The 287,583-nt window shown below is 44.4% G+C and overlaps 5 protein-coding genes across 6 annotated transcripts; 4 read left to right on the forward strand and 1 right to left on the reverse strand.

The window, feature by feature from the left end:
• Window positions 1–12,724: 12,724 nt before the first annotated feature.
• NRK (Nik related kinase) lies at window positions 12,725–115,653 on the forward strand (the record flags this gene model as incomplete). Its single annotated transcript, XM_082488222.1, has 31 exons — window positions 12,725–12,781; window positions 17,391–17,456; window positions 48,832–48,888; window positions 56,486–56,611; window positions 57,428–57,538; window positions 59,370–59,460; window positions 62,058–62,188; window positions 65,217–65,271; window positions 67,477–67,555; window positions 68,241–68,416; window positions 70,184–70,256; window positions 70,670–70,865; window positions 71,730–71,894; window positions 72,634–72,795; window positions 76,291–76,443; window positions 82,073–82,204; window positions 83,023–83,090; window positions 84,662–84,774; window positions 87,636–87,733; window positions 88,967–89,085; window positions 92,748–92,841; window positions 95,147–95,320; window positions 95,658–95,787; window positions 96,201–96,359; window positions 98,008–98,151; window positions 99,402–99,536; window positions 101,613–101,713; window positions 102,250–102,399; window positions 105,694–105,853; window positions 114,580–114,719; window positions 115,485–115,653. The coding sequence occupies 31 exons, from the start codon at window positions 12,725–12,727 to the stop codon at window positions 115,566–115,568; spliced, it is 3,699 nt and encodes a 1,232-aa protein (XP_082344348.1). The 3' UTR covers window positions 115,569–115,653.
• A 7,691-nt stretch (window positions 115,654–123,344) lies between these two features.
• On the forward strand, window positions 123,345–151,351 carry RADX (RPA1 related single stranded DNA binding protein, X-linked; the record flags this gene model as incomplete). The annotated part of the gene is made up of 16 exons (XM_082488359.1): window positions 123,345–123,957; window positions 125,093–125,235; window positions 127,544–127,736; window positions 130,972–131,080; window positions 131,234–131,325; window positions 131,420–131,542; window positions 132,715–132,822; window positions 134,515–134,682; window positions 135,259–135,419; window positions 135,903–136,114; window positions 137,268–137,336; window positions 142,487–142,566; window positions 145,547–145,840; window positions 147,618–147,800; window positions 148,238–148,379; window positions 149,257–151,351. The coding sequence occupies 16 exons, from the start codon at window positions 123,345–123,347 to the stop codon at window positions 149,276–149,278; spliced, it is 2,712 nt and encodes a 903-aa protein (XP_082344485.1). The 3' UTR covers window positions 149,279–151,351.
• A 15,418-nt stretch (window positions 151,352–166,769) lies between these two features.
• Window positions 166,770–192,590, forward strand: RNF128 (ring finger protein 128; the record flags this gene model as incomplete). Its single annotated transcript, XM_082488396.1, has 7 exons — window positions 166,770–167,202; window positions 179,313–179,560; window positions 186,032–186,103; window positions 186,700–186,782; window positions 189,838–189,934; window positions 190,753–190,921; window positions 192,374–192,590. The coding sequence occupies 7 exons, from the start codon at window positions 166,770–166,772 to the stop codon at window positions 192,490–192,492; spliced, it is 1,221 nt and encodes a 406-aa protein (XP_082344522.1). The 3' UTR covers window positions 192,493–192,590.
• Window positions 192,591–200,323: 7,733 nt separating this feature from the next.
• TBC1D8B (TBC1 domain family member 8B) lies at window positions 200,324–236,523 on the forward strand (the record flags this gene model as incomplete). 2 transcript variants are annotated; one of them, XM_082488491.1, is made up of 21 exons in its annotated part: window positions 200,324–200,453; window positions 209,981–210,091; window positions 213,857–213,975; window positions 214,598–214,823; window positions 215,698–215,938; window positions 217,150–217,357; window positions 218,952–219,119; window positions 220,450–220,599; window positions 223,525–223,675; window positions 225,085–225,299; window positions 225,732–225,849; window positions 226,327–226,612; window positions 228,268–228,397; window positions 230,865–230,963; window positions 232,142–232,210; window positions 232,422–232,662; window positions 233,552–233,617; window positions 233,956–234,039; window positions 234,929–234,985; window positions 235,303–235,403; window positions 235,746–236,523. In XM_082488491.1, the coding sequence occupies 21 exons, from the start codon at window positions 200,324–200,326 to the stop codon at window positions 236,154–236,156; spliced, it is 3,381 nt and encodes a 1,126-aa protein (XP_082344617.1). In that variant the 3' UTR covers window positions 236,157–236,523. The 2 variants fall into 2 exon arrangements, with proteins under 2 accessions (XP_082344617.1, XP_082344618.1); XM_082488492.1 differs by having other exon boundaries at window positions 235,306–235,403.
• Window positions 236,524–246,215: 9,692 nt separating this feature from the next.
• On the reverse strand, window positions 246,216–274,261 carry PASD1 (PAS domain containing repressor 1; the record flags this gene model as incomplete). The annotated part of the gene is made up of 20 exons (XM_082488225.1): window positions 274,208–274,261; window positions 272,412–272,566; window positions 271,528–271,619; window positions 269,293–269,382; window positions 268,072–268,192; window positions 266,770–266,883; window positions 265,985–266,103; window positions 265,048–265,130; window positions 261,232–261,338; window positions 258,281–258,428; window positions 257,102–257,183; window positions 255,055–255,178; window positions 254,158–254,267; window positions 253,598–253,684; window positions 252,307–252,465; window positions 250,986–251,189; window positions 249,954–250,156; window positions 248,338–248,430; window positions 247,648–247,855; window positions 246,216–246,386 (listed from the first exon to the last, which is right to left on the reverse strand). The coding sequence occupies exons 1-20, from the start codon at window positions 274,237–274,239 to the stop codon at window positions 246,216–246,218; spliced, it is 2,502 nt and encodes an 833-aa protein (XP_082344351.1). The 5' UTR covers window positions 274,240–274,261.
• Window positions 274,262–287,583: the final 13,322 nt, after the last annotated feature.

Genomic DNA, 287,583 nt, shown 5'->3' on the forward strand with positions numbered 1-287,583 from the left:
GCCCAGAGGCCAGAATTGTCCCTTCTGACCCCAAGAGCAATCGGGTTTCAGCTCGACTAAAATTCAGTTACCTTTCTCCTAGCCTGCGCCTCTGCAAAGGGCCTCGGCACGTCTGCAGGGCAGGGTCACCCTGGGGCTGCCCCCAGTGAGCCCTCCCTGCCCCTGCTGGTTTCCCATCCGACCGGCTGGGAAGGCAAAACTGCAGAAAATGCTCTCACAAGGTTAAAAAGAAAAATGCGGTAGAAATGCTGGCCAAGTAAGGATTGGCCCTGGAAGCTTTCTAATTCTCAGTTTGAGCTTGGACATGTGGAAAAAATAATAGTCATGAAAGGACTTGCAGGCCCTCCCAATCTAGATGAAGAATAAACAATAGAAAGGGACACAGCAAAGAGAAAAAAAGATAGATAAATTCTGATTATCCTCCCAGCAGTTGTAGCACGGAATTCAGGCCAGGGTAACAGGCAATTTAATGCCAGCATCTGCATTGGAAAAGTGGAGGTGGCCACAAAGGGGATTAAATATGACTGGAGAAGCAGCTAGCATCAGTATGGGAGAATCATCAAAATAAGCCAAAAAGAGAAAGGGAATGAGGATACACAACGCCGACCTTTGCTACATTGTTCACAGAAATGTCAAGGGAAAACACAAACCCATGCGGCCACACAACAGTGAAGCAAATTGTTATCTGGCTGAGCAGGAAGACATGTCTGGACAAGAAAGAAAACAATTGATCTCTGTGGGGTAACCCAAGTCCAGCAAAAAGAACAAAAGGGTTCAAGTATTGCAGAGTTAAACTGAAAGTTTTTCTGGGTTTTGTTTGCTGTTTTGTTTGTTGGTTGGTTTTTTTGGTTTTTTTTTTAATTAAAGAAAAACACACCTAAGAAAAAAATGGAAGTGCTATTTCTGCTTCAAAGCGGGAGATAGTATGAAGCACACAGCTCGGAAGAGGTGTGTGAGTACCCACAGCGCGTACGTGTGTATTCACAGCCACCACAAGGAACATCTCTGGTTTTAGAGGGCAGATTAAAGAAGAGAAAGTGCACAGAGCATGGGCGTTAATCCGCGCCGGGGGAAGTCTGCAGCACCGCCAGGCTGGCGAGCAGCCGCCGCTGCATCCCGAATGGCTCAGCACAGCGAGGGTCGGGGCCGAAAGGGAACGGTGCTGGGCTGGCTAAAACCACAAAATAATTTGTCACTCCGTCCCCTGCTGCACCGCAGTCTGCTGCGTGACTACCTGTCTCGGCAGGGACTTATCCCCGGGGGAGGCCGGAGCACACGGGGCGTTGATGCGGGCTGCTCGCCAGCGCCCTGCTCCAAAACAGGAGCGGGTGAAGGGGACGGCTCTGGCCAGGGCTGTGCAGGGGACAGCTTGCCACAGGCACGGCTGTGGGAGCTGTGGTGGTGGCCTGAGGGCGAGTGCGAGCCTCCTGCGCTGGGCAGGCAGGGTGCGGGAGCTGCGCGCTCGCGCGGAGGAAGAGAAACCATCTGGTAAGGGCTGTCCTCCGAGTTACAGCTGGGGTGCCCAAAAACCAACGGAGTGGAAGGCTTTGGGGAAAGCGTGATGGACCAGGGTGGAGTGCGCTGCTGTGCGAGGCCGTCACTCCCGTGTGCTGCAGCAGAGCAGGTACCGGGCGATAGCGGCAATGGCTCTGGGTCCCCAGATTGTACAAAGACCCCCCCACTGTGTCTCTGCAAGGAAGGGGCCTGTGTAAAGGTTTTATCAAAGAGGCAGAATATCAAATCAGTGCAAACCAGCCACACTTGTGTTCACCTTCTCCACCAGCCATGATTGCTGGCAGCTGCGTCCCTGCCTGAGGAGGGAGCTCGGCTTTGGGCAGGTGGCCGTCTGTTCCCACTCCTGGGGCTCAAGGCACTGGGCGAGCGCTGCCGGCTCCGCGGTGAGGGGTGCGCGGCCTGAGCTGGTCGGTACGGTTGTGCTGGAAGTGCTTTAGCAGGAACTGTGTGGCTTCGGGGAATTTTGAATCAAAGGTGAGGTAAGATTTTGAAATGCCATCTGTGTTTGTAGGAATCACTGGTCTTTGCAGGGAGGGAGGAGCTGCTGAGATGGCTCCTGTTTGTGTGGGGGAAGTTTCATGGTTGGAGCTACAGTTGGACATGTTAATGAGTTGGGTTGGGGCGATGAATTGCACAAAGTGCCTTACTGGGACAGGGCTCATCTTGGAAAGCCCATGCCAAGACCCAGCACCCCCAGATCTGCTTTAGGGTCCAGGGGTTGTGCCTCAGTGCTACGTCCTCCTCGGGTGTAATCTAACACAGAGGGCAGTACCCGGGTGCTGAGCAGGCAGAGCTGATGGATGGGGTGTTCTCTGGCGTGATTTGTCACTGTTTTAGAAGAAACAGAGATGGTGACCTTGTAAGCGAGCAACAGCAGCAGCAGCTCCAGAGCAATGGAGCAGGTCTGCCCTTCGTGTGAGGCTCGTGTAAATGCTCCTTTTCCGGCACAAGCACATGACTGACCTCAAGTGAGTCGGCAAACTGTATTTTTACTTCTATAAAATGATGCAGAGTTTACTTACAAAAGCAGATTGGGCAGCTGGTGGGGATTTTTAATCACAGAGAAGATTCAGTGGCCACTGAATGTTAATCCACAACTGTTTACAGAATCACATTGTTACCGCAGCACGTTGCTTTTCCTGTGTAGGAGTTAAAAACTGTGTTTTAACACAACATAATGATGGATGGTTATTAACTGACTTTAAAAGAATGTCAATGAAAATTACAGCATTTAGGAGATACGCAGTAATTTTATTTATGTATATATAATGCAAATCTGTGTACCTTATATGTAAACACATCTAGCTATGTGGGATATGTCCTAAGGAAACAAAGGGGGCTGGTGATAGATCTATATAAAACTTTATGATGTGGTTTTCTGGCTTTTGGGATATTGCTGATCTATGTAGTTAAAAAAAAAAAAAAAAAAAAACCAAAAAAAAAACCCAAAAAGGCCCAAAATGGTACTTCAGAGACTGAGTTGTAAGCTTCTGTATTCAAATATCAAATGACTGTATTAGTGTTCTCCTCCTTTTAATGTTAACTAATCCAAAGGAAAAAGACAGGAAGGACAGATAAGGTGTTGAGATGGGACTCGAGGGGGTGACACACCAGTTGTGTCTGCCTGCACTACCACAGTGGATGTGTTAATGCGGGTAATAGCTGTTTTACTCCCACTCTTACTCTGTAAAGTTTATGAGCTCGTGGGCCATCTATTACTTTATAACCTAGAACTGGGGCTTCTGGAAAGCGAGGAATTAAAGATTAAGTTGGCCTTTTCCAAACCTGTAAGAATTTGCTTGCAGAAATGAGGCCACGGGAGTGCAGCACCCCAGCTTTGGTCTGCAGAGGATTCCAGACTCGCTGACTCTGCTTGGGATTGCTCGCCCCGTGACCCCATAAGATGCTCAGGTCTCAGCTAGATGAAATCAGCTTTCGCCCTTTAAACCAATGTAAGCATGCAAACTGCTCGGAGAAGGTAGGAGAGCTCAAGGACTTAAAGATGCTTAATTGGTTTATGGAGCTAAACTCCTTAAGGGACTTAAGCTGCTGTGAAAAGGGAAGCTGGTTTAAATCCCCAATTCTCCCTGCTGGAAGGCTAAGCCCAAGTGCGCTGTAGGGTGCCAGTTCTGGGCTTGGCTGGGACTCGGCTGCTGTAAAGCAGCCAGGCAGCCCTCTGGAGGGGGCGGATTTCCTGGGTGGCACAGAAGCTGCTATGGTCAGGACATCTTGTTCACCAGCTACTTTGGACTGGTGAAGCAGTCTGAGAGGCTGCTGAAAGCAGCTGTGATTTGGGGAGGTCTAAGCACTCTTTCCCTTACCCTAGGAACCAGAAAATGAGAGGCCCATGAGAAATGGAAACCAACAGGTCTGTTAACATGTGGTGCCTTTGTTTCTACTTTGTTGGGCTTTGTTTTCCTTTTTTATTATTGTCTGGTTTCTGCTTCAGCTACTGGCTCTCATTATGTCTTTTGTGATTAAAACACCCACTATTTTCTCCTAAGGAGAAAATATAAAGTCACTTCTCTTTTTAATAAGGTAAGAGCTTTAGCTATTTCAGGCGGGCGCAGTAAGCCATTTTGTCCTTGGTTGTTAATTTTTGTGCCACTTCCTTGCACTGAATTCAAGTCTCCACTTCTGCTCTGCACATCATTAGAAAGATGCTGGAGCTGCTGTTCCAGTATCCATCTCGGCAAAGCCGTATGGGAGGTAAAATCCCTTCCCAAGTCTTTCTTCTCTGCTTATGCAGCCATGATCCCAGCAGCCCTTTTGCCACAGTATTGCACCAAGATGCTCCCACAGATTCGCTCTGTTTGATACAGTTTGGGAGTGCCTCCAGGATTCAGTGCCCTGGGCAGTGTCCCGGCGGGGCTGGGTGCAGCGGGGCCGGCGTGGGAAGGGGGTCTGTGCCACAGCCCTGCCGCCCCACCGCGTGCAAGCCGGGCTTGCGCTTAACCTGCTACGAGCTGCTATTAAGATGAACGTTGTTTAAATGGGTTTGGGTTACTGAACCGTGCGTGCTATATAGTGCAGCCCTGTGCCACTTCCACGCCGCCCCTTCGTGCCCTCTGTGAACTAAGCAGCCATTACTTGGTGTTTGTTTCCAGGTTATCAACATAAACAGTGAATACACATACAGTCTCGGACCTGCGCAAACACATTCCTTGCCCACAAAACTTCCCTGACTAAATATCGGTGAATGACTGCCGGACCTGCAGAGGCTTCCCGTTCTTCCCAAGCCACTAAACAACTTGTCAAATTTAATTTTTAAAATGTTTACAGTCTCAGCTGACAGCTGCTCTGTGCAGCAGCAACACGAAGGCGAGCGCGCCTCCCCGCCGCTTTCCCAGCTCCGCCGTACAGTGCGGCGCGAACGCTGACAGAGCCTCCCGAGAGCCGGGTTGGCTGTTACCAGCCTGAGCGTGGCGGTACAGACATAATTGAAACTTGGCTGGAAGTTATACGCTGGTTATTAATATACAAAGATAGAGAATGTTTAGATAGGACTGGCAAGGATACGCAGGAAAAGGCATAGACTTATTCATGAGTTAGTGTTGGAAGAGGACTCTGTTGCTCAAGGCTCAAATGAGCTTCCCCTTGCCTTCCCCTTCCAGCAGTTGCACACACACACACACATGGAAATTAGGCAACATCCCAAAGACGGGATACATTTCCCTTGAGGAAAAGAGGAGGATTTAAAAGGCTCAGGCGCTGTGCTGGGGCATCCAAGTGTGTTTGAAATGTTCAGAGTTGACAAACTACCGAGATGAAAAGCAGCTTGGAACTAAATGAAAATTGGAGTGAGAATAGAGGAGACTCCCTGAAGATGTTTAATAGGTCACCAAGGGCAGGTTTTGTTCCAGAGGGCTGCGCTGGGGGCTCATAAATTACAGTTCCTCTTTTGCTTTTTTTTTACCTCCTCTAAGAAAAGGAGAAGCAGGGGGCCTGGGAACTGCAGATATGTAACTGGGACTTGAGCAATGAGGTAGGCTTTTTTTGTAGCTGAAGACAAGTTTAAAATTGTGTAATTTTGTGAGGCGCAGGTTAGGCTTGCAACATGACTGGAAAAATCTGTTTAATTTACTGAGAATGTACCCAGACTGGCAGATGACATTGAAAAGGCTAAAAAGATAGGATAAAGTTGATTTTTAATTTTTTTTTTTAAGCACATTGAAAGGTGTCCCCGCTTTTAAAGTTTTGGAGGGGTTTCTTTCCTTTGGAGAAGAGGGGGACGAAACCCCCAACCAACACCCTGCCTCCAAAACCCCGCGGCCAAGACTTTTATCTGACAATTCCTCTAAACCAAGGGTGATTCAGATACTGGTTCCTTCTTAGCTAACCACCAAACTTCAGTGGTTTGGATAAAAGGGAACCGTGGTCTGAGTCATCCAAGGTTAGCATTTGGTTGGCAAAACCAAAACCATGCCTGCAAGATTTTATAAAAGTCAAAAAAAAACCCCTCTGCTTGTCTGCCAGAAAAGTTACCGCAACTTGTCTTGCTTTCACAAAAAAAGTGTGTGCCACATGATATTTTGACTGATAAAATTAATGTGGTAGCGATTAAACTACGCTATGTCAGTTTTCTTTGTATTTTGAGTCTTTTACTGAGAAATCTGCCTGTGAAGAGGCAGCAGCTATTTTTTCCCATAATTGCATCTGTTTCAGAGAGCAGACAGATGTTGGGCTGAAATTCATTATGGTATTCATAAACCCCATTGGGATCTGATGACCTAGTAACATATAGCTACTGTTCCTTGCAAAGCGGTTAAAATGGTTGCCACTCTGAATGAAGAAATAACTTTGCAGAAGATGGGAGGGAAGGGAAGAACTTACAGCTAGGCAGATGGCTGCGCAACGCTAATCTACAACAGTAGTATAAAATGTACGAGTTCCATTTATTTCAATAAATCGTCTTGCTCTTAATTTTGCAAAATTGCCAGCCAGCCTCCGCGCACTGCGACTGCCGCGGTGTGCAGGTACTGTGGTGGTGTTCCCACCCCCGGCATACAGTCACAGTGAAATACCCCGTGATGTAGGAAAGAAAAGAAAATCAGAGTAGGAAAAACTCTCCGGGGGAGACAATGTAACAGAAATAGCTTTCACACGGGGAAACCGTTATCCGTGTGATTTGTGTATTACTGCACAAAATCACAATTGAGGATTTAATTGGCGCGGGAGCCGAGAGTCCAAAAGCCAGAAGCGCAAAATATCATCAGTCCAGAAAACACGACTCTCTTTCTCCCTGGAAGTGTTTGTGTGGCTGTTGTCAGGGATAGCAGGGACGTGTGCTGGGCTGACGGAAACGGGAAACTTCCAGCAGCAGCGGTCTTTCTTGAGAAACCCCAAAGTGCTGTGCTGAAACAATGCTGTGAAGTCACGGGTCACGCAGTGAAAGAGGGTTATCGGTCCGGCAAGGAGAGGGTCCCTCGCGCTCCCTGCGTGCAGTGTCCTGGGACGCGCCGTCCTCGGGCAGGCTCGTTTGGGTGCAGCTGCAAAGAAAATAAATGTCTGCGAGAGTCCCAGTGAGCAGTGTTTGAACTAACGCGAGTTTTGTGGGAGACCTTTATTTTAAGCTTTACTCGGGGAAATGAGGTGGACATCCTGGCTGTGATTACAGTAGCGAGAGGCACTTTTTCCAGCTTGCCTGTCCACTCAGGAATCCTTTGGGAAGGAAGCAGTTTGGTCTCATTTTGGATATCCTGTGAAACTGAACGAGCACGGCTGCCAGGAAGTGAAAAAAGTGATTTAATTTTTAAAGAGCTGAAAACTACTGTATGTGCTACTGAGTATTGTACGGGAAATGACTGTTTTGGTTAGTTTGTCTGGATTTCTGGTATTCCCAGTTTCCTCAAGGTAGTAACCCTGTCTCTCAATCCTAATGCAACAGCCTCTGCAAAGTGCAAATCTGAAGACAGATTCGGGTTTAAATATGACTTTCTGGCCCAGCCTTAATGTGTTTGGAATGAGGTGGAATTTTCTTTAGTTCAAATAGGAGAAAGCATGAGAAATATTCAGAGCCTGATCCAACAATCCATTGAAAACAAAGACATCTCACTGTGATTTCCAAGCAGGGATGGGTCACAGAAATACTGAAGTTATGAAGCGGACTGGGTTGGGGGAAGGGTTGGTGGTTCGTCTCTTTTAGCATCTTTTAACTAAATTGGAATGCAAGTAACTGGGTGTCCACAGCCTGAAACTTGTCTCTTTCCCCTGCAATCCAAAGAATTTTTGCAGCAGCTGTGCTAAGTTGTACTGGTATTTTCCAAGGTGTGACCTGATGAAAGTATTCTCTGCTTTTCTGTGTTCACCAAACAGTACTCGTGGCATTGTGTGACTGCCACCAAGCTAGCACGAAGACATACCCAGGCTGTATACCATCCTAGATGGCTTTTTAATGTGTGATCTTGTTCCTGACAATCTAGCAAAGCCACCCACGGTACTAACCCATGATATAATTAGAAACGGAAGGGGACAACTTTAAAGTTAGTGGCTGGCCTAATAAATCAAGATTTTTTTTGTATTCGAGGACTTCATAAAAACTGTTAGTAGTGATAAATTGCTTCCAGAATGATGCTGTAAATGGTAATGAATTCAAGCGGCAGCCAAGAGACCCTGCTCATGGGTCAATGTTGGCCTTAATGCTGTGCTCGCCATTGCCACCCATTGACTCTCCTGTAACTGCTGTATGTGCAGCTGTAATCAGCGTTTAACAGCTGGTAATCGTCTGGTTCTGGTGCTACCAAACGAGGACAAAATGGTTTCTGACAGCATTAGGCAAAAAAATTGGCCTTCCCTTTCGAGCAATCCAGAAAGAGCTCCTGGAAGTGGAGGGGGAGGTCTGTAGTTCCATGGAGATTTCATGGGCTTTTGTGTCACTTAGCTGCCCCTCAGCTAAGGGTTGTGCACTAAAGGAACACTAAAGAGATGTCTAAATATATGTTCCTCTAAAGAGTTGTTCATATCAAGATGAAAAGCCGTGGGGAATTTTGCAAAGGATTCTTATTCTGGGGGAAAGGTGCCGATGTCTGAGCGTCAGAGTCCACATCAATGCGGTCAGGCACCCCTGGCACTGGCAGAATGCAGCTTCCTGACAGAAGGGAAGAAAACTTCCAGCCAAATAAATCTCTTCGGGGAATGTTTTGGTGCCAAGGAAAGCTGGTGTTCACAGGGATCCCCAAGTGCTGGGGATCGGTTGCAGAGAGGAGCCCTGGGGAAGGCCAGCACAGCGGGGTCGGGCTCTGCCATGGAGCTGGGAGCGGGGAACCGGGGAGCTCGAGGCGGGGGTTTGGCCTCCTACCTCTGTGGCAGAGAGCCGAACCGGAGCTTCGGGGTTTCTGAGCTCCCTGTCCTAGGGTTGGGATTTGGATCCTGAAAATGCCGGGAAGTGTATGCAGAAGGTTGGCTCTGGAGTCACGGCCGTGGCATGAGCCCCTGAGCCTGGCGGTTCCCGCGGGAGCGGGAGGGATGTCCGTCCCCCGATCAGCGTCGGGGGGATCGTTTCAAGGAGAAGACCCTGTGGGTCTGAGTTTTTCTGAATGATAATTTCTCTGAATTTACAATTCTGCAAAGAGTCAGTTTGTTCAATTCAGACTGAAACCACGTTTTAAGAAGCTGTTTGTTTCCTGCCGACCGGAAATCCTGTTCTCTTATGAGTTATCTTTTTGTTGTTTTTCTCTGCCAGCTTCACACCTGTAGCTGAGACCTCAGCGTAAACAACGCTAAAGGAAACCAGCAAGCGTGTCAATTCGAGCCTCAACTTTCAACACCCTCTTCCTTTGCCAAATGTCACACCTGGCAGGGGCAATTACTATCAGTAGTGCTATTAGGGACCCAAATTTGAGGTGGGGGGGTGGGATGCAGAGAGAGGAGCTCAGGATCAGCCCCGTACTTCTGGGGTACAATGGCATTTCCTTTGCTGAAACAAAGGAAGTTCTTCCCCCTTCATGCTTGCACTTCCCTTTTAACACAAAACATCCTTTGCGTGCACATAGACATTCGAAAGGTTTTTATGTTCAGGTCTGTGTGTGGTTGCCGAATTTGGCTGTGGGGCTTTGACTATGGCTGATGGAGAGCAAAGCTGTATGAATAGCACTTAATTGTCTCGTGGGCTTGTTGTGTTTTAGGTTTTGGTTTATTTTGTTTTGTTTTGTTTTGTTTGAGTTTTTTTTTTTTTTAATTGAATTTACTCTTAAGGGATGTTGTTTACTTTTTATTACTGATGCAATGAATGTGGCTTTCTAGATCGTTACCAGTCAGGTTGCGCTAAGGCAGTGAATTTCCTGATTCCTGGGAGTTATTCTGCCACATGGCTTCATGCGGAAGAGCAAGGTGTGACAGCCCGCTTGCAAGTCAGCAGTAGCACGAGCACCCCCCGGTCTGCGCGTGCTTAGGGCAGGGCTGGAGCAGAAGCAGGGCTGTGGGGGACACCTGGAGCCCAGTTTCTGTTTCTGCGGAACCAGTTATCAGGCTGGTGATGAAGAGCTCGGGGCTTGTAAATCTGGTTCTACTCTGAAAAGTAGCCTTGTCCTGGTGGTGTTTTAATCCTCAACGGATCTGCTGCGAATATCGGTGACAAAAGCAGCTGTTGCTGCATGGCCTTTACGGGGAAAAGATGCGCTGCCTTCTTCGGCAGCAAGGGCAGAATGGCTTACGAAGCTCTGCCCGCAGTGGTGCGAGTGTGACCGGAGCGTCCACAGAAACCCTACCAGCAGCAGGGTTCAGGGGAGGGAAGACAATGAAGGGTGGTGATACGTGCAGGTGGCAAAGCGATACTGAGACGTGCCTGCAGAAATACTACAAGCCATATTAGACTTCTAAAACCAGATTTTCAAATAATTTTTTAGTAGAGCTTTCTGTCAAGTGGAAATTAATCCTCAGGTTAGTGCACTGTCCAGAGGCGAGGAAGGCAGGTACGATTAATTTTGGCAAAGAATACAAGAGATGGAGCAAGAGGAAGGGCGTCTGGTAGGCAGCAGCCCGGAGTTTCACGCCCGTTCTCACCAGGGAAGCAGGAAGGAAGTGGAAAGTGGCAGGAGACAAAGGACAGCCCGAAGGTTAGAGAAGAGATAAAGGGGGATTGTGAGAAAGAACACAAGCAGAAAGGCTAATGATGGATTTATGTAAGGCAGGAAGGCTATAATGGGGAGCAAAACTGTGGCTTAACTTTGTCAAAGGTGACGTGAGGGCCAGAATTTTCCAGATGCTGCCCAGGGTAGAGCGGGGGCTGGGCTGGGCATGGAGAGGGGCTTGAGCTGTCGCTGCCTGCGCGTTTCTGCCCCTGTCATGCATAGCTGCATTGTGCACGTGCAGTTCTTCAACAAACTTAAGCTTTCATGCAGCCATCAGCCTCAAATCTGTTAGCGGTGCATCCTTGCGCTGGCCTACAGACAGACGGAGAGCAAAAAGCCAGGGTCGCTCCCGCAGATAGCGTACCCAGCGTGGGCTGTTCTAAAAGGATACTTTGAAGTTGAATGATGCATCAGCATTTCTTTCAAGGAAATTGCCAAATGCTTTTATTACAACACTGCCACTCCACTGCTGGCATTGCGTCCGCCGTGGTGTGGTAATAGGCACCAAAGATGCTTTGACCGCTTTGTCTTGATTTCACGCCTGCAGTTGTGAAAATACTGATTCAGAATTTCGCCCCCCTTGCTCACTCTCTGAGAGGGGACAATGTCCCAGCCCTGAGCATCGTTCAGGAATGTTTAAGGATCTCAGTCATGTGCATTTCCACTGATTTTTGTCTCCGAATATGAGGCCCAAGAGTATCCACAAGTCCTTCCATCCCACTACAATACTGTTGTACGCTATGTTCTTCCTGCGGTCATAATTACAGGGCGAAAAAGACTGCAATGAGCAGCAGTTTATAGTAACGTGCTGCCTTCTTGAATGTCGCTGCAGCGCTTTGGGACAGGCTTGTAAAGGGGGTTGTGACCCTGCTTTGCACCGGGAGGGACTTGCCCCTGCCGGTTGCCGCCTGCAGCGTGTGGGCCCGAGTTGCCTCTGTGGCTGGGGCTGCTCTGCCCACCACAATGGCTCTGAGCTTGGTGCTGAGCTGCATTGCCATCACCTCTGTGGGCTCGTATTTGCAGTGCTCGTCACCTTAGGGAAAGGGTCTAGAAGTGTCTGTGGGTACCATAGAATGGTTTGGATCAGAAGGGACTTTTAAAGATCATCTTGTTCCAAACCCCCTTGCCCTGGGCAGGGACACCTCCCACCAGCCCAGGTTGCTCCAAGCCCCATCCAGCCTGGCCTTGAACACCTCCAGGGATGGGGCAGCCACAGCTTCTCTGGGCAACCTGGGCCAGGGGCTCACCACACTCACAGTGAAAAGTTTCTTCCTGGTATCTACTCCAAATCGCCCCTCTTCCAGTTTGAAGCCATTACCCCTTGTTCTATCCCTATATGCCATAGTCAAAACTCCCTCTCCATCGTTCTTGTAGGCCCCCTTTAGGTACTGGAAGGGGTTATAAGGTCTCCCCGGAGCCTTCTCTTCTCCAGGCTGAACAACCCCAACTCTCTCAGACAGTCTTCGTGGGAGAAGTGCTCCAGCCCTCTGATAATCTTCATGGCCCTCCTCTGGACTTTTTTTTTATTATTTTTAACGTAGATTGTTGGTTTTTTTTTTTAAGTTGGGGGTGTGTGGTTGTTTTGGGGGTGATTATTTATTTATTTATTTATTATTTAACGGCTGGTGTCATTTCCTCCATCCCCGTGGCTCGGCGTGCCCCGGGTGCCGGCTGGCAGTGCGGGGGGCTCGGAGGTGTCATCCTCCCCCCCCCTCCCCCCGCCAACCCCGCTGCCGGCTCCGGCCCCGGCTGTCCCCGCTGCAGGTCCCGGCCCGGGCTTCGGGCACCGGCCCCGACCCCGCTTGCAAATCCCCCCTCCCCACGCGTGGAGTGGGGGGGGAACGGCGGCGCCCGGCGGCCGCCCCCGCCGGCGGCAGGTGGCCCCGACCCCCGCCGGTTCGGCACGTCACTTCCTCGCAAACTTTTCTCCCGAGGAACCGTCTCCGTGAAAGTTGCCGGCGGCGGCCGCCCGGCCCGGGAGCTGCCTCTCCGCGCCCGCCGAGCGGGGAGGGCTTTCCGGCCGGCCGGGCATGCCCGCCCGCCTCCCTGCGCTGGCCGGGGCACGGCCGGGCCGCCGGCGGCACCGTTAGCCGGGGGCGGCGGAGGGCTCGCCCGCTCCTGCCCCGCCGCGGCGGAGCGCCATGGCCCGGGACTGCGCCGCCCGCAGCCTGGACGGCATCGACCTGGCGGCGCTGCGGGTAAGGAGGGGCGGGCGGGGGGTCGGGAGGGGGCCCCCTTCGTCCCCGCCGGGCTGTGCCGGGGCTGGGGGCTGCTCCCCGCCGCCGCGGGGGTGTGCAAAGGCTTCACCCGGTCGTTGGGGTTTGGGGTGGTTTTTGCCCTCCCTTATCCGAGGGGGTTTCGCTCTGCCGCGCCTGGGGAGAGGCGCCGGCGCCGCAGGGTGGCTGCGCGGCGTGGGGCGGCGGTGGGACGCGGCCGTGTCCCCGCCGGCCGGGCCGGGGGCAGCGGGGCGATGCCGGTGTTTTAAGGAGGCGGTCGTGGGGCGAGGGCCGCGCTGGGGCAGCGGGATGCGAAGCCCTCGGGGCCAGCAGCGCTGGGCTACTGCCCGCCCGCCCGCCCGCGGCTCGCCCGGCCCCGCTGCTGGAGCGGGCGCGTCCCGCTCGCTGGGAGCTGGTCCCGCCGGAGCGCGGCTCTGCCCCGCTGGGAGTGTGCCACCCCACGGGGCCGTTCCCCTCCCGAGATAATAAATAATTCCTCCTGACGCTCCGAAGGGTGATGTGCGCTCCGCGAAGCTGTGGGGAGAAAACAAATGAGAAACGAGGATTTTCTGGAAGAAAACATTATGTGTGTGGGGGTTTGGCTTTTGGGGGGTTTTGGTGAGGTTTCGGCTCTTTTTTTTTTTTTTTTTTTCCCCCCAGAGCTAAAAAAGTCAGCATTCACCTAGTTTGCTATGAGCTTTTATCATTATGCTCTTGTGTTTTTAAGTTTTTTTTAACATAATCCAAACTTTGGCTGTATTAAAAGCCACACTGTTAGTGTTTAACATCCACAGACAGCTAACAGGGTTGTGTATGATGCCCGTTAGTTCCACTTCACGTTTTTAGGCGCAAGCTGCCCACCTATCAACCCGGGCCAACCAAGGCAGGCTTTTTTCTGGGGCGCTCTCCACAGAAGAAGAGGGAAGAGTTCAATTGTGGCAAAAAAGCAGTCAGCCCAGACAGTGAAACCAAAGCAAACTACTTTCTAAAAATATCAGAAAAAGAAAAAGAAAAAAAAAAAAAAAAAGAGGGCTGGGAGAAGCCTTTGCAATAATCACATGGCGAGGAGGATGTTCCAGACCAGAGACGGAAAGAAGAAAGGCAGAAGAGTCAGTAAAGTTTGTGAGGATGGCACGAGGCTCCTGGCCTGGCAAGGCAGAAGCTCAGCCTGGCTCTGCGCAGGGGAGTAACACAAAATAATGGAAGTTCTTCTGTAGAGCTTTGGCAGATGAATCTTATCTCCTTAAATAAATGATAAGAAACCAGTGTAAGTTTGAAAAAGAGTAGTGCTGCAAACCAGACTGCAGGCTTTGCGTAGAAACTGTCCGATGCAGAAACCTCCCAGAGGCTGTAAGCACGGCAAGGTGCAGCCTTGACAGGGGAAGGGGCAGACGTGTCCTTTCAGGGGAAACCTTTTCAGCACGTCAGCAGCCATAGTTTGGGGTCTGTGCTTAGCCGGGGCTTTCCCCTTTTCCTGGAAAGAGCTGCTTCGGGCTGTGGTTTCCAAATGTTGTGGGAGCATCTTGTTGGGGTGCTCCGTGCCCTGGGTTCGCCAGGGCTGCCGGATGGTTAAAAAGCCTCTGATCTTTGCGTTAAGTCCTGGGGTGCGGAGGCCCCATAGAAGAACTTGAGCTTCAGACACCAGTATTTCATTCAGCTGCAGAGACTGTGAAAAGGGCGTTTCGGCCGGGCTCTTGCGGGTGCGTTGTTTGTCATTCCGCCTCGCAGAGGAGATGGATGTGGCCTGGGTGCCTCTGGGTCGGCAGCCTTGCTCTTGCCTTTGAGCACTCTGCAGATGACTTGCAGGAAAGCAAGAAGGCCACTGTATGGTACAGTGCATTACAGTAATTAACCTTAAAGCGATGAATGTTCAGGCCAGGATTTTGGTGCCTGTCAAAGTGAACCTGGCGATTTGGCTGGGGCTGGCTGGTGAAGGGTTAGATGGACCACGGGGCTTAAGTGGTAGCTGAGAGGAAGCACTACATCAAAGATGATACCCAACTCCAAGATAATTAAGAAGTTGGCCCGTTGTGAAGAATGCCAGCAAACGATGCAGTGCTGATATCCAAGGAAACAAGGGCAATCCAAGGACCGCAGTCAGAGCCCAGATTAATATCCTTTATGACTCTTAACAAGGCTCAGTTCAGTACGGTGTCCTGATTAAAAGAAGAGAGATGGCCATGTATTTTGGCTGCACTCAGGGCTGTGGAGGCTTGAGATGCTAATTCTCAGTTGGCTAGCAAGGACAGGGTAGGAGTTTCGCTGTATTAAAGTTAGTGCTAACATTTATTTAGATAATTGGGTTTTTCCTAGAGTGTCTGAAACCTGTAGAAGCAAGCCATTAGGATGCTAAATCAGAGTGAAATTGATTGGAGGGAGACAGAGAAACTGATTTTGAGGTACATTAAATTATTATACTTGCATAATAAATAAGCTTGGAGAAGAAGAGTGAGGACAGAGCACACATTTAAATGGGAGGGACAGTTGCAAACTCCAAGTTGAAAACGCAGTTTACATTCTTCAGGTCTCTGCGCACTATGAACACCTCTTAATTCAGCAGCGCTACTTTCTGCGGCGGAGGTGTGGAAATGGAGTGCTGCTCGCGCTTCCCGCGGAGCAGTACAGTAGACACTGTGCGTGGAGGCCCTTGTCTGGAAGAGTTCCTCGGAGACCTGCCGTGCGTTTTACTGCGCGGACTGTGCGCCAGCCAAGGCACGGCCCTGTGGGAAGGTCGCCCATGAGGCAGAGGTTTGCAGCACCTGCCTGTCGCTTTAGCAGCGTCAACGGCAATGGAGTATTGCTGACTGCAGCTCTGCTGAAGCAAAGCGTACGGCTCTTAATATCCAGGGCTAGCGGAGATGGAAAATCAAGCAATGAGAAGGAAGCAAAGCGCTTTACAAAGATCCCAACGTTGCAAGCGTTCTTATGCCTGTGCTTGGCTCCGTACCCGAGTGGTCACATTGATTTCCTTTTGTGTGAGGGCTTTTAGAATTGGGGTTTTAAGTCTGGAAGGTCGTGACTTACGACCTTGTCTTATAAATAAGAGAGAAGAGAAATGACGGACTGGCCTGTGCATGGGTCAAAAGTAAGTGATTTGATCTGGTTTATGCCTTGGTAATTAGCGTTTTGTTTGTTTGGTTGTTTGTTTTAAAGTCTTATGAGGTTGACAATCCAGGAACTATAAGATTAAAACTCATTTAACTTAAAGGCAAAAGAAATTAATTCAGTAGTACTTCCAGTTGTGGAAGTCTGTGCTGTGTTGCTCCGACAGTGAAAGCTATTGCTATTTATCATGACAGTTGTGCCAGGAAAGCAGAATTTGCTCAGAAAAAGAGCCTGTATGTTTCCACTGGGATTTTGCCTCAGTAAACGTTTCCATATCAGATACAAAGAAAGCATTATTTATGTTAAAAGAATAACATATAAGTGGAGCAGAGAAGTAGCTTGATACCTTAAAAAAAAGATGTTTTGCAACCAGGGTCATAGAAATTGTACTTCTGAGATAATGTTTTTCTGTATCGCATCCCTCAGCAGTACCAATAGGCATCAACTGACATGACAGATTGCTGAAACAGATGTGGTAAAACTGACACATGGAGTTAATAATATTTTATATAAAGCTCTCAATGATAGCAACCCAAGAAATGAGCTGACTGATAAATGGCTCAGCCAGAAACCAAGAAACTGGTCTCTTGAGTTCTTAATGTTTTTATATAAATCTCTCAAGTGAGTTTTAACTGAAGCGACAGATTCCTGAATGTGCTCAGTCATGCAGGAGCGAACATTTACTTGCCCAGCCTTGCAACAAGATGGTCTTCCTACATCTGAAAGGCTGCAGCATCTCATTATTGGAGAAGGATATGCTGCCGTGGTTGGTTTTAGAGCAACTGGTGCTAAACCAGGAGGATGAAAGCTGGCTCATGCAGTGTGGTACGCTGATCGCCTGACACGTGAATCTTTGGTGTAAATTAACAGCAATCTGGTTTGGGTACCAGACCAAGGCTTCAATCCATCAGTCAAAGTCACCTTGTTGTGTTTGCAAAACAGGACAATTGAGCATTCTCAGCCTACCCGAAGTATTAAGATTGCCCGGGGTGGTACGTTTCCCTTCTCTGGGGTAATTGGGCTCAGGTGCTTTCTGTAGCATTTTTTCAGTTCTATAATTTAGGTTCTTTATTACATTGCCAGCGCTAAGTGTTGCATCCGAGAAGACAGCAGCTCAGCCTCTAGTCTAGCTACGTGTTTTAAGGCTTAGGCAGCCTGGAGGTTATTCCTTGTTCTACTGCTAAGCTGAATCCGTCGAGTTCTTTTATTCTTCATGCATCTCCGTTTGTTGTATCTGCTGTATTGCCATGCTACGAATCTTCACCGAGTTGTTTTGTGTATAGATCTTTGGGCAACTTGACTGAAAACTTTAATATTAATGTATTTCTTATACTGTTATTTGGCTATTTCCCCTTTGGTGTGTAATACAGATCATTAGGAGATCTGCCGCAGATGTTTTAATGTTGATTGTGTGCAGTTACAGTTACGCTCCATTATGAAGCAGTTGCTTTGCTGCAAATAATGTTATTTCTTCTGCTTTTTGCAGGACCCTGCGGGAATATTTGAACTGGTGCAGGTTGTTGGAAATGGGACGTATGGACAAGTCTATAAGGTTTGGATGCCTCTTTAATTTATGATGCTGTTCTTGGTAACGCTGTTTTTCCTAAAGCAGAAGTGAGCACCGTTTAAGAAGGTGGACAATATTGTTCTGGTAATGGCCTGTTTTATCTTGCTGGTTTTCCTGTGTAATGCAAAGTGGTGTCACCTGTGGCACTCTGTGCCCCTTCCTTCTGCCCTGTTTTTATGTCTCTCTGCTGCCACAGGTCAGACAAGTGTGTTGGCTTTTGTACTGACTTCCCTCTGCCCTGTTTTTTCTGTCCTGTGATTATTTTCTCTTCTTCAAAATTGTTTAATAGGTGACCGGCACAAATTAGCATCACTGATGCCTAAATTTGGCCTGGATTGAGCGGAGAGCTCAGCCAAGACTAAAACAGCAGTGCTCTTCGTGCCAGAGGTGCCAATTAACCCTGCTCTGCAGGCAGGCTATGAAGTTTTTTATTTCTGTTATTGCCTTTGTCGCTGTGATATCAAAGCAGAACTACCAGTCGATAAACGACAGCAATTAAATATAGTCTGCTCTAACGTGCTATTTACGCTAACTAGGCAGCGCGCACCTTCATTTAGTTACGAGAGCTACCCTAGAAAAGCGTTCTTTCGCTGTGAAGCCTTTCCTAAGAATGATCAAAGAAGAGAAAATAGACGTGGTAAAATAGGGAACCGAGTCTGCGTTGCTCCCGTTTGGAGAAAGAAGACAGAGGAAGGAAAAGGCCGCGCTGCTGAGCCCTTGGAGGTGCGTCAGAAGAGTAACGGCGCTGGAGGAAGCTGTCTGGCCTTGCTTCTCCCGCAGGTCCCGCTGCCGACACGCTCCTGCGTGACACATCGTCTCATCGGTGCGGGCTCCTTCTGCATCGATCCCCTATTGCAGGAGGAATGCAGAAGGGGGCCCCGATGTAGAAATGCGGGACTGTTCGTCTCTCTCATTCCAGTGCCCGGAATGCGCGTTAGATTTCTGTGTCCATCCTCTGGTGGCAGATCTGCTGCCATCCCATTCTGGTTTCCCTCTGAAGCTGCGGATACTCTTTCAAATATTCTGGAAAATCCTCTACAGAAGCAGTTCTGGGGAGTTTCTGCTTTCTCATACTACGTCTTTTTAATTTATTTTTATGTCAGAAGCAGGATCTTTATCATGTAACTTTTTGCAGCTGTGATTAAGTCTGTGTTGTTTCTGAGACTGTCATTGAGATACTGAGGTCAGTACTACTGAATTAAAAATAGAGGTTCAGGGGTTCACATGGATGGATTAGAAACCAGGAGACGTTCAGGGGTGCTGTTGTCAGTGTGATCACAGAGCTTTCTACCTGTAAAAAGATCCTAAAGTTCCCAAATGGCCTCTGAAATAGTTGCCTTTCTTTTTATGCCTGGATTTATTTTATACTGGGAGAGGAAAAGATGTCAATCTAGTCATCTTTTAAGGATGTTGAGAGTGAATCAGCTGCTTAATCATGGCAGAAACAGGCAGGAGCAACATAATTTTCTTCTCTGCTGCAAAAGAAAATGTTTTGAGCTGTCATGTGGTTCACTAGAATGTTAGTTGCCAAAATGCATAAGAAATATTGACAAAGACAGTTACAGTTTGTACCCAAAGGCTGCTCTCCACTGAGCGTGCAGGAGACCGGGGTCTGACAGCACTGGACAACGGGTGATTTGAGTCTCGGCTCCTTCTGCGCTTGGACTAGCTGCGACATCTGGGCAAGGCACTGAGAGAGGGTCTTGCCAGGCTGCGCGCGCTGAGGGGAAGCTTTGTGCACGTGCATCACGCGATGGAGAGATGATGGGCTGTGTGTAACCCTGGCTCTGCGCGAGCACGCCCACAACAAAGGCTTTGCTCGTATAAATGCGCGTCATCACTGAATGTAGGGTCTTTTGCTGAGGCTTCCTCATGGATGGAGCCGCTCTTTGCGGGAGGGTGACAGCGAGCCACGCGGCTGAAGACGACAGAAGATGATGAGAGCTGAGGTGGACGGATGCAAAGTGGGTGCTCCGTACTGCAGGCGTGCAGCTTGGTCTCCGTTGTGAACAGTCTTCACACAGTGCGAAGCTCCAGCGTGTTTAGAAATACCTCTGCAGAAGATGCTGAGCACCGACTGCATGTTCTCAGGTGGTATCTCCCTCGTGCTGGCCTTGCAACCAGAGCAAATCTCTGTTTTCTCTGAAGGAGGGCAGCTGCAATAGAACAACTGCTTCTGAAGTGACCGTAAACAGACAGGCTGTGGTATTTGCTTTTCTTTTTCACTGCTGTGTAATATGGCCTTCGATCTCTCCAATGCTAGGACCGATGGGGTGAATTAGGGAATGCTGGAATCATTTTGTAGTTTGCCTCATATAGGTTTGTGATCATAAATATTTAAGTTATAAAGTAATCTCGGTTATCCATGTAATGTGCTCCTGTCATTAGAGCACGGTTTTATTCTCCAGAGGTGTCAGAATCTTCCATACATTCAGAAATAGATGCGCGCAGTCGTTTGCACATAATCAAAGCAAAGCTTATTTCAGGCTAAATAATGTCCAAGATTACTAAATTGCTTCGTCGGCTGTGAAGATGATTCATAAGGCTATATGTTTTAATATATGCAGGTCCATAAAAATGAAAATAAAATTTAGAGGATTCATCGTTAGATTTGGAAAACAATGTTTAACAGATTTATTGAAGGAGAATATTGTTCATACTGAATTATTCCAGACCAGTTCCAGTTCAGTGTTTTTTTAAATGAAATGGAAGGGGTATAAATTGTACCCGTGATAATGCTAGAGCTGTCTAGAAATGTTATAAAGTTGAGATTTGCATACAATAACTGACTAAAGGCTAGCAGATTGTTTGACAACTTAGGAAGTAGTAGGACGTAAATATGCCAGTAGTGGCAACTTCAGCCTTTTGGAAAGTATGAATTAGATAGTAAAAAATCAGATGGTACCCAGAAGTCATGAGACTGGATTCGTTATCTCTTGAAATGACAGATGAGTTTTTCAGTTAATTGCTGGCTTCCTGGAGCTGAAATCTGAATAACGATACTATGTAGGAGACTATTCTGAATAATGTCATGGAAGGTGGTAGCCGAGAGTTGTCTCTGAAGGCAGTTGGAAGTAGTGCGTTTACTGGTGGTTGGAGAAGTAATGAGTGTTTACTCTTTCATGCCTCTGTTTCATGAACTCTGAAGGGCTGAAGGTCAGGCTGTGCCCAGTCTCTGCACCATCTCCATTGAATGCGTGTGGGAAAGAGAAGTTTCTGAACTTCCCATGCGCTGCTTTTTGCAAGGGCTGTCCATGTCCCTCAGAACTCTCAAGGCCAGGGACCACAAAGACGGTGTGGGGCTTTGGGGTTGCTCTCCTGAGTATGAGGGCCGGTGGTTTGGGTTTTGTTTGTTTTTTTTTAGAGCAGCTGATCAGTAGGGACCTTCAGACAGGGCAGAGCAATGTTTCGCATCACATAACTGTCGGTGTCATCTAGTAGGGAGCAAGATTGCTGAAGGTGTCACCCACAAGTTCTTGGGTTTTGCTTCCTCCGCGGGCTGCAGCCGTGGTGCCGTGGTAGCCCCTCTCACAGGCTGCCTGGGGCAGCTTGAATGGAGGGGTGTCTGGGATCCCGCTAAAACTGCAGAAAACGATCTCGGAGATTTATAAATACCGTCTTTTTTCATTTGCTAGTAGTTGCTATGTTACTGTCGCATGGTGTACTGTTAAGGGTGGTGCCTTCGCAAGCGTTGTGAAGCTGAGGTCTGTGGTTATGTGGGCTGCTCTTAGCGTGCTGGAGGCTGTACGTAGGTATGGCTGTCGAGACCTGCCGGTGCGGTGATTTGAATAATTCTTTGCCGGCTCCCATTACCTACAGAAGTTTAATTATATGGATGCCTTGTTTTCCTTCCGCAGTTGGGCTCTATTGCTATGAAGGGTTGGGTAGTGATCGCCTATCGCCCTTGGCGTAGGACAGTTGTATCTTGGTCAGTGCTTGTGCATTTAGTAATAACTAAACTGTAAGTTTGGGGGGATGAAATATTTTTTTTGTGAAGACTTTAACTGTTAGTTTCATATCCTGTGAGTGGTGTGCCTTCAGTAGGAGCCGGTTAATGCATTTCCCATCTTTCAATTTCCAGTGCAGGGTCATTTTTCTAATGAGTGAATGGGGAAAGGGAGGGATGGGGTGGCTGAAGTGGGTGCCAGTGGGTGCCAGTTTTGAAGCGGTTGGATCAGACAATTGCTCTTGAGCTACAGAAGAGGCTGTGAGACTCTGAATTTGTAGCTGCTTTCATTTTTTAGTTGTCAAGATAAAGAGGAATTGCTCCGAATCCTATTCATTCAGATGTGCTCTAAGAGTCCTCATCCTTCCAAAAAAGTTTTCATGGGCCAAATGTGGTCATCAGCAGCATCTGTGAATCTGCTTGTTTTCTGGTGTTGAGAGGCACCGGACTGGGGCTTTTGATTTCCTTTGCCTTAATGATGTGGATTAGCCCTCTCCTGGGGTTGGAGCTTTTGAGTGGCTGAGGGAATGAGAGGTCGGTGTCTATGGCGAGTTCCGGGGGCTGTCGTCTTTTGGAGTATGACCTTGCAGGCTGATGATAAACCACGACAGATTTGCAGCTGGTGTGCGTGCAAAATGGTTGTATCTTTAATGGAGTCTGAGGGCACAGGGAACTTGAGAGAGGTGCTCTGATTGGGGACTGTGATCAAAAGGGAAGAAGCGGTGTCCCGGTAATGCAGCTGATGAAGACGAAGCAGTGCTGTTGCTGAGGCTTAGCAGAGGGTGGAAGCAGCTCTGCCTTCCTGTGGTGGCTCTGCACAGCTAATATTTTTATTTCTACATAGTCACATAAGACTCTGGATACAAAAAGGAAGCAGGTCTGAGTAAAGAAGTGTTTTGATTTGTTTGTTTGTTTGTTTTTTGAATACAGCTGTTTCTTGGCATTGAATCATGCTTTGATTGTTGACGTGAGTTATGCGCTACTCTGCTGTTGATGTACAGTGGCAGGGGTGTAATGAAGCGCAAATACAACTTTTCAGTTTATCTTAAACAATTTGAAAGTCTTCTAAGTTCTGTGTAATTCATTTCATTGAGTAACTGGCTGAAGTAATTGGGACCAAGTTGGAAGGGGCGGGGGGAAGCAACATGGTTTTTTTGAGACTTGGTACTGCACGGAAAGAATCACAAGACCGTGCTAAGTTATGAAGTGTTAAAGTCTGTGGACTGTATTGAAAACCTTAATTGATGGTAGCACCTCAGGCAGTTACTGGGAGGTTAAATGTAAGAAACATTTCAGTTAGGTTCAGTGGAATGCAGAAGGTGAACATGTATAAGCTGAAAACTTCAAACCCATCCCTTCTGGGGGTGGATCAGAAGTAGCCACCTTCTGAAGAACGTGTCTTAGGGCTGAAATGCAATTTCAGAGTCTCCAAACTACCGCGAATAGAGATGTTAAAAATGTCATGTCTCTTGGGGTATTTTGTTATCGTTTGTGGTCGGTTACAGTTTTCAAGCCAATCATAGCCTTCAAGGCACTGACATTTTGATGAGTCAAGTATGGAAATCAGTTGTTCTTTGTAGAAATGACAAAATGCTACTTTCTGTTTCGCTAGCAGTTGGTAGAAGTGCTTGTTTGTCTATTCATTTTCTTTGTTTGGGTTTTTAGTAGCGTAGCTGATTATCTTGTCCACATGAAAAACTAGTAAATTATTGTAGGCAGCAGTGTATAAAGAAATATCGCTGCGGTGTACGGGATGAAGTCAACAACTCATTGTGTGGATCCCTGGTTCAGTAGCGCAAACAAATTGTCTGCTAATCCTGGCAACGGGGTTCTCTTTCAGGAATAAGTCTGAGCTTAACATGTGCTACTGCCATTGTAATAAGATCTGAAATACTGTGGTGCTTATGAACGGGTGCCTTGAAAGCTTAATGTATATGGTGGAATACCATTAATACAGTAGAGAGGCATGGTTTGGTGTTTCAGTATTTAACTTCTCTACGCCTCTGAGTTTTAGTAACACACCCGTGAAGTCCGCATGCTACTAGGTACGTTTCTTCCTCTTCTCAGTTGTCTGCAGCTCCTAATACACTCTCATACGTGTCTTCATTCTTTCCTTAAAGCTTCCCACACCATCGTGTTGATCCTTTTTCTCCTTCATCGGAAAGCACGTGGCGTTGGCAGTGCATCCTTGCAGCAACATGGGCAAACCGTGCCTTGGGCTGTGTCAGCAAGAGCGTAGCAAGCAAATCGGGGGATGAGATTACTTCCCCCTGCTGTTACTAGGCCACACCTGGAATACTGTGTCCCGTCTTTGCTCCTTCAGTTCCAGAGGGACATTGGGAAACCGGAGAGGGTCCAGCAGAGGGCTGCCAAAAACATTTAGAGGGTTGAAGAACTTTACGTGTGAAGAAGGAAAGGCTGAAGGAGTTGGATTTTTATCAACCTGGTGAAGAGAAGGCTGAGGGCAGTCTAGTCACGGTGTTTAAGTGCTTCGACAACGATTTATATAGAAGATGCAAGTACAGGGATGCACAGGACAAGAGGAACCAGGCTTAGGCTGGTCAGGGGAAATTCCCTCTGGATGTAAGGAAAAAAATCCTTTAATGTGGGAACAAGTCAACATTGGAATAGGTTTGCCACGGTGGTGGTGGAGTCACCCTTGCTGGAAGCATCCAAAGCTGTTTGACATTGTCTTGGGTAACCTAATGTAAGGCCCTGCTTTCAACAGAAGGTGGGACCGTATGTTCCCAGAGGTCTTCTCCAATCTTGATTCGAGTACAGGACATGGGAATCTCGGTGGACAGAACATACCTGCTATCAATCCAGCCTACTAGATTGTGAATGACTGACTTGGAGAATACAAAAAAAAAGTAGGGGGAATGACTTATTTCAAATAGATATATAAAATAGGTAGTATATTGCCTATATTTAGTTGTCAGAGCCAGGAGCATTTTTTTTCCATAGGGTATGGTTTTTTTTTGGCTTGGTGTGGTGGTGGTTTTTTGTTTTTGTTTTTGTTTTCTTTTTAATCTTGGCTTCCCTACTTATTTGCATGCCAATGCCAAACTATATTCAGCACTGGAATTTAAAATAATGGATCATACATGTGAAATTAATTAGCGAATTGTGAAGTCCTGGTTCTAGTTAGTGAATATTTCAGAGGAATTCAATTAAGACTTTTAAGTGTAGGACTAGTTTATCAAAAATAGAAGAGTGAGGATGTGAAAAAACCTCTCAGCTGTGGAGTGTTTCTATACAATAAAGGCTCTTTGACTGAGCAGAGCAATGTACAATAATTAGATGTGCCATATCAGCCGTAAGAGAGTAGTAAAATCCTTGCAAATAATTTGTTGGCAGCCCTGCCACTTCCAGCTCCTCCATGTTTTGGACCTGAATGTCCATATGGGAGAACACAATGTATTTTCATCCTAAACTGGTGGCGTTTTGAGCTCATGTTGCATAACACTTCAAATGTTGGCACTGGGACGTGCTATTTTGAAGGTAAAAGAACATGCTAAAAATGCACTGGTGATAATATGAGCACAGTAGGAAATAGTTCAAACTCTTAATTCCCCACTCAAGCACTTTGCTGCACTTTAAGGACCTCACTAGTGACATTGATGTCAACACTCCTGACTGCTCAGCAGCATCCAGAACCATGCCTACGTGAAGATACGCATCAGAGTGCCCAGTGCTTTGCATGCTTGAGTTTCACGATACCTGACCTACTCGGAAGTATTTCATTGTATATGTTGTTTCTTCTTCAAAATAAATCAGTGGGTTTGGGGGAAAACTTGTGAGAAGTTGTCTTTTTGCAGTCCAAAAAACCTCCCAGGCATGTAATGAGCTATTGGAGTTAAGGAATGAATGGTAGGATATTACTTAATTTTAAATAGCAGAAAATTGAGCGTGTTGGTTTTAGATGTTTGAGATGACTCCCGTTGCAGGTCAGCTTTAATAACTGTACCTTTTTCTGAGTGAATCACAGAATTTTAGTGCCTTGCAGTCACACATCACCTTATCTCCATGTCTCTGATTCTTAGAGCTCTATGTGAATGGCACTTTCCAGGTCTGCTTTAACGACCCGAAGGATGCACGTATGTTTTTTGAAGTCCCTCTTTGGTACCTCTGGGCTGTAGCTAGTAGAGCGTAATAAAAGGAACGTATCAGTTGGTCCCCTAAAAATACTGGTAGCCTGCTTGTCTTTATTTATTATTATTGTTATGTGTATTTCATGGACTTAGCCAGCATTTGGTGCTTTAAACTTGACAGTGTGATGAATTGGTCTAAAGAACTGTGTGGAGTGTGTGCTGCTCTTCTGTCCTTTCCCATTGTCTGCATAGATGAGACATCACCATTGTCTTCACCAGCAGTAAATATTCTTTCAAGTCTCACGCTCAGTCTTTGGTTGTTTTTTCATGTGAATGTGTTTGAATTTGTTTATGCCTGAGGAACCCACGTTTTTGTACAGGAATCATCCATAACAGTGTTTTATAGTTTGCTCTTTGCTATATTCAACAAGTTCACTATATTGAGCCAAATAGTTAGGTCCTGCAGGATGAGATCTTGGGGACCAAAAGATAGCTTCTGGGATATGTTTTAGAAATCTAAATTGCAATCTTGTTCTGAAGAAGGCTTTTTTAGCTATGTGTTGAGTGGGGTCTCCAGCAGTCCTGTAGCAGTAGTGCTTTGTTGCAGGTGTTGCTGGAAAATCCAGGAGCAGAAATGTCAGTCCAGAGAGAGGCAAATTCTCCCGCTGAGGTCTGTAATGGGTCGTTATTTTCCGTGGGCTGGACGGAGAGCAGCATTTCCAGCATGCACAGGCCAGGGATTGCGTGCAGTGGGACCGTTGCAGAGCTCTTCACTTCAGCTCCTGTTTCCCTTCAGCAGCCTGAGCTCTGCGATCTGCTCCGGTGTCTGCTGCGTTGGCCCCATGACCACGAGCTCGTGCCTGGTGGAACTCTGTCCCGTCTCTGACTTCCTCACCTTTCTGTATCTTCCCTGGTACCTGATCAGTCTCTCTGGTGGGTTTTGCTCCTCTAAGTAGGATGGATGTTGGTTTGCTTGGACTGCAGAATGCAACTATAGCTCGTTCTGCCCTCGGTTAAAGATCTTCCCTCCAGAGGTGACCTTGCATTCGCTCCTTCTCGGTGGGCTGACTTACGTGGGAGCAGGCATGTCGCGAAATAACACTCTAAGAAGCAACTGGGTTGGCAGCTGCTGAGTTGTAGCTGCAAAGACGTAACTTTTGCCCCATGAAGACCATCTGGGAGCAGTTAAAAGCACTACCATGCTTGTGCAAGAAAGGTTTCGCGTGTGCTCGGTACTGGAGCTCAGGGCAGTGCTTGGGATGGGACTGCAGCAGCTTGTGGCAGGAGCAAGCCCTTTGTTCTGTTGCTTTTCTGGAGCAAAGAGAAGTAAATAGCATTAAAGAATTGTTTTTGTTTGTTATTCGGATGAAGTCGTGAGCCTGGTAATTTGCTGTCCTGCAAACCACAGGCTGATTTATTTCTGGGTCGAGGTTGCAGAGGAGTCCGCCAAGTCAGGCAGCGGGACTTCCAGCACAGGGCACGGGAAGTGCTGAAACACGAGGGATGTTCCCAAAGCTCTGCCCTGGCGTCGTCGGCTGCCGTGGACGATTGCCACAGCTCCTCTTCTGTGCTCTCTGAATTACCCCACGAGTAACAGAGGCCGCCACCGCGCGGACCCCCAGCTACGTGAGGTGTGGGGCCCGGGGGAGAGGGGTGGTTAGGACAACCAGCCAACAGAGCTGCCACTGTCAGCGTGGCCTTGGTGCTGGCTGCTGGGAAGAGCTCCTCCAGAGGGCACGTCTCGTGATGTCTCCCAGAACCACGTGGATTCACGCAGGGCTCTGTGACAATGCTGCCCTGAGTTCCTTGGGGGCTTCCTTGGGGGTATCTCCTCCGATGCTCTGGAGAAAAGCAGCGTTTGGCTCAGCTGTGATCCTCCTGCAGCCTTGAAAGCCAAGTACAGCCGGGTCTGGGGGTAGCGCAGCGATTCAGACTGCAGCTGCCTGGGTGGACAGCAGCAAAATCTGGTGGGACAGCTGTTGATGTTGCCCTTTCGAGGCATTTGTGGGGCAATGGAGTTTAAAAGCCAGTGTTCATTGTCAGCTGGCGTCGAACAGCTTTCCCAGTCAGTAGACACAGGCGCAGGTCAGCCCCTTGTCCTGTCATCATGAAATTTCCAGTAGGTAATTTTAAACTGTAATGTCCAATTTCAATTCTAAAATCCATAAACGTGATAATCTGGTATTCAGCTGTTCTCAGGCTGCTGGCCAGCAGTAATCTTCCCGGCCTGCAAAGATCTGTGAATACGGATCTTGGGAATAAAATTAGAGAAGGAACTATTTGTCAGCCGTTTGTAGTCTAATTTTTTATTTTTTAAACCCCTTGTGTGTTATAAGCTTCCCCTTGTAGCCTACTGCCTTTGTGGGGTTCCTGACAGGTTTTTAAGATTTGCTTTAGAAGTACCTTTTCAAAGGTCATTTCTTCCCCATCCCCCTTTTTTTCCCCCCACAAACCCATGAAACTAGTCATTTCTGGGATTTTAGGAAGTGAAGAATGGAGGAGACATACCTTGTAGCAAACTGGGGCCTTTTTTGGCGCCCTGCGCAAGGGATGTTATCAGGCAGTTTGTAATGGCCAGCGTGTGTCTGTGGTAGTGCTTTTTGGAGCCCCCGTCATGTAAGAAATGGGCTTTTTCATAAAGGTCAGAGAGGGGTTGACGTGGGCAGCTGCGGTTCAGCAGATCTCGCTTTTCTTTTGCCTCTGCCTCTCGGCATTGCTCGAAAACACATGAATTCGCTGGAAAGGGGGGTCTCCTTATGACTGCAGCTATTAAAATGAAGGCAGTCCTTGTTTTTGTAAAACGTCTTGGGATTCTGGTTAAGAGGAATTAGTGTACTTATAGAGGTGATTTGTGAGAATGGGTTCGCAGCCGCTTACTGAACAACATGCTGTTTGAAAACAGTTTCACTCAAATCAAAACATGTTGAGTTCAACAGAAACGTTAGTGGGGAAAATTTTAAGAAACGAGTTGGCTTTCATCTTCAAACTTTGTTTCAGAAACGTCAAAACATTGCATTTCATTTGCTTTGTTTGAGCATACATTTTAATTTAGCAGGATGTTTAATATTTCATAGAGTGTCTTTAGTACTGCATACTTGGGGAAAAAAAGGTACAATCGTACTGAAATAATTTGTCAAAATTGAAATATTTGACAAAATAAATGTCAATGTTAATGAGAATTCTTCTGACTTTCCATTCCGTGAGTGTTTACAACTGAAAGTGAGACCAGTTGGTAAAATACTGACACTTTGTTGAGGTTTACTGAATACTGGAATTGACTAAATTCCGTTTTCTGCCTCTACAGTTGTGCAGTTGCTACAGCTGATATCAACGTTTTTGGTGCATTTTTTTCTTGCTTCTCTGTTGTTAAAAGTGGAAACGTTTTGAGGAAAAGGGCATAAGAGAAATATGTGGTGGTCTTCTGAAAATACATATTTTCCTGAACTTGAGGAATTTTCTATCTTTCTTGTTTATTATGCTACGTTTTAGCATGGATTTTTCCTAGTATTTAAAAATAACAAAAGAGCAACCAATTTACTGATTATTTCTGCTGTAGTAATTTGTCTACTCTTGTTTTACTCTTGGCTTTAAACCTACGAACAATTATGCTAAAATATGCAACAAAACCAACATAAAATAAATATGCATATGGCTTAGATAATGGACTCTCAAATGTATTATTTACACAGATTGTCCACGATGTTGTCTTGTTATATGGAAAAAGGGAAGAGCCAGGAAAAAATTTTTTTGCTTTAATATTTGCTTTTTCCAGTCTAACATGAAATATTTATCGTAACAGGCTTCTTGCAAACATTCTGCCTCCAGAAGCCAAATTGTAGCAGCACATAACCAATTGCCTTTTATTAATATCAGAGGGTAGAGTTAGGTATTGTGGACCAGCGTATCCCTGCTGCTCTGAAAATCAAATTGCTGTGGTGAAGTCTTCCAGTTTTTTATCGGTTACTGACAGCGGGACCTGATCCGGTCTGTGCATCTTCCTGCAGAGGAAGTACCAGTACATGATTTGGGTGCACCAAAACCTTCCTCCTGTGGGATTCTTTTTTCAAAGCATAATAGAATGGTTTAGGTTGGAAGGTACCTTAAAGACCATTTAGTTCCAACCCCCCTGCCATGGGCAGGGACACCTCCCACTAGACCAGGTTGCTCCAAGCCCCATCCAACCTGGCCTCGAACACCTCCAGGGATGGGGCAGCCACAGCTTCTCTGGGCAAGCTGCGCCGGTGTCTCACCACCCTCACAGTAAAGAATTTCTTCCTCATATCTAATCTAAATCCCCTCTCTTCCAGTTTGAAGCCATTCTCCCTCGTCCCATCACCACATGCCCTTGTATAAAGTCCCTCTCCATCTCTCTTCTAAGTGCCCTTCAGATACTGGAAGGCCGCAATAAGGTCTCCCTGGAGCCTTCTCTTCTCCAGGCTGAACAACCCCAACTCTCTCAGCCTGTCATAGGAGAGGTGCTCCGGCCCTCTGGTCGTCTTTGTGGCCCTCCTCTGAACCCACCCCAACAGGTCCATGTCTTTCCTGTGCTGAGGGCTCCAGAGCTGGATGCAGTACTCCAGGTGGGGTCTCACCAGCATGGAGTAGAGGGGCAGAATCCCCCCCCTCGCCCTGCTGGCCACGCTGCTTTTGATGCAGCCCAGGACGCGGTTGGCCTTCTGGGCTGTGAGCGCACATTGCCAGCTCATGTTGAGCTCATCAACCAACAACCCCAGTCCTTCTCCTCAGGGCTGCTCTCATTCCATTCTCTGCCCAGCCTGTATTTGTGCTTTTTGATGAAGGGTAATTTGTTTCCAGAGACATTAGAATATGTTTTGTCATCTCTCCCTGTGGAAGATCGCCAAATTTTGCAGGCAGGCACATTAACACTTGAGGCGTAGGGTGTGCCCAGTGAACCCAGCAGTTGCGAAGCCCGGGACAGCTTGGACATCGCAGAGATGGTACGTGCCAGTAAATGTGGTGCACTCGGGATACATTGGGCTTTTTGTGCCTGTGCGGATCAGCCTAAGTAGGTCTGACGTTTCCCAAGTGCATTGAGCTCCCAGCTCACATGCTGTTGAGTAGGTGTGCACGTGCACAGGGCATAGCAGATTGCTGGATGCCCAACTGGGACAGTTTCCTTGGCAGAAAAAGAGGTTGCATCTGGAGAAGCTACGTGTATTGTAGCCTGCTCTCCAGAAATATGCCTGAAAATAGAGAAAGGATGAAGGAATAGGGAGATGTACTAACTTTCCTTTCTTTTGGACACTTGAAAGATTTCAGTCAGAACTGTTTTGAATGGAGGAAGTCGCAAAACAAAGGCTGGAAACTCAGGTCTCTGATTGCACAGGCTGGAAAATAAAGGTTAGAGAGGATTTAGGATTCACCCTTTCCTATGTTCCTCTCTTCCTTTCTTTGCATTGTGTTGGTTTCTAGGTGCCCACCTGGTGGAAGACTTTGCCTGACCTGTATCCCTGGCTTGCACGTTGGAGTTGGAGTATGTTCATGTTGGCACAGGAGTCTGCCCGTAGGGACGTGCACGAGTGGTCAGGTTTCTGCGTATGTTTGCGAAGCACCTAGTGCATTCATGAGACTGTTCAAATAGTCACAACGAATTCCTGGTTAGGTTGTGTAATGTCATTTCGCCTCGCTTCTGCCAAATTTACAGTTCTCTGACCAGGGATGGAAGAAAATGGCCTTATCAGCCCTGGGTGATGCTTGGAGCCTGCATGGCACTTGTCCTATCCGTCATGCAGATGGGTTTCAAATGTCATACTGAGTAGATTAAAGACAACTTGGCTTTCTGAGCTTTTGTGCTTGCTGTATCCTGCATTATTTACATTGCAGAGTTCTGGCAGACCTCTCCCTTTTGATGTTATTAATATTAAAGTAGACTAATATATTATAATATAATATATATAATATATTATAATATATTATATTACAGAGATGGTCTTCTAGTCCGACTCTGACAGGCTTGGCCATGGGGCTGCAGGCACCTCTGCTGCCCTTGCGACGGAGGCAGTGCTGAGCCTTCCCCTGGGAGCTGGACCGGGGCCGGGCAGGGGTTGTGTGTGCCAGTGGAGTTCGGGATGGAGCTGTATAAACTCTGTGCTGTATAAACTGTGATTATTAATGGGGAGCCTGGCTGGTTGAATCCTGTTGTGTGTAAACACTGCCTGAACTTCCAGAGGGGTTGTTCCCTCAGATTACAGGAGCGTATGCCAACAGTGGGTTTTCCTTCCTTTCTGGCTTCCTTTATTGCCAAGCAGCTACCGTGAATGTCATTATACGGTGCCCTGCTATCTGAGCTGTTCGCTGTCGACAGCCATGGCGTGATATGAAAAGTCCCCAGAGATTGCACGAGGCATAGTCATTCCCAGGAGTCTCCTTATAATAGTGGGAGCATGATCAGAAGGGGAAATGGGGAAACTGCTGCTTCTGCATTTTTCCGCGCCCCGGGGCAGGCTGCTGACTGCGCGGTTCTCGAGGTGTGTTTCCAGGAGTTGGTGTGCGATAAGCCACGTCTGGCTCCTGTCCTGGCTGCCGAGGAGGACATCCATATTTGTGCACCAGCGCCGGCCGAAGGAACCTTTATTCAGTGTTTGAAATACATGAGATGGCGCAGAGGGCATCTGAATTTTTTTAATCCCCCCCTTCCCCCTTATTGTGTTTGCCACATCCATGTTAGCTCTCGGCGTCACCGTTCATTTCTGCGGATGCATTTCTGAGGTTTAGCGTGTCCAACCCGCGTGGTCTGCACTGGTTGCGTGGATGCTGGTGTCGTTTCGTAATGGGGTGTGTGCCTGAGGCTGGTGATGAAGCACAACAGCAGCTCTCTTGAGGTTTGGCAGAAAATAGTTTTGTATGTTATTATTCTTGGCTTTTTTTTTTTTTTTCTTGGCAAAAACAAAAGGAAGCTTTAGCAGGTAGAAGGTTGTTGCCTTGCCACAGAAACGTGTTCTTGCATATGACTGCTGCGATGGCAAGACCACTAGCCAGACCCACCCCTGACTGTGGCCAACATCGGCTGTCCCAGTTAGCGATAAAACCCCGGTTCTCGTTGGATCATGAGCCACATGAGCTTACACCAGTCAGCCTTTTAATCAGCATTAAGCGCTGACTTTCCTAAACCAGATTCTTTTAAAAAGAAGAAAAAGCTGGTAACCGAAATAAATGGGGATTTCCAAAGAGCTCAGTGTTCATCTCCCTCATCTTCTGTTAAAGCCACTGTGAAACTGCGTGGACAGAGATGGACTTATGCAAAAGATGAACACTTTGGAAAATGATGTTTGCTGTGGCTGGATCAATGGAAAGGAAATGAACAAAACCGATGCAGGCCAGTGAGCACGTCCGCGCTTAACACAAAACATTTCTAATTAAACTGGGTCAAACCATGTGTGCAAACCGGGTCTTTAAAAATAATTATTTGGAACCTCATTTTTTCCAGTCCTTTGCACATGATGTCATTTGTTTTACCTGTTCAAAGTGGGTATAAAATGCGAACAGCGGCAGGGTAGTGCTTTATGTTCACCTTGCACTCATCTCGTTACAGAGTAAATGGCAAGCGGGAATCGGTGCTGGGGAGCCCATCCCTAAAGCTGGCTCCGTGCCTAATTTCAGAACCCCTCCTTGTTAAGTATTTGGTTTTCTGTAACCCTTCTGTTCTTGAATAGAGTTATTTTCTTGTGCAAAGACATCAAAAATGCATATTTTCTATAAGCCGAAGTGGTGCAAACATGAAAACACTTTTGCAGTGTGAATGCTAAGCCTAGAGAGAAATAGCCTACAAGCACTGATGAGAGACGGGTTTAAATATCACAGTAAATTCTGAAGTAGTTTAAACTTCCTGGGTTTGGAGGAAAAACTAAATAGTAAAACTCACAAAATGCAGTTGTTTGCAGACTTCTCCTTTCTCATGCTGTCCTCCACCTCTGACCTGAGCAGCCCCAATTCCTTTGTTGAGTCCTTCAGGATCTCTGCTAGCGCAGACAGCCCTGGCCCCCGCTGACTCCTTAGCCGCCCCCCAGCCCTGAGGCTTCAGCAGCTGCCGCCTGTGGCTATCGGTTGCCCTTTGGGCAAGAGGCAGCCTGTGCCGCGGATGGCTGCGTGGTGCCACGCCGGCCGCCAGCCTTGAGTGGGAACCACAGAGCCCCCGCTGGAGCCCTCCGCTCTGGAGGAAGGGAGTTTGTCTCCGATTTTCACAAAGGCACGCAGGACTTGAATCGTCTTTGAGACTTTTATCTGTCAGTTTTGGTTGAAATGGGCTGACGGGTTAAAACGTGGTTGGATGCAAGGGCAGCTCCATCACACATGCCCCGTTTTCTTAAGAAACCTAATTCAGCTTCTGTCTTTGATAGTGGAGGAAAGCTTCCAATTCCATGAAACACCATGTCCCCCCATGAACCTAAAGGTTCGGAAACTAGAGGACAGTACAAAGCACCTGGGAGGTAGGTTTTCTGGTATGGTGTCTTCATAAGCTCTTCGATTATTATTATTATTTTAAGATGCTTTTGTTGTAAATAGAGACCTAGTTATTAAAATTGCTGTTATTTAAATACGTGCGTCGGCAGTGCTGTAGAGTTTTAGCTGACCCTGTGAAATTTTTCTCTGGCGCGTGTTACCAGATTTATCCTAAGGAGCAATGAGCTGTTGGTGGTGTATTTTGGCATCTGGATGTGGATGACGGAATATGCAAAGAAGCTGCAAAAGGAAGTTATTTTGAATCTTGTGGATGGTAAAACTCTTAGAGTAAATTTTAAAGTGAATACAATTAGAAGAAGATGTTAAAGCAGAGATGCCGGTTTTTATAGCTTGTATTATACATGTAAACCAGGCTTCAGGTGCGTGCTGCTCCACGTTTCTCCAGCAAGATGCTGGCATTAGCTGGATGCCTTGTGGAATGTTTAGGTTGTTTTGCTGCTTTGTTTTGTTTTTTCTTTCTTGACAGCCACTTTGTGATGTGAGGCAACTGGTTAGACAGGCTATTGCCGTTACGAGCTGAAAGCAAGCAGATAGGGTTCAGAGCTCGGAAAATGAGACGTGGGTTCGAGACTGAATCAGAAGAAGGACTCTGGTGCAGCTTCATTGACAGCGGAGATTTCATGGGCTGGGCCAGTGGATTTCGGTCTGATAGTTTTGAATATTTATGTATACGCATCTGTGCATGTGTAAGTGCACTTTTGTCCATCGTACCTTGGGCCCTATTGTATTTGGTGGTGTACAAGTTTACAGAGATGCCGTTGCTGGTTGGGCAACCGCAACCGACATATCAACCGACAAATTGTGAATGAGAGGAATTCAGTCAAATCTATATGCCCGTGAATGTAAATGTATCTGCAGTTCATCAGAATAGCTAGTGTTCTCTGTTTCCATCTGGCCTTCATCTGCAGCTTTATGAAGAGACTGATTTCCACCAGGCAGCGAACTTTGGGTAGTCGTAGAGCAGTTGCTTGTTGGATACTTTTACACAAGTGGACACACTGCAGTAATGGCGTAGGTTTATTTTTTCCGTCACGGACTCTGCCTCAAACCTGTGACGGGATCAGTGTGAACACACCTCCTCCAACGGAGAAAGCACTGAATATACACACTTTTTCAGTGGAAAACTTGGTGCAAAGTGGGGTTTGTTTTGTTTGAGAAATTTGATCTTCTATGGGGCAAATTCAGATCCAATAAATTCAACAGCAGAAATTCCTGTGGACGTCAGCGGAGCCAGAATTGCATGGAAGAACCCAAGCGCCAGGAGAAACCCTCGGCAGCTGCTGGGGGGAAAGTCCCGGAGGGAACTGCTGGAAGCGTAGCCAGCAGCGCAGCAGAGGAGGGCAGGGGGTCCGCAGCCTGTGCTGGGGCTCTGCGTGTGTTTTACCCAAATGTATAGTTCACTATAGAGTGCACTGATTCATCTTACACTGTACAAAAGGAACTTGGGCTGTTTAAACAGGGCAAGACAAAGAGATGAGAGTTTCGAAATCTGGTAAAGCTGTTCAGCGGTGAATTGCAGGAAACTCTTGGTCCCTTTTGTGACCAGTTCTTCCAATGGTTAGCTGCTGCTTTTGCTTCATACGTGCTGGTAATTGTGCTAGCCTACATTGCTTAAGGCTCTGTGGTTCTTCAGCTGTAATGCGTTTAGCCATTTTCTTGAAATTATTCTGCAGGGGTATTTTTATTTTTATTTTTTTTTCCTCTTAAGAGTTCCCTGTTCATTTCTCTCTCTGCCGTGATTGGCTTTGATCCCGGCAAGTAATATAGAAAATTGGAAGATACGGCACTGAAGAGTAACTGCTTGTAGCTGTTCAGGAACTATTCCTGCACATCTGACCTATAGTTTGCTCGAGAGGAGAACCTTTGCCAGCCACGCTTCTGCTGTACGAAGCTGATTAGATCAGTTTAGAAAAAAAAAAAAAAAAAAAAACAAAAAAACAAACCAACAAAACAAGGCTCTTCTCAAATTCAGATATTTTCTTTAGGAAAGTGAACTTGGAAGTACCGCTCCTTCTTAATTTAATTAGAAAAGCAAGGTATACTTTACTTTTAAGAATAATTAGAAGGGTAGTCTGGTTTCATTTTGGAGAACAACTTAATACTGAAAGCATTTCCAAACATTTAAGTAATTTTCCCTTGAGTTTTGTGGACCATCTGGCCAATAGGATTTTGGAAGGAAACAGGAATTGACTGCTGCTGTGAGATCAGTGCCATGTAGTTCGTCTCTTGCAGAGCTCATTCAGAAATCTGGAGACTGATGTGTTTTCTCACAGAATAATTGTGTCCATTAACTCCCTCTTTGGTTTTGGAGAGAATGCGACAAATAGAGCCAAATGAAAAGGCACTGAGAGGAGATGCTCTTTTTTCCTCAGTTAAATGCTCTGTGTATATGTGTGAAAAATATGCCCTTTCCTTAGGCAAACCTCAGGTCTGAACTCGACAGCGGTACTCAGTAGAGTTTTTGACTTCAGGATTCACCTCGGGTGAAGAGAGTTGTAAGGAGGGTATTTGCCATGAGGTACTGAGGGAAAGGCTCAGAGACTCCAAGAGAAACCTGTGTAACGCCAGTTGTAAGCGGTGGGCTGTCCTGTGCAGCGCCGTGTGTCCTGTCTGACACTCATCTGCAGAGATGTGTACCCGTGTGGTACCGCAATCTGTGCGAGGACCGGAATGGAAAAATAAATCACCTTTAAAGTTGTAGTGGCTCTCATCATCTAGGCTGGATCTTGCCGTCCGAGCTGTGTGCCCTGCCTGCCTTAAAGTCTTTTTAAAAAAACGCAGCAACGCATTTTAACCCATGCAGAACCTTGTCCATGTTCTGCATTACATGCAAGAGAAAATTCAACCATGTTACGCTCATTGTTCCCCAGAATGCTGAAGGATTTTCAGAAATTCAGTGATATAATTGCCGAGAGCTTGATGTGCACCCGAAGTTATATTTATGTGGGATAGAAGGCTAATAAAGCCTCTCTTTATTAACGTTTGTCTGGGAAGGCTGCAGTGCTTAAAAAGTTAAAACATGACTCTCGTAACATGAGGTTTGTAATTGCTGTGTGCAGCTTGACCTTCATAGTGAGGGTGAGCCAAAAAACCTTCCTTTGAGGGATTCCTGCTCCGAAAGTCCGGCCACCCATCAGCTGACCTCCTGCCGTCCAGCCCCGGCTTCCTTTCAGCAGGATGGGGCCGGCGGGACACATTTAACTGCTTGTGACTTCATCCAGCAGAGATGTGCTGCGCACAGATTTTCTCTAGCGCCCTGTATTTCTGTAAGCGGATGCACATGAGTCAGGCAGCGAGAACTCACTGGGGTGGAGGGATTTGTACCTCTCCCTAGATTTAGCTTCTCGACGGCCCCTGGTCTGCAGAGCGAGAGCCTTCCAAAAGGCTGAGGCTTTTTTCCTAAACTGTTTATTTTTCTGGATGAATAGACTTTCGGCGCAGCGGACCTTTGCTGTCATAAATCACTGCTGGGCTCCCCAGGTGCTGAGCGGGACCGGCTCCATGCCAGGGCTGTTGCAGCTCTCCTCCCTGCAGCAAGAAGAGCCAGGGGGATGCTGAAAACCCGCATCCCCCACCGCCCCCCGCATCCCCATCGCCCCGCGCTGGGCAGACGGGGTCCCTCCTGCTGCTGGCTGCCTGCGTACCCACCAGCCCAGGCATCCCCACGGCAGAACATCCATCGGAAGAAGAAAGGTGCCTGTGTCCGCAAAGCCTCTGCACCCCTGGCAGGGGTAGCAAACCGTCATGGGCTGTCTGAGGCTAGAAACCCAACGGCGTGTTTCGGCAGCCGTTAAGAGGCGTGACAAATGCCAAAGCCCAGGATGAATGGCAAGGCTGTTGGAACTGTTATTTGTGCAAATACTGAAATTTAGACCCAAAGAAATCAGGTTTTATGGAGTGTGAGGAAAAGGGGATAGCTGCACAGCCTGCTTTTCAGACTTCTCCTCCCATTCACTGTGCTGCTCTCCGGGTTGCTCTCTTGACCCACGTATGGCCCCAAAATGTTGCTTTTCTTTCCTTGCTGGTAGCAGCTCCCATTCAGGGGCCTTGCAGTTACCTCTGAAGTCCAGCACCTGGATGACTTTCTGAACAGAGGACAGCTAAAGCTTCAGTGTTCATCTCAGACCCTCCTGAAGTATCTCCAGATACAAACCAGCTTGGGACAGAAAAGTCGGTGGGAGGCTGGTCCTTCACCAGGAGGAGCTATACCTTCGGTAACCCTGTGCATCCCCAGCCAGTGCCAACCCTGAGCGTGGCAGCGGTGGCCGCCTGTGAAGTTCTCTTCCCGAGCTGCACGCTGCAGCTCTCCATTTCCCACTGTGACCCACCAAGGACCACCCTGGTTTTACCTGCCCCGGGAGGAATGCTCCTGCTCTTCCTTCTTGCACATTGTTCACATCGTTCAGAAACTTCAAATAGCAGTAGGATATCTGAAGCATCATGTCTGCATCTTAGCTGAACAAGGACAAGGCGCAGGAATGGGTACTTTCCAGATGCCTCTAAATGAGCATGGAGCTGCAGAAGATCACAGGAGACGTTCTGCTGCAGACACCATCCATTTCAAAAAAACTCCTTTCTTCATACTATGACTAGCATGGTGTTTTCAAAAGTGCTTAGTGCTTTGCTTGATCTTGCTAATCGCAACGTGAATGACCTCTTTGGGAGCAGGTTTCAAAATCCCGAAAGATCTCTCTCTAGTCCAGTCTTACACAAGTATGCCGCAGCCTTGAGTGGTTCGTGTTCCGCGTAAGGATGGTAATCTGATCGACTGAACTGATACTGCAAAAATGTAGGTACTTAATATGTCTTTGCAGAAGGGTTTGAATTTGTTCCTTTGTTTCATTTTCTTTTGCTACTGGTCTGCAGTCAGAATCAGACAAACATTAGGCAAAGCAAACAATCTGCATTTCCACTGGTACAATGGGAGGAAATGGGAACTGAAAGGATTAAAAAAAAAAAAAAACAAACAACTGGACAGAAAAACTACTTATTGGGTTTTACAGTTCATGAGGGCTGTAGTACAGGCGCTTGCAGTAGTGGTGAAAAACTGTCCCTTTTTCTCCAGAGATCAAGGTGGTTTGATCCGGTAGCGTTGAAATGACCCTATCCATCCCTCGCTTCTGGCCGGTGTGGACTTGGGCAGAATTTTAAGTGATTGATAGAAGTCAGGCATTCTAATCTCTTCTCTTGGCTAATGTGCTGCTATTTTAGTATATGGGAAGTCCTCTATACTACTGTCAACTTAACTGTCTTCTACAGTGTTATGAGTTACAGTGATATTTTTGTTTGTTTAAGCATGCGACACAAAGAGGGGCCCAGAGAGAAACTCTTAAGTTTTTTTTGACATCATACCCTTGAAATGTCTAAAACTTAATTTGAAAAAACTTTATAAAACTCAAATTTTCACTGCGTGTGAGTGCAAAATACTTACCTACTTCTGAGATGAGGGGGGAGAGAGAGAGAAGCAATGGGAATGACCTGTTCTGCTCGGAAATAGGGCAGTGGTGTTTTCTAGGAAAGGAACTTGTTTTTCACTGAATATTCAAGTAATTTTTGCTATATAAATTTGCTAACCTTTACAAAATTATCCTTTTCCATTTGGAATGCAGCGAAAACAATTTTTCATTTCTTTATAAATAGTATATATCTCTAATATTTCTTCATTAATATAATATGCTTTGTCGTAAAGTGCACAGAGTGTTATTAATTAACTTTCATTCTTTATATATCTGTGTGCAGACAGGTTAGATTTTGCTGTTAATGTTTTATGACCTGAGTTTTGGCGCATGCTAAATAGCATTCAACTTCATAGTGTGGTGTATACTGAAAGTGATAAATCTTAGCTAACTTCTTGGAACACTTCAGATCATAAAGTAGAGTGGGAACGAGCATATAGGAAAAAAACCCAATAAGCCTTGAAGAGCGTGTCTTGATTATTCACAGTGTATTAATATTTATGTTGTTCAGCACTCTGAGCAGCTGTGGACAAAGGTGACGATACTTTGCAGTGTTTAGGTGACATGCTTTGCCTTGATGGTAGGAAGACATCTGTGGCCAGTTCTGAAGGCAACATTAAGTTTAAGTCGATCAAGCAGTCCCAGTACAACCTAAGGGACTGACCGGTGGTGTCTAACATTGGCAGTCAGAGCAAGAGAGGACCTTCGTGTTGCCGAAGCAGTGGTCTCAGGAGCTCGTTGTGATGCCGCAGTCCTGCTGCGTGCTCTTCCTCTCGATAGCACGGAGTTAACGGCAGAGAAAGCTGTCCAGTTGCTGTTGAAAGAGGGCATTTATGGAGGATAGGAAAGGGGAAACGTAACACTTGGCTATGCTGGCCAAGTGGTTTTGGGTGAGACCAAGGACTGTCTGGAAATTGGGTGCCTGATGTGGGGGTGAAAGGGCAGATGCGTTGCATCCACACGGTCAGCATTTAGGCAACGCAGGGGTTGTGGTTTTATGGAAGCTCAGCACCCTGTGCTGCTGGCACCAAAGCAGGCACTGGCGGGGAAGGGAGGGTGTGCTGCAGCTGGAGATGGAGCTGAGGGCTGCCCTGGAGGTCACCTGGAACAAAGCCCAGGCTTCCAAATCTCAGCATCTCCCAGTATCACAAAGAAGAAAAGAAATGCTCTAGGGGAATACAATTCTTTGATTTACAGCCCCACAGTACAGCAGACATCCAGAGACATTGTGACAGAAGTGCCACCAAAGCTTTATAATGTCGATCAAAGTAGGTTTTCTGCAGCCTCAGTTGCATGATTAAAAGGATGAAGCTGTAATCAAAATTATAGGTGCCTTCCCACCTGGCCGGTGTCCTGAATTCTTCATGGGGGTTTAAAAAAACAAAAACCAAAACCAAACCCAACTATCTGAAACTGGTAATTATCTGCCCAAGGCTGATGGGGGTTGGGGGTTTTGTGTTTTTTTTCTGTTTTTTTTTGTTTGTTTGTTTATTTGTTTTTAAAAAAAGCAATCAGAATTGATGTGGATTACGTGTTAGTTTACAATGAAATGGATCATTTCTGAAATCCAGTGCTAGTATTCAGTGCATGACTGACCCTGAGCTCTGCCTCAGACTAACTAACAAAAACAAGCTATAAGCTTCCAAACTCTTAATAACTTCTTCCTTGGAGTTTATTCCTGGCCCATTTCAAGTTTTGCACTACCGTATTTTTAGCTGAAGAGCTCCAGCCATGACGACAGTGGGTTGTCTCACGTGGTACCAGTTGCTGAGATGAGGGTTACAGACCGGTCTTCCTGGTAGAGCTCTCCTATAAACTGTCTTCTGGGGTGGCGCTTCTCAGCACCAGCCCCAGATGTGCAAACCCTGTCCGCTTGTTTGCAATAGTCAAGACCCCAAGGGGACAGCAGGATGTCCACTGTCAACAGCCATATGCTGTAAAACAGCGACTGTGTCAAAACTGCAGTGCAAGAGCAGCACATCTGCAGATTTTTATGTTCTTGGGGTCCTCCTCCCTGCTATGCTAAGCCACCGGCGTGCTCTGGGGACCTCACTGCAGCTGTATGGGAGCCTGCCCTTGCCTGCCAGTGGTGTGAGCGGGCAAAGCTGGTGTGTCTGGGCTGGCTCTGGGGCTGGCGGTAGCAAACGTTGCTCATCTCTTCTAAAGAGCTGGGTCTAAGTAGAAAAGCCCTATGTAGGTGGAAAGGGAAACAGAAGGATCGTGACTTTGTTAAGGTCATGTGGAATAGGACATAGGGTTTCCTGGATCCCTATGCAGAGCATTGTTCATTTGATGCATAGCCTCTTCAAGGCTTTCCTTGCGTTACCAGGATGGAAAGGGTGGAGAGGAGAGGGGCGAAAGGGTGGGTCCCATCCTTCAGGGCATAGAAGGCTGAGCTGGCAGTCTACCAGCAACCGCAGGGCTACACACTGATTTACCCGAGATGGGCTCGAACTTCAAAGTTCGTAAGTGGGTTTTGAACAGGAAACCTGCTTGCCGAAGTTTGCTTTCAGTAAGAGCTTGCAGCGAAACAGCTGTGCCTTCACCCTGCTCCCAAGGGGCGGGCGGCCACAGCCTGCGTCGCTTAGCCCGTAATAAATGCCTTCGGATGAGAAAGTCCTCTGACCGAGAAAGTCCTCTGGCCTCAAAAGTCCTCCATCTCCAACAGCCAGATGCTGCTGTCAAACGCAAACCTTCAATATCCAGAGAAGGTCCCAAGAGTTCGGTTTGTGGTACCTGCCAGCTCTCTGGGTTAGGCCGGCAGGCGGCGCGGTGGAGGGTCGCCCGGCAGTCCCGCAGCCTTGTGCGGGTGTTGTGAGCTGTTTGTGTCTGTGCACAGCCCACGTGCGCCGCAGGTCTGCAGTGGTGAGCGATAGCCAGGGTGTTCGATGTGGAATTGCCCTCCGCCTGGGCACAGAGGTGCAAACTGGCGAGCGTCCGAGGCTTCTGGCGTCTGGGGGGCCTCCTTGCACATGGGCACCCCACGGCCTCGCCAGAACCACCGCTTTTGAAGGGACAGAGAAGTGAGGGTGTGCTTCTGGCTGCAGATGGGACCTGGACACAGACGGGGACTTTTGCATAGTCAAACCCACCGGTTTCGTGCTGCCCTGGTGTCCTGCAGCAGGCAGTCCCTGTCCCTCACGTGCGCTTTTTCCTGCTGTGGTTAAATAGGGACAGCTACATCAGACAGACCCAGAAACACGTGGACGTTAATGAGCGCCTGTTGCCAAAAAGGAAGCGTGTGATGGGTCTGTTGTGGACTGCCTTGGCATGGTGCGCGGCGCTGTAAGAGGACAGCTGGGCTGAGTCGGCCGCACGTGTGGTTGTCCACTCCAAATCCATCAGATGGGGGAGAGAAGCTGATGGGAGCTGTTTGCCACCCCTGGGGAGAGAGGGCCGTGCAGGGTCCGGGAGGGAAGCCAGCAGACCGAGCTCTCCGCATGGGACCCACCGCCTTACAGTCTCAGCTGCGTGTCACTGGGACCTCGGGTCTCTGGTTGTAATCGTGAGCCAAGCCAGGGACTGCCCAAAATTTGTGCTTGGACCTAACAGGAAAAGGTGTTGTACGTGACTGAATGAATCTTTTGGTAAATATACTTAATTCATGTAAAGCCTCTTTATCAGCTGATAGCTTGACCGCCAACGCTGATACTCTTGTTTGATGTAAATAGAAAAATACACATCTTGACCCTCAGTAGAGGGCATAGATAAGCAGTTCCTTTATCTAACTGAGCTAAAAAGATAAATACGTGCCAATAGAAATAACACTGAGGGATCTGTCCTGTTCCACGTATATCTCCCCGCAGAGATAACGCAGGGTTGGAGCTCGTCAGTACCAGGTCTGTGGCATAAAGCACCTTCCGCAGATGTGGCTGCCACGAGCAGTATGCAGATTTGAAAAATGTGTGTGTTGGCTCCAGGTTTGCTGAATGTTACTGCAGTGACTAACTGGCAACTGCAGCAGACTTTGTGCGGAAATATTTTCTGGAGGAGACAAGGAATTCAGCTGGACTCAAAGCTAATGGGAGAATTTCTTCCAGCTTGGATGCCTCACCGAAATGTGGGCAGGAACTTCAATTTTAGAAAGTCATTGAGCTTCAGAATTGTTCATGTCTAAGGTCTGTATGAACTTGATAGTGCTGTGTATTCTTGGGTGGGAATATGGATGACTTGCAGATGGCTGTTGGATGTTTTGGCTGCATTCTCAAGAGTTGAAACCTGCTCTCAAACTGAGGATTTGGGTGAAAGATGAAACCTTTTATTCGGAAAAGGGGCCCACCGACCGTTCCTGCCCTCTGCCCAGTTTCTGAGGAAACGTGCAACGGTGGATCTTGAATCGGAGCAGGCTGATTCCCTTTAATGATCTGGGGAGGACAGGCAGCGGTGGATTGCACAGAGGGCTGGGGGGGCAATGCCCCTTGTTCTTCCTCCCGTTCGGATTAAATCAAAAAGGATGAACTTCTGCATGTCTTGTCACTGGAAGGAAGTGCATCTGTTGATCTCATTTAGTTGGGAAACAGTTAAACCAGCCAGTTGCTCCTCTGAGCTTTAAACAAAAATCAAAACACCACCTTTCTCAAAACAATTCAAACATGCTTCAAACCTTGTGGCTTCAGCAAAAGTAGCAATGTACGAGTTCCCATGAACTCCGGCTAACCTCTGAGATTTATTGATAAATGAAAAAATAAGGGGCCAGGCCCTGAAACCTTTCCTTACTTAGGCAGTAGTCTCAGTGCGTTAACAAGAAGCCCAGGGCTGGGTTCAGGATGTTTACTGCTTTTAGAGATGTCAAGGAAAATGAACTTGAAACAGTTTGAAAAAACAACGTAAAGGAGATTTCTGCTCCGATTGCCAGCACGGTCATAGTCTGTGTGTTAAAGCAAGGGGAACGTGGAGCACGTTACCCTGCTCAGATAAGCTCTGTGGGCATTAATGGTTCTTCTCCACGTGAACATGGACGTCCTCTGAAAGCCTCAGCCCTCTTAGCGTGGAGTCTTGCCGTAGCACACTCGCTTTTTTGGGTGGTGGTGCTGAGTTCAGTATGGTGCAGCCGCTGCTTACGGGGACTGGTGGGCTTTGGGTGAGCCCTTGGGTGGCTTCGCTGCAGCCCCTTTTTTTCATAACGGACTGAATAGACAGTGAAGTTCTGGGGAGGAGAAGGAATAAAATTTAGGATGTCTCCAGGGTTCTCTGATTGTTTCCACTGACTGAACCTTTTCCTTTAGCAATATTTAAAGAAAAGGTTTTATTTGTGTATGTTGGGATGATGTCAGAGGTAAGGAGAAATGATGGTGTGTGCTGTGTAATTCTGCCGCATTGTTTGTTGCATGCATTAGCAGGTGCAGAGACTTTTGAGATGTATTGCTCTACGATAATGACAAATCCTTTACTTTGGGGAAAATGTACAACTGTAATCAAAAATAAATCTGCCAAGATGGCAGTAAAATTAGTATCTCATGATGAAAATGTTTTTATATAGATATATAGCTGTAGATACATATTTAGCTACGCTTTCCAAGATATTTTTTTTATACACACTTTTAAACTAATTCATCCCTTTTAGATAATTGATGAAAGGCAGGTGTAAATATATAGATATGTTTACAGCTTTTCCTGAGGTTAACCTGCAGCCCTCTGCATTACCCTGCACAAATTTGGGCTGGTGGGTGAAGATGAGGTTCTTCAGCTTAATGCAACCAGGAAACGTGGAACGCTCTTTTGAAAAAGGTGTGGTAACAGTTGTTGAAAACAAATGATTGGGAGTTGAGAATCAGAGCAAACCAACATTTTTACCGCTCCTTTCCTTTTGGCCTCTTGAGAAGGGTTGGGTTTCTCTGGTGGATTGAACCGCTTTCTATTTTGTTCCAGGAAAATGGGATCTGAAAGAACATAAGGGTGTGAAGTGCATGTAGTTAACAGAATTTAATTCCATGTAGAGGCCGCTTTACCCAGTCAGAGAGTATTTATGGCAGGTGAGCCTGTGCAGAGGGATGGTTGGAGGTGAGCCTGTGCGTTTCCCTCAGGCTAGCAGTAACTTTGCACGGAAGGTATGGAAGATATGGCGCTGAAACGAGGCAGAGGCATCCTCCTGCCCTCCCTGCATGGACTGAGCTCCTCTCGTCCAGCAGTCAGCCCAGTGGCAACTTTTAGGAATGTGGGAGCAGGATCGAGTTGTGCGTCGCAGTTGACAGGGACACGTTTGTTGTGCAAACGTGAATCATGACCCACAAAACAAAAGGGCTTGCTGTTTTCTTTCCCATAAATGCTAATTTTACAAATTTGGCTGGGGGGGGATTTAGTATTCTCATTTATAATGGTAAAAGTGAGTGAGAGCAGCAGGTTTGCATGCAGCGGAAATAACTGTGGCTGCAAAATAACAGATGTCTGTTACACAGAGGGACAAGTTGACCGGGTATCATGCTTTGAAATCAGAACTGAATGCCAAGCCTTTCCCCCTTCCTCATTCTTATGAATATTCAATATCAGTTGCAATGCTACCCTGTCATGGTTTAGGCCAAATTAGCTACTGGGTACCTGGGGGACCCCAGATGGGACCAACAGATGCTCCCCTCTACCCCTCTTCAAAGAGAGAGGCAGAGGAGGGAAAAAGACATATGAGTTTAGAAGGAACAAAACTACTTTAATGAAATATTAATAATAAAATAAAAAGAAATAATGAAATATATACAAAACCGTATCAAGCTCCCAGGATGACAATCACAACACCGGCTGGCACTGGGGCGGTCTCAGCCTGGACTCAGTGACGGGCGGGAACTGGATTGTGGATCTGCATTCAGGATCGGGGTCAAAGGCAGACGAACAGAGTCCTCCTCGGACGCTGGTCATTGAAGGAAGAGGAACTGACCCTTTGATCCCTCCGCTTTTATACTGAGCATGAGGCAGATGGGATGGAATACCCCGTTGGTCGGTTTTGGGTCACCTGTCCTGTCCGCTCCTCCCCGCAGGTGGGACCCCACTATGCTTTTCTGCTTCCGACCCCCCAATGGGGCAAATAACAAAGTTGGCTGCCCATGGGGGTTATAGCAATGAGTATAAGCAGGAATCTCTCTGCATAGCGTGCCTGGGCATCCGCTATAGACATAGGTCTGATCACTCTGAGAGGGTGAACACTGTCTGCACAATATGCTGTTAATTCCCGTAGTTAGAAGAGACCCAGCTAAGAAGCGAAGTTCCTGAACAAAATTGGTCCTGTTTTACCTCAAACCAGGACATATCCTAGTATTGATTGATTTGTATTTGGGGTAAAGAAGCCTATCTCCATGCTTCACTGTAATTAGGAAAATCCGTGTTGATTCGTGACATCATCCTTTGCAGAGTGTGCAGCAGCCCAGGAGAGACCCATCATTTCCATGGGTTGGTCTTCTATGTGTGGTGGCCGGAGACATGGAATTATCAGCGTGCTTGACTCCAGACAAACTGTGGAGTTAAGTGAGGGTGCCAGCGTGTCTAGCATGACTGTATTTTGTGGAAGGCCCTCTCTCGCTGTATTGCCAAGACATTCAATGCCTGGAAATATTTGCAAACAATGGACTCCGACAAAGGAGCCGTGGCTGTGCGGAGGAAGATTGCTAACCAGGACTGACGTCAGCTGGGATGGATGCTGACCAAGCGCCGGCATCTCCGGGGCTAGCGCTGCCCATCTGCGCTCAGCCACGGTGGGGCGCGTGTCGTGGGCCTGGTGAGCGCATCCCCCATTTGTCTGCTGCCTCAGGTCTGTGATAGTATATAAATCCTATCATTCCAGTTTATGAGGAAAAAGCTTTGCAATCCCAGGAGTGCTTCCACAGAAAGAGGACACTTATAAATATACAAAAACTCAGCAGGATTTAGTTTTCTGTAAAAGAAAACATGACTGTGACATATCGCCTGAGAACGAGGAATCGTTTTTCTTTGATGCAGAATTGCTTAGTCTTAGAAATAACACTCGTATGCAATTTTGTGCAGATAGGACCTGGGTTTTAAAATGACATCAAGCCAGCTTTTAATTTTGCAGGTGTAAATTGCACCTGCAAATCATTTTGTCTGCAGACTGCAGCGTTTCATATTTGATTTCCTGATTTCCTATAGCTTACTTAACTGATGTCAGTTAGTTATTTCGATATACAGCTTTGCAGGCACTACTATTTCAGGAACAAAATTGCAGTCTCAAAGCTTCAAACCCATTTCTGAACATTTGATGGAAGCGAGGAGGTAGGACGTGTAGCCTGTCATACACACTGTTCATACAACTCTTTTGATACTATCCTCCAGTATGAGATTACTGTTGGCTGTCGTGGCAAAACACTGCACCTACGGCATCTGTCGAGCAACTTGATCTAACCAAGCCGAGAAGCTGTGCAATTTACAGCAGGATTCCTGGTTGCCTTTATAGTACACGTTCTTGTGAACCACATCTTGTCAGTCTCAGTTGCTCTTTTAATAGCTTTATTCCCTATTCCTTCTGTTTTCCTAACTTTGTTTTCAAAAACTAGTCACTTACCTAGTCTAAGATTACCGGTTATCTGTCACTTAATAATGGTGGCGGGGTGTGGGCATTTCACCAGTGAAGTATGTGTAGGTATGTAGGCACGCATGCAGTCAAAGCCCTGGGAGAGGTCCTCCCCACCACCACAGAAGATGACATTTTTAAATACAAAGCCTCTGCATGCTTTTTGGGAGGTAGCTGAGAGATAGTTAACTCAGCTGCAGTAAGGATTTTGAAAACTGAGCATTTCACAGTAAAAAGCCATTAAGAAAAAAAAAAAAAAGGTCAAGAAAGTACATACAGCTTTAGTTTCTTGGCAGCCTCATACGGGTTTCCGGATTGATGCACTGAAACCCAGAGTTTTCTCTTTACCCTGAGGTGAGCCAGAGCCTGCGGGGTGGGGAGGTGGGGACAGTGCCAGCTACCCAGTGCCTTGTTTCCCCGGCACGCGTCAGCCCTGGGTTGCAGGACGAGACGGTGGTTGTGGTTGGGTCACCCTGGGCCTCTGCTGAGATCTCCTGGCAGAGGAGGGTTGAGGGGCGACACCGCCTGTTGAGCAGGAGTTGGGTGCAGACCCATAAACTCCTGCCGCGTTGTGCTCCGGCAGCAGAGGTCTCCCAGCATTGCTGCTCGCTTTGTGCTAAAAGGGGGAAAGTCAACCCCGCAGAGGTAATGCAGTTAACTTTGGAGCATGGTAAGGGTATGGGTCTGATAAGACATCACCAAACCTCGCCTGGGTGGTTTTGTGTGGAAAGGTTGGCGATACATGAGTATCACGTAGAAAGGTTGGTGATACGTGATTGAAAGCAAGTACTCAACCCCAGTTGTTGTATGCCTAATTAGTTACTGCATGCGTAGTTTGCGTACATGTTTTGCTTACAGTCTTTTGTTGTTTTAACAGGGTCGCCATGTGAAGACCGGGCAGCTGGCAGCAATCAAAGTGATGAATGTTACGGAGGTGAGTGCGAAACCAAAAATAAAAAAGTTGTTATCAAGGTGCAAGGAAAAATAAATAGATCGTGAGAAGGCGGATAGCTTGTAAAAGACGGTCCTGTGGCATCAATTACGCTTGCTGAGCGCTGGTTTGTATTTTGTAAAGCACCGAGAGGTGTTAATACAACCGGATTTTTCAATTGTACCTGACCAACGGAGGCAAAGCAATAAGGCAATGCATCGCCATGTATTTTGATGGTCTGTAATAACAAAGAGAACTCTCATCCTGCTTATTTCTAGAGGATTATCTGTTCCCAGAGATAGCGAGTAGAAGATTTCCCATCGCTCGGCGCTGCCCCTGCTGTGTTTCATCACACCCTCTCCCCTCGCATGCCAGCCGTTCCTCAGGGAAGCTGCCCTGACAGCTAGCAAGCAGCAACATGTTAGAAATGCAAATGTAGCACTTTTTTTATTGTTATCTGACAGATGAGAGAAGGAGACAGTTTAATTGGCCCCGTCCCCGCTCACATTTATAAAGTGGTGTCAGTGCTGGAACAGGGTGTCAAAAAAGCTGCTAGGTATTGATTTTTGTTTCTCCTTTTAAGAGCGCAGCCAGTAGCGAAGCCGCTCGCCTCCGTGAGACCATATTAGCCTGGGCTAATTGGAAAGGAAAGGTTGGGGGGATGCCCTGCTTCCTCCTCTCGGGCTGACTGGACGTCTGCGGTTCGGGAGGATGCGCCTACTCTCACTGCGGAGCAGCTCCCCGTTCTGTCACTCTGGCGGTACAGATACGGAGTACAAAGCTCCCAAGATGAAGTTAAAGAGTCCTCTTGCGATATTAAGGAAGGGTTATTGCCTGAAATACTTTTATTTCAGGGCCAAGTCTGCCAGTGGCACATCTACACGTGGTGTTTTGGGCAAGCACGAGCCAGCCTTGCCTGCTTTTTCGTATGTCTTTTGATTGTCTTGGAAGACAGCAGAACAAGCTGGTGTCTGCGTGGGCCTTGCCACGTAGAGCAGGTCCAGGACCATTCTTTCTGCTGATGGTGTGGGAATCCAGCCCTGAGCAGCCAATGGTCTGAATTGCACATTGGTTTTTTTGAACTTGGATGGTAATGTAGTGCTTTTACAAAGCGTACTTAAGGGCTGGTTTGGCTACGGCTGCTACCTTGTAAAATATGCCATGCGTGGTTGAATTGCCAGTTTTGCTCTTCCCTGTGCATAGAGGAGGGTGCATTTTTTAAATGAGTGGTACATTAGATCGGCGGGATTTTTGCTTTTAGCTGTACAGGTACATATATCATCAGGTGCTTTGGCTTTAAAAAATGGCAGTCACCAAACATGAGGCTGCTGGATTTTGGAAGGGAGAGGGGAAAGGGTTTGTGTTGCAGAGAGATTCCTGAGGTCAGAGCATCTCCCTGCTTTGACAAAGGAGCTGAGAGGAGAGATCCTCGCAGGGACTCAGAAGTGATGCAGAGCTTCTGTACGGACTGCTTTCATCCTTCGCTGGGTCAGACAACAGCGCGTGGGGGCTGGCCAGAGATGTCACTTGTGGGCCGTCACGTTAGCACCAGTGACAGTCCCTTCCTTGATGAAACAATTGAAGCAAGAACTGCAGGAAGGGAACCTTGGAAAGATTTCCTTCCCCTTGCTATACATAACACAGTCTCCTTTGTATGTAAGCGACAAACTGGAGCATCCAGTAATGCCCGCTTGCTTGGAAACAAAATTTAAATGGAGGACAACCTTGCGGTCCAGCTTCAGGAATTCAGGTTGATAGACTTTCGTGATTCTGGGAACAAGCCCCAGCTGTTCAGGTCTGATTTGCTGCTTCCTTGCAGGCCAGAGAGTCAGCATCATGCTGGGAAACCTGTCCCATCGCCGGAGGGGCAGTGATAACAGATCATGCTGTTTTCATGTTGAGTCACTTAACGCGAAAGCAGTTGTGGTGGTTTGAGCGTTGCGTGGTGAGCATGTTGGTGCAGCCACCTGGAGGGGTTTCCCCAGTGCTCTTCCCCCACTGAACAAATCCAGTTCAGCTCTACTTGAGTGTTTCGGCTTTCTGACCTTGGTGCGGGATGAGCACGGGACTCTCTGCCGTTATTTCCACTTTCTTAACGCGGAGTTGGCTGCGTTCCCGCTGCTGGGGCGCAGGCTGGCAGACCTGCATGCAGTCCTCCCGCTTTATCGCTGGTTTCCTCCGGGCCCTCGGCCATGCCTCTGGGAGACGTTGGGAGACTGGAGCGGGAGTGATTCAGGTGGCTGCTGCCCATCGCTGCGGTTCCTCCTGCAGCTGTCTGCTGTGCCCTGAGGTTGTCCTCTCCTCAGCCACCACACCTCGCAGCTCAGCATGTTATGGTAAACCCCGGTGGCTTCCAGGGTGGGGTTGGCAACTGCGGTCAGAGCCCTTCAGACACCTCGGTGCAAATTCCCGGAGTGCTCGGGGTGAGCCACGTGGCTGCAAGAAGTGGGGTTACTGTGCTGGCCTCCTGAGCTGGTCCGTCTGCCCAGGGACCGTGCCGCTGGTCTCCTGGAGTAGATGGGGTGGATGAAGCCAATGTGTTCCTGCTCTGCAGTGGCAGAAGGTGGGGGCATGGGTACAGCTGAGGCTGATGCAGCACATGTCCAGGGCATCTCTGAAGCTCAGTTCTTCTATAAAATAGCAATAGCTTTTCTCTGCTTCATAGAATTTGGTTACTGAAGCCTCTCACAGCAGCACTGGGTCCTAACTGTAATGTAGAAATCCTTTCAGTCTCCAGCATTTCAGTGTCATAAATTCAGAGCCTGTCAAGGATTCACTATTTCTCCTGCGTTGTTAGTCTGCTCAGGTTTAAGTTATTTTCTGATCCTTTGGTCTTGAAAAACTAGCTTGAGGCATTAAATAAAGTCTTTAAAATATTGAAAACCTCGTCTCCAATGTCCTGCCTATAAATTGCACCTGAGAGCAACATCTCACATGGAGTTTGGCTTGTGAGAAATGGGAGCTGTCATAGGAAACCTGCTTAAGTGAGGCAGGAGGCTTCCAGCCCCTGTGGCCATTTTCATCTTTGGGTGGTTATATGATCTGATTAGTGCTGCACAGGGAACGGTTTTATTTGGGAGTGAAAATTTCATGTGGTAGAAAACCGGAAGATTAAAAAAACAAAATCAAGACAAATGCAGGTTTTTTTCTCTTCACCTGTCTCCAAAAAACAAAAGTGGAGGGGAGCTGAATGCCTGGATTGGCCTCGTGATTCACGTACCTGCTTAGAGGACTCCCCAGTTCAAGCCTCCGGTGGGTCTGTCTCATTCAAAGTGGGGCAATTCCAGTGGCTGAGTTTGACAGAGCCCCATGCCACCATAAGTTGGTGGTGGTTTGGTCACTAACCTGCTCAGGAATAGGTCGGTGTTGTCTGCCTTGGGAGAGGATAGGATTGAACACGGGTATCTTGTGTCCCAGGGGTCTGAGCTGCTTCCTTGTCGCTTGGATATTCTGCAGTGGGTTTCCTCTCCCCCAGCATCATGTTCTCATCACTAGAAAATCCAACCTAAGAAGTCTTTCAGCTAACATTTCATCATAACCATTACATTTCTGCTAAAATTCTGTTTCACCAAATCTACAAATCTACGCTTTCCGCTTTCTTTTTTTTTCTTTTTTTTTCTTTTTTTTTTTCTGGCAAGAAATAATTTAATCAGAAATTCCCTGACCAGCTGCAGCTGCGATTGTTCAGCTCTAGGATCTGGGGCACACCGAGAGCTGAGCAAATCTGCCCTTCGCCGTCATGATCGGCAGCCCCGGGCTGGTTTCTTAAGAGCGGCAGCAGGATGCTGTGGTCATTGCGGGATCCTCTGGACATCTGTCAGGAAGCGGTGCCGTGCCGTGCGGCGGGGGGAACGAGGGGAACCCTTTGAAATGGTTGATGGCAACGTGTGCTCATGCGCCTCTCCACGCAGGCGCTGCTTCCTGTGGTCGGCTGGTGCCAAGCAAGCAGAGGGCTTGCAAAGAGGGTGGGTTCTTGCTGCTTTTCTCTTCAGCTCTTGGTGGAGGTGATCAAAGAGCTCTTCTGCAGAAGGTCGCTCCCTGTCAGTCCTTGCTTTCGGTCTTTCCAGAGAGAAAAATAACATTTAAATGAAAAACATCATTATAACTGCCCCAGGACTAAGGAGTCTCTGGGTGGAGTATTTATCAGCTGATGATCTTGTTTCCATTTGAGGTCAGAGGCGTGTGCTTTCTAGTTCTTTGCTTCCTAATGTCACTGCAGATGGGCCCACATCTTCAAAAATAGCCTTTGATCATGAACCTGTCGTCTTTGCGCGTGCAGCCATCTGTGCCCAGAAACGCATTGGTTTGTGAAAGCAAACAGCTTTTTGCACCTGCACGTCTGCGAGCTCGTTTCCTTTCCTTAAGCAGAATGATTTATGAGCGGGTTTCTGGAGCCCCGGGAGATGTGGCGGATGGTAACGCTGACAAGAGGTGTGGAAAGTGGAAATCCTGAGGATGTGCACGCACTGAAAAGCTGAGGGTGCTTTTGTCCCCGGTTACCCTGCTCGAAGGGTGTATGTAGGACTGGGACTGAACGAGTCCAGGTTCAGTTCCTGGCTGGGCCTCAGACGTGGCCCATGGGACAGAATCACTCACATTTACCCTCCTGCCTTGGTTTCTCCATGTGAAATAGCGTATTTTTTCCAAAACTCACTCAAGCGCTGGCAAAACAGAGTACTTTTTGTCTGTGAAACGCCCACCTGCTGTCCTGGGTGGCCCTTTACCGCACAGACCGACTAACGTTTGAAGTCACATCTCTGTCTTTGGAGGATGCAAGCGTTTGGCTCAGAGGCTTTCTGCCCTGCTGTGGTGGGGCTCAGCAGGGAAGCCCACTGTCCAGTCTAAGCAGTCTCTTCCCGAGGCACTGGTCCCGCAGCTGAGCAGCGCACAGCACAGGTAACTGCCTCTCCGGGCAGGGATGGGCGAGGGAAGAAGAGGCAGGTGCGGGGAGGGAGCAGGTTCCAGCCTATCTAGAGATGAGGACGCGAGGTCAAGCCTGAGTTGGATCATCTTGCTGTTAGAGGGAAAGGAGCATTAGACGTGTGCAGCTACTCGTTGCTCTTGCCAGCGGGTGTGGAGGAGCCTCCCCGCTATTCCAGCTGTGTTTGCAAACAGGCACACGCGTACCTTTGTCTTAAAAATGTGGAGGCGAGATTGCAGAGGAATAGAAAGTGCTCGGATAAGAGCTATGCCAGCACGGTTCCAACATCCAGTAAATTAATTGGGCACAGGAGGAAGAGCTGAAAAAGAGGCAGCAGCCCTGGGGCCGTGGTTGAGATGTGGCAGCTGCCCAAGGGGAACTCTGCGAAAGCTGCAGGCTGGTGCTGAGGGCGCAGCAGGGATGCTTTTCAGTCGGGGTCCACCAGTGCAAAGGTCATGCAGATGGGCAGAGATCAAAAAACCCAACCCTTGAGATCTGAAGAGATCTTATGTAACTTGGAGAAGGACTTGACCCTTGTGTTGCCCCTCCACATGTTTGGTTGCCCGAGCAGGAGTGAGCAGGATGCAGGAGAGACAGCAGGGAGAGGAGAGGAGTCCTCCCCATTTGTCCCACTTTCTGTCCTTCTGCCCTAAATATCCTCTGTCAGAAACTCATATTGGTGACAGGACCCTTGTGGTCAGGTCCAGGATGGTGGCTCCCATCTCATTCTCTGCCTCCTTCTCCTCACCTGCCTGTTTCCACCCTTTCACATGCGCTGTTTGGAGTCCCAAAGGGAGCAGAGCGTTGTTTCCCCTTCCAGAAAGCACCAGCACGAGCTCTCGGCTCCCTTTGATTGTGCCCTGGCTGCCTGCAGGGAGAAATAGGACCTTGCTCGTGCAGGATTTCTTGTGTGCTGTCCCGGCGTCGGCTCCGATTTCTTGTGGAGACTCCAGATGCTGCACCGGGCTCCTCCTTACCCTCGCTAATTAAGTCCTACAACATCCAGGGCTGTATCAAGCTGAGGATTAAGGGTCCGCCTTTCTCCTTAATTGCAAACAAGAGCTAAATGAAATATTGAGTGTAATGTGTGCAGTTTGAGAGCTCGTGTTCCACAAAGGGACTGTTCTGAAACCTGAAATAGCTCCTTTTGCTTCAAGTGGAGTTATTTTACATTTCCCGTTTCCTAAAGGTTAAGACAATTAGGCTTTGGTCTGGTAACGTGTCTCCTGTGGATTGGTGTTACTGGGGAAAACTTATTGGTCCCTTCTGTTCTGCTGGGACTGATTTTTTTGTGTGGTCGGGTTTAATAAGATGCATCATGTGCATATGCTCGAGGGAATTTGGCCTCAGCCTGTCGGGCTTTAATGTTTTGCTACAGGTAGAAAGGACAACGCAGGTGGTTTTGTAAGCAGTCTGTTGTGATGGTTAAAGGAAGGCTTCGATGGCAAAGCTACTGGAAAACAGTGGAAAAGGGCAGAAAAATGTCCTGTGGGGTTGAGCTGTTCTTGCTGCCTCTTTTGTGGTTTGTTTTTTTTTTTTCCTCCCCCTTCAGCTAGTAAGTGCTGACTGGGATGTTTTGCAGCAAGGTAAATTAATTTTCAGCTTTGTCATACTCCTTTGAACTGGTACAAGGGGTACCTTGCAGCACCACTCATTTCCTATTAAAGCAAACGAGACCGCAAACCCTACATGCGTTTCACGGGGAATTCTCTTGGTGGCGGCACAGCAGACAGGCTAGGTCTGAGAGGACCTCTTCAGATGGGGCAGTCCTCTCTGAAAAAGGGCATTTCCTTCTAATGTAATTATTAAAACTTGTGTTTCCATTAGTTGTCTTATTGTGCACAGTGCTGTACTGGGCAGAAGAGAATATCTGCCCTGAAGAGACTGAAATAAAGACAGTGGGAAAACAGAGCTGGCTAGCGCCTGGAAGGAGATGTCTCGGGGTGTGCAAGCCCCCAGCAAGCCAGAGACTTAACTGGTGGCATGATGTTAGGAGGGGGGAAACCTCTGTGGTCCAGGTGGGGTGGCCTTACAACTGTCAGGAAGGAGCAGATCCTAACCCTGCGCCTGCTCTGGAGTTTGGTTTGTGGCACGTTGCCTCCTTCTTGGCTTTGATTTCCTCCCAGCAAGACCCTCCACGGGACTGGGAAGACAAATTGGCTGATGTGTGTGCTAAGTGCTTTTCCAGGTATTTAAGTAATGGAGTGTTAAGAATATTTTTATTTTTGTTTGAATCTGGTTAATTTCTCCAAGACTAAATTACTGCGTGCAGAAACCACAAATGGGGGAGTAATAGGTCCTGTCTGAGCCCCCTGAGAAGACAATATGAGACTGTTATACCCAAATTGGGACATTTTTGATTCTTTAGCTCGAATCCTAGCAATTCATTGTTCTAGGCCGATGGATCCAGAGTGATTGAGTTGTTGGCTTAAGAGCTGTCCTTCAGTTGCAGTCTCACAATCGCAGGATAACTCAGGTTGGAGGGAACCTCAGGCCGTCTCTGGTCCACCCTCCTGCTCAAAGCAGGGTCAGCCATGGGCTCCAACCGGGCTGCTCAGGGCTGGTTCCAGCTGGGTGTTGGAAGCCTCCAAAGACAGAGGTTGCCCTGCAGCCCTGGGCAGCCCTGGAGCTCGGTGGTCTCCGGTCACCTAAGGAGCCTTCTGCTCTCTTTTGCTACAGAATGAAGAGGAGGAAATCAAGCTTGAGATAAACATGCTAAAAAAGTACTCCCACCACCGGAATATTGCTACGTATTATGGCGCATTTGTAAAGAAAAGTCCTGCAGGCCAAGACGATCAGCTCTGGGTAAGCGTTTAGTGTCATTTTTGTTCATGAGATTTACAGCTCCTTTCTTCAGAGCTCCAGCGTGCTTGGCTTGGACTCTGTCTTGGTGAAACTCTGAAGTCATTGTTCCGAACAAGAACATATAAAAAAGAAGAATTGTTCCTCCCTACACGTCTTCCATCCCCTGTGATTTCCTTTGAGGATGGGCATAAAGCATGTGACTTGTGACTTGTGCTGTCATTCTGATTTGTTGTTCGAGCTTGTTTTTTTCCAAATTAAATCTTTCTGTAATTTTTTTTTTTCAATGAAAGTGAAAGAGAGCTGGTCCTCTTCCCCTCCTCTCCTTTGCCTTGTTGCTTTCCTCTCCTTTTTTCAGTTGGAAGATAAAAAAAGTGAACAGAGGAATTGGCAATAAAGGAAAGAAAACAAATGAATCCTCCAATTTTTTCGGCTACAAGATTTTTGAAGCTCTGCAGCAAAATGAGACATTTCAAATTTTGAAAAAATTCCCATGATTTTCAGTGTATTAGCTCTTGTTTTTCTGATTTTGTAGTATCTAAAAAAAAAGAAAAAAAAAAAAAACCCCACACACGAAAAAAAAAAAAAAACTAACCAAAAAATCCAACCTGCAATAGGAGAGGAGCACTACTGAGGTTTTTTATTTATTCAGCAATTTGTGTGATTCAGGAAATGAGATTTAATGTCGCTTGGCATCCGGGAAGGTCTTGTGTAGTTTGCCACACCTTGACTGTGGTGGAGTGGGTGTTTGCACGTGGTATCTCCGCTGGCACCCTGTCAGTGCTGTGCTAAAGGTGTGTTGCGTTTGTCTTTACGCAGTTGGTGATGGAGTACTGTGGTGCGGGCTCTGTCACCGACCTGGTAAAGAAGACAAAAGGGAACTGTTTCAAGGAAGATTGGATTGCATACATCTGCAGAGAGGTTCTCAGGGTGAGTCGTGCCAACAGAGCTTTGTTGCTCATTTGCAACAAAAAGGCCTTTCCAAGCCTTTGGTCACTAACATATGTCACTAATGAGCATTATTGTTTAAAAGTTTTGGTCAGTGGGGCTCATGGGCTGTGGTCCTCGAGTTCAGAAGAGCCCATAGAGCCACCATGATGATGTGTGCCTAAACCACAACAGTCCCATATTATTGCAGTTAATCCCATTTTCTATGTGAAGAACAGAAAATTCCTGTTTCCTATGGTAAATAGCCATCTTGTGAAAGTCCAGATTCTGGGCATCTAGAAAAGTAAATACATTTTCTGCTTTCGATAAGTCTGTCTTCCACATCAGGAGATCTTACTGCTCATTGCTTCAGCTGTTCATGCTGTGTAAGATCTTTCTGTTCATAATTCTTTTACCTGCACGCACTCGGGGGCCTCTTTTCTGCGCTATTAGAAGCAATGTTGACTAAAAAGCATTCCAAAATCTTAAAGGTGGCCCTGCTGGGGCGGTGTTCCCCAAGCCAGTTCTTCGGGCTATATTTCGTTCTGTGCAGGCTTAGGGATTTTTTTTTTTTTTTTTTTTTTTTTTTCGTTCCTGGAAAGTACAGAGGATAAAACAATTCCCAAGTGTAATCTAGTGAACTAGCCTGGAAAAAAAAAAATGTTGGAACCTGTCATTCTAAATTCAAAACCCATTACAGAGTTACTGATCCGTCTTCCTTGTAATGGAGTTTTACTACTTTTCTAAATAATGGTAAGATAAATGTGTATTCTGGGAGCTGGAATTCAAATGGCATGCCAAAGTAATGCTTGAAAAGGGGTAAATCTTTGCTTCTGGAGCAGAGGAATTGAGAAGTGTGCTCAGTAGAGAACATTGGCCATTTTACAAGGATTTGGCATTATACTGCAGATTGTAATAACTATAGCGGGGGAGTGTGGGGAAGAGCATTTCTGCAAAAAAAAAAAAAAATCTTAATGGTCTGATCAGGTTGTTCTTCATTTGTGTGGCTATAATATCTCTGTTAAAGCAATTGATGTTAAAATAATTGGTTTACGTTCATGCAACTGAAAACTGTAACAGCATGCGGGTGTAAAACAAGGGACTGGATTTAATCACGCTTGTTTCAAAATAGTTGCACATGGATTGACAATGTTTTCTTCTGGAAAATTTAGAAGCTGGGTGGAAGCCCTTTTTGAAGTGATTAATATCACAGAGGCTGAGCATTTTTAGTGAAGCATCCCCTGGCTTACTACAATGTATTATTTCAGTGTGTTCCTTTATATTATGCTAGTTTAACCATGGACAGTTTTGGAATGAGGGAGAAGACAGAATATTGCAAATATTAGCTGAATGAAAACAGTATTTGCTGCATTCAAAAAGAGGACTGACGTGGTATTTTGAACTTTCTGCGGTCCATTTACCATTGAACATGGTTTTGCTGAATGAAGAATCTTAGCCACTGTGGCCGGCCAGCTGCTGCCTCTGGTCTTCATACAGAGCGTTCTGCGTTGTTTTTCCCCTCTTTTGTTACACATAGTATGTGAAGCATCCCTTGATTCTGAGACAGAAGTTTAAAATATTGCTGCTTGGTTCTCTTCACACTTGACTTCAGAGATGCTCCACTACTGTCAAGCCTTTGGGTAAAGAAGACAATCAAACTTGTGGTTGCTGTCCTCCTTCCTCCCCGAAACTGGGGTCTTCATGTTGCTAATAACATCTAAAGGACTTTCCCTATGAACAAAGTCTGAGAAGGGTAGAAGCGTGAAAAGGCACCAATGCCACGCTCCTGATAATGATAGGAAGAAAGAATAAGGGAAGTCTGGTTCTCTTTTAGGGCTTGGCACATCTTCATGCTCACCATGTCATCCATCGAGATATTAAAGGACAGAATGTTCTTCTCACAGAAAATGCCGAAGTAAAACTGGGTAAGTTTTCTTAAATGTGTGCTAAAAACCTGTTCCTAAAAATTTAAGATTTCCATCTTGTCTCAGAAAGAACCTTCAGTAACCTGAGAGCAACAAATATATCAAGTAGCATTAATGCGTTTGTTTATAAGGTGTCTGTCATGTAGAAAGAGCTGAAAATGTGACGTGTTCTGCAGGGATGTCGCTCACAGCCTGTGGGGAGCACAGCTACTTCTGGGCAGTCAAACACAGAACTTGTCTAGTAAGTCATGGCCTTCACAGCAGATCCCGGCACGCAAAGACTTCCAAAACAAAAAGTTGGGGGAATAAATTATGCTAATCCATTTCTCTCAGGGAAGTGGTCTAAGAGATTTTCATAAAACTGGCAATAGGTGAAATGACTCATGTGTAAGGGCTACCACTGAAGAGTGGCTCTTACTAATAGTCATGTCTCAAAAATGTCAGAGAGTTTACTCATTTCCTTTTCTAGCTGTGACATGTCAGTATTGACAACTTCTGACTTCCTAAGACTAAACTCCAGTACATATCTCTCTGGAGGAGGGGATGTCTTTCGTGTTTTGGGAAGACATCGCAGAGAGCACATGGCAATGATTTAAAGGAGCAGCCTGAAGTAGAGCACTTCTCTTATTTGGGATGATCTTTACACTCCATCTCTCTTTAATTGAAAGAATTCGCTGTAGAGTTGGAGAACAAAATAAACATGGCCTGTGGATGTGGGGTGGGATGTTTGGCTGGAGCAATTAGAAATAAGTAGTTCAGATCTCATTATGGTTTAACCTTATGGTGAAATCCTGGCTTCACTGAAGTCAAAGGGAGTTTTGCTGTCGTATTAAATGAAGGCAGGGTTTTGCTTGTAGTCTCTAAAGGATATCATAGAATCATAGAATCATAGAATCAGTGAGGTTGGAAGGGACCTTTAAGATCATCAAGTCCAACCGTTAACCTACCCTGATAAAAACACCACCACTCCTAAACCATGTCCCTAAGCACCTCATCTACCCTTTTCTTAAACACCTCCAGGGATGGTGAATCCACCACCTCTCTGGGCAGCTTATTCCAATGTTTAATAACCCTTTCAGTGAAAAAATGCTTCCTAATATCCATTCTAAACCTGCCCTGACATAACTTGAACCCATTTCCTCTTGTCCTATCACTTGTCGCCAGGGAGAAGAGGTCAGCTCCCATCTCTCTAAAACCTCCTTTCAGGTAGTTGTAGAGGGTGATAAGGTCTCCCCTCAGCCTCCTCTTCTCCAGGCTAAACAACCCCAGATCCCTCAGTCGTTCCTCATAAGGTTTGTCCTCCAGACCCTTCACCAGCTTTGTAGCCCTTCTCTGGACACGCTTCAACACCTCAATGTCCTGTACTAGTTTTTAACTGTTCCCTCGTAAAACTGGCAAGATGGGGGGGGGGGAGGGGGGGTCTGTGTGTGTTTATGGTCTTGTATAGTTTCTAGTCCCACCGTTCTTCATGTGGTTGACAAGCAAGGTAAACCTTTCGAACTCTGGATAAAGATGAAACAGATTTGCTAAGTGCAACAATTAAAAAAAAAAAAAAAAAAAGTTGTTTCCAGAGAGAATTAGCTCGTGTCTTAAAGTAAAGAAGCCAGAAGCTCAAGAGGTCCTCAAAAGAGTTCCACTCCACTTCAGTGTAAGTGTCTATACTTCCCATCAGAAGCACAGGGCGCGTGGTGATCCCAAAGGTCAGGTCCAACTTATTGTTGGAAAAGGTTTGCTAAACAGGCGCCCTAAATTATAGTAGTACAAATGGTTTTGTTTTGCAGATGATCTGCAATGAGGTAACTAACATAAGTGAGAAAATCTGCTCCTTGATGGTAACCACAGGGCTGTCACCTTTCGGTCCTTTCTTTTCCCTGTTATTTTGTCTTCTCTGTGAATAGCACTCAAGTGCTATGCCCAGTGGATCCAATTAGTGCATCTTAGAGGTTTGTTCAAAGGAAAATACAATCACGTAATTATTGGTTGTATGGGCCCTTCTTCATATCTGTACAAAACCATTTTGCTACACAGTCCTGATGAAAGTAACACCCTTTTCAGCACGAAGAGCACCACACCATTCTCTCATAATGAGCCTAAGATCAGAATAAACTAGGATACTCTCCAGCTTGTTCTAAGATAGCGTATGAATGTAGGGAAGGAGTTATTCCAAACACCTGAAAATGAAGTGATATGATGGTTCTTTCAGCTTTCACAAATGGGCATATTAGATGCATCCAAATTTGCCTTGTCTGTAGATACTGTTTGTCCCTCTCAGATACTAGTTAAAAATCTCAAGTCCTACTCAATGTAGCATTTAGATTAAGCATAAATTATTTTGTAATGTCTTCCTAGATCAATTCATGGCTGCTGTAATCTGCCTGGCAGGTTTAGCGTGCTGTTTATTTGATCCTTCTGTCAAAAAGAAAAAACAAAAAGGTAGTTAAATTTCAACTATCGGACAAGATGTACTGGAGGAACTCGGATTTGATAGGCATTGTAGCCCAACGGTTTGGTATTCCAAACAGTGTGAAAGTAACCAAACACTCTGCCACGTGGATACAACTCCTTATTAATTTCTTTACCTCTGCTTGGCTTTTCAGTCGATTTTGGTGTAAGTGCTCAACTGGATAGGACTATTGGGAGAAGAAACACATTTATTGGCACACCGTATTGGATGGCACCTGAGGTCATTGCTTGCGAGGAGAACCCAGACTCTACATATGATTACAGAGTAAGTGTTACAACTCTGCATAAGGTAGCAGAACGTGCGGGTTGTTGCTGAAATCCTGCTCAAGTACTACCTTTGAAAAGTTCAAACTTCCCTCCTTTTAAACCACAATAATATTATAACTGTACGAATAGAAGTATTTGTAATGTGTGGGTGGTGGCTCTTTTTAAGAGTGGAGTTTCATTATGAATATTATTTTGTGAATTGTTGATACACGAAATACGCTTTCGTGAACTTCTGTGCAAAGAAAGAAGTACTGATTTATGGATATTGCAGGTCAGGATAGAAACGAAAGGAAGAGGTAAACTTAGAAGGAATACTTGAAGTAGTGTAATACTAATATGACAAGTTACTGCTCTCCTCTGTGATAGAGCTGTTTTACTCTGTACTCAGCTGCAAACCCTGAGTTAACTGGCAGTAATTAGTATCCTCCAGTCACTTATAAGCACGTGACTGCTAGAGGTTTCCTGTCCCAGAATGATTTCTGGTCATTCACAGGTGGCTGAGGTGAGAAGGTGCAGAATTTCTCGTGGTTCAGTTTGTGCCCATTGCCTCTTGTCGTGTCACTGAGCACTACTCAGAAGTCTGGCTTGGTCTTCTTTACTCCCCTCCCATCAGGAATTTGTACGCCTGCGTGATCCCCCTGAGCCTTCCCTTCTCCAGGCTGACACAGCTCCATTTCTCTCAGCCCAGAGCCTCCCCACTCCAATCTCTTAAATGCCTTTGTGGCCCTTCCCTGCACCCACTCCAATATGTCCACGACTTCCTTGTACTGAGAAGCCCAAGAATAGCTATCAAGCACTTTTTCTGGTTCTCCTCCTAACTCTCCTAATAAGCTGATGCTCCCAGGTCCCTTTCCACAGAGCTGCTCTCCAGCAGGTCAGCCCCCAACCTGTACTGAGGCAGGGGGTTATTCCTCCCCAGGTGGAGCACCCTACACTTGCCTTTGTTCAATGTCATTAGGTTCCTCTCTGCCCAACACTCTAGACTGTCCAGGTCTCGCTGAATGGCAGCACAGCCTTCCGGCGTGTCAGCCACCCCTCCCAGCTTTGTGTCATCAGCAAACGTGCTGATGGTACACTGTCCCCTCATCCACGTCACTGATGAATATATTGAACAGGACTGGACCCAGTACTGACCCCTGGGGAACACCACTTGTTACTGACCTCCAACTGGACTCTGCACCACTAATCACAACTCTAATTGTGTCTTCAAAAATATTTATTAGAAGAGCCTGTTACTGTTCCCATTTTCTAGTGATGCAGAGGCTGTGATTCTCCCGTGTTGAGACATTCTGTGCTGCACTTGCAGAGTGAGGTCACGTTGTGTGAGTGTCAGTCATGACCAAAGAATGTTCTTGGATTTTATTTTATTTTTCATGCCCTATATACCTTTTACTGAAACCTTAAGAAATTAATCTGTTGTCTTCATTCCCTCTCCCCAGTCGATTTCCTTTTCAGAACGTACACTTTTCAGAAGATCCAAGCATTAGGAACATACACCCCTCATTCTTGAGGTTTCTTTGCCTTCAGTAATAATCACAGTTCATCTGTGTGCATTTATGTCTGCTTCCGAATAGATTCTGCAGATGGGAATTTAAAACTGATCAGGGGGGGTTCTGGAAGCACTTATGCAGACAGTGCTATGACTCAGAAGGTGGCATGGGCCGGTCTTTTCTGCAGAGATTTATGGCTGATGGGATGAGCAAAGTAGCAGGAAGCCACTCTGTACCTTCTTGCTGTTCCAGCTCTGATTGCAAAAAAAAAAAAAAAATTACAAGAAATGAGTAAAATATATTTGCATAAATATGTGCATATATACACACTGGCCTTTACAAATACTGCTGTCATCCTGCCTCTCACACTTTGAAACTCCAAACCAAAATTCTTCGTAGCCTGGTTGTTTCTCCCATTGTCCCCAAAACCTGCGGTACTGCCCCTAGAGGACTTTTCTAATTTTCAGTCGTTTACTTAATAACAAGTCAGGATTGTTAATCTATTAAATTCCCACCAATTTTGTCATCAAATGCCTCCACAAACTATGATGCAAACTGTTTTTCAGCTTGTGTGAAGCGGTTCAGAGCAGCTGTATCGAGATTGTGGCTCTGTTGATAAAGTCAAAATTAGAGTGCCAGGCTGCTTATGAGCTGCTATTGATGTAATGGTATATTGCTTCTAATCTTTGAAAGTTTGTCTTCTGTTACTCCCTTTTTTAAAATTAGTTTTAGAGAAGCACTAGAAGTTGGTTTGGTCACGTGCCTCTCATTCAGCTACATTTAGACACAAAAAATAATAAAACAATGCACACAATTAATGAAGTGGAAATCTGTGAAGTTTTTACAGTCACTGGTAGTTTTTCTGATTTACTTCCCGTGGTGCAAACCCGGTCCTCAGCATCCACAGAAGCTGATACAGGAAACTCCACTCGAAGTTAACCGAGCTGAACATATACTGTAGTGTAAACCCGACTGTGTGAATGTGCTCTCCTTTCATGTGCCCCAAAACATGGCACCGGAGACTTTATAGAGAGAAAAAGTCAGAGCCCAAGGCCTGACTATAGTTTCTGTTCCATCAGTGTAGAAGCTCAGCAATGACTGCTCTAAAATATGCATTAAGACCAAGATTTTTTTTGGCCAGGAGCAGGGGGGTGAGGGGCTGCTGTGTCTCATTGCCTCATGAAAAAAGTTTAAAAGATTTAAGACGTATATTTAAACAGTGCCTGCTATATTCTGGCTCTTGGTTTTTGAATGCAGAAGGTCTGCACTTTGGGGCTGGCTGCTTAAATGATGAATCAGCTGTTTGGAGTTGCATGGGAAATGGGAAGCTTCTGGCTATTAGCACATTTCCTAAAAGCTCGGAGGGAATGGGAGGGAGCAATACGTGTGTCACTCCAACTAAAACGACCCGATCCAAGAGAAATCTAGGGAAACTGTAAAAAACAAAAAAACAAACCCAAAACCGCAAAAGAAAACAAAATAACCAACAAGCTTGAATGCTGCAAGTTGCAATGTGCAATGTTTCTTTTCCTGCAGAGTGACCTATGGTCTCTGGGAATCACTGCTATTGAAATGGCCGAAGGAGCTCCTCGTAAGTGATTTGGTGTAAAGGTGCGGGTGTCTGTGCTTTGCTTTGTGAACGTGTTCTGTGTTAAAATAACTCATGCCTGGCTAATGCACAGATGTACAAAATTCTGATTCTGGCTGTACCTTTAAAAATAATCTATGACTTTTTTGTCATTTGGGCTCTTTTGCTTTCCTCTTCCCTTTAGACCCCTTAAGTCTGTATTTTGATTCCTTGCCTTTATTTCCTAGGGAAACAAAAAACATTTCTTGGAGCTCTTGTTAGCATTGCTTTGTTGATCACTGCCTGTGCGTACAGCTAAGCAGAAGTGATTGACACATTAGCAGAAAAAAAAATTAATAAGTGGCTTTGGGTTCAGGTCACTAAAATAAAAAAAAAACCCCAACATTGCAGTGGGAGAAGCTAGGCTAGGTTATATGTTTTTGTCTGGGACTGACTTAATTCTCACAGGTTCTGGTATGAATCCTGTATTTGCTCACGTAATGGCTTCGGTCCATGAGCACATTCTCAACCTGCCAGCAGACTGCAATAGTTTCGCGGGCTGCCCTTGCCTGCCGGCTGTGCCCCTCGCTGCTCCGGTTAGCCTCTCGCAGCCCTCGGGCAGACATTGGCGGCTGCAGCGTCGATGCAAAGTCTTTGTGCGTTTTAGTTTCCACGGAGGACCGGTTGCTCTGCCCCAGCGCCCACGAAGCAGATGTGATGGGTTATCCGGTCACTGCTGAGAGCACAGGAGATAAAATAAATTATACTCTGGCCTGAGCTTGCGAGCACGTAGGCTGTGTTTTTAAAAAACACACTTGGCTGTTCTCCTGTCAGACTTGGTTTTTAGCAGCGCTCAGGAGCCAGCTGGAGTGCAGGAGCGCTTTCAGACCCTGTGCTTCAGCCCAGCTGAAGCTTAGTCCTGAGATGTGAGCCTGTGGGGAGGTTTCTTTGAGAGAGACCTTGTAGCTTTGCATGCTGATTCCTCACGCCGCTTGTATTTGATGTTTTCACTAGTTTTGGCAGGGAAATGCTTTGGATTATATTCTGTTGCATTATGTTTTGTTTACTGTACAGCAGTGTCTGGGACCCATAGCTAGAAACCGCACTTCTCCTGCCCCCCCCCTCCCCACTTTATCATGTGCTATTGAAAATACATAGGAAAAAGTCAAAAACAACCCAGATGTGAGAAACAACGGCAGGTGGATGCAGGCAGAGAAATTAATAGAAGGCGGTAAAGGCTTTACCAGACCACAGTCTTCTCACTTTTGCTAGTCCTGTAATGCTGGAATGTTAAGAGAATCACTGCTGAACACCTGTATATCATAGGAAATCAGCCCCCATATAGTTCCTGTCAGTTGTCATTCAGTAGCTCTGTTTTGTGAAGGAAGACCTCTGACCCTCGATGTTTCTCCATGACAGATGGGGCACACTCATAATTCCATACAAAATGCCTGGGTTAGATGAGATGTGACAGTATTTACTTTCTGCAGAGTTCTCTGTAGCTTCAACTTTCCACAACAGTAACACTAAAGGGAAGTACATTGGGCTGGAGAGAAAACAGCGTCTGAATGCATGGGTAGGAGCTGCTGCAGATTGTGTAATAATGGTGCTCACACTCCTGAAACGCAGAATAGATGAGATGTGTGCTTAGTCATTACGCTCCGTGCCAGTGATGCCGTTTATGAACTCTCTGCTTCGCATCAGGTTTTCTTCATCCTGCGTTTTGCCATGAACCATGTAGCTAAGAGTTTGGTTAAAATTTAGCTGATCATTTATCTGAACCATAAGCGAGACATAATAAACTAGATAAGTATTTCAATCCCAGTTTTAACCCCTATTTATGCAAAACCATCCTGTGGCATATTAGAAAGGTGAGCATTTTTTATGTCCTTATGAAGCCTTATATATAAAAAATATGAAGGAAGTTGTGCTTGTTCCTGCCATACAGCCTTTCTTTCAAATCTCTTAACTTGAAATAACAGCGTATTGTCGTGAAAGATTTTTGTGTGCTCAGAGACTTTGTTTCTTGGCTGTAGTGTGAATTTCTCTGACTAACAGTGCGGATCTGCGGCGGATGCTGCTCTGTCGGAAGCAGGAGTGTTTGTGGAGGACTGCTCCTCTCTGTCAGGAGAACCAGGCTCTGGCCCGGCTGGGTCAGCGTGGTCAGGCTGTGGGAGGGACACGGGGAGGGGACATGCACCCTTCAATAGCTTGTGGTTTCCTTTGCAGCCCTGTGTGACATGCACCCCATGAGAGCGCTCTTCCTCATCCCGCGGAACCCACCTCCAAAGTTGAAATCCAGAAAATGGTAAAGAGATGTGTTAAAAAATGTATTTTTGCTGCATTGGGTTTAGGAGGATTTTGAGCTCTCTTGCCCAGAGACAATGATCTTGTTAAATCCTACAGTGATCTATGAGGTCTTTCCTAGGCTGTTTCTCGTGCTGGGTTACACCGCAGGTGCAAGTGTAGTTTACCTTTCTTTTGAACTCTGCCTAAGCTGCGACGGTCATTGCAGTTGCTGAAGTTTGGCCCAGGAGGCTGAAATTGGAGTACAGGCAAGGCTTCGATGGGCTGGTTGGGGTCAGTGCTTTGTCAGAAGACTGTGTGGACATTGCGGGGCTAATGGCATTCACTGTGGCCTACAAAGAATTAGTTTGTCTTTTAAATGAAGTGTATAAAGAGAATCTTCACCATATCAAAAGGGTAAGGGTGTTTTTGAAAGAGTAGCACTGGCCAGATTGTGGTTTTGTTGGTCCAGATGTAAATTCAGGGTAATTCCACTGACGGAGCAGTCGGGGTGGAGTTCCCCATCATTTGCCCTCAGCTCTGTGCCTGTCTCAGGATGTACACTGGTGGCAAAACTCAAATTGCCTCACACAGTTCCAGTGCAAAAGGAAACCTTGCGAAGTTAGTGCTTTCCATCACTCAGGGGTAATTCTTGGCACACAAGTTGAAAGGGATTATTGTTTCCTCCACTTTTCTATATTTTTCAGGTCAAAGAAATTCCTAAACTTTGTTGAAAGCTGCCTTGTAAAAAATTATTTGCATCGTCCGTCGACTGAAACCTTGCTTAAGCATTCTTTCATCCGAGATATGCAGAATGAACGGCAAGTGCGCATCATGCTGAAAGACCACCTGGACAGGACCAGGAAGAAAAAAGGAGAAAAGGGTAATGTTGTAACAACAAACTAAGAAGCACTTCAGAGAGTAGGTCCTCTTCCACTTTGGGCAGCAGAGTACAAGGCAGATGCAACCAAAATACTAGAATCGGGAAACCTGTGAGAGCGTTGCCTTTGGTAGCGGTGGAGCCATTTTGAAGATCTCTTTGCTAAAGCCCAGGTCCTTAATGGTGTTTAAATGCTAAAGTCTTTGGAGCCTGATTCACTGAGAGCAACACTAATGCTAACGTGAGCGAGGAGTCCAAGTAAAGTCTAGGTCCCTACTTTCTCGAGTATATAAGTAGTACTCAACAAGCATTTCCTAGTCTTTTAGTTCATCTGTCTGTTCCCGATCCATTTAATTTACCTGTTGCATCTCCATATAATTTCACCTTGTGAGTTCTTCGGAGAGCAGAAGTGCTCTTTAAGCGTTTTGCAGTGGAGTGCACAAGAGACCTGAAGAAGGGCTCCTTCCAAGCTCCAGCAAACCGCAAATGAGTATAATGAATCATCTGCTTCAGAGGGTGGCTGAAGAAGAAGAGAGAATAGGAGTTTGTTCCAGATGGTAGCCTTGCTCTTCAGAGCGAAACCTGGAAGAAGCAGTGCTGGAGTGGGGATGATACTTGTGTGAATGCCCGTGCACAGCAGACTAAGGGCCATGCAAAGTGAAGAGCGAGCCATAGCCTGTTGACTACCGATTTTTCCCTGCCCCCTCTCCCCTTTTCTTCTTCTGTATATTTTATATTGGCAGGGGTACTGTGGAGATCAGTGACTATGAGGGCAGACTCAGAAAGCACTGTACAGTTGGAAAGTGACTTATAAACTCCAAGTATTGATTTGACAACAGAAGTATTTGTGCTTAAAATGAAATTGCTGTCACAATGTAGATTTACTGACTCCAATAGCAGTTGCCAATTCTGCCACCTCTCCAGTTATGAATCTCAAAGCACACTTGAATGGAAAGATAGTGAGTTATCTCACAAATGCCGTTGAGGGGGAAATGCAATGATAACAATCACTTCTTGATAGGTAGTTATATTTTGACATGAAAAGTGCTATTTTTAATCAAAGCTCCCCTGAAAGGGAGAACAGTGTGAAATTGCCTGATTATGCACTTCAAAATAGTGACTTAAAAAAAAATTAAGTTCTCCTTTAGCATGCCATGTAGCCAGTAATGCAGAGTAGGCCCAGTTTGAAATTATCCCTTAAAAGCTGCCTTCGTATTAGTCTTGAAGAGAACTTTAAAAGTGCAGGTCAGGTTCTTCTGAACCGCTGTGCTAAAACTAGCACTAATTTATTATGCCTGTTCTTTTTTAATTATTCACTTTAACACGAAAGGAAACCTGGAGTTACTGAAGGCCTCAGCCATACAACAGGTAGACAGCAGAGAAGGGCAGAACAAATCTTCTATGTTCTATCTAAATTTCTTTCTGAAGAACCCCTCTGGTGGTGGTGTTATGGGGGTTGGATTTCTCTGTGGGTTTAGCCTAATTTATTTTAAATTATGGAAATAGGTTAGTTTTGCAAAACCAATACAGTCAGTCAAGGGAAAAGGTGGGAGTGTGTAAAGGGGCTGCCCTGAAACGCTGTCTGAACTAGATTTTGAATTATGTACGTGGATATCTTCCCTCCCCTCAGCCTCCCAGTGCAACCTGTGGCTTTTAAATTCCTGCTGAGCTACGTGTAGTTCAGGTTGAGTGCTCAGAAACAAAGTTCAAGATCATATCTCAAATAACAGTATCCTCCACTGGGGTTTGTTTATTGTTTTCTTTTTTTAGAAGAAACGGACTATGATTACAGTGGAAGTGAGGAGGAAGATGATGAGCTGAATGAAGATGAAGGAGAACCAAGGTTAATTTTATTACTGGAATAGAAAATTTGACTGCCCGAGCTGTCCTCGTTGAAGGCAGCCCTCCTCAGCCAGAATGGCTTTCTTAACTTGCTCTGAATCCCTCATCTCCCGTATCCCCTCTGGTAGCTTTAACTGTTTTGTAGCTATCAAATATAACCGCTGAGTATAAGATGCCTGTAATAAGCTGCTTCTTAATTCCCCTGCAATAGGGAGGAAACTCTCAAATGAAGGACCCAATAATCAGCTTCAGGCTGTTTCGTAGCACAGTAAGTGCAGATGCATAGTCAACATGCTGGAGATTTATCGGAACATCTTCATTTGCTAACACAGGACAACAAGCAATTCCCAATGCACCTTGTATTCTCTCTTTAATGTTATGTTTAGTCATGTAGAAACCTGCCCTTTGTTCCAGCTCCATAGTTAATCTCCCGGGGGAGTCAACTCTCCGTCGTGAATTTCTGAGGCTGCAGCAGGAGAACAAAAACCGTTCTGACCCTCATCGCCAGCAGCAGCAGCTGAAGGACCAGGAGAAATACAAGAAGCAGCTGCTGACAGAACGGCAGAAACGGATCGACCAGCAGAAAGAGCAGAGGAGGCGGCTGGAAGATGTAGGGACTGGCTTGTATTTTTGTTCTATATCTCATTATGAATAAAAAATGTGCTCATAGAGAGTAGTCTTTGAAAGGCAAGAAGGCTGTGTCAAATAGTAGGCACAACCTGGATTGTAGTCTTTCGCCTTTGGAGAACTGTGTCACTTTTGAACACAATGATTTTAAACGGGCTCTGTCCTTTTCCTGGTGACAACCTCCCCTGAGCTTTGGGAGCAGAAGGGGAAGGGCATTTTGCTTGAGTTTGTTTGGTGGTGGAAGCCCAGGCAGGTGGGATGAGAGATGCCAATTTCCTTCTGGTGTGCATTGCCCAGCTTGGAGTCTGTCTGTCTGATCCAGAGTCCTGGCCCTGCTTCTCTTTTAGGTGTAGCTGCGGCCTTTTCAGCTGTCTGACACGCTGTGGTGTTGGAGGCATTGCTAAATCACCAACGTGTCTCTTCTCATGTGTAGGTGATGGAAATTCAAGCATTGTGCCAGCGCTCCGGAGCTGGCATTTGTGAAGCGTAGTGCTGCACCAGCAAAAGGGGGAGACTCTGGAAAAAGCCTTCCTTCTCAAAGTGACGGGAAGACATTTGTCATTAGATTAGATTAGCTGCCAGCCATCACGGAGATCTCGCGTGCCTGCTTAAATGAATGGCAAATCTGCCCTCGGCTGCCAAAAGGGCAAAGGTTTCACTTCAAGTCTGGCAGTGGTTGCGGTGGCAGCTTGTGGCTGTCCGCTGCTGCTGCGCAGTGTGTCGGGTGCCCCTGGTAGTGACTGCAGGGCGGGGAATGGGCCTTGTGGTTAATGAGCACCGGCGTAAGTAATTGTTGGGTACAAAAGCAAAGGAAAATAAGCCATGTTATTCCTTGGCTCTCTTCCAGCATCAGAGGCGAGAGCAGGAGCTCCGAAGGCAGCAGGAGTGTGAGCAGAGGTGGGCAGAGGTTAAGGCCGTTCAGAGGAGAGAGGAGAGGTGTAAAGAAGACAAAAGGGCTGTGGAAGATGAACAGTTCATAGTAGATGGACAGAGGAAGTCAGAAAAGAAGCAGGTATGAAAAGAGCGTTTACTGACAGCAATTCGCAGCCCCCTGTCCCTGTAGCTGATGTCTTTCTCAGTTCCCTGAGGGAGTTCCCATCCTCTGAGTCACAGACCAGAGAAGGACTTTTTAAATGCATTTACTGCCTTTTGTTCTCTGATTTAGCCTTCTTTCAAGTTAACTTAACCTGTTACTGCATCATCCTCCTTATCTAGAGCAATGACAAAGCCTCTCCCCCTTCTGTCCCTGCTGTTTCTCCCTGATGAAATGGTCTTCAGTCACTTCAATCTGATTTACAATATCTTTACTCTGAAAGCTTCCAGCATCAGCTCAGCCTAAGCTTAAATCTCCAGTTTCCAGTTTCTGTTCGGGTTGTAACCAGCACCGTTTCATTTTCACAAATAAAAATGGAGCAAAGGTTAATTCTAATGCTGAAGTCTCATTGTCGAGTCTGGCAACTTGGCTGCAATGTTTTTCTAACATTTTCTAACATTTCAGCAGCAAACTGATTTGTAATCAAACAGAAGAATTGGAGAGTTTTTAGAAAAAAGTAAAAAGAAAAAATATGATTTTCTGATGTACTGTCTCAAAAGCCCAACACAAGAGTGTTTGGGGTCACTTTATGCTTCCTGTTGCTCATGGCTGTGGCTGTTCTGTCAGCCCTGCTGGAATTATGCTCGCTTTGAAAAGCCAGTATTTCCAGCAGACAATTTGGTTGTCCTTTCTAAGGTTCATCCCTCTCTGCTTTCAGAAGGTGGAAGATGTGCAGCACAACAGGAGGGTGCATCGAACTCTCCCCAAAGATCAGACACAGCTGCTGTCTCTCCAGCATGACCACAAGCAGAAGAAGAAGGAGCCTTCCAAGAGTTCAAATTCAGCAGGGCATCCTCTGTCAAGCAGCACAAGCAAAGAGGTACCGTCTTGGCCGATGAAGCATTTTGGTGCTTTGTGGTTTATGATGCTGTGGTGATGCTGAAGCAGAGAACAGACCGACTGTGTCTTACTACACACTTATGCTACAGTAGAGCCTTTGGTTTCCATTAACGTAGAGGATAAGGGAAAGGAAAGGTTGCCCTGTCACTTCTACTTGAGTTCAGAGAAGGATTTGACTGGTGCATGTGGAAACAAGGTCCTTCTGGTCAACCAGCTGTCATTCCCTTCTCTTCCAAAGAGAAAAGAATTAAGGTTCATCTCTGAGGTTTAACCGATGTCTTTGCCTGATTTTAGGGTTCGCAGAATTGACCCAGACATGGAACAGCGTCATGCCTCCCAAGCACAGATCTCTGTGCCCCGGTGTCAGGTTTTGATGCCATTTCTTTTTCTTTGTCTCGCTGGATTTTAGGTAGATAAGATTTGATGGCTCGGGGTAGCCACATATAGTCCTTGATTAAGAGTTGTAGTCCATTTCACTTTTGCTAACTCTGAAGGTATTTCTGCTCACCAACTTGTTCTGCTTACTGTCATCATATTGTGAAAAGCTACAGGTCCGTTTCACCTATGTTATCTCATAATTCCCAGCACGCTCGTTTTTCTTTTTGATATAATCCCAACTTATGAGCTGGTGCCATTTGTTGTGTTACTAAAGTCTGGGTCAATGTCAGAATTCTCAGCAGCTCACAGGTGCCTCCTCGGGTGGCTGTGTCTAAGTAGAAGTGGATGTGACGGTCTGCATTCATGGCAAAACATCTTCCCAAAATACTCAAGCAAAGACATGAGAAAAGCTCATGCACATGTATGTAGGAGGAATGCAGAGCGCTGTATCTTCTGCAGTCTTTAAGCAAGTGCCTTGTTGGCCACCTCTTCGTGTGTGTGCATGCTGCAACTGGTTCCCATAGCCGAAATTTTCTGTATTGATAAACCATTAAATGAAACTGCTAGGATTGTTGAAATGATGAATTTTAATAACTGAATAGAGTCTGCAAACAGCTAACCAGCAATATGAAATCAGGAAAACAAAAGATATTAAGCTCCTTGTTAGAGTAGCAGTTTGTGAAAACAAGAGAATAATTCTGTTTGAAGTACAATTTAACTGTCAAAAACCCAAATGCCCTACCCCCAGAGGCTTTATTGCATTGTCTGATTAAACAAATCATTACTGAAATTTGAATGAACTCCACTTGAAACCAGTATTTGTTTGATGGTGGAGGGCTGGGTCTTATTCCAGCTGGGGAGTAAATCAGGTGTGGACAGGCAAGTAAGCTGCTTTTGCTAAATACACAACATCAAAGTCAAGAGCAATGCTTTGCCTTTGCTATGCTTTCGGTGGGTGGGGAGAAAGTGCAACTCGGTTGAGTTAATTTAGCTTTCTTTTCTGCTTCGTTGTAGTTAGAAGTCAAAAGAACTGCAAAATGTCAGCTTAAATGTTCATCTCTGGTTTTGGCATGTGTTTTATAAATGACCCCTTTGTAGCAGAACAAAATGTGTTATGGAATTTAGTGTGCGGTCACTGTTAACTTTTAGTTTAGTGGTGAAATAAAATATCACTAATTGTAGATAAAGTGCTGCCTGCCTTTTAGGCTCACAGCATGTGGCTCTTGTCGTTATGGCTACCATAATATACTCTAGTTTTAAGGACAAATTATTTTACAGTCTTATTTAATCTCAGAACTTCTTGGAAGTCACAGATCCTTCCACTAAAATCATAATCAGTGGTACAGGGTTGCATTTCTTGGTTGACGTTTGAGACCTCATAATTATGTCAGCAGTCGTAGTTGTTCACAATAATTTTAAAATCCTTTGTAGTTTTGACTGTTTTTTACAGTGATAACTCAGTGAATTTGTTCTTGTTGATATTGATCTTTCCCAGTTTATTAGCCAAAAAGATGCCAGTTTCTCTGTTGGTAGAGACCTACACAGGGATAGAGATATCCTACTCAAGAGTGAGTTTGTTTGCATACTTCTTAGGGCTCCGTGGTATTTGCAGGGCCAATTATTGATACACACAAACTCTCCAGAATTATGGGTGCATTGAGGCATTAAAAACAAACAAAAAAACCAAACAAACCCTAAAGCTCTCCAAAGCCTCAAGTTTAATTTTTGGGGCCACAGAATCCTTTCTTGGGTATTCCCTGTCCTTGCCGTTGTACTCCTCCTGTTGCAGGTGGGTCAGGGCAGATGTCCCCTGCTGTGTGCAGATGTGAGCTCGCTTTGTGCTCTCTGGTCCCACCGGCACCAGAGCTAATGAGCTGAGGGGCCAAGACTCGTAGCTTGGGCTTGATGCCGCACTAGTTCAGTGCTTGGAAAGGGGCTGACATCCTGTTCTGGGAGCCCAAGGCGTTGGCTGCATGAGTTTGCAGCTGGACCATAATGTATTGCATGTGAGCACCCTTTGGGCACAGAGGTGGTAGGTAAATTATCATATCTAGTTCAGTGAATCCACTCTAATTTTTACATTTTCTTTCTTGCTTATGGTAAAATTTACCTTTCGTTATTAGGAGTTGCAAGTAATGAAAATCTGGCCTCAAGAGCAGTATGACGATTGAGCTCACCAGGGCTAGAATTTCATGGTATTTGGCTGTATTGCTTGTTTTAATAAGGGTGGGTTTTTTGTGAGGTTTTTTGGTGTTCTTTTTTTCCCAAATCAAGATCTGTGAGACTAAGTGGAATCATTTTCCATCTCCTCAGCAGTTTCCTAGGCCGTGTTAAGAATATGCTTACCTTCCTGACATAGGCACAAACATCCAGATATAGTGAGAGATACCATTAAGAATGCCCACCCAGACACAGATAACTGGGTGTTTTTATGGCATTAATCTCTAGTTTACTGTGTTGAGCTGTTTCTAGGCTGCTGAATCAGGGGATATGCTAAAGATTTACACTAGAGAATGGGAATTAGTCATGTTAAATGAAACTGGAAAGAGTAGTGGGGTCAAAACTATAGGATAAAGATTTTTGTTATGAGCAATGGCCTCAGGAAATAAAAGGACCTTTCTTCCTTCTAGATCGTGTTCCTCAGTCTTTTCCATTCCGTTCCACTTGGTACGTGCAAGTAACGTACCAAAAGATAGAGTGTTAGAAGCATTTTAAAGTAGAAAGCAACGTGCAGTAATGTCAGAGTTGTAGAAGGGAGTAATAAATGCACGGCAAAACCGGCTGCATGTTGTCAAAGGTAAGTAAATACAGACAGGTGATTCCTCCCAGCTAAAATCCCAGCCTGCAGCAAATGGGATGGTCTAGAATACAGCAGATGGCAGCTCGGGCCCTTTTCCTTGCTGCAGTTTGGAAACTTGATGGAAGAGGAAGGGTTGTAAATGGAGAGGCAGTAATGGCTCATATTGTGCCAGGGCTGACCTCTTCCCAGTGGGGAGGTCCATGGGGGTTGATGCGCGCTGTGCTGCTGTTGGAGAACATCCAGGCTGCAAAGCCTGAGGCTCAGTGTGCAACCTGCTGCTGCTTTCCTCCTTCTCAGGCCGAGGACCAAAAAAAGAAAAGTGACAGCATCCAGCCTTCTCTCCAGTGGCCAGTGGTGCTGGGGCATGAAGCAACGCCGCACACCAGGATGGGATCTGGCAGCAGTTCCAGCCCTTGCACCCCCGCGCCGCAGAGAGCTGTGTTAGTACAGGTACGGTACTGCTGCCCCAGACCGGGAGGAGAAAGCATGGGTGGCTCCTAAGCAGAGCAGCACATCAGAAACCTGATTTCCTTCGCTCCTGGCACAAATGACTGAGGCCTGTGCAAACCAGCTCAGAGGCTTTTAGTGCCACCACACGCTGCGAAGTTCTACATGGAATTATACTTAGGCACTGCAGATCAGGGTTAGATAACAGTTATTTTTATAAACTTGACACCTGATTGCTGATTCCATGATATTACTCTTAGATGTTTGACAGAAAGCCTGAATGGCTGTGCTGTTGCAGACCCTGGGCAATGTATTATTTATATGGCACCATAAATACATGTGGCACTTTACAAAACCAGTCCAAAGCCAGAATTTTCATTCCTGAAGACCATATACACAAGCAAGATTGTTAGTGGTCTTATGAAATAATCTAGAAGTACATGGACAATAAGGACCAATGCAAGGTCAGATTTTGCCTGTGGATAGAGCCTGGAAGGTCCGTGGCTTGAAAAATTGGAGCATTAGAGGTACTGAAAGAGCACAATAAGGTCTCCCCAGAGCCTTCTCTTCTGCAGGCTGGACAATACCAACTCTCTAAGACTATCCTCGTAGGAGAGGTGCTCCAGCCCTCTGATCATCTTTGTGGCCCTCCTTTGGACCTGCTCCAACAGGTTCATATCCTTCCTGTGCTGAGGGCGCCAGAGCTGGGCGCAGTACTCCAGGTGGGGTCTCATGAGAGTGGAGTAGGGGGGCACGGTCCCCTCCCTCGCCCTGCTGGCCACGCTGCTTTTGATGCAGCCCAGGATGTGGTTGGCTTTCTGGGCTGTGAGCACACATAGCCAGCTCATGTCCAGCTTTTCATCCACCAGTACCCCCAAGTCCTTCTCAGTAGGGCTGCTCTCAATCCCTTCATCCCCCAGCCTGTATTGGTACTGCGGGTTGCCCCGACCCATGTGCAGGACCCTGTGCTTGGCCTTGTTGAACCTCATGAGGTTCACATGGGCCCACTTCTTGAGCTTGTCCAGGTCCCTCTGAATGGCATCCCATCCCTCAGGTGTGTCAACTGCACCACTCAGCTCGGTGTCATCAGCAAACTTGCTGAGGGTGCACTCTATCCCACTATGTCATTGATGAAGATATTAAACAGCACTGGTCCCAGTATGGATCCCTGAGGGACACGACTTGTCACTGTTCTCCATCCAGACATTGAGCCATTGACCACTACTCTCTGGATGTGACCATCCAGCCAGTTCTTTACCCACTGAATAGTCCATCCCCCAAATCCACATCTATCCAATGTAGAGAGAAGGATGTTGTGGGGGACTGTGAGGCTGGCAGGTTCCTTGAGGTGAGTATTTCAGCCCTGCAATAGGAGTGGGAGAGTCCAGAGTTTACTGCAGGGCATTTGGAATTCTGCAGGAGCACAGTGGCTGTACAGAGGATAGTCCTGCCCGGTTAAAACGCCGCTCCTGGGATGAAAGGAGCTACGTTCTAGGCTGGCTGCATCACCTAGGACAAGTCACTTCGTTCCTTTGCACCCTGTCGATGTGTCTCCGGTAGTACCTCTCCCAGCTGCCGGGGCGAGTGGTGAGGAATGAAGCCGTATTTACCAACCTCTTTCGCCTGATGGAAACTGCACTATAAAAAATTTTATGGTATTTAAAGCGATGGTGTTACTTAAGGATAATAGCAGCAAGTGATATACAGTTGTTACCGTGTGATTTCACTCCCTGCTGGTAGCTGCCCTGTTACCCACTCACCCGCCAGTGCTCCAGCTGATAGAGACCGTGGGGACAGGGAGAAGCCAATCTGTACTCTCACCCGCGGCATTAGCACGGAGACCAGATGAACTTTGATGGGCAATTTATAAATCCTCTGAAGGGCTGTGTTTCTTTTTGCTGGTTGGCAGCAGCTGTTGATGCTAATAGCAGCATGCTTGAATATGCTGCCTGCGTCAACTGCATGAAGTGTTGAGGCAATATGAATGATGGGCCAGTTAGTCACCTGGAGATTAAAAGACTCACAGCAATATACTTGTGAAGTTCAATACATGGGTGCCTTGTTGATTTAAAATCAAAGCGAACTGCGGAGTTAAAATGCAAGCTGAATTCATCACAGATGTCTGTGCTGAAGAACTTCCAGCCAGGTTTGTCAGAGAGGGATCGTCTGTCATCGCTGCTCTGCTCAGACAAAAATGACTTCTTATTTTAAACGATTGTATTACGTGAGATTTTGTGGCACATCCTGGTTCCCCAAATCTCTCTCAGAATTGTTTCACTGGAAATCTTAACACAGCCCCTCAGGTGCAGGGAGCGTGATTTCTCAGTGTCTTGTATCCTGTCTGGCTGGTAGGGGAAATGTGAGCTATTACCAGATCAGGATGTATCATTTCCACCTGTTTTGTACCTGGTTTGTGTTTGCTGCAGCACGGGAGCAGATCTGACGCTCTGGTTGTGGTGGTGTGGGATGAGCCATTCTGGACTACCTGCAGAATTTCACAGGGACTTCTTGAACAAAGTCACTGAGTCTGTTTCTCTGCCAAGCGTCTCCTGCTGCCTGACTAGTGCAGGAATCTAGCTCACACCTGAAACGAACTCCTTTTTTTTAATTGGCTCTGTGGTTTTCCTGTAGGATTTGCTAGCTAGATCTCCTCCATTGTCTGGAGTAATGTGGCTGAAACAGAACAAGCAAGCTAACAATATTAGAAGAACTGGCTGTGCATCGGGTCGTGGATTGACCCAGTATCCCAGAGCAGATCTGCTCAGAAGTTTAAGAAAATCCTTTTCCTTACGCTGTTTTGTAACAACGCTTGCCCTTATCTACCCCCCGTATGTAGATTCAAAATTAGTAACTTGGGCATCCTCCAAAAAGCAGTGCAACCTGTCTTTTTAAAACTCCTTGCTCCTAAGTCTTTTTAAACTAACTCTAGTAGTCGGTATTTTGTACTATATCACCTTATGTTATAATTTCAGGGAGCAAAGGGTCCTCTTCCATAGCTCTGTTAGGTGTGCCTTTATGGGTTGAAGACAGTAGGTAACGCTTTGTCTACCAGTGCTTTCTGTGCATGAGAGGAGCTGCTGTTCTTTCAGTATTACTCACAATAAAAGCATTTTAAGGTTCAAGTCTCAGTAATTTAGAATGATTTTCTATTTTTTTCCCCCATACAAATTATTTTATCTGTAAAACTTAGGGGAAATACAAACGCTATGGTTTTTGGGGGTTGTCTGAGACATTTTTGGTTTGCTGTGGAACTGCAAAGTCTTGTAGGTCCTACAGAAATTGCCCTAAAAGCAGGTGTCGCTTCCTTGGCTTTATGTGGAACTGGTGTTCTGGTCTCTGTCTGCCCAAAGAAGGTCTGTGGATACCATCTGCAGAGTTTGGATTCACCCGGTCACTTATATCGTGATTTAGCAAAGCTCATCCATGCTTTTAAGCACAAATGGTTTTCTGGTCCTCTCCAGGACTTAAAAGCTGGAATTTAGGATGAAATGTAAGTATCTTGTTGAAAAAGTGGCAAGGGGAAAAAAAATCTTCCTATATTCTGATAATAATACACTTGCTATAAAACCTGTTCCTATACCCAGGGTGAATCACCTCAAGGGAACACTTTGCTGTTGAAATAATTCTGGTTAACTAAAAACTGTTATTAGTGACAATCATGTTGAAAAAGTAATTTTGATAAAATGAAAGGACACGGATTATGAGATTTTATAACTGCTGAAAAAGCTATTTTCTGTAAAGGGAGACAACAGAACATATTGTCCCAAAAAGGCAGAAAAAGCACCTGAATATTTAACTAGGTGAACTTCTCAGGACTGGTTTTCGACAGTTGACTTTGCCATGCTGCTGTGAGAGGTTGTGATGGGACGTTTGAATAGATGTTTGACATCTTTAACTAGTTTTAGAATTACCACCTGTCGATATTTAAGTGATTTTGAACACTGTTCCCATGAAATATTTAGTTTTGTAGAGTTACGGGGAGTTCATAATCGTATTATATTATTGAAAAGCTGTGCACAGTTCCCAGTTACCCTATTTTACTTGTTAAGACTGGGGAACTGGAGAATTTTATAGACTTGGCTGATAAATCAATAAAATACTTCTCTGACACATTCTTTGGGGAAACTGAACTGCAGCTGTCTCTGATCTGAGTTACAGTAACTCCATCAGGACAAAAAAGTTTTAACTTTGATTGCCAACCTCTTTCTTAGGCCTGCAGGTGGTGGGGATGCTGGGCTTGCCGTGCGTTTGCGAAAGAGGCGCCTCCCAGCAGAGGTGCGTTAGTGTGCCGGGGCACGGGCTCCCTCCCGACGTGGGGAGGACGTCAGGACCCGTTCCTGCCGGCTGCGGGTGTCTCCGGAGAGCCCTGGTCTTGCGTTGCATGGGAGGTCTGACAAGATAAAGCAAAACGCGGTGTAGCTTCAGGCATTTCTCTAATATTTTATTTTCTATTTCTGTAACATCAAGTTGGTCCTAGCGTAGTGATCCCTCAGGACGGGCCCAGCTGGCACAGCAGTTCCGTGTGTCCCAGCTCGGTCTTGTGGCCAAGAGGATTTCTCATTTTGGGGAGGATCAGTACATTCAGTTGACATTTTTAGCTCTCTGCCTTTCTTCCCCTTTGGAAGACATTGGTATAATAGATCATTAGTGTGTAGAATCTAAGGGACCTTTCCTTCTTTTCTTTTTTTTTCTTTCCTTTTTTTTTTTTTTTTTCTTTTAGATACAGAAAGAATCAGAGGACAAAATTTTTAGTATTTTAGCTTTTAGCTTGAGTTTTACACTGCTTACTTGTTGTTCTCTTGGAATGAAGACTTTGTAAGGAAATGATTTGGTTGCTTTCTCTCCTTCCCCCCCCCCCCCCCCCCCCCCCCCCCATGATTTAGGGCATTTGCTATCCTAATGCTCCAATTTGATGCCTTTGAAGATATTTTTGAAACACAGGTGATCGCGATGGGATGACCTGGACATGACTACCCATGAGGTGTAGTCTGAGCATAGTTTCTTATTTCTTTCTTACTGCGTTCTCAAGTTTGTTTTTTTTTTTTTTTTTTCAAGTAATTGCAAAATCTGTTAGAGGAGGACCAGGGCGCCCTCATAAACACTGCAGAGTTGAAAGTGCTTCCAGCTGGCAGTCTTTCTCCATTGACTCTAGGTTGATGGTGGGCTTGCAAAGACTGGTTTGGAAGCCAACATCTAACTTCGGGGAGGTGGGTTCCCCCAGTGATTATACTATCTAATCTCTGAAACGGAAGCATTGGTCAGGTTTGAATGAAATATGCTTACTCAACAGTAATTTTTGTCTCGTCCAGTTGTTGTTTGTTGTGCATTGCTTGTGACCTATTAGCATCCCTGTGGATTTAAGAAGGGGAGATACATGTGCAGCATAGATGTTTTTCCTGTTTCTTTTTATTGTACCCTTCACCTTGAAATACTTGTGCCTAACATGCTAATATGCTGGAAGTGAGTCACTTCAGAGTGGACACGGTGAGTAGGGCTGTATCCAAACACAGTAACTCCTTGTAGGTTTACTAAAACTTTGATCTCACAAACAGAGCCATTGATATCTGTTGAGATTGGGGCCCCCTACGTAGGCAGGGAAGTACAATTCAACATGTATTTCATTTGTTTCAAGTGTGAAAATTTCCGGGCTAGTAAGGATGTGTACCACAGCAGTTCGCTGTCAGATATGGTGACGACACCACTCAGCCCTGTGCAGGATGACGTATTCTGGAGTGTGAGTCAAAATGAAGAACAACCCCCAAAGGTACGTGAAACTCGGGGTATTTGGCACTGTTGGTGGTTAATAGCACTCCGCTTAGATCCCTTGAGCTGTGTAGTATCCATCCTCTGGACGTCAGGGAATTCAGTGAAAATCCCAATTCTTGTATATTAACTGGGTCTCAGTAATCTAGAAAGAAGATACAGCTTTATAAGCAGGTCAGTGTTCTTAGTTTACGTGTACGTGTACAATATCTGCAGGGTCTGCGAATGCAGATACACTTTTGTTAGCTCAAGTATTTGTAACTTCTTTTCTGTGAAAAATCTGGCTTGCTGCAGAAAAGCTCATTAGTTTGTGTAATTCAGGTGATGGTGTATTTCTCTTTCTAACAATCCCTAAGAACGAGTACAAGAATATTTGTGCAGGGATGTGCATGTGCGTGCGTGTATTCATTTTATTACTTTGCATTTGTGGGTGGGGGTGCGTGCGTCTCTTCCTCCAGCCCTTTGGTAGCAACAGTAATCCACCACCCAGGGAAAGCTGCGTTAAGTGACTGCAGATGCATTTCCCTGTCTGCTTTAAACATTGACCAAGAATAATGGTGACTCTACGGAAAGGTGCAAAGCACTCGCAGTCTGCACTCTGATAGATTGCACAGGTTTGGAGCAAATTGGAAGCACCTGCGACTGACTTGCAGCTTCCAGTGTTGATATCGCAGAAGCCCTCTCCATAGGTCCCACTGAAACATTACTCATTTATGTTGGTTAGTCCTGTTTTTGCATTCATACGGGGTAAGCATTAGGTTTATTAACTGAGTCCAAAATATCAGTAGCAAACTTAAAACATTTGATTAAATCCTTAAGGTTCCAGAAAGGACAACCTCTAAATTTTACAGCAGGGATCAGCCGGGCCATCAGAGAGGCCTTTCAAGGTAAGCTCTTGGGCGTTTTGTGCTTTACTAACTCTGATTTATTGTGAAACAGAAAACTAAAGCCAGCTTATTAAAAACAAACCCATAACTACAGTGTCACCAAAACTGACGTGGGTTCATACCTCATTTAGTAGCAGTTACAATTATTTTGTCTTTTGTGTCAGTCCACAAAAATAACTAACCACATTTCCTGATCTTAAACCTGAAGTGTCTAAGTCAGCTTCCTTTTGTTGATTGACCTAACTGGTTTAAAGAGAAACAAGCCTCCTGTAAATTTCCTCTTCCTTTTCATGCCAGGTAGTTCTGTCTTCTGCTGAAAAGCAGTATTTTTAATATATTAGGGCTGTTCCATCTGTAGTAATTCCTGCAATGAGTTGTTTCACTTGGTTCAGCCTGTTTGGTATGCCCGAGTGGGTTACATGCAAGTTGTGCGACCGTTTCCCAGTTAACGGGCAGCGTGTTGTGCCATCATTTATCTTCTTGTGATTTGGCGATGCTTTACTTCCCCTTCACGTTAGAGTCAGTGGCTGCTGAAGGGGGCAGGTTAATTGAGATCCAAGCCGGTCAGCACTGGTGATGGCAGGTGGGAGTGGTGCCGGTCAGGGCTGCCGGGGCGCTCTTGCGGATGCTTTGCATCAGCGCCGTTGGTTTCAGAGGTGCCTGGGTACTTTGGCAGGTGAGGGTCTGGCCCCAACTCCCTTGTGAAGCTTGTGCCTGTGGTAGCTTGAACAGGTAAAATGTGCTGTCTGTAGATGTATCTTGACTATTTTGGCACTCTGCCCTTAAGGCTAGTGTACTTTTTTCGTATCCCGGGAGAAAAGACGAAGGATGCAGAGAGCTCAGCAGTAAAGGGTAGCTCCCACTGGATGGCTAATTGGGGAATGTAATGCTGTGAGGCACTGGGCTTGGAGAGATTTGAAAGGGAAGTAAATTTAGCGGACATAACAAAGTAATGTGCAGCACTTCTGATGAGCCGGAGTCAGGAACATCGTCTGAAATAACTTGCAAGTGAAGTCAAGCCCTAAATGCTCTCTAGTTAGGAATTGTAGGAGGCAAAGCAGAAAAGAAACATGTAAGCAAACCACCGTGTTTCAAGTGAGTCGCTTCTGAGCCTGGGCTTCTGGGTGAGCCATGCTTTCCTTCACAAGCTTGGCAGCTTGTTTTACTGTCCGACACGTTCCTTTCTCCACTGATAAGTGGGTGATGATGTATTTTCTAAGAGGGTACTGGAGCAGGTTTCATTATTTGTAAAAGCCATGCCATTTTGGAATGGGAGTGACACAGATCTGAGGAGGCCAAGGGAGAAGTACATATAGTAGGATATTTTGTAATGACTTGGGAATCTCTGTAATCTCCCAGAATGGCTGTCCAGGGGAAACTGTCCCCTCCATCTTCTTCTCTCGCTACTGGGTGGCCCTGCTCGGAGTAGCAATGAATATAAAATTTTAGTTTTTCAGGAGTCTTATATCATCCAGTAACAGCAGGGAACTCGGTTCGGTGGCCTCGGAGGTCCGTTCCGGTCTGTGTTCCTGCATGCAAGATAGTCTGATCTGCTTTTTATCTCTGTTTAGTAACACTCATCAGTCATCCCCCGGGGGACATGCTCTGAAGCCGAACAGCAGCAGCGCTCCTGGCAATAAGCAGTGGGAGATGGGATCTCATCAGAGCAGCCGGTCAACCTCAGGTGATTCCGAAGTCAAAGATTCATTAGTCAAAATGTGCAAAATTCCGATCACATGAAATGGGCTTCTGCGGGGTGTCAAGTGCTGCTTTGCAAATGGGATTTTTTTTTTTTTAATGAAGTCTTCTGGTGATGGGCTTTTGAAAGCCCTCTGGATTTTATGGTTCCATGTTCCTAAAATATAAACACTTCCTCTTTTGAGTCAAAAGTGACTGTGAATATATTTCCATATAGAAAATTTGAATCGCCTCAATTAAGAATTGAAAAAAAAAAATCTGTTCTGTTGCAGTTACTGACACCATTGAAACTCATCAGAGCCAACATTACAGAAATACAGATGTAATTCAATACTAATGTTTGTCCATTGGCATTTTCTGCATAACCGCATGCTGCTTTTTTGCATTGCCCACTGATAAGATGATACAGATGAGCAGTTGCTGTACACTAATATTTCTGGACTCTAATAACGTACTGGCTGAAGGAAGCATAGGACTCTCTTTACAGCACCTTATGAAACATTCCCCGATATTCTTTTATTTGCAGAAACGTAGCGGAACTGAAAAAAAAAAGGGGGCAAGAGAAGTTAAAAGGTAGAGGTAGCCTAATTCAATGTAAGCAAGGTGCAGCTTTGTAAGCTGTCTTGGTATGACTGGTAGCGGTGTAGGAACGCAGTGGGCTTGCTTGTGGTTCTGCAGAATTTTTGCAGTACAGACTCTGGTTCCTGAGAGATGGCCTGAGATTCTGGCAGATGGGGACACGGAGCAGAAGTGGACAGCTCTGTTCCACTATTGTTTTTTCTAAGGGCATTTTCTGTGGGTCAACTGTAGGGCAGTTTCTGGTGTAGCTCCTTGCAAAGCAGCGGTGTGTTACAACGCTTTGCATCCAGGTTGACTACTAAAGTGGGGGACGTGGGGAATCACACCCAATTCAAAGTAGGGTGGATGCTAAAAATGTTCCGAAACCACATCAGTGAGCTGCCGAGGTAATTTATTTTTAAACTGAGGCTCACGTTGTTAATTTGCAAGCCCTTGATAAATAAAGAACAAATTGCTTATTTATTGCACTTACACAATCAAGTCAGTTTTGCTTTCACTAACTACACAGAATAGGAAGCTTTGCTTCAAGAGAAATCTAAAGCACACTTTAAACTGCTTGGGTTTTGTTTCTTTTTGCTCTTATGTCATTTTACGTGTGTTCATCACTATGCTGTTATTCAACATGCAACAGCCCAGCTCAACTTTGCAACGTCTGCATGATGCGTAACTCCTGTGCTATTTTGGCTTGGGGAAATGAAAACCTCACCAGCGATGGAAAGAATAGAAAACCTCCCTTGTGGTTTCAACTGTCTCCTTGGGTTCTTAAGTGTCATTAAATTGCAGCTAGTTCTGGCATATGGCATTCCAGAAAGAGTTTGTTGCTTTCCCAAACCCACAGGGATAATGAATTGGGCAGGAAAGGGCTATAAATACTTTAAAGCTAATACTCCTGCTGAGTTGCTTTAGGTGCTCATTGACCAATAAGGAATTCTGTATTGTAAAAGCCTTGCAAAATACATGAATACATGAAGCCATTGTGATAAAACTATCTAAATTACCAAATACCAATCCTAATTTGTGTGAGCTGGAATTCTCCCCCCTGAAATTGCAAGGAGTCACGTTGGTAGCTGTGGGATAGTTGTGGGAGAAACTGCTGAACGAGGTGGACATTGAACTGGCCAGTGTGTCCCAGGGGCAGGGTGAGGGCACATCTGCTTTCCCTCCCTTCACTTGTATCAGGAATTGTGTGCGGAAGACTGCATCTCTCCAAGGCTGCATCTGCTCTTCCTGGGTAGCTTTGTGGACAGCAGGGCCATTGAAAGGGAAGATTCACTTAATGACTTGCAAGCATCCCTCCTAACATGGCATCAGCGCATGCAGGTGGACTCCAGCTCCTCTAGACTTGTTTGCTTGGGTATGCAATAGCTGTGCAAGCACGGTGGCATGCGTAGGTCCCCAAGCCACCTGAGAGGGAAGCATAGTGCTGCGGCTTCCTTGCTACCCGTACCTCACCTTGGGCAGAGGGCCATGAGGTGCCACCTGGTGCTGAGGTGGCCCGCGGTGGGGGCCAGTTCCCTTGGCAAGAACGAGGGCTGTTATTATCTACTCCCCACGGCGCAGAGTGGAAGTGGGAGCTGAGAAGTGACACTCTGCGTGCCCCAAGGGAAGCAGGGACTGAGAAACAGTTCTCTTCTGCTTTTAGCTTGACGCCATGCTCATGAGTGGAGTTCAGTGCAGCTGGTTGTCTCCAGCCCAGTTGGGTTTCAAGAATCAGGTCCTTTAGGCTGTTTTGTGCAACAGTTTTACGAAGGCCAAATCTTGGCCCCACATCTGTGCTCATGGAAGTGTGCATCGGGGGCCCAGGCTCTTGTACCCTCTGTACCCTCTCTGTCACAGGGATATAGCTGGGTGGCACTCGAGTGCTGGAACATACCCAGGAGTTGCTGATAAGATGAGCTGTGTCCCCTCAAGAAGAGGATCAGAGGAAGGGATTAGCAGGCCCTCGCTCTTCTCCCTCGCAAGCTGCCCTTCAGTCCGTGGAACTGTTGCTGGTGCACAGTGGGCACGCGTTGCCAAGGCTTTGGTCTGCTTGTCTTACTCTTGCAGCAGTCAACTGCACCAGTATCGAATTATATACATGATGTCGTGGTATCCAGAAACATTGGGAAACAAGCAAAAAGATTTCCCTTTGCAACAAAGAGAAGAAAGTTTGTCAGCAGAAGCTGGTGTCTGCTTTGGGTGGTAACTGTATGTGCTTGTCTTACTGGTCTCTTGCTCTGCTGCGCGTGCATTTAAAAAAAGAAACTTTTTTTTTTCTTCCCTTCCCAGGGAATCCAGGACCAGCCAAGGCAGAGAACGCTTTGTCCCAGAACCATTTTCAGCTGCATAAGAAGTCTGAAAAAGTTTCTCATCCCGGCCAGGTTGCAGTAGGTTCTTTTAAATGCACTGATATTTTTGATTTGTTCATGGTTTTCCTGAGGGCATGTCTATGCAGACAGCTCCTCTGTTGGTGCTGGAGTTCACTAGCAAATGGGTCCATCTGAGAGGCCGTGTGGAGCCAGCTGGGACTCACTGCTGCGTTAATGTCTCATCAGCTTTCGGTCCAAGTGTGACTTGTGTCCGGCTCAGGTCAGCAGCAGAGTTCGGTTTCCAAAGATCATAAATCTTTGGAAAGGAAGGGGGTGTCTTTGATATTTCAGGAAGTCGTTGATCACTTGTCATGCAACCCAGAAGTCAAGACCGTGCCTGTGGCTTGTGGAAACATCCAGTGTGTAACTGCCCGGCATATGTGCTACCAGGCTGTGACACACTCAGGACTGTCCAGGCTCTCCTTTCACTGACGTGCCACTGATGGAAAGGATGATTGCTACTTCTTTTCTCTGCTGGTGGGGTTTTTTGGGGGTGTTTATCAGACAACTGGAGCTCATGGTGCCTTGTGCAAGAGCTCATATGTGGCATGATTGGCGTTTTAAATGTTTGCGGGATGCTTGGCACGTTAAAACCTGGCGGGCAGGCCTGGGTGGCTCCAGGGGATGCAGAGCGGGACTGCTGCAGCTTACCGGAGTCTCCAGCCCCTCCTGGCTTGTCAGGGACCGGAGGTGTGAAGAAGACTGTGTTCAGGCCATCGCCAGTGACGTGGGAGGCCTACATGTCTGCCTGCCCGCTGGGCGTGAGCCATGGCTGTGTTGGCGTTGCCTTTCCAGCCCGTACCCGGGCTCTGTACCCGGGTTGTCCCCAAAGGTGCTCCATACCTGAAAGCCTCAGCGTACTCCAGGGCTGGAGCAAAACTCAAGCTGATGCAATCCTTTAATCCTGGCGCAGAGCACTCCTTTTCTCGTGTGAAAAAGGAAGTACTTCTGTGCTCCTGCAGAGTGTGAAGATTGAATCATGGATGTTTGAGATTCAAAATAACATACTGACTAAAGTTAGTCACCTTTCAGCTTTTAGGGAGATCAGGTATTTTGGCTTAGGTCACTTTCCTGTATGACATACCCACTTATGATAGACTGACAAAAACACCAGCTTCCCAGTAAAGCTTTTTTTGGTGTGGAAGTGACAATCACTACATTTGCTGGGACAGTAAAATACTGCACATGCTGTTTAGCGATGGGTTCTTCCATGAGAAAAAAAAAACAAACAACTGAGTGTTCTTTACTCAGAATCCAGGCTCCTTTGCCAAGGGGAAGGACGGTGCCAACTCATTCTTAAAGGCAGCAGACTATTCCTCATCCAGTGACGAAGCTGGCAGTAGTGATGAAGATGACATGAACCACACAAGGTTGGCTTGATTTATTTTTTTATCATTATTATTTTCTGCCTTTTTATTACACACTTCTAAATATCTGGAAAAAGTTGGGATACATAAATATTACCTCCCCTCTGAAGTTACTATCAGTCATTTATGTCAGTTATAATTAAGCAGTTTAATCGCACTATAATGAACTCCTGGGGGTAAGTGTTTGCTCCATCAGATGTATGCAGTGTAATAAGCTTTGATGACTTGCTGCCCTGGGACAATGAGGAAATGTCTCGTTTTAACTGAATATCAATAGATAGTGCTTTTATAGAGATTACTTCACATTGATCTATGTTTACATGGAATTTTTGAAAGAAAAAAGGAGAGAGAAAGAAAACTGTACACCTCCATGCTAAATACAGGTTACATGAACAAAGCGAGGCAAAGATGACCCTTGTATTCAGATAGTCTGTTCACTCCAGGAGGAATAATTACCACTGAAAAGCTGATTCCTTCACCAGGGGTGTTTATAAAGAGGGGATAGTGTAAGCAGGATTTGTTTATGTAAAATTTGCTGTATTTTTAATATTGTTATTTTGCACAATTGCTGTGGTTGCCAGATGATGCTGTGGCTTGTACCAAGCTGATCTCACCTGTGCTGTTTCTCTCTCTAGCTGTCCAGTTGCCCTTGTTGATTTTGTGACTGACATCTTGTGGTGTGTTACCTGTTGTGAAAAGCGTGTGTTCTGCTGAGAAATAATGGAGTGTGAATCGCTTGCTAGTCCAAGTGAAAGAGAGTCTGGGCATCAGTTGGCCAGCCCTGCTGTTTGGAACAGCAAACAGAGTTATTTTTTAGTGTTGATGAATGAAACTTCTAATTTTCTTGCAAAGAGACTTCAGTTTAATTCAAGTTCTCGGATTTACTCTAAAGTGCATCACAGGGCCACCGAGCTCTCTGGGATGGGGCTCTTGCTCTTCTCTGACATAACTCTACATGCAGTTTTGTCAGTCTTCGGGAGGAGATGCTCAGATTTGTAGCGCTGTTGGCAGGCTATTGCGTTGGCCTGGTACCAGTCCTTTCCCCTGTGCTGCTCTGCAGAAGGCAGCGGTTTTGCACCTGCATATGCTCCTGATTTGCATTTCTGAAGTTCATTTTCAAAGCTGAGGAATGAGGAGGGAGAATGTTAAAAATCTTGTAGCTTATTCAGTGCACCTGAAAGAGCTGTCTTTTTGCTGTAATGCCTTTATTTTCTTACTGCTCCTTTTCCAAATCACCTTATTCTGATCTGTAAAAAGTTTTATTCACTCTAGGTCATAGAATTCATCCTAGACCTCAGAAAGACTCTACATAAAAATATGGATTTGCCCTGTAGCAATGACTTTGCTGTGTAAGTGTTAGATTGCTGTGATCCTTGCATGCTGTAATGATTTGAAGGAGTGGTATCACTGCCTTTGGAAATCTGCATGTATTGCACCTCCTCTGTGTGTGAGATCCACCAGCCCTCTAGAGAAGTGGAATTAGCGGGATGATCCCCATCGGGTTTCCCTTCCTGTGCATACACCCACCACAAGAACTCCTGTAAAATCAAAGGTATAATCTTGTCTATTAAGAAAGGCTCTTCACTCGGCTAAACATCATTCATATTAAAAGATGGATGCTTTGGGAAATACATCCTGATGAATACCATGTAAATAATAAAAAGGATAGTGATCAAAGTGAAAGCAGCAGCCAGCACTGAAAGTCTGCATATTCTGGATAAAGTGAAAGCTTTTGGTTTTGTTGCTATCCAAAGCGCGTGAATGCGGGTTCTGAAGCCCCATGCATTCTGTAGGAGTGTTTCTGGGTGGGCTTTGGCCAAGACACCTTGTGCCAAGTTTTAGTTGGCTATTGAAAGCAATCTGTGTTTTCTTGTTCTTGCCTGGACTACGGAACAGCTTTTGATGTCCACACTCCAGCTTTCATGGGGGTGCCCAGCAGGACTGGACTTGGGACATGCACATATGCAAGAGGGAGAGCTTCGTACTTTCTGGGGTGAATCCTGTTAACCACCCTGAGAAGGCTCATTTCTGAGGAAGCCAGGACTGAGGGCAGCTGTCTTTCACCAGTAAAACAACTTTTTGGCTTTGTTTTTCTTTTCAGTGATATGAGCCAGAATTCTTCTTCACACACATCAGGTTTTTGTTTTAAGGAAAGGATGTCAGTGTATGCGGTCTAGGATCTTACCTACTTGCATAGCATATCTATTCCATTGATGCTGATTTCTCTTACTGTACTGAGAGTACCTCCTCCTCTGATGCCTGCAGCATTCACAGTCCCCCTGAAACACTGAGTTTCCTGGGGCTCATTTTGTATAGTTCAGTTTCCTCTCTCTGTTCTTTATATGCTGTTCCCTACCAAAATTTGACCAAGGTGGGTGCAGGCATGTGCTTGGCTGGGAATTACTTTCTCCCCCTAATAAGTGGGAGGTTGACATCATTTAAGATCAGCTCCTACTTGCTTTTCTGGTAAGAACAGATACTTGCACTTACCGTTGATCCTACTCCATGTCATGCCATTCCTTCTAAGTTTAGTATGCAAATGTTTACCCCTCCCATAGAAGGATGGGGGGGAGGGACCCAAAACCAGAAAATAAACAACAAAAAAAAAGCCACAAGAACTTCTACTTCTTCACAACAGTCTTAAGTTGGCAGCTCTCTCACCAAACCTTCTTTGTTATCGCGTTGAGCAACGTTTTAAAAACAAAACCTTGAACTCTCCTACCAGATGTGGCGTAGCACTGTAGAGCCCTTCACGCCGGCATCCTGAACCTGGTCAGTTTTATAAGTACTGGAAAGGAGGCAGAAATGCAACAGGCTTAAATGGATATACATAAATAAGTGGAATAAATAGATAATGTGGGGTGGAAATGCACAGAAATGGAGCCAGAGCCTCGCTGGCAGAAGTTTGAGGCAGTTCTACTTGGGTGTAAAAGTTTAAAATGCAAAGATCCCACTGGTCGTGTAGGAAGCAATAGTATGCTGGGGTACGTCAAAGCAGATATTTGCCTTGTTCTTACTCTTTCTTTAGGTATGTGCTCGTGGTCACTGTTGAAGGCAGGATACTGGGCTAGGTGGGCTTTTGGCCCCAGCCAGTCCCGTAGCTCTTATGTTCTTCTGCCTCTGTGTGCACTGGGCAACATTTTCTTTGTTTCTTTGTACGTAAGTTGAGGATGTCCGTGTTTCAGGGACTGATTCACAGTACAAAATTCCAGTGTAGCCTGTCCCAGTAGGCTACTGGCAGAGAGGTCCCTGATACTGGCGTATAGCGGAGCAGCGGCATTGCACCCTGGAGGGCAGTGCACAAGGGGAGATGGGGGAAGTTTTGAAGTAGGCACTTCTCAAACAACAGCTCAATCCACCAGCTCTCACTTGCCTGAGCTATGCAGTGTCTGAAAAACGATGGGTGGAGTGCAGGGGGATGAAGGGATGCTCTCCGTCGAGGTGGGGAGAGCTTCCTGCTGTGTGTGAGTGGCCCTCAGGCTCGAGTCCGTTCAGGCACATCCACAGACTAATCAGCTTGCTTTTGTACAAGAACCTTTAAGTGTAACTAGCGAATGTTAATTATGCTCACTTTTGAATATGTATATGTGGGGTTTTTTGCTTTTTGTTTTTTGGGCTCTTTTTCCCTGAAGTAGTTCTGTTCATTAATTGGAGTTTGTTACCAGGCAACTGCTAAGCAGCAGAGTGGCAGATTTCTCAAGGACGAGAGTACCAGATGGAATTGAACTGAACCCCCAAAGCACCGTCGCAGAACAGAAGGTAATTTGGCCATTTGTAAAGGGGGCGGATGCAGTGGGGGGGGAATCAGATCATTAATGGGCATGATAAACGCTGTATCCATTTCTTCTCAGCAGCATTTTCACTCTGAAGTCCTGCTCTGTCATTGCAAATTACAGCTATGAGCCTTGAAAAAATGTGTAGTTTCAGGTTTTGTGCTTCCTATAAAAATGCTTACATTTAGGTATGAAATTGCGCTTCTTTATTCGTCCTTGTTATTGACCTGGTAGTAGTTTTTGATGTCAATGTATTTCTTGAAGGCACTGGGCAGGTTGCAAAAAAGCAATTCTGTTGATTGTTGATTCTTGTTGGTCTGCGTTGTTGCTGTTTTTAAAAATCTTGACCTTTTTTATTCCAATTTAAAAAGAACTACCTCTTACTATTTAAATATTACCACAAGAGGGGAAAAACACTTCATCTCTCCTTACTGGCTAAGCAAAAATACACATCTTCTCATATGTCATGTTGTGGTTCTTTTTCAGCTGTAGTTTCTAGTAGAGACTTCAAGTCATGTGGATTTTCCCCTGTGATAAATATTACTGCAGAAAAGATGAAGACAGACAAAGCAGAACAATGTTCTTTGTGGTTGAAAACAAAAAAAAATTACAGTAATAGGACTTGCACTCAGCGTTAGAGCACTTCTCACATATTGCTGAGTGTACTCTTGTTTCACAGATAGGGAAAATAAATGTCTGTGAAACTGGTGTTTTTCCCGGAGCTACTTGCGTGAGCTGTGGCCGGGCTAGCAAGAAAAAGGAGTTCCAGAGTGGCACCCTTCCTGACCGGGGAAGAAGTCCCACTTTGCCATCATCCCACCATCCTCAAGGAGAAAAGACTCTGCTTTGGGGAAGGAATTATAAATGGGGCAAACGCAGTATTTTTCTTTTGGCAAAACCAGCCCAGTACTTTCCCCTTTCCCTGGTATCCGGGCACTAGAAACAGGCTGCTTGAGGGAAAGGAGAAGGATGGGGTCTTTAAGGCCCAGAATGAGGATGAGGGAGGATGGAAAAGAGTGGAGGTTGCATTTTCTGGTGGGTTTAGGGAGGACAACGCGGGAGGGAGAACAGATGACTGCCACCTCTCCTCACAGACCTCTCTGATGTTTTCCAGTCTTTTCCCTCCTCATGGAGAATCCTATCCGTTCCTCCCACCTGTTTCACCAACCACAGCCATCACGAGTCTCCATGACGTCTTCCAACATCCCTTTCCCCAGGCCATCAGCATGAACTGGTTTGAAGTGATTAGGCTGTAACCAAGCTGCACAAATGATTCAAATGAGTTTTGGGTTCAGTTCAGCTGAATCTAACCAAAACTGAATTATCTACCTTTTTTCCCCCTCCTATTTTGGCCAGCATTCAAAAAAGCTGATCTGATTTCAGGAGGTTGTTTATCAAAGTCAGTACAATGTACAGACTTGCCTTGAATTCAACCAGCCAGAAGCTGCTCGAGTTTGGTGGTGCTTTTTGCTTCGGTGTAATTCAGGAGGATTCTTCTAGTGTAGCACTCCCATCACTCACTACGGTCCAGTGCCAGTGGTGTTCAGGTACCCTGACCGATAAGGCCAGGGAGAGATCCCTCTTGCACTGCCCTCCCTGAGTGGGACTCCGCTTGCTTTACACATTCTGTCTTTCTTCCTCTCAAAGCTTCTAGCCAGAAACCGACCCGCGACTCTATTTTGTGCTGTCGGAGAGAGAGAGCTTTTGTGGTGCCTCGCACCTTATGTAGTTAACAAACATTTCCTTAAAGCTGGTGGGATCCTCTAAAGAGGTCTACAGTACCAAACATCATTGTACTGGAAATGCGGATACCAGATCCTACTGAATGTTAGCATCTAGAAGAGTTTCCTAATTCAGTAAGTGGAAAGTAGCAATGAAATAAATGGTAAAGGGCTTTGAACTAAATGCAGGTCCAGAACCGAGAAGTGCCTACTTCTGACTGTGGTAGGTAGAGGTCAGTTCTGTAAGGTTAGGACAAGTCGTTTGGTTCTGTCTCGAGTGTCTCTGAGGATGAATTTGCTTCTTTACCTCTGGCCTGAAGTAGCGTAGATGAGGAATGTTTGTGGAGCACTTCAGGGGTGGAAGCCAGTGTTCATTTCTCAGGTGTTTGCCACACATTTTTTTATTTAATTTTTTATTTTAATCTTTCCAGAGGGTTTGTCTTTACATGGTGTACCACGCAGAGCACCCCTCCCCATATGCTCATTACTTATTGTCCTAATTAAAAGGAGTTGCGTAGTGCTTTGGGAGTATGCTAAATGTGGAGTGTAATGGTATGTTCTTATGTGCAGGACCAGATTTTAGGGAAGCAAATTTCTAGCACCCAAGAAGGCGTGTGGAGTGTAAACAACCAGAACTATCTCCTGCCAGATCTCCTCCAGCAAAGCCAAATTTCCGACTCCTCTGTGAACCCACCAAAAGTGCCACTGACTAGCCAGGAACCTCAGAACAAACCTCTGAATAAGGTAAGAGAGATATTACCGATTGAATGAATTGTACCACTGTTTTCCTCCAGCCCTTAGGAGCCTGGGGTTGAGAACCTTTTAACTTCATCTGTCCTGTCTCTTTTTATGAGGAGCTTTTTCACCACATCCCTTCTTTTCTTTAAAAGTTCTATCTAGGGGACGGGTGAGAGATCTCGAGCTCTCTAACGGATTTTATTGTTCCACTTGTTTGCCCCATCTCTCTCGCTGCTCCCTTTTCTTTCTTTCCTTCCCCCCAACGTCAGAGGCACCGCGTTGCTGGGTGCTGTCTGCTCCCCTAGTATCGTCTTCCTGAAGCAGCTCTTGTTTTTCATTGCAGACCCCGTGCACCGAAAGCACGCCTTCAAAGAGCAGTACGTCATCTACAACATCGTTTACTTCATTCATAGATCCTAGACTTCTGCCAATCACCCCTCCCACCAGTCCAGTAGGACCTTCCTGTAGTTCTCGTGAGTGTGCTTTATCCTTCTCATAAAATGTCACTCCTGGTTTCTTTTTTTTTGGGGGGGGATGGGGATGGGGGGTGGCAGGGGCAGAGGGAAGGGCCTATTGCTTGGAGCTGGAAATGGTCAGTAACATCTCCAGAAACCGAAACTCCACATCGCTATGAATTTTCCTTGTACTGCTTCTGCCCTTCTTCCAGATGTGGCTTGCTCTACTCTGCTGCTGCCTTACCGCAGTGTTTACTCGGGAATGCCTGAGGAATTTTCCAGATTTATGATTTTTTTTCTCTGGCTGTGTAGTCCTCCTGAGGTGTTTTCTCAGCCCTCTGGGGTTTCTTTCATTCTGTTATAAACACGTCAAATGTGAGCTGTAGCCAAACAGTCACGTTTTTCATGATTGCATGTGTCTTTCATTCTAGCATCTAGTGCAAAACCTGAGCCTGTCAGGAGAGAGAATGCAAGGAAGGGCTCCGTTGTCAACGTCAACCCAACGAACATCCGCCCGCAGAGTGACAGTCCGGAAATTCGTAAATACAAGAAGAAATTTAACTCGGAGGTCCTTTGTGCTGCTTTGTGGGGTAAGCTCAGGAGTACTTGGGCGTGTGTGTGGAGGGAAGGCAGCAGCAGGAGAGGCTGGCAGTGTGCGCCAGGCAGATTTCACAGTTGTATTGCACCTCTCCTGTCAGAGAGTCCTGGAGCGGATCGCTGAGGAGATACCTGCGTCACTCGCACCACGCTGCCTTCCTGGTAGGAGAGGGCAAACAGATGACTTACAGTTGCACAGGATTTTGTGCATCAGAATCAGAAAATGTTTTCGTCAGGCACCAAACTGAAACTGCTCGTTGGAAGAGCCAAAAGTTGCAAATGTTATAGTAACTTATGTGGCTCATGATACTTACTCTTGTCTTAGCTGCATGCAAGTACAGCTGATCGCACTTAGCTCTGACCCAGTGGAAGTAATCCAACCCTGAAGCCTTTTGCTGTCACGTGTGTTAGGTATTCCAAGAATCTGAAGCAGGTCAGGTGTCAGTCTTTCCAAAAGTTTGGCTTCCTTAGTTCCTGCTGTCAGTGCTTACTCAGAACCTCACTGGATCACCTTTTTTACAGGGTCAGTTTCACACGGTGTAAAACCAAGATGAGTGAAGTCAGACCAGTTTTCAACAACTGTAGACCTTGTCCCGTTCTTGCTCTAGCTAAGCTCCTGAGTTGTTTTAACCATCTTTCTACTTCAGAAGAACAGACGTATTTTATGGGACTCACCCAGCCTTTTACTCCTCTTCGCTTTCTGAGTCTGGAATGGAAAATGAATGAAGTAGATGAAAAATTATCCAAAGGAAATGTAGATTTCCAGTTTACAGCTTCACAGATTTTCTGTAATGTATGTTTGTAGGAGTCCAAGATTTTAAATTAAGTACAGAGCTGTGTGGCAAGGTCTGTAATTAAATGTGTGTTGAGGCTGAAGAGCACCAGGTACTCATCAGAGCATTGCCAGTAGAGGAGGTTGCTTGTTACAGCAGGATACCTCATGTCGTTTCTTTAGAACCTGCTGATTAGGAAACATAGCTGTCATGCCAGCCGACCACAATTTTTGACATCCTCTGGTGTCAGCAACCCACTGGAGCCTTTGCTTCCTTGGGAGCAATTGGATTTCAGGTGGATTCACTCCTTTAATTTGGCATGCGAAAGCGTTCTTGCAAAACACAGACTGTTTACAAGCACTCTGCTTCCTCCTAACAGCAGACCTTCTTCCCCCAAGTTTGGTTGTCCTGCGATTTGAGTGTTGTATTTGGAGAAACGGATTTTATTTTTTTCCCCAATTTCTTAATTGGTAGAGACCCTTAGATCAGTTAGTTGGCTCTCCTGTGTTGCCAGTGGAGTGGTGCTGGACTGGGACTTTTGCAGTGCTCACAGGCAGTTTCCAAGGTCACCCAAGAAGTTCAGGTTCACAAAGCGTTTTCCTTTTTGTTTAAATCAACATTGACTTCAGCTGAACTACTCATTTTTCAAGTTGCATGGGCATATAAGCGTTCTGCTGGGTAAAAACTGTTAATGGTGAGGTCCTTTTTTTCCATTCGTTTTTCTGGAAGGTCATCCACAGAGCAACAGAGAAATTATCAAGTACCGTTAAGTAAGACTAAGTAAGAATCAGTTCTTAAAACAACGAACACTCGGTGGCCTCTGGATCATTAGGTGATTTATGCAGTATTTTTTTCTGTGTATCAACAGGAGTAAATTTACTGGTGGGAACAGAGAATGGGTTGTGGCTGCTGGACAGAAGCGGGCAAGGAAGAGTTTATTCGCTGATTACAAGGAGGCGATTCCAGCAAATGGATGTTCTGGAAGGACTCAATGTGCTAATTACTATATCAGGTTAGTTCAGTGTCTAAAAGTGTCTGACCTGCATTGGGGTTGGAAGCAATTAAAAAGAAGAATTAGGTTATAAACTAGGTTGAGGAATTTCCTTGCACAGAGAAATCACAGGACAGTTATTCTTGTTAATAGGAAAACTCTCTTGAATTTTTAACATTTACATTCTCATTTGAGAGGGGCTTTGGGATATTTCATTACCTGGTTAACGTATAATATGGTTTCTGGGAAGTATAAAGTGTTTCATATCCTTAAAATGAACTGGTTCTCAGCAAGTTATAGTTTGTCAGTCTGCTTGTTTCTGTCATGGGTGAGCATCTATCTAAGTGCAATTCTATTAAAATGTCATTAAATAACCTCATTCTGTGTTCAGCAAGATGTATGAGCAGTAACGTGAGTGATCTATACTGTGAAAGCATCAGTAACATTAAATGGACTGCGTCTTCAACCTCTGCTGACAAACAGCTTGGACTCTGCCCAGCAAGGTGCTGAGGCCCTCATTCCCCACGGGTGAGCGGCCTCAGAGGATGATGCTTAGTCCAGAACAAGGTCAGAGATGTAGGTCCAGCAAGCAATGGCAGGTCCTTCTCTCCAGTCCAGAGTCACCGTGGTGGGTGGTGGAGAGCTGTTTGTCCCGTATTGCCAGGTCCCGTTGCTTATGTGACGCAGTCCTCTCTGACTAACCTGTGAGCCCAGACTGCTGTTGACCATTTGTACTTACGAACTAAAGCAACAGAAAGACTGACTGAGATGAAAGATGACAAAGTAACTCTCACCTGGAAGGGCCTCCAAAAGAAAATAGCTACTTGTAATGAAGATTGTCAGTTAACTAGAACTAAATGAGTCACTTATTCACAATGGCCATTGTAGGCCATACCTGTGTCCCTTCCTTCACATCAAAGAGTAAATGCCAGATAGTGTGATTCTCCCTGATAATGCATGCGTCTATAGAGACCTGTTCTTTGACCTGAGGGAAGAATTTTGGTCAGGTGTGAAAATCTTGCATGAAGCTTGAGTCACAAGGTAAGTGCGTGTGTGCCAAGTGCCATAGGATCACTCATGTTCCAGTTCCCTCCTGTGTGTCGCCATCACAGGGGGCTTTGCTTTTGTGCTGCTGGACTCTTCTCTTGCCTTGACGAGGCACAAAGACCCGTTCTACTCAAGATCACAAGACTTCGGTGTTTTGTGACTCTGGGGGAGTTTGTACTTCAGTGAGTTGAAGCATTATGTCTGTCTTTTTTTCCAAATCCTAGGCAAGAAGAATAAGTTGAGAGTATATTACTTATCATGGCTGAGAAATAAAATTTTGCGCAATGATCCAGAGGTGGAGAAACGTCAAGGCTGGGTGTCTGTGGGTGACCTGGAAGGCTGTGTACACTACAAAGTTGGTAAGGATTTTGTTTTTCCCTTGAGGAGCCGCTCAATCATCCTTTTGCATCTCGCAACACCAGCATTTTTCTTCAGCTCTGTTTCAGGATTGTATTGGGCTGAATATATCTGAGTTCTTTCAAACCTCCTTGTTTTATGTGGCTGATGCTTTGCTCCCTGTCATTCCAGGTAGCATCTCTTCTTGCAGCAGTTACCAGTTGATGTTATGGGTATTGCTGGTGGCGGCTGGAAGAAGGGAGTGCCAGCCCTGGTCTGTTGCTCAGTTTAAAAGTTCTGTAGTTACTTGAGGTTTTACTTAGACTGATGTTTTCCACCTCCACGCTATTCAGCTTCCCTCCTGGCCCTGAGTAGCTGCTGAGAAACTGGACTAGTAAAGCGCTTGTAAGTCGTATTTGTAGGATGTCCGTAGGTAGATCAGATTGGATGTGCTACAGCTCATCACTGTCTCTAGATCATAAAAGACCTAAATATACCTTTGTTTAAACTTACACACTGGAAATGCTACTGTAGTAGATGAAAAACCATCTTGCTTTTATTTGGCTTTCAGGCAGATCATTCTGGAAAATGAACATCAGTATTGTGAGAGTTTCTGTTCTTTAACTGCGTGAGGGGCCGTGATCTATAGCACAAGTTTTGCTTTGGTGAAAGGTGGTACATGAAAGTGGCGCTTTTTTTCCAAGTCAGATAGAGAAATGATGTAAAGGGGCGAGGTGGCTGGCTCTCGAATACTTTGCTTGACGGTTTTATTTTTTTTTGCTTTTATATCTCACGGCTTTGCAAGTAGCAAGGGTTAAATACAATAAAGAATGTGAAACAGATGTGCGTTGTTACTTTCTTTGTGATTATAGCTAAGCGCCCACATATTCCACTTCAGTTGCTCCTCTCTGGGTTTGGTGTGTTGTGTGCTTTGGTTTTGTGGTTTGTTTGGTTTTGGTTGTTTTTTTTTTTTTTTAAATAGTTATCCTAAAATTAGGCAAACATTTGGTAGGAACCTCTGTGTTTACATATGACAAGCCATTCTTACTTCTTTGACAAAACAGCTGCTGTTGTTTTTCTCTTGGTGAATCTTCTCATCTCAACCTTTGGTTTTACAACCATTTGTCCAGGTAGAAGAGGAAAAAGATGTGCTGTTCTGCATTTTGGTGGAGTTTGTTTGTTTTTTTTCCTTTCTCTGCTTGTGTGAGATTTTCCTGACCAGTGTCCATCCTTCTCCACTCTTTGTGCTTCTGCTGTGTTTGGTCTGTGCCAACTGCTCCATTTGTAAGCAGCAAGGGTTGATCGAGCCCTCCTCCCACAGAAACCAAACCTTACTTAGTAGCGTAACACCTGCATCTTTTAAAATTCCCTGCCAAGCAGACACTGAATATAAAATGAGGGGTGAATGCGTTGGGATGTGATACCCTCGCGTTCTGTTTCCAAAGCAAATGCTTGTGTCTGGCAGAGTGAAAACACAATGTACGAAGAAGCCTTAATTTCTAGTGCGTTTCTTCTCAATGGGCCCAACATGACCTTAATCAACTTGGAGAAATTGCTCCTCTCTTAAATGCTTACTTGTCCCAGAAACATGGGAGTCCTTCGCCCACACTAGCACATGGGGATTTAACCCCACACATGAACAGTTCAATGAAAATTCGTCCTGCAGTGTAACAGAAATGTTCAGCCAACAACCGCCATTCCTCCAAAAGCAGCTTCTTAACAACCAGCGATGTCGGTGTGTGTTCACACATGAAAAATAAAGTAGGTTGGCTTAGCTGCAGGGTCAACAACTTTTTTTACGACTAGGTTGTGCGTTGTTTTGTTTTGGTTTTTTTTTTTTTTTTCATAGATATATGAAAAGCGACGTATAAATGTTGTTAACAGTCATCTGGCTTTACTGAGAATAAATGAATTATAGGTTTTTAGTCAAGGTATTGTCACTGGTGATATTAAACATTGATTTCCAGAATCCGTTAGTCTTCCTTGCTGGATAATGTCTACCTCTACAAGTAATCCATTGAAATTATTTCGTGTGGTGAGATAGTCTTTGATTTCAGTGTCTTTCTGGTACCTAAGGAATTGTTCTTCTTGTATTACAGTAAAATATGAGAGAATCAAATTCCTTGTAATTGCTTTGAAAAACTCAGTGGAGGTTTATGCTTGGGCTCCAAAGCCTTATCACAAATTCATGGCTTTCAAGGTAAGCGAAACTTCACTTTGGTTCAGACGTATCACTGGCTCTCACTGGCTCTCATCTACTCTTTGCTTTTGCTTTTTGTTGCTTTGTATAACATTTATTTCTAGTTAAAGATGAAATGAGTATTCTTTTAAAGAAAATGTAGCTCGTTTGACATACATTGGAGATGGCAGGCATAAAACTGTCACAGTCGTGATTCTGTTAGACGTGAATAACTTGTTTCAGTGCTGTGACAAAATGTACGTTTGAATTCACGAAGTTGATGCTGATTGCCCTCAAAAGAGGAGGAAATTGAACACGACTGGTACTCAGCCTAATTTTTGCCTAGTCTGTTTCTAGATTCTGTGTTTCTTTTCAAAACACAAGTGAATTATCCAGCTCTTCTTGCAGCTCAGTGGATGACGGATGCTTAGCTGCTTAAATATAACATACTATTTAACAAAAATAGCTGTCTAACTTCTGAGTTTTGAAAATTCTTAAGATCATATATGTAGATCTGTAAACCAGCAGTGTTATACAGTGTATTTTTCTTTTGGCAGTCCTTCACCTCACTTCATCACAAACCACTGTCAGTTGACCTGACCGTTGAAAATGGACAGAGATTAAAAGTCGTATATGGCTCACTAGTAGGCTTTCACGCTATTGATGTGGATTCTGGATCTGTGTATGACCTGTACCTCCCAACACACGTAAGATACTCAAAAAAAATTATGTAAATGCCTCTGTTCTTTGGGCTGTGCATTGATGATGATCAGGTTAAGAGTTGTGCTGTATTTCAAAAGACAGGGTAAGAGAATAATTATTGTATGCCAGCTAATAGAAAACCACTTTTCACATACTTTTATAACACCGAAGTTCTGTTAAAAGGCTTTTCTCGCATTTAGAATATCAGTTCTAATGGTTTACTGTCAGAAAGCCTGTTGTATGGACAGTACTATTTTTAATTGATTTATCCTGGAAATTTAAGACTTCTTAAGCAATCAAAGACACAATAATATCTACATGAATTTAGGTGACTTACAGTCTGCCACTGTGCTTTTCAATCTTGCTAATAAGCTGATTAAATTATCACCGAATTGAGCTGAAATTTAGCCTGGATTACAAAGACCATTGCAATGTGCTTTAATCTCGATGCACTGCAAGCGTGTTAGCCTTGCACCACTCAGTACCTGTAGCTGGAGGAGCCAGGTATACGTGTGCACCCATAAACAATCCCAATTTCTTCACCATGAAGCAAAGTTGCTTTTGTTTCATATGATTACAGATCCAGGCTCTGTGTGCAAAATGTGATTTGCCTTTCGGTCATGACTTTGCAGAATCCCAACTTCCAGACTAAATAAATTTGTCGATTTTCTTGCCGTTCAGTTGCCTGTGAAATCAGTCCTTAAATTCAAAAGAATTTTTACATTTTCCTCAGGATTTTCTCCCTAGATTGACAAAAAATTGGCATGGAAGATGTTGATTTCAGGTTGATGTGTGCATACTGCATTGTGCATCTGTTCATTGAGGTGATGGGGATCGCTAAATTCCCGCTTAAACCCAGATAACAGCAAAGTAATTCCCCTGCAGAAGTGAATGACTGGCATGGGGCTGTCCAATACGAAGTCTTTGCTATAGTTCTAACCTTTTTTGTTTGCTTGCTTATTTTTTAGCTGTTCTAGATAGTTCTTTTCAAAGCTGTGAGTCCCAAAACCAAGAGAAACTTGGGGTCTTAGGTCCAGAAAACTAACGGGGTCCCATGGCTGTGGTATGACGGGAGGCTCCTGGCAAGGAAACTTCCGTGCGCGCTTGAAAACCTCCCTGCAGTCCGGAGAGCTCCGCGGGGGGGAGGGTTAGCTCACCCGGGTGCCGTGCCCTCCTTGTGTCCCAAGGCAGCGTGTCCCCAAGACATGCTCAGGAGGTCTGAAGAAATCTCATCCCAGATCTGCATGCTGCAGCCTGCGCCTTCAGCTCTTTTATTTTTTAAAGTCTTTTTTTCCCCACTCTCAGCCCCACCTTTTCAAACCAAATGAAAACTCGCGCCTCCCGTGCGAGCCGCTTGACCCCTCTGCTGCCCTGACAAGCAACAGCCTTCAAATTCTGTCAGACCAGTGTTTCTGATGGACACAATGTCTGGGGATGGCTGTTAAGTTTATAAACTTCTCTTAATTAAAAAGTAACTTTTCTGGCTGTTTAGAACAAACTGGTGAATCATCTGTGAAAAGCTTGTATTGTTTATTTCTGTGTTGGGGTTTTTACGGGACTTAATATATGGGCTTTTAGAGGATTTATTTAATCTGACAATTAGTAGCTTTGTTAACTATGTAACTATGAAAAATTCACATCAGTTTATAAATTTATGCGTGGTGCCGCCATACCGTCCCTGGAAGCTGGTGGCTAAGCAAGGTGACTAACGACTTGTCAAAAAGATCATTAGCATAATTGCCCAAGATAAGAAAGGCAAAGAAAAAAGGGAACCTTCTTAGAGGCTGTAGTTTTTCAACAGGCTGCAAATATAATTATGCACCTGATGAGAGAGATTTCCCAGGTGACTGTCCTGAATATGTGGGGCACCTTTAAGACTGACTCCATTTGTGGTGCTCTTCAACCAAAAGTTAGCACGTACTAAAAATATATTTTCCCCTTAGAGTCTTAGACCTGAAATAAATCTGCTGCTCTGTCTGTGGCTCTATCTTTTCCGGTATTTTATTATTTTAAAGAGCATCTGCTAGAATTGGACAGTTCTCTCAAGGAGCTTTGTGGTGGCAACAGACCAGACTTTAACAGGCTGACTTCAGATACTCTTGCTTTCTGGTAGCCTCTTTTCCTGGTTCCCCACCTCTTTCTTCATCTCTTACCTGCTTCGATCGCTCATGCGAGTACCAAGGCAACGCATTAAAATTGCTCTGCGACTCTGGATACCTGTTCTAGTGTTACGGATAGTTGTTGCGGAGGCACGGAGTCAAGTGGTTGGCCTGAGTGTGTTCGGTTTGGCAAGTACAGCTTCAGTGCTTCTTTTACTGTTCGTTGTGCCCTTCCAGTGTGCGTAAATGTATGTGCTTGAAGACAAAAAGAGCTGTGTGTTGCTGGCTTGTGAACATGATGGAGAAACTCCAGTTATATGCTTCCTATAAAAATATTAATTGTAGTGGTTTAATTTACTATTTAACATCCTGTTTTGAGTCGTGCTTTAATCAAGGAAATGCTTTGCTATTGTTCTTTAAGGCTGTTCTCTTTTTCTTTCAAAAACACTTTCATAAAACCCCACCTTCATGGTTGGATACTGAGGCTTTTTCTTTCACTTGGGACGTGTTGGCTTCTGGGAGAGATTCTGGTGCATTGAACAGCTGTTAAAATAATTTGTGTGAGTGAAATGCACTGTTCCTGTGGCACGCAGAAAACGTACGCTGAGCAGCATTTAAATGGGGAACTATTTTTAGGGAAGGGTGTGGGAAGGGAAGGACAGAGAGTGGCTTGTATCTGAAAGGTCCAGGTAACTTCAACTTGCTGGAGTTGAATTTACAGGTTTTAGCTTGTGAGTGGGAATAGGGAAATATCATGGAAAGTGAAAGCACCGATTTCCTGGAATATGGAAGCTTTTGTCCTTTCTCCATCTTCTGAAGTAATTGTGAATTCAAATTTACTTCACCTTTCCTCTGTTTATATAATGCAAGTGTTTTGTGAGTGAGTAAGTAAATATTATTGTGTCTCAGTGGCTCCATGGCTTCTTGAAACCATTTAATACTGGGAAATATAAAGTGAAATATTGAATGTCGATTTGTTTGCAAGTCTACTGTCATATTCAAAGCGGGGAGGAAGGGAGAAAGCCTGTTTCAGAGGCTGGCCAGCGAACTATACAGCTTTTCTGAAAACAGGCATTTCTTTCACTTTCCATGAGCCATGAGCTAGTTCTTGTTATTGCTCTGCCAAGCTAGTTAGGTTGATGTAGTCACTAAAATTGCAGTCCGTTTTCTGATATAAATCTTAGTAAAATGTGATTCTAGATCCAGGGGACTATTCGCCCACATGCCATTATCATCCTCCCGAATACCAGCGGAATGGAGCTTTTACTCACCTATGAAGATGAAGGCATCTATATTGATATATATGGGCATTTCACAAAGGAAACTGTTTTACAGTGGGGAGAAATGCCAGCATCTGTAGGTATGTATGAAAAATAGCACTTTATTAAATATAAGATTCTGCTGCACGACGCCTGACTTCTTTATGAGGTTTGTATCCATATGAAAGTGGTTGTATGGCACATAAAGCAACTTCTGAGCAAACCAGAGTGTAAAGAGTAAGCAAATTTATGTGTGTTTGTGTTAAGAGAGCCAATGATTGCAATAGGGTCTTCACATTTGGATCAGAGGCTGTATTCTTGTCATGCTGTTTATTGCATCACACCTTGACCATACAGCCAAACTTCACTGAAGATGCAGCTTACCACCAGTTTTCACAGAGAGAGTTACTTGAATTATAGAGGGGGAGGAAGGGTGCTCTTGTTTCCTACTTTCATTGTTCATAGCTCACAGCATTTTATGTAAAAATTCACAGCTAAAGAGAGGTCAGTTACTGAAGAAGTCTGTAACTGCTGTCAAATGGCCCCTTAAATTTTATCACTTTAAATTCGCAGTGCTGCCAGCCCAGGGTATTTCGAATAGATTCTCAATCTCTCCGTGCTTGCAGTTGGCTTTGTAGGAGGCGATTTTAATTGTATTGCAGCCAGGACAGCTGCTTGTTTCACCTTCCCCAGAGGGCTTCAAGTTAACAGTGTGGGGAAAACCAAGAACAACACATGCAGATTTTTGTTTGTATTGTTTGTTGCTTTTAATTTCTTTTCTGGCTCGCTCCTGTTCTTCTGCATCTTAAAACAAACATACCAACAAACAAAAAAAGTCCAAGACACTTAGACTGTACAAAAGCATATTATTAGCTTGGCAGAAACTGGATGCCACAGTGAAAAACTGAGGATGTTCACCTTTCTCCTTTCACTTCTACTGGGTAGTTCTAGGAAAAGTCCATTAAAATGAGTAGAGTAACACCTTTGAGTAAATGCCAGATTTGACATTTGTAGAGGGTTTTCAACAGTACTGAGGGCAAGAAGCCCACCTCTGGAACGCAAATCACTACAGCACAACTTATTCTTTGCACTATTTCGATAACATTCAGCAACAAAGCTGCTTCAGTTTCAAAAAACAGGTATAAGCTAACTATATAGTGTTTCCTTCCCTTCACTGAGTAGCCCTACCTCCAATTTTCAGCCCATATTCAGAGCTACAGGGCATAATTAAAATGTATCAAGTCAATTCTCCATTTTTCATAGGAATATCTAATGGTCTTTGATATGCTGAAATTTTACATCCCCTCTGAATTAATGTTAGAAACACCATAAGAAATAATCAATAATCAAAAAGAAATTACTCAGCCAGGGTAAGAAGAGTTCTAATGAGAAATATTGAACGTAATTTGAAGCTGTACTGTTGAATGCTATCTGAAGGAGACAGAAGCTTTCAAGAAGCATGTCAGTATGGGACGTGCTTCCTTAGGCCTTACTAAAAGCAGCATGCTTACTTAACATTAACATTTTCTTCAAACTGTAATGTCTTACCCACGTTATGGTGTGCATATATGATACATGATTTTCATAAATATTTAAACTCTCCTTTGTTTACCCACATCTACTTCATCGGTTAGAACTCCTTTTTCCTGCCTTGGGAAGAAAAAATTTTAATATCAGCCACATTTATATAGGTGTCCTTATATATATGTGTGTGCCAGAGATTAACCCGAATCTCATGTTTGATATTTTATGTGTAACTATCACAGGTGTCTCTAGTTGCATTATTCTTATTATATGCTATGTCCTAAAGAGTCACTGTTAACAGATAATTAGTGTGTTGCACTATGATGACGGATGATGTGTAAGGAACAAAGGGATTTCTTACATCCTGTTTTTTAGAAAGGGGGATATTGTAAGAAGGACAATGTAGATCTATGACTCCTACTTGGAAGTTTACAGTTTGTGTCACTGAGCACTGATTGCTCTCAAAGCTTTTTCACTTTATCTAGATAGAGTTTGCAGGAATGCCTCAGAAGTGGACCAGAGAGAGCTTAAGTCCTTCTTCCTAATGTTGCTGAAAGTACTGAATCATCAAACCCACGGATATGAGATAGGTTTGTAAAACATTCCTGTAGCCTGGAAATCACACTTCAGTACTTAACTTCAGTAAAAAATTTCCTTGCATGTACCCAGCTGGCATTGACGTGAATAAAGTTTCACCACTTTGGACCAGCTGAATACGTGATCTTTTGTGCGAGTTAATTACTCTAATTTAAAACATCCTTCGGTATACATCTGGCTAGGCATGACATTCTCAATTTCTCAAGGTTGATTACATCTTAATAGAAGGAATGCCATTTGGACATTTGCCTTTCCACGTGCTCATGCAGCTATTTCTCCTGTTGTTCAGCACACCACTGTGATAATAGTTTGCATGGAAAGCTATCAGAACGAAATGGCCCAAGCATTTTTGTTACAGTATTTTAGGGCAGCTAAATAGGAAGAGGATGGAGAAGATGCTTCTGATGGTGGCATCCTCTCTGGTGAATGCTACTTTATAGGAGTCCTGTCTATGTGAATAGTTTAGATTTTTCTCTGTAGTCAGTCTAGAGAAATGGGCACCACCAGACGGGAAGATGGTGCCCATCCAGGGACAGGTAACTAGGGCAGGTATAATGAAACGTCCAGCTGAGGAAGCGGAGGGCAAGTTCGATGAAATGTTTTGGATGGTAGGGTCAGGAGAACTGAGTGAAGAGCTAGCTCTTTGTAGAACTTCTCTCAGTGCTCAGAAAGTGAAACCGTAGGTTTTCTCTGGAAGGTGTCTGTCTCCATCCGTCTGTCTCTTTCATAGTTTATACTTCAGCAGATTCCACAGCTGAAGGGAGGCAGTCTCCACACAGCCCCTCACAGTTGACATTTGAAAATTGTCCAATATGTTAGCTTGAGAACCCTTGCATTTCTGCTGCTGCTGCAGCACTTCGGTATCTCAGAAATGGATTTGATTGGAACAGAACTGCCTATCTTTGTGGTGTGGTACAAGATTAATTTGACTTCTGATTGGAATCACATTTCCACTAAAAACAAATTAACCCAACCTATAACTAAACGCACAACTCAAACTTTAAACTTTGTTTAAACAAAGAGCTCTGTTAACTATTATTTTAATAATTTTTTCCCACTAACTCCTATTTTCTTGATCCTTTGAAATTCCTGGCTCCAGACAGAAACATTAATTATGTGAGAAGTGTGAATAACTGTTTATTTGCATGGCCAAACTGATGGGGAACTTGAAAATTTCATAAGAGATCCCATTTTCCTGGAATTTCCAGACCCGTTTCAGACCTCCTGAAGTCTGTATGAGCATATCTCAAAATTTTTGCTCTGTTTCAGAGATAGAAGGGTCTTGTGTTAACCTCAGGGTGCTCTCTAGTCATCCTTTGCTCATTTCTTAATTTCTTTAAACAATTACTTTGGAAGAAAACTTCTGTAGTTGGTGAGAATATCTTGACTACAAAAAATAAAAAATAATTCTATTATAATTGATGGATTAGGGCAGGGAATCTAAATATAGCTTAGTCCTGTAGTCTTTAAGTTGGGACCTCTGTGACCAACCCATTAATAAGAAATTGGAGAGAGGAAATTCATAGCCCATGGGAAATTAAAATTGTAGAAGTACTCTATCTATGTTTAATCTGAAAGATATTTCACATATGTAGGGCTAAATACAAATATAGCTGTAATATTTTCTTTCGATAAAACGGGATTAAAAAAGGGTTTAAGAAACATCAAGTTAATAAGATTTGGGAGCACTTTTGCCCTTTTGTGTGAGTAATGAATTATTTACAGTATGTAGTCTTCAGAGGGTTGGCACAAAACTGGATATTCCCAGAATGGGGAACCAATAAAAGTCCTTATTTCCTTTGCCATGTACATATTAGAAACAAAAAGGATGTTATGTAGAGAAACGGACAGCATTACCAAAAGGTAGTTGAATTGCTGCCTCAGTGCTCTATCAACATACTCACCAGTTCTTGAAACAGTTGCGGTCCAGCTCATGCACAGAAAATGCCTGCTCGTACCTGAATGGCTCTTGTTGGCCAGATCTGCTGCGCACTTTTTCCTCAAGGAAACAGCAAAAAGCATTCAAACAAGCAAACTGTCACCCCAGATACATTTCTGGGTTGGGTTATCAGTTCTGCTGAAATAATTACAAAGGAGTGAGCAACAACTGGGAGCAGAGAAGCTTTGGAACAGAGATGCATAGAAATGCACATGCTTAGGAAGAAAAAGATTTAGTCATAAATTTATTTGTAGCTTGCTTGGGGTGGTTAGAGAACTGTATGTCTTAGCCCTTTGTCCAGTGCACTCTGACCAAAACATGCAGAAAAACACTTGCCTTCCATGGCCAATTTCTTAATTGCCCATTTGTGATTTTACTCAGCCTTAGTTTTTATTCCTTCTTGATTTTGACACTGTCTCATTTAGTAAAAGTTCTCCACAGCTGTGACTGGAGGAAGAACTTCCATCCAGGTAACATAAATAATAGCAGTAAAACTATTTCACAGAATTACACAAGAGAAGTTAACGACTCCTTCCTCGGTTTTCTTACCCAAAATTGCTTAACTTTGGCAGCAGTAAGTTTTAAAGCGTGGGCACAGGCAGAAGTAGATGCAAGTAGCCAATCAGTCCCTCATCAGTGCAGCAGCATCATTGAAGAGCTCGAGGCTGGGTTTCGGTGGTAACTAGCTTTGCTACATCATAGGATGCTGTTGGTATCTCTGTGGGTTATTTCCATTCCGAATCCTCAATGTGTACATTTCCCTTCCATTTGTCTAAAAATAAATAAACAAACATGCTTTCCCCAAAGAGTGGGGAACCAATAAAACTCGTGATTTCATAGAGCAGACTGGGTTTGACTGAAGGGCCAAAGAAGGGTTCTGTACAAGTGTACTCAGTTTTAAGATCTGTATGGTCTCTAATAGGTGGTATCTTTTTCTGTCAACAAAGTCATCACTGGATATTCTTCTTTTAATGTTTGTGCCCAGCTGCACACTTGCCTGAAGCAATTTTCTCAAACATACACAAAAGTAAAATTCAGTAGCTTTTTTGCATTGAATTTCACCTATGCACATACTGTCTCCAAAAAGGAATGCAGAAAAGCAGCATACGCTCTCTTTTACCCTGCAAAATGGAGTTTGATATCGTGACTCGGGCATGCAAAAGCAGGTCAGACTTTTAATTCATGTTCAGTTTGTTAATTTCAAACTTCTTGGTTTATCTGGAATCAGTTGCCTGGGGAATTTTTGGAGTCTCCATCATTAGAGGTCTTTAAGGTCAGGTTAGACAAACAACTGTCAGAAGCGATGCTGATGTGGCTCAGAGATATGGATGGAAGAGAAGGTGCACTAAGGTCCTTTCCTGTCCTATTTCTGTAACACTAATCAGAAAAGCCCAATTTTATGATATTTTGCTAAAAGCTGGCCTGATTCAGCTCTCATGCAGAGGTCAATTTGGAATAATTGCTTAGGGCAGTGAGCCAAATTCAGTACATCAGATCAGAAAAGGGATTTTTGAAGAGAAAGAGTTTAAAAAAGAAAAGAAAGGTTAAGAAGGGAAGTGAGATTGTAGCAGTACTTGGGTTTTGTGGTACCAAGCGCAATTGTCTCATTCAGACTGAGTACGTAACTACTCTGAGACTGAGATCATTAGCTCATGTCAGTGACACTTCATAGAAGTTAATGGATTCAATATGGCTCAGTAATTTCTTTCACCTTTGCTATCTCCCTCAACCATTTTCCCCTTGAAGCAGTCACTTCCCTGAAGGGGGGCTCTACACAGTGTAAACAGGAAATACCAACTCTCACCCCAAATTTAGAGCATTGCTAATGCTTTCATGATGTTAAGAAACTGATTTTGAGCTCACTTTGCTACACTAACTTTATGGCGTATATTCTTTGATGTCCCGGGAGTAATGCTGGTGCAAATGGTGTAACGAGAACCACAGCTCATGCACAAATGTAGATCTTTTAAAATATGTACTAATCTGGGTGAAGCAGAGGAGCTTTGGGTAACTGTATAACTTTTTCCCAGTACGTTAAGCAATATTGGTGTGTCAGTCTGAGTCAGTATACGCCTTTTCTGCTGAGCTACTGTCCAAAGGACTAGCACGGCTGTCTAAGTCTAGGGTTGCTAGAAACCAGTACAATTTTGTGTTGTGTGTAATATAAACACCCTTATATTTTATGTTGCCAGCTGGAAGCATAGGATATTTTTATCTAAAGCTTGTTGAGGTGGAAAATGGACTCAAAATAACTATTCTTAAGTTGCTCATGGCATAGGAGCTTTTGTTCCAGAATAAGACAACTTTATTCTGAGTATCTACTCTGCTCTCAGTTCATTTCACATGAAACACTTGTAAGTGCTCCCACATAGGAAGATTATCAAGACTCAGTACTGACCTTTGAATTCACAGACTGCTATCCTCCAAATTAATTTCCGTGTGTAGATAAATCCTTATAACTGGACAACCCCACAAATTGGGGCCTTTTTGTTGGCATGTTATTTCACAGATACAATTTAGGAAATAATTTTTTGATTCTGCTATAAGAATGTGTTTTTGTGTTACTTGTACCTCAACTGATATTTGCCACTGTCAGTTGACAAGTTCTCAGTATATTGGCCAGCCAGCAGAGCATCAGCGGCTGAACTCAGTCTATCTGTTTTGTTGTGTTCCTATTGTAACTCCGTTTGGAGATCAGGTCTCTTCTGAACATAGCAGCACTGGTCCAGCCATCCAGGGCTTTCTATCCCATATGACCTAGAGGTTGCAACACAGCCTAATTAAGCTGTTTCTGAGAGTTGCAAGGATGCTATCAAATTGAAATCTGCCAAAGGCTGATACAGACATAGCATATCGACAAGTTGAGTGCAGATTTCATGTAGTGGAAAAGATAAGGAGACTTGTAAGTGAATTAGGTCTTTGTTGCTGGACCTATATGACCTAAACAGCATAGCCATAGAATGCTTTCATGCTGTTTACGTATACGCACCTGGGTCACTGTCCCACCCCCCACAACTATAGTGCCCCTCTCTCTTTTGTGTTCAAAAGCGAAGTTTGAAAAGGTTAAAGTGATGTCAGTTGTTACAAAAAATATCAAATGTCTGAGTAGTGTATGATTTTTATCTTCTTCACTTTACGTGTGGTCTGGGCTTACCTTTTCAGATACTAACTGCACATTGCATGGGTGCTGCCCTGCTGCTCATCGTGCTACTGCTGTGGTGATTCAGAAATGTTAATGACAGTCTTTCTCGCAGCCTACAGCAGTACTGCCCCATTGTACAGCCTAGGAACTGAAGCATAAAGAAAATATTTTAAAATCTATTGATTCCAGGTGTTTGATTGTTAGAAAATACCCCTTCCCCCCTTCTCTTCTCCCACTTACCCTCAGTTGCTCACTGCTGTTTTGCTTTTGAAACAAGATGGTTTCTTCCTCTTTCCACGTGACTGGGATACTGGGAAAGAATTTTCTTGCTCTCAGCTCTAGTGGCAAGGAAGCCTCCAGTGTGCACAAAGAATAACTGAAAGGAAAGTACACTAAACAGATTTAGGGGACATTCGTGGACTTTGAGGGAACTAAAATCACAACATTTTAGCCAAACCACACATGTTTCTAAGGAGGTATAATTTTCATACATTTGTTCTGACAAGAATTATAAAGCAAGGATTCCAAGTTAATATTAAATCAACAGCTGCTAGGAGAAGGAGATACAGTTGGCTCAGGCATATTGCCTTTATTTTCTGCTGTCCTTCTAATGTTGCTTCCTGTATGAGTGTGTACTGAAAGTTTAATTTTTAGTCTAAAACTTTCTATGCTGATTTAGATTTAAGGGACAGACATTGCTTGCTCTAGTAATGTAGGGCAGGCAAGCACTGTCCACTGAAGCTAAAAACCAAATGCACACATTCCCTCCAGATCATTTCAGAGCACCAGAATTTTCAGACTAATGAAATAACAGTTCATAGTTGAGCAAGAAGAACAGTTTCTGAGCACTGACTCAATATAGCATAACTAATGTGTTTTTACCTTAGAAGCCCATACATGCACTAATCAGAGGGCTTTCATTGAAACTGTGCCTAATTTGAAATCTGTGGTGTTAACTCCTTCATTGCTATTCTGATTTCTCATCTAATTGTGAGATTTAAAGGGAGTTATATAGTAAGCTTCCACAGTATTAATCATGCCATAGTCTCAGATTCAAAAGGTTGCAGACTAAGCTGAACTCCATAGTAAATACAAACCCAGCTTCCAAATGGGAGGGTATGGAGAACACAGTCAAGACTTTTCTCAGACACATACAGTGAAAGGATGAGAGGCAAAATGGGCACAAGTTGCACCAAGAGAAATTCCAATTAGGTATTAAGAAGAAATTTCTAACCTTGAAAGTAGTGATGCATTGCAGCAGGGGCTCAGAGAGGTTGTGAAATATCCATCAAAACATGTCTGGGCAAGGTCCTGAGTAACCTTGTCTAATTTGGCCCTGCTTTGGGGGCGGGGATTAAACAAGATGCCCTTCAGATGCTTCCTCCAACGTTTTGTGACTAAAATATACAATAGTAGCATACTTAAGATTTATGTCTAGAGTCCAAAATAAGTTTGAGAGGAGAAACTGAAATTTAGTGACTGTTACCAAGGCTTTTTGTATAAACTTAAAATACAAATAATTCAGCATATATTGTTATCAAAGATAAATGCTTCAGATCCATGTTGACATAAATGAGGCAAGAATCAGTGTTTCAGCTGTTAAACAGTATCAATTTTTTTTTCAGCTTACCTTCAATCTAATCAGGTCATGGGCTGGGGAGAGAAGGCAATTGAACTACGCTCTGTGGAAACGGGAAATCTGGAAGGAGTATTCATGCACAAGAAAGCACAGAAGCTAAAATTTCTGTGTGAAAGAAATGACAAGGTAAGGAGATGACTACAGTGTGCTGATTAAGCAAAAATGACCATTTAATTTTTGTAACTTTGTTTTTACACCCCTATTCAAAGAAAATATAGTCACTGACCCTGCAAGGCACTCCCTACAGATATTTCACACTTTCACATCACCCGACTTTAGCCAGGTCTGTTCTATCTCCTATTCCACCCAGCCTTAACTGCTGTCAGAGGTGATAACAAATACAGACATTGCTAACTGACCAGACTCCAGCACAACAGGTGGAGCGGGGAGGGCTAGTGAGCCAGCCCTGATAATGCCCAACTACAGGACTGCCTGTCTTGGGCTACTGAAATTGCAGGCAATTGAGAGCAGCCATCATGGAAAAAAAACCCAACGCTCTAATATTTGAGATATTGCAGGCACTAGAGTATGGATAACTAAGTATGATTTCTTGCATATAGCAGTTCTTGATAAATATTCTGTGAAACCTGCTTAGTTCCACTGACAAATTTAGAAAACCGGGGAACCCAAAACCTTTTAGATTAATTAATTATTTTTAAATGTTCTCTTGTGTCTTTCTAAATAGAAAAAAAAAATACCCCAAAATATATCCCAGTTGTACCACAAGTGCAGTTTCACTTTAAAAAGTTTCTCATGGGATTAAAATTGAATTGTAATATATATATCCTTGTATTTGGGACTGTGGCACTCTCTCAGAATTCCTGTATGGGTAAAAATATTGTCATGAATGTAAACTGACAGTAGCATATCTTTTTTTTTTCCCCTTTCAAGGTGTTCTTTGCATCTGTACAGTCAGGAGGCAGCAGTCAAATATACTTTATGACTCTTGGTCAAAATGTACTCTTCAACTGGTAAATCCCATCAAAATGAAGGATGCTTTGAAATTCCCTGTAGGTAGTGGTGTAAAATGCTTGGAGGTAATATACACAAATTTGCACTTTTTACCTACAAAAATTTTATTGTTATTAACTTATCAAAATTCATATTCTTTCAGTTTGGAAAGAATTCTATTTTTCTGTCAAAGTATTGCAAACATGTTTAGTTTGTCTTCTAAAATACGTTGCAAACCAAGATTGTACTCACAGTGTTAGAACAACTTTAATGAAGAATGTAGCCAATATCAGAAGCTTCTGTACTCTGAAAAGTGTACAGTTTCATTTTTACAGATAATGTAATGTTGTTATTTTGAACTGAAGTCTCTTTCTTTTTTGGACGGCAACATCTGTAGGTAGATATAAAAACACAAACAAGTTGGGGTGGCAAATTGGAATCTATTTTGAATTGGGTTTTGGCTTGTCTTGCATTTTAAGCAAGCTGTTCCTGTTTCACCAAGACTCCCTTGTCCAAGTCATATGATCAGTGAAAGAGCAACTGTTGATGACGGGGCCTAACACAGCCTGGGATGCTTGAGGGCTCATACACTGTGTTAGGTAGAGGTGCATTTCACTGCAGAACTCTAAAAGCAGCTACTTGTAGACAAGTGCCCCGTCTGGTAGATTTTACAAAATGCAGGGGACAGACTTCATGTTTCTCTCAGGGCTGGATGCCTGAGCCCACAGACACAGTTACTGTAGAATGTATTTGTAAAAATAGTTTAAATAGTAGTTTGTCAAAATCATATATGCATAAAGCATTATGGACCTGAACCCGTAACTTCAGACACGGGACCCACGCTCATCTGAGTTGATTTAAAGGCACTACCCATGTATATAAGGGCACAGGATGAGGCACCTTCTTTTCTTCCCTTCTTGCTCTTCCAGCATAAAGTCTTCATGTATTTGTGTGTAAATATAATCTTTCCACAATGGATGTTAAGATTAACAAATATATTCTTAAAATAGTTACAAAAATATCCAAAGAGTTAATCTATTATAAATAGAAAATATAAATAATTTCAGGTGCTTTCTGTGCTAATTACATCTAAATAAAGCTGCATCCACTAGTGTTATTGGTGCCAGTGTTTCTGCATAAACTCTGTTCTCAGGGGCTTGTAACTTGGCCATAAAACTATACAGATATAATATATATATATACTATGTATAATCGTATACTATGATTAAACTGTAGGGTTTAATACAATCCTCATTCAGCTGATTTTTGGATGTGTTTTGAAAATGTAAAGTATCAAATGTAATACAAAAGAGCTCATTCCAGACATGATACAGTATGGAGGACACTGTAGGCAAAAGTGAAATCACTAGCTACAGTGTTTGAAAATAGGTATTTTTTACTTGAAATATGTGATACTGAAATGTGCAGGGAAAGTGTGTTGGAATATCTGGTAGTCTACCTCAAGGATGATGATTCAAAGTTGACTAAGAAGGGGAGAAATAAAGTTGTTTAAAACTGGTAGCTGTTTTGTACAGTAAGTTAGTGTTAGCAGTCGTGCTGTGACTGACAGGTGCTCAGATCACAACCATCAGCTCCAGAACTGGTATCCTTGTATATGTCAGCAGAGAATTGAACTAGGGGCTAATCCCCCTTCCCCACGTTGGCACCTCGACTGCTGCAGGCAGGTCAGAGATGCCTACGCTGTTGCTGTCTATGTTCTTTGGCTATATGGAGGACTGCACTTTCCAAAGTTATTAACCTAGCACTTTTCAGAAGCACTAGCTTATCTCAAAATGCATAGTGTTTTTTTATGAAGTATTTTCCTTTTAAATGTTTTAACTTACAGAAATATAAGCCTAAGGCCATACTAAAAAATACGTGCAGTTAAAATACTCAAAGTGATTCTTAATGTATACAAGTAATCAGCTTATGTGCAGGCTTAAAATCTGAACGGTATACTGTGCTCAGGCAGAGCTGTGTGAAAACAGGTCGTCTCTGTCTAGTTGTAGTCATGTTCCTACCTGTTGCCAATGCTAGGACTGGGGCAAATGAGCAAAACGTGGCTTGGCTCCCTATGCTACTGAACATTGGGCTTGTTTTGTTCAACTTTCAAAACAAAAAAAAAAACAAAAACCCACCAAAAAGCCAAAACAAAACAAACCCTAATCTGTAACAGAAACAGAGATGAAAGTGAAAATAATTTGCAGACAATCAGAAATACAGCTTATTTGCTTTTGACTTAAAATAAAAAGTCTAAGAGACTGTGAAGAAAGAACAGCTTTGATTTTGTATCCAGTAGGTGTACAAAATTTTCTTGCAAAACTGCTCGTGCTTTAAGCAATCAGTGATCCAGGCTGCCCTATAATAGTTTTTAAAGTCTGCTTATCTCAGCAGCTTCTGCATTACATGGGATGCATGTGAATTTTTTCCCTCTCCCATTTTGGTGTCAACAGGTAGGAGACAGATTTTTCCTGATGCTAGGCGCTAGATAAAAAGAATTTAGCAGAGAACAGCAGGAATTTAGAACAACCCATATCAACAGATTAAAGAAGCAAATGTGATCAAACTCGTTTAATATTGTTGTAATGGAGAAGTGTGACAGTAAGTTGACACACTGTAAAGATGTTTAGCTCCATACCAAGAGGGGGAAAAAAGCGCAAGTTCAAGAGAGGGAAAGGGCACTATTACATTGAGATTTTAGTTTTTCACTGTTTCCTTCTGTTAGCTCTCTTTCCTTTCCAGCTGTGATTCACAGCAGTGGGTTGGATTTTCATCTGTCACTTTGCATGTAAAACCATTGAAATTATTGGGGTTACATCTAAGCGTAAATATGGAAAGAATGAGGCCCTTAGAAGCGTGAATGCTTTTAAAGGATTTAGAAGTAGTATTACAAATAGCAACTGGATGAAACAAGACAACTGTGGCCTTTTCTCTTTTTCAAGAGAAAATCAGAATGGTTGAAGATGAGAAAGAGCCCAGAGATGTTGAGAAGAGTAACAGAAGAGAGTGGAAGTGACTAAAGAGGAGGGAAAAGCTGCAGAAAATAAATAGGAGTAACTAAAGGGGAAGGAGTGCATGTCTGGAACAGTGGGTTGCTGTAGGAGGAATAAAAAAAGGTTGAGAGATGTTAAGGAAAAGAAAGTAACGAAAGAAACAGAAGGGTATCTGAAGTGACCGAGTGTTCTGAACACCGAATGAGAGTGTGTTCTGAATAACTGTTCAGCTTAAAGCAAAAGTTCAAAGGCTGGAAGAAAAAATTGCAGAGACCCAAGGTTAGCCTGACATAAATTTAACTATGCAAAATGTGTATCAGATCTGTAGTGTCATTTTGTGAGGTGTTTCTCTAGCTGTACCCTTTCACTAATTTTTAAAACCAAGGAGTGAACTACTTAACAATGTGTTTTTCTAGTGATGTCACTTTGATGTGAACAAATGCTATAGGGGCAGAAGAGCAGAACGTTAAGGATTCATGTCAGTAATCCTTTGGTACCTGCAGTATCTTAATGGCAGGTGGTGCTCCTAATGTTATATTTGCCAAACAGGATTGCGCTAATACTGCAGCAAGGTAGTATTGTATGTGCCTGCTTTTATTTTAGGAATGGTGAACGCTATTCTGCAGCCTGAACCTTGACACATGACTTTAAAACCTGCGAACAACGCAAGCTATGTACTGTACATTACGTATTGTTCCCTAATGTTGAAATCGTACAACTGAAACAGTAATAAAAAATACTCTGAAAATCAAAACTAGTATTGTGCATGTAAATTTCTGTTATATTGGTATAAGCTACTGTAAAAATCATAGAAAACTTTGTTACTGTTACAGTATCCCTAGGGAAATATCTACGTCTGCCTAGAGAGGCAAAAAGAATATATTTCCTTGCAGTGCATGAAGATGCTGAGGTGACAGTGTGAGAGTTCAGCCTAGACAGAGTGCTAGTAAGGGTGACAGCTGGCACTGTGCTGTGCATGTTGCTAATGAGCTTCACAAGTGAATTTCTGTGCTTCCGCTTTTCTCCTTACACAAATACCCAGTGGGATGAAGGCAGTGGAACTAGAGTGAAATGAGAGCTTGCAATAGGAAAACTAAAATATCTTCTTTAATTTACAATTATTTGCCAAACAGTAGAGCTAGGCAGTGAGATACAACTACACATACAATGTACGTTACACAATATATCAAACAAACTACAAATAGCTTTGGTATTATCTATTGCTATTGGAGCTCAAATGAAATGGCATTTTAATTTTAGCTTTGTTTTAAATTTAAAAGTAGTTTCATTCATGGTACCAAGTTGCTCTGGAGTAAAATTGTTTCTCCAAAGACCATCATAAAAGCCAGCTTACAAGTTCAGTTCTATGTTTAGACAGCTGTATTTAAGTTAAATGAAACATCAGCAAACCTGCAATCTATATAAAAGGCCTCTATAGATTCTAAAACCTGCAAAATAAATCAAGGTTCCACATAACAAAAGTGTAGATCTACCTGCTGATAGCCCACCCCTTTCTTAAGCTGCTCCTCAAAGTGCACAGAGCTGATGAAAAGGCAAGGAGATGTCTGCTGGGTAATCATCTCAGATGTTATTTTAGCATTATTTAATTGCTTCCTGGTATTTTCTAGGTTGATTTAACAACAGCACCTAGAAGATAATGGTGAAATGTAGTAGAAAGGCTTTTCCATTTTTGTCCTCAAAACACTTTGTGGCAAACAACTATGTTTTACAGTAAGCTTTATGATCTTACACCATAGCTAATTATTTTTTTTAAATGTACAGCATCACCTTTTCTTCTGTTGTGATGTTCATTTCTCAAACATACATTAAATGTAATGTTTAACAGAATGTAATAACATCCTCCTATTCAACATAGCCCATTCCTCACTGGCATTGCTATAGAGGCTAACTGCTGTTTTTCTTAAGGTGTGTTGTACATAAAAACTGAGATACTTGGCCACTAATTATGTCTGAGAATTTGAGACTATGTATTGATTCACCAGAAGTTGACACTGGTACAGTTCAGCATGCTTAGTTATAGGGATATGAAAAATCATACTGTCTTCAATGAGTTTCTTACATGCCACAATGGAACAGGCTCAACATAACACACTGAGGTCTTAGTTTTTGTGATCCTGATACAGCCGTCTGCTGATGGCTCATCACCATTCATTACTCATTCTCCAAATGTTTCTGAACTTCCAGTTTCTAATACAATCACATCTGTCCCACTAGTCAGGTATGGCAGGGAAATCACATCTAGAGGAACTCACAGATCTAACCAGTCTTTAAAACATGCTGTTGACATGCCATCTGCAGAAGAGAGTTACCCTTTTCCAGTTTTGAAATTGGTATGTTAGCTAGACCTCTGCTGGTGAGAAAGAAGATAACAGGAGCAAGTTCCTAAGAGAGGAATCTGAAACTGCAATGCATACAAATGTTTCCAAAGTTATAAAGTATAAGCTGTACTATCAGTCCATTATCACTCTGCAAAAGCTACAGCTTCACAGTTTTCACAACTGAAACCACAGTGACTTACAATAATAAAAAATCCTGACAAAGATGTACGGGTAACAATTACCTCTCCTATAAATAAGTTTCTTCTGCAAGTCATATCACGAGCACAGACAAAAGTAGAGAGAATCTGGGAACAGTCAACAGATGTCCTGATTATACCTACAGATTCATTTCATATCTGAAAAAAAGAGGTCTACACCACAGCTCTCCAGGTAAGGCATGTATGTGATGTGAAATCATGTCCTGTGCAACCTCAGTAAAAAGGCGTTTGGGTCACGTTCATTTTTTTTAAATTGTAAAAGCCATTTTATGAGTCCACACAACAGATCATGTGTTTACCAGGAAAAAAAAAAAGACACCACATTGAAATTTTACTCAGTACCGTGGCTTCAACATAAACATCAAGAATGACTGATTTAAATTTTCTCACTAAGGAGTGCACTGCTACATAAAATCCATAAACTCATACCATTCCTTTTGGCCTGGAGTTTTTATACACCCTTGTCTCATTTCTCAGTCTGTTTTAAATGGTTCAAGCAACAGGTTTTCCAGTTTGCCTAATGTAAATACTCCACAGTGGCAAAGGCAGTAGACTAAGAATACAATCATTCTAAAGCTGTGAGCTCGGAGAACTGCTTCTGGACCAGTGCATGAAGTAGCTCTGCTTAAGCTGCAGCCCCACTTCAGTCTTACGGATTTCCAAAGGCTATCTGGACCAGTGACACTATAAGTAATGGAAACTGCTTCTCTTCTTTCTGTTCCCGCCCCTTTACCCCTCTCTCCTCACTCTGTCCTGCTGCTTTACAGCCTAATATTTCCTTTGATAGAATAAAATACATATATTAGCAAGTGCTAATAAAGAATTAAATACAAAGTTCTTAATCCCAAGAAGTTTCATTGATATCATAGTATCATAAGAAGACTAGGATGATCTTGATAGTAGCAGTGGGATGAGAATGAACATAAAAATAAAGTTCATACACTTAGGCACCACTAGTAAGAATTTCCTCCTGCTAGACAGAAATTCAACCATTGCTGTTGGAAACAACAAAGACCCAGGAGACTTTTTCAATGGCAGGATGATTGTGATTACCAACATGCTGCAACTATGAAAAAAGATAAATACAATTTTAGGAGCCAACGAGACACCTCCAGTACAACTAGGAACGCCTTCATCTTGAAGTAGAAGCAATAATGAGTATTATGCATCCACTTAAATTAAAACTGAATCTGGAACAGGTGCAGCAAGAAGTCCCTAATGGGACACAGGGAACAAAAAGCCTATTTCATACAATGGTTTGGGTTGGAAGGGACCTTAAAGATCATCTAGTTCCAAACCCCCTGCCGTGGGAAGGGACACCTCCCACCAGCCCAGGTTGCTCAAAGCCCCATCCAGCCTGGCCTTGAACACCTCCAGGGATGGGGCACCACAGCTTCTCTGGGCAGCCTGTTCCAGCGCAGCTCTGGCATCAAACTGGTAGGAGTGGGGTGGATTGAGGTTCCCCTCCCCTGGCAGCTTTAGTTTAAAGCCCTCTTCACCAGCTTGGCAAGCCTCTGACCAAAGATGTTCTTCCCATTCTCTGACAGACGGACCCCATCAGCCCCCAGTAGACCTGGCTTCTCAAAGCGAGTCCCATGGTCCCAGTAGCGAAACCCCTGGCTGTGGCACCAGTCCCGTAACCATTTGTTGATTCGCCCGATTTCTGTTGGTTATTTGTTTATTTTGGTTTTATTCGTTACGCAGGAGGCTGGCAGGCCTGGCTGCCGCGCCGTACCCCGCCCACGCCGAGCGGGGGGCACCCTGCGGGCTCTCTCCACCACAGCTCCACAAGAAGACGAGGGGAAGCGACAGCTCAGCAGCGCAGCGGACGTACAAACGGCCCTTACGTGCCGTAACCCCCAGGCTCGGTTTCTAACCACCGAACAGTGCCAGCCTACCGAGGGAACAACCCCAAGGCGGGGCGGGGCCAACCACCGCCGCGGGAACCCCTTCTCCCTGCTTCTTCCTTACCGGCGGCCCCGCGGCCGCTCCTCCCCGCAGGTTCTCCGGGCCTCCGCTTCCTCCTTCACGCCCCAGCCCCAGCCCCAGCCCCAGCCCGCTCTCCCCCCCTCCGCCTTCCTGTCACCGTCTTCCCTCCCCCCTCTGCGACCGTTGGGAGCTTTGAACAGAACGCGGCGCGCGCGCGCAGCCGCCCCGCCCCCGCGCGCCATGGCGGCGCCCTGGCTCAGCCGGTGACAGCGGGAGGCCGAGGCCGCCGTCTCCCCCTCCCCAGCAGCGGCCCGGGCTGTCATGCAGGATCCTACCCCGGAAGGCGGAGGCGGCGGCGCCCGCCCCACCGAGGAGAGGCGGGGGGCGGCGGCGACGGCGGCGAGGGGGACGGCGAGCGGCGGGGCCTCCTGGCTGCGGCGGGTCTTCGAAGAAGTGCGGAGCTCCTCCCAGCTGAGTGTGGCCCCCGCCGAGCCGCCCCCCCTGACGGTGGTGGCGGTGGAGCGGTACCTGGCGGAGGCGCCGCCGCCCCCCGCCACCGGCACCGGCACCGCCGCCGCCGCCCCGCAGTACTGGTACGACGTGACGCTGGCGGACGGCGCGTGCCAGGAGCGGTGCTACCTGGCGCCGCGCCTCAACGGCCTGGTGCAGCGCGCGCAGCTGCGTGCCGGCGCGCGCCTGCGCCTCAGGCGCTGCTCCTACCTGTACGACGAGAAGCGCCTCAACTACGGCTTCCTCTGCTTGGAGGAGCTGGAGCGGGCGCGGGGCGGCGGGACCCCCCCCACCGCCCCGCCCCGCCGCCGCCCGCCGCCCCTCCGCGGGGAGAAGAAGCACTACCTGCCGCTGTGGAACAACGAGGACCCCTACGGAGGCATGTGGGTGGCGGACAAGCCCCAGGCGCAGGTGGACGTCGACGGTAAGTGGGAGAGGAGGTGGGTTTGGGGGGAGGGGGGTGTAGGTGGGAGCCGGCCCGGAGGCAGCCGAGCGCCCTGCGGAGGCCTTCGCTGCTGAAGTCCCTCCGAAGGCACCCGCGAAGGTAAGAGGGTGCGGTTGCTTGTGCAGCAGGGCCGCAATCCCTGCTCAGAGTGACCCTCCGGTGGCGTTAGGCAGCGATACGAATGTGCTGTGTGTATCGCAGTTCACGTGTGCATGTTACTTGTTACTTTTGAGAGGGTTTCTTAAACTCGGTGAAATGTCGACTGAAAATATGTAGCTGTGGTACTTGCACCCAGTCTTTTGAGGCGTCATAGAATTGTTATGGTTGGAAGAGACCTTTAAGACATCAAGTCCAACCATTAACCCAGCGCTTCCAAGCTACCCCTAAACCATGTCCCTCAGCACCACATCTACGCATCTTTTAAATACTTCCAGGGATGGTGACTCAGCCACTTCCCTGGGCAGCCCGTTCCAATGCTTGACAACCCTTTCGGTGAAGAAATTTTTGCTAATATCCAATCTAAACCTTCCCTGGTGCAACTTGAGGGTATTTCCTCTTGTCCTATTGCGTGTTGCTTGGGAAAAGAGACCAACCCCCACCTTGCGGCAACCTTCTTTCAGGTAGTTGTAGAGAGCAGTAAGGTCTCCTCTGATTACACAAACCCACCTGTTCAGTAGTAGTCTCTTGGCTGGTGTGTGGGACTAGGTGCACACACCTGGAAGCTGCCACCCAAAATGCAGTCAGTACAGAGGGGCTCAGTCCACGAAGCCTGGTGAGGAGGGAGGTATAAGCGGGATATATACACAAGTGTGATGCCCTTGTAGGCTAATGCCTATGTCTTTTGTAGTAGCTTTTCTGCTCATCTGACAACACTTGTGTGTCATAAATTAAATTTAAAATTATCAATTAAAAAACAAAACTATGCTGTGTGCTGATAGCTCAGGATGGGATCTAATGGTGAATAGTGTCAGAAAATAAGCCTTTTTGAATGTTACAAACATTAAGAATATACATGTGATGTCCTGGTCTGTGTACTTAACTACTGAAAACTGAAATGTTCAATCATGAATGCTCTTTTTTGGTCTGTCGTCTTTTTTTTTTTCTTTAACCTTAGTTACCAAGGTAACTTCTCTTGGTCAGCTGGAAATGACCTGGAGAAGCAGAGTTCACTTCCATCCACTTCTTGTGAGAGTCCTGCACAAATCTAGACTAAGGTACTACGGGAAACCAGAGAAAAAAATGGATATGCCTTATCAGGTAAAGAGTACATAGGTTAACACTCAAACAAATAGCTGTAGGATATTTGGAAATCATTATTCCCACATAGTAAGCACATAAAGTTAAGACTTATCACTACTTTATATTAAAAAAGCTACCTTTACCAAAATGCTGAGGCCTTTAGAGTAGGAAATGGTGAATTTAGTGATTGTATGTACAAACTTTGGTGGATGTGTTTCAGTTACTATGGTTCAGTTGAGCTTTTTGTGAAGAAAAACATATTTGCAGTTTTTAGTAGCTTGACAACCTAAATGTTCCTGGTCTCTATGCTTTGGAAGTTGGAGGTTTTTCTTGTCCACAAAAAAAAAAGAAAAGCGAAGAAATTGTAACAATTTGTATCCACTACTTCCAGATAGATTGTTTACTGTAAAATTCTTAATGATTTTCTTAATATGTTTTACTTGTGATATTTTTGTGTACAGCTTTTTGGAAATGGAGATAGGAGGTGTGGTGGGTTGGTCCCAGCCAGCAACTAAACACTTACAGATAGTTGTTTGCTCTCCACTGCCCTCTTGGGAGGGGTGGGGCAGAGAATTGGAAGAGCAAAAGTGAGGAAAAACCCATGGGTTGAGATAAAGACAGTTTAATAAGATGAAGGGAAAAAAAAAAAAAGGCAAACAAGTGGTGCAAAGGCAATTGTTTACCACCTCTCACCAGCAGACCAATGCCCAGCCAGTCTCTGAACAATGAGTACTTTGGGAAGACTAGCAGCCAGTTTTATATTGGACCATGATGTTACATGGCATGTAATATCCCCTAGGTCAATTCAGCTATCTCAGCTGTATCCCCTCACAGCCTCTTGCCCATCCCTAGCTTACTTGCTGGGGTGGCAGAGTGAGAAACAGGGAAAGACCTTGACATCGTGTAAGAACTGTTCAGCAGCAGCTAAAACAGTGGTGTGTCATCAACACTATTTTAGTCACAGATCTAAAACACGGCTCTATGCAGGCTGGTACAAAGAAAATAAACTCCATCCTAGCCAGATCCTGTACAGGAAGGCAACAACAAAGAGCTCCAATAACGGATATGAATTCTTCCATGGGGAGAGAGAGGTATGAAATGTCTTAATGAAAGACTGTGGTCTTCTCTTATTCCAAGTTTCCATTCCCTTTGCATATGAAGAAATATCTATCTCTTTTTATTGGAGATGCTTCTCAGTAGACTGTGTCAACGATACTCCTAATTTTCATGGCAGTTCATCAGTCACATTTCCTGGTATTAGGTGTAGAACCAATACCCAGAGCTGATCCAGAGATTTTAAATGTTTTTTGGTTTAGGCATTATTTTTTTTAGATAGTGTTGAATTATTTTTATTAGATAAAAACCCAATGGGATTACAAAAGATTCTATGATATAATGGTTTACTTTCAAGGATGCACAGTCCATGAGTAATTAGGAATATTAGAATGAATTAACAAGTTGATTTGTATAATCTCTGTATTGAACTTGGAATAAGGAAAAGAAGATTTTAGAAGCAGCAAGGGAGAGAAACACATAAGGTGTTGGATGTGTTCAGGAATGGTAATACACTAAAGAGAGTGGATGGTAGTGTGAACAAAAGCAGATAATTGAGGCTGATAGATGAATGGATAAAATGAAGCATTTTGATAGAGCTGATGTGGGTTTTTTTTAGTGGATTGCTACCTTTTAAGACCGTTATAAGACTGTTTAAAAATCTTTTTCACTGCTCAGTGATCTGCTCAGTTATGGATTCAAAGTTCACCCAGGTAAAAAAAACTGGGTAGAAATTTTTGTCATGAAACTTAAATGAAAAGATAGTGGTTTGCAATGCAGATTGTTTTCTGCATTTTTTTTTTTTTTTGAAAATCAAGACTTGCATCATGTTTTGATCAAGCATGTTTAGCAAATGGTCCTGTAACATCTCAAATTCCAAAATATGTTTTTCCTTCATGGATATTTTGAAATGTTATTCTAAATACAGCATTCTAACTGATAAAGAAGAATCTTGTCAGTATTGTTTGTTGTGCATGGTATTTCCCCAACGTCCTCCAAAAACCATAGAGTGAAACTGGTGTCACTTACAATTACTGAGCACTGGAAAGATAAGAATTTGTGCTGAGGTAGTTGTGGAAAAATTATTTTGTGGAAGTTAGGGATTTCTCCAACTCCAGTATTCAGTACAAGTTTTGGAACATGTTCTGTATCCATTTGTAATCATCAGAGAAATTGTTCATGAATCAAGTAGCTGATGCATTATCCAAAATAAATATATACCAGAATGATGATAAATAAAAGATGAATGTATTTTGTCTCTCTTTTTCTTCAGGCTTACTTTGAAGTTGCTGATGGTTCAGGCATGATGTCAATGGTTTTGTGGAATTCATTATGTCCTGAATGGTATAACAGTATGAAGGTTGGCACGGTACTTCTTCTTGAACAGTATGCTATCAAAACCAGTTACCCCTTTAAAACACAGCCAACCCCAGGGGATTCACAGATGAAGAGATTTGCTACAATTGGTTAAGTATTGCAGAAACCTGTTTTGATTCAATGAAATATAGCTGTAAAAAGAAATAAAATAGAAAGTGATCAATTGCTGAGACTAATTGATAAGGTATATATGCTTAAATATCAGCTCTGAAAGGTGTCTTAGCATCCAAGTTCTTATTGGTCCCTGTTTATATTTAGATCATGTCTATGAAGTTTATTGCCACAATTAGTTAAAACCTTTATTTAAAAAATCAATAAAAATCTAATCCCTGATTTCAAGTATTGGGGTCATAAAGACAGGCTGTCTGGTACTGAATTTTAACCTGATTCTACTTCCTGATTAATAATGTAGATATCATTTGTGCACTGCTTACCTTCTTTGAGGTCATAGAAGCACATTGTCACCTGATCTGACTTTAGATTTTCGTGTATATTGTCAAAGCCCAGAGTATCTGCAAAGCTCCACTGAATAAAAAGTTGCATTGAGGACTGCTGTCTGTGCTGAAACAGCAACACTGTAGGAGTACATATATGAAGAATATTCCTTGGTTATGAGGAAGTATTTTCTTGCAGTTGTTTAGCGTGACAGATATTCAAAGGAGCTATGGTACAGAAATACAAGTGCTGCAATGTAACAGTAATAGCCTTTCAAACTGTATTTCATCAACTTTTTTTTTCCTCTCCTACTTCACTGAACATGAGTCCTTTACCCTTTTGTGCTTTTATAGTCGGAACAAAACAACAGCCAACATTCAAAAAATTCAAATAACTTCCTTGAAACAAACAAATATGTGTTAGTGACAGATGATATATGTATAACTTATTAACTATGACAGTTTCCTAATGCAGTTGCTACAATACACAAAAATAAACATTTTCACTGCTAGAAGCAGTGTATTCTCTGCCTAATGTATCTGTCTTAAAACCAGACCTTAATGTCTGAAGTGTTTGTGGTGAGTTGGCAGGAGAGAGAAATGTTTAGCCGTGAGTGGAAGTTTGTAAGGGAAGCTGATGATGATTACAAGCCAACCCTGAAAACAATTATAATTGACACAAAACCTTTCCACGGGAAAAGGACAGAATAAAATGTGCCATCTGCGGTGGCTTTCTCTATGGGCAAATATCACTTCATTTTAGTGGTTTCATTCACACTACACTACTGATTTGTGCAAGCACTATTGGGGTAGAAATGTTAATGAAGAGATCAAAATGGAAAATTAGGCCAATGGGCTGTAAATGGTAATAGATGTGTAATGGAAGAATTGAAAGTCATTCTATATTTTCTGTATTTTCAGACAGTGGATAAACTATAGAACTTACTAATTTTTGGTTCGTGTCACTGTATGTACAGTATCTTACTTCATTTCTCAGCACAAAGCTCAGAATTTTGTCTTAATATGAACTTACAAAGCATATAGTACCATGCATTGGTGGATCTTTATGCCCATATATCCTGTGAGAGGAGAGTCTAAAGAGAACCGAATATCCAGAGAAGTGTCTAGAGCAGTTATAAAATCGATTTTATGCAACTCCTGGTGTGTGGTTGGGTTTTTTTTTTTTTTGTTCAGCTGAAATGAAATTTAATGCCTCACTGATTACTCCATTAATGTAAATACCTCTGTATATGCCCAATATTGGGCAATATTTCCGTGTTTTTTAGGCATGCAGAAGTGTTCCAAAAGTTCTTCAGCTCGCTAGGTAAAGCAGTTAATTATGCTGAATTGCTTAAGGAACAATTATTTTTTTCATCACCTATTTCCAATTTGTAATTCCATCAAATCCCAACTTTCCAGTGTTTCCTTACAACCAATTACCTGTAAGTGTTGTAAAATGTATCTGGAGGGTTAACCAAGACTGCAAGGGAAAGGGCTTTCCAAAGTAAGAGTTCTTGCAAGACAGTATGCTTCTGGCATATTCCTGGATTTCTGTGAAGCAAGTTCTGCATTGCTTGCTTTTGTTTGCAGCTGCAGTACTGTACGACATGCTGTACGACAGGTGCTGTTTCAGGACCTAAAACCTTTGGAGCTTAAATAGTTAGTACCAGCACCTTGAATTCCACTGCTAGGCAATGTGTGCATTTCACAGATCACTGAATTTATGTGGTATTGACAAAAACTGCTGTTTTGAACAGCCTGGACTGACATTAGCTTCTGAATTATCCCAGGGTATAGTCCTGAGTTGAGCATATGACTCTTATCTAGTCTCAAAATGATGGAACAACTGATAAATGGTTTTGATGCATGGGAAAGTTTTGATTTCAGGAATTTTCACTGAGGTACTGTCCTAAAACACCATATACAAAACCACAGTTGTCCTCCAAATACATTTCTGGAAAGCAGCAGCCAAAAGAAAATTTTGAAGTAGAGGGCCTTATTTCAAGTATAACACCTTCCTAATGTTGCACTGCTAGGGTGAGGGGCCAGATATAATTATATAAACAATTGTATACATTATTTATACTTATTTAATTACTTTTCTGGGTGCGTTATTTGAATAATCCCTTACCCAAACCTAAGCATATAGAAACTCATCAGAATCTGTCTTTCTCCTACCAGCAAGATTTGTCTTGTTAGGAGGAAAAACATAGGGTACCACCCTGTATATTTCAGATGCTGAAGACATTCCTTCTCTATTTTTTATCTGATTGCAGGACCCCTTGCTTCCCCCAATGCTCCACCATGTTTGTTATTCAGCATCTAAACAGTCTGCTTAATTTATTAAATTTTTCAGGTGCAATAGAATAGACATGAGAAGACCTTCTGTTTTCCTCCATGGCCATAGTGAAGTGTATTTCTGTCATATTAATAACTACCTGAACTGGTATCAGATGTGGAAGTTCTCATCTCATAGTTCTGTCTTCAGTTTTACTTCCTTGCTTACAACTCAATTTTCGATCTTGGTGATGTTTGAGAATGAAGCTAATGTAAAAAGTACTTTGTATCTAATCAGTATTGTAATATTAGTTTCTGTTGCTGGTTTTTGAAATGTCTGGCTGGATTGGACTAATTGGCTTGTGTAGGGAATTGGGAAGTTTAACATTGTCAGATTATAAAATTGCATTGTTGAATGCTGTACCTGAATTTCTTACTTTAGTTTGATTAAAACATAAATTCAGAGGAATTGATTCATAATTTCACAAGCAGCGAGAGAAAGTTGAAATACTTCACTTAAGAAACTTTACCCTGTTTTTTTGATGTGGTTTGTTTTGGTTTTGTTTAATTTGTATTCATGCCTTAAATGTTACTGACTTTTTTCCTTTGTCAGAAATCAGCCTTAATGTTCGAGACCCTCCTACTAAAATAAGTATTATTCCAGAAGAAATGGTTAAGCCAGAGTGGGGGTTGCCTGAAGTTAAATACCGGTTTATCACAAGGTAAAATAGAGTTTTGTTGATTGTCAAGCTGGAACTTTAATTTCACTACGTTACAGTGAATGTTAATTGGAAATGTTTTTTGAGACGTTTCTGACAAAGCTTTATGTTTTGTTATTAACAAATACCCACATTTTTGTTCTGTTTTGGTTTTAGGTCAGAACTGGATGACTTACCAAACAATCATTCCTGCGATGTTATTGGTCTTGTGACATTTGTAGGAAGGGCTGAACGAGCAAGAAAGAGAGGTTTTTCTATAAACATGACTTTCAGAATTTGTCAAACAATTTTTAATTCCCTGAATAAATGTTTACACATCTTTCTTAATATTTGTTTATGTAGAAAATGGTGAAGACTTCTGGCTCTATCGTTGGGCACATGCCATTGACGGGACCTCAGACCAACCATTCATACTGGAATTATTTGCGACTTCTCAGCCAGATGTGTTTGAACGTATTCACCCAAGTATTCATCTCTCTACAATACTTATTAATAATTATTTATAGTGTTTTTCTAGTTGGTTGCTAATTTCAAATTCTGAGTATAGTTGCCACTGAATAAAAAATTGCCACGGTTTATCTCCTCAAACAGAAAATAACTGATCAGAAATGAAAATTTAAAAAAAGAAATAGTTTAAGTATTTGAAACCTTTAACCATGTCGCAATCTGCCAGTTACTCTAAACAAATACATGGGCAGCTGGGCCTGGGACTCATCTGATCTCATAAATTTCAAAGAGAAACTTAAGTGAAGCACCTGTGGCAACATTTCTTGCATCAGAGGCAAATAAAGAAGGCAGCTGGTCAAATCTATTACTCCTTTTGTCCCATAAATAGGTACTTTTTTATAGACAGGAATAATTTAAGAGGATTGGAGGAAGGGAGAGGTGAAAGTGGAATAGCTTCATTTCTTTGAATAAACATTTTTTGGCCAATCAGCAGTAATCACCCAGCTGTGTTAGTTATTGGATGTGAGCTAAGAATGATAAATTTCAAACTGGAGAATCCTTAATTAAGGATTTTAAAAGAGCTTTAAATATTTCTTTTTGCCTTCTTTCTCTTCTCCAAGCACTCATTCTTCCATTAACACTGGTTGGTGTCATGTGGATTTTTTTATATCATATGATGCAGGACCAGCTACACAACCCTGTTAGGATTATGGCTCATTCATCTTGAGTGTTCTGGGGAAATGGCAAAGAATGACATTCCAGTGTTTAACTGAGATATTAACAGAAGAGTGAGTTTGTACTCTATTTAGAAGATTTGCGGTGGCGTGTCACGCTTTCTTGTGCTTTCCGTGATTTTATGCTTTTTATCATTAAGAAGTACAGCCATCTAATATCAATATTTTTACTGTTTGTTTCATTGATATCCTACCTGATGAAATATCTCATGCTTTAGTCCTAATAGGTATGCTGAAATTTTCTTGCACTGTTATTAAATTGAAAATTTAATTACATCTCCATATTGTAATTTATAACGGAGGCTCAATACATAATGAAGCATTTCTAGGGTCAAGAACTAAAACATCTTGTTTAGAGCACTTAATAAATTAATTAATCCAGTGTTGTCAGTCTTGGCATTCTAAAATCAATGAAATATCAGGAAAAAAACTTGAAGCGTTTTTTTTCCTCTCCAGTGACATATTTGGTGTGTACACAGATGAGAGTGGTACGGGACATCACTGAGAATCCTTCCAGCACAATTTACCTTACGACTTCAAATGAAAGTCAAATATTCATTACAGGTAACTTAAACTAGTTCTAGTTTTATGTAGTTCTCATGTTATTTCTTTGGAAACAGTATTTTCATTTTACAACAAAATAATCAGTATTAGTTTCCCTGTCAGAAATGACTTTGAGTTAATAATGAAATACCACTGCAAAAAGGAAGAGGCAAGTTGCATTCTAGTGAGCCATTAATGGATGTATCTCAGGAAAAGTACCTAAGTATTACTAGGTTAAGTCACATGTTCACCAAATGTTCTTTCAGACTGTGTTAAACCTTTGATAGTGTAGCAATGTAGATTACCACTTCCTTAAAAACATTAAAAATCACTTGCAGCTTTTCTGGCTTACAGGTTTCCTTATTACAAAAAAACCCAATGACCCTAAACTGGGTGTAGTTGCCCTAAATTTAATCTTAGCTAATCTTTTCCACCAAATATTTGGAGAGCTATCATGTTTCATCTTTGCTAACGTGCAGAGTCTTATGCAGACAACGTGGTCTTGGAAGGGATGTGGTGCTGGGCTGCACTGAAGGAGCATTCCTCCTAGATAGTCCTGTTTGAATACTCCTGTCTGCAGTTACAATACCCTTATGGCCCTGTAATACTATACACTAGATACCACCAGTCAGTCTGTCACAGTCTGGACCAGGCACAGCTGTTTATAGTGTATTTGCTCTTGAATCAGAAGGCAGATTATAGCATTGTTGCAGGCTAGTGGTGTACTGGCCTAATTGCAAGGGACTATAAGATGCACTAGGTTTCTCTTTCCTGTGTTTGTTTTCCCAGCTCATTTCTTCAGTGTTCCGAACATATCAGTCATCCAGTCTGAATCTTTCTGCTGACAAGTACAAATAGAGAAAAATATGTGCTAGAAAAGTATATATATGTGCTGAACGTAGTCAGTTCTATGGTCTTTCCTGACAAGCTGGGTAGGGTGTTTTGTGCTTAATTGGACTAGCAAAGCAAGTTAATCTTTTTGTTGATACATTTCTAGCGATTTAATGAACTCCTCAATGAAGGGTTTGAGAAGCTGTTTTTTCCCTTTGCGTTCATTCAGTATTGTGCTTGTTTTCTAATTATTGTGCTTAATTTCCTAATTAAATAGTTAAGATGTCCCCCACCCTATCTTTAGTTCATTTCATGTCTGTTTGGGTCCTAACTGAGAGCTCCAACTGGAGATTGCAAACCACTGCATAAGGTCTATTTCAGTTCACAGCTTAGACATAGACCTGCTCAGATTACAATTTATTTGATAAAACTGGTATTTAGTCCATATCTTGGTTTTAAACCAGTCAACAATGAATATATAACTTGCCAATTGCCTGTAACCTGCCAGTTAACTCTCTTTGCTGAACCCTATGAAGGTGATTTATCTGTTCTTTCCTGCTAATAAACCAATTTCTGATCATTTTGTTCTTTTGTATGTTCCTGTGAGACAGTATTCTAGTAGCATTTTTGCTAGTTGCTTTATTTCTTTCCACTACTTAACATTTTTCTAACTTTCAATTTCAAATGCAAGTGTTAGTCAAGGAATTCAAGATACTAATTTCGTAAAACAGTGTTGACCAGTGGAAAGATGTCTTTTGTATTCTCTAGTTGTTTTTTTCTTAATTTGCTTTTTTCTATGTAGTGTTTAGGATGATTTCAAGATGAGAACTGACGACGGTAACCTGCTTTGGTTTTGATACCTGATTATTTTTGTTTTAAAAGGGTGGCACAAGGGCCAGCCATACACCAAGGATACCAAAGTGAAAAATTTCATTCAGTGGATTAAAACACAAAGCGAAGCTGATCAAATGAAGAAAACTGTCATTGGTGGCTATTATCCTTTTCCACGACCTCCAAATAACTTTTTGAAATATTGTAAAAACAATAAAGGTATCATACTGTCAAATATATTTAAGATTTGTAGCCTTTTTCAGTTCAGTCTCCAAGCATTTAAAGCATCAGTTGAAAAGCAACACAGTTACTGTACCAACTACACAAATTTATAATGTCATTTAAGAAAAAACCCATTTCATGACTAAATGTATTATAGGCGAAATCCTCATCTTACAGAAAGTATTATGGCACCAGTACCTGCAGAACTGTAGCAGCTTACATGAGCTACAGGTCTGCCCAGAAGTTTTACTCTGAATGTTCTGCTAAATCAGGATTAAAAACAGTTATATTGAAGAATGCAGTGAATTAGAAATTTCATCTGAAACAGAAATTTTGGTATCTGATCATGCATACTGAAAGATGCATGTGAGCTAAAAAGGTTTATTGTTTAAACTTTTTTCATGTGATGTGAAAAACAAAAAGATTTAAAATTCTTCAAAAATGTAATTTTAAATCAATTTGATATTTAATAACATTATCTTTTGAGTCTTGCATTCAGACATTTTGATATTGTTTAAATTGATATTGTTTATTGATATTGTTTAAAACTTGTTCATGGATTCTTTTTTGCAGTTGAATCGGTTTTGAAAGCCATAGGTGAAACGGGGAAAGAGATCAAAGACTTGCACTACAGAGAACACAAGCGCATTGCTGTTCAAGGAATAATTAGTGCGATAAGATACATCAGCTGTAGCAGTGCAGTTGAAGAAGCCTCAGGAGTGGAACTTGTTCAGGTACAGTGTTTGAGAATTAATGCTATAGCACTTAAACAACTGTGATTGTAATTAGAAGGGAGATTTTTGCATTTGAGTTCAGAACCTATTTACATTGTCTCTTGATTAACTTCACTTGGTATTTTGGGAGCAAAATTTTTGAAAGTCATAATTTAGAACTTTTTAAAAAGCAATGATTTATTGCTTTTCTGAAAGTGTTATGGCAGTCCTCCATAAAACTACACAACTGTTTAGAAGTTACTAGTTTGACTGGCTAACCTGATGTAGGTTAGAATGTGGGAGAGGCAACTACTGCAACATGCTCTCTGTCACTTTCTAGACAGAATGTATCTTATTAATATGATTAGAAGATAACTTCTGCTAGATATAATGTGACTTTCAGAAGGTAGCGTGAATTGTTCTGTCCCTTTAAAAGTTGCTTTTGAGTTGGAAGCAATAGCTTTAGGTGCTTTGAAACTCTTAAACAATTAACTGTTGTTGCAGAAAGATACTTCTCAGTCTCTTGAAAGTTCTGCTATGTCCAAAGAAGACTGTGTTCACAAGAGAAAAGACACCAGTGTTCAAAATAAAGAAGTTAAGTCTTTTCTGGGGCCACATTGCACTCCTGAGGAACAACATCAGCAGCAAGCTCCACTGTCAAAAAAGAGTTCAGTCAAGAGAAAGATACCACGCAAATTAAATACAGATGCAAAACAGTAAGCTCTCTTCATAAATATGTAGTGGATCTTCTAAAAAGTGTTTATGGAAATGAGTTCTGAGCCCAGGCCATAGAAAATATATAAGAAAGCTTTAAAAGCATATATCGTTTAATCTTTGAAAGGTAGTTAGGTACTTTTCCTAGTATCAGTTGGTGGCAATTATACTGATTGGGCTAATAAAGGATTGATTAAAGCAGGTGTCTGGTTTGCAATATTCTCTTCTGATTAATATTTATGCTACATTGTTGTTAATTTCACAGATTTGAAATAAAAGTAGTTAATAATTGAACCATACATAGCTTAGTGACATAGCTGTGGAACAAGCAACTCTTACAGTGGTGTGAGGAAATAAGGTTTCTTCTCTGAAAATGCAGAATCAGGTTCTGGTATACCTGTTCCTTAATTTCAACATACCTTATTTTCTTCCTTCTGGTTAATATAATGTACTGCGTGTAGCTGTAACTTACAGCTACAAGAGAGGCAAGTAGATGGTGATCACCTAAAGGCTCGAAATAACTTGTAGTACTATGGCTGTGCTTGTGATGGGATTTCATGAAATTATATTGCATCTAGTCAGACATAGACAAAAGATATCAGTCTGATATAAGGAAATGGAGTAAGACAAAATAATTTGTCGGCTACAACTGTATTAGGTTCAAGAGTAAAATATTTGCTTGTATAAGATTGCCCTTTGTTGCAATGTTTGTGCAAAATGTAATGTAGCCATATTTAGTATTAAAAACCTGGTGTACACACTGGCAGATTTAAAAGTTGCAAAAATCTAGCCAGTCACATCTTTTTTGTTGTAGTAGATTTCTCGTGCTGTAGAGGGTATATTTTTCTTCTCGACTTTTGGGATCTAAAAGTCATAATGTGGCAAGAGGGTGGGTATTCAGAATATTTTGAGGGAAAATGAGATGAAATGTAATTAGGATTGAATGAAAACTTAAGACAAAGAAAACCTGGTGAATAGAAGTTGTCTTGGCGATGTTACAGCACACTTACTAGTGGATTTCCATTCATCAGGAAAATTCCAACATTTGAGTGTCTTAGCTTCATTCTGCCTGAAAGAAAACCATGCATGTTTTTTGCTTCTTGTATTTCCATTTAACTAAATGCTTTAAAATAATGATGAATTTCCTACTTTAAGGGGAAGTGCATCTGTTATTCCTGTATCATCTTACCCCTATTTCACACGGTCTGCAAGAAGAAAATTAGGGTAAGTCATGTGAAGTTAATTATGTTAAAAAAATTACAGTGATGAAATAAGGATATTTGAAGTGAAACTTTTACAGGTCAAGAATCGGTATGAAAGTGAAATGAAAGAACTGATCAGGGTAGAGTTTAATATTTTCTATTCAATTCCTTTGCACTGATTCTAGTTCAAATATATTGGATTATTTTATTCTGAAACATAATTTTGAGTGTGTTATTAAACGTGTTTTTATATTGTTACTAGTGCTGCTTAGGGAATATATAGTAACAGGGGTCCATAATGGTAAGCAGAGTAATATATGTAGTCTTTGTTTCCGAGATATTACAGTTCAAGTAGGAAAGTCGAAGGTAATGGGGAGGGATGCTTAATTAACAAGCAGAGTGAACAATGTAATAGCATTAATGAATTTGCTAGTGGTGGTTGTGCTATACATCATCCTTGGTGCTACAGATGTATAAGTATAGCTGTCCCTGAGAAGCCACTTGGCTCCTTCTGTTACCTAACACTTGGTCTCTATTGAAATCAGTTTGGATCCAGAGAAGGATTTAAAAAAACCCAACAAAACAATAGGTAGGAATTTCAAATCCAGAGCCCTGACAAATCTGGAACCTAATGAAATAACTACAAGTGGGAAATTATTAAGAAAACCGATTGAGCGTTGTTATTTGCTAGTCTGGGGTAAAAAGCTACTTTACTTCATGCATTTTGTTTAAGGGCATTGAATTCTTGTCATTTATTCCAAACACAGCGAGTAACTTGAATGTTTGAACTGTTTGTTGTCAGTAACTTTGAATGTTTGGTTTTTTTGGCAGCAGTGATTTGGGCTTGTGTCATGAGTACCTATGCCCCTCAGTTGCCGCCTTAGTTTACTTTTAGCACCTCTTTCCTTCCCGCTAAAACAAAGCATCATGGTGCTAGGGATATAGCAACAATAGTAATGATGGAGTTGATCATAAGTTGTTGACCGTTCTGCCAGTATTACTGCCCTACAAGCATGCCTATTTTCTTGAAAAAACATTTCTAGGAAGCAAGAGTTTTTTCTGTGGGATAAACCAGGCTCTTTTGAGCCATGTGTCTGTTGTTTCCTCTGGTCCTCTTGGTAGATTTCTAGGGGAAATAGTTGCCTGGCTCTGCAGGCCATTCATTAAAAGTGTGACACCTGGTCAGGTCCCTGGAGGTGGTTCAGGAGTTTTCAGGGATATGTGGCACAAATCCATAGGAAAATCATTTTTTTTTTTGGAATGTGAGGAACCCTGTTTTCTTTATTTGCTGAGAAATGTTCCATTTTTTCTTGGGGGTGGAGGGTGGGAAGAATGTTTTCTCCCCATTTCTTAAAAGTGAAGCAAAAAGTTAAGGCATGTTTACTTTGTTCTCTGCTTTTCTCAATCTGCTACTCTCCTTGCTACCTGTGTGTCCACTCTATGCCATTAGTGCTAGAACCCCAACTAAAGGAGGAGAAAGTCTGTGTTGGATTATGGAAAGCTGTTTCACTCTATATAATTAAAAGGTAACTTGTGTGTTTCTGTAATTAACTATGAAGTTGTGCTGAGTTCTCCAAATTGCACAGGAAAAACAGAAAGTTAGCCTGACATACCTTAAAAATGCATTGTTTTCTGTTCTGTTGCTTAGAAGTAGCAGAATGTCAGCTCTTACTGAAATATTTTAATGCATTGATAAAATAACAACAGTAAAGATATATTTTAAGTACATATTCTAGCTCAGATTTTTTTGCATCAAGTATTTTGTGCAGTTTTTCAGCATGTGGTTGCGTTTTTAAATTTTTTTTGTTTTTAAACAGTAATAGCTGATTTTAAGGCTCTTTATTGACAGCCTCAGTTCCTACGTTTCTGAGGTAACTTATTTATCTGATTATTAAGGGTTTCAGAAAGAACAAGGTAAGCGGAAAGTGGTTAATTTAGTATTATTGTTGATAAGAGACATTCAATATAAATGTACTTTTAAGAATTTAATATACCCCAAAGTAGTTTAATTGATAGATTATTGTGAATGAGGAAAGATTGGGCATTTTAGAAAGGCTTATTTTTATGTCAAAGTGAAAAAAAACACAGTAGTTTTATTAGCATTTTAATCTTTGTAAGTTTAGCACTGCAGTTACCATGGCTTATGCACTGTACATGCTCACACTCTACACTGCTGGAAAGTAACTTGTTCGTATGCTTCTATCCTTGCAGTTTCACTTCTAAATGTTTATGTAACTTAGACCCTTTTCTCCTTTTTTCCCTCCCCTCTGATGAGAGCTAAGGGTTGAGGATTCTATAATACGGGAAAAATTCAGCTTGAGGTTTGCATGACTGAAAGTTTCCTGGAATTTGATGTTTCCTTCAGACCCCTTTTTCACATAAATCAGAAATTTTCAGGGAGACGTTGGTAGATATCAACAATCAATTTGTGTAGACTTGTCAAATTACTGTAGAAGGCTGTTTGGTTACTCTGTTACTTGCCGTGGTAGATGCGTATACCATAATGGTGTCATGACAGTTAAGTTGATTTCTAACCAGTCTATAAAATCAGGCTCTTCCCAGTTATGTCAGTGAGTGGGGTGTTTGGTTTTGTTGTTTTGAGGCACTTCAATACCTTGCATCATTTGAGCATGGCTACAAGTTGTAACTATTTTCTTTCTAAATTTTTATCTCATTTAGTCCCAGTGCTTAGGAAATAGGTGTGAAGCACAAGACATGCTTATTTTCCCAATATATTCTAAAAGTATTTATCTGCTATCTATTTTGATTAATGTTATTTTTGGTGACAATACATAAAGTACAGTGACTGAAAAGGTGAATACCAGTGCATCTGGAAATACTGAATAAAGGCTTTTTTTGCAAGTGGGCATCTGTGAAAAGGAAAGCCTGCAGAATGCAGGCTGAGAATAGCAAATTTGGCATGGCACAAATTTTCATAAAGCTGGCATGGGCAAAATAGGAACGTGGGCGTTTTGGTGCACAACAGCCACAGCATATTGCAGTAAATGGAAGGATTTGGTTTTTATCAGGTGGCTTGCAGACATACTGGCTGGCAGAGAAGCATATAAACTGTGTGTATAGGCAAGTAGGTTTCCCTTAGGAACCTAGCTCAAGTTACACTGTACACACATCCAGCACAAAACAGTCCTGTAGGAGTAACATTTCAGGCAGGTAGGAGAAATCATCCTAGCTGCAGATCTGTGAAAGAAGTGGGGAAAAATTATGACAAGTTATTTTCATGTTTTTCAGAGGCTTTACTAGTTCTAAATCAAAGCCTATTCACCTCTCAAACTAGACAATTTTAAAAGAAAAAGACACCATTTTTATAATATCAACTTGTCATCAGTATGACTTGGTTTAATCCTCTGCTTTAATGAAGAGGGAAGCTGGCACGTATCGAACTTGACACATTGATTTCTGAACAAGCCTTTCCTAACATTGTGCTAGATTTTCATGTCTCTTGTTGAGAAGTCCAGGTCTTGAAAGTGAGAATTAGTTTTGTGGGCACTAATTTTTAATTACACTACTTTGGTTCATACCTTTGAAAATGTCATCTAATGGCTTGAAAATGTATTAGTATAGCTGGTATGTAAATGTTTAATTTATCATTACACATACACGCTAATTACTTTCCCTGATGGTGCTTGTAGAAGGAATTAATTCTTCATAAGATACTATTTTCATGGAAACATTCTTTTATCTAGAAATAATACCATAGGAAGCACAATATAAGTACTGAATTATTGTTTTAGAAAGAGGCAAACTTTCCTGCTGCCTTTCATCAGAAAACATAAAAATACCACTGCATAAACTTAGATTTGACATCCTGAATGTATACTTCTGAGGTTGCCTTGGACCACAAAATTTGAAAAATACTTTGGACTACAAAGTCACATAGAAGCACATACAAATTTTCATTTACCAACATTTTCAACACAACTCTGCTCAGAAGCTTGGGTGGGTGGTGGGAAGCAGATAGGGTCATGCTGTTTTAAAGTTCTCTATGTGGCAGCTTTTTTTGTTTACAAAATTAGGTGGCTGAAACCTCAGTTGCACAGTTTGTGCTGCTTAAGTGAGGATTCATTTGTGCCTAGAGTTGGAGATGACAAGATAGTTGCTCCAGTGAAATTTTCAAGATATATCCTAGTATGAAATGGGAAAACTTGGAAAAAAAAAACCAACCCACCTGTAAATCCTTGTGACTGAAATACAGAATGTCCCACTAAACAGCATGTTTGTCTTTGATTCCTTTTTCACTGTCTGTATACTGTCCCTGTGTATTTGCAGTTGCAATATTTTATTAGTAACTACTTATGTAGTCTGAAATTTTAATCGTACGTTAACAAAGTCTTGCCTATGTCTCAGTTGTTTGCGATGCAAGATAATCAAGATAGTCTTTTTCCTAAGTTTATTCAAACATCATGTTGAGTTTATAATAAGAGGAATGGAGCAAAGAAGAAAGGAATAAATGGGCCTAAGAGCTTATTTTACCACGTTGTGGCTTTGGAGTATCTGTTACGTTTTTCTCCTGCATAATATCCTAGGTAATTCATTAGAGATTGTTAGAGAATAATTGCTTTCCATTAATTCAAAATTTCATGGTTAAAAATGAAAGTATAACAAAAATCTAGTTAGCTTTGATTGAATTTATTGTTACAACAGGGTAGTATGTTCAAAGCAAAATATTTATTTGGAATTTCTCTGTCATTTTGGAGTGATGATGTGGTTCATGCTTTGGTTTTGACTGCTGAAGGGTGCCAATATGAAAGTGCAGCAGCATGCTGTGCAACTGTTTTTTAGAATCAAGTCATAAGCCTGTTGGGCATTTGTAATGTTCCGCTTTTAGTGTCACACGTGCTATTTCAGTAGGTGCCCGGTAGAGGGCAACAAACACTGGGTTTTGAGTGTAAAATACTTTATCTACTTCATAAAGCAAAGAAATACAGGGGTTCTTGTCCTAAGCTTTTCAAAACTGATTTACTGAGCGTACTAGGTCTCATTATGTCAAGCTGCTATATTACAAGTCTCATGATATGAAACCAGGTACTAGTGCTTACTCATTCAAGCTTGTATCATTTATCACTACAAATCTGTCAAGGTTTGAACTTGCTGCATGGTGTTTAAGGTTAAATAGGTTTTAAATATATATATACTATCACTTTCTTTTTACAGCTTGGATGAATTTCAACATGAAGAGTTTGTGCAAGATAAAAATGGACAGGCTGTATCAGAGAGTTTACAGTGCAGCACAGGTATGTTGCAAATAGTTGTTACATTAACCTTAGGAGGTTTAAGCCTATTTCTTCTCTTCAGGTCCAAAACAGGCAACAAAGATATCCTTATAACCCTTGTTTGTCAAGACAGTTCCTCTGTACATCTGGCTGCATCAACCTTTAGGGAGCCACTGTACCGATGTATTGTTAATGTCATTCTGCTCAGTCGTGCCCCTAATGTGTTCTAAAGGATGGCTGGGAGGACAGTGCCAAGCTGTTTCCCAGTATGGGGAATAAATTCTGTGTTGCTTTACAGAAGTTTGAAGTTAGTTTTGTACCTCAGAAATACTTAGTGGCATAAGACCTCACATTTTCTGTTGGAATTTTTCTTGCTGTAGTGCATGTGATAAAATTGTCCCTCTCCAGGAAGGTAGCCCCAAACCTATGAGAGTACCTAACTAAAAAGACAAATACAAGATGTGGGAGGAAATGGATGGAACATACAAGCCAGTAATAAGAATGATGTTTGATTTAGGGATTTTTTTCTAAGTTAAGGTTATTAATGTTTTCCTTTCTTCCTCTGCAATTGAAAAAGAAATTAACGTTCCATGCAGCTAGTTTCTTGATACCTATTTTTGGATAAAGGAAGAAGTCTAATTTGTCAGTTCTCATTATGTGCAGCTTGGTCTGGTTTTTATTTCATGCAAATATTTTGACGTGTTTTCCTCTTTTCAAAGCTGACTGAATATACTCTGAGGCATGTATTTTTATCTAAAAGTTCGTCTACTACTAGCATCTGTCCCAACATTAGCATCTGCCAGTTTACTTCTATATATAGCTATATTATGTATAATGTTGTCCATCCTTTTATCTTTGCAAGGTGGCAGTTCATGTTAATTTAGTAATGACCTCGATAGGTTTTCTTTGTAGCATATTGGTGGTTTACTCCATTGTGCTTCTTTAAAACAATAAAAATTACAGTGAATTTTCACGAATGTTTGATATATTAAAAGTAATAAAACATATCCATAAGCAAGTTGGATAATTAATTACTTTATTGGTTGTTAGTCTTTGATGAAATGTCTTGTTGCTTTTAAAACCAAGAAATAAAATTGAGTGCTCTCACCTGAAATTATTTTACAGGAATTTCTTAGAATCAGAGAATGGTTTAGGTTGGAAAGGACCTTGAAGATCATTGAGTTCCAATCCCCCTGCCACACGCAGGGACACCTCTCACTAGACCAGGTTGCCCAAGGCCACGTCCAGCCTGGCCTTGAACACCTCCAGGGATGGGGCCTCAACCTCTCTGGGCAACCTGTTCCAGTGCCTTACCACCCTCAAAGTGAAAAACTTCTTCCTAATGTTTAATCTGAACCTGCCCTCTTCTAGTTTAAAGCCATTCCCCCTCATCCTATTGCTATATGCCCTAGTAAAAAGTCCTTCCCCAGCTCTCCTGTAGACCCCCTTTAGGTACTAGAAGGCCGCAATAAGATCTCCCTGGAGCCTTCTCTTCTCCAGGCTGAACCGCCCTAACTCTTTCAGCCTCTCCTCATAGGAGAGGTGCTCCAGCCCTTGGATCATCCTCGTGGCTCTCCTCTGGACATGCTCCAGCACATCCATGTCCTTCTTATGCTGGAGACTCCAGAGCTGGATGCAGTACTCCAGGTGGAGTCTCATGAGAGTGGAGTAAAGGGGCAGAATCACCTCTTTTGACCTGCTGGCCATGCTTCTTTTGATGCAGCCCAGCATATGGTTGGCCTTCTGGGCTGCGATCACACACTGCTGGCTCATGTTGAGCCTTCTCGTCAATCAGCACCCCCAGGTCCTTCTCCTCAGGGCTGCTCTCCAGCCATTCCCCGCCAAGCCTGTATTTGTGCTTGGGATTGCCACGACCCAGATGTAAGACCTTGCACTTGGCCTTGTTGAACTGCATGTGGTTGGCTTGGGCCCACCTCTGCAGCCTGTCCAGGTCCCTCTGGATGGCATCCCTCCCCTCCAGTGTGTCTACCTCACCAAAGAGCTTGGTATCATCATCAAGCTTGCTGAGGGTGCACTTGATGACACTGTCCATGTCACTGACAAAGATGTTGAACAGTAAAGGCCCCAGTACTGACCCCTGAGGAACGCCACTCATCACTGCTCTCCACTTGGACATTGAGCCATTGACCACAATTCTTTGAGTGTGACCGTCCAGCCAGTTCTTTATCCACTGAGTGGTCCATTTGTCGAATCCATGTCTCTTCAATTTAGAGACTAGGATATCATGTGGGACAGTGTCAAATGCTTTGCACAAATCCAAGTAGATGACATCAGTTGGTCTTCCCTTGTCCACTGCCACTGTAACCCCTTTGTAGAAGGCCACCAAATTTGTCGGGCATGACTTGCCCTTGGTGAAGCCATGCTGGCTGTCACCAATCACCTCCTTGTTTTCTACATGCCTCAGCAGAGTTTCCAGGAGGATCTGCTCCATGATCTTGCCAGGAACAGAGGTGAGACTGACTGGCCTGTAGTTCCCTGGGTCTTCCTTGTTTCCCTTTTTGAAAACAGGGGTTATGTTTCCCCTTTTCCGGTCGGCAGGAACCTCGCCAGACTGCCAGGACTTCTCAAATATGATGGCTCGTGGCTTAGTGAACTCATCTGCTAGCTCCCTCAGGACCCGCGGATGTATCTCATAAGGTCCCATTGACTTGTGCACCTTCAGATTCCTCAGGTGGTCTCACACTTGATCTTCACCTACAGTGGGCAGTTCTCCATTTTCCCAATCCTCACCTTTGCATTCTGCGTCAAGGGTAGTGTGGCTGCAGTCCTTGCCAGTGAAGACTGAGGCAAAGAAGTCATTGATTACCTCAAAACCTCCCCGCATTCCAACCCGAGTTTAATTCATTGTGTTGTGTCTTTTGAACATTCTGTCATGTTTTCATAATTGAAATGTTCTAATGAAAATATTTCTCATCTAGAAGAAAAGTGACACGATTCTATGAGCATATAAGCAGCTAAATATTTTCTGTGTTTATAATAGACCAAGAAGGAATGAGTGATGCACCTGAAACTGCAGAGACTGGAAGAAGTTGTGATTCATGGCAGAGTGACCTGTGGGCACAAGTGAAAGACAAGTTATTGAAATACTTGCATCACAGCACAATTTTCCCAGAAAGCATCCCACGTAAATTTGATTATGTGCACAAAGACTTACTTATGCAACAGTACAACCTTCATGCAGCAGTGCACCAGCCAAAAGAAACCAGAACAGATAAAAATATCAATGAGTTTAAAAGTGCTAGTGGCCTTGGGTATTATGAAGTGACAGTTCTGGGTAAGTATTTGGTAGTTTGGCTTCTAAAAAAGGTTAAGCAAGAGCAGTGTAAGATCTTAGCTCTTTGCTGTGTTAACTTGAGAAGGACTTGAGGTTTTGTCAGAAACTGAATGGATTTCTGTAAATTAATCAGTTGATTCTGAGTATTTCTTGAAGTCTAAAAAAGTGATTGACAGTTTAGATTTTTGTTAGAGTCATAATTGAGGATAATTTTTTACTGGAAAGCCGTAATTCTCATTAAAAATGCCTTTAAATTAAATGACTGAATATCTTGTTTCTAATATCACCTTCCATATAATTGCAATTTTGTGCATAGGTTTATGTGTGTCATTTGAAGAGTGTGTGTAGTCCTTAAGCTATTGATTATTACAAACAGAGGTTTAGAGGTAGGTCCTGTTCACTAGTTCAACCAGTCTGACATCATCAGGTAAATTACTCAATTGCATTTGATTGTCAGCTGACTTTGCAGCGTGAGAGGAATTAATCAGAAACATGTTAGTGTTCTTAAAGGGAAAAGGACAACTGTAATTGCTTCTTTTGAGCTTTATTCTCATTGAGTTGCTTTTTGAGTACTTTTGCTCCTAAAGTGCCTTTCTTCTATGCTAGAAAATTAGGGGTTGTATTTTAGCCCTACTCATCAACTCATCAGTCATCAGATTTGCAGAGAAGGTGTTTGAATATTTACAGTCATTATAATCCTGGGACTTATAGAATCACAGAATTATCAGAGTTGGAAGGGACCTCTAGTCCAACTCCCCTGCTAAAGCAGGATTGCCCAGAGCACATTACTCAGGACTGCATCCAGGCGGGTCTTGAAAATCTCCAGGGAAGGGGACTCCACACCCTCCCTGGGCAGCCTGTGCCAGTGCTCTGTCACCATAAAGAACTGTTTCCGTGTATTTGAATGGAACTTCCTGTGTTCTAACTTGTGCCCATTGCCCCTCGTCCTGTTACTTGGAACCATTGAAAAGAGCCTGGCTCCATCCTCCTTCAGCCCACCCTTTAGATACTTGTACGCCATAATAAGGTCTCCCCTCAGCCTTCTCTTCTCCAGGCTAAAGAGTCCCAGCTCTCTCAGCCTTTCCTCATACGGGAGATGCTCCAAGCCCTTAATCATCTTAGTTGCCCTTCGCTGGACTCGCTCCAGCAGTTTCCTGTCCCTCTTGAACTGGGGAGCCCAAAATTGGACACAGTATTCCAGTTGTGGCCTCACCAGTGCAGAGTAGAGGGGGAGAATGACCTCCCTCGACCTACTGGCCACACTCTTCCCTATGCAGCCCAGGATTCCATTGGCCTTTTTGGCGACAAGGGCACATTGCTGGGCCATGGATAATTTACTGTCTACGACTTACAATATAATATTCAAGATGAAAGTAGCAAAAGTACTGCATTGCATACTGCATAGATACACTGGTTGTAAAACTATGTTCTCTGCCCTTGTAGCAGGAATAAAGTTTAAAAGGAGCGTGAAATGGCTTCCAATGTTTGTTTCATATTTTCTGAGCTAACAGCATTGTTAGCCTCAAATAATAGTATAACATCACATCAATTGGAATGTGCTTATGTATAAATATATATACCTATATATATATACCCATATATATAAAAATGTATTTTTAGATGTCAATTATTAATTAATGGACAAAGAGCAAGTAAATAAAAATCCGGGTTCAGCCTGCAATAGTTTGTTTTTTTTAAAAAAGAAGAAATGGTGCGTGAAGTTGCTAATGGGCTGAAGATGAAGTTTTCTGCTAACTTAAATATGTTTTTTCAACAGGTATAAATCACGATGTAGCAATAGATGTTGCATTCCTTCCACTGTTTTGTCCTGAAGATCCCCACTTGTTTCAACTAGAAGACGTTCAAAATGATACATTATTATCTTGTATGAGTTGCATCTCTGCATGTCAGCAGAAGGCCACTAGCAATGGAAGGCTTTGTGACATGTTTCCGCTTTCAAGTAAGACTGGCTTTCAGTGGCGTTACTCATTTATCCTTTCTTGTTTTATCTTTCAGTGCAAGAGTTAATCCTCTATAGAAATCTCTGCTATATAAGCATTGTGTTTTCCTGCATGTTTATATATAGACAGACCTGATTTAATTTAAATACATCTTTGCTTTTTCTTGAATACTACTATGAAATCTGAGAATCACTAATGGTTAAGTAATGAATATTTCAGGTTTTCCATATCTAAGTTCTGATGCTGTCATTTCTAATGATTGAATTTACTAATAAAATCATACCAAAAAATTCCTGTTAGGCCAGCATTTAATAGTTAGAGTGAGGTTTTTCATTAAACGGAGTTGAACATATACATGTCACTGCATGGAAAACAATGTCAATTCAGTATACCTTTTTACTGTATGTATTTTAAAATGTGTTTTCCTAACTTCTAGATGAAATTGTAAAAGCAGCGATGGATCTAGACGGCAAACACGTTGTCTGCATCTTGGACATCTGTCACTTGGGTGATGATAAGGTGGAAGTCTTTCTGAGCAAAATCTACAAGACAGTGGAACCTGGTGTGCTGGATCCAGTGTAATTTAATAACTTATTTTTCAAATTTATATTGTTCAAAAGGAGGGAAATAAAATTGCTGTAACTTGGATACACCCTCTACACATTGCACTTTTCTAGAACTAGCAGACAGAAACAAAAAATTATGATCCTTAGAGCAATTGTAATGGTCATCCATATAACTGAGAAGGGTGATTTTTCCCTTTATTTTTCAGCAGTCTTGAAACTGATTACACAATGTTTTGGTCACTTATGTTCAGGAAGGATGAATAGGCAATTTGGTGAGCTTATCTTTTCATAGGATACCAAGGAGTATGATTGTCATTTCTTTCCCTGTGCACATACATGCACAGGAAATGTATATATCAGGGTGGGAACTGAGAAGAGAAGCAGGATTTCCCGATATTAAGGGCAATGTTTGCAAAAGAAGTAATTGGCTATGATATGAATTTAGGCTGGAAATTAGAATAATTTTTAGGACTATTGCTGTTATGTTCTATAGTGATCTTTTAGTGGGCAGCCTAACTGCTCTTAGTGTTTGTGAAAGGGATTAAATACCTTGGTGCCTTTAGTACTGGGGACTGGACTTAGTGATCCAAGGAGCCACTTTCAGTTCTTTTTACCTGAGCAAGGTCACCTGTTGTGTTTTTATATGTCTGCTTTTGTATATACAGCATTGTATAGTGAATGTAGCACTCAAAGGTTTTTAACGTATTTTATTTATTAATAAAAAAATAATTAAATATTTTTAAAAAAGAAGCTTTTTTAATGGAACTTGCTTCTAGCTTTGCAAGAGAAAAAACTGTCTTTAAGGAGTGCTTAGCATGGCAGGATACACAGATTGTCACACCATTAATTTTTTTCTGTTGATCACCACTATCCTCTTTCTTTTTATTAGTAGCTGTATTCTGAGTACATGAAGGAGCTCAGCAGCTGTGAGAAGCTGCTACTTCCACAAGAGCAAGAGACTGTAAAATCCTGTCAACTTTTTGCCTGTCTACTAAGCAGCAGCTGGCTCCTGCTGAGTTCAGAACCAAGTCCCGCTTTTTCCTCCCATGTCAAAACAGCATCAAATCATTTAGACAACTGGATCTGTAGGAAATTACTCTCAAGCAGGAGCTAAAACGCATTGCTATTTGACGACTTGTCCATGTGAAATGCTGGTCTCAGTTCAAATCTTTGAGAAGAAATGATTGCATTATGGAAGCTTGCCAATTAAATTGTACCATTATTGACCAAAGCCCCCAGAGTTAATTTATAGGAACAGATTTATTCTTTTGTGGAAAACTTTTAGGTTCATTTTAGCAGTATGTTGGTAATTGGGGAGTATCTCTTTCAACTAGTAGCTGACTCATCTGCCCTGGGTACAGTGGACTTTGTCTTCAAGTACTTAAATTCTATACCCTAACATCAGTTAGTGGTAATTGAAGGAGAAACGTAATTGTCTTTATTATAGTAGAAGTTCATAGGCAACTACAGATAAAAAGTAAAAGCCTGTTAAGGCTAAAGAAATTGACAAAACTATTCTGTCTCTCTAGTGTGGTTTACAGTTTAAAAATGTATTAATGAGAAAAGTTTAACTTGAATTGCACAGGGTCTAAAAGTTAATTAAATGTGACTATGTTTCGTATGTTTATATTTTGTATGGATCATATAGTATTAGTTCTAGAGCAATGTTTGTCAACCCATGCCTTTGAGAGTACCTTGTAATCTTGCCACAGAAGGCAAATGAAAACATACCAACCCAAGAAGAGCACAGTATTGCTTGCAATGTGTTATTTGTGTAATTTTGTTGTTTATGGGTACGTGAAGATTAGAGGCCATTGCTCTAGAGTGAGAGAGATTAGCACCAGCACTTCGTGTACCAAACTGAGCCATGCTGACTGTGTCAGCCAGTATTTTTTATTTAGATGTACTTCAGGTCGAAGTCTTAATTTTAATGAAACCATTACTTCTAGAAGCAATTTTTAAAGTAATTATCTTTGTATGAAAGGACTGATGTGGCTAACAGTGTCAGAGCCACTCTATTCAGTTCTCTAGACACTCCGTACATCCCATGCAATAGAAATGCAGCAAAGGCTGTTGGCCGCATTGCACTGCTTACTACGCTTTAAACGTAGCATTAATCGTTTCATCCTCCATGTTAGGACTTCCTAACTCTAACTTCAGAATGGCGTGGAATATGTATAATACGCGCTTGAGACTTTAAAGTGGATAATTTTATTTTACAGAAGTGTTTGAAATTTTTCATGGCAAAAGCTGCAAAGGAGAGAGATTTACTTTTGCGGAATGAAGTGCCAGTGTTAGAAGCACAGGCTCTCTGTGTATAGCTAGAGAAAAATTCAATACCTGTAGTAGACTTGGAATTTCAATACTCTGGGTCATTCTGTAGAGGCACTTACCCCATCCCTGTAAGTTACACCGAACTTAATACGCCGACTTCAGTTTCTGAAGTGCTGCAGTGTTAATATATGGTTCCACCCACTCTGTCTGTCTCCCTCCTCCCAGCCAAACCAGTACTGCAGCACTGGGGTGAAGGTCCTCTCTGCAAAGAAACTACTGTTGTATTTCACTAGGTGTGTATTGACAAAAGTATAAAACCATAGTATTTTTGATCCCAGGTCTGTCAAAACATGTTAATTTTGCCATGTTAAACCAAGATTCAGAATCGTTACTCCTGAAAAATGTCATAGGAGTCATCTTTCTTGCTGCTGTGTATTGCTACTGCTGAGGGTAAAATACTGTCAGAGCACATTCCCTAACTGCAGAATTCATACCCAACCAAAGAACTGGACTCTAAAAATCTTACATTTGCATGTTTCTTAAGTTTCCAGCATTAATTTCAAAGAAAAACAGAGGAAGGGAAACTGTATGTAGCTAATGGTACTTTTGATTGTATAATAGAGGTAAGATCAGTTTTGACTTAATGTGATGTAGAATAGTGCAACACTGAAAACTGCAGAATATAAATAAATGAATTAATATATGTAAACATCTTGGATGATTTCTTTCAATTTCTTTCCATTTTCTTTTCATTTTTAAAGCTGTTCCAATTTTCCAGAAATCTTCTCCACAGTCATGTTTACTCTTATAAAGAATCTTTACAGGAGAACAAAGGCTTTCAAGTCTGACTGTGCAGCATGACTTTTGCAGAAGAAAAAGGCCCTGACGAATTTACAATTTGTCCTTCTCCTGGTTTGGGTAACACTAAAGTCTCTTCTAATGCTAGGGAAAACTGCATTTTTAGAAGACACTAGTGTCTGAATTTGTGAAAATACTTTATAGCCAGCTATGGTATGCGGGTTTCAAGGTCTCGGTGTTTTCAAACTAGCCAGGTGCAGGGACGAGGAGGAGTGAGACCTGGGCACTTGACCCAAGCTGGCCAGCAGGATTATTTCATACCATGAATTTATGTTCAATATAAATTAGAAAGTTTGTTGAGAAGTTCTCTCTGCTTTAATGGTGGCGATCCTGAGAACTTCTTGCCCCAGTGCCGGATCCCCAAGGCCTTCCCTTCCTCCTGAAGCCACAGCACTCACAGTTTCCAACATTTGCTGTCCACTGCTGGGATATAATGGGCTGAGTATAATCCTCGTATATTTTATACTGGTATGGGGATCAATGCTGGTTCTGTAGTATTATTAATGTTAATTATTTAATCTTATTCAATTAAATCTGTTTATATTTCAACCCTCGGGTTTCCTTTCTTTTCCCCAATTCCCCTTCCCGGGTGGGGAGGGGTCATCGGGTGATACAATAATTGTCTAAATGATGGTAAATTATTGTGGGTTCTTCAAACCATAACAGTCCTTTATTTTCATTATGGACTACAGAATTCTGACATTAGGAAGGTTTTCATTTTTCTGTTCTAACATAAGAAAACAAGAGTTGGTACAGTAATTGGTCTGGAATACAACACTGAATTCAGAGAAAGAATATATAGAGCCTACAGCCAGAAACGGAATGTTGTGTCATAGTTATTCAAACATCCCAATGTACATTGTGAAAGTGAGCTAGAGTGTGAAAATGGGCTGAAAGAGATAGTTTGCTTCTGTGATCTTCTTAGGTGATCCTGCAGCTCTTGCATTAAAATCAGTTCATTGTAAACACTAGAACAAGCTGGACCTGATGGAGTAGATGACTGAAAGAATCTGAAAGGAGAAATGCAGGGAATGCCTTGGTTAGCTTTGTCCATAAGATGGGTCATTTTTTTTTCAGTATTTCCTTCCCTCCACTTGTGAACTTTTTAACAGGTTTCGTTGTGCAGTGAGAACCCTGAGCTTACATTGCTGAATGAAAGATGACCTGGTCCTCTGAAGTGACGTTCAGGTTGAAATAGGAGCGGGGGGTAGGGGGGGGGGGAGTGAGCGATCTCTCAGGAAGCATCATCAAAGCTAGAATTTGTGCAGCAACGGGGGGAGAAGGAGGGGCAGACAGATGCTTTGTGAAGAAGGAGCAGAAAGCCAGGGCCGAGGGTGACTTGCAGCCCCTTCAGCCTGCATCTCACCATACTTTCACAGCAGGCAGGGGTGTCGCTCGTGTCCCAGCCCCCTCTCCGTATAAGCTCACTGACACCGCGAGGACTTACCTGGGTGGTGTCAGGTTCCTGTCGGAACTGAAATTTCAAAGTCCTCAGTAGGCTGTGGGCTAGCTACAATCACCATCAGCTGAAAAGAGCTGTAGGCATCTACATTTTGTGCTCCTGTGAATGAGGAATGAAGCAAGTGGGAAAGTTCAGGTTTTTCTGCCTCCTGGTCATTGCTAGTATTTTATTCACATCTACGGAGGCATTTTCTGTGAGAGCCTCTGTCAGCTTATTCTATTTCAACAGCGCTAGCAACAGAACTGTGTCTGAGCACTGCAGATGTGGCCAGTATGGATTAAATTCTCCTCTACTTAGCGCTCAGGGGCTTGTGGGCATTCCTAAATCTGCTAATCTTCAAGCCTGCGATGCAAACACCCAGTTCACTGTCACAAAACCTCCGTGGATAGCACTGATTGAAAGAGGCAATTGCACTTTTGCTGAAAAAATTAAGGTGGCTGCCCGAAGGGGTGCGACAGCGGCCGTGATCTACAACGCACTGGACAAAGGCAACGGCACCGTCCTGATGTCGCATCTCGGTGAGTATCACAGCGTGAAGCGCTGAAACCTGATCGTTCCTCTGGAGTTGGGTCCAGGACAGCGCAGCCGGGCTATACGGACGCAGTTGTGTTTGTGGGTGATCGTTGCTTTAATCAAGACTCCAACGGGGAAAAAAAACGTATTACGCTGTTTGACTTCAGTGCGTAGTAAGAAATGCTCTGCTGTTCCATGCTGAGCTTGGTACAGTGCAGCCAAAATGGTGAGTCTCTGAAGTTAGTACCATTTTCCACTTGTACAGCGCACAAATTATTTTAGGTAGCGATGCAGACAAACCCATAGTGTCTGTATAAAGGCACTAGTTTATTTTTCGAGCTTAGAGGACACATGTGACCCTACAAGTGTCTGCAGCACAGGTATATACTTTGCAGATTGCAAGCCAGACCTTACTACTTTTCCTTTTTTTTTTTCCTAAATTGTTCTAATCCTTTCTGAATAGTGACCGATCTCAGCCTCTTCCAGGATTCCACAAATTCCTTAACGAAAGGTTAGACAAAATTATAGTAATCGCCCATTCTGGCCCTAATCGCTATGAATCTGTCGTTAGGGAAGAACTGTGGAGCTAACCGTGACGCTGTATTGCTTGGCTTTTATTCCTGTGTCCTTCCTCTAGGTCAACCAGTCTAATAAGCATTTTAGTACAAAGCATACGTGTGCGTAGCTAATTCCTTGAAATATACTTTGGTGGAGCTGCAGTAAGAATCCTTTGGCTTAAGCCGCGCTTGTCTGATTTTGCGAGCAAACCGAGCGATTTTAAATCCAGAGATGAGCCAGCATTTTGGTGATGACATCCCCGGGCTGGTCTGGGTTGCCACCGCAGGACGTGTCTGGCCGTGGAGCCCGCGGCTCAGCGGACCGCAGGAGTCAGCCGACAGCGGCCGTCGAGCGGGCTGGTGCCGAGGCACAGGTATGAACCTGCAGGAGCACCACAGGTGCTTCACGAACCCGACCATCATGTCAGGCTGGGCTCAAAAAACAAAAACAAAACCAAAATAAAAAGCACCCTGAACAAGGTATTGCACAAGACAACAAAAACTGTGCTGTACGGCACAGAAAGCACAGCGGCCTGTTGTACTGCACAGGCAGCTTTGACTCTCCTGAGATCATGGTAGAGCTGGTGTTGGCAAGTGGAGCTTAAATGTTTTACTGGAAATGCGTAGCCAATAAAACAAAGCTTTTGTTCTACCTCTGGAGAAAGCGATTTAGACTTCAGTGGCCGGCATGTCAAGATTCAGATTAACTTGCTTTTTTTATTTGGTTTTAGAGCGTGCCAGATCATACTAACACTGGATGAATAAAGAAAGAATTGTACTGGCTTTACGTAGCTGCAGAACCAGTGCCAGCTGCGTTTCTTGTGACCCCGCTGGCCTGAGGCGGGAGCAGGGCCGCCCGTTCCCCCAGGGGTCAGCGGAGGAGAATGGGATGGAACCTTATTCAGATGCGCCGGGTAACTGGGATGTCACAAACCTGATAGGCTCCAGAAATAAGGTAATTATTTAGGATGAGCTCTGAAAGCAGACCCGAATTTTTCAGATTTTTTTTTTATAGAACTAAAAAGATTTTTTAAATCTTGAAAGGAACAGATATATCACCCAAGAGTGTATTTCATGAGACTTAAAGTTCCATCTTTCTTAATTTAGTTTGTTTAGTTTTCTCAAAGACGATCTGTGAATTTTATAGGACTGTTTCCTATAGTCATCCTATAGGACTAAAGTGGATATTATGATCTATTTGGTGGCAAAGAAGCTTTATAAATCAGTGCAGTAGTCACCTGCGTTAAACACGGTGAGGGCAAAATGCCTCAATGAGAGGAGCTCTTCATCCTATCGGTGTAGAAGCATCGTCTCTCCGTATTTGTTTCTGTCAGGGCAAAGTGTGGACCCGTACGTTCTTTAGGTAGAAGAGAAAAAGCCTGGGAGAGAGAGGGGCGGTCACTGCAGCACAACGCTGAGAGCAGAAGAGCGATTGGAGATGATTCACTTTTTTTACGGTAGAGTTTTATCACAGGGCTGGGGAAAGAAAATCTCCTCTTTGGAATCTGCCAACGGTGGCATCACCCAGAGAGGTCTGAGGAGCTTTGGGGATTAATCCTCTCCGCCATTTGGGCAGGGGACCTTTGGAGAAGAGACGAGATGCCCCGTCGGCAGCGCAGCGAGGGAAAAGTCTGCCCTGCCGCTGCCGGCGATCTGCGAGCTCCTGATTAAACAAGGAGCAGCAGCCTCCGGGGTTACCCGTCGGCTCTTCAGTCATCCGCCGGCACTGCTCTGCCACTGTGCAGGGCCACAGCAACCCCATCACCCCGGTTATTTATTAGACTTCGGGGCCTTGGCCGCAGTTTCCCACCGCCCTCCTCCCCTCCCGCTGACTTCAACATAAAATCAATAGAGCTTTCGAGCCAACCTGATTTTCTGTTACAACAGTACAATATTATGTATGTATTGCACATCGTAAAACACCCGCTCAGTCTCACAGCAATGAAATAGTTTGTTCTGGGCAAAGTCCGGGCTTGCAGGAAACGTTGGTAATTTAAAGCTGCTGGGAAGGAACAAAGAGAAAAAAACCTCCCCTCTTGGTGACGCCTTCCTCATCCCCTACCGCAGTTCCTTTTACCTGTCATCGGTTTTACCTGTTACCGGGTATTGGTTTGTCGTTGCACACACCCCCCTAAGATAAAACTGTTACATGCATTGCTTTTACTATGGAAAATTTTAGAGGTCAAGATATAAGCAACAGCTTTCCCATTCCTCTCTGATTACACAAATGACTGGTGGGAAAACGCTCTCCTTCAAGCTGAAAGATTTTCTGTAGGTGTTCGTGTCTTGTTTGCATGAAGTTAGATTGATCCGATGGTACAGAGACTAAGCTGTCGCTAGAAGAAAAATGTCTCTTTTTAGTAGTTCCAGCACTTCACTCGATTTTCTCTGGAAAGGAAACGGAGCATGCATTTGTAATGACATTTTTCCAGCATGGCTCCTTGAAGCTTAAGTGGAAATTCCAGGAATTACCAAGTTTTTGAAGCATGGCCAAATTTAAACAAGGTATTTTGGTGCTTCTTTTTTAGTAACAAATATCAGACCACAGCCGGTAGCAGAATAACGGTGCTCTGCAAAGTCCCGAAGCAGCTGGTTTGGGCCCGTGCTTTGGCAGCAGTGCTGGCACGGGTCAGTAGAGGGCTGTATCCTCTTGTCACTGTGATTTTTTTTGCCTTTTTTCCTATTCATTTACAAGGGAAAATCGGAGACTGGAGATAGTATAAAAAACAAAACAAACAAAACAAAACAAAACCAAACCCAACAAGAATAGAGTTAAACCACCCTTATTGCTGCCATTTGGATACCAATCCAATATAGCAGTTAAGCTAAAATATCAAGCGTTTTCTGAAAGGCTTTCTCCAAGGGATATACTAAGACCCAGCGAAAGGGAGGTCTTACTGGTTAAAGCCTCCAAGGCCCATGAAGAACAGCCCCCTGGCAGCGCGGCTGTACAACAGCAGCAGGCAGGTATCTCAGTTTGTCTGCACAACAGAAACAACGGGCAATCCTGCCAATAACTGGAAAAAAAAAAATTGTTGTGGATCTGTGTTTCCTTTCAACTTGTTTCCAGGATATTCTGTAGCCTCAAAGTCTAACTTTTATTATATCGGATGTATTTTGAGATAGGATCTTCTTAGCTGTTGGTACAATACCCATTATAAACCTGTGGGCTAAATGCCTGAAAATGGAGTTTGGGTTTATCTTTTCTTTAGAAAAGCGGTATAAACTCTTGCCAGATTCCCTGTCTTAATTCTCTGAATTACCGTTGCTTATTTGATCTTCAGAGTCATTTCTGTTTTACAGTACGTTTTGAGTCATCTCCTCTGTTAACTATAGAGAAAGCCAGGCGCTCTGTCCTAGCTTGGAACAGCCCGGGGGACCTGCACGTGGAAACAAATTAACCTCCGATAATGTCCATCCAAAGCAGATGCTGTGAACTTCTCTTTTCATCTGTTCCTGGTGAAGTAAGCGGCTCCCGATGCCGCCGTGAAGTCAATGTTCTCATCGCGTAGACTCAATTCCTCCATTTATTGTCTGAGAAAATTGTCCAAGCGGGTTCAGGTCTTTGATGCCGTGAGAGGTGCGGGTGCAGCGAGGGCAGCGGCAGGAAGGGCCAAGCACACAGCCCTTCGCCTGCGGGAGAGGCTGGGAGAGCCGGGGCGGCTCCGGCTGGAGAAGGCTTGAGGGGTTCTCACCTGTGTGTACAAATTCCTGGTGGGGCCAGGGAAGGAGCCAGACTCCTCTCAGTGGTGCCCAGGGAAAGAAATAGAGGCAACGGGCACAAACAACAAATGGCGTAACAAAAAACTTCTTCACTGTGAGGGCGGTTGAACAGCGTGGCAGGTTGCCCAGAGAGGTTGTGCAGTCTTCATCCTTGGAGATACTGAAAACCTGACCGGACACAGCCCTGGGCAGCTGTCTCCAGCTGGGTTGGACTGTCCAACCTCCAGAGCAGCCAGTCTTTTCCTTCCAGAAAGGCTCCTGAGCAGCCATAAAAATCCCTGTGGGCTGTGCTTGCCTCCCCAGAGCGCAGGCTGCCGGAGAGCTGCATCCAGGTCTGGGATTTTCCAAGAGCCCCCAGAACACGGAGTCACCAAAGCCCGGGACCTCGCCATGCTGGCATTTAGTACTGTTTCTTTAGCTTCCCAGGTAATCGATGTGATGAGCGCTGGGTTTATTTCAGGTCACTACATCCTGTGACCCACTTGTTCATCCATAAACTTGGTGATGAACATATACAGGGAGCCCAGATGCTGCTTCTCTGGAAAAAGGGCAGAATGTTTGTCCTGGGACCACAGCACGGCTCTTTCGTGAGCTTCAACTTTAACTGCCAGAACCAGAAAAAGAAGGCAAACTGCAGGCTAACCATCTCCCCTAAGAGAAAGGTGGCATCCTCTGTTTAATCTGCTGGAAACAAAGAACTAAAGAAATATTTGTAGCAAATTGAGTCAATCAATTGGGCTTCTAATTACAAGCACGTAATATATTCTAGAACACGCCCAGCTTTCCTCAGTCACCTATCAGTGTAACCTTTCTTATCAGCCATGCCATTGCAGTTGAAGTTGTGTTAGTTGTTACAACCCAAAAACTGAAGAAGATAAAAATGTAATGGTGGAAGCCTGATGGCGACCTGCCAGTATGAGTGCAGTGAGTCCTTGGGGCATCGCAGAGTGCGCCCGTGAGGCTCAGCTCCTCTCCACGCTGGCACCGCTGTGAAACACCTCAGAAGGATCAATGGAAGTCAACAAGACAAACCACGAATGGCCCAAGCAAGGAGCTGGGCGTGAAAAGATAAGAGGAAAATGCTCAAGGGGCCGAATTTAAGATTCTGATCTCCTCGAAGGCTCTTGTGGTTTGGGGCGTTGCTCAGGCTCAGGCCCAGGCCAAGACTCGGAGTGTGGAACCTGGCTGGATGTAAGCATTCCATGCATCGTCCCTTGCCGTGTTTTGGAATGGATGGTCCCTCCTGGTGAAGCACAGTGGGTGTGGTGGAGACCTTTTCCTCCAGGAGCTCAGTGCACTGACTCACACCAGGGAAGAGCTGGGTTTGGTTCCCTTTATCACCTGAGAGGATTCAAACCCACTTTCTTGCGTCCTTGCAGATCCCCGAGCCTCAGGCTGCTGCCGTGCGATACGCCGTTTGTGCTTCGGGCCCTGCCGGACAGCAGAGCCGAATGGTGGCCCTACCCAGACTGGGGCACGCGTAGAAGCAGGACAGTGGGTGCTTGAAATAGATAAGTTGTTTTGTGAGCAAAACAACTCACAAAATGGGATTTTTGTCTTACCACCTGTCCCCTGTGTCCCTATACCTCCTCTGACTCCACGTGGGTAACGTTTTCCTCTTTTCCCCCTTCCCATCCCTACGATTTCACCTCTGTTCCCACCACAAGCTTGAGAGTCCTTTTGCTTGCTTGCTCCTCGAAGTAACAAACCCCGCTCTCTCGCAGGTGGGGCTGTCCCTGGGCAGAGGCAGTCAGGAGATGGCAGTCCAAAGACCGCACGTGGCTGCTGGACCTCAGGTTTCTGCCTTTCCTGAGGGACCTGCAGGATCTGATGGGGGTTTCCGTCCTCTAATCAGCTGCTGATGTTAAAAAACTCGGGGGAAACCTCTCCTTGACTTTTCCAAGTGTTCAGCTGAGTTTGGCTGAAATTGGTGGTCGGTGTAGGCAAGCAGGGATGTTATCCGCGGGGAGGAGATGGGGAAGAAGAGAGGATGCGGACAGAAAGGAAAACTATATGATTGCATACCTTGTTTCCTTTGAAAAGCAAACAAAAAATGAGCCAACTTCAGATTTTGGAGGTGATCTCATCAACAACTGATCAGAGGTTTTCAGAATATGTTTTGGACCCAAACTCCACTAAGTCTCTTTCAGGATCAGCCATTGGTTTCTTTTAAAATTCTTATTGCAATTTACCGTCCTATCTACTTAACCTCCTAGTCCAGCTGGCTTTCTAACTAAGGATTTATGCAGGGTCTTTACAGAAAGTAAAAATAAATCTTAAACCTTACAAAATAAGCAGAAGCTTTTCTTTTTTTCTTTTTTTTTTTTTTTCTTTGATTTCAGTGGATTCTAGACTGTGCCATTTGCACGTGGAAATGCTGGGTCAACGAGTGTGCAATGAGCTACACCACCTTTTTTATAGGTGTGTTTATTACTGTCTCACTTAGGTATTCATCCTAAATATTGCAGAGTAGATATTTTAGAAGTTGTTTAGAAGATATTTTAACACGGGCCATCGATTTTCTTGTAGTAGTCACTGCTTTCAGTGAAAATCTACTGCTGCTTTCCATGCAGTTTGCCAGCTGGGTTGGTGGAGCCACAAAAGGATCACCTGCATCAAAGTGCGTTACCATGCGCATCCCCCTGCAGAGCGAAAATGTTAATGAAAAAAAAAACCCAAAATACAAATCTGACTTGTACATAAATCGAAGAGATCTATAAATATCATTTTTTTGCTGTGAATACGGTCTGTTTCATGCTTGGAGAAGAGCCTGCAGGCAGTGGGCTGCCCTCTCCCCAGTGTTGTCCCAAGCGGTGGCCGTGGAGCGTCTTCGCATCAGTTGAGCAAAGATGCAAAAGGCACAGAGGAAAAACCACCTGTGGTTTGCAATTTCTTCCATCTCAAGGAGGGGGAGATGTTGAAAGAAGCATGCACGGGAAGGCATCGCTGAGCCTAACCCACTGCACGAGGGCTCCGTCCTCTGGGACGGGGGGAGCACCGCCTCTAGCTCCCGGCTTTGCAGTTCAGGCCCGTCATGCTTTGAAGTCACGTGCCAAAAATAAATGTCAGGAAAAAAGTATGTCCCAAAACAAATCGTTTAGTCTAGAGCCGATGTTTGGTTTAGACAGTTCCGTGGCCCCCTCAGGAATGGAGCGAGCGCCGAGCGCTCCTGGCTGCGAGCCACGACGGCTGCCTGGTGCTGGGTGGCCCTCGGGGAGCTCGGGTGATCCCAGAACCCCCCAGCCGCCAGCTGGGGCCAAGCACCGAAACCCGAAATCTCACACACTTTCCCGGAGAGGATTTTTCCCCTTCCCGGGTTTTCCATTTGACTGCTTTAGCTTTAATGCTCGTTTCCTCGTTTCCGCCTCCCGGGCCCCTTTCTGGGGGTGTCTCTGCTGGGGTGGCCGGTGCTTCTTGCCGCTGGTCAGCAGCTCTTGGGGGTGGAAGGAAGGAACGAGAGAGCCTGGTAAGTCTTTGGCCTGTTGGGGATGTTGGCAAAGCTCCCTGTGATGTTACTGGGGTCACTGAACTTTGTCAAAACTGATGTCCTAATTATGCTGACATCCTAATTATGCTGTAAAAGCTGAGCTTTTACAGTTGTGTGATCTTAAAAGCCCCTATTCGGAGCGTTCCTGCCTTCGGCTCGCGGTCCTTTAAACAAGGTTTCCAGGACCAGCTGGAGTCACTGCTAAGCTCTCCCTGTTGGACGTAGCGAGGGCTTTTCACAGAGGCCTGGGCAGATCTGATGGAGATAAAGTCAGAGCTGAAACTAGGCACGCTTGTACCTGGGATGGCAAAGCTCCTCAGGGATGAGCTACTGATTTCTGCGAGTAGCCGCCATCTGGTGCCCCATAGTTTGTGCACATGCACAAACAAAGCCAGGAAGGGCAAATGTTTTGACTTCGACTCATTTCTTCCTCAAAGGGCCAAGTGTCGATATGTTCTGCTCTTGAGGACGCGTTCAGACTTCCAGTCACCTGATGCTCCTCAGTTGGTCAACTGAATTACATGCATTGTATGGAAAATCGTGGTCCTCAGGCTGGATGGAGATTGCCCAATGCACTGCAGGGGAAGGAAACCACTGATTCAGTCCCCGGATTGGAAACTCCACTGTCACTGAATAAAGACCACCGCTGAATCAACAGGCCTGAGTAGCATCATGCTTCAGCTCCATGTGCAACCAAAACAGACCAAAAGTACATGTCATCTGGCGAGTTCTGGCCTTTCTTATTAGAAAGTGCTGTCACAACAACTGGTCTCACTGTGCCCAAACTACAGAGAAATATTGTTTGCTTCCCTGGCACCGGGGACTCTGGTGCACATCTGGCTAGCTGAGGGAAGGTGTTCGCTGCCAGCCCACATGGCGATCTGACATGCTTTTTTTTTTCCCCCACATCCAGTGAACATCAAGTTGTAGGCTGGAGTTCCCAGGTTGTGTTAGAGCCGAACAAGCTCCAAGATTCATAGTGAAACTTAGCTGGGACTGAGAACCTCGGTGTGCCTTCTGCATCTGGTCACAAGGATCACTTCAGATCCTCCTGGAAGCTCCTAAGCCCCGCAGGCAGGAGGTGGGAAGGTTTCCAGCCTCTATGCCTCCTCTGGCCTGAGCCTGTCCTCTTTGTAAAGCAGCAGAGAATCACAAGCTCCATTGTCATACCTTTTTTTTTCTTCAGCTAGCTTAAAAACTTGGGATTCTGTAGCCCACATCATGGCCTACTCTGGAGCAAGTCACCTGCCCATGCCCCTTCCATTGCTGGTCATGGACATGAGCTGATTTTGGATAAGGAAATGCAACATCTGTTGTCTTTAACTCGTGATTCAGAGTAGCGTTTGTTCATGGATTTTTTTTGTCCCATGACATCCAGTCCCGGGTTTCATTTTAAGGCGCTCCTTTCCATTTTTATAAGTGCTTCTCCTTTACACTTTGTTGTTCAGGGGAGAAGGCCTGGAGACACGGTCCCGCTCCATACGCAGCGCTTGGAGGGTTCAGTGCCTGCCCCTGTAATGCTTTGCCCCGACAAACAGGTTTCTCGTGTCCTTGTGAGCTTTCCTCCCAAGACAGAGATCCAGGGCTGGGTACTCGAATATGAAACAAATGCAGTTTCGAAGGACATGAATGTACGGGTCTTTCATCAGCGAGATGCCCTGAGTGATCTGGCTTGACATTAAAAAGCAGTATTTAGCATACACATTTTTTTTATCTTGAAAAAAGATGTTTAAATATTTACTCAAATGAGATAAAGCTCCAGATAATGATAGGGTCTATCCCTGTGGAAGGCAGCGACAGCGTTCCCAGGATTTCACTTTGTTTAGCCGAAAGTCATGCCCTACTTTCTGAACTTCTCAGAGCCTCCACCAGTAGCCGTGGGGAAAAAAATGAAAAGCAAAATTATATAGCATAAGTTTTAAAATAACAAAAATATTTCAAGGTTAAAAAAATCAGATCTGTGCCAGAAATTCCTTCATGCTGTAACTATTTTAGATGTAATTCTGCTTCTGATTTTGTGGGAGCCCGTTAATGCTGCTTACCCTATTGTTCTCACATCTGTAGTCATCATGGGCTACAGTGCTTTTAATTTCAGAAACTTTTAGAAAAGTCTTGCAAAGAAATGCAGCAGAAGTAAGTTGCACTGCTGGTTAATACATTGTACTGTATGTCACAGCCCCTACGATGTCTGGTCTCTTTCTCCAAAACAAAATGTGCTTTCTCCCAGCTCTAAAATCTCAGCTTTTTATGTAAAGGAAGAAAAAAAACCAAACTAACCAGCAAAAAAACCCGTATCAGCCCTCCTCTTGCCTGGACCCTCCGGGCTTCCTGGTAGCAGGGACTATTATTAATTGCTACTCAATACGCACCTTTTCTGCTATGAATTAGAGGTAACAGCTGAAAGCCACCAGACAAACCATAGGTTTTAAACGCAACTAAAGGATACCGATGCAGATCTGTTTACTAATTATCATTCTGGAAGAAGGTTTAATAAATGAGAGCCCAGAAAGCTCCCAGTGTGTGATATGCAGCTTAAAACGGGTATAATTGGCACGCTGTTTTTAAAACATACCGTTCTAACCCTGCCGGGGTGTCCCTCTGTGCTGTGACGCCGCCCCAGCCGCCTCACCCGGCTCCTCTGGGTTGTGTGGGCCCCGAGGAGCCGCAGACCGTGCCGGGATGCACGGGGACCGTTGGCCTCCAAGTGGCTTCCCTGCCAAGCCGAGCGGGGCTGGGGTCTTCCCGTGTTGACTCGGAAGGACTGACCACCGTCACCATCCACTTTTTTTGCCCCAGTACAAACACTTGACTTCCGGACTTCCGTTGCTTTCCTAACCTGAGAAATTCCTCAGCCGGGGCGAACGAGCTCTCTGTTTGTGCCCGCTGTTTGCGCTCTCGGTTATTTTCCAGCGAGTGGAAACGTTGCCTGAGCACAGAGTCAGAAATAACGCCCTGGCAGCGAAAGGTCCGCAATCACGTTTAGAGCGATTTTTTTCCTTGTTATCGCTCTCTGCGCTGCACGGTGAGGAGCTCAAGTTTAGGTTCCGTGTTCGTTTTGGTGAGATCACCAACTGTGTTGTGGACATTTTGCCACCGGGCAGCAACCTGGACAGTGCGCGCGTTTCCCGGTTTGTTAGTCCCCGCCGAAGCCGGGCTGGAGGTGACGAGCAGTTGTGCCCCAGCACGGAGCCACCGCGATGCCCTGCAGGGCTGCTCTCCGGCCCCAGGAACGCCTTCGCACCCGCGCACAGCTGCAACATCTGCACCCATCCTGGCGCTTTATTATACTCACGTATACTCCATACTGTAACACATGGAAGAGTGTACGAGACTGTGACTAAGCCTTATGCTCAAAATCCCCCGAACCATAGGAAGTTTTGTATCCCGAGGAGGTTCCAATCGTTGTCTTTGGTCCAAGTTTGTCTTGGTGAAAACGCCAGAGCTGAACATCCCAAAATCTTGGGAGGCATTTGAAGCTGAGCGGTTGGGCTGCTGTCTGTTGCATAGAGCTCGGTTATATTTTCAGAGTGCTCTTAAGTTTTTCCCTGCACCTACATGGAACAGGTTTCAAAACAAAACCATGTCTCTCTGATGGCTTACAGGTACACTTCTTATTATAGCTAGAGACGTTACTGTTGAAATAAGTTGTCTGCTTAGATGTGGGATGAGAAAACGAGAGGTTTGTTTAGGTTAGGACAAAAGGGTTGGCTTAGTAAGCTTTGCGTGTGTAGCAATATTGATCTTTAGCAAATTGCTTCATCTGCTCTTCATTACCTGCTCTGCACGCTGCTATTTCGGCAGCAAAAGCAAACGCTGAGCTCCCTGTGCTACTGAGCTACGAAAACCTGTGGCTGCCGTGTTGGCAGGGGTGGCCGCCGGTGGAGCGGGGTGGTTTTGAAGCCCCTGCCCCCAGGTAGTCATTCAAACCCGAGTCGGGTTTGACTGCCGACCGCTCGTTGTCCTGCATTTAGCACAGGTGCCAGTGAAGGAAAACGTGCGCCATAGGTCGACGCCGAGTTATCGGTTATCAGCCACATGGATCCAGAATCAGCCAAAAGCCTGTGTTAAAAACTAAGCGGTGCCGACTCATATCAGAAAGGGTTTAACTCTGTGTTTATACTAATTTTGTTGGCAATTTCACAGTCAGCAGCTGCTCTTGTGCCATGTAATCACTGCACGGGAATAATCCTTTCTAAATGACGGGCTCCCATCCAGAGACCCAGCCTGCGCGTAGTGACATAGGGCCGTTTGGGGATGTTTTGGAGCGATTGCTGCAGAGCAGCTGATAGGGGCAGGGCCCCTCAATCCAGAGTGACTCTGGAGAAGAGGAGCTCGAAATGGTCTTGTTTCTCCTGTTATCTTCCTTTCTTGCCTCAAATTCTCTGGCAGAGCTCTACAGCACACCACGCTCATGTTTGCAGGGATTCTGCAAACACTCTGACCGTGCTGCCTGATGCGGCACAACCCAGCAAAAATGTGTGTGCGCCAGAGCAAGGGACTTTTGATTGCAAACTGGCTGCCCAAAACGTAACTGCAGAGCTCTGAAGAAACATGAATTTTCATTGTGAGTTACATAGATCAAATAATAATTAACTCTGCAAACACAACTAATACATAAATAGAAAAAGGCGGTTTTGGTTGAAGTGGCATGTCTATAGCGTATGTCTAATGACACGGAGAACAATGGCCAGTGAGTTAGCACAGCTAACCGAGTACTCTATAATCCAATTTCAGGCAGGACTGATACCGCGTGTCGCTGAGTGTTCAGCAAATATTAATCCAACGGTGCGAAGCAGGCTGGGCACCGGCTGCTGGTGCTGCTGTGCTTGGGGGCTGTGGGGGGTCGGCCCCTTCAGGGGGTGCCCACAGGCCCACCGGCACCCCCGGTGCTCTGTCTGCTGCGGGCACTGGGGCAGACTTGGGGGGAGGCGGTCTGGAGGAGGGTCACCCCTGTGCTGGGAGGTGATGGAGGGGGGTGACCCACCCTTCCTGGGAGCGATCTGGGGGGGTGTGTGTGTGTCACCCCTCACCCCTGAGAGGTGATGGATGGGGGTGATCCACCCTTCCTGGGCAGCAATCCAGGGGGGTCACCCCTCACCTCTGAGAGGTGATGTCAGTAGGAACCATCACTTTTGAGGGGTGATGCGGGTGGGCGACCCACCGCATCCCCCCTGGGCAGCAACCTGGGGTGGCGACCCACCGCCCTGGGAGGCGATCCGGCGAGGGGGACCCCCCCCCCGCTGCCCCGGGAACAGCCCCCTTCCCCCCCCCCCCCCCCCCCCCCATTGCCCCTACCGCCGTCGGGGCGCCCGTGGCTGCAGGCTCTCGGCACCCCCCGGCGGGGTCCCCGCTGGGGGGGGGGGGGGGGGGCGGTGTTTGCGGCGGTGCCGGGGGACTCCCGGCGGGGTTCCCGCGGCGGGCGGGGCGTACGGCGGCGGGGGCGGCCCCGCTCCTCCCCCGTGGGCGGCGGCGGGACCGCGGCGATTTTAGGCGGCGGCGGCGGTGTGGCCGGGCTGTGCCGTGCCGGGATGTCGTCGGGGGCCGCGCTGCTGGCGCTGGCCGCGCTGCTCTGCGCCGCCCCGCGGGTTACCGCGGCGGCGACGGTGATGTGGACCGCCTGGCTCAACGTGTCGTGGGAGGACGGCGAGAACGAGAACCGGAGCGGTTGGGAGGCGAGCGAGAGCGGCCTGTACGGGCAGGACTCGCCGGTGCAGGCGGCGGCGGGGGTGCTGGTGCTGCCCGACGGCCGCGACTCCTTCAACGCCTGCAGCGCCCGCACCAACTTCAGCGGCGCCCCCCCGCCCGGCGGCGGCTCCCCGGGCTGGTTCGCCCTCATCCAGCGCGGCGGCGGCTGCTCCTTCGCCGACAAGATCCGGCTGGCGGCGGAGCGCGGCGCCGCCGCCGCCGTCATCTACAACTACCGCGGCACCGGCAACGAGGTGCTGCCCATGTCCCACCACGGTGAGCCGCCGGCTTGCGGGCAGCGGGGCTCGGGGGAGCCTCGGAAGGGTCCCCGCGCTGGGAACGGCCCCTTTCCATCCCTTCTGTCGGGTGGGAGAACAGGGCGCGGTTTGGGATAACCCCGCCGGGGAGCAGACCCGGCTTTGATGCTCGGTGAGAGACTGGAATTTCCTCTGCCTCTCCCGCCCAAGCGGAGTTTCTGCCCGGCCGAGCCGGGCCTGTTCAAGGCGCTGCTGTTGTTGGTTTTTTCTCTGATTAATGAGTAACGATGTCTGTCCGATAGCCGAGGTCGCTGTTGGGGGCTGCGGGCGGCTGGCTGTGCTTTCTGGGCTGGGTGGACTGGGCTCTGGCTGCGGTGGGAATAGCGTCTCCAGTTTGTTTGGGTTTCTGGCAAGAACAGGTACCTGCCCAGAGTTGATGGATGCTGGGGTTTTTAAAGCCTGTGTTCTGTGGAGTAGATTTGGGCTCTGAAATAGGCTGGGTTTCCGTGCTCAGACACCGTTTTCCCCCATGTCCCGCACACTAACCAGCGCAGAAATAGGCTGAGTATGAGACTCTTCTGTAGGTCGCTTCTCACCAGCAAAATGCCACTTCCAATGCAGCCTTTAAAGGTTGTTTCCATTTTGTAGAGGCTGATGACAGCCTCTCTTCTTACTATAGAAAGCCTCCTACTTGCCACCAGTGGGTTTTGTGGTTGGTTTGGGTTTCCCCCTCCCCGAACTGCCCATCTTTCAAATGAAGAATGAGATTTGGCTGTATTTCAAGCTGTGTTTCCTGAGAAACAGCCCTGGGCTGAAAGCTGTGTAACTGCCTTCTGGTCGCAGCAGGAGCAGGTGCCCTGCCTGTGACGGGGCAGGGTGAGCCGGCTTTGGTGGCACCGTCTGGGCAGGGTGAGCCGGCTTTGGTGGCACCGTCCAGCCCTCGGCTGTTGGATTGATGCTCACACACCTCACAGGTGTGGTGGTACTCTGCTAAGTGGCACTGTTTTGGGAATCCACATCTTCTGGAGAGAAATACAACAGTGAAAATGGATAGTCAGTCTTAAAGCTTCGGTTTGAAAAATAATTGTATGCTTGCAGCACCCCTCTCAGAAGGGGTGGAGAGGATTTCTGCCTGTTAGCAGTGGAGGTAAGTGGTCTGTGAGACAAGGAAACAGTAGCTGCCTCTGGAGGTTCGTTGCGCGCAATTGTAATGAGCTGTATGGCTGTCTGTACTCTGCTTTAAGAATTTAAAACATACAATCAAGATGGGCTCTGGCCTTTCTGAGGCAGAGCTTTATGTAATCAAATCATCTGCTGACGAAGGCTATTGAGATCTGGCTATTGCTGGGCGAGTTCCTCCTGTTGAGCTGACAGCAGCATCCCTACCCTGATCCCTCTTCCCTGTGTGCCTGCCTAATCCTGCAGCTCTCCGAGGAGCCCCTTTGGCACTGCTGAACCTGTTCTTGAGGGGAAGGTATATGTGCTCCTGGCCTCTGGGAGACCTACAGCATCTTAATCTTGCTGGGAGCTGCCTCTTGAAATGAGCCATCTGCTTTCTGCAGGGTCTTCTCCAAGAGGAGCTCCCTCCTTTCCCATGCTGTCTGTAAGCTTTCTGCTGAGGGATTTATGTCAGAGTGGCTCTGGCTGTCCTGATTATCCTACGTGATGGGTTACGGGCTTGAGGGCATGTTGAAACTTCACAGCTGAATTGTAGACAAACAGGCCAGGGACTTCTTGGAGAAGACGGCTTCCGTCAAACCGCTTATTTCATCTGTATAACTCCTCCTTGCCATGTCCTAGTACAATTACTGGGCTAAGCTTGTTGCCGCTGTTCTGTTTATTCTTTGTCCCTTGTCTAGTCCCTCGCTTTCTCTCCCATTCCACCCTCCCTCTTCTTCCTCTCTGGACTTGAGTTATCTTTTTCTGTTGTCACGGTGATCTGCGAGTCCCTGCTCTCGCCTCTTCCCACAGCAACGCTCATCCTTCTGCTCAGGGGGCTTTGGTGGCACGCTGTGCTTGGGCCGCCCCTGCCCAGTGCCTCTGCTGGGACCCGACGCTCTCCAGTCAACCTTGACAAATGTTGCTGGCTTTCAACACCGCACGGCCAAGAGGAAGCAGGCGGCAAGTAATCAGCCTCATTCGTTTTGCCGAGTGCGGGATATTGCCTGTGTAACGCTGATGAGCTGTAGTGCTGTAGGCTGAGCTCAAACTTAAGAGGTAAGAGCTGGTCGTAATGCTCTTTGCTGAGCTGTGCTTTGGGATGGGTCTCCTCTTCTGGCCTCCAGTGGTGGACTGGATGCTCTAACTCTTCTGGAGGCAGTGGTGAATGTAGCCCTGCTCATTAATGAACGTTTTCTGTGCAACTACAACTCCTGCCACGGCTGGAGCTGTGCTAACGGTGACTTCACAATCTGTTTCCTAATTGGCTTCATTTCTGCTTTAAGTGGGCCGTTGTATGCTGTCAAGTGAAACCAAACAAGGCCGAGGGCTTCCTTCAAGCAGAGGCAGTTGGAAGTAGCAGGAGGTGGCTTTGCTGGGGCGAGGGGGAGCTGAGCCTCAGGGCTTTCCCGTCTCCTGATGGGGGTGCCTGGGGCAGCATCGTCTCCTGATGGGGGTGCCTGGGGCAGTGGTGCTGAGGGCTGCCCTCTCCACAGCGGGGCACGGGAGCTGTTGTCTACCTGGCAGAGAGGGAACATCCCCATGGGTGGGCTTTGATAAAATGTATGGCACAACATGCTTTTCCTTGCATAACTTTGGTAGCAACAGAACACGAAGTTATTAACAGAAACTTATCTACAAGTACAGTGTGGTTTTCTGGGGCTGTCAGGCTTGGCTTTTGAAGCAACTTTCTTGTTTAGAGACTTAAATATGCTTGTACTTGACAGTGGTGTTTGTCCTGGTCATCCCGCTTCCAGAGACTTTTTTTTCTTATAATCATCATGTTTAGTCTGATGAATTCTTTATTGCTTGTATTAGTGCTCTGTGTGGAAATCTTTGGTATGTCAACTTTAAAAAAACAAACAAACAAAAAAAAACAACCCCAAAGCCAACAAAAAATAAAAAACCACACCAAAAAAACCCCCCAAATCGCCCTGGCAATAAAAACAACAGAACGCAATAAATAGCCAAATCAGATATGATCAAATCCTGCCTAATCCTCTCCAACACATAGAATGTCAAGGATTTACTGGAGTCCAAAGTAATATTGATGTTGTACTTTTATAAGCACAAAACCGTATCAATTAGCAAACTTGAGTTTTAATTGTGGGCGTTTTAAGAAGATGGTACCGCTCTGCGGCAGGCTGAGCAGGGTTTCAAGGTACAGTTTCTGTGTGCTTATAATTGCACCTCTCTCTAATCTATATTGACCTTTTGCAAAAGACATTTGATTGGAGAAAAAGAGCAGCATGTGGGGGAAAAAGCACACAAGAAGAGTTGGTTTGTTTTAAGGTGGACTTTGACTTAAGGTAGAACCCGGCTGTTGGGTGGCTTTGGGGGTCAGGGTATGGTGGTAACCATGGAAAGTGTTCTTTGGTGTGAAGTATTTCTCTGCGGCTGGTAAAGAAGGATTCTTTGCGGGTCGGAAAGCTATTGTGATCATTTTCTTTGGTTTCCCTCTTGTCGTGTAACTCTAGCCTTGAGAAGCACATCACCCGATCTGCAGAGGGCTTATTCTGGGGGAACACAGCTAAATAATTCTGGCTAAAACAGTAACAGTGTGTCTCGAGCAACCAAGATCTGTTCAAGTGTAAACCTGCATCCATGGGTGAAAGGTGAAGGAAAGGTTAAATATGTAGTGCTGCCACTTAACTTGTTCTGCAGGAATTTCACGGAGGTGAAGGCTGATCTTCATATGTTTAGAAGAAATAGCGTATGGCAAAAGTGTATAATTGTGCTCGCTTCAACTTTTTGTGTGAGGCATGATCTTTAGAAACAAGCTAAAACTTTGCCCGATGTCAAAAGGCTGATGTGACCTGTTAAACTCTTCCTGTTAAAGACTGAGATGGAGTAGCAGTCCCAAGGCGGGCTGTGCTGAGGCTTTGTAAATGTTGTGTAAACAAATAGCGGACCTTTCCTTCGCAGTGAGGGCTGAGAACATCCGAGGTGAGGAATGAGGATGCGAGGTGTAATTAATGTCACTTGCTGTCCCGTGTTCCCTGGCCGTGGCCGGGTGAGCCTCTGCAGATCATTTAGCCCTTCCTACCGGCAGCTCCTGGCCAAGAAGGCACCTGAATGGGCCCACTGTGCCTGCATCGTGCGTGCAGTCCGTAGTGCCTGGAGTTTGTAGCTCTCTGAATCTGAGAATAGCTGTTGGATGTGTATGTGCTGCAATTTTGTCTTTATGTGCTCAATTCAGCTCTGGCTGCCTGGTTGAGGAAGCTAATGTCACAGCTACAGTGGCATTCAGATGACCACCCGTGGTACGTGGAGTCTGGCTGATGACCCCGATTTCCCACCTGCCTATGGTGGAAGTGTGACAGTGAGTTGGGGTTGCCCACAGCACAGAGGTCTGTGAGCAAGCGTGAGGGGCACTGAGAAGCAGGGTAGACTAATTGGTGCCACTGACAGCTTGCGATCCCTGCCCTTGCTCTTTTTGGTCCAGTGTAGGTACCTCTGTGCCATGGAAGACTGCAGGGTATGCACCAACCTTTAGATAGCCTGGAACAGGTCTGTGAAGCGCCCTTGCTCTTTGGGTTTAGTGGGCCGCTGAAGTGCGAAAGGAGGAATTAAAATCCTAAGTGACAGCTGTGGTAGCAGAGGCTTCATTGTGTGGGACATGGCCCTAAAACAATGACGGTGCTCGTTTGCCCCCAGTCTTAAATGTGCCAGTGAGCGAAGAGCGGTATGGCTGTATCAAACGTGACCGGTCGTCTTTCTGCAGACAGAGGCCTTCTGGCTTACACTGTGCTGATTTATGTTATTTTATCGTTAGCTGTCTCAAACTTACTTGTTTCCAGCGAGCACTTAGCTGCTACAAGTATGTTGAGAGCAAGGGATATATCAGCTCTGAGCTCAATCTCATTTGAAGAGGGTGAGCAATGTCTTTACTAAATCAAAGCTGCTGAAAGCTGTTGAGTAAATTCAGCAAAGAATTTTCATTAGGCAATGTTGCTCACTGTTTCTCCAGAGGGTTTTAGATGCTGTTTGCTAGATTGCAAGATGATACTTCACTCTTGCAAGTGCTACTGACCAAACAGCGTGTGAAGAGAGCTGTCCTACAGATCTCATTCATCTCAGTGCCCTTAAGTGTACTGTCTTGGCTGCTGTTTTAAAGGATGATCTCATGTTCTAAATGTTCTAAGATTTAGGGCCTGGCAGCATTTACGTAAGTTTCAAAGGCTCAGAAGGAAAAAAATGGTAACTGTTGTATTCACTTGGCAAATAATAACATTTAACCCTATTTAAACTAAATAGAGTGCGGGTTGGTTTCCACCTCCAGTATCCCCTGGGGACCCATGGAAACTTATGTCACATAAAACTACACATCCTTTAGACACCCAGCCTGTTTGGTAAAAGATTCCCCACATTTCCTAGCGTGGAAATCTTCCTTATCCACAGTAACTGATCTGGAGGCCAACCTCACCAAAGAGTCTCCCTAGACACACATGGGTGGTAGTTCCCAAGTGGTGTGGTCCTATTAATAAATGTAATGTTGGTGAGGAGCGTATGGTGGTATGTGTTTCCAGGCAAAGGCTGCCGTGGGCATGAGTTCTCCAAAATAGGTGTTTCTTTTGTGCAACGCAACCACCGGTTAGCAGGGGGTTTCTCTGCTTCCCTCTCTTCTGTCCTTACCATGCTGAGGATCTTTTAAGTCTCTCTCATCTTTAAATTTCCTGTAATGCTCCTACTCCCGCCCTTTTCTTTAAATTTTCTTTTTAAAGCTCTGGCTATGGCTTCCTCCTCCTGAGTACTCCTACCAATTTTTGCAACTTTTTCAAGTATCTTGCTGTTGGATGTTTACCTCTGTACTTTGTTGAGGAGGAAGAGGTCAGGCATGGTCCCAGCTGCCAAGTAAGGCCAGCTGAAAGTAGATTTCATTAAGCTTAGGCGATAGTGTGGGCAAGAAGACAATTCAGTCAAAAACCTGGGGTCAGAAGGAGCTGTTGCTTTAAATAACTGCAGAGTAGCCTGGAAGCGAGCACGTCTTTTATCTTGGTGCCAGGTAATGGTTGAGGTGGAGAGTGTGCAGAGCAGGAGAAGGGGGAGGGACGAGCCCACCTACATGTCAGCTTATCCAGGCTTAAATTGCTCCTGGAAGGAGGAGTTCGGTCACACCCCCCTTCGGCTGTAACAGATAACAGTAAACTTGTACCGGCCTGTTCGATAACCACCAGAAATCCCCTGTTTCTTACTATTTTGATATGGTGAGATAAGTAATATCCAAAATGTCATCTTACACTTTTTTAAACCTGAAAGACAGCGTGTCAAATATTCTTCTTACACAGCTGAAGAGCCAGGTGTGCTAATCTGGTAGGAGATTGTTGGAGAATCAACTGATGGTGTCTTTCATGTGAGAGCAGAGGAGACAGCTTGATCTCCTGCTGCCTTTTTGCTGATGTCGGGGGTTGGAGGGATGCCAGGGGAATACTACTCCTTTCACTATGGCTGAAGGCACAGCTAGTGCTGATCTTCTGTGCTGCCAGCACCATATCATGTAGCTAAAAGACCCAGCCACCATCTGACCAAGGCCAGGGTTTGTATTTCATCTCCCTAAAGAGAGTCTTCAGAGAGGAATTCTGCTGTGGTTAAAGAGAGCCCGTCCTTTCCTTGGAATTCAAACTCTCAAGTCTGTTTTTTGTTCTTTTTGTACATGAAGCCGTCAAAATCAAACATAATTTCTTCCATTCTGCTTTTTCTGAGCATGCGCCTTATGTGGTGGTCAGCTGGGGCTTTACAGAGCTGCGGAAAGGGGGTGTGATGAGTTATTGCTGCCGTACTTTGAACGGTTCTTGTGTGACTGCATTCTCTGAAGACTTCTCTGCAAGATCATACAAGCTCTTTAAAACCAAAATGCTTCATCCTGTAGTAGTTCTCCAGCAGAACTTAGTCAGCTGTCGCAGAACGCCTGAAGCCTGTAATCTGTTAATAATTGCATCCTTCATTTCTCAGTCCTCTTAAAGCATGCGGAGAAACGGTTCATGTCTGCTGAATCCATGTTTAATCCTTTTGTAAAACAAACAGAAGAAAGGTGATCCGTTTTTGAAAAAATAAATTTCTTGGTTTATCTGGACTCACTCTGCCACTGTGATATGAAACAATTTCCGATGAGGTAGCCGTGGCTAGGCTGTCAGGAAACCTCTTCTGTCTGCAAGTTAAACATTATCTTTCCCTGTGTAGAATTACTGTACTGTTCCCTTTGCTTCCCCTTCTGGTGACTTAAGGAAAACTTAGCGTCGGTTGGATATTAGGTTAAAATATTGTTGAAATGGGTTGCTGATACCACCAAGCCCAAGGGCTGTCGGCGAGTGTACCCAAGAGGGGCGTTAGGCAAGCCGCGGGGAGAGCTGTGCCGGTTCCCGGGGCGAGGAAGCCGGGCTGTGCCATGGCGGGTGCGTTGGTTGCACAAGGCGCTCTCTGGACAAAGCGAAATAATACTGGTGAAACTCTGGGTGCTTAACTTCACTCTGCTTAAAGATGACGCAAAGCTTCAGACTTTCAGAAAGGGGGGGAGGGGGGGGATTACCAAATCTGAAATGTTGGAGCTTGTGTGCGGCATGCTGGCTTTCTCCTTGTTCTGAAATAACTTGCCGACTTACCATGTTTTATACCTTCTTTCTTAAAAATGCCTACAAAACTACTGCCTTCCTTAAACTGTTGTTAGCTAGATCTGCTCCCAAAGGGGAAGGGGGCCCATCGTGCTGTTGTACAGCCCGTTCTTGGTAAACTCTAATAGAGACAGTAGAGGGGTTTGGCTTTTGCTATCCCAGAAAACAAAGATTGATTAGAATTTTCCCCAGGTTACGCCGAGGCCTTTAAACTGGAATGAAAGGGTCTTTCGTGACTTAACTGAAGCTGAATTTGGTTGGTTTAAAGCAAGTTTAAACAATGCAAAACCGTTCCAATGCCTGTAAGAGCTGAGAAAGCAATGTTAAGCGAGGCTAGAGGAGCTGGCTTGGAGCTGGAGTTCTTGAGTTGGCTTCCACGACATGCAAAGCTGTCAAACAGCTGGAAGTTAATTATTCACTGCAAAAAGCCTTGCCAGGGCCTCACAAGAGTCGGAAAAACATACAGGGCGTTTGTCAGTGTCACCTCAGAGTATTGCACCGAGAGAATGTTAAGTATTTCTCTTAGGCTGAAGTAATGTTCTCTGTGGCGTTAAGTGGGGTATAGAAGTCAGTGGCAGAGGGAGGGGAAAGCATGCGGAGATGGCGAGTTTCATAACTGCATTATTTGCTTACGTTTTGAAGGCATGTGCTGTTTTCTGTCAGGTACTAGTGTATTAGACCTTGAAATGGGCCGCACCAGAAAAGAGAGTACAATGGTAAAGCCGGCGTTGTGGTTAGCCGGCTGAGCCAGTTCAGTTCTCTTGCTTATGAAACTCGAGTGGTAAACGTGGTATTACGATAAAGATTCCTTAAACACTGAGAAAGGTTTCCTTAAAACTAAACTTTTTTTTTTTTTCTAGCAGTTAATTAGCTGGGGAACTTAAATATGGCCTTCATAACTTGAGGGGGGGTTTGCTAATGCAGCAGAGATATAAATTACTGGAGGTGTTCTCTTTCCTCCCCTTTCCAGGTTGTGCTTCAGTTTTATTAAATGCACAATACAAAAGCTAGGTTAACACGGGGCCAAAGCTTTCCTTTTTTTTCCTTTCCTAAAATCTGGAAGAAAAGGCAAAGATCTGAAAGTGCAACAGTGAAGTTTGACTGGTTGGAGCTCTGAGGAGGAGCAGGGTGCGCAGAAAGGCCCCTCTCCTCCTCTGGGGCTGGCTGCCGCGCGTGGAGCGGAACCCGCACCGGAGCGTCCAGGAGGCAGGATTTTACCCTGGAAAACACACTGCTATAGCAACGCCCTGCTCTCCTTGGGGGAAGATTCGCTCACGAAAGCTGTCTCGGAAGGGAGGGTTGCTGTGAACGGGTGAAGCGTAGGCAGTGCCCTGCGCTGCTTCTGACGTTCTCGTGCAGCGAGTGGCTCGACCGCAAGGCTGGAGACGTGGGAACCGAGGGGTAAATCTTAATTATGGTTAAGGCAGTGTTCAACTTTCATCCCAGGTGAGGAAATCTGGCTGTATGTTTACACATATAGCTAGCAGCTGTGCCCTTGGAGGGCTGCTGGGGCCACCCCCTGCTCCCCAGAAGCACAGGCTTCAAGTCAAGACCAGGAGCGAGCTCGGTGCCACCACTGCGGAGTCTTGTGGGCACAGCTTTCCTCTAAGTCTGCGTGCTGTGGCTCTGGGCTCTGGGCTTTTAAATCTTAGTCTGCTGTACTCATTCCACCTGGAATGCTGGCGTAGCTCCCTTGTAAAGTTGTATTTTCTCTTTCTGTACCATAGGAAGGCTTTAACGGTAGTGAGTTTTTGGGGCTGGGCAGAAAGCCTTCACGGGTAGCCTCTGATTACTGCAAAACCTGGTGCATTCCTCAGCTCTGAATCTCCTTGACACTTGGTGAATTCCTGACCACCTGGAAAAGCTGTACTATAACTACCTGAAAGGGTGGACAACTTCAATGGGTCCCAACAGAGGAGTGAGCAAGGAATGCTCATTACTGAGTATTAATAAGGGCATCATTGAATCTCCTCTTGGCAGGCGAAGGAGTCCTTATTTTCTGCCAGGTAAGGGTGATGCCCCCATGCCAGGCCCTGTGTGATGGTGCCAGAACCTCGTTTGGTCCCTGCCCAAAAGGAGCGTCTGGAGTGACTGAACTCCTGTGCTACTGATGGCCAGAAATTAGGTGCAGTTTCTGGACTCCTTTCCCCTGTTCTTGGCAGAATGCATTTGGTTAACTTCACGTGACATCAGGTTAGCTCACCTGTAATTGCCTTTAGAAATTAATTGTTGGTACTAAGAGTTTGCATTACAAAATATCGAAGGTGGATGCTGGTGTATGTCGGCGGGGGTTTGCTCTGGGGGGGAGTAGTGCAGGTGCTGATGGAGGTGAGCACTCTCACTTCTGCCCTCGCTGCGCCCGTGCCACAGCCACCAGCCGACCACTTGCATGCCCTTACTTAAAGCAGAGCTGAATTTGCGAGAGAAAGCTTTGAGGGCAAAAAGTCTCAGGAAAAGACTTGAGACTGTCATCTAATGACATCCTGGTGAACTGATTAGTCTGAAACATAAATGGAAGATTTTTTTTTTCTGAAAGGGTAAAACTTGTTCACAACTGATGGCCTAGTAGCTGAAGTGGTTTTGCGGGCTGATGGTGACATTTCATTAACAGGAGCCCTTATACTACATCTTGTATTGCGCATAACCACAAGCTATATTTGACTAGTGAGACATGCAGAAGCAATGGGGAATAAGGCAGAACAAGCTTTTTTGCTTTTTTTGGCAGGCTTTTTATTTTCCTGTTGTCACAGCCTGTTCCTCCACAGTTTCTTCCATGCTTATGAAAGTAAGTTGCAGCTTCTGACTTGGCCCGTGCTTAATTTTTTTACTTGCTCTATGAGCAAGCTGACTCCAGCTCATTTTATAACTGACGTATAAGCTCTGGGTCATCGTAAAGGACAGTAGTTGCAGACTGGCTGATTTTTTTTTTTTTTTTTTCCCCTCTCTTCTGTGCAATGTACTTCTCATTACAAGGAGCTTTCTGAATAAAAGATGAGTTTAGTCACACTGAGGAGAGTTGCTAGACATCATGCTTAGCCACGTTGGATCAAAAGCATTATGTGAACAGGCTGGAAAGCTGGTAAGCACTTTCTCAAACGAGAGCCTTTGGTTTAACACCAATTCTAGGGTTTTTTTGATAGCTGAAAGTTGGGTAAGGTTTCCCTTAACGGAGGGAAAAAAAATTGTCTCCTACTTGGCTGGGAGGTTAGCTAAAAATAGCGCTTCTGTAAGAGCCTTTATTCTTTCTCCATGCAATATCTATTATGAATGTTGGGCAGCTGATGGTTCAATGCAGTGAGGCTCCTGCCCAGTTAGTCTTCGAATTCACATTTCTTACATTTAGTTTAGAGACAGGCCAGTGACAATTTACTCATCTCCCTTTCTCTCCTCTTTTTTTTTTTTTTTTTTTTTTTTTTTTTTTTTTCCTCTTAAAAGGCTTTCTGTTATATTGGGACAGCAGGACTTAAGTTCCTGCAAATAGTATCAAGTGTCCTCAAGCACTTGCTTGTCACCAAAATAAGAGCAGCTTTGTTCTGGTCTGTACTTGGTGACCAGAGTTGCTTGAAATTTCTTCCTACCATAAAGCCCTTGGTTCCTCTTAGGGCTCGTCATAATGTTCAACTAAGTAAATGAAATCTGTTGTTAAAATCTGGATGGAGTTTGCCACCTGCCACTACCTTGTTTAAAAGCTGAGCACACCTCAATATTTGCTTCCTTATGAATTTGCATTAGGAACACACAACAACAGTTATAGTTCACAACAAAATTTCACTCAAACGTTTCTCAGTTGCTTCTGAAAATACAGAAGCAAAGGCTGATCTATGGCTTTGATTGCTCAGTGTCTGGGGAAGTACTCAACAGCACTGCCAAATTTAGAAAAGAGGCGTTAAGAAGTAGCAGCGGAACAGGGAGGGTGTCGGACCCGTTACAGGAAGGGTCCCTAAATCACCAGCTGTGTCCCTGGCATCGCTGAGCTCCTGGAGATGCCGCAATCCCTAGCGACCTCACTCTGGATAGGATTTATTTTTAACTTCGTGTAGTTCAAAGGCTTGTTAAAATGTAAATCGCCAAAGCGTTGAGTCTAAAATAATGACAACGTGTGTCCTGTATGGGAGTGAGGAGTGCTATGGAGAGGAATGAGTTCTAAAGATGGTTCACTCATGCAGCTCACAGGTAATCGGACATAGCTTTCAGCTGAACGAGCACATGGAGATGACACTTATTCCATCAGCTCCGGGTGAATCTGCAAATGCTAGTTAGAAACTTCCCAGTCTGTTCTTTAGCACTTGACCTGGAACATCCGAGACAGTGACTCTTACACAAGACCTGGGAACTGAGCGTGGATTCCCCTTCTCCTTTGCAGGTGCTGAAAGCATCGTTGCAATTATGATTGGCAACCTGAAAGGCATGGAGATCTTACACCGGATTGAGAGTGGCATGAAAGTGACTATGGTCATTGAAGTGGGGAAAAAGCACGGTCCTTGGATGAATCAATACTCCATCTTCTTCATCTCCGTGTCGTTTTTCATTGTCACAGCAGCAACTATGGGCTACTTCATTTTTTATTCTGCTCGGAGACTCAGGATCGCAAGGGCCCAGTCCAGGAAACAGGTGAGTTTGTGTGTGCCATTGCTTTTTTTTTTTTTTTTTTAATACCCCTGAGCCTCCATGCTGTGGATCTTGAGGGCAAAATACTGGTCAAGCACCAAAATGACTCAATTTATTCATTCCCCAGGAAGGAGTGTGGTCTTTAAAATACTGAGATGTATCTTGAAACAGCTTAAAACTTTCCAAAGAAACAGCAAAAGGTAGACTGTCTGGAGAAAGCAACTGATCAGGTTTGGCTAACTTTGTCTCCTACAAATTTTTACTCCCTGAACTGCAGTGCAACCGTAACGCTGATGTCTTGGAGGCGGTGAGAGCGCTAAACTGCTTTTAGCTGACCCTCACACTTCCCACGTAGCGCTGCCTGTGCGTTAGCTGTAATGTGAGACACGACCGCAAACGCGTCTGCGGAGCGGTGCATGACTCTGGCTGCCGTTCTGCAGAGCGCGAGTTAGGAAACTGCTGCTTGTTGAAAGCTGCTCTCTGATTGAAAGCTCTCTGAGAATTGCAGTGACAGCTTCAATTAGGAGATGAAAAATAGCACTGTTAAATTGTTCTTTTCGAACCCCAGGCAGGGAGTTGCTAATGAGTTAAGTTTCCAAGTAACTCTCTTCTGTGCAATAATCCGATCAGCTGACAGGACTATGCTTATAGCTTTGTCTTCGGTCTGATCAGACCCACCTTATACCTGCTACCTCAGGGCTTAAGTAAAAGCCTTAAAAGTGAGAATAAAGTCCTGGCGTGACATCTGTTAAAGGTGATGGGCAGCAGCAGGAACAGGGTCTGAGTGGCGCAGATGCGAGTACTCACTTCAGCCTTGCCCTTACGGCTGTGTTGCAGAGGAGACCGTCGGTGTTTGCAGCGCTTCTTGCGGGAGCTACCTGAACTCTGGGAGAAGAGTTGTTAGAGTCCTCTCCTACGGACAGCAGTAGCACCGGCATCTCGCTCTGGCTGGGCTTAGAGTATGTGAATTCTCTCTGGATCAGTGGTTAGATGGTTAAAGGAGTGACAGACTTCTCTGCCACTGCAGAAGACCTGCCCTACCGAGCTTCTCTGCCGTGCTGGAGATTTGAGGCCCCTTGAGCAAGATCCTTCTGGAATAAGCTGATAAAGCTTGAAGTTGGACTCGGGTATTGAAATTCAGGCCAGTTTCAGGCTTCTCTAACATTAGAATGTTAACATGCAGAACCATCATTGTTCGTGGCAGAGAGGCTAGCTAGGGTCAATGACGGCAGCATGCCCAGAGTTGAATGGCGGGTTCAAATATTGGCCAGAGTTGAATGCTGGGTTCTCTCTCGTAATCACAGAACCTAACTCAGTCCAGTTTGTGTTCTGAAATCGTGTTGTCTAAGTGTAACCTTGTGGATGGCAGTCAGCAGGCTGTATCCTTACTGAGCCTAGAGACCTAACAGCGAGCCGAAGCTGTATTTGTGCCTCGTCTAAGCTGCGTCTGCCTCAGCTTCTGAGCTAGGCCTCCTCTAAGTACATGTTCTGGTGTCACCTCACACCTGGAAGTGGGGTGAGGATACAATAAAGGGATAAGGATACAATAAGGGAATAGTTGAAAGAGCAATCTTGGAAGTTGTCATCTGCCGGTGGGATGTATCGTTGCTACTCCTGGGTGTCAAATGGAGCTGTCTCTGTAGTACATGAGGGATGGCATGGAGCTCTAACCTGATGCTGTCCTCTTGCTGGCATGTATGGACAGAGATGCTCACTGTCTCCTGCTGGTGAATCCCCTCTTTCATTCCCTACCATCTACCCCAGTATGAGAATTCTGCTCAATGCTAAACAACCCTGGGCAGGAAGAACTGGGCACCTTAGAAGCTGGTTTGCAAAAGGCACTGTTTATCAAATCACAGGAAACTTTCTCCTCCTTTGAAGTTGTTTAACAGAGCAGTTATGGAAGTCCAGCTCTATTCTGAGCTATTGGGCTTTCAACAAGCTACAAATGTTATTAATGCCTCGGTAGTAGATGGTACTGGGAAAATCCAGTCTGCTTGGCTAGCACCTTCACAAACTATTTCTATCTTGGGTTCTGTATGCACAAGGAGTTTACTGTAGATTGAAAAATAACATTGATAAATGACATGCCAGTTCCACATGATTTCAGCTGAACTGAAATTAAGGAGCCTTAAAGCGCTTTATCAAGTATAAGAATAGAAGAAAGCGTCTCTGCTATCAGGGGGTAAAAATGTACTGTTTTGTAAAAATGAAACTCAAGACAATCCAGAATTGTTTTCAATTGCTTTTATACCATGGCATCTCAAAACTGACCTCACAATGATTAGATAAGCGAAGAATAACAAGAAAGCTCTTGTTAGTGAAGCTGAACTACTGACAGGTGATGCTTCAGTATTCCCTGTTAGCTACCCGATTGGATTTTCGGTGTATATCCAAAGTCCAACAACTCACCAGCTCGCATGCTAGACGGGGAGCTTTCCTGTCATCGTTCAGCCCTGTGGAAACTCAGGTTGCTCGGACTTCAGTCTGTTACTTGGTGGAGCAAAGGGGTGTGCTTTGTCTCCTTTACTGTACAGATGTTGAAGGGTTATACATTCTTTTGGGAGGTGCCTTTAGGAAACAGTGAAGTGTGTTGATAGCTATTAAAGTTTTTCCCTTTCAGAAGTGAACTGCTGTTCTGAATGTATCCCTTCACCCAGTGTAACTACTCTTTGAAGTACCTCTCTGCTTTCTTGACTTTTTCTGTGGGATTGTATTGCTGTTGTGTGAGGAGTCTTTTAAAGTGTCAGTCTCCCACTTGAACCAAAGCGAACATTTTTTGAATTGCTCTACAGAGCTAATTGTGATATGTGATAACGATGTCTGCAGCTCGTCTCTTGTATGGTCAGGTTCCTGAATATTTGGCTTGTTATTGTGGACTGAGCCACAGCCCCAGGAGAGCTCTCGCCCTGGACTGAAAAGGGCAATGAAGCTGAGGGGTAGAACAGAAAGAGGGGAGATCGTTTTCTAGATGCTTTGTCTGTTCTGCAAAGGCTCCCTGAAAACAAGAGCCTAGCTAGGTATGTTTCATTCCTGCACGGGACTAGTAGAAACCCCTGCTTGAACTGGATGGCTTCCAAGTGTTACCATACTGGCAATATGTTTTTCCTTTTCTTTTGGCTTGAGAAAAATCTTCAGACTTCAGTGCCTTCTGAAGCAATCTCTTGTTTTATAGACAGTCAGGCTGTTGAGTACCTTTGGATTTCGCCATTTACCGATACAGTTTCTGTACTTCTTGGTATGACTATTGCTTCTTCTGGTGAAGGCTCTTTTTCTGGATGGCTTGATCACATATAGCCTAGGTTTTAAACATGTTCTCCTCTGCAGACTTTTCTTGAGGGCAGCAGCCGTCTCTCACTCAGCTTGAGCGGGAATTGCGTACAAGTCCGTAATGTAAAACTGCAAAGGGCTTCTTTAAAAAGTTGAGCGATTACTGAAAAGAGCCAATTACGTTGCCTTGCGGTGCAAGTGAACACATGAGTTTAGTAGCACATCTCTCCTAACTGTGAGTTAAAATAGAGCACTTTTTTCCTCACGAGCCAGCTAGCTAAACTGTTTAAAACCTCCTAGTTCTTATCTCGATGCATATTTTCTTCTGGCCTTGAAATTCAAGTCCCCACCTCTGCAATCTTCTACTGCACCGTGAGGTCTGTGAGCAAGAAGGTGGAAAAACAAGGCAAGTGTGGTAGGTGGCTTGCTAACTTTCTAATCAGCAGAGTACTGGCAATTTCAGTTCCTCAGTGTATTAACCTTTCTTAATAATGCAAAATGGCCAGTGATGTTATCTGTGGCCTGGTTTCTAATTTAAGCTCGAGTCTTCACTTCTATTGATTTCATAAAGATTAGATGTTGCAGCTGAGAAATTACCTAACTAATGGCTCTGGAGGAGGGGAGTTGCTCAACTTTCCACAATTCAGAACTGTTTTCATGGCAGTAGCTACCTGTGGGGAAGGAACTTCCTTAGCTTACAGGAGAAAAGCAGGACCTCCTGATCTCCTTAGAGCTTGCCAGTCTGCATTGCCATGACCATGCTCACGGGGTGCCAGGAAGGCATTCTGCAGAAGGGGCTGGAAATGAAATCAGCAGTGTTGGACTAGGGAAGACTAAGGACTAAGTGACAGCAAACCTAATTCTGCCGGCTAGGTACCTCTCTACCTCAACATGCCAGAGCCTGGATAGGAGCTGCAACCTCTTTTGTAATGCCTTGATTCTTTTTTTTTTTTTTTTTCCTTCCTCAACTTAGCTATTTTATGGAGTTGTTGGGTTTAGACTTTTAACAACATTAACGTTTAATATTTGCTTGAAAAACTTGGCTTCACAAAATGCTTTGACACTCCAAGCTTGAGTATTCTGATGTCCTGGTAGGCTATTCAATAAAAAGCTTCCTCTTGCAACCTTTCTCCATCCCCCTGGAGGGGTGTTCTGCTGTACTTCCCAAAATCAATGTTAAAGGTGACTTTGCCATTGGTGCATTTCACGAAGAGCAATTAAACTTGTGCCCAGGCAAAACTTAAAATATTGTTTCAGTAAATTATTAACAATACAGCCAGTTGGGTCCTGTCTAATATGCTTGGCCTGACATAAGATGTGTAGCTCAGATACTGATGAGGGAGTACATTCCTAGAAAGTTTAGTTTTCAATTAATAACAAGTAGCAGTGACAGACAGTTCTGGCTGCATATGAGAAGCACTAATATTGCTGCATTCCTGCTCTGTTGATGTTACTGCGTTTGCTGCTGAAACTTTTGGGGGCCTCAGTGTTTACTGAGGTAACTATGTGGCTGCTTCTCGGTGGCTTCAGTCTGAAACACTGACGAGGGGAACATCATTCTAAAGTTGACCTTAAGTGACATACAGAAACATATTGATGCCTTCAGCAGAAGAACTTTACAAGCTTCAAAGAAAACTTGACTAGTTCTTGTTCCTAAAAAATACACCCGAGAACCTGCTTGCATCCTTTACCTTTGGATTGTATGTATCTCTTGGTAGTTATTAATAGCTACCAACTATTAAACTCCTAAAAGCGTGCATATTGATCCTACATCTTGGGATCCCAAAACAACACTGATAGACAAATAGGTCATTTTGCACCACAACTGTTTGGCAGGGTCCCAGCGGACCATATAAATCAACTTGTTTGACATTAACTGCTTCAGCACAGGGAATCTTATACAGACTTGAATTACCGATGCTCCCTGAGCTGCTTCGGTGGCGGGAGCAGCCCTCCACCCCCTTGTTCCTTCTGTACCTGTGCCACCAGCACTGCACCTTTGTCCCAGAAAAGATTCTTGTAACCGAACTCAAATGCATCAGGGCAAGTACTGCCGGAACGCTAACAGTGTGGGGTTCCCGCACTGAGCAGCGGAATTGGGAGGAGGATTTTTGGTTAGCTGCAAAACTTGAGTCCATTCTGTCCCTAAAATAGGTGCCAGTGTCGGGACGGCACTGCCAGAGCTGCCTGATGCATCTCCGTGTCCTGAGGCAGTAAGTGCAGCAGGGAGGGAGAGGACAGTCATATTCTTCGTGGTGGTGGAACAGCACCAACCTGTGACCTTTAAACAGAGATGTTGGCTCCTTTTGCTAATTAAATGCTTTGCAGTGACAGCTGGAGAGCAACAGTTGCCAGGCAAGCTGGGCTTCTGCCCTCCGCTCCTCTCTGCCCTGCTGTCCTGACGGCAGCACGCAAATTACTGCGCGAAGGGGAATGCTTCCTCCTCCGCTTTCATTAAAGCTTCCTTGTAATCCACCCGGGGCTAGTCATTTGATTTGTTTCACGCTTTGTGTCATGGAGAGGGGGAGAAATAGCTCTGAGACCTTTTTTTTTTTTTTTTTTTTTTCCTTTCTTTCTTTGCACGTGTTACTTTGACCCAATATTGAGATAAAACCGCATTCTTCCACTTGCGAGGCGCGGCCGGTGCTAGGAGGCTCCTGGGCTGCGTGTGTGCTCTGTAAGGCAGTCGCGGCAGAGGACTAGTTCAGGGTGCGTTGGTGGGAACTGGGCTGATTGGTAAAGAATCTCACCTTTCACCAGGACGTGAGTTTGTGCCAGGAAGTTGTCATAAAGTGAGCAGTTAAAATTATTGATTGTAGGACTCGATGTTCAGTCTCCTGTACTAAGTCAATGTGAAGGCTGCTGTTTGTTTTGGCTGGGTCTGATCTGATCAAGGTATTACCTTGCATCTCTTCAAAGAAGAAACCCTTGAAATTCCAGGGCTTTGTGAAAAGGTTAGGTAAAAACAAAGCATATGCAAATGTCTTGTTGGTGTGTCATCCAGAGTCAATAACCGCATCAGTACGTCCTGAAACTCTGTTTGGCCTTGTCTCTAAATAGCACGGTCATGCTCACTTGGCTTGTTTCGATAAGACCTGGGTTGTAAAACAGGTGCCTGCTTGCAGTAAGTACCCTGGTAAGTATTAGTAACCACCACTTAAGGGAAAAATGATTGTGTTTAACGAGGACCGCTTTCTGTTACAGCGACAACTGAAGGCCAGGGCTAAGAAGGCCATTGAGCAGTTACAGCTCCGCACCCTGAAGCAAGGGGACAAGGTATGACCGATGCTGGAATTTCCTGAGCGTTATGGCACACCCTCTGCACAGCGCCCAGGGAAGGGTCCATAGCTCTGGAGCAGGATGCAGAAATCTCTCTGAGCCTGTAACTGTCTCCGGCGGAGATGGTTCCTCTTTCAGACCAGGTCCTTCACTGGGGTGCAAGACTTTCCAATTTGTATGTTCTCATAAATCAGATTATCTTTTTAGCTGCTTGCTTGTAGTCTTGCCGAGGTGAGAGGTCCTAATTTGCTGGCATGGATGCTTAAAAGTAAATTAGTATATCTAATCAGCTTCTGTGGCTATTCTTTTTGTAACCAAAACTGGAGGTAGCTGTTTTTAAACCTCTACAGTAGTGCCTCAACCCAATGATGGTTTGCAGCTGGACTTCTAAACCATGGGATTCACCTTTCAATGCTTCGGTTAAAGTGTCAGCCTGACTATGAGTAATCCACACGATGTGTTTATGTAAGATTATATAGGGGAGATATCTTGGATGACTTCAGCTAGACCCCTTTGTCTGCAGTAAATCTGACTGTAGTTCAAAGGAAATCTTCAAAGTTTGTTAATGCTGTAAATTCACTTCCCTGCTCTAGCAAACTGGTCCTGATGGAGACAGCTGTGTTGTGTGCATTGAGCTGTACAAGCCGAACGAGGTAGTGCGTATTCTGACTTGCAAGTAAGTTGTCTTCCAAACTGCCCCTTAAACCAAAATCTGGAAGCATGCCTCTTACTCCTTGTTCCTTCTGCTATGTTAACAAAGCTGATCGAACTTTAATCAAGCTGTTGCACAGCAAGAATTCTCGAATCTCTGTTAAACACCGTTTTGAACAACAGGAACTGTGTAAATACGCACTTGTAGTATGCCCCCATGGCCTGTGCTCATAACTTCCCCTGTGAACGGATTGACAAGTATAACTTGGCAGAACACAGTGCCTCTCCAGGGCATGCCAAGGCTTTTTTAAAGATTTCTTCCTTTGCTGGTGTATAAGAATGTTACCTCTAAATTGCAGATAACCGCCAAAACTACGCCCATTTCTCGTCACTTAGTTTACTGGTTACTAAGAGGGTCCTGCTCCCCCTAAACTTGTTAAACCATGCTAACTTTCTTGTTTTAGAAGGAAGCATTTCTATTTTTGTATGCATCGTCTAAAACGGAGACCAAAATAGTGCTATAGCAGTTTATTTTTCTAGAATTCTCTACTGTAGTATCTCATTGCTGTGCTTCTGTGGGAGCTCAGTATTGTAGCACTAAAACTTTAATTTGATTGCTCCTAAGATGAGCTATGAAGCCTTTTCAGGGCTTAAGGAAACTTGTTCTGTGGGACTTCCCATGTGCTTGCTGGATGGGACTGCTCTGGCAAAGCTTCTAAAATCAGAAGGCTGCAATGTGAACTGCACGGATTTTGTATGGGAAGAGGTTTTGTAACCCTTGGGGGGGGTTGTTACAAAAAAGCACTTGGAAAGATTTTGACGTAGGAAAAATCAAGTTCTGAAGAATGGAGAAAAAAACCCTGTAGCTGCTGTTGTGTGCTGAGCAGTGTTATTTGTCAAACACTATCACATCTGAGCTGGGGTTACTTGTGCACCAGGTTACAGTTTTGCAAAAGCTTTCTTTGCTCCCGAGCAGTAGGGCTTCTAAGCTGTTTTGACATCAAGAAGTTGGCCTGTTAAGGTGTTATCAACAAACTTCCTTGATCTAATGTTTAATGGTTTAGAAAAAAACCTCAAACTGAATAAGCTTTCAGGCATGCATGTTAGTGATTATTCAGTTGTCATTTCAGGTTTATGCTCATGGGTAGTCCTGTTTAGTACTGGAGTAAGTCCCGTGAGTACAGAAGCATTTAGGCAGGCTCTAGATGCTTTTGGCTGATAGGAAACCTGACTTCTCACTATTTTCCTATAAACCCTGCTAATCTTGATACAAACTTGCAAACAAAGCGGGACTTACTGGGTTAAGACGAGAGTAACTTCTTTTGAATGTATTTTTTATGTACAAATGTGCTGCATTATGCTTTGCTCTGAGACTGCTTTTACATACATTTGTGATGTTTCATTCCTCTCTGGCCCAAATGTGGCTCTAAGAGGCACTAGCTTATGACTGCATTTACTTGATAATCTTCCCCAGTGGTGATCTCTGCCAGTATCAACCATATTAAATTCTCATAGAATCATAGAATGGCTGAGGTTGGAAGGAACCTTTAAGATCATCAAGTCCAACCATTAGCCTACCCTGACAAAACCACTTCTAAACCATGTCCCTAAGCACCTCATCTACCCTTTTTTTAAACACCTCCAGGGATGGCGAATCCACCACCTCCCTAGGCAGCCTCTCCCAATGTTTAATAAACCTTTCAGTGAAAAAGTGTTTCCTAATATCCAATCTAAACTTCATCTGACATAACTTGAACCCCTTTCCTCTTGTCCTATCACTTCTCACCAGGGAGAAGAGGTCAGCCCCCACCTCTCTACAACCTCCTTTCAGGTAGTTGTAGACAATAAGGTCTCCCCTCAGCCTCCTCTTCTCCAAGCTAAGCAACCCCAGTTCCCTCAGTTCTTCCTCATAAGATTTGTCCTCAAGACCCCTCACCAGTTTTGTAGCCCTTCTCTCTCACAGGAGTTAAACTGATATTTACTGCAAGAACATACTTGATGTTGGTGGTTGACCTCAGCACTGAGACCCGACTTGTTGAAAGCATTTAACTATATCCATGCAAGAAACAAGCAATCAAATGCTCCCGTGAGTCATATCGGCGGTATCTCAGTATCCGGGGCATGTGTATTTGCAGAAGGCATTCTTGTCCAGATAGTCAAACTGAAGGCATTTATAGTAGCAGAGGTACACAAGAGCAGTATTAAGTCCAAGTACTTAAAATAGTCACGCATCAAGGAAGCTTCAGGCTGTACTCTAGACATGACGTTGGCGCAGCTGGAAGGAGGTGCTGGTTGTGTGGGCTGAATTGGAGAATCCTGGTATCATACTGGGGCATAGGATACCAAGTGCTGGATGTGGTGACCTCTGCACTTGCCTCATAATAGAGTTCTGATTAATATTGAGCAGTTCCTCTCTGCCTTGCTATTTCTATTCAGGCTGAGGGAACAGGCAGATTACAGGATTTCAAGTCATCCTCCTAAATCTGTGGCCTAATTCAGATGCATTGTGTAATTGAGTGTCTTCATAGAAGCACACATTTGCATCTGTGATGGCTGAACTATATTTATTTTCTTGAGTACACAGGCTGTCAAATATCCACTTGGAATGCACAGTGACTGCATAGACGAAGTAAATGTGTGGGAGTATAGTTTATCTGGAGGGCATAACTGTGCAAGATGATTTTTCTATGTAGTTTTAACAGAAACGAGTGCTATTTAGTCATCTGCATCTGCATGACAGAAGTTAACCTTAAAGCTAAGGCTGAGATGTCAGTATTTGTATTAGTTACATTATCAGCTGGGAATGTATTGTACATAGATTAATAAAAAAGCTTAAGACTGATGCAGCAAAGATGATAATGCTGAATTCTAGCAAGTTATCTAGAGATACTAATAAGCACAGACCAGCTACAGGTTGAGAGATCAACTATCCATAACTTTCAGCTGACTCTTGAGGCAAAATAAGGTAATCCGTTCTAGAATGAATACCTTCTCAGTGTTTCTAAATGAGCCTTCATAGCTGCTACATAAACAGTTTTTCTGGTGTGAAACCTAACTCTTTGGTTACCTTCTTCCACCAGCCATCTCTTCCACAAGAACTGTATTGACCCCTGGCTTCTGGAACACAGGACATGCCCGATGTGCAAATGTGACATACTCAAAGTTTTGGGTGTTGAGGTAAGCTAGTAGTCTCTCTTAGTGGCCACTGTCAGTATTACGCTAGTGTAGTAACCACATGCTGAGCTATTTCGTGCTGCCTCTAGAGCACGGGTGATAAGCATAGGTGGTGTGCTGTCAGTGGCCAGATGCTACAGGACTAATTGCTGTGTCCCCTTTAGCGAAGTTTGCAGTTGACCTGGTCTGAGTTGGTATCATCCAAAGCCTGAATGTCAACCAAAACTGATTGTAATGCGTGACTGAAGAATTGCTCTTAGCTCTTGCGCGTGCAGCTAAGGGTGTTACTCGAGGCTTCGGGCAGGCTTTGGCAACTCACACTGTCCCTGAAACCAGCCTCTATTCAGTTACGAAGTACCCGGTGTCCTTGTAAAGCGAATGTGTTAGTATGTATGGCTTTCCTGGAGCCACATGTCTTTCTAGGATACACAAGGAGTTTCTGATGTGTTGTGCAGCTGCTCATTGTGGCAAGTGCTGGGGGGGACAATGCTGTTGCCAATGCCTGACAGCCTGCACCAGCTAAAATGTTTGCCTGGGGGAGGGAGATCTGCTCTGAGTGGAAGGACGAATCTATTCTCCTGGTACTGGGCAGTAAAGGGGAAGAGCTGGCTGAAGAGAGAAGCTGCATCTGAACTTCCCGCTCAATTAGGCAGTAACTGGTTTTCACCTATGATGCTGGAGGTTAACAGCAGAGCTTTTTTCCAATTTTGAATTTATTTTTTTCTGGGTAAAATTTCACTAGACTCCAGTGCTTGCAGGCATTGGTCTCCTGGAAGGATACTACAAAGTTGTAACTTGCTGTTTTCTCTTTTTTCACAAAGGAGGATGTAGAAGAAGGGGTTGAGTCTGTGCAAGCCACAGTATCCAATAGGACATCAAATGTCTCTACAGTTAATGAAGAGGATAATCGTAGTGAAACAGCATCATCTGGATATGCTTCTGTACAAGGAGCAGATGAATCTGTGCTGGAGGAACATGCACCATCAGAAAGTATGTCTACTGTTTCATCTGTCGTGCTAGATTGCATTGCACTTCATTGCTTATGCTGTGAATTAGGGGGGGTTGCCTTATTAAAGCACTGTGAGATGTTATTACCTTGTTTTTCAGGGTAGTCTTAATCTCTCCTATTGTTTTAGCACTTGGCTCTGATGCTTGCTCTTTGTTTGCAAATGAAATGCAACATAAATGTGAATTGAAGTCTATGAAAAGAGTAGTTGAAAATTGGAGGCTTACTACTTAAAGACCAAAGAGATCTTTTTCTGAAGATGTCCCTCACCTGGTTGTCTCATAGGAGACTTCATTTGGATGAGTGAGTGTTGCTTTGCCAGCACATCTGTCTGCTTTAAGTAGTTAATTAACTTAAAACTTTTGGGGAGTCAGTCCTGTTCTAGCTTAGGTGATGCAAAGTAGAGATGACAAATACTTCAGTTGAATTTTTGCCAAGCTGAGTCATCCTTGAGCACTTCCAGCGAATTTTAATTGGAAAAGACTATCAGCTTTTCCAAATACCTTATATTTTTGAACAAGAGCAAACTAATCGAAAATGTCTTTTTAGTGCTCAAACTTGCCAACACATGCTCAGTGTTGCTGTTGATTTTAAAAATTGAAAGGTTCCAGGTAAACAAATGAAAGTAACTGTCCCCTACACTGTGGAATGGCCTTGGGAAGAGGAGTAATTGGGGAGGCTTTCAGAGGTGAAAGCAATGCTCCGGTTGTGTCCACACAGATTTCCTGCAGGAACCCTAGCTGATAGGAACGCGGAGGATTTGCCGCCTGCCTGCTGTGGGACATCTTGCTCCAGCGAGTGCCATGTGTACAGGAGCATCCTGTTTAGGCACCCCAGTAGAGCAGAAGGTGATTCCTATAAACCTTCCATCAGAAGGCAAAACTGCATCCCTATAAGCAACTGAAGTGGTGCCGGATTAGTTATATGGCTCAGGCCCTTGTGTAGTCTCACTTTGAGCGGCAAGGACACACACTAACATCAGCCTAACAAGGTTAGTCTTGTAGGGAGAAGGCCTTCCTTTGAATCAGCCTGTGTCCCATGGTTTATCCTGAACCTAGCCTCTAGAAGTGGCTCCTGATGCCTGTCCTCATCAGCCCTAAAGTTATATGAGAATTGCCAGTCTCCTTACAGTTGGATTTTTGTAGCCTCACACAACTTCGGCTTGCTCAGCACTAGCGAGAAATGAACTCCAGAGCTGACGAGATGCCACTAGAAATGCCAAGTAGCATCAAGAATGGGCTCACAAACTAATGAGGGGCAGCAGAAGAGTGGTAGCTGGAGCATGGCCTTGGATTTCCCACTCTGCAAGAAAAGTGCTGGGAAAAGACCGCTTGCAGTGGGCTTGCGGAAATAAAGCAAGCGTGGTTTGCTGTGGGGTAGTGAAGCTTGCCCATGACACTCCATAACTCGTCTTTTCTTGGTTTTGTTCTGGACAGATGACAACACGCACCTTGTAAACAATGAATCCCAGCCCTCTGCTGTGAATGTCCTTCCACACATTGACAACCCAAGCTTTGAGGCAGACGAAACACAAGTTCGTGAAGTCAAGTCCTAAGAACATGCCCAGCAACATGGCGTAAGCCTGTGGCCGTCAGGTGTACACCAAACATTGCAGAAGCAGAAGCATATTGCTTTGGCGACACTGAGATCAAATGGACTTGTTCAAATTGTAACTGTGTGGTTTGCAATTCTTAAAACTGTGTCTCCCATGTGGAATTTAGTTTTAGCACTCTTCAGATAAAGCTGTCTTAAACATAAAGAAAAACATCAGATTTTAACACTAAAACTTCAGCAAAGCTTCTCTTCAGTGTTTGAGTCATTTAAATAAGGAGAAGATTCTTTGTTGTAGCTGTCTCTACTGGGAATTGTTTTGACTTGGGTTTTTTTTTTTGTTGTTCATTGTTTTAATTCAAGTGGATTTTCATTGTAAACAAATTGATTTTGATCTGGTCTAGTACTTATTTACCAGACACAGTTTAGTTTAAAGCAACACCGTATTTAATATTTCAGTGCACTAATTTGCTCCTGCCGAGACTTGTATTGTTTTCCCTTTCCAGGAATGATACCGGGAATGATACCAGCACACCTCCCCTGGAGATGGGGTTAACCACCGGAGGACTGCGTATCCTCCTCACAGGTGCACTAATTTGATAGGAGAAAGTACAAACTACTGCCTGTCAAACTGGATTTTGCCCACAGTGTCTTTGGCTTTCTAGTAAACCGATTGATACTCTACCTCTCAATTCCAACCTGCCAACCACACATTCCTAAAGGGAAAATGAGAGCTTCAGGCTGACAGGTCAAATCTGACTTGCACAATAATGTAAAGGGAACAATTGTAGGAACTTCTCAAACCTGTTAATATTAGACAGTCTGAAAGATCCTCCGTGACTTTTGGAGTTATAACCATCTCTAGCACCAGCAGTATGCTCGAGTCCTGGCGCTGTGCGAGTCTGGGATGACTTCAGGAAGACTGAACTAGAGATGAAAAGATGAAATCTTCCCAAAGGATCTGCTGTGTTCTGTTCAGAAAATGATCCAGCCCCTGAAAAATGCTGGACCGTTGCTGTGCATTGTCTCGCCTGTGTGCTAAAGCTGCAGGGAGAGCTGACGGCCCGTAAACATGACCGGGGATGGGAGAAGTTGTCTGCCATCCGTGAGGAGTCGAACTGGGGTCGAGGAGAATCACGGGGTGCCTCAATAGTAAGCGTAGGGCCTTGCCCAGCAAAGGTAACTAAGGACATCTTACGGATGCACTTTATATTTTATTTTTTTTTTTTAAATCTCTGTATCTATGGCTAATTTCTAATGTTAGCAGAACTTTTGTCTTAAAGCTCACAATAAAGTACTATTGAATCTGGAAGGGAAAAGCAATGCATTTTCTTATCTATAGTAGAATTAAAATTATTGTAAATATTTCATGATTTGTATTGAATTTGAATATGAAAATGTAAATAAAACTATATTTTGATGACCCTGACTGACATTAAATGTTGATTACCAGCTCTTATATGGAAACAGATGCTGAATTGGCCGTGTCCCACAATTCCAAAACTGAGTTTCGGGAGGCCAAAAAGCAAAGTAATTGGACCAAGGAATGCTAGTTATGCATAGGGTGCTACTGTGACGCGGATTGAGATTGATAGAAAAAAAAAAAAGGCAGCTTAGGGTGTGTTCAGTGAGCTGCTTGATATACCTCTGAACTGTTGTTCTGGGCATGTTCAGCTCAAGGCAGTCTTATGTGAACTCTTCAGATGGGACAGGTTGCATCTTGCTTTCCTCTGCCAGGTTGCTCAGCATCCCTCCTTACTCAAAAGTTCAGACTTCTTTTGTAAGACAAAAACACTTTAAAAACAATCAAATGCCCTTTGTTCTGTACTATACTATTACACGTAGTGAAAACTTATCACTCCCCTGGCCAGTTTGGTAGTAATTAGTATTGTGCTGCTTTTTAGCTCAGTTCCAGGTCTAGTCTGGGAACCACTGGCTGGTGCAAAGCTGAGTATAATCAGACTTCACTCTGAAGCTGCATTTTGCTGTGATCACCTTTCTGTTCTACATCTGAAGTGCAGAGAAGAAAAAGGAACAGCCAAGCAGTAGATGTATAACTCCTGAACACTTAATTTCACTTTCAAAAAGCTTTTATAAATTTATTGTGGTGTGTAAGCTGTAATGTAGTAGAATTTCACGATGATGCGCTCTTATGAAATCATCTGCTAGTCTTCTGTGTTTAATAAGAACAAGATTTGACCTTCAAAAAAAAAAAAGGGGGGGGGGACAACTGAGTTCAATTCAATACATTGAAAGGTGCTTTGGCATTTGCTTGGTTGGGTTTGGGGTTTTTTTTGTGCCAATCTATACATTTGGGTTCCTTTCTCTATAGGATTCAAGCCTTTTTATTCACTGTCTTTTAAGAGCAATAACCTTGCCTTTTTTTCCAGTAGTGATACTACTAAGGGTAATGTGGATATACAGCATTCTCTCAAGGAATGCGGTAGTGGGTTATGGGGGGGTGCAGCAGTCCGTGTCAGTGAACTCCTGCTACTGTAGGATCGGATGATATGTATGTCTTCTGTAAAGATGTGGACTTGCTTGGAGCTTGTCCTGGTTTCAGCTGGGATAGAGTTAATTTCCTTTCTAGTAGCTGCTGTGTTTTGGATGTCCTGTGAGAATGATGTTGGTAACAGGTATTGTTTTAGTTGTTGCTTGGTAATGTTTATATTAGTCAAGGACTTTTTCAGCTTCCCGTAGAGGCTGAGAGGGAACATAGACAGGACAAGCTGGCCAAAGGAATATTCCATACCATAGATACCATGCTCAGTATATAAATGCAGGTCGGCCGGGGGACGTGGATTGGCGATCGCTGCTCAGGATGAGCTGGGCAACCGATCATTGGGTGGTGAGAGCAACTTGTGTTGCATTACTTTATTTTGTATATTCTTTTACCATTATTATTAATATGATGATTTTCCTCTTCTGTTACCATTCTATTAAAACCGTCTTTATCTCAACCCATAAGGTTTTTCCCTTCTCCTTTTCTCCCTCTTCTCCCTACCCTACTGGTGGTGGGGGAAGTTAGCAAGCGGCTGTGTGGCCCTAGTTGCTGGTGGGGTTAAACCATGATGGAGTTCAAGGCGTTTACAAAAATCTTAAAAATCTTCCTGAAAATTAGTGTATCAAATGTGAAGTACTGCTAAAGGAATAAACGCAGCATTTGTACCTGAACAGCATTTGAATTACTGCTAGGCAGAAGGATTTAATGCTTCTCTGGTTTTGCAGGTTAACTTGTGAGTCTGCCACCTTCTTGTGTGTGCAGATTCATTTGTAAATATTAGCTATGCTTTTGTTTAAAAATGAAAGTGTGCAAATTTCATGCATGCAGCCAATGACACCAAACTTGGGCCTGTTGCTGTCTTTGAAAAAAACACTTTCTTATTTCACTGAATTCTGCAGAGGTTTTCCCTTTTAAGAAGAACATTGTACAGTTTTACCCGCGTTAAAGAAATTTCAAAGCTCCACTCTCACTTTGTACTTTCAAGTTTCCATGGATAGCAGTTGTCTTTAGCTGACCCTGCTTAAAGCACTGTGCAGCAGACTTTTTTTTTTCTTTTTTTTTTGGTGATGCTATGGGCTTGAATGGCTCTGTGCAATGTATACATATATACGTGCACTATGGCATGATAAACTCTTTCCTCTAAGGATAAGGCAAACAGGAATGTGCCTGGGGATAGGGTTGTTCCTGAAATGCAATGCAAGCTTGCTGTTACTCTGCAATAATTTTGGGGTTTGCTATATGTACACTAATATTTGCATGTAAGATGCTAGAAATCATGTGCCCACGAGTGGTAACGGTTGCTAAAATGTGTGACTCTGTTAATATTGCCATTGAGTCACACAGACATGTCAACTATTCTGCCCCCAAAGAGAAAGCAGAACAGGCTCCAGTATTGTCTCTAAGTGTTTACTCACTTCTGTCATTTCTCTCTCCCATGGGAAAGCTCTGATCTAGACACTTCACTCAAACGCTTGCATGCTCTTGAAGGGGAACTGGGAAAGATATTTTTTTTTTTTTTTTTTTTTTATCTCTGCAGAGAGGAAGCCGTGTCACCTGGTGCTGGATTACTGTGCTTTCTTGTAAACCAGGCTTTACAGCAGCGGGATTTTATTATCCCAAACCCAAATAATACAATTTTCTCATACTGAGGAAAATTTTCAGGTGTCCCTATAAAATGTAGTACTAGCTGAGATTTTTGCTTAGGGGAAAAGCAGGACTTGTGATGAGAGGCTGCAAACACATAAGAGCAGTTTTGAGTCAAAAAGGCAGGTGGGGTCTTCCCATAAAATGGAGACTTAGTCCATCTCAGTCTTTAGCTGGAAAGATCTGCACTTGTCAAATGACCCAACAGTTGGACAGAATAAATACGCACATCTACCTTGGCTGTGTGATTTAACGCAATTTCATTCTGTGTTTAACACACAGGTAGCTCTGCCTTTTCACCCAGGTTTAGACTGATGGTTTTACTGTGCGGATTTGAATAGAGTTCCACTCCTGCAGGGGTGTGATGGCTGGCATTTTGGAACAGATGAAAGAAAATCTTCTGGCTTTGGCAATTTAATTTTGGTTTTAAGGGAAACGTGAAACCAAATCGCAGTGTTCACCCACTGTGAATTAACAGCTATGTAATTCTCTGCACTGGTTGTTCAACTGTTGGTTATACAATGTGAAGCCAAAATTTATTTATATAGCTATTTATCTATTTATATGATCTTGGCTATGGTTACTTGAGGAAAGTAATTTACCATTTCTAGGAGGTCTTTAATAATGTGAAAGAAAAATTCTGCAGTGCTAAACGGATCTCTGTTGCTGTAGAATGCATTGATTAGACTGTAGGATGATTGTGCACTGATTAAGAAAGAATTGAAGTGCCTATAAATAAATTGCTCCAAGCTGAAAGAGGAGCACTCTTGCATCTTAACAGTCTTTGGTTAAGAATCCAGTGCCTGAGGGAACCAGAAAAAAGACAGACACTCAAGACCTTGAACAAAGGGAGAGGAAAACAAAAGATATTTTCCAAGTAGTAGAATTTTACTGTTAAATTTTTATCCAATTAACGTGAATCTTGAATCTTACATAAGAAAGCAACATATGTCCTAACATCTCCAGCATGTGTGAGATGCCAAAAGCCAAACTCTGGATCGGAAATGCCAAGGGCATCTCTCCTTACAATTAACATCGGAATTAGAAGACCTGTGTTAGATCCTTAATAGGTATTTCCTATCCAAGGGCTTGGCTAATTGGGGAAAATTAAATGGTGAACACTCTCTGGGAATGTTGTTAGAAGAGCAGCATCCATGCAGGAATCACTCTGTCGGTTCAGCTGGTAAATCTCCAGGAACCCGCTAATGTCTGTTACTCAGTCACTTCAAGTGGGGCGATTGAAGAAACTGCCGCATGGAGAGCGTTGTGCTACTATATCTAGGAGTTGTTTGCCTTGTCTCATTAATGTTTCATCTGTGTTAGTTACCACATGCTGGCTAATGACTTCTAATTCATTTTTTTTCCTGTCTAGTAAAGGTAAAGCACCAGAAATTTGTTGCTTTCTACTCTATTATAAAAACAGGTAAAAAGAACAGTAGTATTAGTTAAATCTACGTTCCCAAAAGTAAAACTTTTTAATACTACAGCTTCTCTTGCTGTGGTGCAATGAGTCAGTGGAAGAAGAGGCGAAAAAAAGTCTCATACCAGTGCAATTCACCCATTTTTGAAGACTTCCAGTGAGTTAAATGTGTTTGCGCACTTAGTTCTCCTTTCACACTAGTGCGTTTGGGTAGGCGATTCCTTATGCAGCTGGAACTGGACAGACATTGACAAACGTCTTTCTGTGAGTGCTTGGCAAAATCTCACTGTGCCTGTGCTTGGAAATAGATCTGTGCTGGCAGAAGCATTTTTGGTAGCGAAGTACATTTGGGACTGTTGAAAGGGATGAAAGGAAGACAGGATAAAGCAAAAGTGCCAACTTTGCAACCTATAGTTAGAGCATGATGTGCATATTTTTTTTTTAGAAAGAGCTCAAAGTAGAGGCTGAGTGTAAACAACTGTGGGCTGAATTTTTCATATGATACACAATCAATAAAGCATTATTCTTGAAAATCTTAGGAAGGTCAATTATGCTGGAAAGAGTGCTAAGAGAAGGATCCAACAGGACAGCAAACCGCAGAGAAGTTCCTAGGAAATGGGAATGTCCTACTCGCTCCATTTGTACTGAATGGCAGATTGTATCAGGACCAGGAGTGAATCTAACACAGAGGTGGGAAAAGACGGTGACCCTGAGAAGTCCCTGGAGTGGAGAAGGCAATGAGGCTTCCACTCCTGGAAGAGTTATGAAGATACCATTTAGGAAGTAGAGTGCTATCAAGCGTAAGGCCTTCAGAAGAGATTTGGAGCTCTTTGGGACACAGTGAAGATATTGGAGAAGAAACAGCAAGAGAGGGAGCTCAATAAGGGGTGGACTGAGATGTGAGCGTGACTTCATGGGGAGCTGCAAGTTACGCTGTGCTGACCAGTGTTCATAGAAAGCAAATCCTGAGGTAGTCCCACAGCCTTGGGGAAATCCTCGGCTGCCAGGTACGTATGACAGACTAGTTCCAGCACCTGATTTCTTTCAAAACCTGGCTACGACAACTGCTCTTTAAATCAGGAGACAGCAACAGAAGACAATAGTAAGAGATACTGAAGTGCAGTCCCTACGACCATGAAAGCTGCTATCCTGTTCCTTAAGAGGATAGATTGATTTATTCTAGCGCAGAACAACTTGTAAAGTCAGTCTGCAAATAATCTGAAGAGCTAGTCATTGAGGACAAATGCCAAAGGTCTTGCAGACAAATAATGAAAATACTGGGACCATGAGTCAAGTTGTTGTTAAGGCAACCAAAAATGTCTCCTCTAAATTAGCGCTGAATTGTGGTGGGTGATAGAAGCAGTAAGGCAGATTGTTTTTTTTTATAACGTGAAATGTAAATAGGCAACGTTGACCGTCTATCTGCTTCTGCAGCTGGTGGGGCCACTCCTCCGCTCCTGGCGTGGCTGGTGACCGGGGAGGGGACACGGGTGGGTGCTGCGACTGGGGTGCTGCAGCCGGTGGAGGTCCTGGTCATGGCTCCCTTCCTTGCGGGACAGGTTTTTTCTCATTCTTTTCTTTTGTGCCCCAGTCTCCTGCTGCAGCACGAGTTTTAGTGCTGACAGGAAAACAAACGCAAAAGCCAGAGTCCCTGGTGACATCTTGTCTGTCTTCTGGGATGAAAATGGAGTAACTTTTGGCCAAAATTGAGAACGAGACTTCTCTGACTGGCAGAGAGGACATAAAACCCCCACCCAGCCTGCTCTGTGAAGGCATTCTGGAGGCCCGTCGGGGCGGCCGCTGCGGCCCTGCCTGACAGGAGCGAGGTCGGGGCCGTGTGCGGGGAGCGGAAGGACGAGTCTCTCCCCGAGCCCGTGGGACAGAAGGAGCTATAACTGTCGGGCCGCCTCCCCGCGCTGGGACGAGCCCGGGCGGGTTACGAACGGGGTCCCCCCGTCCTCCCTCGGCGGCGGCGGCCACGGCAGGCGGTGGCCACAAAGCGCGGGAGGCGGGCGGCCGCGCAGGGCCCGACGGGAGCTGTAGTCCTGGGGCAGCGGCTCTGCCGGGCCAGCCGGCCGCGAGGACCACAACTCCCAGCATGCCCCGGGGCAGCGGCGTTCCCCCCCGGCTCGCTTTCCCGCCTCCCCGCCCCGGCGGCGGCGCTTGGCAGCCGGGCTGTGTACGTGGGAGCGGGAGGCCGGGCGGCGCGGCGGGCATGGGCGGCGGCGGCGGGCAGTGAAGTGAAGGAGTGAAGGGGCCGCCGCCGCGATGTGGCTGAAGCCCGAGGAGGTGCTGCTGAAAAATGCCCTCAAGCTGTGGGTGCAGGAGCGCTCCAACCAGTACTTCGTGCTGCAGAGGCGGCGGGGCTACGGCGAGGAGGGCGGAGGCGGGCTGGCAGGTACTGCCCCCCACACCCCGGGGGGGCCGGGGCAGGGTCTCCCCTGGGCTGGGCGGTGCGGCGGGGCCGCCTCAGGCCCGCTCCCTCAGGGGCCGGCGGGAGAAGGGGCCGGCGAAGGGCCAGAGGGGGAGGATGGCCTTTTGCCCCTCCTGGGACGCCCCCCCCGGCTCCAGAGGGGCCGGGGGGCGGGGAGGCCTGGCTGAGTTTTGGAGCCCTTGACCTTCATGGGGCTTCTCAGGTGGTTGTCTTTTTCCTCCCTTCTCCCCCTCTGCCTTCCCCTCCCTTTTTTTTTTTCCTCGCATGAGAGAGGCATTTCAAAAGACATCCCACCGGGAAAAGGAGGGTCTGATGAAGTTCCCGGCAGCTCCGTGGGATGGGGCCTGCTGTGCCCGGGGCAGCGGGGCAGCCCGAGGCGGGGGGGTGTCCCGGCAGGGCCGGGGGCAGCGGGCGGCGGAGGGCCGGCAGCCGGCCGGGGGGTGGCTCGTCGACCGAGGTGAGCGTAGCCCGACGCTTGGTACCCAACTTAAGAGCCCTCTGCTCCAGCCGACACCCGGGCAGAGTTAGATTTGCGGCTTGTTGGAAGAGGAGACGTCAGAAGAAATGACGGATGTGTCTTGCTTTGGCGAGATGCTCGTTTCCAAATGCCTTTTCCTGCATGCGTCTGAGGCTGCTTGAAGTGAGCTGCTGCTCAGGCATTTCTGGTCACTTATTTTAAAAACAAGCATGTGATTTGACCTGAGCTTGTCAGGAGGGGTGGGTCAGGAAAGTGGCAGGGTATTGACCATCGTATAATAAACTTTATTTCATGAGAACTTCAAGGTATGGACCTGAGTTTCTATTTTTAAGTCCCGTCTGTTTGTATCATTACGCACTGCAGGGACCCCAGCTGCCACTGAGACCTCTGTTGTGGTGGTAGCTATTGAGACTAGAACAGACTCCTTCGTAGTTTGATGGCATCTGTCATTGACCCTGTCAAGGAGAAGTGCTACGGGGAGGCAAAGTAAAGTTGTTCCTAGGTGGGATATGGTTCTTGGGTGTTTTGCATGAGTTGCATCTCTCTGGGTTTTCTAAGCTCTCTCTAATTGTGTCATCATAAAGCAAGCTGTATTAAACGTGAGGCATAGTCTTGTTGAAACATTTATTCATTCTATAAGGCAAAACCACAAAGTCCAAACTTCTGGCTCATGAATTTCAGATGTAGATATCTCCCAGCTATATATCTCCTCGCTGGAGCATTCTTCATTGGCACCTGAACCACTTGGAGATTGCAAGGAAAGTGTAAAAAAAAAAAAAAAAAAACATGACAAAATCTCAGATTCTTTTCTAGGCATATTATAGATAGATAGGTAGATAGTTAGATAATGTTAGGCTTCAGCTTAGAACCAATGGTGGTATTTTGCAAGCTTGGAAGTCTTGTGGTCATTGGGCTGGACGGGTCATTCTCTGTCCCGGTATCTTTGGAAGCCAAGGAAGGTGAGTTGGTATGAAGGTTGTCTTTCTGTGTGATGAAATTAATTTAAGAACTGTGACTAAAGTGAAATGATAAGAACTAGAATTAGGTGTTCATTTTAAAACATCCTTGTAGGCTTACAGCTGGACAGCCAGCCAGGGCATCCTAGTGCCCTTTGGATTTTGTTGAAGGTGAGGCTTCTATCACTAGTCTTCTGTCCTTGATGGCATTTGGCAGCACGGAAAAACACTTGAATGGGTTAGTTCCAGTAGTATGCTTTTTTTATGTAACATTGCACATTTTATGTCTGTAGTTTTTTTCATAATGTTAAATTCATACAGATTTCATTTGTACAAGGTATGTTTTTCACTGGGCAGAAACAAAAAGAGTGAGATGCTATTGAATATAAAATTGTGATTAAGAAAGATTAACAAGCAAATTGGAAAAAATGCAGTTACATTTGGGTTTGCAGGTTTGAAAATATTCAAACCTCCTAGGTATAAGATAGCATAATTTGGTATGCCTGATTTTAATTTTATATTGCGATGTGTCATGCAAGATAATTAACGCTTACTTTAGAAGAAGCCAATGAACAGCTATTATTTTATGAAGTCATCGCAAATGTGAAAAGTACAATCTTGTTCTTCTGAACAGCATTTTTCAGCTGGTGAGACAAGGCTAGAGGTGACTGGCAGCATTGGTGGACTGGGGAGTTATGAGTGAAAGAGGCAGGCAGCAGCAGAAGACTGTGTCTTGAGGGAAGAGAGGCGCAATGCCTCAAGGCGGGAATGGGAAGAAAGATGAACAGTATAGCAGTAATGGGGACTAGCTGAGGAGGCAGTAGCAAAGGATTCCCAAGAATACAGGAGTACACGTGGTAAGAGACTTTAAGGAGGGGAGATGGGAGTTTTGAGGAAGCAGCCAATAGTTGGAGAAGGTACACACCAAGGGGGAAAAAGATAGATGGCAGGAGAAACGCTTACCTGAAGGAAGGCCAGGAATTCTGGTGCTGTCCTAGGTTTAGAAAGAAGGCTGCAGTTGGATTTGTTTGTATGACCTTTCTGGACTGACTATTACAGCAGGACCAATTTGTAATCTGTAGATGATACAATTAGCTTTTACGGCTTGTGTTCTCATGCAGCATAGTCCCGAGTTGGCTAGTGTGGATAAAAATGGACAGAAATATCTTGTGCTGGTTTTGCTTAGTCTTGGCTCTCTTCCTGCTGGTGTGCACCTGCTTAGCTTTACATTTCATTCTCTTCCCTTTTTTTAGACCTCACCCGAGGATACAGGTACTGTAACCTGTTTGACTAGTTCTACTTCCTGATAATTCAGCGTGCAATAGACTGTCCCAGAGTATGTTTCTGTATGCCTGGCAGTGCAACCGTGTGACCCTGTCCTCTAGTTGTCCTGTCTTCTGCAGACCCACTATGGGAGAACTTCTCAGGTTTTCCAGAGTGTATTGATAAGAATATAGTTAGGCAAAACGGCCCATCTGCTGGAGCACAGTTATGGTGACACAAAACCTGTGTTGTGAATTCACGTGTGGTAACCAAGGTCCAGTGAGATTAAGCATGTTGGTCACAAAGTGTTGCTTTGGTTATAGTTTAGACAGGACCTTCATTAGGAGATGGGTATTCCTGGAGTAGTTATACAAATGAGTATTCGGTGTCATGAAATACCAGTCTTTCACTAAAACATCAGAAAACTAATTATTTGTTTTCTGCTTCCATTGTTTCAATTCACCTCTTTCTGCTTGAGAAATTTAAGTAAAATGCAACTGTGAGAGGAGAAAAACTTGTCAGTGAAATACATGGTAGAAACTAGTCTTTCCTGCTTCTTGTATGTGCCGCACTCGGAAAGGTAGGGGAAAACCCTGACTCTTCGAGTCCTGGATTTCCTGTACAGTTATTGCCATCCTGAATCTGTAGAAGGCCCCTGCTGGTATGCCTGCTTTTTAAAAGATGTAGCTTGTCTGCATCATTGCTCGCTAGGTCGCAGGCATAAGAGTTTGGAGGAAGGGGAGACAGAGCTAGGCTTGTACGTGTGCTCTGAGGAAATTTTCCTTGTCTGCTATCTGTGCTTAATTTGAGGAAATAGAAAAAAAGGGTTTTATTCACAAGCAGACATTCATGTGTTTTAGATCAAACACACAGCAACGATGGCTTTTCATGGTTTGTATGGTATGTATTTGTATCTTAGTTTATCTTGTGAAAGTTGGGGGTTCAGTCTTTTTTTTTTTTTTTAAACTGAATGAAATTGCTCTGTAAAGCTGTTTGCTGTTACGGAATGAAGCTTTATCCTGTCTCTGTAAATAAATATTTACTGTAGTAGGGATTTACAGTTTGCATCCCCTGCACTGTAATTTGGCAACAGTTCACTCTGGGTGTGTGTTTCTCCACTGATATTATATCCTGCACCAGAGAAGCCTTTGTGGACGTTACGTAGTGTCTGCTATGTTACTCTGGTAGCTTTGGTTTCAACAGACCTGTGCCTTCTGATTTTTTTAAAAAGGTTTTGCTGAAAAATACAGTCCCTTTAAATTGTAGTTGGGATAGTTGAATTTGTCTTTGCTCACTTGTGCAATGGACTTCAGTTTTGTAGTAAATCTGTAGATTTCACATACTATTCCTATTGATTGTACTCCTTGCTGTAGTGTCTAGGTATTACCTTGCCTTCAAGATTTATTTTTCTTTTTAATTCACAATTTATTAACAGGATGACCTTATGGTTCAAAAACAACTGAGAAAATTCATTTGAAGTTCATTATTTTTATTTTTCACATTTATACTTCCTCAAACCTAGAAATTTTAGTTGTCAGGACATAGCTATTTAAAACCTCTCTTTAGGTTGCTCTAGGCTTTCTTGCTGTGAGGTATCCTCTGTAGGGATCTATGGAGTCTCTTCGTGTACCTGAGAGTCGTACGCTGAAAGCTTAGGAGAATGCCTGGAAATGGTTTTAGCTCTTGAAGTATGATAGATATCTGATCAAAATGAAGGATGTTTGCTATTGTATTGGGTTTGTGTGGCAAGGTTTTGGGTAGCAGGGGGCTGCAGGGGTGGCTTTTGTGAGAAGATGCCAGAAGCTTCCCCCATATCTGATAGAGCCTGTGCCAGCCAGCTCCAAGATGGACCTGCCACTGGCCAAGGCTGAGCCCATCAGTGACAGTGGTAGTGTCTCAGGGATAACATATTTAAGAAGGGAAAAACACTGCTATGCAACATCAGCCGGGAGAGAGGAGTGAGACTATGTGAGAGGAACAGCTCTGCAGCCACCCAGGTCAGTGAAGAAGGAGGAGGTGCTCCAGGCACCAGAGCAGAGATTCCCCTGCAGCCCGTGGTGAAGACCATGGTGAGGCAGACTGTGCCCCTGCAGCCCATGGAGGTCCATGGTGGAGCAGATATGCACCTGCAGCCCATGGAGGACCCCACACCAGAGCAGGTGGATGCCCAAAGGAGGCTGTGACCCTGTGGGAAGCCCATGCTGGAGCAGTCTCCTGGCAGGACCTGTGGCCCCATGGAGAGAGGAGCCCATGCTGGAGCAGGTTTGCTGACAGGACTTGTGACCCCGCGGGGGACCCACACTGGAGCAGTCTGTTCCTAAAGGACTGCACCCCGTGGAAAGGACCCACACTGGAACAGTTTATGAAGAACTGCAGCCTGTGGGAAGGACTCACGTTGAAGTTCATGGAGGACTGTCTCCCATGGGTGGGACCCCATGCTGGAGCAGGGGAAGAGTGTGAGGAGTCCTCCCCGTGAGGACGAAGGAGTGACAGAGACAACATGTGATGAACTGACTGTAACCCCCATTCCCTGTCCCCCTGTGCCACTGTGAGGAGGAGGTGGAGAATTGGCAGTGAAGTTGAGCCGGGGAGGAAGGGAGAAGGGGGGGGAAGGTGTTCTAAGATTTAGTTTTTATTTCTCATTATCTTACTCTGATTGGATTGGCAGTAAATTAAACTAATTTCCCTACGTTGAGTCTGTTTTGCCCATGATGGTAATTGGTGGGTGATCTCTCCCTGTCCTTATCTCCACCCGTGAACCTTTCATGTTTTTTTCTCCCCCTGTCCAGATGAGGAAGGGAGTGATAGAGCCAGCCAAGGTGAACCCACCACAGCTGTCTATCACAAACTTACTTACAGTATTTTTTCCCCCTTTGGTTCTGCTCTGAATAGCCTTTGAACTCTTCAGATTGTAGAAGTGAGGAGTTATTGCCAAAATGAAGCTGACTGTAGCTGCAGAATATAACTTTCTGCAGTTGTTGCCACTCAGCCACTCACTTTTACAGTATTTTCAAACAGCTCTTTTTTATGGTGCAGTAAATAAACTAAGAGTGAGAACTCCATTGTACATCAAAGTGTCTACTTTTCAAAATCCTTAGTGTAATGGGGCTCACCAGTGTTGTGCTAATAGAACATTTCTGTTTGTAAGGAACTCTTACAGTCTTATAAATATTTTGTGTCCGCTAACACTTGTAATGTAGCAAATTAGGACGCTGTCTGATCCAGTTTTAATATAATTAATTATTGACCTCAAAGGTACTGTTATGCATTAGAGAACTGGCTTGTGCTAACTTTGCTTCAGAACAATAGTGGTCTTTAGGAAAAAAAAAGAGACAACAGCATATTTTCTTTGCTTCCTATTCTTCATTGGTAGATTATTCTGTTTGCATTACACCAGTCCCACAAAGCATAGGAAATAGATTGCTGGGTATGATATATATATTTAAAATAAAGAAGATTGTCAGCAGTAAAAAAGATGTAACTGAGAGCTATTCCAGGGGGAAAAAAAAAATCTTTGAGCCAATATTAGTACTCTCTTGTATGTTGTGAAATAACTATAGGAGAACAAAGTGGTGTTGCCCCCAAATGGCAAAATGCTGGGCAATTATTTTCATGTAACATATTGGCCTTATTGTCTAAATCGGTACAAACAAGAGCAGAATTCATTACTGATATGTTTTGGTGCATGTCTCTGCAGCTAATGTTGATATTTTGTTAACCAAGTGTTTTAGAGGCTTTTGAGAAGAACACATCCTTATTTCAAAGCTATTCTGGATCCCTGGCCCTTTATTTTATTTTTTTAGGGTATTTTACCCTATTTATTTAAGTATCTAGGGTATTTCCCAGTAGTTTTACTCAAGTAGCTATGAAACTGAAAATGTTTTCTAAAAGCAGAGCCCTTTGGCTGTGTAAATGTGCATCACCTTCTGTATCTACAGCTGAAGTCATTCCCTGAGTCAGGCAAGAGGACAATTTAGGTGGAATCCCCTGTAGAAACTGTGGGGTCTAGCTTTGAGCAGAGATGAGAGTAGATGACCTTCTGTAGGTTGTCCCTAAACTGGTTGTTTGAGAGCAACATCTACTGCATTTCGTTAGCGAGGGATTGGCAAGTCTGGCCTGAGCTGCCTTTTCCCCTTGCCTCCCTTATGGCGATAATGCTAGTGTGGGGGCTGAGCAGTTACTTATTTTTTTTTTCTTTTTGTTGCCTACTCCCTTATTTTACAATTAATATCCTTGTCATTAAACAGGTGAATTTTAAATCTCTGCAACCCTGGAAGTGAATCATTCTTCATTAGGCTTGTGGGAGTGGAGTTAGCAGAGAGCCAGCAAACCGCTCGGCAGTGGCCTTACTTGCCTGGGTGAACCTGGGTCTTCATTTCCCATAGGGAAATAGCAATAAAAGGGAACGCTTGCTGAGAAGCACCCAGTGACTTGTAGTTATGGAAACCCTGACTGATAATACAGTATTCAAAAAATCCGCAGCTCTTAGAGCACTTTCAGAACTAGGGTAAGAAGGTGAGGCTGCTGATTCCTCGCAGTTATGCCAGTGGCCATAGCTGTGGCATTCGTTCATAATGTACTGAGTATTTATTGGCTTAAGTGCAAATCTGTAGTCTATATCACAGTCGTGGACAGAGGAGTATTGAGTAGTGGGCCTGTTGAAGTGACTGATACTAACCTGCTACAGTTTATTATGTCTAAAATCTAATGACTTTCCAAGTAGACAGAAGTTGTTATGACATTTTGAGGAGTGCTGCTTTGTAATATACTGTTGTAATCATTCTTTCAAGCTGAGCAGTTGCATTCACCTTATAAATGGTGACTAATGTCCTTGTGCTGTATATCATAACAGAAAATGATATTAGGAGAATTGTGAATGAAATAATAAAACATTTGCTGAAGCAAAGCCAGCTTTGAGATCAGCTCGGTGTTATGACTCATTCAGTAAGCCAAAGCTCTTTAAATAGATATAAATATTATCTAGTCAATGTCTGACTTCAGTTGGAAACTGAAAAAAATTTCTACTTTCCAACAGCAACTTACAATCTATGAGTTGCAGACAAGACAAGATAGTGTTTTTGACTGATGTAATATACTGGTCTTTGGTGGTGTTTTTTTTTGTGTTTTTCATTATTATTAACTTCCATTTTTTTTTAAGAGAAGCAAAAGCATTCTGCAGCTTGAATAGCCACAGTCAAGTAGTCACACAGGCTCTATGCTGAAACTGTATCCTTAGGAAAACCATGTCCTGAGGATGACTGTGTAGACTTCTTAATTTTCTCTTATTTTGTTTTCTTGTATTCTCTCACAATTGATATTTTTCAGAATTTGAGAGGAGGTTAATGGAAAGAAAGTAGAACAAAAAGTACCAGAAGCCAACATGAAAATTCTGAAATAACTTCTAAGGGAAGCATTTGAAATTATTATTCAATAGAAGCATTAGATTTAGATAAAAACCTGAATCAAAAGATCATTTTCCATTAGACATGGAAGGGTGCTTAGAGGTGTTATAAGGGATATGTTAACTTTGCATACAAGCTCTTTACCCTAATAGCAGTTTTTGGGGAATGCACTGCGTCCATGATCTCGTAAAGTCTGTTCCACAAACCTGCTAGCATCTCTTTGGGTAACGACATCTCTCATATTTTTGGTGATAATCTCATCTCTTATTTTGCAGTTGTTCTGTAGGAGCATACAAGCTGTGTGTGATTGCTTTGGTAGCTTTGCTTTAGTTGAACTTTCCATTTATGTGGCCATGCTAGAAGGATGGCAAGCATAGGAGATAGAGGAAGGAAGCATAAGGCATTGTTGTTTGTATTTTTGTTTCTGTTGTTAACAAGAAGAAAGTTTTACTTGTGCATCAGGACCCGAAGGCTTATGTTTTTTTTCTGTATGGATTATTTTTCGTCTTTTAGAATTGCCTGATTCTTAGATTTGAAAGGAGCTTTTAAGATATATGGGCTAATATTTTTATTACTGTGCAGAAAGAGTGATTTTGGCAGCCAAGATAAAATGCATACTCATTTTCTCAGGAAACTTTTTGCTCCCAGTTATGGAGAGATGAAGTATTTCTCATTAATGAAATTAGTATATTTTGATCTGAACTCTGTTTAATAGGAGCTAATTCAATATTTAGTGGCAGGGAGGTGACGTGGCTATTGTATCTTGAGTGTATAATCTATATAGGATTAATGCACTTCATGTAATAGGATGAAATATCAGTGTTCCATACTTTATGTAGGAGTCATCTGATAGACTGTTTATGAAGAATGGCAGGCATTTTCTAGCTATAAGCAGCAAAACTTTTCCATGTACAGAAAGTATGATGTGGTGTTCTCATGTAAAACCAGTGGGATTTTCATAAAAATCAGACATAGCGGAATTACAGTCTCTTAAGAGCTGTTTCCTGTGACTGGAAAACAGAACAACAGTAAATGACTAGTTAAGAGGTAGTTTAATTACTGCTTGTGCTCATTGAAGGCTGGAAACTACCATGTTACTTTGCAGATTGTCCTCTGGTTTACTGTACTACGTGGCTATCAGTTTCAAGGGGGTAATCTAAAAAAACTTTTTCACCCTCATTTTGTGTTTATAAAATGACTTTTACTGGATCAGAATACCATCACCTCCCAAAGAGATTCCTCTGGGAGTGTTTTTTTAACTCTGTGCTTTTGTTTTCTCAGAGTTCATTAGTCCTTACTTGGGTGGCATTCCTATTGAAAGGAATCAGAAGAGAACGTATGTTTGAAAACCTTGGTTTCACTCAGCTGTATTCATTCTCTTGAACACAACAGGTCTTCTCGTGGGAACATTAGATGCCGTGTTGGATTCTACATCAAAAGTTGCACCATTTCGCATCCTGCATCAGACACCAGACTCTCAAGTCTACTGGTCCATTGCGTGTGGTATGTACTATGATTTAGAAGTTAACTGAGTTTATAAAGTGAAAAATGAGGGTACAAAGTATGGGATCCATTTTTGGGCTAATCCTCTCATGTCAATATTCATTCCTGTGACCTCTAAATGGTTTAAAGTTATTTGGAAACCTGTGATTGACAGTAGTGTGTGGCTCCAGTTTTTCAGAATGTATCTAGGGACTCTTCACATTACAACTTCTGCTTGCCTGCTCTCTGCAGCAGTCTGTGAAGTACTGAAGAACTGCCTTGGTGCTCCAACAGAGGCACCATCTTTTCTTCTTTTCTTCTGTAAGCTGCAAGTGTATCTTGGATGATAGGGATAAGGTGACCCTTGGGAGTACTAAGAGTGCTGTAGGTAGGAATAACAGGAACTGCTTATCCTAGTGTTTTTTTATACTTTATTTTTGCATGTTAAAATGAGCCAGGTTCCCAGTCATGGTCAGAGCTGAATTCTTCCTCATATTGCTGTCGTAGTGCTAGAAGTTCTTTCCCTTTCTTATGTTGCAATATTAATCAGTAGGAAATGGAAAAGAAAATTGACCTTGAGAGTGAAGTATGTGACTTTTCCTAGTGCATGCTTTTTGATAGTATGCGTGGATTTATTTCGTTGTGGTTTTGTTTTTGTTTTTTTTTTTTATTTTAAGTTTTGCAGCTTCTCCTGAAAACAAAGTGTTAATTCCTTTATACAGGCTGCTTAACTACTGGATGTCCAAAGAGACCTCCATTCCAAAAGTTGAGGGGGCTCTTTTTTCTTTACACGCATCATTGGTTTTTCTTCTGAGACATGGTCTTGTCTTTATATTGAAGTTAATATTGTCATGTGGTCTAATGCTAAAAAGTCACTGTTGTGGAGTTAATATATTTCTTAGGCTTATTGAAAACTCTGAAAACATCTATAATTACAGTAAAAAAGAACCATGTATTTTAGTTCATTTTTCCATACTTTAATTCTTTTTCATTAATAGTGTTCTTTAAAGAAACAAGACTTCATCTAGACTTCTCCAGGCTCTAGGCCTTCCTTTTAGTTGCTGGTGGCAAAAGATGAGCTTTGCAGGAAATCTGCCTTTCTGAAAACACTTATATGTATGCTTAATACTGCTAGTAAGTGCTATGCCGTTGTTACGTTGGACTTTGCTGTTATCACTTTATTATGAGTCATCGTTGCTTCACCTTAAATGAAAAATTGGGCCTCTTGCTGTCTTTTCTATACAGTTAGGTATTTTCAAAATACATATGTGTTCTTTTAGATGTTTAGTTAATAGTTTAAACATTTCTTGCTGTAATGCTAATCTGCTCTTGTTCTCGTTCTGCAAATACTTCTCTGAAGGGCAGTAGTCAGTGAGCGAACTGTTTAATAATGATTCAATATAATTCATTACATGTCACTTTAAAAGGGCAGCCTTATAAAGTTGATGGAATTTGAGCAGTTTGTGAATTGGCAGTGAATAAAATTTTAAGACTACTTCTGAATAACTCAGAACTGATGGTGACAGGCTATCAAAAAGGGACTTTGATACGTATGTTGGAAATATACTCTGGGGAATTCTCATGCCTTCAGGTCAGCCCTCAGGAAAATGCAAAGGGTAATCTTCACCTTAGGACTGAATTCATATCAATTCTGTGCTGTGTAAGTATACTTTACAACAAAAGGCTACATAATGTGCTTGTACTTTGTGTTAGGAAACAGATTGTTCCTTCTGTGAAGAAATTGAAGAGACTACGTTTGGTTCCTGCTATTACATTTTAAGGATTTGAAACGGTGCTCCTAAATCATTTAAATATTTATTAAAAAGTTTCATCTTTACTGTGTCACATCTGTGCCTGTGATTCACACTGTGACTCAAATAATTGGTCTACATGTGTAGTCTGAGAAAAATAATTAGTTTGCAATTTAATTGCTATGTTAATTACTCTTCATATGATTTTTTTAAAGTGTTGTTGCAAATCCACCCTGTGTAGTGCAGTCTAACTATTTAACCATATTTAGAACAATCTCTATTCATTCCCAAGGCAACCTTAACTAATTCTGCGGAGTCCATTGAAAGTTGTTTAATTAGTCTTTACAAAGTAGATTGAGAAAAAAAGAAATTGTTAAACGTGTGTTCTTGCTTAGGGGTATTGATAGTATGTGATTACACTGGCTGATTTTATTTGTGGGCATTCCTGTGGAGGGTGAAACTGCCAGTTAATTTATATTCTAGAGTCCCTTTATTCAAACCTATGTAAATTCTTTCCCTCTCCCTGCCTCCCACCATCTGATGGGGAGCCACCTGTCTTTAAAGAACCAACTCAGTATTGAATTTGCTGGAGCTCTACTGTTGTTTCACTAGCGTAATTTCTGCTTATTACCAATTACCACTTGCATAATTTGTAATTGAGTATGTGGAAAGAATAAGATGAATTATCATAAGCATTTTGAAGTTGGCCTACCGTATTTCTCTAATTATAAAAGTAGCTGGTGGGTAAGAGTGTTCCTTTGCATTTAAGGTAAACCAGTAATCTAAATGTATTTCTGGAAAGTTCAGGTGAGTAGGTTTTTCTTTGCTATAAAGTTGCAGTGACGTTTACCGTATCGTAGCTGATAGCTTTCTGAAACCTAGATTAAAAAGCAGTGTAAAGTAAATAAAGTAAAAAGGTTGGCTTTTCTCTAAGGTGTTTAAAAATTGCACTATTTACATTTTTGGAACATTTAATTTTACTTTGGGTCTATGGTTTCTACATTCCTTACGGTTTATTGATAACAAGTTTTTACGTTACTCCTCCTCTTGCACATATGAAATGAAAGGAAAGAAGGCATTCCTTACTCTGGTGTGTTTGAGTCCCAGAGGGTCCAGAAGAAAAAAAAATAATAATTCTGTTGGTGCCAAACATTGTTTCAAGGATCATTCAGCTTGTATAAATCAGTGAGCCTTTTTTCCTGCATCAGGAGTTAGTTCTGGTGTATGTTTTCCATATGGGATGCAGCTGTGCTTCTCTCCTCTGGTAGAAGCCTGCAACTGCATGAAAACAATGCGTTGTTTGGAATGACAGCATAAGCAGTACTTTATTGCAGGTCAGATGACATTGTTTCCTGAACGGCGGTTGGCTAAGCTTTAGCGTGGTTAGAAATGTCATTGATAGAGAGTGAGATAAAACCATGACCTATAATGAGCACAAGTAAGTAGCAATTGATTGTCTGTTGTCAGTAGCATAAATAGTTGTTTCATGTATCCAAAGAGAAATCTTTGCTACTTTCCTGGTTATGGTGAGGCTTTACATCCTTACACTTGTTAGAAAGGATTTTGCACAGCGGGTCTGAGTCTTGGAATTCTATTCTGGAAAATAGTGTGGCCCAGTGATGACAGCGGGAGGATATCAAAGGGTCAGATTCATTTCCTTCTTAGTCTCATGAATTTGATCTCATATTTCCCACCTTCTAGACTATTAGACTGGGAGTGTTCTGCCATCTGTGTTGGGATGGTAAAGGCTTCAGCACTGAGCCACGCAATGATGACAAAGCTGAGATGCTTCTGGATGTAAAGGCTAGAAATATAGCTGCATAAAGGGCTTGAAAGATAAAAATACAGCAGTGCACATTTTTAATGCACACCAAATACATTTTTAGTGTACACGAGAGTTGGACAATCCATTTCAGACTTGTGAATCTAAATTACTCTGTCAATCGGGAATTTGCCAAGTATTCTCTTGATAAATATTTTTAGTGAAATGATTAGAGCCTCTTCTAATTTAAGTGATACTTTCTCTTTCAATCAGGATCCAGCAGAGAAGAAATAACAGAGCACTGGGACTGGTTAGAACACAATGTTATGAAGACTTTATCAGTATTTGATTCAAATGAAGATATTACGAGCTTTGTCCAGGGAAAGATAAGAGTAAGTAACAGGCACATGACATAATTGGGAAAGGCTAAGTGTTTTTTTCCTCTAAATGTACACGAATAATATGTCCTCTTTAGAATATCAAAGGACAGCATTGTAATGCTACATACTTCTTATTGGGTAGTATGTGCCTGTTAACTACAGCACACTCCATTGTTCCTGTCTGCCCCACAGTTAAGTAAGGTTGGTTGACATAAACTCTTCTTGGTAGATGATAAACGAGATGCCTTTAGGTAGTGGTCTAAAACTGTTGATAAATTATTTCACAATAATTTTAATAATGCCTTGGAAGTATATGGCATATTTTTGTGAAGGTGCACTTTATACATGCTAAACATTTAGCCCAAGAATTCTTGTGCTTAAGTGGGGAAAATATATCTATTTCGGAATAGTAGACCTGGGATTGTCTGTCTTGCCTAAGTTGTGTGGGGAACTTGGTGGGTAAGTCTGAAATAGCGCATTTGATTTATGACCTGTGTTTTGATCCTCAGGCTGTTCTTCCTGTTCTAAAACTTACTACCCTGTTAGGAGACTGCTACGCTGTATGTATGTGGGTACATATGTGACACCCACCCACATGGATGCATATATAAATTAACTGGTTCTTTTATTTTAGGGTTTGATTGCTGAAGAGGGAAAAGGTTCTTTTGTAAAAGAAGAAGATCCTGAGAAGTTTCGTGAAGGTCTTATGAAGTTTGAAAAGTGTTTTGGATTACCGGAGCAGGAGAAGTTGGTTACCTATTATTCATGCAGTTACTGGAAGGGCAGAGTGCCCTGCCAAGGATGGCTTTATCTTAGTACCAACTTCCTTAGCTTTTACTCATTTTTGCTGGGAGCAGAAAGTAAGTAAGCCTTGATACTAGGCCTGGTCCCTTCACATTTTACTGTTTATCTTTCAGTTTTGGAAGGTGGCCTGCCATCTGCGCAGATGATGTTAACACAGAATAGAAAAAACTGCAAGCATAAAATACTTTATGGAAATTAATACATTCATGTAACTTAATATACAATGTTTGTTAATTTTCTTTCTCTATATAAGCTGCAGAGAGAAGGCAGACCTGTTACAGTTGACTCTTACTAAAAAGTGTTCGTCATCTTTAGTTCGTGCAGACTTAATATTTCACATGGGTGCACTACGCACTGGTGATAGTTGCATATATCTTTTTTTTCCTCTGTAACATTAGTTTGAAATGCCAAAGCAAACGGCTCTAGTAATGTGAGCTATAACTGTATTTATGTGAAAACTAGAAAGCACAAAGAAAGTAGGATCCTTTCTAAACCATTTCTCATTTGTAGTGGGAAACATCATAGGTAGTGGGCACGGTTCCTCTAAATGCCAATACATGATCGATTTACTTTAAGAAGCCCTATTGGTAAACTGTTAAAGTGGAGTAGCTTATATGATGGTGTTTGTTTGCAATTTGCGGTTTCACGTGAGAACAAAGAAAAGGTGATGTAAACTTGCATTTTCATACATGGTGTGTCTTTAATATTTTTCTTTCTATAAAATTCTTTCTAATGGAATTATTTTGTAGGAATTGTGAAGAGAGTGGGTTTTGTGCTTGTGAATTTGTAGCCCTTTCCAAGTGGGTTATCATGTAACTGTATTGCTTAATTATATTTTATTAGTGCTGTTGACTACTACTTTTCTTTTTTTAATATGAGGCTAGCAGCTAATGAGAAGTTACCCACATCTGCTTATATTTGTATTTTCAGTAAAACTTATTATCTCCTGGGATGAAATATCAAAACTTGAGAAGACTTCCAATGTGATTCTGACAGAGAGCATTCATGTGTGCTCCCGTGGGGAAGATCACTATTTTTCCATGTTTTTGCACATTAGTGAAACGTTCCTTCTCATGGAGCAGCTGGCAAACTATGCCGTTAGGAGACTTTTTGACAAGGAGACATTTGAAAATGACCTAGTCCTTCATGACCCCCTGCAGATCACCAAGAGGTAATGTATTACTTCAAGTCTGTCTGCTCTGGGGAAGAGAATGCTTGTCTCAAGGAGATATATAAATGTCAGCAAAGCTAGTGTTCTCTTAAACAAGTGTCTTGTTAAAATTTGGGATCAAAGCAATGTGGAGCATTGTAATTTATTGTTACTTTGCCGTATCAAAAGTCTATATGAAGGCAGGAGGTGATCCAACCTTCAGAGCTGGTCTTCAACTATAGGGTTTATCGTAGTTTGGATTTTTAAAAGGTGTTTTAGCAGCATTTAGGATGAGAAAATTAAGAATGAAGCTGCGGTGTCTCCAAATAGACTTGATGAAGAAGGAGAAGGTGGAGAATAAATAATTTAATAAACGCGTAAATAATAACTGCATGGCTTTTCTGCCACTGAAGATGGGTGATAAAATCAATGAGTTGCAGATGGGTGCATGGCTTTCCTTATTTACGACAGTATTTTAGGCAGTGGAAAAAGATGTGTATGTAAGTAACCCGATGGTTAGCATCCTTCCCTCTCAAGGAAGGTGTGTGATTATGCCTTGTAGTAATTTTATGGTTTCTCTTCAGTTCTGGTTTCTGTTGAAGCAAATGTTGCCTTTTCCTCAGAGAGCTAACCAAATTCTCACTCAGATGTTCAGGTTTTGATCTGTGGACCACAGCTATTTACTGTGAAAAGTAACCAGTAACATAAAGGGACTAAATCTTTGTTTGAAAACGTTACCTATCTGCAGATCAGAAATCATTATAAAGCATTTTTCTAATAATTGTTACTACTTAAAACTCCATGCACCTATGATCTAGCTAATTAACCCTCTGTCAAGCCAAAACTTGTTTTAGGTCTAAATGGACTATTCTGGTGGGTTGGGAAACAGAGCAGATTAGGCTATTAGTATGTTTTTCTTCACTACCTGTAGGCCCGGACTCAGCGAAGTGCTTTGCTGTGTAAGAACATGCTTGAGTCTATTCCTGTGTAGTGAAGCATTTAAGTATTTTGTTAAGTGGGTGTATGTAGATAGCTGTGGTCCTGCCCATTGTTGCCTTTTCAAGCAAAATATTGAACCCTCCAGAGTGACTCCACGGACTATGGGAGAGCGTGGTGTTTTACCGTCTTTTCCCAAGGTTTTTTTAACTTTTGTATTTGTAAAGACATTTTAAGCTTATTTAAATTTTCTTTTCTCTCTCCTCACCTATTTTTTTGTTTTGTTTTTAATCTAGAGGCCTAGAGAGCCGTGCCCACAGCGAGCAGTTTAGTGCATTCTTCAGGCTACCCAAAGAAGAGACCTTGAAAGAAGTTCATGAGTGCTTCTTATGGGTTCCTTTCAGTCATTACAACACCCATGGGAAAATGTGCATTTCAGAAAACTACATCTGCTTTGCTAGCCAGGATGGCAGCCTGTGCAGTGTAATCATTCCCTTAAGAGAGGTAATGCAAACTTCAAATCGGAGCCAGAAGTTTTGCACTTTGGTAGTCTAATGCCAGTTTAGCAGATTTTAATTAGAATCTGCTTACTTTACGTGATGTCATACATTTCCCCCTACCTTGGATACCGCATGTAGGAATTCTGTTTCTAGGTTTATAAAACTGCATTCATGTTTCAGCTTTGTTCCCTGTGTGCTCTTTCCCTTTTCTATTTACTCTAATTTCTGTAGCTGGGTACAGAATCCAAATTCTTTAATACTTTTTTTTTTTTTAAATGATAAAGCTTTTGCTTAATTCTTGACATTGAGTTAATGAGAGATTCTCAAGATATAAAGAACTGGAGAGGATAGAGGGTCTTGAAGACTAGTAATTGCTCTGCTGTGTGTTTCTCTTAGTGCATTAGTGCAATTCTTTGCAGCAGTGGAGCTGTGCTGTCTGTTCAGAAGTCTATAGGAAATTTCATTGACAATTGTCAGCTAGCAACTATCAATGCCGTTACAGCTGATAGTCTCAATAGACTGAATAAGGACCGTATTGTAAAGGACACGGCATTCATATTTCTGTAGAGTACTGTAGCTAGATTGTGGAGTGACTTCTGCGGGGGGAAAAAAACCTTCTCCATCCCTTTCTTGACTTCATGTGATCTGGGACATTGCCACATTTCAGTCTTCCAATGTTAAAAGCTTTTCATCAGCACCCCGATGTATTTTACAGTAGCCTGGAAATTAACCAGGTTCTGCAATTGCTCTACACACTCTGTGTACATACTGCCTGACATAAGACACCTGACGTAGGGGGGCAAGCTGAGCTAATTTCAGCAATACACTTGGTGTTCCCTGCGCAGATAAGGCAATTTATTTGATCATCTGTAAATAGCCCTGCAAACAATAAAGGCTTCCATAACATGTGAAAAACAAGAAGAGACTGTGTTAAAGGAGCTGACTCTAAATTTATTCTCGTGGATTGTCAGCCCCTCGCTATTTGTTCTACAGTACTGCAGAGTTACTTTATTTCAGTGGTGTCTCATTCTTTAGCTATAACAGTGTGAAAACATCAGCAACGGCAGTCAGTCTAGCTATCCATGATTGTCTCACTTGTACTTGCATTATTACAGTGTATTAACTCCTCTAATCTGTAACTGTTCCATCATGGCAATTAAAATCAGCTCCAGCTGTCATGTGTTGTGACAGCTCTCTTTGAAAAGGTATTCTCAGTGGAAATTCATTCTTGTGAAACTTGTTTCATTTGATTACTTGCAAAAGCCATGTTTTGTCTGCTTTTGGATGGTAAGAAAAAAAGTAACAGCTTCAGCAGGTAGAAGGAGGCAAGGTTTTCAAAGAAGCTCAGCACTCACAGCTGGGAAAACCTTTTCAAAGATTTTTGGTGCTCTCTAAAGTCTATCACATAATGCTTATTACCTTGTGATAAAATAGCTGCAGACCACTGAGCTTTAAAGTGGTGAGTTTGTTACTTGTGTTCTGCTTGTGTGGTGCTTCATACTACTCTTTCATGTACACATGTATTTTTAACAGGTTTTCTCTTTTAGAAGCAAACTGGTAAAATTTCTTGCCTAATTTATGTATCCTTGCTTCTGTAGGTCACGGGGGTGGATAAGGCAGATCCAGCCAACAGAGGAGTCAGCATTAGCACCAAAGGAAAAACAGCTTTTCGTTTCACGGAGGTTAGAGATTTTGAACAGCTTGTGGCAAAGCTCAGAATGAAATGCAATGCAACTTCAAGTCCACAGCACATCATAAATACAGAGGTAACTGCTCTGCTAATTCTAACGTCTTAGTACCTGTTTCTAGGAATAAGGTCATGTAGTCTTACTAAGAGGTTATGTATTGTCAGTGTTTTGCTGTGTAAAGCGATACAGGTATATTTAAGCCTGAATCTAGACACGAGATGGGTAACAATGTCTGCTGTACCTCTAGATTTCAAGTTGTCTGAATCTTTTTTTTCTCTTTAGAAAAACTGTGTTCCCATCTCTTGCCTTCAGACCCTTCACGTTAAAACAAAGGTCCACCAGTCTGATGTAAAATTATGTGTAGCTGTGTTTGTTTTTGCCAGCTGACTATTTGACTCTGGAAGTTGGTAGAATGATTGTAATGTTGTTTCTAGATGTGAAGAAATCTGTATGTGCAGTTTCATGCATGAGAAATAAGAAAGCAATGACAAAATATCCCTACCAAGCATTACTTATTATAGTTGCTGTATCTCTTCCCTGAAGATTTTCCCCTGAAAAAATGTTAGATAGAATCAGCTGGAGTAGCCTCTAAAGTAACAGTTGTAAAGAGCAGAGAAGCATACAAATAAATACCTTTTGGTTGAAAATAATCAGTGTATTGGCAAAATTTCTACCTTGAGATTATGATTCTTAAGGGTTAAAAGGGAAAAATGAGTAATAAAAGGAAGATAGTTTGCTATCAGGAGGAATGCTCGGCTGGGAAGGGTACAGCACAGCCCTGGGAGACCTGAGTGGTAAGGTCTGCTGGTCAGGGGCATTCCTTTTTAGATTACCTTATTTCGGGTTATATCTGCATTATTTTGACATACCATGCTAAGTCATGTACCTCTGTTTTTAAGGTATGGAAAAATAAATAACTCTGTGCCCAAATGAAAAAGAATGTGTTAAACAATGGTGCTACTGTGAATACATTCTGGTTTGTGTTCTTTTACTTTGTTTTCCATCAGGTTCTGAAAAACAATCCAGGTTCTAATGCTGGTTTTTAAATGCTCTCAGCATTTCTGTATAGTTCAGTATATGGCTCAATTCGAATTACTGATTGTTTGTTTGGGTTTTTTTACTTCAGTGGTGACGGATGGTCAGGCCTCCCTATCTGTTACAGTTCTTGTTATTAATAATTATGTTTTTGGCTGTAGAGAGGGATTTTCTTTCAAGTGCGGCCTCCTGGAAGCCCAGCTGCGCAGAGCAGGGATTGCTGGTTTTAGTTTCTTTTGGAAGTCTGTATCTGGTACCTGTAACAATATAACAAACAATGATGGTCTAGAGGCAAAACCATTTCTGGTATCAGCGCTGTTTCTTGAAGGATTATTTGGCATTTATAACTACCACTGTTAAATTTTTTTTCAAGGTTGCTGCTAGTTCTGCGTCTGACAGTCCGAAGGATTTTGATGCGGGACCACCAAAGATGAGTCAGAGAGATAACAGCAAAACTGTCAGTACAGAAGCCCTAATGACTGTCTACCATCCTCAGGATGCTGAGAATCTAGACTCTAAAATGGTAAGGGGTAAAATGGCCAACAGTTTTTGGAATCTAATTGGAAAGGACTGAAGTATATTCAAGATGTATTCCAGCAAGGCTGCTGATTTCCTCTGGGGCTTTGCCAATCTTCTTTCATCTGCATTTTCTGTATTTGGAGTCCACAGGGTGCTTCTTCATGGCTCCTTTCAATTTTCTGCTCATCTTGTTTAATAATGATATGCCTTATCTTCATGGAGCTAATTCCTCCTGCTCTTCCACCCCTCAGGGAAGAGTTGGCTGTTTGTTTTGTGATAGTGAACATGTTTCATATCCATCCTAATTGTTAAGATACAAAGTCACTACAAACTCTTTGGGGGCAAGGAGAATGTTATCAAGAAATTGACTTCATTTCTTCATTGCTTCATTGTTTTGCACTTCCTGTCTAACAAAGTTATGCTCCGGAGAATGTTTATTTTGTTTTGTTTTTTTTTTTAATTGCTTTTGTAGTAGGACATCCTATTTTTGCTTCTCCATAGTGTGTGCAAGAAGACAGAAAGGTTTTATTTTGAAATTAAGTCTTTCAGCAGAACTGGGTAAATTAAGATACAGATTTTTTTTATATTAGAATTATAAGAAAATAAACACCCTTTGGGCAGAAGAAAAGGGAATCCAGATTTTTAAGTTCTGCTTTTTATAGTGTGTTGAACAGAAGTGGACAAAATCTTCTGTTTCTTTCGGAACCTTTAATTGCTTTAACAATGTTAAATCTTAATACTCCATGCACAGAAAATGTAATGGCAACGTTCACCCTGTCTCAGCCCTGGAGCCCCGCATGACTTGAGGCACTTGATCAGCAGTTGTTTTGCTTCAGAGAAGTTTAATTGCGTTTAGGTACATAATCAATAGTTTATTAGTAATCTTGTACTTTACAAAGGATCTATTTCACTGTTTCTATCTCTGCCTCTTTCTACTCTGCAGGTAAAATACCTGTAACTTAAATTTTGTCTGATTGGGGATTTTTTGCCAGTTTTCATTCTGTGAAGCAGGTTTTGCTTACATGGCTGGTCCTACAGGCATACAGTGTTGCCTTCTGTGTTGGCAGAAATTTCTAGTTTGTAGAAGTTCTATCTGGTTGATAAATATTTGATTAAAGGTAAGACCTATATGGGCATAAGTGTTTTCAGCTATTAGTTCCCCTCCATAATGCAACTAAACTTCATTTTCCTGAATATTGATTTTCTCCTAGCGCTATTTGGAGCTCATGTAAATAAACTGAGGAAAGACCGAGAAACTGTGGGAGAATGACGACACTGGTGTCATGCCATCCCTCTGTGTGCTTTCCACTATTTGTAGCTGTTCTGTTCCAAATCTGTCAACTAGTATAATGCAGCAAAGCATGATGAATCAAAAAACCGAAGCAACCTGTTTTGCCTCTTGAGTTTCTGTGGGATATTATTTCATCTGTAACAGAGTTAGTACATTTTTATTACTGTTAGCAAAGAACAGTTCATAGGCATGTTGAAATCAAAATATGTGAATTTATCAGAATAATTAATTGACAGTCAGTTGACTTTGCAAATAATCACTTGCTTGATTTCTTTTCCATGGCCAAATACTTTTTCTCACAGTTTGTTTGTTAGAGCTCTCAAATTAGCATAGAGAAACCTGTCACCACACATAAGCAATCTGAACCTTCTCTTCACCACGTTTTTCCTGGTTGTCTTCTCTACTGCATTCATTGAATTTAATCTTTTTTCCTTCTTCTGTTGATTTACCCTTTACCATGAAAATGTTACGCTGTTCATCACAAAGCAGCAACAAAAAAAATGGGATATTTTAAAATTGGCCCAAGTTACAATAAGCAGATCTGTTTGTATGTATGTATGTATCATACGAACGAGTATATATATGCATTTATATGGAAATAGCTGAAAAAGGAGGAAGTTTTAATGTACCCCTGTTTTTATGCCAGGTGAATTATATCAAATGTTGAATTTTCTTATCCATTGTGCTGGCAATGCATTTTTGGAACACCTCAGGAGAACTATGATGGCAGAATTGGTCTGCACAGTTGCACCTTGCACTGGTTAGCTGTCTTGCTGCTTTATCACTGTCCATTGACTCCCTTTAAGTCCCTAGTACTTTGTGTCCCTTTGACAATAATGTAGTTTTTGCTGATGTGGTGTTAAAGTTGCAAATGGCTCAATCTAGAGGTAACAAATAGGGTTGTCTACATATTTTTTTTTTAAATAAGTTTAGCAGAATAGTGAATAATAAAACATAGCAAATAGATGGTGATGACTTAATTTAAAATGAAAATCCAGCTTGCATACAGTTGTTGCTGTTTACGGGTTGGAATTATTCTCAAGTGGGAATTAAGGAAGAAAGTTGAATTTAGGAGTGGCTTGAAAAAGGTGAAAAGGAGTGATTATTTGCTGTCTTAATACAGCAACAAGGGGGCTTCAAGTGAAGTTAGAAGGCGGCAGGTTTGTCTGGGTTTAGTCAACAATTTGCAGGGAAAAATCTGCTGTGTGTTGTTAAATTCAGAGATATTGTCTCTGCTGAGGAGGTGCCTGTGCTTCTATTTGCTGGAGGATGGAGGAGGATTTTGCAGATGTTTTCTTGTCCTTACTGTCCTGTGGCACTTGCTGTTGGTTTCTGTCAGATGAGATACGGACTTAGATTTACCTTTTGTCTGCGCCGGTATAGACATTCTTGTAATAATATACTTTGAAAAATAGTAGGTCATGTAGGAGATTGCATTGTATGCCAAACTTATACTATGCACAGGTTAGATTTCGCTCTGATTTGCATCAGCCTTCATTTCACATATCAGTATGGATGCCAATGCTGTCATTTCCAGTTTATATGAATATTACTGAGAGCAAAATTTGATTCTGGTCTCTGAAACATGAGGAAAATCTTTCAGTATACTTAATGCTTGTCGTCTTCTGCTTTCCATAGTTGAAAGAAAAAATGAAAGAACAGTCCTGGAACATCCTCTTTGTTGAACGTGGACATGGTGTCAGTATGTTTCGAACAAAGAAGACTCGAGACCTAGTTGTAAGAGGGATCCCGGAGTCGTTAAGAGGAGAGCTCTGGCTACTCTTCTCAGGTATTGCATAGCAAGCATAACTGATTCATTTTGTGGACTCTCCTGCATGGACGTTCTATTTACTGAGTGATTGTAGTCTGACAAAAAATGCTGTTACCTCTGGCAATTTATCCAAATCTTTCTGAAGAAAGGTACTTCAAAACAATGAACAGGATACTTTTGTCTGTTATTTTGTTTTGCATTGATGCAAACTAAATCTGCATGTTTCTTATACAGCAAACTCAATTGAAAAATAACAATAAGAATATATGGTGTTCCAGGGGACACTCAGTTTCAGCAAAGCCTGTTTACTTTCTAAGAAGGAAAGCATGTTTGTGGGACTGTGTTTCAATTGTTTTAATTTAAGCTTTCTGAGAGGATATCGTTACAGACACAAAAAAAAACCAAAAACCAACCAACGTTTTCCTGACAGAGAATTTGGCTGCAGTTATCGTCAGCTCTTTCCTATATGTTGTTTGGTTTAAAGAGTGAGACGTACAGGAATTGTGAACTTTCTTACACATATGGGATCTCCTGCCAAAGCTCTGAATGTGCTTTGTGACGTTTTTCTGTAGAACACATCTGTGTCAGAGCACTTAACTTGAGGAAATGGAAGCCCAGGGAATTAAGACTGTGCTTTACAACACCTCTGTGCGCTTTCTATTCCTGTTCACTGAAACACTTAGAAAAGCAGCAGCAACTGACTTGAAGAGAGTCATGCAGGAAGTCTGTGTCAGATTCAGAAAATGAGCTGCAGATTTTGAGGAGCCACCCAAGACCTTATCTGTTAGGTGTAGTCACTGTGTTCTCCCAGGCAGAGCTTTCTGCTGCTCCAGAGGATCTGTTTGCAGTAAAAAATGTATTTTATACTCTTCATCCAGCCTACCGTATGGTAGCTCCTTTTGAGGACATGTGACCATGGATTTGTCTTTGCTAGTGTTCTTTGAGCGTTTGCATAAATATTTATGCTCCTGTTACCAGACTGATATCTCTGTCTCAGAAGGTGTTGACATAAAAGATATGGAATTAATTAGGTAAATATCAGTCCTTTGCCTACTTTTTCTAATCTGTTCCCAGCTCTTCAAATGGAAAGGTATTGTGTTTGCCAGAAAACTTGTGCAAAATTGTAGGTGAAAGGAAGCTTCCCCCTGCCCCCAATAAAACAAAAAAGTAAGTCAAAATCAACTTTATAATGGAAAGTGACTTAGATTTCCTCCAAGCCTTATTTTGTTTCTCTTTTCTGTTTTCATTTCAGAGTAATTCCATTAATTTCAGTAGAATTACTCTGATACATGATACATTACTGCAGTAACATCTGGAGATTCACTATGTACCTCAGGAGTCACCAAACATTTTTATACAAATTGTAGACAATCATGGAGATGCTTCACTGTTGTCCTTTAATACTGTGCAATTCAATGTATTGGCAGGTGCTGTAAATGATATGGCATCCAACCCTGGTTATTACACTGAACTGGTGGAAAAGTCCTTAGGAACATGCACTTTAGCTACTGATGAAATTGAACGAGATTTACGTCGCTCCTTACCTGAGCATCCTGCTTTTCAGAGTGATACAGGAATTTCTGCACTCAGGAGAGTTCTTACAGCGTATGCATACAGGAATCCACAAATCGGATATTGTCAGGTACAGCAGTTTTGAGACTCTTGGTGTTTGTTGTCTAAGTATTAGCTCATGATGGCAGTATAGTGGCACCTCATTAAATCAATCACATAAATATGTAATGGTTTCTTGCTCAGTGGTTCACTTACATTGCTTGTTTCATGACTTTTTACATTGCACTTGAGTTTGTCGATAAATGCTGTCGTGTCCACTTCATATATGCCTTTGCATTCTTACTAGGCTTTTAGCACTTAAAGTATTTTTATGTAGTTTAAATAGTATCCTCTATTTAATAATATAGAGGTAAAAGTCTTATACTGGATAACTGTAGGTTATCCTAGCACTCTAAAAACGTGCTGTAAAGTGCTTTCAGAAATAAAGATTTTACAAATGACAGCAGTTTTGTTTTCACCATCTTTCCTCATAAATGCTTCCTTTCCTGTTAAAATGTTACAGGCAATGAATATTTTGACATCAGTACTTCTGCTGTATGCTAAAGAAGAGGAAGCATTCTGGCTTTTGGTTGCTGTGTGTGAAAGGATGCTACCCGATTATTTCAATCGTCGAATCATTGGTAACACCCGTCTGTCTTTTGTCTATCTAGAATTGAATGTAAATGATCATTCATGAAGAACAGATGTAAGGAATGAGCTGAAGGCTGAACAGAGGAGAGAAACTGTTGCATTTGGTTCAGTGCTGTGATGTAGAAAATGGAAGTTACAGAGAACGTCCTAAGACTCCTCCTTAAGCAGGAGTGGATATAATTTGCAGATGTTGTCATTACTCTAGGCGAGAATTATTGGAAGTAGCCACACATGCACAGCAGTGCTAACACACTTCACAGCATGCAGCAAGGCTCTGGACCCACGCATAGGCTGCGTAGATTCCAGCATAGGGGCCGAAGCCAGTGGTTCCCCACAGCCAGGCCTGTGTTTGCTTTAACAACAAAGTTGTGTTAGGACAGGGGCTTTATTTCTGGCCGGTGCTCTGAGAAAAGTATGCTTCTCTGTATTAAGATTTGGGTGGTGGTTTTGTTATCCTTTCCCTGCAGGTGCCTTGGTAGATCAGGCAGTGTTTGAGGAGCTCATCAGAGTTCATCTGCCTCAGTTGACAGACCACATGACGGACATGACTTTTTTCTCCTCGGTCTCTCTCTCCTGGTTCCTTACCCTTTTTATCAGTGTGCTGCCTATTGAAAGCGCAGTCAATGTGGTGGACTGTTTCTTCTATGATGGAATAAAGGCAATCTTGCAGCTGGGTCTCGCAGTGCTGGAATACAACATGGAGAAGTTGCTGACTTGTAAGGATGATGCAGAAGCAGTCACTGTTCTCAACAGGTATCAGTGTAACTTATTCTTACAGGCTGCGTAGCGGCTGTTGTAATTGCGAATAGAAAGTCATTCTGGGGCAGCTGAGAAGACATCTGGCCAAGACTTCCAAAGGCTTCAGAGGAATTAGGTGTTCATCTCAGGCTGAAATTCTGGAAGGGGTGGCTGGAAAGTGTGCCTGGATCCTCTGAAAATCTGACCCTCCATTAAAGTTCTAGAACCATTGTCATTTTGTGTATTTTAAAGGAAAAGAAATGTGATTTTTGCCTGGAATTTATATCAGTTATAGAAGGTGGCTTTCTTTAATGGTGAGGTAATCTAGAGCACAGTAAGGCTGTTCCAAACAGTTTGGGCATCAGCTTACTGAAAACGTATCTACAGCTCAGTTCTTGTAGTTTAGGCCACTGGCTCCTCTGCTGCTAATGGCTTAAAATAGAAATCAGACAAGAAAAATGTGGTGAGGATAGTCACAACTACATGTTTGTTCTATATTAGCATTTGAAGAATAACTTCAAATATGCAACATAAGGTGCATTTTAAACTGATGTATTGCAAGCCAAACTTGCACGGTTTTTGCTTTACTACCTGTCTCAATTCTGTTGTTGCTGCTGTGATTGTGTATCATGGAGTATTAAAACAGAAAAACGACGGCTATAGGAGTCACCAAGTTATGACTGTTAAGAACTGATAATAAGAATTTCCTTCTAGTGAGACTTTTAAATGTTGCATGTTTGGATAGGGGAGGAGCTACAGAATTAATGAGGAAAATGTAATTTTTATTATAGGAGACCATGCAGCCTGGTATTTATTGTAAAACCTAGCTGTGCTTATTTAAATATTTAACACTTAAAACACCTAGCAGTAAGAGCACATTCACCCAGTTTAAATGTATTAAAATTTAAAGTCTAGAAGGTTGGTGAAATTTTAATTTTCACTTGAACCAAACAAGCTGCTGTTTCCACTCGACGCTCAAGATTTTGATGATTATTACGAACTCCTTTTGAACTCTTGCTTTCAACATTTTATCTGGCTGTAACACTTCTGTTGCACAGTTAATCCAGCTTGCAGCGTGCTGCTGAATGTAAAACATTATTACAGTAGTTTGCCTCTCCTCAAGAAAAAGGAAGCTCTCGGTCTGTAGTTATGTGTTCCTTGATGTTGGCAAAGGAATCCTCTGTAACGGATCTGTTTAGGCTGGTTAGGTAGGTATGATGAAAAGGTGCAGATCAGGCATGTCTTGGCTTATGCATCAAGATTGCCTCGGTCACAGTTCAGGACAAGCCTCTTTTCCTCTCTCCCAGTTACGTAGTACAACCTTGCTAGATGGGTTAGAGAACCAGGGGAATGCCGAGTGGAAGGGACCTTGGCAAGTCTCTAGTCTAACTTCCCACTCAAAAGAGGATTACTGCCAGTACTAGATCACTTTAGCCATGTTATTGCCTAGGTGGGCCTCAAAAATTCCCAAGGCTAGAAGCTCTACAGCCTTCCTGCATAGTTGGTTCCCATGTTTGTATATCTTTGTTACAGCCTATTTGTGCTACTCATGATGATATTCTTTGCTATTTCCCATTCTCTGCGCACTTTTTCTTCAGTAGATGCTGATGTTATTATTTTGTTGTGATAAACTGGTTCCTGCTGATTTCTTGTGTGTTTGCTTTGTGCAGATTTTTTGACAGTGTCACTAACAAAGACAGTCCTTTGCCTCCAGCTGTGCAGCAGGGCTCCAACCTCAGCGATACAAAGAGTGACCATCCAAAAGTGGACATTACCGATCTGATCCGAGAGTCAAATGAAGTATGTGTTCTTGTGGGTATGTTTTCGCATCCCGTGCAGGGTTTACGTTGCATGGGTTACCTTAAAAATAGTGCAGCTTTGTTGTACAAACTAGAGTAGAAATTCTGTCTAGATAAGTAGAAATTGGGCTCAGTATTTCGTTGAGCCTCACTGAAAACTATAGGTTATGGGAAGGGTTTGGTTTTCTGTTGTTTTATTTTTTTAACTGCCTGGAACATGCTTGCTGGGCTGTCTGAGTGGAGTTCCCAAAGTTCATCACAGATTGTGTATTGCTATTCCTCGTTCATTTTATTAGTATGTCAACTAAATGACAAAGTACCACAGAAATGGCCCTTGCGTTTACTACTTTGAGACAGGTGACTGGACCAAAGCAATAGCCTCTGATTTAGTATGGCTTTTGAACATTGTTTTGGGCAGATCCTTGAACCTGAATCTCCCACTTCCAAGTTGACAGCCCCATTCCTAGGTCTATATCCCCATTTCTATCTCGCAGCCTTTTTTTGGATGCAAATTTTAATCTTCAGTTGAAACTGAATTTCTTCAATGCTGGTACGTGTCACAATCTCTTGTTTGAGTACTGCAGATACAAAGTGAGAGTCAGTTTCCTGCTTCCTATTTTGACCAGACGGTTAATTTCAACACAATTCTGTTCCAGTGAAGGGTTTTATTTTCATATCGCTGTGGAAGTAAAATAAAACAAATTTCGAAATAGGAAGATTGCTGCAATGGAGAGTTGTCATTCTGCAGATGAGTCTAGTTACAAAACATGAGTAAGTGAGCAGAGATGTTCTTTGTGATACTGTTGCTTTGTCTGCGTGTTCACAAGATAAATGAGATAAAGGGAAAAGATATGGAGTTGAATTTTTAAGATGATGTTTAGTTTCGTGCCTCTATGGCTCAGGCGCAAATGCAAGACTCATTCTTTGGCAGTCTAATCAGGTATGAAGAAGTCATGTTTAACTAGTGCATGGAAGAACATGTAACATTTTATCACATCGCACTAATTCCGCATTAGATTATACGTCTTGTTTATATTCCTACTGAGGCCATTGCACAATATCAGTGCCCAGAAGCCAGACCAGTGAATGAGTTATGACTCAAAGGTGCAATTTCTCTCTGCTTCCTCTTTGCTGCAAGTCAGAAGTACACTGGTAGCAGTCTTCACAGTAATATAGAAATACAGTTCTGGACAAGAACTCCACAGGTCATCCAGTTCAGCTCCCTGTCCCGCATATACCCGGATCATCCTTGAAAAATGTCTAATGTTGTTAAAACTCTTCAACAAAAGAGAATCTGCGAAGACTTTAGCCTGTTTCAGGGTGTCTGTGCCCTTGTCAGAAAACATCCTAATATCTAGTATAGTTCCTCTTGGATGCTCATAAAGCACTGCTGAGGATAGTCAATTGCAGTTTTCTCTGCAATTCCTTCTTGCTATTAGGTGGTTGTTGTTCATCACTTACCCTTTTAACTCTTGATCTTTTCTTTTTCTAGATTCAACACAACCGGTTTTTCTAACCTTTCCTCAAAGTTTCTGTGCTCAGGCTTTTTATGACTGTGTTGCAGTTTTTCATACCTTGTTTGAAGTGCATTGCTGAAAAGGGGAACAAAACACACTGTGGAAAAAATTCTGAAAGTCCTGCCTAGTTTGGTCATTTGTCTGTCATTTGTTCTCAAAGTTTGTTATTAGAAGCAGTTGTGCGCATGGTGATCATGGTTAGGCCATGTTTTCCTGGTTGCACGCGTTGCTGAAGAGCGTCAGAAACCTTACAGAAGTGAAGATGTGTCCTATCCGCTGTTCCTGTTCTGCACACTAGACTGAATTTCCTCATAGGAGGAAAATAAATCGATTTGACATGATCTTGATAAAGAATGTTGGCCTGTTTTGATTTATCTGTTTTTATTTAGATTTTAATTGTTTAATGATTTGTTCCATGATTTCTCTGGGAATTTGTTTCTAGTTTTTGCCTACTATCCCACTTTTCTTTAAAGGTATATGTATTTATTCTACTCCAGTGCTTAGACACCTTCCCTGTCCTTCAGAAATTCCAGAGGTACCTAGGAGCTGTTCAGAAATTACTTCAGCTAATTTCTGAAGTTCACTAGAGTGAACTTCAAGCCCTGAAAACAAACATGTCTTAGACTTTGCTACCCTGCAGTAGTAGTCACCATGTGATAGCAGAGTTGGATATGGAGCTGACACACAGTAAAGTCCCTTCCTTTGTCTTCCCACACAGTGAACTACTCCAGTTTCTTCTTTCTCCATCACTCTTTGAAACACCTACCCTTTTAAAAGTTACACGGTTCAGGGAGAGTGTTAGTGCTCTATTACATGATTTTTCACTCAGAGTTTCTGGGATCTTCCTTTGTGTCCATACCTGTATTGTACTTAGATGCAAGAAAGACAGAAATATCTGCTTAGATGTTTCTAGCAATAGTTGATTTCATGGAACGATGCTTTTCTTCTTAGAGATACGGCGATATTCGATACGAGGATGTTGAGAGCATGCGCTGCAGGAACAGGCTTTATGTGATCCAGACGTTAGAAGCTACAACCAAGCAGAATGTGGTGAGTGACTTGGAAGAGCTAAACCCTTCCCTCTGATAACATTTGTTCCCTTTTGTAAAATTCTGAGAAGAGCTACATTTTCCAGGGCCAAATATATATTTTTCTACGCTGAAATCCCTCTCGTCTGCAGGGTTTCTGTTAACTGAGGTTTGGCCTGTGACATTTTTGGTCTGTGAATCACAGTATAACCTTCCGGTCTTGTTACAATTAACATCATCACAGACAACTTCTAAAGCCTGGCATATCTCTGAGACTTTGCATTGATTGGAACAGGCTGACCTATATTTCTATCTGCTGTTGTTAAATTGTTAATGCGTTTCTCTTAGAGGCATAGAGCACTGTAAAATGTCCACAGCGCTGTAGTAAACCAATTAATCACCTGCATTTTTACTCTGGGAAGCAATCCCAAATGCGACAGAAGAGATTATTGTACTGCATCCACCAAGGGTTGCGTTTTGTCTGCTGTGTGTATGGATGTCTGGTAATGCGTGCATGGCGTGGTAGCTCTTCAGCTGCCAATATTGTCCTTTAAGTTCAGACTCCTGAATGAACGTGGTGGTTGCAAGGTGCTTCCTTGGTTTGGCTGTTTCCTTCAGTGGCTGATTTCCAATAACTGATGATAATAAAAGCGGTGCCTCTTTCTGTAGTAAATGTGGCCTGAAGCAACTGGTACTAAATGCTGTTGGTTGTGCTAAGGTGCTAACTGTTGTATTTCATTTTACAAAACAGACATACTGTGAAGATGGAATCTAGTCTTGTAGCTAACTTTATTTTAAAAAGCTGTGAATAATTTTAATTTTTTTTTTAATTTAAAAAATGAGAATTCAGCTTCACTGCTGAGAGCTGAACGTGCGTTTGCCCATTATAAAGGAAGCTATATGTTATATTATTATAAATAATTGAATTTTATCTCCTGGGTTTCATAGTGTAGGCTCTGTGTATGCTAGTAATGTGACTAGCTTTAAGCTCCCTTTTATGGGGAGAAAGTGTGTCTTTCACTCTATAATCTTCTGATTGCTTTTAAAACTAAGTTCTGTTCTTTCTTCTAATTATAAGATACCAAATCCTGGAATATTCAGTGTCTTTTAATGTAAGGTTGAGTTCCCATTACTTTATTCTATGGGCTTATTCCAAAGAGGGAAGATTCATTAATTAATCTTCTCCTACTTTTGTTTCAGCTACGCGTTGTGTCCCAGGATGTAAAATTCAGTCCTAGTGATCTTGAAGAGCTTTATGAATTATTCAAGGTAATGTGCCATTTTCCTCACTTCCCAAACATTCATCTTAATGGTGGACTGTGTTATGGGTGTGAAACAGTTTTAACAAATTGAGGTAAAAGCTCAATTCAACATATGTTTTACACATCAGCTTTAAATCAAATTGCATACTTGATTTCTCACATCTTTCACCAAGAAAGAGTTGTTCCAGAAAATCTAACATTTTATCTTTCCTTTTCAGAAGGAGCACTTTCTTTCCTGTTATTGGAACGTAAATAGTCCTGTCTTGCAACATCATGATGCCAGTCTGCCCTATCTTGACCAGTATCGAATTGATTGCCAGCAATTCAGGGTTCTCTGTCATCTCTTGAGCCCCTGGTCACACTGTGCAAACAGAGACTCACTTGCATTGTGGACATTCAGACTGGTGGATGAGAGCTCCGATTGCCTTATAAACTTCAAACAATTTGCCTGTGTTCTTGGTATGAGAACAACACGTGTATGTGGCACATTCAGAATGCAATTCCATTTTGGGAGTAGTCCTGGAGTTTATCACCTTCCATACACTATATAAAGAGCCTAAGGAGACAAGCCTCTTAATTTAGGGTCAAATAGTCTAATTTTTTATCACATGGCATTAAATGCAAAGGCTGTTCAAATGGCAAGCCAAATGCTCAAAGTATATTTATAAGCTTGAGAGCGGGAGCTACATTATTTAGGTGAATTGTGCTCTCATTTTCTGTCTGTATTTCACCATGAGAGAGCTAACACGAGGCTTTGCAAGCTAGTAACTTTTCTGAGATGTTAATCCCCTGGAGAATAATCTCCTATTTCAGATTAAATTTAAACTATGACTTTACCATCAAAATATCAGAAAATTAGGAAATGGTAAGATCATCATCAAATTAGGAAATGGTAAGATCTCATTGCCCAGCCTGTTTGGCTGATGAGAAATGCTTCCTCATACTAAGCCATCTCATAGACAGATGATGCAAGATGCCTTATATCTGTGGGGAACGGAAAAGTTTTCTTGACTTACTATTTTGTCCCTTTGATCTTTTTTTCAAGGTGGTATTGTTTAGGAAACAAAAATTTAAGGGAAAATGCTGAGAAGACAGTAGTGCTGTATTTCTTTGGTGCTGTGGTTTCATTTTACTTAAGTTATAGACAGTGTTCTTTCCTCAGTGTAGGCAAACCCCAGGGTCAGCTGCAGGTGATACTTCCTTCCTTAACCGTAATTTCTAATTATACTCCATTTAAGGTAGAACACATGTCCAGTTCCAACCTCCCTGGGTTGTATTTGATTAGGTTAAGAGGGTGTTTTAAAGTTTCGCCCAGTTGAGCAGCTGTCTTGTGTCTTTCCTCTAACAGATACCATGTATAATGGAAGTTTCACTGACAAACTCAAGCTTCTTTTTAAATTGCACATCCCTCCAGGTAAGTGAGAGGCAGTGGCATTTGGGGAGGGCTGTTCCTGGCTTTTATCATCTTTGCATGTTTTTTTTTCTCAGCTTTACTTTTCTTCCTGTTGTCACCAGTCCTGGCAACAGTCCAGTCCAGTAGCTGTAATACAGAATCACGGAATCACAGTATTTTCAGGGTTGGAAGGGTACATACAGATATGTATTTCTTCCAGACTGTTGTATTCTTTGGGAAAGATTTAATCTGCTCCAACACAATTTCTCTTCATAGGCACTGTTTGTCTGTACAAAGCTTTTGCTTTTTATCACTGCTTTGGGAGCCCCCAAACCACTTTATTCATGTCTTTATTGCAGCTTTTACTGAAGTAGAATCTCTAAGCCCTTCCAAAGGTGGTGATCTTTCAAAAGAAGAATTGATCCACCTCAGTCAACTCAGTGGTAAGCTCCAGGGTGTGAGACTTTGCCTCCAGAATATTAGAAGGAATCTATTAATTACCTCGTGTTGAAAAATGGGGAGCTCTCTTCTGAAAACTAGTAAATCCAGTAAATCATATTACTGTTAACAAGAATCCTCTGCAAAGATCTTCCATAGGTAGTTACATTTCATAAGGTGGTGCAGAATTTGTGGATAGCTGCTCTGCTCTGATGATTGAATTCAAAGGCCATGGGTGTTTGTGTGGAAATAGGGGAGTGTATTCGGTCAGCAGTTTGCAGCATAGTAGGCAACCTGTTGCAGTGATTGTTGAAGAGATGGCCATTTCACTTTTGCATTCAAGGCATAAGGGGATGATATTTCTTACCTCAAGAAACAAAATATCCTAATCCATAATTATTTTGAGGTGCATAAGCAAGTACTTCAAAATCATTTGCCTCCATTTTAAACCAAGTAAGCTGAAAAAGTTTTGTGGGTTCTAAGTTTATGGAGTTGATAAAATATTCTGTTTGGAAAGTTGTGTGGTTTTACTTCTTTGAAAGACAGATCCTTTTTTGTTTTTTAAAAACTGTCCAAAAGTACCTTATCTCTAATACGTGCGTACTGTTCTCATCACTGTTCAAGACATTGTCCTTGAACATTATGAAGATTGTTTGTTTGATGTAACTGATTGCAGTTTCTTTTGCGATCTCCAGTCTTATGATGGCTTCTATTTTTATAGAAAGTATATAAAACTTACCGTGTGGTTTCTTCCCAGCCTAATCTGTGTTGAGAACATAGGGGTCAGTGAGGGTCTTGCTCCTTAAGGAAGGAATTTTTGATAAAAGGAAATGAACCATTGGTCCTCTTTTCTCAAATAAATAACTTTCTTCTTTTTCTCCTCCTAAACTGTAGTTACATCTGTTGGGGATAGTCTTGAAAGTGATTATTTGAAGAGCAGCCCAGAAAAAGGTAAAGAATCCTGGAGACACATTTGGTAACTGTGTGTCTTTTTGGGGAGCAGAGATGGGAAAGTGTGTGGTGACAAAGTATACTGAGGAATGTCCTCCCTAGCATAGTGCTAACATCATATCCACTTTTATAAGTCTAGTCCTGGGGGGCGAGAGGGTAATGTAAACTCTGATCCCGTTGAGTCCTTGGCCCCACCACTCTGTTGAGAAGGAACGACATTGAGGATGCCAGTTCTTTTGTTCACTTGTCCCTCATGGGAAGCCCTCAGTTCTTGTTTGTTCACTTCTTTCTTTTTTTTTTTTTCTTTTTTTTTCAAGTAGGGAAGGGGAAGGTTGATATTCAGGCATATCTGAAGCAATGGCAAGATGAACTTCTTAAAAAAGAAGAAAACATTAAGGATTTGCCAAGAATGAATCAGGTAAACCGTTTGAGGCTTGTGTAAGTCTGGTTTTGACGGCTGTTTATCCTTTAAGTCCTCTTAGTAGTTTTCTAAAGGATTTGTAGGATCCCTTAAATTTCAGACCCTCACATTAATCATTAGACTGTGTTTTTTTTAAACTGCTGTAACTGTAAGCTTATGAAGAGAGGGACTTTCAGGCACATTTTGGTTTATCAGGAATGGTCCGCGCCCATATTGTCGTTAGAGCAGTTGTACCAGGTGCCTGGTGGCAGCAGGCACTGAATGAAGATCTCGGTGTGTAGTGAAACAGGGTGGTTGCGGTGCTGTTCTCTGAATAGTCTCCTCTGTATCTCTCTGTAGTCTCAGTTCATCCAGTTCTCAAAAACTCTGTACAATCTGTTCCACGGGGATCCTGAGGAGGAATTGTTATATCGGGCTATAGCGGTGGTTACCAGCCTCCTGCTGAAAATGGAAGAAGTTGGGAGAAGACTGCAGAGTCCCACATCACCTGTCAAAAGTCCAGTTGCCGTTGCGGAGGTGCCTGCTGAAGTCCCCAGAAAAGGGCAGGAGGAAAGAAGCTCTGAGCTGCCCGAAGGCAGTAGAGCACAGAGTTTGAGAGGGAACCACGAATGGTCTTTTGCCTTTGAACAGATTCTGGCATCCTTATTAAATGAGCCAGCCTTTGTGAGATTTTTTGAGAAACCTCATGACATAAAAGTTAAAATAGAGAGTGCTAAAAATTTACAACTTAAAGCAAGAATCAGCGTGTAATTTTCTTTACCTTTGACTCTGAATTAACCACATAAAGCACTTACAAATGAAGGTTGCTACTATGGAAATTGAGTCTGGTGTTTACATAGGGAAAAGAGTTTGAAGAGTTAGCTTTAAATATCAGATTACTGGTATGTAATGTAAATAAAAATAGTTTGAAGCACAATCACTTTCTTGCATTGTTCATAAGTTTCACTCCAAAAAAAGGACTGAATAGTAAACTGTCTTTACTGTGTTATTAAAATATGCAACATTGCTTGGAAATACTGGATGTCACCTATTGCAAACCTGTCTGAATGACAGCTTTTACAGTGTGTATAACAGGTTCATTTCTATTACTGTGATAAAAGGAATGACTTCCAGCCATTTTCACTTAAAAGGAGTATTGACACCTTAAAGGTTGTCTTCCAGGTTAGTTCAATTAGTTATTTCCAAACTTGCATGTGGACTGGGATCAAAGCAGGGTGAAGACTAAGAATAGAGGCTATGGTAGGCACAAGAGCATGAGGTTAGAGAAGAAAGCTGCCCTGCTCTCAATTCCTCTGCTTTGGTGTTACCGATGGTCCTGGACTCTTGCAGATTCCAGCCCCTCCTCGGCAGTTTGGAGACTGCATTCTCCCAGCCCACGTCTCAGTTTTTGCAGCAAACAACTCGTTTCCTGCTTTTCTAGCTCAGCCTGTATGTGACTTCTCTTTCCCATTTTCATACCAAGTCCTCCTCCAATACAGGAAGCTTTTTTTGGTCATCCAGGCTGCACATGGACGGGAGATAGTTGAAATCAAGGGAAAGCAGCGGCTAAATCTGTCTGACCACGTGGTGGTTGTCATTTGTCTTGCAAGAGGAGCCATTGCTGGCTTCTTAGGAGCATGTTGATGAAATATGTATCGGTTTGCTTATGTTTGGAAAGGCCGAGACCATCTTTAGCTGCTTCATAGTTCGCTGAATGCTGACTGTTGAACCGCTAGGGAGAGATTGCAGTTGCTCCTTTGCCTACCCTGAGTCCATACCTCAACCTAGTAATTATTTTTTTCTTTTCTGTAGCTCTCTGGATTATTGCTGCTGTAGTATTTTCTGTCTGCCAGCATTCGTGGTAGCAAGAAAATCCTCTGCAATCTAACTTGAAATTTTTAATATATAAAACATGATGCAGTAAAGGTCCTGTGGAGGCAAGCTCTGCCAGTATTAGTGCTGATAAACGTTGACCTTGAACCTTTGGTAGCTGGTGCTAAAATGGGCTTAGAGAAAGAGGGGACGAGCTTGTATTTTAACGACAGAAAAGTAAACTGGGACTCTCTGCTAAACTGGTTAAAAATGTCTGTTTCTAAAGCCTGTATGACAATCTTCCTCTGCAGAGCAGCATTATTTTTATACTGTGCACGTTTTTTTGTAAAGAAGCAAAATGGGGATGGTATCATTCACGGAGGCTTCTCTTGCAATACTAATATGAATGAAGAATAAAATGAAATTCTGACCTGTGTTACAAGCACTTGGTGAAATACCATAATTTCAATTGGTGTTAAAGTTCCCACGCTGCTTCTAAAGAATACAGTTTTGATCAGGAGCAATGAATTGACGAATTATTTCTTCTACTCTCCCCCATACTCTCAGGTATTAATGTAAAATAAAGGTTTATTGAATGAACAATAGCTCCAAAAGCTATATCATATATGTGAGAAATGAGGAAGCTTTTTTCAGAAGCCTTCACGAAGTAATTACACTTGATACAATATAATACTGATTTGTATTTTTATGCATAAAATATAAAAACTAATTTATCCATTCATATGAATATGTTTCTGAGGCAAAGTAGGTCAACGCTGTCACTTTTAAAATGTATTTACTCACCGTTTTCCTAATGTTGTTTTAGAAATACAAAGCAGATGATACTGTTGTCCTAGTCCAGGACGTACTCAGATAAGGTTTGCTCAGTGAGTAATTCTTCTGCAAAGAGCCGTGCTGAAATTAATGAAGCCCCATGAAAATAGATGCAGCTGCCCATCCAGAAAGCTTTTGTAGGTTTATTGAGGGATGGTTAATTTCAAGAAGTAGTCAAAGCTATGAACTATTTGCTAAGCAAGGTAGCCTAGAGATACGAAAGTCTTAAAACTCAATGACAGTTTCTGGTTGAGAGGCAAGGTGTTAAGATCTAAGTACAGAAGACTGTACTGAAGGAACCTGCAAAATACAATAGCCTTGTGACATCACTGGCTTTGGTTTGCAAAACTGAGCACCTTTTTAAAATACTGCGTTTTATTAGTGTCAATCCAAGAGACTGTAGAGCCATTACCAGTTATGTAGTAGCTCGTCAACTATCATGTCTATGTATAAAGGGAGATTACCAACATATATATATATTTATAAAAAAATAGATTTAAGGTGAAAAGTTAGGATACGTAGGGGAACGCTAACTTTTATTAACTGCATGGATTTGTTATTCAATTTATCTATATTTTTTCCCAAAAAGGGTAATGTCTTTAAATCATTCCTGTATACTTGTGGGTTGGTGCAGCAAGACTAGTCAGAGTGGCCCGGCACCCGGCCTCGGCAGGACGGAGGGTGGAGTGCGGTCGCGTCCAGCGGGCTGGCAGCACCCGGGCAACTGCCTGTCTGGCAGGTTCTCCTTTTGGAGCCTGGGGATCACGGGCTGATCCTTTGGGGAGACACAGACGTAGCAAATGCGGGCTGTTCCCAAGGAGTGTGACCCATAAGGTGTGTTTGCTGGGCTGCTTCCACAGTGTGCCCCAGCGCTGAGGGCCACTTGTGCTTTGCTTGTGACAGTAACTCTGGAGTTAGTGTCTAGCTCCTCTCCTTCCCTTTCCTATCGTGGAGACGGGCTGGCTAACAAGTGCACGCAGGCTTAGCTGGGACGGGGGGAGCTAGAGTGGTAGGAGCGCTTCAGTCCCAAAGGGTGATGCCTTGCCTTTAAAGCCCCGCATAGTCCCCATGCGATGCAGCTTTTTGGCCATCTGAAGTTCTGGGTGATGCAAAGATGAACCCAGATCCACAGCGCGTTGCATGAGGACGCTGTGGGCGCACATGCTTCTGGGGCAGGAGGACAGCTGCCACACGTAGCTGGGAATTAAGCAGAAGTGCTAGCAAGGAGTCTGCCGGTTGCAGAGCGTCTGACCCAGAATTACTCAGCTACTTCCCAAAGAGGGGGGGGACTTTCTGTTCAAATTGTAACTTGGAAGTTTTTAGACGTGTTCTTGAACTTTGAACAGTTTGTTCACAACCAGGAAGCAGCGCGGTTATGTGAGTACTGATGTGTCATTTCACATACCTGTGTTTTGGGTTTTTTTTCCTGTAACAGTTTTCATGAAGTTATCTTTTTTTGGTTCCGCCATAGGAAATAAATGAATGTGCATCATTCAGTACAAACTAGACAGTTGTCGGTAGGATTTAGATTGCTAACACTAGCGATGCTGTTTATACAGTTTTAAAATTGCACTACCTGCTGCAGCGTCACCAGCGTGACTTGGCAGCTACGCCATGGTTATTTACCCTGAAACATTCTCAGTGGCCGTTAGCACACACTGCACAGTCCTTTCTAGTGGCTGCGCCGGTATTGCTGTTGCTGTGCACATAAGATGCCTTTTGTTGAATGTAATCGTTGGCCCAGAGGATGGCCAGCAGAGCTGCGATGTCCCCTCGGTCCCGCACTACGGAGCGTGCTGCTCGGGGCGCCTGTTGCCGTTGCAGGCGAATGGTGGCCGCCCTGACCAGCCCGAGGAGCTGCCTGCTTGACCTCTTCGTGCGCCGAGTTCAGGGCTTGAACGCACGAGATGAGGGAATAGCTCAACTAACAGGAATAAAAACACGAGCCCTTTCCACTGGGAATTACTGCTTGTAACTCTAGCAACCGGTAGCATTTCCTGGGACATGGAAGTGGTCGCTGCCATGCGGTTCAGAAAAAGCACTCTGTGTTTCCGTCCATTCCTAGAACAAGCCGCTTGTTCATCACTCGAATGGCTAGATAATAATGTATTTTTAGAAGGGGTTGCTACTACATAGCAGTATGTTGATTTTATTAGAAGTTTCTCATCCAGTTGTACCGTACAAGGTTCTTGATTGTGATTACAGTTGTTACCTGGACTAAAACAAAAAGAAATATTCAAATTTGTTTCCAGAAAAATAGGCTATTTTGTCTTCTTTGCTGTAGCTTTGTCACTTTACCAAGAAGGCAACACGGTTGTGTTGGCAGGTTGGCTTTTTATACAGTGCATTGTATGCCGAAGTACTGTAAGACAATGGGTGTTAAATAAAAAATTGTTTCACTTAAGAAAAATAAGTGTGTGTTTAGGGCCCTGTTATTTCTCATGATGGACTGTTTCAGAAGTTCCTTCAAGAGCATTAAAGCCACGTTTAGTCAGTGCTTTCCGAAGCAAGGACCAAGCCAAAATCCATGCTAGGATGCCAGTGGAAGAAAAATGAAGAGGAGATCCAGATTTTGAAGCTTGGGACTGGTTTAGCCTTGTGCACAGCCTGAGCTTCCTTCAGTGCCGCGAGGGCAAGCGAGTTAGCCCAGGAAGACCCTTACTTGGTTTTTGCATCCAAATTAAAACATTTAGGGTGTGCAGACATGTCTACACTGACTCTGATGCCTTGCGCTTTCTAATTTACGCATTGCCCCGATCGCTTCTGGCACGGGTCATGGAAATCCCAGTCTCTGTCTTCAGCCCCATCCCAGTAATGAGTGGTGTTCCTCAGGGGTCAGTACTGGCACCAGTGCTGTTTAACATCTTTGTCGGTGACATGGACAGTGGGATTGAGCGAACCCTCAGCAGGTTTGCTGATGACACCAAGCGGTGTGGAGCAGTTGACACGCTGGAGGGAAGGAATGCCATCCAGAGGGACCTGGACAGGCTTGAGGGGTGGGCCTGTGTGAACCTCATGAAATTTAACAAGGCCAAGCGCAAGGTCCTGCACATGGGTCAGGGCAATCCCAAGCACAAATACAAGCTGGGTGGAGAATGGAGAGCAGCTCTGAGGAGAAAGACTGGGGGGTGTTGGTTGATGAGAAGCTCAACGTGAGCCGGCAATGTGCGCTCGCAGCCCAGAATGCCAACCGCGTCCTGGGCTGCATCAAAAGCAGCGTGGCCAGCAGGGCGAGGGGGGGGATTCTGCCCCTCTACTCCATGCTGGTGAGACCCCACCTGGAATACTGCATCCAGCTCTGGAGCCCTCAGCACAGGAAAGACATGGACCTGTTGGGGTGGGTTCAGAGGAGGGCCACAAAGATGACCAGAGGGCAGGAGCACCTCTCCTGTGAAGACTGTCTGAGAGAGTTGGGGTTGTTCAGCCTGGAGAGGGCTCCTGGGAGACCTTATTGCAGCCTTCCAGTATCTGAAGGGCACTTAGAAGAGAGATGGAGAGGGCCTTTTTACAAGGGCATGTGGTGATGGGACGAGGGAGAATGGCTTCAAACTGGAAGAGAGGGGATTTAGATTAGATATCAGGAAGAATTTTTTTCACTCAGGGTGGTGAGACACTGGCGCAGGCTGCCCAGAGAAGCTGTGGCTGCCCCATCCCTGGAGGTGTTCAAGGCCAGGCTGGATGGAGCTTGGAGCAACCTGGTCTGGTGGAAGGTCTCCCTGTCTGTGGCAGAGGGGTTGGAACTAGATGGGCTTTAAAGTCTCTCCCAACCCAAACCATTCTATGATTCTGCGGTTAAACCCATGTATAGGCAATGGCTGCTGCTCTTGTGCCTCCCCGAGGGCAAGGAGCAGATTCTGGTCCCCAACAGCCCCATACCACCCGGGGAATAACAACAGCACATATTGTGTAAGACATCTTACAAGTATTATTTTATTTCTTCCTTTTTTTTTTTTTTTAAATACTATGTACAATGTGTTTAAAGCTTGTCAAAACGCACAGCCTCCCATTCAATGGAGCTGTGCAGGGACAGAGAGTCAAGAATAAAATCTTTACTGTTCATCTTCATAAGACACTTCCTTTTTCCCATTACAAAATACTTTTAAGAATAGTAACATTTATAAATGTATCTATATTCAACATCATATAAAATAAACCAAGATTTATACTCAATTCTAAGATTTTTTCTTATTTTCTTTCTTTTTTTTTTTACATGAGTATTTACAATATGTACAGTAACTTTTCACTGTGTTTGTCAAACCAGCCTGATTATACCCACCAGGCTTTAGCTTATATGTACAAATATGCTAAAAGTGCAAGACTTTATTAATTAAAGCTGCCTGTGTTTTCAGAGGTCTGGAATTGTGTGGCCTGTATATATATTTTTATATATAGATATACACGTACATACATCTATATGTATATTAAAATACATATATCTGTATATCTATATAGAGACAGAGATATCGTATATAGGTGCTTGTGTACTAGAAAGCATCAGAACATTAATGACTAATAGGGCAACACCGACACTGAAGCCCGACGCCGACGCAGGCAGCATCGGTCACGTTCCCACCCTCTGCTTGTCACCAACATGTCACGCTTGTGTTCTCGCGGAAGCACCCGGGGCTGTGCGAACCAAACCCACCAGCAACCCTCAATTCCAAATGGGTCCTAAAAACACAGGTCAGAGCTAACACCGAGGTAAACAAATACAAATCAACCTGAATAAAGACATCTATTTATTCATATATTTTTTGAGAGTGAGTGACAATACAAGGCAAAAATCCCACGGCCCCGCCTCAGCCTTCCCCCAGCCTGGAGGCAGACGGAACAGGGACCGAGCAGCCCCCAAAAAGGGCACGGTGGGATTTTTGTCCTTTGGAGCATGTCTGGAAAACACGGCTCTACCCGTGCGGCAGCGCCCGGGACAGCGCGGCCATCCACCGCCAGCGGCACTGGGAATAAAGGTGGGGGGGGGGAGGGGCACATGATAAAGTGCATTTTAGGTCTCTTGTTCTAGCAAGGCCAATCTAACATGTAAACATCCTCGCAAACCTGCCGTGCCCCCCGCGGAGAGGCTGTGAGCAGGGCTGGCAGTGCTCCCCCCCCCCCCCCCCCCCCCCCGGGTCTGTGCAGCCCAGGGCTGCCATCAGAAGGGCTGTGTCCGTGGACAGCCCCGTCCGGCGCACCCACCGCCCCCCACACCCCTTCCCAACCCTCTTTTGTTGGACTTGTTTCCAAAGCCACAGCAATGCCCAAAAACCAGCCTGCCCTGGCTGCCTCCCTACCGAGCCCTGGTCAAAAAAAAACCAAACACCACAGCCCCCAAAGCCCCTGACCCCAACCACCGCCACCTCCCAGATACAGCAGATGACGGACACCTGCCGTGTCTGGGCTCACGTATGGTGACGGGACACCGCAGGACAGCCGTGGTGGTGTGTCGGGACGATGCAGGTTTAACGCGCTGCCTTTCCCTCCCGCCAGCCGCACGGGGCCACGCACTCTGTGCAGTAGCGGAGCCTGAAAATAACCGTGCGCGTTTGCCTCTCCACTAACGTTGGGTGCCAAGGTTGGGGGTGGGGGAACCCCAACCCTCCGCCAACCCCACCCAAATACAGCAACCCCTCCTGCCCCAACCTCACGAGCAACCCTACTAGCTTGGGGCTTAAAAAAAAAGAATTAAAAAAAAAAAATTATTTCCTACCTCAAAGGCTCGGTGCTGGCCCTTGCTGCAGCCCCTCCCGGGCCGCCGCAGCACAAGGACCCCGTGCTCTGCCCAGGACTTGGGCTCGCAGAGCCGCGGGCGGAGGCTGCTATCGGTTGAGCCCCAGCCCGCGCGGCCAAGGCAGGTGCTCCACGTCCCGCTGCCACCAGCGAGGTGGCCCTGGCCCACGGCGCTGCTGTAGCCACGGGCACTGCAGGGGTTTGGAGTGGAGGGGTCATTTCAGGCTGCGCCCAAGAGCTGCCGCTCAGCCTCCCCGGTGCCGGGGGGGCCGCGCATGCCGTATGGGATGGGTGCCAGCCCGGGGCTGCGCTCCCGAGGCAGTAGCCCCAGGAGTGTAAGCCCAGAGCTAAGGGCTGCCGGGCAACTCCTCGGCTCCGTCCTATGGCCCACCGCACTCTGCCACCCACAGCCCGTCACTGCTGGCATCCCTGGGAGGTGTGCGCCCAAAACGCCCCCGCCACAGCCATCCCATACTGATGCTTTTCCCCGTGGGAAGCTGGGGGCTCGCACAGCTTTTGTTCGCGTGCCCACCCTTGCGCCGGCCAAAACACCAAAGCGGCCCAGTGCCCGGCGCGAGCCCCGTCAAAGCTCCCGGCTGCTGCGGCTGCGCCGAGAGCCTGTCCTCCTGCCACCAACCGTGGGCAATGCGGTTCATCAAAACCCCATCCGCATCCTCAGGAAAAACCCGGCGGGTGGGAAACAGCCCCTTGTGCAACGGGGCGGGCGGTGACGCACGCTGCGCTGCGCCAGCCGCGAAGGCTGCGGCCGAAGCCGGGTCTGGGGCAGATCCGTCACGCTCCCGTTTCGTTCCTGAGCTCTCTCCCCCCCGCCACCGAGCCTACACGCTCCCGCCTGCCCCAAAGAGAACAAAATCCTCCCAGTGCTGCAACACAGAACACGGGGGGGGGAAGCGAGCAGGCTAGCGAAAGATACAGCGATATCTACAGCACTGGATCGCTCTAGCTATAGATAGATATATGTACCCTTAGCCATACCTTCCTTTTTTTTTTTTTTTGCATGCTAACTTTCCCATTTTCCCCCTTTTCTTGAAACACAAGGCTGCTTGGGGTTGCTCATGCCAAAGGCTGCTCCACCAGTAAGCACCAGTGTCCAGCCGCTGTGGTGGTGCGGCGAGCCAAGCAAGCGGCGTTCACGAGGAAAAAAGCAAATTAATGCCAGAAAAAAAAAAAAAACAAAAGGCGCACTTTGCTTGGATTTGACAGAGGTTATGAACTAACCCATCCCCAGACCTTGTTCTGACTGCCTGACGGAGCTTTGCTGCTACACGGACCTCGTCCTAACTAACCCTTTTCTTGCGAAGCTTCTAGTAATGGTCTAACCCCTCGCCTATGTTCGGGCTCTAACAGTGCCCAAAGTTAGTACTCAGCTACTAAAGCCCCAAAAATGTACATTTTCATTTTTCCTTTGGAAAGACACAAACAGTAGGGACACTTAACTATACACCCACTGAGGAATAAACTGTTTTTTCAATTCATAAATATAAACTTATAGTTAAAAAGTGACGATTTACAAAAATACAATTTATTGCTGACCCTACGGGCTTGTAACATCGCTTGTGTTGTCGTGATCATACGCTCCATGTTCGCCAAATTGAAACATGACCTAGCAAAACCACAAAGTTTGCCGTCATATGCTGTTCTATGCTTGTTTGCTTGTTTTCATCTATAGAAACATATACCACTACATCACTTGAAACAAAACAACCAAAAAAAGGAGGAGTAAGGATTCTTTGTCTGTAACCTGAAAAATATTTGGCTACAGGGAGTAAAAACCATATAAATTTATCTGCACTTGTTAACCAAAATAAAACACGACAAATATCTTACTAGCTGCGATGTGAGCTGGTATAACAACAGTAAGAAATTCAGGCAAAAGTGGTGTTATGTAAATTAGCAGCATTATCCAATCTCCTGGAAAACACAAAAAATTGCGGGACTGAGGTATAGAAAAAAGGAAAAAAAAATCCACAATGGACCTACTACAGCAAAACGAGTTATGTACATGGTAACGCCATGGCATCCTGCGGACCGGTACAGTCTGTGTATGTGCTCCAAATGCTGGGCTTAAATTCACAGTGACTTTCAGCATTGAAGTCCTGAATGGAAAAAGTTTTTCTCCGTCGCAAAGCGATCTTCGTGGCGACCTGATAAATAACCTCCCTGCAGCCGGAAAGCCATCGCCTTCCAGTTGTACGGCTGTGCTGGGCAAGAGCACGTACGGCTGCCGGAGCAGCATCACGGCTGCGTGGAAATCCCAACTGACGAGGTGCCCCCGGGGCCATCTGTTCCCTGTGGGGACCGTCCCTCCAGCCACCACCTTCCCCGCAGGGCCCGACCTCACCCGTCCCGTGCTCTGATGGCGGCGTCCTCCCCTCCGCCTGCGCCCGGGGCGCCGCGCGGCCGCAGCCAAGGTGGTCCCTTGCCTCCCGCACCCGGCGTTCAGGGCAGCTGCATCTCGGGCAGGTCGGGCAGGTTGCAGGTCTGGCCCTGCGCGTGGCGGCTCTGCTGCTGCGGGTGGAGGAAATAGCTCAGGGGGTTCTGCTGCGGGGTTGGGGGGGGCTGGAAAATGCGCTGGGTCGGACCCCCTGGCACCGGCTCAGGTCCTTGCATCTGTTGGGAGACACAAATCCGACACGTCAAACCTGCCCCACCTCCTATCTACTCCCTCTTTTGATGCCGGGCTGAGGCTGAGGCTCGTACCCAGCAGCGTGAGTACCAAGTCCTAAAGATAACCTCTGCCCATGGAGAGTAGGAGTTGTGGACAAGCGGCTTGGGATGCTGGTGCTATCAATCAGCATGGCTAACAACGCCTGGAGAGTACGGAGGGGAAGCAGGAGCCATCCGTCCTACCAGCCCCACGGGGAACCCAGCAGGAATGGAGACCTTCAAAAGGTACTTGGACACAAGGTAAAATCTGCAGGACACGCAACCTCCACCTTCCATGGGAAGGATCTTCAGGCAGCCAATGAAGAGGTTGTAGAGCGACCTTGTCCGTGTACCTTGCGGCTGGTACCCTGGACTTGCTGGTTCATCCCCAACGAAGACACTGTGGCACCAAAGCCTGGTTTTCTCTTCCCCTGGAGCTATTTCTTTCCCCCCGCATCATCATTCTGCTCTCCATATTGCTAGTCCTCAGGACCTCAGTGCAGCCCGTGAGCACAGGTACCCAAAGCGGGGACGCCTCACATCCACATTTGCTGACAACAATGATTAATTTCTCACTCTAAATCCAGTCTACTTTCGGCTGTACCCACTCCTCCTGCTTTGTTTTATACCATCTTTGCCTGGAGAACCGTAACTTACCTCCACCAACCAGGCAAGCCTCGGAGAGTGTTTTACTAATTAATTATTAGTTTCAGCAACTCCACTCCTTGACAGCGCCATTGGTTTGGCACGCCCTGATGAAGCTGTGCTTTGAAAAACCAAAATCGCCTCCTCTAGAGGTTTGTGTTGTGAAACACCCATTTATCGAAAGAAAGCAGTGACGGCAGCTGATAAAAAAGCCTTGCTATGCTGAGACATGACAGCAGGAGGCACATTTTCAAAAGAGCTTCTCTCTTATCATGTTTCATGTCTACAGCAAGATTCCCACCAGAGGTCCTCTGGATGACAAGCTGTGTTTGAAAAACTGGATGTTTCTTCTGGGTACTACGTGATAACTGAGTTTGTTGGAAAATATGGCCTTGAATGGGTGCAGAGCCACCCTGGAAAGGTTGAGCACGTGGGTATGTGCAGATACAATGGGAACGGAGGACGTGCGAGTGCACCGACCAGGTTTGATTAGCCAAGCAAGCCCCACTTCTCCAAAAAAATCAACCCAACCCTAAAGCCATCCCTGTGCATCCTCACAAACCTCTTCCAGCTCCATTACCTGAAGGTAGAGACGGTGCTGCTGAACCTGTTGCTGTGGCCACTGATGAAGATGGACCGGTGTGTTTGCCTGGTGGGACGTGAAGCTGGTGTGTGGGATCATCAGAGATGGGGAGAAAATGGGCGATGGGGCTGGAGGTCGGACGGTGCTACAGGTAATCGGTTGCATCTGTATTGGGGGAGGCAAGATCTGCTGCTCTGCAACAAATCTGTCACGAGGAAGAAAATAAGGCGTGAGAACCCAAACCCAGACCCACCCCCACTGTGGGCCCTGGGGAGCCCAAGTGCTGCAGGAACCAGGCTGGAGCAGGGTTTGTCAAACCGTGAAGAGCAAGGTGAAAGCAGACCCCAGACTCCCCCCTCCCCATCACGCATGGACTGGAAGTGCAGAAAATTAAGGGGTTTAAGGCTGTACAGCTCCTCCACGACTCGATTAGATGCTTTAAGCTTTGCAAAAGCCAGAAATCATTTAAAAAATCCTTTTTTCAGAGCATTTCTGTTATCATAAAGTTCTTTGTACATAAAAAATATTCTCATTACTTTTTCTCCTAACCGGCTGAGCTTTTGTTTCTTTAAAGACTAAGACTGTTTGTGTTTGCGTCATCGCATGCAAGTTTTTCAAAAGAATTTTCAGCGCCATAGAGCGCCCTGCTAAATCATTGCATGAAAGCAAGGGCCAGCAAAGACTCACTTTCCTTGCTGCCTGCTGGCACTGCTCTGTGCGGACTGGCCGCTGCCGTTGGCGGCGGGCATCATGGCTTGGCTAGACTGAGCCACCAGCATCCTGCGGTGGAGGAAAAACAGAGGATGCTCAGGGAAAGGAGAGGACCCAACTCCTGACCGTCAGTCTCCAGAAACAAATCTCTGAAAATCCTCCCTGAAAGCGTGCAAACCATCACCCTGAAGAAAAGCTAATGAAATAGGATGCTTATTATCACCTTGTCTAATGCACTCGCAGAGGCGAGCGGAAACTTGCTAAATCTTTCATGTAAGAAATGCGTTTTATAGACATTGAGACCTCTGGGGTTCATCTTGTTTCCTTACGCAGTATTTCAAAACAGCTGGATCATATAGGCAGTGTCTGCAGACACCTCCCTGAAAGGTGGTTGAATAGTTTGGGGCAGTTGTATATGATTTATACAACATTTCCAGCGTTGTATGAAAGAAAAATGGCTTTGCTGTGGCACTTGTCCTGGCTGAAGAAAAGACATTCTGGAGCTTCAGAGGAAGCAGAGGCAGGTTTGAGAGAGGCTGTCCCTGCTAGTTTGTCCTGTTCATTCCCTCTGATGGCGGCAGATGTCCGAAGGTTACTGAGGTACAGGGGCAATTTACGGAAATAGGGGGAGAAAAGGATTTCAGGCCCCTGAGGGTAGGGCATGGTGTGCACAGTGCCCTGCTCGCACACACAGCGGGCTCACCGCTAACCCAGATCTCTGCAGGAGGGAACTTCCCTATGACCCTGCTGTGGCACCCAGAGAGCATCACGGAATAACGGAGTTTCAGAGTTGGAAGGGACCTCTAGAGATCATCTAGTCCAACTCCCCTGCCAAAGCAGGAGTGCCCAGAGCACATTACTCAGGACTGCATCCAGGCGGGTCTTGAAAATCTCCAGAGAAGGGGACTCCACAGCCTCCCTGGGCAGCCTGTTCCAGTGCTCTGTCACCCTCACCGTAAAGAACTGTTTCCGTGTATTTGAATGGAACTTCCTGTGTTCTAACTTGTGCCCATTACCCCTCGTCCTGTCACTTGGAACCATTGAAAAGAGCCTGGCTCCATCCTCCTTCAACCCACCCTTTAGGTACTTGTACGCCATAATAAGGTCTCCCCTCAGCCTTCTCTTCTCCAGGCTAAAGAGTCCCAGCTCTCTCAGCCTTTCCTCATAAGGCAGATGCTCCAAGCCCTTAATCATCTTAGTTGCCCTTCGCTGGACTCGCTCCAGCAGTTCCCTGTCTCTTGAACCGGGGAGCCCAAAACTGGACACAGTATTCCAGTTGTGGCCTCACCAGTGCAGAGTAGAGGGGGAGAATGACCTCCCTCGACCTACTGGCCACACTCTTCCCTACGCAGCCCAGGATTCCATTGGCCTTTTTGGCGACAAGGGCACATTGCTGGGTCATGGATAATTTACTGTCTACCACAACCCCCAGATCCTTCTCCTCAGAGCTACTTCCCAGCAGGTCCGCCCCTAACCTATCCTGGTGCTTTGCATCAGCCCCGAGCCCAGCCGTGCCTGCCCTCCCCACCGCCCAGGTATTGCTATTTTCTAGCAGCGCCATCGGGATGGTCCCCGCGGGGCTGCGTTCGCACCTGAGGCTCCTGTCCTGGCTGTAGTCAGACTGCGGTTGCCTTTCGCCGCCATCAGCCGGCACCTGTGCAGCCACCGTAATGGGGTGCGTTTGTGAAAACACCATGGGGTTGTTGTAGAGGGGCACCGAAATGCTCGTCTGCCCCGGCAGACACGTTTGCTGGGCTTGGCTTCCTCTCATTAGGTGCTGCTGCTGCTGCTGTACCTGAAATGAAGGCACAGACACCCCCGTAAGTTTTTAAAGCTAAACAGAAGGCTAAAATAACTGCTTCCAGTATGCAAATGGGAAAAGGAGGAGGGACAGTAGGATATTCTCCCTGAACACAGCTGTAGGAACAGCATCTCTATTCAGGACAAACAGCCCATTTGCATTTATTGCCCCTGCAGGGCAGGTGCTGGGACCCTCAGCGGCCTCTTGAGAAATCAGAGTAGGAGGGTAAGGGCACGCAAGGCTCGAGGGAGAAGAGACGAGCTTAAGAGGGGAGGAGGACTGTAAACCTAAAGTCCCCAAGAAAAGCATCTCCTCCTTCCTTTAAAGCAGTAGTTTTGCTCTTTTTGCTTTTGGACACCTCAGTCCTTTCCCACAGAGGTGTGACCATCTATATCGTGGATTTAAGTCTAGCGATGCCAAAGTTGTTTTTCAAAGCTGCCTTCCAAGAGCTCTCAAGCAGAAGAGAATAAACCTTTAAAAATTATACCTACTTCCCCACGTTACAAAGTCACAACTCACACTGGCTACGAACAAGCATCATGTTGCAATCAACGAGAGCCCAAACCCCCCACTCACTTCCTCTCTGGTCACCGGGACGGCCTCAGCGGTCCCCAGGGTTTAACGCTTTGAGGCTACCTGGCTTTTATTTTTACAGTTGAATGACATCATTCACAACTGACTCTCAACATAAATTTCGTAATGCCAGCTACAGAGTAAAACCAGCACAGAGGAGATGTGCAGGGCCACGGGGAGGGGGGACACGGCAGACAAGTATTTAAAAGCCAGGGAAGGGGATGATGAAGACAAGGAAGCAGCCAGCGACCTGGGCAGCCGTGCCACAGGGGTCCCTGAGGAATTGGCGCGGTGACGGCAGGTGGGTGCTGCAGTAGTGCTTCGTCCCCACAAGGCCTTGCTGTTGTGACTTCTTGGCTGTCGTCTGCCTGGGCGTCCCCGGTGCTGGCGGCCTCCTGGGGCTCGGGTGCTGCACGTTGTTAAAGACGACGGGGATCGGCTGCTGCATCAGCATCTTTAAATAAAAGAGACACATGAGTTGTCTCAGCTCATACAGTGGCTGTACTGCTGTCCCGGCTTCAGCTGGGATAGAATTAATTTTCCTTCTGGTTGCTGTGTTTGCTGTGCTTCAGATTTGGTATGAAAGGTATGTCCATAATGCATATTGCTTCAGTTGTTGCTAGGTGATGTCTATACTATTCAAGGACTTTTTGCAGCTTCCCATAGAAGCTGAGAGGGAGCACAGGCAGAACAATGGAATGGCCAATGGAATATCCCATGCCATAGACGCCAAGCTCAGTATATAACTGGGGGTAGGCCGGGGGGCAGGAATCGGCGATCTCTGCTCAGGACAGGCTGGGCAACCAATCATGGGGGTTGTGAGAGTGACTTGTGTTGTATTTCTTTATCTTGGATATTCTTTTACCATTATTATTATTATTGTTGTTATTATTATTATTTTCCTTTTTCTGTTATTGTTCTATTAAACTGCCTTTATCTCAGCTCATGAGGTTTTTTTCCCCTTTCCTTTCCCCTCCTTTTCTTCCTCTTCTCCCTGCCCTTCTGGGGGAAGGGGGAGAACTGTGCGAGCGGCTGCGTGCCCCCAGCTGCTGCCTGGGGTTACACCATGACAACTGCCTGGGAGACGGGGTCTCCGGCTCCCAGGCCGTCTCTATCAACATATATAACACTGCAGCAGCAACATCTCTAAATCCAGGGGCAAAGCGAACCATGGATAATAGAAAATCAAACGTTAGCTTGTGCTCAAATATTTATTCAGAGCCACGACCGTTCCAGCTCCATTACGCCTGTTGCGTTTTGCAGGAATGGCACTGGGGATCCAGCAGCGTTAACCGGCCACTGAACTGCCGAGCTTTTCATGCAGGCGGGACTTTAGATTAGCTTGGGATTGCTTTTTTCTAAATCATGAAAATTATTGATTCAACACTTAAGCAGATACTGACGCCACTCATCTCTCAGGAGGCGCTACTCCCACACCTGAGACCAAAGTACCAATTTATCCAGAGCTCATTTCTAAATGACTTTGCCACTGACGATTTAGCTACCGATCTGCGTGCTTAAAGGAAAAGCAAATAGTTTGTGGGTCTGGGAACCCCGGGGGCAGCGGGTACCTGCAGGTTGGAGTCCTGCACTAGCTGGAGCTGCTCCTTGATGACGTGGAGCTCTTCTTGCTGCGTCTTGATGTCAGCTTGCAGTATGCGAGTCCTCTCCTCCAGCTGCTCTTTCAGCTGATGCATCATCCCCAGCTGAGTCGGGAAATGGTACACTGGCTGCGGAGAACAGAGAACCAGATCGCGGGGTAGGACCAGTCCTGCTACTCACATTCATAGCGATGCTGGCTTCAGAAAAATCACGGCTTTTCAGTTTTTGCCATAGAAAAGATGACGCTGACAAAAAATGGCAAATGCATATTCAACCGAAGTCCCACTGTACTGCCAGAGCAGCAGCACAACTGGCGCATACTCAGCGCCTCACTCCCCGTCTCGGTCTGCTGGATTTCTGCGCAGAGGTGGTGCCTGTGCACGGGGCTCCCCTGTCCCCTCAGTGTGACACCCCGCTGATTTCAGACCGCTTGCGTCTTGCGGCAGACACTGCACGCTAGCCCTCGCCGCACCTCCAGGCTGGGCTTGCAGCTGTGCCGCTAATTATATTACAAATGCCGGGCCCGAGTTGGGCTGTAATCTCACCCTTCACACCCACATTGGCCGTCTTCAGTCCCTGTGTTACAGGCTGAATGTTTACGACGCTGACCTCAAAGCTCGGTGAGGACGGGCCTCATTGGTATGGTTTATGACTCCCACATTTTTCTTGTGTGGGTTTTTTTTTTTTTTTCCTTTTTCTGGCCAAACTCAAATATTCCGTGACACCCCCTCCCTCTACCAGGGCAATAAAACTCTTCAGCACCGCATCAGCCTGTAGTTAGTTGCTAACAATGCAGAGATGAGCTTTCCGCAGCCCACAAGTTTTGACAAGTGTAAAGTAAACCTCCTTCTAAGCTATTCCCTTGGGTGTCCTACCTGCTCTATATTATATATTATATATTAATTATATATTATATATTATATATTATATATTATATATTATATATTATATATTATATGCTATATCTTATATATTATATACGATATATGTTATATATTATATAGTGTATAATTATATATTTTATAATTATATATTTTTATAAGTCTATATTATATCTGTATTATATATTATATATTATCATAATATTGCTGCAATTAGTGGTTGCAGGTAAACCTCAGTAACAGCAGTGGGAAGGGCAAGGAAACCTTGCCCCCGCGCTGGGACCAGCCAGGGAGGAGGTAAGAGCAGTGAACCGGAGCCACCGAGCCTGCCCCGCTGGCTTGGCCATCCCAGTGCGTTTAACAAAAATAAACCACGTACCATCACAGCGTGCTGAGAGGGGACTGCCGGCTGAGCCACGGGATGCTGAGGGAGGTGTTCACCGGGGGCTTGAGGAGCTGCTATGGCCTAGAAATGAAAACTTTGCCTTACTGTAGGTCCATAGCACCTCTAGTGCAGAGTTGGTGCAACACCAGCTCATACCGGTGATGAACAACTGCAGGGAATTAGACAACTCCACGGGGACATGTGAGGATGAGTCTGAAGGGAGAATTTAAGCTCCTGCATGCCCCCCGCTAATTGCAAATCCTCGGTGCCAGCATCCAGTTTTGGGCAAAGGCCGTTTCACCGCGGGCTCGTGGTGTGAGAAGATGTTTAGCCTGGAGGAGCAAACCGTACCCCGAAGAGAGGCAGCAGAGGAGCCTCTAGCAGCTTTCCACCGGCTCTGCCGGCCGGCAGCGCTCCCCACAGCCCCGGGAAATCCCACGCTCAGGCCCGGCACGCTCAGAGGTGGGGATCCAGCCTCGCAGGGCGAGATCAAGGTCTGCCAAGCTCATTTCTTTACGGCGTCAGAAAGGCTTTTGCTCGCAGGCAGCACTGACCTGAGCGCTTCCAGCTGACGCCAGCCGCAGGGCCGCCTTCTCCGCCTGTCCCCCCGGCACCGACGGCCGCGTGGGAGTGCTGGTGTCCGTGTGTCGCATGGACGATGTAGCTGGAAAAGAGATGGTTTACTGTGAGACGGCACACCCGCGCCTGGGCACCCTGCCTAAGTCTGAGCTCCACGTACGCAGATGAGCAGTGACCCAAACACTGCCAGACTGGTCCCCAAACTGTCCCTCCGTGGTCCCTCTGGCTCCCCCGCCCGACTCGTGGGTTCTCTCCTGATGCTAATGCCCCGTTTCATCCCTCCCTACACGGCTGTCTCCAGGTGAGCTTTCCCACTCTCTCCCTTCAAGAAAAGCCCCCTGAGCCAGTTCCTACCCACGGCCCCACACGGGCACTGCTGGCACATCGCTGCTGCCCCCAGGGCGGGGGGGGGGGTCACTCGTGGGAGCTGGGATGAAGCTGCCAGCAAGGCAGGCAGCGTCCTGCGCTCCTTCTGCGGGGAATTATCATCAGGGACCAAACTACCCCATAACAAAAGTTTTGTCAGTGAGGTTCAGGGCTCGATCAAAGTCCTTCAGCTCAGCGAGTCACCTCCTGTCACAGTCACCCTGAGCCACAGCAAACAACCACAACCCTCAGCGGGTGGCAAACGGGGGAGAAAGCTGCTCTCACGCCGGCAGCGGGCTAAGAGGGAAAAGGCAGCATGTGGCCGTGGCTCCACTGCCGTACCGTAACTTGTTACGGCACAGTACATCCGTTGCGGTGCTGAGCATCCCCCCTCCTGCCCTGACTCGGTCGCTCCCAGCCGAACCCCAGTATTTTGGAGGCTGCTCTGCCCTGCAGCCCGCTCCTCGCCCCCACGCTGGGCTGCCCACGGCCGCGCTGGCACCTACACGCGGAGTCGGAGAGGGCGGTGTGCGAAGAGCGCCGGGAGCTGTGGGACGACAGTGACACTCCTTCCCGGCTGGCATCCTGGCTGCTGCCGCACTGCCCCACGTCCAGGTAGCTGCTGTGGCTCTACAGGGAGCGAAGCACAAGTGGCAAGATCGTCAGCAGGAGAGGACGGCGCTGGAGGGGACCTCCACCTCCCTGACCACTTGTTTGCAGAGAAAAATAGCAGACTGGGTGCGCCGAGGGCCAGCGCTGCAGCACCGCACCACCAGACCCTGGCGCGGTATTCAGTCACCCCCTCAAAGTTCACCCTAAAGCCTTCAGGTATCCCCGTGCTGACAGGACCCTCAGGATCACACCCTGGGCACCCCTGGCTTTGGGGTGATGCCACGCATTTCTGTCCCAAGACACTTGTCTGGTGGCAGCAAGTGGCGATGCGGGACACACACTGGGCATCGTGTGGATGCCGTGGGGATGGCTGCCCGTGCCCCACGCTCTGGCATGCCACCCTCCTGCTCTCCTGCCCACGGAGCTGTGTGCAAATGGAAATACGCTTTTATAATTAGCTTCCTTCTGCCTGATTTCTTCAGGGGTGTCATGGACTTGGGCCGGGGCACACTGGGGAGCGGTGGCAGAGGTAACGAATGAAGGTGGCGGGAGGGGCTGGCTGGGGAACGGTTCAGTTCATTGCAGTGATGGAGATGGCTGGGAAGGGACATGGAGCAGTGGCACGAGGCATCAGCCGCAGCCCTAGGAGAACCTACACCAAACGGCTCCTGCGGGGGACAGGTACCGGGCGATGCGGAGAGCTGCAACCCCGCTGGCTGCTGCCTGGGGACCAGTGGCTCCCAGCAGGCTGTTCTGGGCAGGAGCCGGGCAGCGCATCCGCAGAGGGGAACAGCCTACACTAGTGAGTATTAACGGCTTTGGAGCTGTCACACCGAAACGACGGATGCCACCTGGCAGATGCTTTATGGCAAACAGCCCATAACTGTTGGGTAGTAGGAGACCGTTTCACCTGCAGCATGTGGGTGACCACAATGGCCATGCTACCACCCTCCCCATGCCTCCCAGGGAGCTCCCCAGCTTCCCACTCCCCTCCAGAAGATCAAGCAATGGGATTGATGGCTCTGCCTCTCCTCCAGCTGCCTTACATCTACAGATGCAGCTTAAGAGCTACAGAAAAATATCTCAGCTATCACTTGGAAAGGGGAAAAAGACACAGAAGTGTGCTGTGGTGACAGAGAAGCAGCTGTTTGCAAGACGGTCCTTGCTCAAGTGCAAAAGGTCTCTAGGACTTGCATCCCATCTCTACGTCCCATAAATGGCTTCTATAAGACAATGTCTGAAGAGCAATGAGGCTAATGGAGTGATAATTACCCAACATTCCACTTGAAATTACTTTGATGACTGGTCTTATTTGTAAACTACTGAAAGGAAGAACTTAAAAGTAATTAAAATGACCTTGTTAATTGGGCAGGTGTGTTGGGATGCCAGACTGACTCAAGCCACGGGAATTACTGCTCTGGTCACAAACCTACACTCGATGCAATCCTGCCCAATGGTGCAAACAGAGCTGAAATCTGGAGTAAGAATAAGTGTTTTCCTTCACTTCCAATCTTCATCTAAGCCTCGGTGACGAGCTGGCATTAACAAAACAGGTACCATGTGGTACTGCCCTGCGCTCGGATCCTCTGCGCCTTACCAGCGGTGACAGGTACAGCAATCTAGCCTCCAGCTCCAGCTCTACTTTTCTGCTTCTGAACTGAGGTGGTTTAACCTATCGTTTGCGTAACAGTCTCAGAAAGACAATGAATAGCAGAACAGCAGCACTGCAACTGCTGGATTTGCAGTTATATGCTTGAACCAAGACGGGTAATTTAGAGCCATGCAGTGGGAAACTTCTATAGCGTCCGCCTGAGTCATAACCCAACTGAAGGCTTGGAAGGAGATGGGAGTAAAGGAGGAGAAAGAACAGATATTTTCCTACGACTGATTACTCAGTTTGGTTTAAACACCAACTCATTCGACTGTGAAGGAACATGGTACCTTTAGAGAAGAGGATGCCAGTTCAATTGATGACTCTTCAAGGCCAAGATCTCGCCTTCTTTCAGCTCGAACTTCTGCATAACTAAAAAGATAATTAAAAAAAATAAAAATCCACTTTTCCAGTCTGGATATTGTCTGCTGTATGGTAACCATCCTACCATAGAGGTCACTATGGAGTTTTCATGTTGAATCACAACCTTCGCACAGCACACACACACTCTCATATAGAAGGTGCTTAGAGGAACACCATCATACAGCCTTGTGATCTGTGAGTAACTGCACGTGCTGAATATTCTCAGAGTAGAAACAGCAGGGCGCTCTCCCAGTCCAATTGCGCCCAGGACTGGAGAGCCTATATGATTAATTGCACTAATCATTCCAAGCACAAACATATACACTCTTTTGCAAATTTTGGCCCTGGATGCCTTCAAACAAAACTAATCTAAAAGCAAAGTGCATTTGGTTATTGGAGACAACATGGGTGTCTTTATCCTCAGTACAATTTTTTTGTCTACTCAAGTTCATAGAAGAACCAGCGCGTCACTATTTTACAAGCCCTTCAGTAAATATATTCTCAGTCTTAACATCATCTTTTTTTTGAGATGACAGCGGCAGTCAAGCAGATTCCTCTCCAGAAGGTGCGTATCACAGAGCATCCCACAGGCACACCGCCTTCCAGCGTGGGTTTGCAGCCCAGCACAAGCGGCTTCCCACTAGGGGGGGATCCTGGGCTGAATTTCAGGTGAGGAATACGGCCAGCGGGCCAGCAGCTAACTAACTTCAAGTCATAAATATTTAAAGCTCTGATCAAAAGGTTTTGTAGGACATGTATGATCCCATTCACGCCCATAAAGCCGTCTGATTCTTAACAGCTTTCATTCTTCCTACGGCCATGGCATTGCCAGGGATAAAAGGGGAATGTAACACACTGATAGACGCGGCCAACGGTGGCTTCCGGGCTTTTGGCTTGGTTGCCAAGAAAAAAAAAAAAAAAAAAAAGAGTAATGAAAACACATTATGCTTTTCCCCATGTTCCCTGTCACAATAGTTTTCTAGAACTACATACCATGTCACTGCGTCAATATGCACAGCAAATATTTGGCTAACACAAACCAGGACTAGAAGAAAGTAATGGTCGAGCATGACACGCACCGCGAAGCGTTTGGTGCTCGCTCCTACCTAACTACCAGGTGAGTGCAGACGATGAACTCGGGTTTGGAATTCCACTGGTGGTAGGTGATGTAGTAGTGTGTCTGCAGCCATATCCACTGCTGGCCTTTGGTCAGGAACCGATAGTAACAGGACTTGCCTTTTCCAAACTGCATCACTGTTAAATAAAAAAGAAAGCGATTTACAGCAAACAGAGGTTTCATGGTGCAAAGGTGATTAGAAAACCCACTTGGTCCCGTTCCCCTCTCGCAGTCTGCTGCTGCACTAAAGTGGCACTTTTGGCTTTACAAACACGGCAGATGATACACGACCATGAACCGAGCTTTTATTTGGGTTCTTTTCTGCTACTGATTTTCATGAGAGCGCTTTGCTATTTTGAGATTGTTCTTATACCTAATAATCGGCGTGACTATGTAACTAGCTATACTCTTGTAACTTATTCCTGGGCTCCTCTGAAATAAGCATAAATAGCATTAATTAAACAAAGTATCAGCCTTTCACAAGTACATGAGAATGCATTTCAAAGACTGGGGCCTTGAAGTCAGGATCCTAATCATGGCACAAAACACTAAGATAGTGGAGTTTTAGTGGTTTAACTGGGAGTTTTCTTCCAAGAGATGCCCTAAATACACCAGACCTGGTATGCGTTATCAGGGTATGTCTGGAAAAATCTCAAGTGGTGTAATACAACTGGAACATAATGAGGGGAATTACATTAAATAACCACATTAATTGTTCCCAGACTGCTGGGAGTACAGACTGAAACACGCTCACTTAAAATACCCATAATTAATGCAAAGTAAAATACAAACGTGGTTTAAGCAAACGCATTTCACTTCACAGTAGGCAAGATGCCTGCCCAGAGCGGTCAACCTGATGAACGGGAACTCACCAAGCCACACGAACCCAAGTATTTGTACTCACCTGCACACCTCTACTTTGTTAAATATCAGGACTAACTTCTGTAGCGATCCCATTAACAGTGATGGGCTTCAGATAAAGCACTTAGTGAAGGTCTTCTGGCTAACAGGCCATGCTGGGGATCACTCAGCTCCTACTCCTGGCAGAGATTTCCTGAAGCAACTTCTAGAAGTCACTTTGCCAGCTCCTTACTTTGACCCCCTGCACAGCAAGATTAAAAGGTCCTTTCCCTCAGGTGTGTTATGCAAATACTCTTAATGTGTAAGAGGGGATCCGTGGCTAATCGAGATGTAGAACATAAATCACTAAATAGATTCTCTGCTGGATGATCTGACCCCACTCTCAATATAGTTAGCGTCCACGTCGAACCGCATGCACGTGTTACCAAAAGGACATCAGCTGGTTAAGTAGCTCACTTCTGTCTGAATGGTCTTTTAAGCAAAGACCACTAAAAAGCACTGTACTTGAGAGCAATTAAAATATTCCTTTAATATTCCCATCTACACGCTTGCTGCACTCGATGCAACTCGTGTCTAGCCCCTTTCACCGCTTCCTTCGGGCGCTCAGCCGGGCGACCTGCTTCCCCACCGCCTGTTCTGCGCCAGCGCTTCGCCTTGACGGGGCAGAAAAGCCGGCAGGGGAGTGGGGTGGGGAAACTCGACATCCAGAGAAGTCATTTTCTCCATTCTCTGCTAGGTCCTTTACCGTCTTATACGCGTAAGTGGTAGAGGGTACGTGGTAGAGATGGGGGTGGTTCGCAACTCAGAGATGAAGAGGTAGAGATGGTTCGCAACTCAGAGATGAAGCAGCTCGCCTAGCTCCAGCGTGCTGGGAGGCTCTGGAGTTTCTTGGTGTCCCTGCATGGAGCTGCTCTGCATCCCACTTTCTCCGCTTTCTCCACTCTCTGGGGTGTCCTTGTTTTCTTTTGACAAAACACTCTTTCAAACGGAGACAGCAGAGAGACAAACAGATAGAGAGTTTGCCCAACAGGGAACCTATAGGTAGTATTTCTTGGCAAAATACCCGATTACCTAGATGCTTTTTACAAAGCGTGCGGTTACTTCATTGCAGTGCTCGGCAATGCAAACCAGCTGGAGGACAGCCCGAATTCTGGCTCAATATCTCAGTCTGAAGTGCACGTAACAAAATGGAAAAATACAGTCTCAGGGACAGAACATCTCACACGCTCATCTGGTAGGAAAAGCACAGTGATTAATAGTAGACCACATCTGCCGCCACCTTTTGGCCTTCCTCAGATGAGCTCCAGCCTTCAGCAGGACACGGTGCTTCAGCCGCGGGCTGCACTGCCGCAGCCTTTGGGCTAAGGGCTCCTTCTGACCTGGCTCCTCCTGGGCTCTTGCAGGTCACAGTATTCCACCCTGCACAAAGATGAACTTCACGGACATTCTCTGGTGTTCACCCATCAGCCTGAACGGGACTTTTCTGCTCTTCTGCCTTACTTTCAGATCGACCAAAAGCGAGCCATCTTCACCCACAGGGAATACGTATTTGGTACTTTTGTATCTAAAAAAGAGTCTGAATCTCCAGAAGCATTTCGCTAGTAGTTAAGTGAGGCTCGCAACATCCAATTGCTCAGGCAGGTGATCCAAACGCGGCTTTCGGAAGGCATTTTGGTGAGCTGAGCTCCGGCTGACTCCGGAGCCCAGAGGCACAGCAAGACCCCATGAACTGTGACAATCAAGAAAACTCCCAGGATTTGGAGCTGCCCTCACAAACTGGGAGCAGAGCGTGGAAAGCTCTGACTTCCCATCTATTAATCTCATTTCACTCTCAAGACAACCTGTGCTCAAACAGCGTATCTGCCAATTTGGGAAACCTGCACAAACAGTTCCTGATCGGAGTGAATTCTGCAGGGATTCATCCTCCCAGGTAAGCGCCGGCTATGACAGACTGTCATGGGGAGAGAGAATTCCCTCGTGCCCCAGATAAAGATGCCTTTTGCGACGAGGAGTAAAAGGTTTTGCAGGAGCGACAAACGAGATCAAAGACAGGCACGCTGCAGAGGGAGAGGAACTTACAGTGTTCATGGCACCTAGCAAGAAGCTCCAGGTCATCTGCGTGGTAGTAATCATACCCTGACGTTCCCAGAACCTCAAAGGGTAAATATCCTATAATAGGCGGAGCCCTGGAAGGGAAGCAAAGGGCAGGGAGTGAGCACAAAACCTGACACTTTGACATCCTGGCAGATATGCTGCCATACTACTGACCAGAACCGTCTCGTACGTTCACTTGGCACGGAAATCAGGAGCGGGTTTTCATATACACAATGCTGTATTTTCATTCACAAGAAGAAAAAAAAAAAAAAAAGAAAAAAACAACAGCGAGGGAGAGGTAAAAATTGAGAAAATGAAAAGGTGTGTGTTTACTGTTTCATAGCCTATTCATTATGTGGGTGTAGAGAAAGGCATGTACGTACGTACGCAAGTGACTCAATTCATTAAGCATGTTGTGAGACACACCGCTTGAGGAACGCTATGGCTCTGCCTGTGCCTAATAACTCGGAGCTCGAGTAAAATTATCCAGTAGGTCGGATGTAAATGTCAGCTGGGTAGTAACTGTGGAAGAAAGAGTAAGTGGGAAACTGCAATGTGTGTCAGGACCAGCCTGGGTAAAAGAGAAAGTAATTGTTCCTGTGGAAAAGCTTGGGAAATTATAACCAGCAAAAAATGTTTCTACGCTGGAAGTAAAGATAAGAATAGGCATGGGGCTGACTTTAAGGACTGTTATTTCTATGACAGATGGAGAAGGAATCGAGGAAGTCTTTAGATGGGCACATTGCAACGACTTACCTGACTATTCTGCTGTCAATTCTAGACTTTTCATTCTCCAGGCAATATATGAGATTGTTGTTTTTTTTTTTTTTAAACAGGTGTCCTAACAACACTGAGCTCACGCACAGCCTTCACCGGAGCCCACTAGCTTATGATTATGAAACAACACTACAATGTGAGGTGAAAACCACTATTTTTGCCTCTACTCCCTGTATCAGCAAGCTGCCTTCTGTCCCCTAACGCTCAAGCCCTCCCGCTTGCACCAATTCAGGCACTGCACGCACTTTGTGAGGCAGGACTTGTGCTAATTTGGCTCCACCTATTTGTTTTGGCTGCCGGAGGTGCTGGTAGCACGAGGTTCCCCTGCCAAGCTCAGGGCCTTCTGCAGGAATGAGGCGGCGGCGTGTGAGGGAAACGGTTAACGTTGCAAAACCAGGGCAGGCTGAAGGTGTCACTGCCCATCAGACCTGCCTCTCCCACTGCCTTTCTCTTGGCGTGTGGAGCGACCCTCGTAAGGAAGGTGAGTGGCGTAAAGTGGCCAAGAATACGAGCAAGAAATTATTTAAGTGTAAGTACATTTGGGTTTGGATGGATCAATCCCGAGTCTTCTGGATATTAATGTGGGAAGTCCTCCTGTCCTGGCTGAGCGACCTAGCTCCACATTGGTACTCCTGAGAGACACGGTGGGCACAACTAAAGACAGCCCAGACAGGTCTATAACCTCTCTCTTCCCCACAATCACGAGCAGTTCGGCACCAAATGGGAAACAGGGCAAAAAGGAAGAGCACTCAAGAGCAGCCTCAGGAGGACCAAGGTCTGAGCAGGAGCTCCCGAGTCCCAGCACAAGGGTTGGCTGGAAGAGCCAGTCCTCCGCACTCTCTGATGGCAAAGCTCTTGAAACAGAGCGCGCTTAGTACACAGTGGTCTCTGCCACAACACAGTCTTATTTATTCAAATAACTTCTCATAGAGCACTGTGTTCCTTTTCCTCATGTGACCCACATTTCTGTTAATGACAATAATATGTGTATTTATTAAAGCGTCCTTCCTTGCTGTCTCTTTGGCAGACCGCGCCAGTGTCTCTCCTATCGTTAATGACATGCTTATATTCAAGACAATAAAGTCTTTCAGATGCACAGCAGATAAACATTTAAACTGATCAGGAAAGTATTATGCTTTCCTGACTTTTACCAGAATTCTTTAAATGTGAAGGCAACCACAAACCGCTCCTCGTCTGTCATTTGACAAGGAGCTGGCTGCCTTGCTTGTGGAACAATTGGAAAGTGTCTCGTTAGCTTTAGTTCCAGCCTTGAGGCCTGCAACTCGCTGTGCAAATGGAAACGGACGGTCTTCAGAGAGCCTTTCGAGTGCAGTCTTTTAATAAAGGAAGGAATAATAAGGAGAGGACCACAGTGCAGAAGAGAAATAGATCATTACCAAAGTTGACGTGCTTTCTTCCTCTACACATATTGACATGTAGACCCACAATATAGATGTTTCCTAGTTTTCTAATGTTTATCCAGATCTATGGAGTGCTTTCTCCATTATCTGTTTGTACTCCAATTTATGTTGTCGTCATGATAGCAAAGGTCCTGGCTCCAACCCATGCTGGGTACCCTCTGCCCCTGCTGATGGCACCCCTCAGCGGCAGGTGGTGCGAGTTGACACAAGTAAACGAGAAACAGCAAAATGCCCAACAACATCTCACAGCGTCCTCCGGGCTGTACAGGAAAGAGGTTTGACTTGGTGGTTAAATGAGACATCCCACACGATCCCCCGCTCTTTCTTGCGTCTGGGCTCACCGCTCACATGCAGGGCTGTCACAAATTCCGCCTCAGCATCTGCCTCAGCTTAATTTACTCTCAGTAACAGTGGTTTCCTCACTGGGGATATCAGTGGGACCGGAATGGCTGCAAGCACCGGGCGCAGAGAGATTCCTCTCTGAGTCATAACCCGGATTCATCAAAAGACTCTTTGATAGGTTTCAAAGCAGCTCCTGCTCACCTTATTCACAGGAGCTGCTGGGACACAGCCCTTCGGAAAACCAGCTCACTTCATCAGACAGGAAACAAGGGGCTTAGGGCTCCTTTACGAATCTTAACGTTAATCACCCGATTCTGAAAATGTGCGTTATTGGACAGGCCAATTAAAGTCTAACAAAGTCACTCCAGCAAGATCTCGCCAGCAGGAATAAGCAGCCAACTGTCCCAAACCCCACAGCGTTAACCATAGGGCTGTCGCAGGGTCAGTAAACACATCTTGTTTACTATATAAATGCAAGTTATTATTCGTTCATGTTTGCTCTCTCTCTTTCTTGCTCTAAATGTGCAGATGATATTTAGGTGGTTTTTTTCCTCCCAAATATTTTTTTTCCCTTCAGCCTTATTTACTAGTGTTCTAGTAATGACTACCTTTGCACAGCTTGCAAAGGGAGGGATAATGGAAAGGGTAGGATTTTGCAATATGCTTATGCATACATGTCAAATACAGAGAAGTAAGAGTGAACAAAACCCTCCAGCTTCTTTTGAAGAAAATGAACCCTATATTAATCAGCTTAATAAAGTGGTTCCAGTCTGTTTTATTCACCAAACTGAATCCTGGCCCACCGTATGGCCTTGTCAAAGACAAATCTGCAATTAAATCATCTTATCCACGGCTTTTTCTTTTATTTTTATAAATGCCATCTTTTCTCAAGGTGCAAATTAAAAGTTTATTAACACAGCAAAAGATTTAGACGGATTTCTGGAAGCTGTAGCTGGAAAACAGAGGAGCTAAACCAATATATGGAACAGGACCCACGCTGCTCAGTTTTAATATTTTGGTGAAGTTAGACATTTCTCTAAACATTTTCCCACTGTTTTGTTTGGTTTCTTACCTGTCTAAAATATGGAAAAGAGCAAAGCATTTAAGGTCGCCTAATAAACAAGTTCAGAGTATTATTACAGCCTCAGTTGCATTTTATTAGAGCTGTTCTACTTGGGATGTCAGGCAATAGCTACACGAAGTTTTCTATTTTTAAAGTACAGTTTGTTTATTCTTCAGTGACTAAAACCAAATCTCTTACCTGTGGTCCAAGAATAAAAACTTCCATTCCAAACTATGCCTCGACGTAAATTCTTCACATGGCTCTTCAACGTTGCAGAGCTCCTGCAAAACAGTTGGCACATTCAGACTTTTAATTCTAAGAAATGACAAAAGGAGCCCTCTATCAAGACCAAGGATGCATCTTCTTGGAATAACAAACCCTACCAAAATACAGTGCTTTTCAAGCACTTGACTTATTGTCCTCTAAGGAATGTATAAGCCTTCTTTTATAGATGCATAAACTGATGAAAAGCAGATGAATAATTTACCCTGGGCTAAATTTCAGAGTTAGGATAAATAGTCCAAGGGCCTCATCTTGCAGTCTGTGGACAAAATCCCCCAGCTTTTTGTAAATATTGGTATCTGAAGATGGATGACAGCACCAGGTCCAGCCTCAAACCAAGCTGGCTAAGGGTCTCTTGAGCAAGAAGCACCTACGGTCATTACCCTTGTCATCAGTGCGCTGCGCCACAGGACACTTACAGACCAGCAGAAAGAGTCTATGAAATGTGGTGTTCACAGCGTTTCAAGACGCGGGTGGCCTTCGTACAGAAAGGAACAGTGGGACGTATTTCTTTAAAGGCTGCAACTTTTCAGGCGGTTTAGCTGGTCACCAGCTGCTCCCTGGGCTGACGGCTCCGAGACACCCCGTCACACAACCGCCTCTTCTCAAAAGCAGCTCCCACTTTATATCCCGTCATTCCGAAATACATACTTAAGTCGTCTCCCCCTCCCAAACACAGGGCCGTCCTCTCTCATTTACCAGCCCTCCGCGCCGGCCCTCTGTGCTGCTCAACGTGCCCTTGGAGAGGCTGCTGCAACACGCCTGCCCTGGCCGCGGCCAAGCACGCAGCTCGTGGCACCAGCGGCAGGCCAGTCCCCGCACCAAAGGGAAGATGCCATCGCAGAGCGCTCACCTTTAAGAACTGCGGTGTGACAAGACGAACAGTTGCTACGAGGCAAATCTGCTCCTCCGTGGCTGACCTGAAAGCTCGTGCAATAGCTGACTCAAAGCCATTACAGGAGGGTGTAGGCACTAGACACAACCAGACAATTTATTTAAGAAGAAGAGGAAGGAGAGCTTTCTTCTCATGTTAAGACAGGTACAATGACTGACGAAACCCAAGCAACAAACTCCTCCTACCCACAAGGCGATGCCACACTGATACACGCTGATGTTATTTAAAGCATGACCCTCTGGGCTCCGAGTTACGCAGCTGTAGCCACCTACCCCCGGCTTGCAGGGAAGCTTCAGGAGACAGCCCTGAGCAGCTCACAGCGCGCACCTACAGTCTCCTCGGCAGCCTTTCTCCAGCCCAACAAGATTCAAGATTTTACAGGTTTCTCAAACTATTTAATCTTTTTAAAGCGTCATTTGACAGCCACAAGTGAACAGAATAGCCTGTTTTACTGGTTATTTGGACAAGCGGGCTGCTTTACAATTGGCAGTGGGTCAAATGGAGGTAGGATGGGTCTGGGATCGCTTCTTTAAGCACAGTACGCGGAAGAGTGCGCTTTTCTGACCAACAGCCTCCCCGCCACTTTTCTATGAAAAATAGCTCAAACGTATCCGCAGCTCATTCCATCCCTGCCGCTTACGGGGCATTTTCAGCTGAAACGAGGCCTTTAGGAGGCTACGGGTCAACACACAATTTAAAGGAGAGAGGTAGAGAGGTAAAGGTAGGCTGGAGCAGCAACTTACCGTGAGTAAAATATTTAAAATCCACTACAAATTTCACATATTCATACATGAGGGGTTCATTTGGATCTAAGCTGCCTCTTGCTAAATGGCAGCAAAACTCTATTTGTTTTTCCGCTGAAACGAGAGAAAGAGAGGGAGACACACACACCATTACTAGAAGTCTGCACTTTAGCACACCCCATGCACTGAATCTATCTCGGCGCTTAAACCAACCCTGCTGCTACACTACCTGAGCACAGCCTGCTGGGGTGCTCTTGATACCTGTAAGTAAATATATAACTAGTAGGAGCAACGATCAGCTGGTTCTGCTCAAGGAAGTGTATTCTCACCCGTTCTCCCACGGCTTTACAGCCACCCCACTGCGCTGGGCGTGAAGTCCCGGCAATATCGGTCCGCGGTATTTCCCCCTGACTTGGCGCGTGCACGATCTCAAGCAAAACCATTAAGTGATATCGCGGCACTCTGCTCTGACCCCGCTCGGTAGGACCCAGATCCAAAGGGCACTGAAGTCACCCTAAGCCTTTCCATTAACGGTGGAGGGCGCCGCGCCAAGCTCTTATGCAGTTTTCTGCCCGAGGACTGAACTCCATGGATTAGGCCACGCGGTCTTCGGTCAGAGGGAAACCGCCCCCGGGGCCGAGCACCAGCACGAGGGCTGCCCTGTGCCCGCTCACCGGGCAGCGGAACGGGGAGGGTCGCGCTGCCCGGCCACCGCGAACCCACCGGGAAAGGGGGGTCCCAGCACAGGCTGGGGGAAACGTGGATGTCAGGAAGACGCTGCTGCCCGCCCTGGTGCTGCGGACGTTTTCTAGGGGAAAGGGACATCTTGGGGGTAGGACAGCAGCAGAGATTTGGGTGGGCTGTTCTGATAGGACGGCTGTCGCCTCAGTGACATGTAGGGCTTCTCAGGTGTCCTCAGACATGCAAGCTTCCTAAGGAACAAAGACTCTGCCAAAACCCTTGGGGATTTCTCCTACCACTTTCCTTCCACCAAACCCCTCCCTCCTTTCCCAGGCTCAGTCCAGCATCCTGCCCTGGGAAAAACACCTAATGAGGGCAACTTCACTGGCCTATGATGCAAAGCAGACAGTAAACCAAAGACTGTCCAAATCGAAGACCAAGTACGGGGAGCATGTAGGAACGTTAGATGATGTGCTGCATTAAAACCCAGAAATATTAACTGCGGCAAAACAGAAGTGGCAGGCAGGAGAATTAAATAGCTGGAGAGCCCTGTGCAGGCTGCCCCGGGTGCTGTTTGCCTTTGGCACATCTCCCTGACCGACAGACAAGAGCAGAGCTTACCGTTTAGAAAATCAGCTGCAACGGGATCTCTCATGAGCACATGTGGAGAAAGAAGCTTGTACACCTCGCTCTGCTCCCGCTCAGGCAGAAAGTTTAATATATTTTGGTCCACCAAATCTGACTGATACAAAAGAATGCTTTGTCATGTTCAGCAGTACAGCCTGACACAACCACACGCCTTTTCATCCCGCAGCGGAGCAGAGATGCTGCCGGTCTGGTGTGGATGCTTAAGACAAGGAAGCCCAGTCAATCTGCAGATGGATCTAGGGCAGAATATAACCCGCAGGTTATTTTACCCCGGGGTTGCTATCTATTTGCAAAAGGTTGTACGGGTCCCAGAGGCTGCCCTTCAGTTCAGCCACATGCAAGCTGGAGAAGAATCCCTGGTACCACGGGAATACAGCATGTCAAGAAACATCATACCAAAATGAAAATTTTAAACATTTCCCTTTGGAAGCACGAGACAGAAGTGGGGGAGCTCCTCCTCACATCCTCCATTTGTCTTCTAGGCTGAACATCTGGCAAAATCAGCTCGACCTGCAAGTGTTTCGGTGCTGATAAACCCACACATCCTGACTAAAGGGGTTCTACCAAAATGTCAGCACGTATCTGTTTCTTTGCGCACCAGGACATTCAGCCAGGTTAACTGTGTGCTCCAAATTGCCCTCCCATAGCGTCACTGGTGCCTCGTGCCTGGCATCAGATAAAAATAAAAAATGTTTTTGAGGGGCCAACAGGGACTTCTGTACTAACTGATGGCTAGAAATTCTCCCACAAAACTCTGAAGCCACGTACTTGTTACTAAAGACCATGGGCTCAAAGTAAAAAAAACCAATGACATGAGAAGAGCATACATTCAGTCCTGAAATGATCATTAAATTATCTGAGAAGAGCTTCAGCACGCACGGATTTCACAAGCATGAGATTTTCCGTACACCTGGTGGGATGAACACCGCCCAGACCCTCCTTCAGACGTGCTGCCAAGTGGCGCGCTACGGGTACAGTGATTTTGCATAGGTATTTTTTACCTAAGTCGCAGACCCTGACAGAGAATCCGTTATTCGCAGGAGCTTTAGAAACTCCCGAACAGTTGGTTTTTTCTCCCCCACCCGCAGTCAGTCGGCTCTTTGGCTGGACAAGCCCAAGCCCCAGCCCTGCAGTGACAGGGCTGCCTTAAGGCAGGAGAACCATTCTTCGATATATTGCTTTGTCAGAACTTACCGGTAAGTGTCCAAGCAGAGATGAGACACTATCAGACACATAAATAATAATCCCATCAGTGGTAAGCGCAATGAGAAAGCCATCTAGTGCCTAATGAAAAAAGGCAGGCAAACAGGAAAAAAAAAAAAAAAAAGAATTATGCGGAGGAACAACTTAAAAAATGTAATAAGCTAATTTATTCTTTGGTGATGTTTCTAACAGCTTAAAACTAACAGAAATCAATTATGGAAATGATAGTTCAATGCAGAAAAATAAAAGTTACACATGCTAATTCAACATTTTTCTTATATTCTTATTTGCTCATTAATATTAAACTGACTTGTACTTCTCACCCAGTGAACATTTATTTAACATGAAGCAAGACAGCGGTGGTAAGGATTTCTACACCCACACAATCCTATTGACTTCAGTCACTTCATTATGTTTCTGAATTACACAATAGTTAACCAAGTCAATGCGTAAGGAGATGTTAGATATCGTCACAGCAAACCCAGCACTGTGGATAGATGGATAAGCAGAGACAGAAAAATTATACAACGCTGTATTTTTAGAATTTATGGACAATATGGACAAGATCGAAAGCCTTAACTCATTTTGCTTAAAGCACTTATTTGTTAAGCTAGTGAAACAACTATTTTAAAGTTTGTTTTGTTTCCCCTTTCTTATTCACAATGGTTTCTGTCCCGGAATCGAAGTTCTTTTTGTCCCTTTTAAGTCACTGCAAGTGCTTTCCTCTTTGGCTGTTCTCCCTATTCTTCACACTATCTTCTTGTACCATTGACCCATTGTCTGTCCCTACTCTTTTCTCACACTTACCGAGGTCTGGCAGATTTAATGTCTGGTCAGCATCGTGCACAAAGCCAACTCTGCTACAGACACTGCAGCTTAGCTACATGGAGCCAAAGATGCAGCATTCAGCATCTTCCCCCATAGCCAGTTATTCCCCACTATTCGCTGTCATAGAATCGTGGAATCGCAGAATAGTTTGGGTTGGAAGGGACCTTTAAAGGTCATCTAGTCCAACACCCTGCAATGAGCAGGGACGTCTTCAACGAGATCAGGTGGCTCAGAGCCCCGTCCAACCTGACTTTGAATGTTTCCAGGGATGGGGCATCTACCACCTCGCTGGGCAACCTGTTCTGGTGTTACACCACCCTCACTGTAAAAAACTTCTTCCTTACATCTAGTCTAAATCCATCGCCTTTTAGTTTAAAACCATTACCCCTTGTCCTATTGCAATAGGCCCTGCTAAAAGTTCGTCCCCATCTTTCTTACAGGTCATACTCTGCTGAAAATAAGCCCTCTCTGGAAAAAAATGCTGATTTACGTAAACTGGTCAACGGTCTAACGTAGTCCAGCAAGCCAACGGTTACTAAAGGGCGCTCTCTCCCCCGCCACTTCTAAGGGGGGAGTTTGTTTTGATTCAGCTGGAACAAACGGGCTTGTTTGGTGAGAGAAATTCCCAGAAAGAATGAACAGACTTTTCCAGGGAGGTGAGTCATGACATCCTGATGAAAAGGAATAACTAAGACACCGCAGCACCTCCCAGCTCAGCCCAGCATACACCCTTATTTTGGTGGGGCAAAGAGCAACAGCTGCCCACGCAGGGTAGGAGATGTCCTCGCCAGAGGAGCATGCGGCACAAACCCGAAGCGGCATCCTTAAGAAAGGGAAAAATGTAGGCTCGTGGGGTGTCTCTAGATCGGCTGAGCGTTTTACAGGTGAGAGTATCAGAGCTGTTCTCCCGAACGCACTTAAAGGCAATCCAAGCAAAAGATACAGCTCCCATCGCAAGTACAGCACCGCGCAGGCAGCGGCAGCAGAGGCAGCGAAGGCGATGCCGCCTGGCTAATGGCGTGTGGGAGGAAGAGAGCTGCTCGCGGTTTTTTTCAGGTCCTTTCAAGTTTTTGCTAAAACTGCTAGCTCTAGCGGCTCTTCGGAGAAGAGAAATCCTCTTTTTCCTCTCTCACCAGGCCAAATCTGGGCCAAATCGGTCTTCATTCCTAAATGAAAAGCTGTTTATCTTTAAGGGGAAGCAATCATATTTTTAATTCTGTATCTGCAAAGCGTTTAGCACGACATTGGTCTCTGTCAGGTTTGGATTATATGTATCAGCAGAGTAGAAATCATTCACATTAACATTGGGACCTACAGGTGAAAAAGAACTATATCCCTGAACTACTCCACTGAACTGATTACTTCTCACTAATCTATGCAGCTTTAATTTCGTCTTACCTCTAACATCAACTGGGTGAACTCCTCGTTGCTAAGAAATGAAGGCTTCCAGTCTTGTCTAATCTCACAGGCTTCTGTCTGTGCTGTGATTTCTTAAAGAGAAAACATCAAAAAAAGCAACATGACTCATGCTAGTTGGAATTTTTTTTTTTCATTTTCAAGTAACACTAGATTTCTTTTAAGACGCTTTCAGAGGAATCATCCTCCGATCATTCTCCACACAAAGCCTTCTTGTATGCAACAGTCATTTTCCACACCATCACCACAACAAGTGCATTAGAAATCAAGAAAAAGGAAGGGGAGAGACATTTTCGGTGGCCTGAAGAAATCCTTCAAAAATTAAGGTCAACGGGCTAATTTCAGAGTAGCTGAGCATTGCCGAGAGCAGCGGGTGTCCGCGACTCTGGAACTGTTTCAGGAAGGCTCACGGGAGTGCCCCGGCAGCGGGACAGGCTGCACCCAGCCATGTCCTACCCCAGGAGACCTGGGAGCCGGGCACAGAAACCCCTCTGCCCTGGCTTTTGTAGTGCGCGCTGTTCCACAGCTCTTCCTCTCTCGTGCTCTCTTTGGGAGAGTACAAAGCGTGCCGGGGTTTGCGGCGGCCAGCGAGGGAAGTGGAGCGATGGCACTACGTTAAAAAGCGCACAGCGCTGCATCTTTTTGAGTAGATCTATGTTTAACTGGTCAGCGCTGTGTTCAAACCCTAGCCCTTTTCCTGAGGCCAACCGCTATGCCTTATTCTGCCCCTCACTTGGGTTCACGTCCTCTCTGGAGGTTTTGGATGCTTGGAAAAAAAACAGTTTTCATCTTCTGAGTGGAAACTGGCTGCTGGGCAGAAGCAGAGCCAGCGCCTTCACCGGGAGCCGGCCAGCGCCCTCCAGTACCTTTCTGCTTCTGTAAGAAGTCGATGGTCCTCTGCAGTATTGTGGACTTGTCCATCTTGAGAGGGTGGCCGTGGCCCTGCAGCATCGTGCAAAGCTCTTTGATGAGGACATTGAACTGGTCTCGCCTCTTCTTTTCGGATTTGTTGCGTGATGCCCTGGGTGACAGAAACACAAATGCCGCTAAGTAAGATGAAGGACATACAGCTCGACCCAGGGAGAGCTAAGTGGCCCTGCCTCAGCAAAACACTTTAAATACAAGAATCCAAACTCTGCTGGGGCTGCTTATTTGTTTAAAATTAAGCTTGGGCACAAACACCTTGCTGGCGCTTGGAGCCCTGCAGCAGGACTGAGCTCACCGTCAGCAAGGAACGCCTGGAGGTAACAAATATGATTTACGTTCATTTGAGCAAAACCATACCCTTATGTACATTTCAGCAGCAGTTCCCCTTGTTTCAAAAGCAGTGACAACGAGGTGAAGGGGTTATGGGCAAAATTTTTCCAGTAAGAGAAGTCCTGGCATCTACATACTCATGTTTTGCCCACCTCATTTTTATGAACTTCTGTTTTGCAGTTAGTACACACATATATAAAGGTCAAAATGCAAAGGATTCCTTATTCCCTGACTTGTACTTGCAGAAGTAGCTTATAGACAGACAAATAGGAAACGGTCTCAAGTTGGACCAGGGTAGGTTTAGGATGGATATTAGGAAAAATTTCTTCACTGAAAGGGTTATCAAACATTGGAACAGGCTGCCCAGGGAAGTGGTGGAATCATCATCCCTGGAGGTATTCAAAAGACGGGTAGATGTGGTGCTGAGGGACATGGTTTAGAGGTGGACTTGGCAGTGTTAGGTTGATGGTTGGACTCAGTGATCCTAAAGGTCCCTTCCTACCGAGACGATTCTATGAATACCGTGCAGAGACATTTCAACTGCAGAATGAAGTCACGCACATGCTCTTGTATCTGGTTTTGAAAATCTGCTGCCATGATATATGAAACCGGGAATGTTAAGAGTCCGGCTGCGGCAACCACAGACAAGTTTCCAGCTCGCATTAATACAATTTAAGAATGTTTTATTAGGGTTTTCCCCTCCATTAAAAACAATAAAGGAGAAAGAAAATCCATTCAGTTTCTTCCAAAATGTTCTTTCCGTGGGCATATCTGAGATAACCCTATTTTCATACAACCTCTTCCAGTAATAATTAATTTTCTTTACAAGTGTATTCATGATGATACACGCTTCCTGTGATCTAGACCGAGTGTGGTATGCAGAAAGCATTTCCATTCATATTCAGGTTGGCATTTGGAGGTTCTCAGATCCAGCATTTGCGTTCACAACTATATCTGTTTTGGCACTCATGTACGATGACTAATTAGACCTGAGCCAACTGCTTCTCTGAAGGGAGACTAACTCATACCTGTGCTAAAGCAGGACTGCTCTCTAAGTTCCTTGGGGAACTCTACCCCAGGTGGGCAGCACTGCATGATGTCAGTAAAATCACAGGTCAGGAGTCCTGCATCAAGATAATAAATAGCCATAGGATAACATGAGATTCTGAGGGCACAGTGATGCAATTTAAGGACGACTCAGCTGATTAACCCATTGTAGGGGTGGTCAAACACACTATGAGAAGCTTGAAAATGGTGACTTAATTATGTTGTTTGTGGTCCGCTGTACACAGCCTGTAAACTGCACGGGGTTCCCAAGTACTTTTTCCAGCATCGGACAACACAGCATTTACAATTCTACCCCAAGAGAGCTTCCACTGTCAGTGCTCCGCGCATCCCTTCATACCTCTTTGCCCTGTCCTTCTCATCTTCATCCATCAGTTCGTTTACACAACACAGGGCTCTGGAAGGAAAAGACAGAATTACTTACTGAGACGTATTCCCTGAGCTTGTTGAGGATGTCAGAGCTTACTGGTTTGTACTTTATGACCTCCTGGATGTTTCAGTCTTCCCTTTCCCAAACTCCACTCTTGTTATGTAGTTTCTTGCTTGTTCTGTCAGCTACTGAGGCTCGAGAAGTGAGCCTGTTGCTATATAACCAAAGGTACAGCTATAATAAGCGTGATTTTGAGGTAAAGAGCTAAGAGCCAGCGGCCCCTCAGCCTGCCTTTGCACTGCCCTCTGCCACAGGACGGGGAACCCTGCCGAAGCGCTGAACTCCGCACAGGAATCAGCATCTCCCTTGCAAAAGTGAGAGCCGATTTCACTCCGATGTCTGTGGCAGGCAGCCCTGCGCCTGGTCCTGTTTTGGGAAACCAAACAGGTTGCTGGTTGATTTCAAGCATTGCAATGCTTGAAAAGCATCTGAGATTTCTTTCCCAGTGGAAGGGCATAGGAGGAAGAAGGAAACTGTGCTAATCCCCCAGAGGATTAGCATTAGGCAACAGCAGGGTAATATCAGGACATCGAAGAGATATGATGACAGGTTCATCCAAAGCACCCTGCAGCCAATGACTGCTGCTTGCACTGGTGGACTTCCACCACATCATCTGAGCTGCGTCCTACCACTGGAATTCATACCCAAGACTTCAAGTTAAAATTTCCTCGCCTGGCACTAACCAATGAAAAGAAGGGAATGTGACCCGAGTTCCCTGCATTCTGTATGGCCCTGCACCAGAACAGTCATGGTGGGCTGCTGTCTTTATCTTAACTGTTCCTGCAGCACAGGTAAGGAGAACAGTTGGCAACAACTCCCAGTAAGGACACGGTCCTCTCAAGCTCTGTGAAATGATGGAAAATTCAACATGAGGGTAACCTTTTCACTGGTGACTTGCTTTCTGTGACTCAGATGGGCTAAGCTGAGGGATGGGGAGCCAGGCAGAGGCGGGCAAGCCAGCTGCCATCACTCCACGCCGCACTGCCCGGGTCAGCTCTGCTGGGTTGCACTCCCTTCAGACACCTCCAAAGAGGAGATTGCCCCCATCCCCAGCATCAGCACCGACCTGCCTCCATCTCTAAAAAGCACTTTCACTGGCAAAACCCTCTCACCCCGCCCAGCACCCAAGGGGCATTTTGCAATGGGTACATCCAAGTGTTTTGCCCTGCTTTCAGACTACTCCAGCTCAAACCACTTGGTGGCTATAAAAGTAACACCAAATAAAACCACCCACAACTGATAGGAAGTCAAAGATGCTGCTCACAGTAAAAGCTACAAAAATTTACCTTCCCTTTCCTGCTCCAGGGCAAGGATCTCCCTGCCTGGAGATGACCTGGGCAGAAAAAACTGTACGATTTCTTTGGTCTCGAAATAGGAATGCACTCCGTGGGGAGGGAGCGGTTCTCACTGCCTGAGTCACTGAAAGCTCCAAGCCAAATTAGAAATTACCTGTTCTATTCCTCAGATTCATCAGTCCAGACTGACGGAGTGGGATTAGCACTTCTTATCACCATGTAAATAGAGACGGAGAAAAATTAATCCTGGAAGGAAAAGCAAATCCAGTTAAAACACGGTTGCAGGCGAGACTTAGCCCAGAGAGCAGCAATCACTTCAAGCTTAAAATGTGTACCACCATAAATTTTCAAGTATAACTGGTGAAAGCTCAGCAAAACCTCCAGGAATGGGAGCTGGACCATCTTCTGAAGATCCCTGCTCCAGAAGAAGCCTGGGAAGGCCAGCTTGACCTCTCGTGTCCAAAAAAGCCACGTGGCCCAGGAGGGTGGCAGAACGGCCCCGCTAGCTTGGGGCCACTGAGGATCGATTGGAGTCCTTCCAAAGTATGACAGTTTACCTGGCATGCATGCTATGAAAACCGGTGACTGTGATCCATACTTCATCTATGCAATCTTGCAACCAAAAAACTCCTTCAAGAGTAACACGACCACTTAAAGTCAGTGCGAGCCACAACCACCCACCTGCGGATGGATTTAAAGCCTCCCACTAAGACTCACCGCTGACAGGACACACGTGTGTCCTATTTCTTTGTGATTTAAATGGTTACTAACGAACACCCTGAACTCTAGACTATACCCACACCACAGCGCCCATCTCCCTGAAACTCTTGCTGTTGAAATTTGTTTGGCTTCGGATGGATGCAACCAAAGGACATGGATGCAACCAAACTGTTCATGATTGCCAGTAATAGCCTCAACAGCCGCCGGACAATGGCCTTCCAAACCGAACAAGCTTTTAATGCCTTTGAAGTGACATCCCTGCTTTGACAAGCCCCAGGTTCATGGCTGTTTCTCCTGTTACCGTTAGCTCCACCACCAGCTCAAGACACTGCAAAGAACTCGCTGCCGCTAGCGTGGATTACATATTTGTAACCATGGCGAACAAGCAAACACCCCCCCCACCCCCATTTTCGACCATCTAAGGGACTAGCAAGAGCTTGCTTGTTTCTCCAACTAGTGAAAACACCTCAAAGGGAAGGACACGCAAGACGGTGGCCGAAGAACCACTGCAAGCGAGACACGTCGGGCACGCAGGCTGGAAAGGGTGGCTGCGACGGGGTAGGGGCTGACAGCGTGGCGCTGCCGCTGAACACCACGAGCAACACAGATCCTGAGCAGTGACACGGGGAGAGCGCTTCGGAGCGAAGGGTTATGTGAGTCACGTGAGACAATGGGCCAAATTCCCGCTCGTTGCAGCTAAATATGAAATTATGTTGCCCGACCGTTTGCTCAAAAGAATTGGCTCAGATAAAGTGGGACAGGGTGGCTGTAAATGTAACGCGGAAGTTACCTGCAAGAGGCTTGAACCTCCTCACGCAACAGAAGTTCAGGAGTAGCATATAAAAAAACCTAATGTGTTTCAGTGGTGATTCAGTAAAAAATGCAGTTGGGATGAAGTGATCGTTTTCAGCTTGGAACACGGACTTCCAGGGGAAATCTCACACAACTCCTGGTAGCCCCGGTGAAGCCGCAACTGAAAACAACTGCTACGTAACAAGTTTAAACATGGAGGATCTGCTATGCTTCTGTTCTCACAGTCGTCGCACGCTGGTCAAGTTACAAGCTTTTATCTTAGTTCGAAAGGAGCATGTGATCTTATTTGTTACCCTATTGAGCTGTCATAGACCTGAGGTGCTTATCTCAGTCACTGCTGCTCATCAGTCAGCGCTGTTTTATTGAAATCATGCAGTTGCTTTTCCTCTAGAAGAATGACTCATACAGAACTTTCGCTAACTCGTAATAATTTCAGAGATATGTAGGTATGAAGAAAATTCTTTTTAAAGCAATGGGTTAAATTGTAAAAAATGCTTGCGACTACACAAACAGCTCTTATCACAATTTTTCAGGAAACATTTTTTCTATATGAGCTTAAGTATGCAAAAATTCAGCCAAACAAAAAGATTCTTCCCGAGCTTTGAGTACAAAGCTTCATGCAGCAACCTTCAGCCACAGGTTGTCTAACAGCTGAAATCTCCCGGGAAGCCCGACAGGTTCTCTGCCTTGGACGTGTGGTTGCCCTCCCAGCCAGCTCGAAGAGCAGTAAGTCGAGGGAAGCTCAACTTACTCAGTGTTTGGTCACTGACGGAGACAACGGTCCGGTTAATGCTCACCGAGTCTAAATTGGGAAACAAAGTCTCCAGCCTCTAGCAGCAGCTATCACATCCCGCTGCCGTACGCCTGATGTCAGCGGCGAGGGGCAGAGCAACGAGGCTTCCCGGGACAGTCCCAGCGGGACACCCCCAATGAACTCGAGAGATGTCCTCAGTCAACACCAGCCTTCGAGGCTCTAACAGAATAAATGGCCATAAAAGAATTCCCGGGCCCAAGCACCCAGAGAAGCTTTTTGCATGATGCAGCAGGATGGTGAGCTACAAAAAGTCTTAGTAGAAGACACCTAAGGACAAAATATTCTTAACCGGATTAAGCACTTCAGGACTACATTTAGCTAAGTGCTTTTTGTCTTGTTATGAGCCAGAGCTAAATATAGCAACCAGAATACTTAAGAATAGTTTCATAAGGGCTGTATACACTCCTCAGCCAGATAAGGCACTTAGCACTACTGACAGCAGTATGTCTGCATGTTAAGAGTATTTTAAATAGCTCCGGATAGAATCTCTTTGACCTTAACTGTATTAACCAGAGGGATCAAAATTTATTTATCGCCTCCTGAAAATCCTCTCCTGCAACACTTGGAGAGAAGGATTCCTGAACTCTATGGGCAGGTAAAGAGAGAGGACACTTGTCAGTGCTGCCAGCATCGCTTCTCACCCCACTTACAACAGGTGAGGATCAGCTTTCTCATGAAAGAAATGCACATCCGTCATTGCTTAATGACCTCTGTAAAGGGAAAAGATTTTAAGGGCAAGTTATATTTTAGACTTTTCAAATATCACAGTATTTGAAGCTGTTTCCAGGGTTACAGAAAGGGTAATGGAGTATGACAGCCTTAACAAGACAAATGGACTTCTCAGACACACAGCTAATAGTTAAAAGACTATTCCATGCTGTCTGCAATATTCTGGCACATTTTTTACTGAAGAGAGAATGGGAGAGGGAATTTGTTTAAAATTCTTTGTTTTGCAGAACCGTCTGACTTCAGGAGCTACTTAAAATTGCAAACTTTTGACTAAAGAAAATGTTTATTTATTGGCTCGCTGCAAATCATCAAAATATTAATATTACCTTAGGACAACTCTTAATGGAACATCACATTAGTAAGAATTATCACCTGAAAACAACAGTCCCTATGAATCTTTCATTATGGCTTTAATTTTAATTATTTGGTTATGTCACTGATGGCAAGGCAAAGATCACCCTGTGAGTGTAACGCTGCACATTTCTTTGTGATCAGCAGCAAATAAAGCTTCCGCTGGTCACCTAAAAAGGGTCCCTGAACCCAGCTAACTTGATTGCTTTTCCCAACTGTATCAACTGGTCTGATTAAAAATATTCTCTATGCATAAAAACTGTTGTGCCTGTATTTAAATTTTCATAAAATTTTGCATTTGAGTAATGTACGGCAGTTAGGGAGTCTTCAAATCTATACTGTAGGAAATATTTTAATTATGGAAATGTGCTGTGCTAATAATTTCCACAGATTTTACATGCAAGGAATTCAGCAGAGAGCCCTCAATTACAAGATGCAGCTCTCTGTGGCACAATGCAGTCATAAATAACAGAGTTAATGCATTCTCCAGCAATACGATTTATATGTCAATATGCCAATGTTTCATTCTTCTTGAGGCAACAGGAGGGCATGGCTGCGGTTGACAGCTAAACAGCTGATTTAATTTTTAAAAGGCAGAATTTAACCTTTTCAGTAAAGCGCTACTGATTCAATTATAAGATGCTAATGTAAATGACATTTGAAAGACCAAACGGTGCCGTTTAGCACAAGAACTCATCACCACCTCCGTTCATTCACTGGAGCACCAGAGCCGCGCCACCCATCCCGTCCCGTCCCGTCCCGTGCCGTGCCGTGCCGCCTGCCGCGGAGCTGCCCGGGCACCCACCCATCACACCGAGCAGAGAGGAACGCCACGGCAGCGGCTCCCACACCTCTCTGCTGCAAAGGTCCTTCTCTTATACTGAGCAGACTCCAGTCACCAACTTACCCACCTTTGGGACAAATGTTTCTGGACAGGCGTTGTCCCAGCGAGCCAGCAACAGGAGCAGTAGCTGCTCTGTAGGGCTCCGGCATCACCCTCTGCCGGGGTACCCCATCCGGCACTGCCTCACCGCTGCCGCGTGACGGCTCAGTGTGAAGACACGACGCAGAAACGCAAAGACCAAAACATTATCATCTGCATTATTTGACCTACTTGCTTATTTTTTTCTGCTTGCGTTATACCCTCTCCCTTTCTCGCCATGCCTCGCCTTCTGTCGTGCTTCACTCTTTCCTGCTCTTCTTTCACTCATCCCCCTTACTTACTTAGCAGCCATTGGTTTGCAATTCAGACAACCGGATCTTTCTTGAACGTGGTTTCGCTCCATCTTGTAGTTTCTTATGTCATCTGCCTACATCTTTCCATTGCTTTTTATTCTCCATGTTCTTCACTTTCCTCTTCCCAAAAGAGAAAAAAATGGTACAATGATCTCAGTATTGATAATCAATCAGCCATTCAACCGTGGGAACTCCTGGCTTGCCCAGGTCTGAGGCATGCAGGACTGCTAAATTCTCTTTAGGGACACACTGCCTTAGGGATCATGCTGGTGGGGATCAGATGGATGTCTTCAACACACTTGGCTCCCACACCACCTTGGGCCAGGTCCAGGAGCACTGGGTCCTGTCCTCCCTCATAGCTCCTAATTCCATTTTCAGACCCTTTGCCTCTTTGGAGGCACCGGGATGCCCCTCAGTTCAGAGGTGGCTGTGCAGCTCCATCCTTGACAGAAACACCGCCTCCACGGCGGGATGGCTGAGGGAAACGGTCCCACGGAGCACTCTCATCTGGGGCAGCTAACACAACCCTTCGCTCTTTGGGGGTGTCAAGGCAGGGTGACATGCCGGGACTGTACCTATATTTTCACACAGCGTCTTTGTTTACTGGAGCATGGGTAAGGGTGGTGAAGCGGTGAGGGAACCAAATATTATGTCCACTTTTGTTAATCTATCAAAAATGGGCTTTTTGTGCCACTACCGTAACTATTGCATCTCAATGCACTCACTTATCTACAGCATACTTTCCCCTGGTTTATTGAGCTCTAAATTCAGCTTGTTACCTGTGACAGATTTATTACTACATTCATTACAGCAGAAACCGCTTCAGACAGAAGCTAAGAGGTGCCCAAAGAAAATGGATTATACGAAACAATTACACCATAAAAAGGCTATATCAGAACACCGTGATTCAGCACAGAAACGAAATGAAAGATACAGGGAGGAACAATGGTTGTGTGTTGGTTATTTAGGTTTTTTTGGTCTTTTTAACCAGGATATGCTGTTTTCTGGCAAAAGAAAGGGGGGAAAGGATTAAAAACTAACAGACACTTGAAAAGAAAAGATGATTACTGGAACACTTTGTCCTCTAGGATTTTTGTCAGATCCTGGAGAAAATAGCTGGCCAAGTTTGTTCTGTTCCAGCCAATTACTGAACCTTGCACCGTAAAGATACAACACTGTAGAATATTATTTAAAATGTCTCCAGGGTTTCTGTAACGAGAAAGGCGTGCATTTAATTAATTCTATCAATTTGTCTAATAGCCCCTTAAAATTCTCAAAACATGGGAAAAGGCAGAACTGCTGATTCACAACCCTAAGTAGTACAAAACTATACTTCTACTGGCACAAGTGGGGTCAGATAAAAATACATATGCAAATAATACTTCTGCAGACGAATACCTGTGTTCGTAGCCTTGCAGTTACCACAGGAAAGGTAAACGTGTGTTGTAGTATGAAACGATGATACCTAACCCATAAACAATTCTTTAACACACCTGACTCAGACAAAGAGACAAATAATCCTCAAATAATAACACAGTTTTCCCTCCTGTAGAATGGGAGCAAAGGCAGTTGCCCACAGCTAATCCTTCAGCAGAAATCGAGATGTGTGTTTTCACGGGGCTGTTTCCAGGAAAGGCACATCGAGCTAAAGAGAAGGCAGCAATATTGAAATCTAACAGTCAGAACGGAATATTCTCCAAAACTTCCAGTAAATATGAATGATCTTAAAGCACCGTTTCTGCTTACGGCTGATCCTGCTGGCGCAAGTGCATGCGTGTGGGTGGGTGGAGGAGGTGCACGGACACAGGGATATAAACACACATTTTACTTCAGAGCAATTTGCCAAAAAAATACCGAGAGCAATTTCTACCAAGGAAAGCAGCGGTGACATGCAGGATGAGTCCTGCGCCGCTCACCTCCTGATGCTGGGGGTTAAGTAACCGTCCTGCCGGGCGCAAGCGAGGGGAGGGCGAGCAGAGCTCCCTCTCATGCCTCAGGCCACTTTCTATCCTAGTCACTTCTCTGGGGGGTGCGCGGGAAGGTGAACCCAATAAATTTCAGCAATCAAAAGAGCGGCCCCAACAAGCTAAAGAAATCCCCACAGCTCTTGATTCTGCAGCTTAAACAACACGTACATCTGATCATAAACCCACTGCTGAAATTCGGGCTGATTTCAGGGTTTCACTCAGGATAGTTTCAACACTCCCAGAGCAAACCAGCTAGGAACATTTTTACAAGGAACCAACACTCTCTGCGAACTCGGCAGCGTTGGCTTCCGCACCTTCTGCAGAATAACTGCCTGCGAAGCGGGTGCGGGGCGCCCCGACACTTTGTGCTCCGTTTTCAGGGATCCCCAGCTGGAGCTTCTCCCCGGGAGGTGCTGTGTGTTACTCCCACCAAGAGGAGGTAGCTTGCGTCAACTGCATTTACGGCACTTAGCGAGGTCATCGGGTCCTTTTTTTAGTTTTGAATTTTGTTTTGGCAACTATGTAGATACTAGGACAAACACATCAAAGCTGTCTTTTGGGATGTGTTACCCTGAAATCCCTCTTGTAATTCCTCTTCTCTTCTATTTACTATGGGTGAAACTCATCCCAAGCTACATAAAGTCTACGTCTCATCGAACTACCTACTTTTATGCCTTATGCTCTCCCTGTGCACAGAATGAATGTAATCAATAGACAACAAAGCAAATCAGCTAATTAAACTAAATACCTTCTCCTCTACTTTTCTCAGCAAGAGAACGCTCCCAGCAACTACCAATTCATTGAAAGAGGCAATAGTAGCATTCATGTCCTTAGCTATTCTCTTTTTCTCCTCAAACAATACATTTTTTGCTTTGTTTCTTTTTTGCCCTTCCCAGTCTTGTATATAAAATGAATTTAAGATGCTTGAGGATGGTACAGATGAGGGGATGAGAACTTGTGCTTTGTGTTTACTTGTGCTGGAGGTTGAGCTCGTAATGCAAAAACAAACATAAGGCCTGAGGGCTGCTTGCCTTGCTCTGTAAGAGCAGGGGCCTTCAGCTGGGTCAGGAGTGGGTCCTAGGTGGTTCCAGGACCACACTTCCAAACTATTCTGCTCCAGTGAAGAGAAAAATGCTGTGACGACTTGGCTTCAAACTCCATCTGCTCACAGGCTGCAGGACCAGCAGGTAGTGGGAGCTATTTGTGTACTGGAGGACTTTCCTTTAAACTCAAACATCTTCTGTCTACGTACAGTACTCCCCTGGCCATTGCCCCGTTAATGTGCCTCAGCTCACTTCAAAGCCTGACAGCAACCGGGGTCCATCTCGGAGTCAGGATGCACCTGTGAAGGCGCTGTACGCTCCTATCCCCCGTGAAAGCAAGGACAGTCTGCCAACGCCCTAGCTCATTCAGTGAAAGGAGCCTGATACTATCAGGACTCTTCCACTACATGACCAGATGTTTAGCATAGTTGATCCACACCTGCCCAGTAGGTCTGCCCCTTTCTGGCATGCACAGACCGACTGTTATGTGGCACAAATCAGAGCCTCCGGGAAGCAGAGGGCTCGCTACACCTGTGCTGCCCTAGCCACACGCGACGCTACGTCCCTGGGTCCCCTCTCCCAGAAAGGGGAACTCAGCTAGCTGCTCCTCTGCTGCTGTTGGGCAACACGTGGGAAGGCAGCTGGACGGGCTGGGTGCCCCACAGACAGGCTGCAGACAGCCGGCTATCCCCGATTCTGTCACTTCTGCGCTTCCTTAGATCTGCTTGGTCCTCTACGCCGCCTGGGGAGCCCTTCGGCTGGTAAAGTGGGAGGTCTTGGAAGTCTGGTTCTTGTTCAGCATCCTTTGATTTGAGCTGAACATTTACTTTTCTGACGCTTTGCAAGCGGCTTGCTGCCATCCTTTCTCTCCTCCAGTGCTTTTACACCAGGGAACCTCGGTGCACTCCATAAACACAGTTATCCTTGTTGTACAAGTGAGGAAAAAGCGGCACACATTTTACATCTGTCTCTTTTTGCGAGTGTCCCAGTTTTGGGAAGCTGAATTTGAAACAGTAAACGCAGTCACAGCCTAATTTTCAGTAATGCTGAAACCCAGCACAAGCACCTACAGCCAATGCACGTTTTGGAAAAGCTCGACCTAAATCATTGACCCAAGGTCACGCAGCAGAGTTAAGAAGTGAATCCAGATGTCCGCATGATTAGCTCTGTCTATTGGCATTCAGTCAAGTCTTCCCTCCTAAAATAAGCTTCCTGAAGCATCTAAGACTATAGTCTTAGAACTCCCTTAAATACGCAGCACTGGTAAGAACTGATTTTCAAATGAAGCAGGGGGGTAAAAGACCCGGTTCGTTTTTTTTTTTCCTCAAGTGATCACTGACTGACCAATGAAAGGGCAGCTCAGAGTCATTTGATCTCAAACTTATTCCTATAAATAAAAAAAAGGGAAGATTCTTCTCCCTTTTCAAAGAACATGAAGAAAAAATGTTCTGCCTCAGTAATCCTAGACCTGAGTAATTTAATCTGCTCTCTGTTGCAATCTGTTTCCCATGTGTATCACCAGCCTGGAATTTCTGGAACTCAATACATAAGGAAGCTATTCAAAAAAAGGAAATACTATGACAAAAGGATTAGAGGTAGGTCTGAACCAGATTGAAAGCCTCCCTATAGCAGAAGAGAATTCAGCTCCCGATCCAGAGTTCAACTTGTTGACTTCGGCCCAAATCTCAAACCCTAAGACTGCCAAAACAGTGAATTTCCCAGAGCCAGACCACCTGTGGATCAGAGAGAGAAGAAATGAGAAGACAGGTTGAGGAGACCTGCAGTGGTATCGCAGCAGAAGCGGAACAGCACCAGCTGTCCGAACAGTTAAACTGCCCTATAGAATAGACAATTGCAGTTGGAAGGGACCTACAACCATCATCTAGTCCAACTGCCTGGCCAATTCAGGGCTGACCAAGTTACAGCATGTTATTAAGGGCATTGTCCAAAAGCCTTTTAAACACTGACAGGCTTGGGGCATCGACCACCTCTCTAGGAAGCCTGTTCCAGTGTTTGACCACCCTCTCGGTAAAGAAATGCTTCCTAACGTTCAGGCTATGTAAAAGACCTGTGAGAAAATTACAAAGAGCTTTCGTCGTTAAAATTCAAAGTCTCCCATGCAAGCTTACTTAGAGTTTTATCTACTTATCCATTAAATGAATATCAAAGGATTCACTGCAGCTGAGCTAACTGACCTCATTTTACATCTTCAGCCTCACGCGTCCAAGTTCAAGCATAAGAAACTTCTTTACCCTCTTGGTGTGTTTAATTCTGGAGCATTCCAGGTATAATGTGCACATCAGTCAAAAGGAATTTAAACAAAGCCCTTACATTTCAAAATTTGTCTTATCCTCATTTGGCTCCGAGAATGTCAGCTGCTTTCCTTAAATGATCTGCTCACATCTGCTCTCCAGCTGAGCCGTGTTCATGCCCCACTGACCTTACCGCTGCCATCTCTGTAATCTTGCAGCTGAGAATAACCAGCAACGCACCCAGCCCCTGTAAGCATCAAGAGCCTTTCAAGAAAGAGGAGGGAGAAAAGAACCAGCCTTTATGTAACAGGGAAAAGGAGGATTTCAGAGAAAAACCATTGTTTGACTAAGGTGAGTAATGGGAGCCGCGCGCCTGGAGTGCCCTGGCCCGGCTCCCTCGGGCAATGGGAACCGGAGGCGTCAGCATCTTGCAGGATTATACTCTACAACGGCAGCTGGCAGATATTTTTCTAATAGAGAGCACAGCAGCATCGTTCACACTCATTTGATTCTCTTTGCTGCTGTTCCTATTCAAACTCGGCTAATCCGATCGAGTTATTTCTTGGCCTGTGCCTTAAAGCTGAATAAGTAAACACCTTTCATAAGGTCTGAGCCCACTTGTTTTGAGTGTATGATTAAGGGCTGGACTTGAGCGTTATTGTGAGAAAACTCATCTCATTACTCAGAATTTCCAAAATCACTCACAGTTGTCTTGAAGTGGCACTTTTCCATCCAGTGTTTAACTTCCTGCATTACAAATATGTCATGTGTTTGCAAAGGGTCCCAAACACCAAATGTACAGTTGGGTCTCAGCTGCCCTAAAGAACAGTTCTTTGAGCTGAGAATAGCTCATCATGGCACCAGTGAGACACTATGGTGCAAAATATTTTCCGTGGCTACCAGACCTTCTCCACAGATGTTTCTTCTTGTTTACCATGAAGAAGACGAATGATAAATATAGTCAGCAAATGCATTTTGGACAAAGTCGTGCTCATTTGGAGCATTTGCATTAAGTAACACTAGAAGACTTGTGCACCAGGAAAGGTGTTGATCCAAGTGTAATTCCATCGCTGTTACACCAGGGATGGATTTGAACTATTGAAGCTTACAAATTTCTTTCAAGAAGAATTGCTGCCACTTATGTTACTGGCATTGTTAATAACATCACTGTTTTTTTTTCCTTCCTTAAAACACCCTTCCCGTACTTTTTCTCTTCTCCGAGGCCCTTTTAACTTCACATCCAGTATTCTCTTTTGCACCATCTTGCCCACGCCACTTCTCAACTAGCTCCTCAAAAGATGGTTATCTGTTCCGAAAGCTTCAGGAATAAAAGAATATTTAAACAATTAACTGCAATCATATTCATCATTCTGCATGGTACCGCTGATATGCGCTAGAAATATAATGAGAAAGCAAAACTTTGCTTCAGAAAGAAGAAAAGAGAAGATAAACATCCACAGATCTCTCTCTCTCTCCCTCTCTTATTACTTTGTTATCTCTTTTAGACTGCAAATATGTCAGTCACTGGAACACTTTCATACTAGGTCATTATTGTTACACAAATTATGCACAAAGACCCAAGGCCTCATTCTGTCGTAGATAAGATATTCACACGCATCCTTTTTTTCCCCTTGCAGTTTATCTGCATGGCTGGCTGCATAATCAGCCATAATAACAAAATATGACTCAGCACGACCGAATGTCCACTTCGCGCTGGGGATTCTCTTGGAGGTTTGGGGTTTTTTTTAACCATTTAAGACCGGAAAAGATGTGTCTCTCCCAGATAATCTTCATGTAAAAAAGATTTGAGTAAACACAGAGGCTCAGGGGAAAGGGAAGGGGTCAAACAGCAACATTTCTGCTATCGTGCCCTTGAAGCGGCTCTGGTCTCTTGCCGAGTGACCAGTGCTGCAGCGTCCACAGTCCCTCGTCACCCGCTGCAGCACAGGGAAGGCGGGGATTTCTCACCGGTGGCAGAGGAAGGATGTGGGACAGAGAACTGGTCACATCCCACAAGGATGGGCATCCCTGCAATTAAGGACATTGGGGTTTTTCTGGACATCTAA

This window comes from Vanellus vanellus (assembly GCF_965231255.1).
Source record: "Vanellus vanellus genome assembly, chromosome: 10".
In the NCBI taxonomy this organism is placed as follows: Eukaryota; Metazoa; Chordata; class Aves; order Charadriiformes; family Charadriidae; genus Vanellus; species Vanellus vanellus.